General features: G+C 45.8%; 1 protein-coding gene across 1 annotated transcript; it reads right to left on the bottom strand.

The window, feature by feature from the left end:
• Nucleotides 1–20,580: 20,580 nt before the first annotated feature.
• On the bottom strand, nucleotides 20,581–168,608 carry LOC142814081 (uncharacterized). Its single transcript, XM_075892020.1, has 12 exons — nucleotides 168,502–168,608; nucleotides 133,420–133,479; nucleotides 115,978–116,049; nucleotides 114,506–114,659; nucleotides 91,104–91,177; nucleotides 81,382–81,412; nucleotides 79,082–79,149; nucleotides 64,431–64,521; nucleotides 45,242–45,339; nucleotides 39,426–39,495; nucleotides 31,369–31,433; nucleotides 20,581–21,186 (listed from the first exon to the last, which is right to left on the bottom strand). Exons 1-12 carry the CDS (start codon nucleotides 168,544–168,546, stop codon nucleotides 21,094–21,096), a joined length of 921 nt encoding a protein of 306 aa, XP_075748135.1. The 5' UTR covers nucleotides 168,547–168,608; the 3' UTR covers nucleotides 20,581–21,093.
• Between the last annotated feature and the right edge of the window lie 94,666 nt (nucleotides 168,609–263,274).

Here is a 263,274-nt window from a genome sequence, read left to right as displayed (position 1 = left end):
CTCACCCACCCTCAGCATGACTACCACCGCTACTCACAGCATCCAGACTGACGGCTCTCGTATCGTACATCGGCGCCCATATTCGTGTCTCAAGCGGAACACAAGATAATCGAGGAAAACGTCTCAGACATGCTACGACGCAACATCATACGTCCTTCCTCGAGTCCCTGGTCATCCCCAGTTGTTCTCGTTCAAAAGACAGATAGGACAGTGCGTTTCTGCGTCGATTACCGTGCGCTAAATAAACTAACGTGCAAGGATGTTTATCCTCTCCCTCGGATCGACGATGCACTGGATTCATTACAGGGCGCAGAGTATTTTTCTAGCTTTGATCTTAGGTCATGCTACTGGCAGATATCAATGTCGGAGTCTGATAAAGAGAAGACCACCTTTTCAACACCAGATGGGTTGTACGAATTTAGTGTGATGCCTTTTGGACTCTGTAATGCGCCCGCCACCTTCGAACGCATGATAGCCGGCGTATTGCGTGGTTTGAAATGGAAAGCGTGTCTGCGCTATCTCGATGACATAGTAGTGTTTTCATCCACGTTCTCGCAGCATCTACAACGTTTTGACGAAGTCCTCACATGCCTTGCAAAAGCCGGTCTACAGCTTAACACCAAGAAATGTACCTTTGCTAGCAAGACCATCAACGTTCTCGGCCACCTTGTCAGCTAAGAAGGAATTCGGGCGGACCCCGAGAAGCTTGCCGTCGTTCTCGATTTTCCTTGTCCACTACGTCAAAAGGACCTGCACAGCTTTCTTGGGTTATCTTCCTACTTCCGGCGCTTCATACGTGACTTTGGGGAACTTGCGTCTCCGCTTCATCAACTCCTCGGAAGGAACGCCCCCTTCATTTAGTCCGAAGACTGCGAAAGCGCTTTCACGACATTGAAGCAAGCCCTCACGTCGGATCCGGTAATGTGCCACTTCTATTCCACCGCACCCACTATCCTTCACACCGACTCAAGTAGTCATGGTCTTGATGCGGTACTCTTGCAGCGTGACAAAAACTCACGCGAACGCGTCGTTGCTTACGCAAGTCGCGCTCTTACCGCTCCAGGAAAGAACTACACTATCACTGAGCAGGAGTGCCTTGCTGTTGTTTGGACAGTACAAATATTCTGACCATATCTTCACGGCCGTCATTTTATCGTCGTTACCGACCATAACGCCCTATGCTGGCTTCCATCACTGAAAAACTTATAGGGTCGCCTCGGTCGCTGGGCGCTTCGCTTGCAGGAGTATAACTTCGATGTCGCCAACAGATCTGGGAAGAAGCATCAATATGCTGATGCTCTACCGCGCTGTCCTTTGTCCAGCGGAAGCCAATCACCAACGATACTCCAAAATGACAGCAGCTCTCCAATCGCAGCGCTAAGTTCATCACCTGCTACCCTATCCGTCCTTGTTTCAAAACAACATGTCGACCCATACTGCCGCACCATTGTTGACCGCTTGACCGGCTCTACTACTTCTCCAAACGCCAGACTCCGTCGACAAATTAAACAATTTAAGCTTGTCGGTGGTGCTTTATACCACTACATTTACCACATCGATGGCAACGAGTGGGTACCCGTCATTCCACGTTCTCTGCAAGGTGAAGTACTGGAACCCTTTCATGATGATCCAACCGCCGCTCATCTAGGCTATCACAAGACTTACGACAAAATACGAAGTCGTTGTTTTTGGCCTGGCCTCGCTTCAGCCGTCGCTAAGTACGTTGCCTCATGTGTCCCTTGCCAACGGCGAAAACGACCGACAACTGCTCCGGCTGGCTTAATGCAACCTCTTTCTTGTCCCGCCTCGCCTTTTGAAGTCGTTGGAATCGACTTGTATGGCCCTGTTCCTATATCATCCAATGGAAATTGCTGGATTGTCACGGCCGTCGACCACTGTAACCCTACGCAGAAACTGCTTCTATACCATCTGGGACTGCCACTGAGGTCGCCACTTTCTTTCTACGCCGCATATTATTGTGTCTCCTGAGTGATCGTAGCAAAGTCTTTCTCTCTTCTATTGTCGAGCAAGTTTTGCGTGCCTCGAACACTGTTCACAAGACCACTTCTAGCTACCATCCGCAGACCAACAGATTGACTGAACGGTTTCATCGGACCCTATCAGACATGATCGCCATGTACATTCACCCCAACCACACGAACTGGGATGCAATTCTACCCTTCGTGACATTCGCCTATAATACGGCTGCTCAATGCACTGCCGGCTTTTCTCCATTTTTTTTTTCGTCCATGGTCACTCACCGAGTTTCGCTCTGGATGTCTCTTTCCTTTCGGCCTCTGCAACCTCGACGGCTCCTTTCTCTGAAGAATTTTGATCTCGTCTCGCACACTGCCGTCACCAGGCCCGTGTTAACACCGGTCTCTCTCAAGACACTCGAAAATCTCGCTACGACTCGTCTCGCCGTGTTGTGAGTTTTTCCCCTGGTGACGAAGTTCTTCTATAGACTCCACTACGCTTCCCCTGCTTATGCGACAAATTCATCAGTCGCTTCATTGGGCCATACACGGTGGTCAAACAAACATCTGTCAATTACCACGTTTCTCCTCTTAGCGCTAATCCCGATCATTGTTGACGAGGAACAGAGATAGTGCACGAATCTCATTTAAAGCCTCATGCGCGACGCATTTCATAATGCTGTCAAGTGACCAGGTGGCCGCTTTCACCGCGTGGTGGAATTAGTGTGAGCGCGACAAGCGAATGACTCTTCATTCTCTTTAGATATCATCATCACCTGTACATCTTCACCATCTGTAAATATCATCACCAGTGTGATTTAGCTCGAGCCTGGCGGAATAAACCGGTTCCTCACAATACATATATATATATATATATATATATATATATATATATATATATATATATATATATATATATATCCACCTCTTATGTAACACCCCCAAGTGGGGTCTTTAAGGGAATAATGAAAAGAATTGAGCTTTTTGTGATGTTCCAAATATATTGGCATGTTGAGGATCCGTTCTCAAAAGCTTCTGTTGCAAACAATTCCACCGGGTCGAGAAGCGAAAAAGCTTTCGGTGGTATTAAAAAGAAGGAATCGGCTGTTCTCGTAGATTTCTCGCGACATACTGAATTGTGAATTGACAGTGCATCAGCTTGAGGCGTAGACTTTGGACACCAATAGAGAGCATATTCAGTTCCATTTTGCTGAACATAGACTCTAGTGATTGATGATCCGTTTTTACAGTAAACTGTATGCCACGTACAAACTCCTCGAACCTACGCCAGCGACATGTTATCCTTTCGAGAAGAGGTCAAGAACGCATCTGTCCTTCAGTGGAATGCTAGAAGGCTTAGGGCGTGTATGTTCGAGTTCCGGCAATATGTATTCACGCACCAGTTCCCCATAACTGTGATTGGTGAACCGAACCTGTCAGCTCACATGAGACTGTCTGGATATGAGTGCTTTATGTCTTCTACCCACGGAGAACGCAGCAAGGTCGTTGTGTTCATACGGCGCGACCTGACTTATGTACATCACCCTGTACCCCCCGACGAAAAAAACCAGTACGTTTGCCTAACAGCAAAAAACAAGAAGACCACATTCACAATCATCGGAGCCTACTTACCTCCATCAAGTCGTCTAGACCGTGAGCGCTTGCGCGGAATCTTGAATTCAGCTCTCCAGCCATGGGTGATAACTGGCGACTTCAATGCCCACCACTACTTATGGGGAAGCTCCATGGTCAACACTAGAGGTATACAGTTAGTGTCTTTCGCTTCTGAATGTGAACTTATCCTCGTGAATGACGGCAGCCCTACTTATCTGCGCGGATCGGCCTATAGCAGTTGCCTGGACTTTACTTCCTTCTCACGCTCGTTCGCCAGCAGAGTGCACTGGTTTCCGGATTTTGAAACAAGGGGTAGTGACCACATCCCAACATACCTAAAGATTGACGGCTTTCCAAGTCTCAAGTCTTCCAGAGCCGTCCAGTGCACCGATTGCTAAAAATACAAGTTAATCATGGAAGACTATGTTGGCGCCTCATCCTTCAACCTAGAGGACGCAATAAAGAGTGTCCTACAGTCCACCACGCGTTCGCTTCCGGTGAGCTCATCTCGCAGTGATATGGACATTGATCTCGAGAAACTCTGAGCGATTCGTCGTCGTACAGAACGACGTTATAGACGCACGAAGTCACTTGATCTGAGAGTGGCCAGACGCACACAAGAGAAAATACAGCATCAAATGGACAACTTGGATAAGCAACGATGGGTATCTTTTTGCGAGTCTTTAGATCCCAGAAAGCCTCTGTCACTAATCTTGAGGACTGTCCAGGGTCTTCGTACAACCATTACTCTGCGCTACCCATTAAAATCTCTGGCACTTCACTTACGCTGCGAAGAGATTGATGTCGCAGACTCTTTCTGTCGAAAGATTGCCCGTGAATCAAATTCAACTGGGACGAAGACGCCCGACTTTTCTGTATCCTCACGTGATTCCCGAATTGATTGTTCGTTTTCATTGGACGAACAAAAGGCTGCGCTTGCTTTGTGTAGACGTTCTTCAGCGCCAGGACCTGACGGCATCACTCACCACGCTCTGTGTCACCTAAGAGATCAAGCTCGGAAGGCACTCTTGCTGCTGTACAATGACTCCTGGCAAACTGGCATGGTTCCACAGGAATGGAAGTCAAGCCGCCTGATTCCACTTCTCAAAGCTGGCAAGTTACCTTCGGACATTTCCTTTTAACACCCAATTGCCCTCGCGAGCTGTGTGGGAAAAGTTATGGAAAGGATAATTTTAACGCCTCTGGAATGGTACTTAGAGTTCTACGAAATATATCCAGATGCCATGTCCGGGTTCAGGCGAGGCCGCTCATCAATTAACAATGTAGTTGACTTGGTGACATATTTAACGCACCAGAAGGCCTGCAAACAGTTATCTGCTTCTCTGTTTCTTGACGTTAAAGGGGCATACGACAATGTCACCCACGAAGCCATTCTCAGCGCATTAGAAGGAGTGGGACTCGGTGGCAAAATGTATACGTGGGTTCAGAGCTACCTGCAGAATAGATCATTTCACGTGCCGACAGAGAATGGCCCGACACCCGAGTTATACTGTAGCCGAGGAGTCCCGCAAGGCGGAGTGCTAAGCCCAACGCTGTTAATAATACTCGGGGTAGTTCTCTACTGTTTGAGGCCAGGATGGTAGTATTGCGATCCAAGACATATCGGGCCAAATACGAAGGGGTAGACACTGTATGTAGTGCGTGTGGAGAGGAAGAGGAAGCTGCCGAACACTTTATAATGTTCAGTAAAGGGCTTCACCCTATAGTTCAAGATGATGGCGCACAGTTTTTCAAAACACTGGGGTTTAGGGACAGGGAGGGCAAAATAGATTTTAAGCGGGTAGAATTAACTAGAAGGAGGTTGTCTGATTGGTGGCTAAAGTCAAGGCACGAGTGAAAATTAAACCCTTCACTGCAAAGTACGAGTCCTCAACCTCACTATTTAAAGGGAAAAAAAATAAATCTACTTTTTGGTTCACTAAGTATTACGGCTTTGTGGCGTTAGGCACCGCCGATCTACAGCCATATCAATCCATCCATCCATGTTCAACCTAACACAAATTGGACGAGTTGGCAAGCAACCAAAGGTGCACGACTGTCCATTTATGCAGATGACATCTGTGTGTGGACAACAGGTGTGACTCGACTTCAACTTCGCGCTCGACTTCAGAAGGCAGCATCAATGACATCGCACCACCTACGCAAACAAGGGCTCGAAATCGCAAGTGGAAAATGTGCAGTCGTGGCTTTCAACAGAAAATCAATGTTCGCTTATGGCATATGAATTAACGGGGAGTTGGTGTCATGCAGCCGGAGTCACAGGTTATTGGGAATCGTAATCGACCGAATCGGTAGCAGAGATCGATCGCTAGTAGAGGCTCCCGACAACATGCGAGCGAAATATTATAGCACAGCACGCGACATAGAATTCACAATAAATTATGAAAGTCAGCTAAAAATAGCTTTCTGTTATCTCGACAAATCACGGAATAAGCGCAAAAATCGCTCGTAGAAAGCCTATTTATCAGCCATTGGCTGATTTGAACATAGCGCGCTCGGTTGATACAGAGCTCGCTGTGAGAGGCCTCCGCTTGTCCAAGCGTGCGTGCCTGATCACACTGAATAAGCCGCGTATTCGAAGAAAAAAAAGGAAAATGAGCTCAAGGTCGTTAGGTACAAGTGACGTTTTTTGTTTGCTCCTCCCATTACTCCCTGCTTAGCTTCCAGCACTTTCATCGGGACGAGAGAAGAGAGAATGCAATTGCAGCGTGTGACAAATCTTTGTGACCCCGCTCGTTCTGCACGGATTCTTAAAATATTTGTGGCGTTGAATTTCTGAGGTAATACGCTTTCCAAGTGAATTACTTGCATGGTTAATAAAAAAGTGTTTCAGAACTCCTTTAAGGGAGGACAAATTTTAATGCGCGCTGCAGGTTAAGGGCCAGTTTGTCGTCCATCTGTAAATATCTGCGTGGAAAAGCTCACCAGCAAGCGCTCAATACAGGCCTAGAACACGACTATAAATGGTCAAAACCGGCTTAAAATAAACGAACAAGGAGTAAAGTAGCATTATCAAGAAGTAATCGGATTGAGGTGGTGTGCTGGCTGGGCATGTTGGTACACTATTATAGCGTTCAGGTACGGCTGCTGGATAAAAAAAAACTAAGTGTGGCCTCCTGTGTGCCGCCGAAGCGGCGGGATGGGCACAGTTCCCTACGCGCCCACTCTGGCGCCACCGCTTCTCCCAGAAGAAACGCTTCCACACGCATTTCTACGCGGCACAGTAGGCCGCAAGTAACTCGTTTAGTAGCTGCAGATCACATGTTAGATTATGAATCATTATTAGGAGTACCTATCACACCCACATATGTGACCAGTTTGCCATAGGAGGGCCAATCTTTCGTAAAGTGTAGGCATCGATGAATGCTGCCCGTTTGATTTATCTGTACTGTAAAGAAGTGTTCTATTGCGAAAATATTTGGGCACACAAAGCAGTGGCCTTACACAAACGCACCACACGTCGAAGCACACGTTCATCATTCATGCGGCTACCTCGCGTCCGACTTGCACGGCGGCACACAACAGCTTTGTGGCATCACCCTACTGGAAATTATCGTCGGCTGCAGACGCGCACACAATAAAAGTGTACTCCAGCACAGAAAACATGAGCGCAGTGGGAGAGGGTGAAATTTAAACAACAGATATGTTGCTAAGCTAACGCGGAAGTCCGCGCCTTCTCAAGTTTATTTATCGAGCTACAGATTTTGTAGTTCAACACCAATGAAGTATTGTAAGGTAATGGTTGTATGCGTGAAAATTATGGCCACTGTTTGGGAACTACTTCCTTTGTAGCGCGGGGGCCTGGAAAGTAAGAGCAATGAGTCCTCGTGGGTGGACTCTATATTTATTCTTAGGTCGTCACCAACTATAGCTGCTTACACACACGGTTAGACAAAGCAGTTTCTGTGCATAAACAAACCACTCGAAGAAGCATGCGAATTATCATAAATCCTGCGGGGACAGCGCTGCTGCACGAACCGGCGTATACTTTGCGTACGACAGCAATGACGTGCTTCTTCTTCCTGATCTTGGCCAGAATAATTCTTCAGCCAGGTTTTCCGATGCTGTAGATCTCAAAGAAATTCGTGGTACTGCAAGCTAACATCTCCTCTCGGGTTCGACTTGCACAGCGGCTCACACAGTGACACACACAGTGGCACAACAGACTGGTTGCCTCACACCGCTAAAAAAGGAAACATCTGCACACGCGCACGCTTAAAAAAATTACAGCATATCCACGCAGTGCATAATGATGAGTGGGGTGAAGCGTCCGCCCATTTGTTCGTTCTTGCTTCCGTTCGTTCGTGCATCCATCTGTGTGACCGTTCCTCAGTCCATCCATCCATCCGTCCGTGCATGGATCCGTCCGTCTGTGTATTCATATGTGCGTTTGTCCCTGCGTTCGTCCGTGCATTCATCTCTGGGTCCGTCCATCCGTACATCTATCCATGCGTCCGTCCGCGCATCTCCCTGTCCATACGCCCGTCCATCCGTCTATCCGTTCATCTAGTGAACACTCCCAGTACCGCCTTCTCACATATTTTCATCACATATTCAGCATATAGAAGTACAGCCATTCAGAGGATATTTCAAGGACTAAATGAGGGGTGGCAATCGCGTACTTTCTTACTGCATGCGCTTCGTGTCTACTTCCCAGCTTTCACCACCTCTAGTTCATGGCTATATAGTAGTTCACTATAGTCATGCCACTGCGACCCAACCCTCACTAAACCTTGCTAAAACCAAGAAGGTTACACCCAGCGTGTTTAACGTGGGAACCCTTTCTGGTCAGACAGTGCTCAAAGTGCGTCCTTCTGATACTAGTTTTAACGCGATAGCGTTAGAGAGCTCGTGTCACAGAAAACCCGCCGTCGGCGTCGGCCCCGTTGGTTGTGAGCGAAAAATCTTCTGTGCGTCTTTGAGTGAAAAAGCAAGTCACAGAGATAACTGCGGGAGGCTGCCACTTGTCCACACGTGCGCACGAAATCACACTGCAAAAGCCGCGCATTTGAAGAAAAAAAGTGCTGAAGGTCACGAGGTGCGGTAGTTTCTTTGCCCCTGCCACCCCTTCCTGCTTAGCTTCCCACGCTTTCGTCGGGACGAGAGAAGATATAGTGCAATTTCAGCATGCGACAAACCTTCGTGACTCCACTCGCACTGACGGAATTCTAAAAATTTTTGCGGCGTTGAATTTGTGAGGCAACAAGCTCTTCTAGTGAATTAATTCTATTGTTAGTTGGAAAAGTGCTTCAGGACCCCTTTAACGCGTTTTGTTCGACAGGTGTGACGACGAAAACGAGCCCATTCGGCGGTTTGTAGACGCACTTGGGAAGCCTGAAACTACGTCGAAAAAGGCCGGGATAGTGCAGCCATCGTCGCTAAAAACACGCATGATCTTTCAAATAGCTCTCAAATAGCTTTCAAATAGCTCTCTGATAGATGGACATTTATGTCCATCTATCCGAAAATATATAATGCCTTCCCAGAGACGTTAATTAAGCATGAAATGCTAGATAATGTACTGCTTTTTGTGAGGCATTGTGAGATTTTTATGGCCTCCGAGATTGTGAGCGCGCGGCGTGTATCTTGGAGGCCTTGTGACTCTCGCTTTAGGTCAAAAACCTGTATGTACATTCGCGCGCGCGTACTGGTACGATCTACTTACTGTGTGCGTGTGTGTGTATGTAACAAAACACATTGATAAGTATGCACTTAGCGGTTGAAAGACGCACTATGGGCCGGATTTTACTATCCTGTTAAAGGCGAGGCTTAAGGGTCCCCAATTTTTTTAGCAAGCTTCAATGCAAGGCAAGTTTTATTAGAGATTAAGTCAGCAATACTCGTATCTGTAAGTTATTTCATAAGAAACAAATATTTTTTCATTTATAATTAACGTGCGTGGGTTTCCACCTCAAGGAGGTGGTCCATGGGAGCACTTTTTTAATTTATCTTCTTGCGTATGCGCAGAACCCCTCAAAGTGGACTTCATCCGAGCATCGAAGTTTGCCCATGATCGATGAACTGAAACCCGAAAAGTTGGCGCCATCCGTGTACTCATCGCTACCCAGACCTGACGCGTGACAGACCTGCTGGTGGAATGCCCCCCGCCCTTGAAATACTGGGACTCATTGGGACACAACCACACTTCAGGCAGCAGTGGCAGCAGGCGGTCCATCGGAGCACTGTCTTAATTTATCTTCTTGCCTATGTGCAGGTTGGTTACCGTTGTTTACACGATATTGTTGCTATATAGCTGCTGCTACTGCTGCCCTCGAGTCTTGTATTTTGTGCCTAAAAAAGCGTTACAATGCGTGACATATGCGAGACTTGTTAACAGTACTTCTCTGAGGATGATGTAATAACGTGTGCAGAATGCAGACAATGCTATCACATCAAAGAATGTATTGGTATAAGTGAGCGCACATATATAAAGAAAAGTGAAGAGGCAAGGAAAGCGTTTAAATGCTAGACTTGCTGTGCACGTTCATCTCAGAACAGCCGCATTAATAATAACGCTGGTCAATCAGCTTTAACAGAAGCCTTAAGGCAGCAAATCGCAGAAATTAGCAAACGCTTGGCAAGCTTGACTTCCAAGGACGATGACCTTACAGAATAAAAAAGAAACAATGACTAGCATTGAACAATCAATTCAGCACATGTCAAATACGCATGACGAGCTTCTTAGAATCAGCGCAAGGCGTGATAAAGAGATAGAAAGCCTCCGCAACAGATTGGATGCCATTGAGCGAAACTTTGACGAAAAAGAAATTCTTAAACTAAACAAAAGAGCTGAATGACCTACATCAGTACGGTCATCACCAAAATCTAGAAATCCACGTCATGCCTTTGATTGAAAAAGAAGATATCCTGTCACGAGTTAACGACCTTGCGAAGAAGCTTGACTTGCCGCCCTTGTCTGACTGTGACGTAGAAAGCAAGCATCGGTTGCCACCACGTAAAGCAAAACCCTACGTTATACTGATAAGATTTGCTCGACTGAGATTGAATGAGGCATGGCTTTTAAAACGCGCCGAACTGAGACATAAAGACAGCAATATCCAGCGGCTAGAAAACTTAATACCTGCAAACAAGAAGTTTCTTTGATTGGCTAAAACGAGGCCCCGCCGCGGTGGTCTAGTGGCTAAGGTACTCGGCTGCTGACCCGCAGGTTGCGGGTTCAAATCCCGGCTGCAGCGGCTGAATTTCCGATGGAGGCGGAAATGTTGTAGGCCCGTGTGCTCAGATTTGGGTGCACGTTAAAGAACCCCAGGTGGTCGAAATTTCCGGAGCCCTCCACTACGGCATCTCTCATAATCATATAGTGGTTTTGGGACGTTAAATCCCACAAATCAATAAATCAATCAAAACCGGGGACCTTTGACGACGCCAACATCATTGACGTTAGGAGCCGCAACACCCCGGAAGACGGCGCCTGCAATCTTGGCGAGATACATCGGCTGCGGGTGGCAGAATGGAACGACATCTTAGACGACGCCACAGCCTGCGGTCCCAGCTGGATGTCCTGTTGTCTGAGGCGGAAGACCACTTGCGAGGGAAGTCAAGCCGTCACGGCAGCAGCAGTAAGTGTGTTCCTCGACCAAATAAGCTCATTTTATGGTCAGATAGCGAAAGTTGATGAGGAAATTTTTGAGGAGACGCCAAATGACCTGTTGGACAGCGAGACGTTAGACGCTGGAGAATACGGCGACAAGGTTGTTACTCTCACAGTGAATCTACGAGTCAAGCTGAATGAATGTATGTCTCCTCCAGCCCCACTACTTACAAACATTCACCCGTTATCATCTGGCAAAAGCAAGCTTCCCCAACTAGAACTCGTAAAATTTGATGGTAACCGCAGACTATGGCCGAGATTTTGGACGCAGTTTACATCAGCAGTCCACAACAACAGCGAGTTAAGCACAGCTGACAAGTTCAACTACTTGAACAGTTTAGTTACCGGAGCGGCCGCGTCGGCCATATTGGGATTACAAGCTACCAAAGAGTGATATAAAGATGCTAGTTAAGTTTTAAAGAAGCGTTTTGGAGATGAACAGATCATAGTGCACGACTATTTGCAAGGTTTGCTGGATCTAAAGCCGGTGTCGTCGTCAGCAGACGTTCGTAAGCTGAGGCAACTTTACGACAAGGTACGGTTCATATTTCAAGCCTCAAGGTGCTTGGCACAAACTCGACAACTTATTTCTCCATGCTTCGGGAAATCCTGCTAAGAGTTCTACCGACGGACATGGTGCTGCGTTTTCACGAGATGCACAAGGCATCCTCGTCAGCTGCATCCTCTTCGAATACGCAAGGCAATTCAAACCGTGCAACGGTTCCAGAAGATAACGATCTTCGAATGCTTCTGGAATTCTTTGAACTTCAACCTACTTGTCGAGAAGCTGTTGCTGAACAAGACGTAACAGAAACTCGTCAAGCCCCTGATAAGGGAGGACTAAAACACAATCATCCACGTGACGTTTCCACGACAGCTGCTCTACAAAGCTAAACAAAAAGTCCACAATAATGCCTGTTCTGCCAATCTGAAAAGCATTCTGCCGAAGTTTGTGATACGAAGAATATCGACTTCTTAAACAATTGGGAGATGCTCATCAAAGCTGGACGATGCTTTCATTGCCTAAAGCAGGGCCACATGGCAAAAAATTGCAGAAGCCGGTTAAAATGCGGCAAGTGCACAAGAAGGCACGCAACATCTGTTTGCGCATCCGATGACATCAAAAACGACAAGAAGGGAATATCTGCATCGGTCAATCTGGTGTCTAAGGAGGCAAGGTCAGTCGTAATGCTCCAGAGTCTGACAGCCACCGTATTGGGCACCAAATCATCTAGCCCTACCGAGTTCTTTTTGATGGCGGAAGTCAGCGAAGCTTCATTACAACCAAAGCTTATGCAGGACTTGGATGCAAACTAATAGAAGAGGAAACGTTAGTCATCGGTGTGTTCGGGGGTGATAACATACGGAAAACCATAAAGAAGGTACGTGTATCCATTCGCCCTGCGAACCAGAAGCTTCCGATTTCAATAGAGGCGCTGGTGGTGGACACGATATGCACTGAATGCATTCCGGTACCAGAAGAAAACGTTATAAGAGAAATGAACAAGATGCACTTGGATACGCGAGCTCTCTCTTTACAAGGAGTAGAAGACAAACAGATTGCGGCCCTTATTGGATCAGACTATTATTGGGATATAGTAACGGGTACTGTGAAGCCTGTGTTCGAGAAGTTGAAAGCTGTCAAGACAAAACTGGGATGGACTGTGCAAGGACCATTGTCTACTGCAACCGATGTTACACAGTGTGCCAGTATTGCAGTCCTACGATCCACAGTGACCGAGCAAGATATCTCGAAACTTTTGACTCGTTTCTGAGATATCGAAAGCACTGGTATCCATGCCGAAAATAAAGAAACGACGGTCGCTGAATTGGTGCTGGCAAATTTTGAGAACGACATCAATAAGAAAAACAATCGATATGAAGTGGCACTACCATGGAAGGAAAGGGTTGATCAGGGTGAAAACTACGTAGTTGCACTGAAACGTCAGCACAGTGTGATGAAGAAGCTTAACAAAGACAGTGAGCTTTTGAAACAGTACGAAGCAACTATTCGAATGTACCTCGAAGAGGGATATGCTGAAAAAGTACCTTCAAAAGAAGACCAACCAATTGTACCCCGGTATTATATGCCACACCGAGCCGTCATACGAGAGGACCAATCTACTACGAAGGTACGCATCGTGTTCGACGCTTCGTCTCACGAATCCGGGATGAAGTCCTTAAACGACAATCTAGAAGCCGGCCCAAATCTAAATCCCGACGTAGCGACGCTACTGCTTCGTTTCCGACGCTACAAGATAGCAATGAATGCTGATGTTGAGAAGGCGTTCCTTCAATTTGGCCTGCAAGAACACGACAGAGATGCACTTCGCTTCTTGTAGTTCAAGACTTCACCCCAAATGGACAGCGCACTGCCGGAATCAGAAGTTTGGAGAATGACGAGAGTGCCCTTTGGAGCTACTTCACGTCCTTTCCTATTGAATGCAACCTTAAAGCACCACTTCAGGTCCGAAGAAAATCGCTTTCCTTCGACAGCCGCGCTATTGCAAGACTCCATATATATGGATGATCTTATTGGCGCTGACACCATTGAACAAGCTATTCAAATGCATAAACAGATAATTGAAATCTTCAAAGATGCTTCAATGAACATTCGTAAATGGGCCAGCAACGACCCCGTTGTATCCGCCGTCTTCGTACAAGGAATCACTTCTTCCGAAAAATCACTTTGCTCACCTTCTGGCCCTCTGAAACTTTATTGGAACAAACAGACGGTTACTTTTTCGTTTAGGCCCCAGGATATTCTACAGTTTATGGAGGAGCATCGAATTACCAAACGCTTTGTGCTCCAAGCTGTTGCAAGGATCTACGACCCTTTGGGGTTTCTGTCACCCTTGAGGGCGAAGATCTTCCTACAAGATCTCTGGAGGGAAAACCTCGGCTGGGATGACACCATGCCAATGAAGCTGTCAGCTGTCTGGAAAAAATGGAGCAAGGAGGTAGCCATGCTACATGAGATCAGTATTCCCAGGTTCCTCGCAGCGGGCAGCGAAGGCGCTTATCAAAAGGCAGAACTTCACATCTTTTTCGATGCTAGTGAGTCAGCATACGGTGCTGTAGCCTACCTTCGTACCGTCGACTCAAGTGGTACCATCCACACCATACTATTAATGGCAAAGACAAGAGTTGCACCGTTAAAGACGGTTACCTTGGCGAGGCTGGAATTAAAGTCAGCTTTGCTTGCAGCCCGCTTATATGCCTACTTCATCAAGTACTGTGACCTGGGAATTGGTGAAGTAACATTTTGGTCAGATTCCCAGATTACCCTTTGCTGGATTTACAAGGACCCCGTTTCTTGAAAGGCATTCGTACGGAACAGGACGCAGGAGATCAGAAATTTGACAGAATATTCTCGATGGCAACTTTGTCCCGCAAAAGAAAACCCTGCAGATTTGCTCACTCGAAGCTTGACTGTACACAAACTGAGTAAATCACAGTTGTGGTGGTATGAACCCGGATGGCTTGCCATGTCTCATACATTTTGGCCTGAATTAAGGGGAAACCTTGACCTCGAAAACGGAAAACTCGAGGCAGCTGAGACGGAGCCAGAAATCAATATCCACGCTGTTAACACGAGAACATCGATGCCAACGCTGATTGAAAAGGAACGATTCAGCAGTCTCACAAAACTTGTAAGAGTAACGGCATGGATTTTCCGTTATGTTAAAAAGTTGAGGAAGGAAAGCGATAGGTTCGAGGAGCTGTCTCCTGAAGAAATTCAACAGGCCGAGTGCTACTTGATTCGCGTAGAACAGAGAGCTCACTTTGGTAACGAAGCCAACTGCGTCACAAAAGAGAATCCGATTCCTTCCCAAAGTCCAGTTGGACAAATAAGATTGTTCCTCGACAACAACGGGCTGCTTCGGGTGCCAAGAAAAGTTCAGATTACGGACGACTCGTACGGTTCTCGCCATTAAATCCTCCTACCGAAAGACTGTCACCTCGTTACTTTAATCATCAATCATGCTCACGAAAAAGTCTTCCACAGAGGAGTACGAGACACACTAACTCAAATAAGGGAACAATGCTGGATTCCACAATTACGACAGCTGGTGAAAAAAACAATACGATGGTGTGTCATCTGCCAACGCCTACAGTCTAAACCAGTTGAACAAGTTGCACCTTGTATGCCCCTGGATCGTTGTAAACAAACGCCCCCGTTTCTTGTAAGTGGAGTAGATTTTGCGGGTCCACTTTACATCAAAGGGCATCTTCACCAGTGCTCTTACATCGCTCTTTTTACTTGTGCTGTAACAAGAGCTGTTCACTTGGAACTTGTTGAAGATTTGACGACGGTGGCTTTCCTATGTGCACTTTGGAGATTCGTATCACGTCGAGGCCTCTGTCACACAATGTACAGCGACAATGCCCGAACCTTCGTCAAAACGTCCAAAGATCTAGAGAAGTCTGGCGAACCATTCGGCATCCCGATGTACTTGCATATTTCTCTTCCTCAAAGATTCAGTGGAAATTCATTTGCCCGAGTGCTCCTTGGTGGGGCGGATTTTACGAGAGACTCGTACGTTCTGTGAAGACCTGCTTGAAGAAAATGCTTGGTCGACGTTTGGTAAATCAGACAGAGTTGGTCACATTACTAACGGAAGTGGAAGCAGTAATAAATTCTTGGCCTTTAACTTATGTGTACAATGATGTGGAAGAGCCGTGCCCCCTATCTCCAGCAGATTTTCTCGTTGGAAGAAGACTGACAACGCTACCACCTTTCGACCTCAATATCAAAACCAAGTCGACCAACGATTAACTGAAGAAACTTTGGAGTAAGAGAGAAGGGGATCTGCAAACTTTCTGGTGTCGTTGGTTAAAGGTGTAGCTCAATGAACTCGGGAATTACACATTCAACCAAGCAAAAAGAAATCACATATTGAAGGAAGGCAATGTAGTTCTACTCGGAGAAAAACATTGTCCCAGGCAACTGTGGACCTTGGTTCGCATAGAAGAACTGATCGGTGAACGTGACGGCATCGTGAGGACTTGTTTTCTACGCTTGCCCGACGGCACTGTTGTGAAGCGTCCTGTGCAGCTACTCTACCCATTGGAAGCCACCTAGCGTCATCTGTCGGCGCGGGAGACTGTTAAGAATTCCTTTATTCATTCCTCGCAGCAGAATAGCAGTCATCATCATTATTGAGCCTCCTCACGAGCTGACACTTGGCCTCGTGGCAGTGCCTGCTCACCCTTGTCTTTTTCTTTCTTCTTAGTTCCAATAAAGCCTTTCATCTGGCAAGACGTGTTTTGCTTGATGTGAGCCGCGCCGCAGCAGAAAGGCTCAGAGGTCCAACACATGTGGCGTCCGCGACAGGACGCCACATGTTACAAGAACTTGTTACGAGAACAACCAGACGCCTGTTCAACTGGATTGCGAACAATATATGGAGGGTATGCTCTGAACCTTGATGCGTGATGTGGTGAAAGCATCGTCAGGCAGTGAGGCAATCTCGGCTGTCCAACCGTTTGCAACTTCGTGAGCGCAGTACAGTATATATCTGTTCTGTGGCAGTACAAGGCTACGTTCTGCGTGTGCTTTCTGTCTTTCTGTCATCACTGTCCACGCATCCTAAAAGAAGTGTCGAAGGTGTCTGTGGTGTAAGCCGTCCTTCTTAGCTCACACAAAGCAGTGTCTTCGCATAATTACGCGAGAAAAGTTGACACGAGCTCATTTGTGTGTGTGGAGAGGCGGTACGTGCCCCATAGTTGCACGTCAGCTAGCTGCGACAATGGCGAACTCTGCCATGTTTGGTTTGAACAACTGCTCGAGAAGGAAGCCCGGGGATTGGAATGTTGCCACGGTAGGTTTCTTTTTTCATACCAAAAATGTTGCAAGGTCAATGCCAGAAAACCGCAGAGGTAACAGCGCAGTGAAGAACGGAGAGGGCGATTTAGTTTGGTGGGCACCTATTAAACTTCTAAATCAAAGCAAAAGCAATGAAGAGCTCGAAGTTAGTGAGAATGAGAAGCAACTAAAGAGTGTTGAATTAGCAAACCGCTTCAATCAACACTTTACAAGTTTAGAATTTAGCGCTCACAGTACAGACGCTCCCAATTACATGGGAGTGCTCAATTTACACACGGCATTTTTTGAGCCCACGACACCTGAAGAAGTTTACTCTGCTTTCATTTATTTAAAAAACAGTAAAACAAGGGACATTGATGGTCTACAGATTAAACCAATTAAATTTGCACTAGATTTTCTAGTAGATGCACTTGAGCACGTATTCAATATTTGCATGTCTACAGGTATGTTCCCAAAAAATATGGAAAAAGCAAAGGTAACTGCTTTGTTCAAATCAGGTGACCGAAATGATATGTCGAATCATTGGCCGGGGTCAGTGCTTCCTGTCATTTCAAAAGGTTTGGAAAAGATTATTTGTAAAAGGGTTGCGTCCTTTTGTGAAAAATATCGGCTATTAACTCCATACCAATTTGGGTTCCGTAAGGGCCTATCGACGAAATTGGCTCTATCAACACAGAAGGATTTAATTTTCAATGGCTTTGAAGAGAAAACATTAACTTTAGGTGTATTTGTTGATTTTTTCAAAGCCTTTAACAGGATTAACCATGTTACTTTACTAAAAAAGCTAGAACACTATGGATTCCGTGGATTACCACTGGATCTTCTCAGGTCTTACCTGATGGACAGAAAACAATGCGTTTGCATCTCGGGTGAATACTCAGACCCGCTGAAGCTGGAAGCTGCTGTTCCTCAAAGAAGCATATTGGGACCCGTACTGTTCAACATCTATATAAATGATTTAGTGAACATTAGCAGCTTACCAGATTATATAATATACGCAGATGACACCAGCTTTTTCTTCCAGTCGCGTAGTACTGATTATTTATCCCAACAAGCTAACTGTGTTCTCGAAACGCTGTATTTGTGGAGCAAAGCAAATTCTTTGCAGGTTAATCCTAAAAAAACAAAAGCTGTTCTTTTTGCACCAGCCCAAAAACACGTAAATCGTCATCTAGACATATTCTATCGATCAGAACGAATTGAAGTCATGGCTGACGTTAGAACGTTAAGTGTAATCTTTGATCAGCACTTATTGTGGGACAAACACATCAAACGCGTTGCAACACGTATGGCGAAAGCATGCGGGGCACTTTGTAGGCTTCGGGATGTTCTTTCATCAAAAATACGGCTACTGTTGTATAATACAATATTTATATCTCATACTAATTATTGTAATTTAGTATCGGGAACTACGTCAAAGAAGAATTGCAGGACATACCTTATGCTACAAAAAAAGCATTACGGCATGTTGCATGTATTCCTTATTACAGCCATGCAAGTCCATTGTATATTTCTCTCATTTCGTTACCATTATGAGTTTAACCTTGCCATGAAACTAGAACACTATGGATTCCGTTAAACGAGAACACTATGGAAAGCGTTAAACGAGGCCATGGTGCATTTATTCATCTTTGTAAGTTAAACAAACTACATCAACTCAATTATGACATCAGAGAGCGTGAAACTTGGGTGTGCCCTTTTTGCGAACCAATCATAGAAGAGATTGGCTACCATACCGTATATCATTACTGCTTAACAATTTTGACGGGGAGAACGATAATTTAAATATTACTTCACGTCGAATGTTAAAGCAGTATTTTAATAGCCGTGCAGCTTTATGTGAGTAATTTTATGCCACATATGCGCTTGCTTTTCCTTTCTTGTTTGTTAGGTATGGTATATCTTTTATTTGTGTGGTTTATTTGTGTGGTGTGTGTAAAAGATTTCCTACATGCTTCCATGTACTTGAAAATCTGAGTTGTTTCACCATGATGCATATTTTCTACGACTGTGTTTGTAAACGTTGGGAGCTGTTCCCAAAAAAAAAGTTTCTTCTGCGTGAAGAAAAAAGGAAACTTTTTGTTGTGTTGTTAATTTGCAGCAAACATTTCAGTGTTTTATTAGCTTCATTATTTTTTTTCTCAAAAAATAATCTTTATGTCGATGCATTTCAGTTTTTGAGTAAGTGTTGTCTCCTGCCAAATTCTGTACGGGCAGGCGCCCTCGTCAAGCCGCTATGATAGCGGCTTTTTTGCTCCTGTCCTAGCATTTGTTGTAAATGAATGCTGAAATAAAGAATCAGAATCAGAATCAGAGGCCTCGCCGCATTAACTGCAAATACTTCCTGCCCCGCCATTCCATTACTGTGTTTACCGGATGCACTGGTGCTAGCCCGACAAAAGAAGCATGATTAGATATAAACATGTTGTCAACTTACCGTACCGACAACAGCTACCGTACTCTACGGCAGAGCTTTGACACCTGCAGTAAGCAACTGCGATCCCTCGGCTACACATGGGCACGGTACACAGCGGTCATTGAGAAGAAAACAGCCACTGCATCGATTGCTGTGATAATATCTTTTTCCTGCCATGTGATCCCATTGCCTTGTTTACAGTATGGAAACAGAGCTCACACACTACCAAGGGCTTGATTACAAGTGGACCAGGTAAGTCTTTTTACCTTCCCGGCTACCACTACCGTGCTGTTTATGAGAACCTTAACGCCCGACTGTTGCACCCATCCACCAATAGGTTTTGTGATCCATAGATTTTGTAAGGTTGTAGTTGCTTGAGTGACGCAGAACTTGTCGCGTGGACAAGGTGGTCCTATATGTTGGTGAAGTCAACCCACTGCAGCAGTTCAATATCACGTCACAGTTCAGCTTTTGAAGTTCGAGTGCGTCTTCGCCGTCGCACAAGTAGCTTAATCGCGCAGGTTTACCTAACCCACGTGCGTTTGGGCTTAAATTCATTGCAGCCCACCGTTGCGCCTAGAAAACAGATAGCTCCACCACGCCACCGTAGCCACCGTAGGTGCATCAAACCGCCAAAGTGGCGGCATCCTGAAACAATGGTGGCCCACCCTACGGATGACGTCAAGTGAATACCCTCGATATTTAAAGGAGCGGTTGCAGCACTGACGAGTTGAGCTGGCGGCGTGAGTAGCAACAGCTCTTAAAAACGTCCTCCTCGTCGGGCCCACACCCCGCATAGTTCCCGAGATTCGCAATATGCATGCAGCGTAAATTATGCAGCAATATTATAGTGAGATTAAGTTCTGTTGAAAAAAATATTGCAAATGAGTTTGAGTCCGGGAAAGTCTCGTTGAGGAAAATTTTGGTAAGCCTGAGTCCGAGTGAGCCCTAAGCGCCGATTATATTTCTTGAGTGAGTACGACTGAGCGCCAACTTTTTTTGCCGACTAATACTCTCGCCACACTGCGATGCTGCGTCATCAGCGCTACTTCACCAGACTGGGAAGCCTCGGCTAAAAACAGCTTCGCAGTTAGATAAAGAAATCTGCCTGTTTCGTCTCTCCTCTCGGAGCCAGTTTTATTTCTCGGTGTAGACCCTAGTGAGCATCGATGCTCAAGTTATACTTTTACAAACAACAAAGCACTGATGTGGTTTGTCTCATCATGCTGCACATGGAAGGGGAAAGCTAGGAGGTAGCGACACGTGAACACTTCAAAGCCCAGTCATAAAATTGAAAGATGGGCATGATGGGAAGTAAGCCCTGCGTAGGCACAACGAGGGGGTAACAGCGTTCGAGCAGGTTAGCTTGTAAACGCTATGCACCCATGCTAGTTAATTTTCATTTCTCTTCACGAGCCCAGCGGAAAGGGAATTGAAAGCGGTGCGTCACGGGAAAATGAGCAAGAACGCGAGGAGCAGGCGGCTTCAAAGGTGCTTGAGTGTTGGACGCTATAGGCATGCCCCCCCCCCCTTTTTGTGTGTGTGTGTGTGTGTGTGTGTTTCCTCCATGACAGTAAGGCATCACAGTGGCCAAAGTAAATGCGGTCTCTCGGAGCTTCCTCGATCACATCAGGTGCCTCGTCCGCCGCCGAAGCGCCGTGCTGATCGGAACCTTGCCGACCAGGGAATTGTGCATGGCGGTGGCCAGGTCACTGGACTAAAAGAAAAGAAGTAAAAATAACAATGTCAGACAGCCAGAACTGCTAGCAAATTTATTTGCATTATCATTCAATGAGCAGTACAAGACGAGTGAGGTATGAGAAGGCGCCAAAGTGTGCCTCTCAGATAAATCAAGAATAAGAAGTCGTGCGCCTAAAGAGATCGCTGCATATTGATCTTAATGTATATTGTTTTCTTTGCATTATTTTAAGTGTTTGGATATTTATAAGCGTTTCAAAGGGTGGTTGACACATTCTTACAACAATACGTAAGCATAGAAAGTTTAAGAAAAATACCAATAGCAGGCAACTTATGTCTTTTTTTATGTAATTCCTTATATTTTAAAGACCCCCCCCCTGAATGTATAGCACGCAAATGAGGGCGGTGTCGAGCAGCATACTAAAATTCAAGTCGAATATGGCTGGCAAGAGAAAAGGAAATGGTTTTATGCATGCACACCAATAAGTCGTTTATTAAAATTTTCCATATTTTAATAGGTCACGAAAGAGAACCTGAGTTAATATTAGACACAAAAGCGCCGCAGTTATGCAATATAAACACTGAAATAATGCGAACGAACTAACTAAATAAATAATCTGTTTCGTCTCTCCTCACCAAACATTAACGAGAGTGCAGGTGTGCTCATCCAAAGCAATTATAATTAACGTATATATATATATATATATATATATATATATATATATATATATATATATATATATATATATATATATATATATATATATATATATATATATATATATATATATATATATATATATATATATATATATATATATTTCTGGAAAGTCTTCCTGGATTCCGGTCGAGTTATAAATCACCAGAAGAAGCGAACGAGCAAACGAAAAACGATGCTTTATTGCCAACGTTACGGCCGGGGACCGGCCTTCGTCAGGGCATACGTGCATATTACACTAACACGCACTTCTTAAAGACATAGCATGGGGGCCCCCAATTGTGAATCATCACTCTTAGCAATATTGACATACATGTTAACAAGAAGATATTCAGACATGCGCAGCATTTTGTTGATAGCGGAGCAGCAGCGCGCTATACAGAATATGGTAGGGCAAGGTGACTTGAAAACATAGATACAAATAATATGATGGACACTTGTGATATCGCAACATTTGTGAATGAACAAAAAAAGGCAATGCCATGGTAAGTTACGTTCGTTGTCGGTGAAATATACATGAGCATAATATCACCATTGATGTCACAAATGTGGTAACAGAGTGTACATGCATTCTGGTCAACTAACTAATGTGTCAACAATGACACCGCAACGTAATCACGGCAGTGGACAAACGTGTATGTGGGCTACGGCGGTTGATTTATCTGATTTGCCGGTAAAAACGTAAGCCTCCCTGGGTTTTCGTTTATTCCAGACGCTATGGCGTTAAATTTATGAATAAGAAAAGATTCACGAACTTCTCTTTCGTAGTGCGATTTGAAACCAGATTTGAGTATTGTGGCAGTTATGTTGTCGCAAGAGTGGCCTGGGGTAGCGAGGTGTTTGGACAGGGGAAGGCTAGTCAGGCACCTGACGTGTGACCTGTGATTATTAAAGCGCAACCGGAAAGCTGTCTCTGTTTGACCAATATATTGGAGGTCACACAATGAGCATTGGAGCAAGTAGATTGCATTGCTCGTGTCACAGTCGAAATTGCCTTTTATCCAGAGAGTGAAGTTCGACGCAGAGCTCTTAACAATACGCGACGTGGTCATGTGGGGGCACACCTTGCAGCGTGCCTTGTTGCATGGGTGACACCCCACTGGGGCTGGCGTTGATAGTTTGGATGACGTAAGTATGTCTCGTAGGTTTCTCGATCGGCGGTAAACTGCTCGTGGAGGCTCTGGGAAGACGTCTTTGAGACGATTGCTCTGCATTAGTATGTTGTAGTGCTTTTTGAGGATCGCGTTAGCATTTGGAATTGACGGAGAATGTGTCAGAATTAAATTGATGTGTTTCCGGTGCGCAGGTTCTTTATTTGATTTTAGAAGCGCTCTTCGGCCAATTGCATCGGCGTGCATAATCGCGTTGTCGATAATCTGAGGCGGGTACTGTTGTACAGTTAAGGCATCACGAAGCTTATCACAGTTTTCAACAAAGTCTGAATTTTAAGAGCACAGTCTTTTGAAACGAAGTGCTTGACTGTAGGGTATACTCGTCTTACAATGTTTTACATGGCTGCTTTTGAAATGAAGGTATCGGTGAGCGTCGGTGGGTTTTCTGTATACTTTAGTAAACAATTTTTGGCCGCAAAGGGATACTGTTACATCCAGGAAACAGATGGATGCCTTCGAGTACGAATGTGACAATGAAATGGATGGATGAACTTTGTTGAAGTCTGCAATGAAAGTCATTAGTTTTGCTTCGCCGTGATGCCAGATAAAGAATATGTCGTCTATAAAACGTTTGTAGTAATATGGCTGTAGTCTGCGCGTTGAAAGAAAATGATTTTCCAATTGGCCCATAAATATATTCGCGTAATTTGGACCAATTTTGGTGCCCATTGAAGTGCCACTAACTTGTACGTAGTGAACACCGTCAAACTGAAAATTGTTAAACTCCAGGATGAGTTTTAATAATGTGGCTAATGTACAACTATCAACAGATTTGTCACAGGTTGAGTCGTTATAAGCATCCACTACTGCACGAATGCCGTATTTGTGGGGAATATTAGTGTAAAGTGACGCAACATCTAATGTTACCAGAAATGAGTCAGCAGGTATATTCAGGTCGACGATGTCAGCGAGGAAATGAGAAGTGTCCTTCAGATATGATGGAAAAGTTGGAGGTAGTATACTAATCAGGCCATCGACATAGCTTGAAAGTAGTTCGGTGACAGTGCCAATGCCTGACACTATAGGACGACCGGGGTTATTGGGCTTATGTATTTTAGGCAATAGGTAAAACCTTCCTGGAACAGGGCTCAGTGGGACTAATGAGTACTTTGCTTTATCGGGAAGTTTGTCATCCAGTATTAAATGCTTGATTGTATCAGTAACGATGTCCTTAAATTCTTCGGTGGGGTTTTCACTGAGTCGCCTGTAAAACGTGTCATTATCTAGCTGTCTCTGAGCTTCACAAACGTAGTCCGTTGTGTTCATTATCACGATTGCGCCTCCTTACGTTTTTACCGGCAAATCAGATAAATCAACCGCCGTAGCCCACATACACGTTTGTCCACTGCCGTGATTACGTTGCGGTGTCATTGTTGACACATTAGTTAGTTGACCAGAATGCATGTACACTCTGTTACCACATTTGTGACATCAATGGTGATATTATGCTCATGTATATTTCACTGACAACGAACGTAACTTACCATGGCATTGCCTTTTTTTGTTCATTCACAAATGTTGCGATATCACAAGTGTCCATCATATTATTTGTATCTATGTTTTCAAGTCACCTTGCCCTACCATATTCTGTATAGCGCGCTGCTGCTCCGCTATCAACAAAATGCTGCGCATGTCTGAATATCTTTTTGTTAACATGTATGTCAATATTGCTAAGAGTGATGATTCACAATTGGGGGCCCCCATGCTATGTCTTTAAGAAGTGCGTGTTAGTGTAATATGCACGTATGCCCTGACGAAGGCCGGTCCCCGGCCGTAACGTTGGCAATAAAGCATCGTTTTTCGTTTGCTCGTTCGCTTCTTCTGGTGATTTATATATATATATATATATATATATATATATATATATATATATATATATATATATATATATATATATATATATATATATGGACATTGCTGCGAAATAACACTAGTGAACATGTTTCTAAAAGTGATACGAATGATGCTGTTAGAAGTTTCGCGCTTCAAAAAGTTTGGGGATCGGGATATGTGACAGAACAGGCGTGTTAATTGAAGAGAATGACTATGAGGAGGGAGGCAGTGTAGCAGATGGGGTATGCGAAATATTTATTGCGAAGGTATGAGTGGTATGAAGTTTGGGAAGAAACGTGAAACGCCCTATTTACCGAAAAATTGGCGAGCACGCGACATCAGAACATTCAGAACAATGGGTCGACCCACGCCAAGTGGCCAACCTTTTGACTACTTCAAACTTGCTTAAAAAACATGCTGTTTTAGTGAAATGAAAAAAAAAGAATCGCTACAATATCCCAGGGAGAAAAACTCTTTAGGGGACATGGGGGCCTTCTTAGTTTCGCATAATTATGTCTGAGTGTTGTTGGTATCTGAGTTTATTCGGCGAGTATCGTTTATCGCTTCACTGTCAAATTTGATTTACATGTAACAAAACATGCATTTGTTTATAGCATCGTAAGATCAATATTATTACGCCCATTGTTCTGCCACATGCGCCTCCAGTGATTTCTCCAAAGCCTTCTATATGCATTTTTTTTTCATTCTAGCATTTCACAATGCAAGAATATTTCCTTTGCTTTACGCAAGGGCTGCGCAAGGAATCAACCTTTGCTCTACGCAAGAGACATTTTGCGTTAGGAATACTTTCAGACTACTAAAGTTTCGAAATTTCACGACGAGAAACCCAAATATAAGAAAATCGTTGTTTTGGTGCACATTGAGAAGCAATATACTCCACGCAGTGCTCCAATTAAAAATTGGCTTTGCAATTCAATAGGAAGCAAATAAATGGTCTTTTTTTAGGACCTGTCTTCTCACATTTTTTTAAGTGCAAAGCATTTCTTAGCGAACTTCGGCGACTTTGAGCGTCTATCTATCTATCTATCTATCTATCTATCTATCTATCTATCTATCTATCTATCTATCTATCTATCTATCTATCTATCTATCTATCTATCTATCTATCTATCTGTCTGTCTGTCTGTCTGTCTGTCTGTCTGTCTGTCTGTCTGTCTGTCTGTCTGTCTGTCTGTCTGTCTGTCTGTCTGTCTGTCTATCTATCTATCTATCTATCTATCTATCTATCTATCTATCTATCTATCTATCTATCTATCTATCTATCTATCTATCTATCTATCTGTCTGTCTGTCTGTCTGTCTGTCTGTCTGTCTGTCTGTCTGTCTGTCTGTCTGTCTGTCTGTCTGTCTGTCTGTCTGTCTGTCTGTCTGTCTGTCTGTCTGTCTGTCTGTCTGTCTGTCTATCTATCTATCTATCTATCTATCTATCTATCTATCTATCTATCTATCTATCTATCTATCTATCTATCTATCTATCTATCTATCTATCTATCTATCTATCTATCTATCTATCTATCTATCTATCTATCTATCTATCTATCTATCTATCTATCTATCTATCTATCTATCTATCTATCTATCTATCTATCTATCTATCTATCTATCTATCTATCTATCTATCTATCTATCTATCTATCTATCTATCTATCTATCTACTTAGCCGCTTACGTTGGGGTGCTCTCGTGGTCAATACCTCAACTTGGCGAGAACCAAAATTAGCATGGGAAGGTAAGATGGTTTGACGAATATGGCGCACTGGTCAAGGCATGAAAAATGTCACAATCCCGTCGTGCACGTCGTCCAACGCTTCCCGCCAAACAGTGGCACATACCCACGGGTGGGCTTGTGCCGCTGGTACGTGGGTATGTGCCACAGGTTATTGACCCTCAGTGTCTCTCCAGGAACGACGAGAGCACACATAGGCAATTTTAAGGCACGACCCACCGAATGCAGAGAATAAATGTCAGGGTCCCAGCTGGAATCGAACCCAAGCATTCTGCGTGGCAATGAAGCCTTTTACCACAGAGGTACGCCCGTCTCGGAACTCTTTCTCAAATAGACGCCCGTCTTTGTGAAACATCATTAGCGGTTGCAGAGATGCCTGCCCAATTTTATAAAAATTACATATGTACTCCTTTGGTAGGGACGTCACGTCGGGTTAACGTCAATTGTGGTTAGTTGTTATGCGCCGAAGTTGATTTATGTAGCAGTGTCCAGGGCCGGCATCCTCGCGAGCATCATACCTTCATATCAGCTTCTTGTGTAGCTCATAAGCATGTCCCAGTCGACATCGTTGCGCAAGTGCAAACAACTGTTTATATAAACATCTGCAACTCTTCAACATACGTCTGAGCGTGAAACATCTGTACATATATTTAGCGTCACTTCTTGATGTGTTGCTCAATAAAGAATTGCAACACGGTCACCTTCCCTCTGAATGCTTCGCAGAATGTCGATTTCCAGGTAAGTGGGAGTTGCCGAATGTTTTTTGTTTACTAGCAGACGCTGCCTGTGCCGGTGCTGCGAGGCGAGAGAGGGGGAGGCGAGCGACACTTTTGTGGGTGCCTTCCTGGGCTGGCACGAGACGCGAGCATGCGCAGTGGTGATGTATGGGAGGACAGCGTTACACAGGCTAGTCAAAGCGCTGCTTCGCATCTAAAAAGAAAAGGCAACACTACCAGCCGAGCGCTTCCAAACGCGCTCCGCGTCCCCGCTCCATGACTGCGGCGGAGCGTGCGCGACCGTTTTCCTCGGAAACTAAAATGGCGGCAATTCCTTTTCCTACAGCAAGTTGCTTCCAGTATGATTCGGCCGTCCGGCAATGTGACGTTATCTGGTAGCCTCAAGGAGCAAAGTTGCACTTCCTAAATGTTTTTTCTTCTGTGGCCGGGTCCACCACAGTTCCACTCACGTATTTCAGCATATAGATATTACGTGGTAAAATGTCAAATATCAAACTGCAAAGAAAAAAAACGAAATCAAAAAGTTCTGTCACCCGGCGTGGACCCTACGACCTCTCGCTCTGCAGCGCGTGGCGCGAAACCACTTGGTTACAAAGCATACGCCCCCAGCTTATCAACGGCGTATTCATTGGCGTCAGATTCGCAATGTTCGTAGATTGTCACGCCACCTACCGGAATTGAGGAGCGTTCTCTCAAGGGTGATCAGTAGGTAGACGCTCCCATCGCTCTCTTGTTCGGTGGAGCTAGCCTGTGTCAGCGCGTTAGCAAGAAACGTACACAAACGCCTTCGTATGTGGCACGCATCAGTGAATATACCAGCCCGTCCGTGACACCATAAATCTGATTCTTCTTTGCGAAAGGAGAAGTTTTCGTGAAAATACGTGGGAACTCGCGCTTTCGATTAAAGGCCGCAGAGTACACATATCAGCTTCGCGAGATATTCTGCAGCCACGTTAGATAGGGAAATGTTAATGTCTAACCTTTTCAGCTCAAACTCACCTTGTTTTACGTGCGTATAGCATTCGTCAGTGCTTTTGTACTGCATGAACTTCACAACATTCATTACAAGCTAAAAGCAGCACAGGTTCACAATTTGCGCTTCCAAACCTTGGCGTACGCTGTGCCATTTGTTTTTTACGTTCGTTGATAGATGGCAGCTCACTGCAAGCGATTCCGCTCTTGCCTGGTATCGGAGTGAAATAATCTCCGCACCCCCAGATGAGCGTGGTGAGTGACGCCATGTTGGGGCTGTGCAATGATTCGTTGTTAATGCTATCGAATTCGTTCGGTAGAGATAGTTCCTCAGATCACTTTCAGCAGTGATGTTCAAAGAAACCGAGTTGGCATCGAGGATTTTTTACTGGACGTAGATGGTTGTCAACACGCTGAGAGTGACAGCGGCGATGAGCGATCAGCTGCTAGCTCACGAGCAGCGTGTTGCGCTTCCCGTCCCATCATGCGTTGTTTTTTCTTTCACGTTCATAAGTCACTTTGATTGTATTTATTGTATAATATCCTTCAGCGAGCTCAAAATAAATAAAAAGTGTAGCTTTTTGTGTTTCCCTGCATGTAGCCCAATTACAGCGAATATTACAAAACGCCGCATGCCGCCAATACGCTCGAGCTCGACCAGCGAAGCGAAATGGTTAGAGTAATGGAATATGCTTTTACGACCACAGTCCGCGCTAACTTCTCCTGCACTTCACTGGTGCCGTCCAATGACGCTGTTGTTCGACACATTTTCACAATTTTAACGCTGTAAAAAGCGTAAGCGTGTATTCGTTTCCATATCCTTGTTTCGATCGCGCTGATAAAATTTGCAACATTCGAAAGCAGGGAATCGCGTACTGTTAGTCTGATCATGGCTGTGATACAAGCGCTACTAAATTGAAAGGTAAATGCTTGTGTTTCGCTAAAGAAGCAGCTGCATGGTGCTTACAGCGCAAGTAATGACGATGGCGTAACATGTTTGCAAACCATCGCTACGCTAAACATTCGGTCCTGTGCAGTCGCGACGGCGCGCTACTCGCTAGTGGCCTACTACTGCGGCGAATTCACCAGGCAACCTCGGCACAAATTATCTCTGAGTGCCGCTCAAGTCGTACGTGAATTCTAGTTCGCGCAGTTTTCTGTAGCACGTGGAGGATTGCACAAGGCGTCGTTGATGCACGGTCGATCAGCTGACACCACCACCCTTCCCACTACGGCAAGAAATGAGGTAGCGAACATTCAGCAGTTCCTATCGTTTGGCAAAGTACTTTGGTTCGATATACATTTATTGACGATCAAGAATTCATCCAGTGAAAGCTGTACGGGGAGTACGTCCGCACCTCCTATCTTTTTCTATGCCAGTTCACGGGTTGCTCATCCCTCCACAACCATCTTGAGACTTTGTTCGGAATAAAAAGTGTTAACAGACACATATTGTGAACAACAGTTTAGAAAAAAGGTCAACCCAAGAAAGTAGCTTAATTTCATGAGTAGAAAATTGTGGCAAACTTTTTCGAAAGCTTTTGCAGAATCAAGAAAAATACAATCAGCAGCGCAACGATGATCAAGGGTGATGTGTAATTTATGAGTAACTAAAGCCAGCAGTGTTCCACAAGACAAAGGTTTGCGGAAGCCACATGGAGCATTTGAAAAAAAAAATGAGTTTGCATCTAGGAACATTACAGTGTTAGCGTAAAAGAAATGTTCAAGAATTTTTTATTTTACATGGCATACTGGTTGGTAAAATTGACCGGCAGTTGAAGGGAGAGTTCTTACTTCCAGATTTATGTGCATGAACCACTTTTCGAGGGTGTAGGGTGAATTCGTAAACAAATTGTTAGAATATTTTTTATAGAATAACACCCGAGTATACCTTGGCACTCTTTAAAAGCTTAGCACCAGCTGATGATATCTATTCCTGGAGTTGAAGACACTTTAGAAGTTGCAATAATTTTTTTCTATATCAATGGGTTGAGCGATGATTCAATTCATAGTTACAGAAATAAAACACTATAGATCGGGAAATGACGCACACGATGACGTAACAAAGTTATGACAACATACTTCGTTTAAACTTTAGGAAAGTCTGAGAGTGCAATCCTTTCTCTAGAAAGATCTAAAATAAAACTCGTCTATCTTGATCGGGGTTGATGGTCCACCAAAACTTCTTTGTGTTATTACTGAATATAGTAGGCAAGGTTACTTGTAGAAAATTACGGGCTCTCTTTAGTGCGAAACGTATGAATTGTTCGCTTTATTATATGCGCCCCAACACTTTTCGGAGTAGAGAGCTTGGCCGAATGGAAGAATCGTTTTTTTTCCTGTTACATAGTCATTTCATGTGCGAGGTACACCAAGGTGCTTTGAAATGAGAGGAAATGGTTTGCATAGAAGCGTATCTGTCAATTATTTCGTGAAGTTTCGATGCAAAATATTCGGCTTAGATTCTGTTTACCGATGTTCACGACGGAGGTTTGATTTATCAAATTCTGAATACATGCTGCTTTCTTTTTGAGCCACTATCCGAGCCTAATACCAAAAACAATAGATATGTAGTTGCGTATACCAAGCGGCTTGAAACATTAGGTCAGTGGCATCATGAAGACTGCAAAAAGTTCGAAGTGTTCAATCTGGCAAAGTGGTTTGCGAACCTCCAATATATTTCCTCTTTGAACCACGACCGCGAACCGTAGTAAAATAAAGCCAGTTGAACAAGAAACTGAATCTAATATGCACTTTTTTTCAGTTAGTCAGCGTGAAAAGAACTTGACTTCTCTTCCACCTTGGCTGATCCGATTACGAATCACTCTTTCTTCACGACCAGTGGCATTCTTCTCCACTGCGAATATGAAAAATCTGTCTCGGCCGGCAAAAGGAATATAACTATGCAAAACAAGGAAGTGAGAGCTCGTGCTGTTCTAAGTGTGAAAACTTACTACCGACGCATTAGTATGGCATTATTATCATAATGATATTGTTTTGCTACAAGTGTGGTGAAAGTCTTACATTAGAGTTCACTTCCCGGATGCTTTCGTCCCGGAGCTTGTCCCTGCGGTGTTCCATTTCGTCCTCTGCATTGTACGAACCGTAAAGCGATGCGTGAGCGACTTGTGTGGAAAAAGAGTGCGGCCACATACACAATATTCTTGAAGTGATCGTTTGAACAAGGACGGTATATATGACAGCGACGTTAGAAAGAGGCATTCGAACGCTAATACCACAGAGAGTAAGTAGAAATGAAGTTTCTTTCACAACTGGGGCACCTCCTCTTTTTGTGTGACTGAGAAACGCCGCGTTGTCAAGAAAGTACTAGTTTGACATAAATGCACACTTTTGCATTACACTTGCTCCATGGAGACCAATAAAGTATTTAAATTGCATTGTCCGTGGCCAGTAGAACTTCAAAAAAAGCGCAACAAATGTTTGTTTTGCTATCACACGTATAGAGTGGAAACCACTTATAACAATACTGGTTTTAAAAATTTGACGTTGACGTTTATAGCAATGAGAAGCTACTACACAATGAACTTTTGTATGTTTTCTAGAGTGAAAAAGGAACACAAATGAACACACAAAGAGCAACCTAACAACAGTTTATTGGCGAGAAATGTCAACTTCATACCAATGGATAACACTTGCTGCGTATAGGAAGCAAAGCAAACATGAAACTAACACACACGTGTCTTACCAGTAACTTGTGCAATTTGTTTGGCTAATGAAGAGTTAAATGGTATACTGACGCATTTGTCTTTGAGACATGAGATATTGTGAGCTTGAATGATTAGGTGTATTTCTTTTCACTTTTGCTCTTTGCAATCGCAGTGCAACTGTGAAATTCGGGCTTGCAACCAAATGTTTTGCATTGAAATGCCAGCCACCGCCCTGTTTTGTTTCTCACGTTGTACACATGATAACGGACGTGGTCCTTAGCACAGCGACCTTTTCGACCCATATACGCGTGGTTACATGTCAGCGGAATGTGGTAAAGAACTCCTTGAATACTGTTAACAGACAGAGCTTACATATCTGTATCGGATCATATCACTACGGATGTGCCACACGTGGTGATCAGTCCAGTTATCTTTGGTTAACCCTCCCCCTTTCCACACCTGCATTTATATAAAGCATGGCACAATAAACGTATGACGATTCTTCCCGTTACGCTCGAACTGACAGGATAGCCCAACGACCACGCACGATTCACGGTGTCATAAGTTGACCGAAGCTAGCGCCTAGCACGTCCAACATGGGTTTTGTGAAGCCACCACCCCCACTACGTACTAATGGGGAGATCAGCGAGAACTGGCAGGGCTTCAAGCAGCGCTTCAAGTTGTTCTTGATGGCGTCAGAGACCAGTTGCAAACCCCTAAAGTAAGCAAAGAGACGCCCTCCTCCTAAGTATCGCAGGTGAGGAAACCATTGAGATCTTTAACACGTTCGAGTACCAGCAAGAGGAGGATAGCAGTGATTACAAAATAGTCGTGCAAAAGTTTGATGCATGTTTTACCGGACAGAGCAATGAAGTGCGCGAACGCTACATATTTCGCTCAAGGATTCAGAACCAGGGAGAACCCTTCGAACGTTTTGTGAGGAATCTGAAGACACAGGGAGCATCGTGAAACTTCGGCAGTCTTAAGGAGTTGATAATCAGATACGCGGTTGTTCACGGGACTACTGACGGCTACCTCTGAGAAAAGCTGTTGGAGGACAACCATTTGACCGTACAAAAGGCCGAACTGGCATGTGAAGCCGCAGAAGCAGCAGCAGCACACCAAGATGTGTGGGCACGCGTACTCAAGGTAAATCTGCTAGGCGTGGCTCCTATTGGCAAAACGTTTTCGCCGGCATCCGCCAGTGTCTGAGATGTGGGCCAAAGCATGCACCATGAAGCTGTCCAGCGTTTGGGAGGAAGTGCCGGAAGTGCCACAAGCGTAACCATTTCGCCATATGCTGCAAAACATCTACGGAAATTCACGAGCTCTGGGGATCCGAAGACCACTTTGATAATCTGGACGTGTCAAATTTAGGCAAAAGTGCAGCGACTGGACAGTGCGAGCTCAAATCGAGAACCTACAAGTCAACCCAAAACTCGACACTGGAGCACAAGCAAATTGGCTGCTTTTGAGCTGCTACCTGAAGATGCGCCCTCAAGTAGCGCAGTGTTACGTTCGTATGGGAAAGAGGCGATTGAGCACCACGGGGTCATACGAACCGAAGTCACACAGAACGACTCGACCTCAGCAATAGATTTTTGTTGCGATAGCAATTATATGGACACTCTCGGCTGCATTTCGCTGCCGGCGTCGACGTCAACGTCAATGTCACGCACCGTAAATGTCGTCGTCATCATCATCATGATCATCATTATCATCAGCTGGACTACATCCACTGCAGGACAAAGGCCTCTCTTATGTTCCACCAGTCAACTTGGTCCTGTGTTTGCTTCTGCTAATTTATACCCGCAAACTTCTTAATCTCATCTGCCCACCTAACCGTCTGTCTCCCCCTAACCCCCTTGCCTTCTCTGGGAATCCAGTCAGTGACCAGCGGTTATCCTATCAACGCACTACACGCCCGGCCCATGCCCATTTCCTCTTCTTGATTTCAACTGTGATATCCTTAACCCCGGTTTGTTCCCTAATCCACCCTGCTCTCTTTTTGTCTCTTAAGGTTACACCTACAATTTTCTTGTCCATTGCTCACTGCGTCGTCCTCAATTTAAGCTGAACCCTCTTTGTAAGTTTCCAGGTTTCTGCTCCGTAGCGAAGTACCAGCAAGATGCAGCTGTTATATACCTTCATCTCGAGGGATAGTGGTAATCCACCTGTCGTGATTTGAGTGTGCTTGCCAAATGTGCTCCCCCCCATTCTTATTCTTCCAGTTCAATCTCGTGGTTGCGCGGCCCCGCCGCGGTGGTCTAGTGGCTAAGGTACTCGGCTGCTGACCCGCAGGGCGCGGGTTCGAATCCCGGCTGCGGCGGCTGCATTTCCGATGGAGGCGGAAATGTTGTAGGCCCGTGTGCTCAGATTTGGGTGCACGTTAAAGAACCCCAGGTGGTCAAAATTTCCGGAGCCCTCCACTACGGCGTCTCTCATAATCATATAGTGGTTCTGGGACGTTAAACCCCACAAATCATTCAATCGTGGTTGCGCGAAAGCTGGTACAGACTGCGCGCAAGCTGGTGTACGAAAGCTTGCAGTAAACACAAGCATCGCACAAGCGTCAATACACATTGCAACTTAGAGAAGTGCTTTTTCAAATATGCGTCCGAGTCGCCGATGGCGGCAGAAGCAAAAATAAAGTGAAGGTTGGAGAGACAGAACGCGGTTGCGGCGTCACCGAGAGGGGGGGGGGGTCGCAATGTGCGAGTTAGGTATGATGCCACCGTATAGTTCTACAAGATGGATACCATGGCATACAGCCATGCTTACGTGAAGAATAGATAAAAATTTCGGGGCAATACAGTCTATATAAGGACAGAATTATAGTAGGTGTGTTGCTTATAAATCTACCGTGCTTGTGCCGTGCCAAGCCTTTATTAAATTACTTCTTGATTGTTACATTCGATAATGAGACTTTATAATGTTTTAAGTTTGAAAACAGCATGTAAACAAAAATGTGATCTATTTCAGGAATGAGGCGTCATTCCATTCCCATTCTATTCCCGGAATCGCGAAAATGTGGAATGATTCCGGGCACATTCCAATTCCGAAGTGGCAACTCCCCAACACAGCTTGGAACTGAGTGGTGGTAGTGCTGAAGGGGCGTAGGGACAACGTCAGGACAGTGCATAGAATATATATATATATATATATATATATATATATATATATATATATATATATATATATATATATATATAATTAAGAATGAAGGAGCACACTTACGAAAATTTGATAAGTGTTTACTCTACGTTTCGGCCGTGGCACGGCCTTCGTCAGGATTAACAGAAATACGAGTATGTGGCCGCTTTTATGGGCAGGCATGAACACGTCAGTACAAAGCACGTGCGATCAGCATGTGAGTGTCACAAAAATTCTTTTAAACAGCCGTGACTACACTACAAACCATTCAAATCTAATACAATAGACAAGATTGTGGGCATGTAAAAGGCATTTTTAACATTCACCATTGACGACGAGGATCACGCATGAAAAAAATAAATATGTGACAACCTTTAGGAAGTATATTATGCTTCAGGGATGCTTCTTTAAATATTTTTCAAAATTTCGGACGTCAGGGCATCGTAGAAAGGCATGACACTTTTCCTACGCATTCATTAATGCCGGATAACATACTGTTGAACTTGTGAATCAAGAACAATTCTCGAATTTCGCGATCATGGTGCGATTTAAAACCAGATTCTAATAGTGTTACCATAATCTTGTCAAACGAATGACCTGGTAGATGACAATGCTTGGACAATGGAAGATGTGGCAAACTGTTTACGTGTGATTTGTGGTTGTTGAAACGGATGCGAAAAGATGTCTCGGTTTCACCGATGTATTGCATGTGGCAGATTGAGCATTCAAGTAAGTAAATGATGTTGCTGCTATCGCAGTTTAAGTCCCCTTTAATCCTAAGTGAAAAATTAGATGCCGTGCTTTTAGCAACAGTTTGGTCATGTGCGCACAAACTTTACATCGCGTTTTTTTACAGGGGTGACAACCAACGGAAGCAATGAATCTAGTCTTGGAAAAAGTTACCATGTCGCGCAAGTTCCTTGATCTCCGATATACAACCCGCGGTGATTCAGTGAAAATGTCCTTAAGCCGATCGCTCTGTGTCAGTATGTTGTAATGCTTTCTGAGTATATGCGACACGTTAGGAATAGATGCAGAATGCGTTAGAACGAGGTTGGTTCGGGAAGGTGGCGCTAATCGCTTGTCTTTACTGATGAGCTCTTTCCGATCGAGACATTTGGCCCGTTGGAGAGCGTCGTCAATTTTTTGTGAAGGATATTGTTGTTCGGTTAATGCTTTACGGAGCTGGTCACAGTTGCGAGTGAAATCCCTGTTGTCCGAACAAATTCTTTTAAAACGGATAGCTTGGCTATAGGGGATACTTGTTTTGCAGTGTTTGACATGGCTACTTTTAAAATGAAGATATCTTTGTCGGTCAGTGGGCTTCCTGTATAGGTTTGTCGTTAGTTTTCCATTGCTTAAAGCTACATTGACGTCAAGAAAATTTATGGTGACTGGTGAATAAGAGTGGGAAAAGGAGATGGATGGTTCTACTTTGTTAAAGTCTGCAATGAAAGAATGTAATGCCGCTTCACCATGGTGCCAAATTAAGAAAATGTCGTCAATGAAGCGTTTGTAATAAAGTGGTTTAAAGTCACGAGTGGCGAGAAAGTTATTTTCTAGAATGCCCATGAAGATATTCGCATAATTGGGACCTATTTTTGTGCCCATAGAGGTGCCGCTGGTTTGAACATAATGTTCACCGTTAAATTCAAAGTTGTTAAGCTCGAGTATCAGTGATAAAATAGTGGCCAAGGTGGAACCGTCGATGGGTTTGTCATTTACCAAGTCATTGTATGCTTGGAGTACAGAACGAATCCCGTCCGCATGGGGTATATTTGTGTACAGTGACACCACATCTAGTGTGACCAGAAGAGCCTCACTCGGAACACGCATATTTACAATGTCATGCAGAAAGTGATTAGTGTCCTTGACATATGAAGAAAAGTTAGGAAGAATTGAACTAATTAGGCTGTCTGCATATCGAGACAGGCTTTCCGTAATGGTTCCTATTCCTGAAATTATTGGCCGGCCTGGATTATTTTGTTTATGAATCTTAGGAAGCAGATAAAATCTACCAGCTACCGGACTCAGGGGGACTAAGGATTTAAGCACAGTTTCTGGAACTTTATTTTTTCTTACAAGCTCTTTTAAAGTTTCTTTTACTTTGGTCTTGAATTCCTCGGTTGGGTCGTAGCTCAAATGTCTGTAAAATGTGTGGTCATTTAATAGGTCCCAATTATGCGAATATCTTCATGGGCATTCTAGAAAATAACTTTCTCGCCACTCGTGACCTTAAACCACTTTATTACAAACGCTTCATTGACGACATTTTCTTAATTTGGCACCATGGTGAAGCGGCATTACATTCTTTCATTGCATACTTTAACAAAGTAGAACCATCCATCTCCTTTTCCCACTCTTATTCACCAGTCACCATAAACTTTCTTGACGTCAATGTAGCTTTAAGCAATGGAAAACTAACGACAAACCTATACAGGAAGCCCACTGACCGACAAAGATATCTTCATTTTAAAAGTAGCCATGTCAAACACTGCAAAACAAGTATCCCCTATAGCCAAGCTATCCGTTTTAAAAGAATTTGTTCGGACAACAGGGATTTCACTCGCAACTGTGACCAGCTCCGTAAAGCATTAACCGAACAACAATATCCTTCACAAAAAATTGACGACGCTCTCCAACGGGCCAAATGTCTCGATCGGAAAGAGCTCATCAGTAAAGACAAGCGATTAGCGCCACCTTCCCGAACCAACCTCGTTCTAACGCATTCTGCATCTATTCCTAACGTGTCGCATATACTCAGAAAGCATTACAACATACTGACACAGAGCGATCGGCTTAAGGACATTTTCACTGAATCACCGCGGGTTGTATATCGGAGATCAAGGAACTTGCGCGACATGGTAACTTTTTCCAAGACTAGATTCATTGCTTCCGTTGGTTGTCACCCCTGTAAAAAAACGCGATGTAAAGTTTGTGCGCATATGACCACTGCAACTGTTGCTAAAAGCACGGCATCTAATTTTTCACTTAGGATTAAAGGGGACTTAAACTGCGATAGCAGCAACATCATTTACTTACTTGAATGCTCAATCTGCCACATGCAATACATCGGTGAAACCGAGACATCTTTTCGCATCCGTTTCAACAACCAGAAATCACACGTAAACAGTTTGCCACATCTTCCATTGTCCAAGCATTGTCATCTACCAGGTCATTCGTTTGACAAGATTATGGTAACACTATTAGAATCTGGTTTTAAATCGCACCATGATCGCGAAATTCGAGAATCGTTCTTGATTCACAAGTTCAACAGTATGTTATCCGGCATTAATGAATGCGTAGGAAAAGTGTCATGCCTTTCTACGATGCCCTGACGTCCGAAATTTTGAAAAATATTTAAAGAAGCATCCCTGAAGCATAATATACTTCCTAAAGGTTGTCACATATTTATTTTTTTCATGCGTGATCCTCGTCGTCAATGGTGAATGTTAAAAATGCCTTTTACATGCCCACAATCTTGTCTATTGTATTAGATTTGAATGGTTTGTAGTGTAGTCACGGCTGTTTAAAAGAATTTTTGTGACACTCACATGCTGATCGCACGTGCTTTGTACTGACGTGTTCATGCCTGCCCATAAAAGCGGCCACATACTCGTATTTCTGTTAATCCTGACGTAGGCCGTGCCACGGCCGAAACGTAGAGTAAACAATTATCAAATTTTCGTAAGTGTGCTCCTTCATTCTTAATTATATTTGCACCGGACCCACAGAATTTCTTTTTTGAATCATATATATATATATATATATATATATATATATATATATATATATATATATATATATATATATATATATATATATATATATATATGGTGTAACAGACAACAATGCTAAAGAAAGAAAGTATAGGGAAAGTTATTAGAACCAATGTATTGTAAAGAAGAAGAAAGGAAAGTGGGTGAAAATAACTTGCAGTGAGCAGGAATTGAACTTAAACCTACGACCTTCGAATAACGCGTTCGATGCTCTAACCACTGAGCTATCACGGCGGCTATCCCCCCGGCCACTTTATTAAATTTATATGTGAATTGAAACGTCGGAGTGTCAGTCAGCGCCATCTGTAGCCATAGCGGCGAGTGTAGAACACCCTTTTATGAGCCTGTGTGGCGTCACGTAGCAAGCGAACCCCATTTCGTGCGTGACACGTCTGACAGGTCTAGCCTGTCATACGTGGCCACCACGAAGGGAACGAACAAGTGCGCGAGTCCATATTGGGAAGCTTCCGCGTGCACTTACTCAGGGACTCCAAGTACTCCCGCATCTCTTCTTTGGACTTCTTTGGATTGTGATCAGATGTCGACCACCCCTGCGAGGAAAGAAAACAGTGTAGTGGAAACAACAATGCTTACGCACCAGACGTTATGCATAAACATTACAAAAACACGCCAGAGTGGAAACGAATGGAATAAGAAAGCAACCGCGACGTCATTCTGCAGCTTCTCGCGGGCACTGCGCCAGGTTACTGTTCCACAAAAAGCTGTAGCATGATACCGCGTCTCACCACGACCGGAAACGCCCCCTGTTGACGGGCATACTATGGGCACCCATCATGTGCATTTTTATGCGTTATGTCCTTCAAAAGTAAAAAAAAAACAAAAGTACAGTTATCCTCATCATCATTATCATCATCTCCATAAGCCTGATTATCGCCACTGCTGGGCAAAAGGTTCTCCCACGTTCCGTTAATCCACGCCCCGCCGCCGTGGTTTAGTGGCTAAGGTACTCGGCTGCTGAACCGCAGGTCACGGGGTCGAATCCCGGCTGCGGCAGCTGCATTTCCGATGGAGGCGGAAATGTTGAAGGCCCGTGTGCTCAGATTTGGGTGCACGTTAAAGAATCCCAGGTGGTCAAAATTTCCGGAGCCCTCCACTACGGCGTCTCTCATGATCATATGGTGGTTTTGGGACGTTAAACCCCACATATCAATCAATCAATCCGTTAATCCACTGGGTTCAGTACTTTATGCTACCTTGTTATAACTGAAAACGTCTCCGTATACCTATTTCATTTGTCCATTCACCTCTTTTTCTGTCTCCCTCTCACGTGTTTACCTTTTATGGAATTCAGTGAGTTAGCCCTAATGCACACCGTTTATTCTTCCTAAGCGCTACACATGCCAAGCCTGTATACATTTCTTCTTTTTAATTTCAACTATAATATCCTTAACCGTCATTTGTTCCTTGACCCATTCGGCTGTCTTCCTGTCTCTTAAGGCTACACCGATCATTTCGCTTTCCGTCTCTCGCTGTGTCATCCTCATTTCATGTGATCTGCTCCGTCGGTAAGTACCGATAGGGTGCAGCTATATATACTTTCCTCTTGAGAATGATTTGAGAATGATTGTCGAATATGCTCCACCCCATATTTATCCTTCTAGTTTCTTCTTTTACTGTTATGGTAGGGCTCCGCGGTTACTACCTGTCCTAAGTAGGCGTATTCCATTGCAACTTCCGGTGTCTCGCCACCTATCGCAAAACATTGCTCTCTGCAAAGAGTGTTGCACATTACTCTAGTTGTACGCATATCATTGTCAGACTTACTGCTCTGTTTCTGTGTCCAGTTCAGTGACCGTGAGCTGTCATTCATCCCTGAGCTACTGATTAATGTGATGTCGTCCCCGCACCACAGGTTACTAAGGTACTTTCCATTAGCTCTTATGAATACCTCTTCCCTATCTACGGCCCTGAAAACCTTTAAACGCGTCGTGAATAGCACAAGAGAGGTCGTATGTCCCTGCCGTGCACCCTTCTTCATGGGTATTCTGTCACATGCTTTATGAAGAGCTATGATGACTGTGGATCTGCTGTAGATGTCTTCCAGTATGCTTATGTAGAGTTTGTTGATGCCTTAATTCTGAAGTGCCTGCATAAGTGCTGATGTCTCGGCTGAGTCAAACGCCTTCTCGCAATCTATGAAGGCTATATGTAAGGGTTAGTTATGTTCCGCGCATTTCTCTGTCACCCGATTGATAGTAAAAAGATGGTCTATTGTGAGTATCTTGTACAAAACCCTGCTTCGTGCTTTGGTTGATTGAACTCTAATGTCGTCGTAATTATATTAGTTAATATTATTCCTAATAGCTTGTAAAAAACGGAGAGTAAGCTGATCAAACTGTAATTCTTCATGTCCTTGACGCCTCCTGATAGATTAAGATGATGTTGACGTTGTTCCAAGATTATTGTATGTTCCGCCCCAAGAGACACGTCATATACAGGGTGGATAGCATTTCTAACAAAATATCTTCACCATCTTTAAAGAGGCCTGATGTCATCTTATCCTCAGAAGCAGCTTTGCCTCTTTTCATTCCATCTAAGGCTTCCTTTACTTCCCCAGTAATCACTGGCGCGATTTATGATTACTCTGGGTTATTACTGCTTCTTGTGACATCATCGCAACTTTCTGCTGCTGCTGTACGAATCTTTGTGGAACCCATACTTTGCCTGAACTATCCTATTCATATTGGTTGAGGCCTTGCCTTCCTTGATCCTTGATGCATGCAACTGATTTTGCGTATGCATAGTATTGTCTTCACAGCTTTTAGGCTTCTTCCCCTCTTTACAGCATGCTCCATTACCTTCATGTTATACTTTCTTATATCAGCTGCCTTACGCCTATTTATTATTTTGAAAGCTCCGCCAGCTCTATTTTGTTTGTTGCATTTGAGGCTTTTATGGTTTCACATCTCTCAATGGCGTCTTTTGTCTCCTGGAGTCGCTTGTCACTGTACTTTCAAACGAATGTACCGCGACTTCCATTGCACTCTCCCTAATGACACTTGTCCGGTTATCACTCACTGTGCCAACGCTACAGTCGGTTTCCTTGGTTATAGTCACCCATTTATTCTGGCGTGAAACTCCAAGTTCGTGTACTTTCTCTTCCAGTGCTAGCTGATTATTGGCGTCTTGCGTACCAGTTTCTGCACTCTCCCTAATGACACTTGTCCGGTTATCACTCACTGTGCCAACGCTACAGTCGGTTTCCTTGGTTATAGTCATCCATTTATTCTGGCGTGAAACTCCAAGTTCGTGTACTTTCTCTTCCAGTGCTAGCTGATTATTGGCGTCTTGCGTACCAGTTTCTGCCGTTCGTTTCCTAAGTATACGGAAATACGTGATTTTACCATTCTAAGGTCGCTGCATTGGGTCTTTCTAACTTCATCCACATCCTACACAATGCCTGGGTATGCACAAAGACTAAAATCTATTGCATTTTTAGTTTCACCATTAGCCCTACTCTACGTTCAATTACGGTTAGACTGTTTTCCGTAGAAGGTATTTATGATTCATAAATTATGCGTTCTGCGACCTTTCCTAATACCGTTGATACAGAATCTCTGTAGAGTCAATCCTATATTCTTCTACTCAAGGTACCCAGCCTGCTCGTTGCCTACCTTGGCTTTAATTTCACCCATCAGTACTATAAAGAGCGTCTTTACCATAATCATTGCTGATTCTACGTCTTCAACATGCGTACCAGCGCATCAAAACTAGAAAAGACGGCACAGACAGAGATTAAAGAACGCTCTTCAAGTTTTATGTGCTGTTACATAAGTTGGAACGAACCAAATAGCTCGCCAAGCAACCATCGTTATCAACGTGTTCTTAGAAGCGTTCAATCGAATGATGTTCATGGCTGGATGTTAGCACGTAGGCCTGTAACGTCTTCATCTTGTACCTCTTATTATTAAGTTTATTAACAATTTACCACCCTCTTCTTAATGCAGTAGTGTTCACCTATGTTGCAATCTATGTAATTATGGACAAGAAACTCCGCCCCCTATTTCTAATATGAAATAAGCCATGATAGTTTAGGACGTGTCCGTTATTCAGCACTGTATAAGCTTCATGTGTCCTGCTAACTTCACTGAGTTCTGTTCAATCCCTGTTGTTTCCCTCTAATTTTTCGAATAGCATAGGTAGAGTGGCTTCACCAGATAACGGCCTAGCCATAAATGTAGCCATGTTCAGATTCCAATGGCAGCCTGCCCACACCCCGAGATTCTTAGCACCCTCCGCTGCGTTCAGGTCTGACCACCACCTTAGTCAGTTGCTTCGCAGCCGCTAGAAACTGAGAGCTGGCGGTAAATAATGTATGATTGTGGGAGGTATCAAACAAGTGCTGCACCAGGGCAGCCAATCCCACTTTTTTGTCACAGGATCAAATGCAGTATCGAATAAAATAGTTCTAGTTTGTTAGCCTCCACATTAATTTGGCTGATCTGCTATTGTAGTCACCTAAAAACTGGGAGCTTTTCGCACGAGTTCTCCGAAATTTCTCGTAATCCGTAAGTACAGGAAGTTCAGTGTTACAGGGCCAATAAGAAATCAGAATGATGCAGTGATCGCAAATGAAATTAATTTGAAGGCTTCTCCGTTAAGATAACTTGACACAGGAGGGGACAAAGAGATCTGGTGATGCATCTTTGGAAGCAGTATTCCCTGAACGGTTATGTGCGTCGAAGTTCTAGTGCAAGGGCAGTTGCTGCTCGTGCTTATGGGTCCATAATGTTCGTCCTTTAGGGTTGTGTTTGTGTGATACTATCTAAGGACTTGAAAAACTGGCGCAAAGTAATCATAGTCACTCTGACGGAGGCCGGTCCGTCCAGAAAGTTAAGCACTGTTTGCGGTGAACCCCCGCAAACAAGAGCTGATAATCAGGAAAACTCTGCGTACTCTTTGGCATGGCTGTCCATCTGCATTTTTGTGACGTCGAATTTTAGACCTTCAGGAGCCGAAACTGAAGATAATGAGGTAAAATGTGTGTTGAAAAAATGGGCTGGAACGCTCAAAGAGCGTCATGCAAGTATTGAGGTGAAAGCCTTCAATGTCTTCTACCCGTGTCCGTTCATACGCGCCTTGAAATGGTGCCAGCTGCGGCACAGCTGCGCATAGGAAAGGCGCCAGTTGCGTCTCGCCTGCAGCTCGGCCACAATACGCCCACTCGTGCAAGAAGGGACATGCGTGCATCGCGTTCCATTCTGGCCGACATCGTCTCAATGGGCACAGGCTTTCGATGAATCTACTTTGGAATTTACGAGGTGTCCTTAAAATTTTCATCTGAAATATGATATCTGTTCTCGAACAAATAATAAATGCAGATAAGTTCTCGATATTCTGTAGTGGCTCTCAAGTCAAAGTTGTCTTAACACATTACAACTGATTGCTGCTGTTTTATAATCGCTGCTTGAGGTTTCAAAAGCAGCAGAATTGTTCGGCGTAATCCGCCAAATAAACTAGGAATCACTTTGTTGAAAAGTAGAAACAAAATGTGAGCAGGCGAGCGCGAGAGAGATGTCAAAAGAGCCTAATAATACGCAAATTTGATATCAGGCAGCATTTTCTTTTATGTCGGGAAAGTATCACATACCGTTTTAGTGCACTATATGCAGAACTCCAGTCTGTCCCTCTCAAGAGTAACACAGTGGATTCCGAGAGAAGGCAAGTGTGCGAGGGGAGGCAGAAATTTACGTGGGTTGATAGGATTATTAAATTCGAATGTGACAGCGTGGCTGCACCAAGCACAGGACAGGGTTACTAGGCGGAACATGAGAGATGCCTATGCCCCCAAAGAAGGTGTATAGCGGGGCTCATAATGACGATGATACACAACTCCGGAGATCATGGGTGTGTGTACGAGGCGGGCAGAGGAGCAGCTGCCGCTCATAAACATCTAACGAGGGTGCTAAATGCGCCTGTTAAATTTACTAAGTTGGACCTTTCACGTATTTCTGATCCATAGGTTTATAGCTATGCATGTTTATTTGTCGATTAAGGATTCCTGATATTGGATTTAAAGAAGTCATGTTTACTTTTACGGTGGAAAGTCGAGGACCAGTGGGAGACCTTTGAGAGAACGGCGTCATTGCTTCATGCAAATTTTTGCATAGATCTCGTGGCTTGTATTCTTTCGAACTTGCAGGGAGTAAGAGCTGCGATAGCACTTGCCCCCCCCCCCCCCTCTTATGTACTGGCATGCACGCCTATGCACGCATGTGCTGGGAATTCTCGCTCATCGGCCTCCCCTTTTTTCAGTGGTCCAACCTGATCACTCACCATTTTCTCGCGAAATGACATTCCGGCCAAAGGCCCTTGCCTCTCGCGTGGAGACACCCTATGTCTCGCCCAAGGAAAGGTGTCCTCGGTGTCGCCATCTGGTGAAGGCAAAGTGACGAATTAGGAAAGAATGCGTAAGAGGAAAAAAAGTATTAGGGAAAACAAGGGACCATTCACTGCTTGTACGGGACATAGTGGGGTTCTATAAACTCCTTTAGAGCACACAAATTCGTGGAACGCAAGTGAACACGTCTAAATTGCACTGAGCTGATAATGATGAGCTAAATAAAACTGTGCTTTCGCTGCCTGTCACGCAAACGTGACGTGCTCTACGCAGTTGCAACAATTGCTCACATACACGGTGCACGCTGTTACACGACTACAACAAAAAAGGCTATAGGTAAGATTATGGATATTTAAGTAGAAAAACCTCAAAAAACATACTGGAATGTGGTCGTGACCTGGACGAAATGACGTAAACTGGATGTGCAGATGGAGCTGTTTATTTGGTTGAACTTGTGGCCGGTAAGCCGAAAGTCAAGTTACAGGAATGCGCTGGGACTGATAGCGGCGAACTGAGAGTTAGCCGTCGTTCAACTGACTAGCGGTGACGAGCGTCGGCATTTACATATGTGCTGTCGAATATTCCAGCGTTATTACTGGTCGCGCAGACTCTGGAATAATCGTGATTGTTCGCGTCCTGTGCGCAATCTGGGCAAAATGATCTACTAAAAACGTTAAGATTCTCGAACACTAAGTCGTGATCTGCACCGAGTATTGCTTTATCTTCGCCGGTTCAAACCGACCACATCAAAATAACACACGTGTCAATGCCTCCCTCTGAACACCATCGTTCCGATGCACTCGGGGAAAATTCAAACAATAAGTACCTACACGAAAAACGCCAGGCCTGCGCAGCAGGCGCTCCACGGTCACGGCGAAAGCTTCAAGAGCGGCCTTTCACAGCCTTTTCTAAACACTTATTGGGTAACTGCTGCAAGCACGTTTGCTTGATGCCCACTACGGCATCAAGTAATAAAAAAGTTCAGGGTAGACAGCTGGCATTCGCTATGCTATTTTTCATCATTCTTCTGAAAAGCGTGGTATCCGCTAAACACTTGCCAGGAACATTGGGCCAAATGTTCATGAAGTGGCTGACGACGATAAGGAATTATGCCTGAAGTGGGTATGCGCCACAGTTAGCTGCTAAACAAAAACAAGCTTTTGAAATAGGTTGGAGCAATGGATGACCCACTCGTTACGCTATTCGCATTGTGCAGTGACTGTTTGTTCTTTCGCTGTTTTAAAATGCTTTATAAGTCGTAATAACGCAATTGCTTTCCCAACATCAAGCCTGCCGAAGGCAACTTTGCCAACAAGCCCCAAGCACTGGCCTGGCTCAGTAGTGGAATCCTGGGCTGGGACCCAGTGGACCCGGGTTCAAGCCCCATTGCGTCATTCGTGCAAGCTTTTTTTTTCTCAATTCGCGTAATGTGGTTACGACACCGGTGAAGACGGCGCCGGACAACTACGGTGCTGCGCGAGACTCGAGGTGTGATCTCATAACAACTTTCCGTGTAAAAATTAAGAAAGTGTAATAACCAAAACTAAAAAGTACAGTAATAAACTGAAAACTACAGTCCTCAGGTTCACTAGTGCACGTGAAACGGCTTGAGGCGCATGACATGAACAACGTCAGGTCGCACACGGCACCATTGAATGTTTGTAATGACGTCGCAGACAATCTCGTAGTCAAGTGGGCCGAGACGTTGAACTACCTTGTGCGGTTTGAAGTACCACCGCTGAAGTTTTTCGCTGTGTTCACATATTCCATGAAAATTCGTCGAAGATTGTAACGGCGGCTGTTGGTAGTCTATCAGTTCTTGATGCGGAGCCAGGTAAGTTGTCGGGCTTCTTCGGCATGCAAGCTGAAGGTAGGCGTTTACGTCGAAGTTTTCTTCGTTCAGTGACGTTTGGCAGCATGATGTCGAGCGTTGTTGCTGGGTTCTTTCCGTAGGCCAGCTTGTATGGCGTCATCTGCGTCGTGTCCTGCACGACCGTGTTCAATGCCAGGGTCACGCATGGAAGGATGGCGTCCCACATCTTTTGTTCGACGCTGACGTACATGGCCAGCATGTCAGCGATGGTCTTGTTTAGCCGCTTGGTGAGGCCATTGGTTTTTAGGCGGTACGCAGCTTTCCGAGCGTGGCTTACCTGGCTTTATCTGCTGAGTCAAGTCAGCAGTAAACTCCGTACCTCTGTCGGGGATGAGAACCTCCGGGGTGCCATGTGAAAGGACGATGTTCCCAACGAAAAACTTCACCACCTCAGTGGCCCCGCCTTTGGGAAGGGCTCTCGTTTCGGCGTATCAAGTGAGATAGCCAGTAGACACACCGATAAATTTATTTCCGCTAGTCCATGCTTCGAACATGCCCAGAAAGTCTGTTCCCAACCTGCCGGTACAGTCGCTGAGGAGGGCCTATTGGCTTGACAAAGCCTCCTTGTGCTGTGGGCGCGGTTATTCACGCCACTGACAGTCCGCACGTCCTTACATAGCAAGACATGTCAGCGGCAAGGCAGGGCCAGTTGTATTTTTGTTGTATTCTTGCGAGCGTGCGGAAAGTCTGAGGTGTCCAGCCGTCGGGTTGTCGTGTAGGTGCGTCGTGTATGTGTGTTAACATGTCGATGATCTGTGGATATCCCTTGCCAAAACGTCTGTGATAAGTGCACAATCAAGGTAATCAGCTTACTGCCTTCTTGTTGATGTGTGGGGGAAAGTCGGTAGTTGTGGCTGTTTTCTGCTGGTCGAGATGAACTCCAGACTTGCTAATAACCTGTTTCAAGAACAAAAGGTTCTTGTACACGGAAAAGTTTTTTCTGGCTTTAGGGTGAGTCCGGAGGTCTTGATTACTTGAAGTGGAGCTTCAAGGCGTCGGAGAAGCTCGTCGAAGCTGGAGGAAAACATGATGACGTCGTACAAATACACGCGGCAAATCCGCCACTTCTATCCAACCAGCATAGCGTCCATAACACGCTGGAACGTCGCAGGCACCGAACAAAGGCCAAAGGGCATGACGTTGAACTCCAAGAGGCAGTCTGGGGTTATGAAGACAGTTTTTATCGATCTCTCTCGTGTGCTTCAGTCTGCCAGTAGCTGGTCTTGAGGTCCATTGATGAAAAGTTCTTCACGCTGTGTAATAAATCCTGGGCATTGTCTATGCGGGAGGGTGTACACACGTCCTTCATCATGACTTTCATCAGGCGACGATAACGCGAAAACGCAGAGACGCATCGCTCTTAACTAGCACCACAGGAAACACCCACCGACTCTTCGACGGCTGAATGATGTCAGCACGTAGCGATTCATCTACTTGCTTCTCTACGGCCTCAAACTCACTACCTAGTGTCCACTGAATCCCCCATCATCGTTTTCGTCCACATGTAGACACACGTCATTTGCCTCCCTCTCAAAGAGCGTCGCCCCGATGCGAAGTCTGTAATGCAGTTTTTTTTTTCTCAAGAAAAGTCTCACGCAATCACTCGCTGACGTAAGGCTTCATGCGAACTACGGGAACGAGCGAACTACGGAACTACGGGAACGAGCAAGCACTAGGTACGGTCCAAAGTATCTTCTTAAGAGCTTTTCGGAAAGTCCTCGTCCTCGTTTCCGTATGGGCATTCAAACCAATACTTTGCCGCCAGTTGGGTAGACAACTGTTCTGTGGTGAGCATTGTTGCGGCCTACATAGTACTCTTGCTGCTGGCTGATCCGTAAACGTGCAAGTTGCCTGGCTTCTTCCGCGCGTTCCGTAAACGTGTCGGCGCCCGGGACGATGTCGTCGCCTAGGTGCGGTAACATTGCATCTAACTCGGTTCGTACTTCTCGTCCATGAACGAGGCTGAACGGTGTCATACGGGTCATTTCTTGCTTGGCCGTGTTGTATGCCAACGTTATGTAAGGCAAGCTTTCATCCCAATTTTCGTGTTCAACGTCTACGTACATCGAAAGGATGTCTTCAATAGTTTTGTTTAGATGCTCTGTCAGCCTGTTCGTTTGCGGGTGGTAGGCGGTGGTCTTACGATGCGTTGTTCCACTCAGCATCAAGACATGGTTCAAAAGAGCTGCAGAAAATGCGGTACCTCTGACTGGGATTACGACGGTTGGTGCACCATGCCTCAGTACCATATTCTCGATGAAAAATCTTGCCACCTCTGCTCCAGTACCTCTCTGGATAGCCTTTGTCTCGGCATAATGGGTCAGATATTCTGCCGCGGCGATAACCCATCGGTTGCTTGCAGTAGAAGTAGGGAGTGGGCCCAAATTGTCCATGCCAATCTGGTGGAATGGAGTCGTTGGGACCTGTACGGGTTGCAGGAGGCCAGCTGGTTTAGTCGGTGGTGACTTGCGTCGCTGGCAGTTGAGACAGGTACGAACGTGGTGCTTCACGGCTGTGGTTAGTCATGGCCAGTAATACCTTTTCTGTACCCTGGCCAACGTTTTCGTGTAACCCAAGTGATCAGAGGTAACCTCGTTGTGGCATGCTTTCAATACTTCGGTGCGAATGGTTGCTGGGATTACGAGCAGATGGGCAGATCCTGTCGACGAAAAATTTCTTTTATACAGTACTCCACCCCGTAAATGAAACGATGACAACACTCTTACAAAAACTCTTGGCACCTTCCGAGATCTGTCATCCAAGTAGGTAATTAAGCCAAGCAACTCAGCGTCGTCACGTTATTGCAGCGCAAGGGCGGTCGTGTCGAGGACACCGAGAGATGATGTTTCCTCATCCTCGGGTAGGGTTGCCAACGACTCAATGGGTGAACGGGACAAACAGTCGGCGTCCATATGTCGCCTCCCTGACTTATGTACGACTGCCATATCGAACTCATGCAGCCTGAGACTCCAACGCGCCAATCGGCTGGTAGGGTCTTTAGGGTTTGTTAACCAACATAGTGAGTGGTGGTGGGTGATTACTTTGAAGGGGCGGCCATATAAATATGGACAGAATTTTGTAACCGCCCATACCACGGCGACACATTCTTTCTCAGTCGTGGAGTAATTAGCCTCAGCGCGTGTTAACGTTCTGCTTGCGTAAACGATTACCTTTTCTGTGCCCTGTTGCTGCTGCACAAGTACAGCTCCCAAACGAACATTGCTGGCATCGGTGTGAAGCATCGTAGAGCTCTCTCGTCGAAGTGGGCAAATACTGGAGGTGTTTGTAGTCGCTGGCGAAGATAGTTAAAAGCAGCTTCCTCTTCGTTATTTCACTCAGAGGTGGCGTCTTCTCTCTTGAGGTGAGTTAACGGGGATGCTATGCGTGCAAAGCCCACGATAAATCTTCGCACAGAGGCCGAGAAAGCGTCTGACAGCCTTTTTATTGGTCGGCATAGGCAACTGTTCTAGGGTTGCGATTTTTTTCAGGATCGGGACAAACACCTGCATGACTGACGACTTTACTGAGAAATCGCAGCTCTTCGTAGCAAAAGTGGTGCTTCTCAGGCTTCAATGTCAGGCCCACGGACTGTATGGCTTGTAAGACTACATCAAGCCTTTGAATGTGCTCATCAAACTTTGCGGAGAACACTACGACGTCGCCCAGATACACTAAGCAGGTTTTCCAATTCAACCCAGAAAGCATGGAATCCACGAGTCTTTGAAAGGTAGCAGGCACTGAGCACAAACCGAATGGCAAGACCTTAAATTCATGAAATCCATCTGGTGTTACAAAAGCGGTCTTCTCGTGGTCTCTTGGGTCCACCTTGATTTACCAATATCCACTCCGCAAGTCCAGTGAAGAGAAGTATCGAGTATTTCAAAGTCTGTCGAGAGAGTCGTCTCTACGTGTTAGTGGATATAGGTCTTTCTTGGTCACCTGATTTAGCCTCCGGTAATCCACACAGAAGCGCAGGCTGTCGTCCTTTTTCTTAACGAGGACTACAGGTGACGCCCAGGGGCTCTGTGAAAGCTGAATGACGTGATCTTCAAGTATTCGGTCTACCTGCTGTTGTATAGCTTCACGTTCTTTTGGAGCCACGGGATAAGGGTTCTGGTGAATAGGTCTCGCCATTTCCTCGGTAATTATTCGATGCCTGGGCAGAGGCATGCGGCCAACTCTTGATGTTGCCGAAAAGCAGTCTTGAAATTTGGCCAGTAGCTGAAGGAGTCTGCGTCAGTCGTCTTTCGGCAAAATAATGCTTATGTCCAGAACAGGCGCTGAATCAAAATTTAGCAACTCGTTGACTACCGCCACGCAGCCTTGGGCATCTACGACATCGTCGAAGTAAGCGACAGCCATGCCTTTTGGAATGTGCCGGCGCTCAGCACTAAAATTAGTCAACAGCAAGTCCTTGCGTCCAGCAACAACTCTGACGATACCTTGTTCGATGGAAATACCGTGGGTGAAAAACAGCGAGCTTTTTTGGTATGCTACTCCTTCGGCGTCAAACTGAGTAGCGGCGGCCACAGACACAAGCGTGAATGACCTAGGAGGGAGAACCACGTCGTCATCAGTAAGACGCAGTTGGTTTGGCCGCGCCTCTGGAGAATTGGGTAAGGCCAAACTGCCGCAAAACGTAATCAAGCTCTCTGGTATGTTGATGACGGCGCCATATCCCCGTAAAAAATCCATGCCAAGAATTACATCTCTGCAGCATGCGGCGATAATGGCGAACGACGCAGTGAAAGAAGGACCACTGATGTCAATTCCTGCGTTACATCCAGATGGCATCAATAACTGGCCCCCTGCCGTTCTAATATGAGGGCACATCCACGGCGCCTTCACTTTTATGAGGCTGTGGGCGAGATCCTGACTGATAATAGAGAAGTCGGCACCAATGTCGACTAAACTGTCACTTTCTGGCCGTCAAAAAGAACACTAAGGTTGGCAGTCACAATTTCATCGTTTTCACGGCTTATCGGCTGTACGACGTCTTGCTGTGGCGGCTTCTTGCCGTCATCTTTATGGCCTGCAACCTTGCCCCCGGAGGTCGCCGCCCTCAGTTTCCCCGGCGCGGGCTAGGTGACCTCCTTGTATTAAGGTCCGCGTAGGTGCGGCGGTACGACAAAGGTGAACGCGCGGGAGACGGAGAGCGGGATCGGCGTCTCAGACTAGGAGGGTGAGTAGGCATTGCCTCCTCTGCAGTGGTACAGCCGTCCTCAAAGTGAGAACGGGCTCCATGAAAAGAGGTGTCGTCACGGCGGGGAGTGTATTCGTCGTTGGCACGTCGACCATCAAACCAAGGTCGATGAGGACGGAATGAATCCCCTCGATGCCAGCAATCATGCGCCTGCACCTCCACAGTGAAATCATAGTGGACGTCTGTCCACTGTGCGCCATGCATCTGTTTTTCGGGTTGGTGGACGTCTGAGCATCTCCCCTGGCGTCGATGCCCATGGGGTGGCTGTGGACGACTGGTTGTATGGCTGAAGCGTGGGTGGTTGATGCAGTGTCTGCTTTTGCGGCGAAGACCAAGGGGCCAATGACACATGGTGGTACAGCATCGGAATAGCGGGCGGTGGACGTCGGAGAGTGGCAGCGTAAATCATAGGACGCTGCTGAGCATCAGGGCCAGTTGTAGACAACGCTTGGTGGATTTCGTCGCGTACGACTTCAGCGACTGACGCAATGGGATTTTCAGCAACCGGAATCTGTAACGTCTGCAGTTCTTAGCGAACTATCTCCCTAATCAAGTCTCACAAGGAGCTCTGACTCCCAGTGTCATGACAATAGCATTGATTTGGACATTGCTGGACATGCAGTCATATTGCCTGCAGCATTGATGAAGGGCCCACTCGATAACAGTAGGCACTTTAATGAAGTCAACCACGGTACTTGGAGGGTTGCGCAGTATCTCGGCGAAAAGCTGTTCCTTGACACCGCGCGTGAGGTAACTCAACTTTTTATCTTCCGTCATGCGTTGGTTAGCTCGATGAAAGAGACGAGGCATGTCCTCGGCAAACATTGAAACTATTTCGCTGGGTTTTTGAACCCGTAGCTCCAGTAACCGCTGCGCACGGTCCCTTCGATCGACATTGGCGAAGGTATCAACGAACTTCTCTCGAAAGTCGGGCCAAGCTGACAGAATGCCTTCTCTGTTCTCATACCAAGTACGAGCACCGTCGTCAAAGTAGAAATACACGCGAGAAAGCTTTTCCTGTTCCAACCACTGATTGACCTTGGCAACACGCTCGTAGTGGTCAAGCCAGTCATCAACGTCTTCATGGGCATGGCCGGCAAGGCGATCGGGAGCGAGGAGTTGAAAGATGGTCAACTGAGATGGGTGCGTCGGAAAGCTGCCTTGGGGCACCTGTTGCGGGCTTGCGTTGGCCATTGGTTGAGGTGTGCGGTGCCTAACAGGTTCCGGCGAGTCAGTGAGCTCTGGCGCGAGGCCTCGCAACCGTCGACTGGAGCGATTCACCGGAGTTTCTACACGTGACAATGCGTCTGGACTCGATGAACGGCTCCCAGTGGGCGTGTAGAGCATCAGACAAGGTTGCGGCCTAGCACCTTCACCAGTTTCACGGTACAACGCGAACAAAACACAGGCACACCTTGAGACAACGAAAGCAGCGTGTTCTTGCTTGTTTGCTTGATCCTTTGTTTTGTGGCTCTCACCCACTAAGGAAGATTAGCCAAGAAGCCGGTGGTTAATGCAAGTCAATACTTTTAGGTTTTTCAGACTAGTGGAATAGGGTTACATTGTTTTGACTGTGAAATTAATTTGGCGCAATGTAAAAAAAGGGGGAGGAGAGAAGTAATAGAATTTGTTGAATATCTGAGGTGTAATTGTTATATGAAATTCTTCTGAAGGTTAAATAATTGCAGTGTAACAGTTAAATATGAAATGATAGATTGGCTAGTAAAATTGGAGAGCTGATCATTGGCCCAGCAAGGTAATCTTCTTTGTGTTATATCGGAATTCGCAGAGAGCCCCGCAGATGTTCCTGTCGCTGTGTCCCAATGGAGCGGCCCCAAAAGACAAAATATTAAAAGTAGTAAGTGATATTCCTAGGTTTTTGAATAAAATTTCGAAGCAATTTTTTCTTTGATTTTTGAAACGGTGACATGGGATAAGAAAATGGTCAATATGTTCAGGTTCATTACAGCTCGAGCACAGAGGGGATGGCACCAGACCAGACCTGTTCAAATAGAAATTAAGAGGTGGTACACGGCAACGTTATTTTGTTATAGAGACTTCCAGTTTACGCGTGGGACACCATTTATTATTCCATGCGAAGTGCAGGTGCAAAAAATCTGGATTACAAAAGGACTTGTTTTTGAGCTAGTTGATGCATACTTGGTGCAGAAGACTGAGGCGCAAAAAAACATAACGTGAAGCAGGAAAAGCAGGAGAGAAGACAAAACAGCGCCAACTACCAACTGTTTAATGACCGTCTAGGAAACGCACTGGAAAGTAGACAAAACCGCGCATGCGTGCACAACCAACAAACATCACACAGCGTCATGAACAAGGCACTACGGTATCCAAAAAATGCATTTCTGTTGCGTACAACACAATAGATGTATCACTGATACAATCGGGCCCTTTCTTTTTGATGTAATAGGCTTCCAAGAGCTCTCTAGCTGTTCGTTTTTTGCTCCTATGGAGAATCACCGTCTTTTCAAACATTGGCACACATCCACAGGCTTTACAGTGCGCTGGAATATGCGCATGCTCACTTTTGCTTAAACTATTGGCATGCTCCCTCAGTCTGTCATTAATGCAACGCCCCGTTTGACCGATATACAACTTGCCACAGCCTAGGGGAACCTCATATACCACGCCTTGTGCACAGCGCCTAAAAAAGTCTTGTGTGTGCTGCTTCTGGAAGCCCCTTTGCTCATCGCATGTGATACGTGGGCACAATTGAGCAAGTTTGTTGGGAGCTGAAAAAACAACCAGAACACCATAAGGGGAAGCCACCTTCTTGAGGTTATGCGTCACATGGTGTATATACGGGACTACCACAGGCTTAACCCGCTCTCTCTCCTTCGGGCGCTCATTTGCATTCGACACTCTGCCTTTCACCCTCTGCAGCAAGGATTCCGCCACGGAACTAACTACGGACTGAGGGTAGCCGGCCTTGGGAAGCCTTAGAAGTTGACGCATAAAGCTTGCTTGCATAACACGCTCACACGATCTGCGTAGTGCCAACTCTAAGCAAGGTAGAGCGATTCCGCGCTTCACAGTCTTTGAATGTGCTGAGTCGTAAAGTAACAACTCCTTCTTACTCCGAGGGAGGTACGCACAGCATACGTGACCAGCCGAAATGGTCAGGTTAAGGTCCAAAAACTGCAAGGATCTATCTTCCGGAAGTTCTTTAGTAAACATGAGCCCTTTAGCATTTGCTCTAAAAACATCTAAAACCTGCTCAACCATCACAGGAAAAGGAAAAGGGCATCTATTGTCAGTAACAACTAAAAAATCATCTACATATCTAAATACATTAGGAACATGTGGATGAGATGAAGTAAAAACACTTTGTAGTGTGTGGTCAAAGGATGATAAAAAGACGTCACATAAAATCGGTGCTACCCGTGACCCCATGCAAGTGCCCTTCCTCTGTAAAAACATGCCATGTTCAAAAGAAACGAAATTGTGGTTGAGATAAGCTTCTAAGAGGGTAACAAAATTAACGGACGACATCTCCGTTTTAGACACAAAGGTGGCTTCGCCACTATCTTCTATACACTGCTTAACTGCCCGAAGTAGCTCCAGATGCGGAACCGAGTAAAAAAGGTCTCTTACATCTACGGAAAAAAGGTTACCTATTTCATGGTTTCCTCGGAAAAACCCAAATACTTCATCAGAATTTTTTGTCAAGAAAGGGTCATGAACTTCAAGAAGTTTTAGGGCTTTGAGCAAAAAACTGCTAACCTGATATTGCCAAGTTCCACGCTCACTAATGATGGTATGGAAAGGTACGTCGGCTTTATGCGTCTTAGCACTGAAGAAAGCAGTAAGGGAATTCTTTTTGCTTCTGCTTATCTGTTTAGCCAAAGATTCGCACCCAATTTCTTCACACAAAGAGACAACATTTCTCTTGACTTTAGATAGCCTCACTTTTGCAGGCTTGAAGTTCTTGTTGATGGCTTCTCTAGCTTTTCCATTATAGGAGTTCCTGGATAAGGCCACAAACCCACCTTCCTTATCTGAAAGCATCAGACAGAATTCATTGTCTCTAAAATATGTCACTACACGTTGCAACACACACACTAGTCGCCTATAATCAGCTTTCAGGGCAGCCTTGTGTAGACTGTCAACGCCTTCCAGCAGGCAGTGTTCACGTTGTTCTTGTGGCGCCTTCCTTGCTAATTGCCGATTCCACGCAAGAAGGTCCTGTGCCGCAACTTTAGGCTCTAGCTCTAGGCCATATTTAGGGCCCTTATGGAGGAGATGTACTATATTATCATCAACGTTGGTATTCCCGATAATACTTAGCCTCTCGGTGCGGTCTTTTTTGGTTGAAGTCTTGGTCATACTCCTCAGCAGACAGGATAGCATACAGCTCCACGTGCTTTCAATGGCAGTACTCACCACCTTGCGGTAGTCCTTTAGCTTCCTGGTAGCCACCCATGTAGGAAAATTGGTGTGGCACAGGCACCTGAGAATGTCGCTAAACAACCTCACTTGGTGACCCAGCTCAAAACGCCAAATCTTCACCATTCTTCTAATATGGCCTCACGAAGGAATAACGGCGCCGAAGAGTGAAGTGACTTCCCGGGGCGGGATTCCTTTCCTAATGAAAAATCCTAGATAACGCGCTTGGCATGTCGCCGCCACGATGTTCTGACACACCATGTACGCATCAGGAAGACTGGAAGGCATAGTAACATAGTAACATAGTAACATAGTAACATAGACATGCTGTGCACGCATGCGTGGTTTTGACTACTTTCCACTGCGTTTCCTAGACGGTCACCAAACAGTTGGTGGTTGGCGCTGTTCTGTCTTCTCTCCTGCTCTTCCTGCTTCACGTTGTTTTTTGCGCCTCAGTCTTCTGCACCAAATCTGGATTAGGTATCGTATTTTTTAGGGGCGAAGCTCCTTATGGCGTGGCTTGGACGTCCCTCGTATGTAACCACCAGTGGCACATACCCGAAATAGGTATAACACTTGACCTCCAAGGTGGTGCCAGTGAGAGATTTCTTCTGTGCGTTGTTTAACAATAAAAAATAGTGCTCAATGTACATGCCAATGGCTGCTAATGGGGAATGAGAGACATGAGTATTCGGTTTTTAGTCAACGCGCACGCTGCGATCCTCATTAGCAGCCATTGGCATGTACATTGAGCACTATCGGACAAGAAAGGGATGCTACATTATACTCGCTGGGTGTAACCTCCTTAGCTTTAGAAAGGTTTAGCGAGCGTTGAGCCGCAGTGCCATGAATACAATGAACTTGTATATACCATGAATGAACTCAAGGTGGTTAAAAATGAGAAGTAGATACGAAGCGCAAGCCGTAAGAAAGTAAAAGCCGAATTCTCCTGTCTCTCATTTCTCATTAGCAGCCATTGGCATGTCTATTGAGCCCTATCTGACAGGGAAAGGTTGCTACGTTATACTCGCTGGGCGTAACCTCCTTGGTTTTCGAAAGGTTTAGCGAGCGTTTGGTCGCAGTGCCATGAATACAGTGAACTAGAATATACCATGAACTCGAGGTGGTTAAAGGTGGGAAGTGGACCCAAAGCGCAGGCCGTAAGAAAGTGTGCATGTGCCACCTCTCGTTTAGTCCTTGGAATGTCCGCTGGATGGCGGTGCTTCTATATAGGGAATATATGATAAAAAGATGCGAGATGGTGGGACTTGGAGTGTTCAGTAGATGAATGAACGGACACACAAACAGACGCATGGATGGACGCATGAACGGACGCAGGGGCGGATGCATGAAAGAACGCAGGGGCGGATGCATGAAAGAACGCAGGGACGGGCGCACAAACAGACGCATGGACGGTCACACAGACGGACGCATGGACGGACGAATGCTTCGCCCCACTCTCCATCATTCACTCCGTGGATATGCTGCTATTTTTTGATGAGTCTTCAAGGAGGGAAAGTTTTCTAAACCTCGCTGCTGTTACATAAGCTGTAGGAGGCATGATTGACACAGTCGGAAGATCAACGGATGTTCGCGCGAGTGTGTCAGCCATATAATTTATAAGTATACTGCGTTGGCCTGGCACCCATATCATTCGCACTAGACGAATGTTTACTGGGAATATTATTTAAAAATTTCTAGTACTGCTGATGCTGACGACGATGATAAAAACGAACACACGGAATACGAGTCAGTCACTATCACAGCTGTCGAATGAGTCGCAGGAAGTTTACGAATAGCTAGTATAACGGCCATTAATTCTGCTTTGAATATTGGTGTATAATCTGGGAGGCGTAATCAAAATGACCAGAATAATGAGAGAGAAAAAATATCCACATCTGCCTTCTCGCCACTGATAGATGCATCCGTTGTGATTACTGTATTAGTACCTAATTGAGACAGGTGTTGTTCTAATGAGCCAATCAAATATTTAGAAGGCAAATGTTTAGCATTCATGGGAAAGATATAATCAAATTTTATTTGGACTTGGCCGATTGGTTTGTCATATAGAGTTATCACGAGTATATTAGCATATAAAGCATCTAGAAGTGTTTGAAATAGCACTTGGGGTTTATATACACGAGACCAATGCTCATTGAAAAAGACACCAGGCTCGGCAAAGAATACAAACTGCCGCCTTTTTAAAGTGGATTCAGAAAATTTTTCATAGGTTTTGACTGTTAAAATACGGAATCTGCAAGCAAGAGTGGGTATCCGAGCTTCTTGATACAAAACATTGTTAGCTGTGAATTTTGGCACACCTAATCAACTTCGAAGACCCTCCCGCTCTAAGAGAATGAAGGGGTTTGTTTTGTATGCTGGTCCACCAAAGATTAGTACACATCCGAATGCAAGAATCAGACGAACGTACATGCGATAAATCATGATCAGCGTATCTCGGCGAAGACCGGAACGGAGGCGGCCAAGCCTACCTATCATCCCAACAGCGCGTGTAGCCTTAATTTTAATATGTTCAATGTGATCACGCCAGCTGAATTTTTGATCGTACAATACACCCAGATATTAATTACAGTTAACCTCGGGAATTATTTATTGATGATACTGAAGAGAAATAATGACTGGTACGTCCAATGGAAAAACTATTATAGCACATTTAGTAACGTTCAGATTCATATGATTTTTCTGAGACCAGGTTTCCAATGTTGCCAAATAACACTGTAAAGTCGAATGTAGTAAATGAGTATCACAGTCAGATGCAAAATAAACGCAATATCATCTGCATATACATATACTTGTACCTTATCACTCAGTGGTATTGAACTTAGCAAAATGTTAAATAGCACAGGTGATAGAACCGAGCCTTGAGGAACACCTCTCGCTTGGCTATACTTCGGTGTGAAAACAGCTCGTTGGGAGCAATGAAATTTTCTGTCTTTTAAAAATTCGTATATCCAATTTGTTATGTACTGCGGGAACGTTAGCTCATTTAGGGCATTGGAAAGAGTAGCATGTTCAACACTATCATATGCCTTGGCTAAATCAAGAGTTACTAGGGCCGCGTATTGTCATCTGTGGCGAGCAAGCTTTATACGAGCCTCTAAATCAACGTGCACCCACCATATAGAGTAACCTGGTCTAAATCCAATCTGGAACGCACTGAGTATTGCATCATCTGTTATGAACTTCCTAACTCTAATGTAAAGTATTCTTTCTATTGACTTAACTACATGTGATGTTAAAGCGATTGGGCTAATGCTATCGATCTGCATTCCTAGGCCCTGTTTTTTTAAGAAGCGGTATTATTTTTGCAAGTCTCCAGTCAGGAGGTATCCAACTATTTTCAAGTGAATAGTTGACAACGTTAAGGAGGTCTTCAGGAGAGATGTCGAATAATATTTTTATCATTCCTGAAGTGACGCCATCTGCTCCAGGGCCTGCGTTTGGCAGAATACGAACGAGGTGCGCAAGTTCATCCCTACTTACTTCAATGAAATTATTTCCGAATGAAGGTTTTGCTAACTTTATTTTAATTTGTAATGTAAATCTCTTCTCTAATCGTAATGCAATTTCAGTTAATGTATCTTCCAACTCAGTTGGAGAAAAAACAACTAAGGCAATCTTTACGGGTGCTGTAATAGCTTTACGATTACAGAGAAATCTGAATGGAGCTTTCTTGTTGCCACTCTTGCATAGATTGCTATACCGTTTTTCTTCCTAATCATCTTTCGCTAATGAAACTGCTCTCCTAAACCTAGCTTTAGCAAATAAATAATTTCTCCAATTAGTCGGACGTTGGTTGGTAAGAAGTTTTTTCCATGCAGCTTTGCGGCGTCTATAATCTCTGGCACAATCCAGATTCCATCAGGCAGATATGAATTTTCCTTTCGTTGAAGATACAGCGAATTGTGATTTTTTATTTGTACACTTTAGAGTGGAACAAAGGCTAATATCTTTCATATTATATTCCATCTTGGACAAGAAAAACAACACTAACTGTAAATTTTTTTTAAGTTTGAGTACTATACAAAACTTTGCACCTGGCGATCTACCGTCACTAAAGAAATGCTGATTTCAAATACCAGGGGGCAATGATCACTACTTGTAGCGGTATCAAGAACAGTCCAAGACGATACTGTCACATTTCAACTAGCAAATGTCAAATCTAAGACGGACCTCGAATTACATAGAACGAATGTGGGAACTCTGGAATTCAAACAAATAAGGTTATTCCGATTAGTCCAGTCCCATAACCATTTTCCGGATGAATCAGTGCGGAATCCCCACGACACGTGATTGCAATTGACGTCTCCCGCAAATAGTATACTGTTTCTGCAAACACAGTCACATCAAGGGCTCTTTCATCTCGTGTTCTAGGTGGAAAGTAGTTGCTGACTATAGATAGTGGCGCGCATCCGGGAAAGTGAAATTCCAGAACCAATACTTCATAATCGTGTAATATTCGTTTGTAAACTAAGTGTGCTTTATGACAAATGTTGGATGAAATGAAAAACAATTAATCCTCCACCAAGTGAGTCTCTGTACAGTCGAAAGCACTGATAGTTTTTTAGATAGAAGTTTTGTTCAGCAGACAGCCAAGTTTCTTGTAGCATTATGACGTTTGGAAATTGTTACGTTTGGAGATGTTGACGTTTGGAGAAATTACGTGTAATAAGTCTGCAGTTGCAGAAAGAATTGAACGGAAGTTCCAATGAAGTACTCTAAGGCATCCTATGATGATAAGCAAGCAGTAGCAACTGCTTGATCTAATCTACTGTCTTTTGAAAGTCCGCTTTATTCCTAGGTTCCTTCACACTCTTTTTTGTTTTTGGATGAGAAGCAATATTAAGCTTGCTAGTAGGTGATCTGGTGCGTTTCAAAAGGCGAGCATCCATATATACATCCCGACTACTTATTGATTCTCAATCAGATATACCTTCCTGCTCAGTTGTGTTAGATCGGGAAGGCCTTGCCTCATTTTCAATAGAGGCATCTGACTGATGTTCGGCAGGCTTATTGATTGAAGCACTAGGAGGTTGGATACGCTTAGTTATTCGATCAGATACGCCCGACATCTGTGAATCCATATTATTATTGAGTCGGACAGATTGAGTAAAAATTTTTCTAATACTTTTTCTACGGCCTTTTCTACCATAGCTGAAATGGACTGAGAAAGTGATGCATCTATAGCAAGAGTTGGACGAGCTGCTATGCCGACATAACCGTAATTCCTGCTTTGAATTTCTGCCATTGCTTCTCTACAAGAGCATCGTCTCCTTTCAATGATTTCAATCACCTGAAGTTCCTTTGATCTTGCAGGGCAGTTAGGATCGTCTGCTGCGTGATTTGCCCTGCACAAACAGCATGTCTTATTTTCTGATTGGCACTCAGCAGTACTATGACCAGCCCCGTATATGGCCTCGCTTATGCGAGGCCATATTAACCTTTAGTACTGTGTCCAAAGCGCCAGCATTCAGCACATTGCAACGGACGGGGAGCTAAAGCTTCGACCTTATAGATACGCGGCCATGCCTTGATCTCCGAAGGGCGATTCGTTCTAGCGAATGTGGCAATTACAGTTTCAGGGGGAACTTTGTCTGTTTTCCTGTTTGGTGCAGCGGTAAACAGAAATAACACCCGCTGGGGAAAAGATGTCCAAGACTGGGCTTAGACTTGTGTCTACCCCTCAAACCAATTCCTTTGCCGCAAGCTAGATGAGGTGGGATAAAAGAGCTCACCGGATGTGATGCAAAAGTAGTGCACTTCAGAAGGCCTTGGATACAATCCTTGTCTGGTATTCCCCCCGCGTCCAAACTGACCAACCTATGTTATCAGTAGAGAGTGGGGAGTGATCGCACGAAGTTCCGTTTGGATTGTCTTGGGATTTTTCATGCGGATGAACCCACCGGTGGTCGGCACCAGTGCGACAGGAACGCTACGGGTTCCATTGCGGACAAACAACTCCAGGGGCAGATCTTGAGAGGGAACAGAGGCTGACCAGAGGGTAGGCCTCTGGCCCGGAGAAGAAACAGACACGAAATAAGATGAAGTTACACTTATCAATGCACTCAAACAATAGCGGAACAAGAGGTAGATCTAATAAAATAAAAGTAACCGCCGGCTACTTGACCGCAACCCTGAAGATGGAACAAGGAACATTGGGACCTGTGAAGCTGTAGCCAGGAATGAACGCTCCAGCCGAGCCTTGTGCTGGTGATCTACGCAGACACTGCTTGGATGGATGGATGAATGGATATGGCTGTACCCTTTCACCCGATCTAAAGGGTGGTGGCTCTAGCCACCACCCTTTAGTGAGGTTGAGGATTCGTACTTTGCAGCGAAGGGTTCAATTTTCACTCGTTTTTTTACTTTACCCACCAATCAGATAACCCACTTCTAGTTAATTCTACCCACTTAAAGTCTATTTTTCCCTCACTGTTCCTAAACCCCAGTGCTTTGAAAAACTCTGCGCTATCAACCTGAACTACAGGGTGAAGCCCTTTACCGAACATTATCAAGTGTTTGGCAGTTTCGTCTTCCTCTCCACACGCAGTGCATACCGCATCTACCCTTTCGTCTTCGGCCCGATATGTCTTTGTTCGCAATACTCCCGTCCTGGCCTCAAACAGTAGAGAACTACCCCGAGTATTATCATAGATCCTTTCCTTGGCTATTTCCTGCTTAAAAGTTCAATAGATCTCTATTGCGGACTTCTTAATCATGCCAATTCTCCACATATCGGTTTCAGCTTCTTTCACCTTCTTCTTAACCGATAATTCTTTTTGGTTTGGCCCCCTGCTGTTTTTCCAAGTATTTACCAGTCAATTTTCTGGTTCGCTTCCGCCATTTTGCATCGACATTCTTGATGTACAAGTAGCTGAATACCTTCCTAGCCCAACGCTCCTCCCCCATTTCTCTCCATTGGTTCTCAAGTTTTATCTGAAATACCTGTAAAATATGCAATGGTCCCTAGCTTTATTGTACACATGCTATTCGCAAAGAACGCAAGTGATAGCACTTGCGCTCTTCTGCCTCCTTCGCTTTTACAATGTGACTCTTGATTTATGGTCACATTTTCTTCCAATATACTCGTGTATGTGGACTAAGGTGTTTGCCATTAAAGAACCTTTATGGTGAAGGTTTATCGACAAATCAAAACCTTGACGTCTTTTTCGCGTACTGAACTGTTTTTAAATGCATGTCAACACTGCGCAGTTTGGTTGTTTGATTAATATTGCGCCAGTAGTAAAAAAGGGAACAAAATACCCGGAGAAAGTAACAACGGAAGAAGAAAGGAAATTCTTAAGGCGTTAGCTGCACTGTCAGGCACAGCCAAATGAATTCAAGCAATATATAGGCTTAGTAATCCGACTTTCCGTCTACCGGCCACCTCCCCAAGTTTCAACTAACAAACAGTTAGATCTTGGACATACTGGCTGCTGTTTTCGTTAACATCACGACCCACATGACTATGTCAAACCTACTTTTTAATTTCGCGCATGTTCTTACCGCATTCAGTTGAGTTCCAAATTACTTTGTTGAGATGTTCCTTGCAGTCACGCAAACCGACGTATTGCATGCGTACTGACCGCAGAAAAGTGCTCCGTAAGAAGTTGTCGAAGCTTACCTTCTTGAAGGACGACATCACTCAAGCCTCGACTTCTTACTCTGCTCGTGTGCCGGGCGGGTGAGTTGCCACCAATGAGGAATGCTCCGTCCTGTGGAAATAATAACAAAAAGAGGCCGCCATATATGTTATTATTGATATCGCCAGCTCCGTTTCGCGGACAACGATGAAATAGCTATGCTGGTGGCGTTCTCTTCGTCAGGCTAACGTATTTACTCAAGGCATATGAAAATATGTGTCCACTATTATTGCTATAAGTACAGGAAGAAGGTATCTGCGTAGTACTTGCGGCAATCCCTTTAGAGTGGCAGAAGTCATCTTCTGTTGAGTGCAAACACTATTTACTACAATAATTATAGAAATCAACGCAATTGACTTTTGAACCAGTGGAAAGATGCAGTTAAGTCAAATGGTGGAATTGAACTCATTCCTTCAAATAGAACATAGGCGCTTTTAAACTTCTGAAAGGTGGTCACTGGTAATCCCCATGGAGCGAAGAAATATGGCTAATTTAGCAGTCGAAACTGAAACCGACGCCCAAACAGCACATCTATCATTCACTTCGAAAACACTTTCAATAACGACACCGTTTTCCTCGCCGTTATGTACCGGCAAGCTATATATACTCCGTTTCGTGGCCATGTTTTCGTGCTGCAAGTCTGCTCTTCGACATTTGCTAATCCTTCTCCCCTGATGTGAGGAAAACAGTGTCGTTATTGAGGGCGTTTCCGAAGTGAATGGTGGATGTACTGTTTGGTGAGTCGGTATTGGTTTCGACGGCTAAATTAGCCAGATTTCTTCGCCCCACGGTGATTACCGACGAGTGCCTTTCAAAAACTTCCAAGTGGCTATGGACTATTGCAGGAAGAACTTGTATTCACCCATAGACTCGACCGCTTATTATCACTGGTTAAAACGTTAACTGCGTCGATTCCTATAACCACTGTCGTAATTAGTGCTTGCACTCATCTGAAGTTGACTCCTGCCACAGGAAAGGGAACACCACAGGTAGCACACATATGCCTATTTTGCGTAATCTTTTCAATAATAGTGGGCTTCTTTCTTGAAACACCCTGTATACTTAGCCAGAATTTCAGATATGTTGCATCACTGCTTCTTAAAAAACACTCCTAGTCGAGATTTGAGGTAGTAGGAAAGCTAAAACACCGCTTACCCATTTGTTATGGCTACAAGCGTTACCATAAATTCCAGACATAAAAGGCTCGAACAAAAGACGGCTTTGCTGGTGATATATGACGTTCTTGTCCAATTTAGGTGTCTTTGATGACGCTAGATCATAGCGTTTGGTGAATTTTTTGCTGACTTCGTTAGGCGTGACCTTCAAACTTTGGTAGCCAGCTTTCTTAACTTTGGTATATGCACGTAGATAATTATAATGAGCTTATTCACCGTCATCCGCCGCATTTACCCATGGAGCAAGTAAGCGCTTGTTCTTTTCTTTACGAGTCACCAGTCGCTAAATTTTCAACACGCAACGCCGATCAGGCTATTCGCAATGTCCGAGTAAAGAAAACTTTTAATAAGCAGTCCACTTAGAGTGCGTCGTAACACAGGCAGACGGCACTCGCTGTATACATGTGAAGTTCAGTGCGTAGACAGGACATATCCAATCATGTCGGTTGCCGGTACTATAAACATACTTACATAAAGAGCAGACACTCGCGTAGGGTCCTGCGGCTGAGCTACTGTACTACTTACAGCGCCACGAGTGGCTGGTCAAACGCGATAACGTCTTAAGCGTAAATAAATTGAGAAAAACTTTTCTATCAGATGCCTTGATTTCAATCCATACCCTAATGCTCTGAAAGTGAATGTCTTTGCCACAAGGCTACACACCCAAGCTTCCACTAAGGGAATACTTGTACAGTACATCTAAAGCACATGATTGTACAGCCTTTGTGCAAAAGAAATGCAAAAATTTCTAGTCAGACTTTACAGATTTTTGTGGTAAAGCACTAAACGTACTCAGCGGGACACAATGTAGAGCAAATATGAAAAACTGCACAAATCAATAAAATTTCTTGTTTGCAAAAGTTTGATGTCAAACTTGGATTTTTGATGTCTTCCTGAGATGGCTTCACATGCCTTGAAAAACGAGTAGAAGCGAGCGTGTGTACGCCATTTAGCGGTTCATTGGACCCTTCCTTTCTCAGCCGCGAAAGGCTGGAGTGGCCACTCTCTGTACTGTATATTTTTTGTGCCAGTACCATGGAGAATAGAACAATCGTACGTGTAATGAAAAGAGGAAATAAAAAAAAAATAATTCGGCTGAGATGCTGCGACCCGTAGCGACTCGTATTTTCAAAGTCTTGCAATACATTACGCACCCGCCCTGGAGTTCTAAATCTCCAAATAATGCTTAAGAATGCATTCATAGGCTCAATGCGTCAGGAAAAAAATTCAAGACAATTTCAAGGTCCCTTTCAATGAATGAGTGATTTTATTTATATCTGTACTGTATTCATTGAGTCTCCGACAGAATGCGTGGTCAATCTAGTTACCTGAATACTTGATTGCCTAAAGTAATGTTTTGATATTAAGGTATCTGTACCAGCACATTTCTTTGTAACATTGGTTGTGCGCACTTCAATATGCACGCCACCACCTGAATTTCAGACTAAGTGCGTGTAATATACCTTCAGCAGAGTGACTTGTTGGGCGAGTTGGTTCATTTTTAACGTAGCTTATGACACGGAAAAAAACACGAAATAAGAACAAGCGCAAATTATCGATTAAATTTATTCGAAAAAGCGCGCGCCTATATACACAGCTCAACAAAGTCACAAGTCATATTAGCAGAAAAAACATTTAGTGGCAAGCACTGAAGTAACCGATCTCAGTGGCATGTAACGTGACTGAGGGCCTCGCCACGCATGTGTCACCTAATCTATTAATAAGATATACCTCCTCTATTTCTCGTGCAATTTTCCTTTCATTCTTGCGCGCACCCTGGTCTCCGTAGCAAGGGTGCGCAGCCGCACTCCCAGCAGTGTAACGAAGGATTTGAACAAGGTGTCCTCCTCAAAGATGACTTATGGTCTAACAATCTATTGTTTAGTTGATATAGTTCATATAAATTTTGTTGATAGTTTGCGCTTGTCCTTCTCTCATGTTTTTTGCGCCATAAGCTACGTTATTAATGTATCGTGCTAACTCAAATTGGATGCATATTGCTCGGTGGGTAAATAGCTGCAATATATTTAGTAAGGGTGCTTACCGGTAGTTATAGGCAATTTTGAATTGAAATTTGTTTGTTGACGCAACGTCTGCTGCGTGTAGTAAGCGAGCTCAAGAACAATATTTGTTGAGACAGGCAAACTTTCCAATTTAGTGTTGTCTAAATTGTGACAAAAACAGCACTATTTGTAGCATGGGTCTGAAGCTCACCCAGACTAGCGGTGCGCAGTCACGAAACTTAATCCCCCAACGGGCTGAAATTGGGAAGTAAGTTGGAGCAAGGAAGGGGCAAAAGAGATTTAGCAAAACCATAGCCAACATCACCCTTTGAAACGTGGCCTTCTCCATATTTCATACATGAATTATTTATGCAACAGATTTGACGTCAAATTTCGAGAAGAATGTTGATACTGACCTTCAGAACAACTGATATCAGGACGCCCATTCTTAAGTGCGGACTTTTTGTTAACACATGAATGACTGCGGTCAATCACGTCTGTATAGCACAACAACATAATTCTCATTATATATATATATATATATATATATATATATATATATATATATATACAGAGAGAGACAGAGAGAGCGAGGACAGTCATCTGCGGGCAGGGGGCAGGGTCTTTAGCGAAATTTGTGAGGCCCATCAACTACCTCTTTCAGACCTTAGCTCTAGATCTTTCGTTTTAAACATTTTTCCCAGAGTTGCAGGTTCACCGTAGCGGAACTTGAGTAAAAGAGAGTGCATCTTTATGGGACGTTCAAACGGCCGTGTACCGTAGAGTGGGCCTCCTCGGCGATGGTCCTCTCCCTCGACCGCCGCCTGAAGTTCTGGTTGGGTGACGGATTGCCGACTCCCTTGCCCCACGGACTGTAGCGCTGCGAATCAAGGAACTGCTATGAATCTTTGGTGTGGTGAAGCAGCTGCTCAAGGACCAGAACACCCTGTCTCGTGGCGTTCAGTGAGGTGTGCAAATGAGCGAGTTGGAGACCAATCATCGTGTAGCGTGTGCTTGAAGCAGCTTATGGAATAGGAGGCTATGTGTTCGCAACTACTTTAATTTCAGGAAATAGAAATTTATATGCATATACTTCCACAGCTTCAAGCAACAAAAAAATAATATATAGATTCGGCGATTTGTGTTGCATGTCGTCATATTTTCAGATGTTCTACCAAAATGGGACGTCATTGTCGCTTAGTAAAAACAATGGTTGACTGTTGCAGCCATTTTTTATAAGGAATGCTTCTGTTTCCTAATCTGTTGATTAGTATGGTGAGATATAACTGCGTTGTTACTAGGCAGTCGCAAGCACCCTCCTTCCAAACAGACAAAATGCCGGCTGTCCCAACCATCAAGCAAGATTTTAACACCATCGCTCACGATTACGAGTGATGTCACCATGAGATTTCGCACAAAATGACCGATAACGACTGTACTCGTCCCCGACAAAACTTTGTATTACATAAAACCAATGGCGGCTATACTCGTCATAGTTCTGTTTCTAGACCCTAGATGGCCACACTAATCCAGATGTGCCATTGAAGGTTTATAGAACACGTTCAAGTTTGAAAACTCGGTGGTGTTTTACAGCGCCGCCGCAAGCGGTGGCTGGAAGTGGCGCTGTTGTTGCAACAGGCTTCAGCCAGTCCAGCAACGTGCGTCGGATAGAGTGTATGGCCGCAGTTGTGCTGTGTCCGTGTGTTAGAGTACGCAGACTGAGGAGATTTTTCGTGCTGTTGCGTCCTATGTTGCGCGTATGTTTCTTTGTTCTCAATATCGACTTGTGTGCTTGTATGCGCAAGCAGGCATAGCACTAACAAGTTCCCGATACACTTCTGGGCTCCACGTGATGTGGCTTTCCGTGCTGCGTGGGATGGCGCTCTTTCCCGTCTTTACAACTGGCAGTCAGATAATTCGAGAGATTGCGCTGTGCATTTCCATGGCGAGGACACCTTGAAAACCTAGAGCCACGTTGTCCATACATGAATGCAAAAACTTCATTTGCTGTCCCGAGGAACGCCCCTAGCGCGCAGTTTGCTTCTCCCGCGTTGGGATGGGCAGGCTAAACCTTACCGCCGCATCGTGGGCTCTCTAGACGGTCCAAAGCTGATCCCCCTAGTTGGGGCTGATGATGGCAGAGCGCCGCTTGGCCTTGTTGGCTTGATCACAGCCCAGAAACGAGGAGCGACGCCAGAGTATATGATCTAAGTTAGCTATTTCGCCACAACGTAGCCACGAGCTAGTAGTGTGTGTATCGAAATAAAGCTTATGGAAGAAGGGCAGATTTGGGTATACATGCCTTTGTAAGAGTCTCAGAATTGTTGCCTGGGCTCTGTATAGTTTTCTGTGAAGAGGGGGGGGGGGGTATCCTCTACTGCTTAGGTAGAAGCTCTGCGTTAGTCCATTGTTTTCTGTGGGTTAATGTTGTCTTAATCATGTTAGCAATTACCTTCGTAAACAGCTTGTACACGACGGAGAGCAAGCTGACCAGCCTGTAATTCTTCAACTCCTTGTAATCTCTTTTCTTAAGCAATAATGTGATGTTATCATTCTTCCGAGATTCTGGTACCCTCCGTGTCATGAGACACTTTGTAAACAGGGTCGCTAGTATTTCCAACACAATCTGTTTTCCATCTTTCCGCAGATCTGATGTTACCCGATCCTCACCGGCAGCTTTGTCTATTTGCATTCCCTCCAAGGCTTTTCTGACTTATTCAAACTTTACTGGCGGGGTGTCCTCTGGGTTACTGTGAGTTTTTAAATTATGTTCGTGTTGCCCACCAATGTAGAGATCTCCGTAAAACTCCTCTGCTTTTAACTATTTTATCCAACATTACTATTCAATCAACCAAAAGAACAAGCAGGATTTTGAAATGGCTACTCAACAATCAACCACATTCATACTGTCTATCGGGTTACAGAAAAATGCACAGAATACAGCCAACCACTATACATAGCCTTCATAGATTACGAGAAGGCAGTTCGTTCAGTAGAAATATCAGCAGTCATCCAGACACTGCGGAATCAGGACATCGACAAAGCATATATAAGCATCCTGGAGGAAATCTACAGATGATCAAATGCCACTATAGTTCTCCATGGAGAAAGCGACAGAATACCAATCAAGAAGGGTGTAAGACAAGGGTATAGAATCTCCCCATTGCTGTATACCGCGTGCTTACAGGTGGCTTTCAAAAGCCCAGCATGGGAAGAGTAAGGGATAAGAGTTAATAGAGAGTACAATAGTAACCTGTGTTTCGTCGATGACATTGCATTGCTAAATACCTCAAGAACGAATTGCAACTCATGATTACTGAATTGGACGAGGAGAGCAGAAAGGTAGGTCTTAAAATTAACCTGCAGGAAACGAAAGTAATGTACAACAACCTCAGAAGAGAACAGAGCTTCGAGACAGGCAATAGTGCACTTGAAGTTATAAAAGACTACATCTACTTAAGAAAGGTAATAACCATGGAGCCGAACCACGAGATTGAAGTAACTTGAATAAGAAGGAGGTGGAGCATGTGTGGCAAGCACTCTCAAATCATGAGGGGTAGATTACAACTATCCCTCGATAGGGAGGTATATAACAGCTGAATCTTGCCGGTACTTACCTACGGAACAGAAACTTGGATGCTTACAAAGAGAGTTCAGCTCAAACTGAGGATGACGCAATGAACGATGGAAAAGAAAAAGATAGGTGCAAGCTTAAGAGACAAGAAGAGAGCATGGTAGACCAGGAAACAAACCGAAGTTGAGGATATCATAGTTGAAATCAATAAGGGGAAATGGACATGAGCCGGACATGTAGCGCGTTGGCAGGATAACCGCTGGTCATTAAAGATAACTGACTGGATTGCCAGAGAAGGCAAGCGGGTTAGGGAGGGACAGAAAGTTAAGCGGGCAAATGAGATAAGCAAGTTTGCGATTATAAATTGGCAGCCGCAAGCACAGAACCGAGTTGACTGGCGGAACATGGGAGAGGTCTCTGTCCTGCAGTGGACGTAGTCAGGATTATTGTTATTACTACTACTATACTACTACTACTACTAATAATAATAATAAATTATTATTATATTATTATTATTATTATTATTATTATTATTATTATTATTATTATTATTATTATTATTATTATTATTATTATTATTATTATTATTTCGTGGGCTGATGTCTGTTGTCCAACGTCGTGGACAGAAGAGAACCACCGTGGGCACGAAACGTCATACCTCGCGCCTTTGTGCGGACCAGGTCATTGATGGTGGTGGTGCCTCCTCCAAAATGGCCCATGTGAGCAGGGAACCACATTATATGTGTTGAAAATGCCTTTTTAGGGGTGCTTGATTGATTTATGGGGTTTAACGTCCCAAAACCACTATATGATTATGAGAGACGCCGTAGTGGAGGGCTCCGGAAATTTCGACCACCTGGGGTTCTTTAACGTGTCTTTTTAGGGGTGGCAAAAAGGTTTAAAATACTCGTGGTAATGAAGTGCACTTTTATGTATGAAAGGATGCCTAAATTTTTCTAACCTCCTGTGATATCTTCGAAGCCGCAAAAAAAAAAATTCCACATCAGGAAGGACGGTCAATTCAAAATGTTTGAAGTGTGTTAATTTAGCACACGAACCTGAAAACTGTGTGGCTATATGGCAAGCGGTGCACTCACTTTGAATTATACAAAGTGTTAATTTGCCATCTGCAAGTTGCCGCAGAATCGGCAGCTCTGATAAAGACGGTTGCTTTTTGTTTTTCTTTTTTTTTGGGGGGGGGGGGCTTTTTTTGCAATAAAGGTTGAAGAGCGCGCACTTGTCTATGAAAAATGTGCCATCGTCGCTGAAGATATTTTGGTGAGTGTCACTGCGCATGGCCGCCCCACCACGGCGATCTAGTGGCTAAGGTACTCGGCTGCTGACCCGCACGTCACGGGTTCGAATCCCGGCTGCGGCGGCTGCATTTCCGATGGAGGCGGAAATGTTGTAGGCCCGTGTGCTCAGATTTGGGTGCATGTTAAAGAACCCCAGGTGGTCCAAATTTCCGGAGCCCTCCACTACGGCGTCTCTCATAATCATATGGTGGTTTTGGGACGTTAAACTCCACAAATCAATCAATTACTGCGCATGGCCTTGTTGCAAAAACTTTTAAATCTGACACTATCCCCATGCTTTCACAGCTGACAGAATTGCGCGCGCGTGTTGACGCACTGAATGTGTGCCCAGGCTGCGAAAGAGAATGCACAGAGGCGATACTGTATGAAGGAGAAAGCAGCTGCTGTGCAGCATTAGCCCACAGTTTATAAGGTTACTAAATTAGTTTAAATGTGAACACTCCAACCTCAATGAGTTCCTTTCCCCCACTTGCACAGGTTAGCCAGCGAAAACATCCGATCCCGGCTTCGCTTGATCGCGGTCGAATTGTGTCGCGACCCATGCACACCTTCGTGCGCTTGTGAGGATTGATTTCTGGGAATGTGTTCTGCAGCATAGTCGGTCTGCCTGACAATGTTGAGCAATGTTTCTAAGTCGTGTCTTCAGCACTTAACAGAAACTATGAAGGGTATAACGCGATGAATGTGGGCAGATTCAACTGCACGACTCGCGCGGCTTCAACAAAATTCTGCCGTGACGAATTTCAGCAGTACCTACCAGAACCTTGGGAGTCTCCTCCGTTAGCTGAAAAAAAATGCCTTTACAGCCAGTCACTTAGAAAATGAACAACACTAGTGCCTGTCGCACTGAACTTGATAAGAGGCGCCGAATTAGTCGATCACAGGGTGCGTGCTAAATAGTTCACGCAGCATACAACACCACATAACGCGCTTTCAGACATTCCTGCTAATGTATTATACCTTCACGATCATCTATAAAAAAACTGGTCGTTCTCGTCGTTACGTTTTTCCGACAGTTCAGTATTTGAGCGGACAGCAGGCGTTCAATCACGCCTAGTCGTCTACTACGAGAAGCCTGTCGCTTCAGTAGTGCCACTTGGACAACAAGTAAGCTATGCGCCACGCTCAGTGTATGGTGGAGGCGAAGAGTTGGCAACTGAATAGGTTCTATAAACGTTGGTGCCATTTGTGTCTCGTCTGTAGTTTTATTATGATTTTTCATTTTATTGCCATTCGATGAAGCCACCCTTGAGTAATCATTATTGCTAATTTCATAAAAACCATTAAATTGAAAAGATAGTATCATTGTATTGGGAACGAGAAGTTCCACAAATTTAGCGAAATTTTTGCTGAAATTTGGGACAGTTTTCTTTGTTACACGTCCACGAAAGGGTTAAAGAGCATTACAGGTGTCAGACTAATCAAATCCAGTGTATTGTTTGCACAGTACACTGGTGTAATAGTCATCCTTTTATTAATATTGAGACTTAGTTATTGATTGCGATATCTTCACCAACTCTTAAGTACGTACCTATTTAAAAAACTGTCGATGAAGAATTTCTGAGCATGGAACATGCGACTGCGAAATTTTCAGAAACACCCGGATTGTGCGTTAGTTTTCGTTGTTGGTTGTATAAGCACGGGCTAAATATGAAAATACTGTGTGATCAACGTACATCAAGAAGCGGCGGCCTGAAAGAGACTCACAGTAAAGTATCCACGATTGAGAAAATAATGCAAGAAAAAAAGGAGGGAGGGGGTTCATTATACGCTTGCATTCCTCGCCTGCAGAGCTGAGAGGTCTTGGTCAAAATCCAGTTCCAGTAGTTATAAAGAAATACCATTAATGAGTCACCCGATGGTGATCTAGTAGTCGTGTTGTTTGACTTTTCATCCGAAAATCAAGGGATCGAATCCCGACCTCAGAAGAGACACTTCGATGGTGCAAGTTGAGGCGCATTTTGATGCAAGGGGACGCATTGCGATTTTGCAAGTCGCACTTAAGTGCAAGATAAGGAACCCGGTTGCCAAATTTCCGGAGCCTTCTAATACGACGTTCCGTGCAATGGCGTCCTGGTTTCAGGAGGAAAAATCCCAACAATTATTATTACGTCATCAACGCGTGAACTAGAGCTTCACCGTATAGATGATCATAATAGTGCGCTACCGTACAGCCCCAGACAAAGCAACGTGTAGATTTGGGCTTGACGTGAAACGTCCTCTGACCACTGGTGTTGCAGTGTTGATAAGGTCCAATTTCGCCGTGCTAACGGCGAAATTGGACAACAACAGCCTTCCAAATGCATCATCAGTGAGATCAAACAACCATGCGATGTCGATAATAATGAGAGTGACGTAATAAGGAGTTGGAGAAAAATGGTGACACTTCATGTTCGCGCTTTTCTCACACCTATGCCAGGATACAACGCTCTACGTGGTGGCGGATAACAAGCAAAATGATTCGCTTGCAGAAAGAAAGAAACGAGAAAAATTTTACGATTTTCTTGTTCCTAAACGAAATAACGATGAGAAATAACAGATAATAATGGCAAGCAAAGTACTGGGCATGTTATTTGTGACAGTTATGATATACATTTGGACAAAGTGAAGTGACGAAAATATAAATTTTCACCTTCAGAGAACGAACCTGGAACCTTTGAATTACGCGTCTAATGCTCACCCAATCTAGCAGCGGCACTGGTCATTCACCTGTACACTTTATTGAGCATATGTGTGATGCTCGATAAACCACGGACACCACGGACATGCTATCAGCTTGCTCGCCAAGCTTCCAATGCTCGGGGCATGTCTATTAGTGTGTACTCCCACCTTTCGACACTAACGGGAGCAGAGCTCACAGCTCTTAGTGCCGCATTGCAATGCATCAACGGCCAACAGTCAGAAAAATGGACAATTTTCAGTGACTCAAAGGCGGCACTGCAATCCCTTCTATCACCTTTACGCCACGGCCCGTACGAACAGCTGGTATTTAAGATTGCAGAAAAGACTCACCAACTCATTGAGGAAGGACATGAAATAGCCTTTCAATGGCTCCCAAGTCATTGTGGAATAATTGGCAATGAACGGGCCAATCGAGCTGCCCGTTCTGCCCATACTGAAAGCGATGAAATATCAATTCCGCTTTCCAGAACTGATGCTGCACGGAATCTCCGCATGCTTGCTCGCAAGCGCACCTCGTCACAATGGAACGAGTCACATTTCATCCATGCACGGTTAGGTACTTTGGACCGAACTCTTAGTCTTCGAATTCCTCCGGAATTACGCCGACGAGACGCTACTGTGCTGTGCAGATTATGGTTGGGCGTCGCATTTACCAATGCGTACGCGTTCCGCATAGGAATGGCTGACACTGCTGCATGCGACCATTGTGGCAGTGATGAAACAACTTGGTACATTCTGTGTGAATGCCCACAATACCCCTCGCAGAGACAGTCACTCTGCAGTGCACTAGACGAACTGTACAACCAGCCTCTTTCGGAAGAAAGAATCCTGCGCTGCCGACAGGACTTTATGTCGCAGAAGAAGGCTGTGAAGGTGCTCCTGCGCTTCTTGCGTTCAACCGGCCTGTCCAAACGACTCTGATCGGAACTCCCCGATTGTGTGCGCATGTGGTTTTTTTTCTAATTTATTTTTTATCTCTCTATTTCTATCCTCTTTCCGACCCTTTTCCCCACCCCCGTACAGAGTAGCAAACCAGTTCGTCTAGGTTAACCTCCCTGTCTCATCCTTTTATTTATTTCTCTCTCTTTCTCTCTCTTGGTGGGCGCTTTTGGTGAGCTCGCTTACTCATTGCTGGGAGCCCAATTATTGCACGTCTACACGCAACTACTCATCATGAACACCATGGAATAGAAGGCAGTGGCGTGGAGACCTCGCAAAGCTGCGATGCGGGCCCACCGCTAGCCGCCAGGACCTCGTGATGAGAGCTCGCGGGCCGGAAGAAAGACGCCAGCGTCGGCAGCAATCACAAGCCAGCACCAAAGTTGATGTGGAGGTGGCGGAAGCGGCGAGGCCTCGTGCGTCCGAATCAAAGCGGGCTTGTCGACAAGCGGATCCCCAAGTGAGAGTTTGCGAAGCGTAGGTTGCCCGCAAGTGGCTGCAAGAGAACTTCAAATTGGAGTGGGTGCGGGAAGGAGCGGCTAAACGCCGAAAGCGGTCGTCCCTGAGGTTGGTGGCACCGATGCGCGCTTAAAGCGCAACTTCCTCGACCTCAGCTGTAAGGTATGCGACCACTTGTGGTTTGACAACCCCACCACCATCGCTTCCATTCGCAGTGACCAGTGCTGCGTCATCACGTACCATCGCCATGCTCCAATGAGAGTTTTCTCTGTGCAGTGCGTGCAGCGGAACGCGCCCGACGACGCCGCCTTCAACGTACACCTCAAGCACCGGATCGTTAACAAGACACTCTGCTGTAGAAGGGCCGTGTCAAGAGCATTCTAGGCCTGTCCCGGACAGTTATGAGTAAGCTCCTCTGTTGTCATTCACTTTGGGATATGCCTGTTTTTTTTTAAAGACGATAGACTTTCTTGGGGACCTTCGACGGAAAAATTTTGGTCTACATGTCTGTCTGTCTGTCTGTCTGTCTGTCTGTACATTTGTTTGTTTGTCCGCCCTAATGATACCTCAAACAGCACCGAATGGCCAACCCCATCTGCAGCGCCCAACTATATTGCTCAAGGTTTAGCGTTCATAGTTTAGCGATTGTCAATTAAAAAAGCAAATATTGCGCATATCTGAGGCGACATAACAACATGTCTATGTTTTGTATGTCTGCCTTTATACTAGAAGAGGACACACCAAAACACTCTAAGGACTGTAGCCTTTAAGGTGCTGCGCTGACAGTGCAACGCGATTTTCAAGAAGGTGTTTCCAACGCTTCGCTACGACGGTACGGTGGTGGCACCTGCCCGTCACTTTCCATTCTACACCTTATCACCTCTGTGACTGGCACGCATCTTTCTCCGCGGTCGCGCATGCCTTCGTTTTCGAAGATAACTGCCAGATGGCACTCGTGTTTAACGTGCCTAGATGCGCTTGTTCGCCTCCGTTACACGCTCGAAGCACTCTAACGTAGCGCCTTCAGAATATCATTCACCGATTTTCTTGCGCAGAATATCAAATAAACGGTTTGTTCACTCTCTTCAGACGCAATACTATCCTCTTTTGACGATATTTACAGTGTAACATGTAGATTCGGGTTAAATACTTTCTCCTTACTTCCTGTTTATGTATATATTTATGTAATAATTAATCCAAATAACATTGGTTGACAATTTTGTTAGTTCTCAATATTATTGCTTGCAGTACTAGTTTTTTTGAAGATGCTGGCTGCGCGTTGAAGAGCAGTCCCGTAGTATTTTTTCCTTATTCATAGCTTTTCTTTATCAGCCAGAAAATCAGCACGCTTTTTGTACAGTCCTGACAGTACCATAGTTCGGTGTCACTTTGACATATTTACATATGCTTAATTTGTCAATTTTATAATTAGCCGCGCACTTCTACACTGGACAAACTTTGTAATAAATCTTATTATTGAAACTTTACTGATGGCTACTTCAGTATACTAGGAACGATATCTTCTTCGTTTTTATTCTTCTTCGTTTTTATTCCTGTTCAAGTATATTGATGTTTGATGCTTACGACATCTGCTATGCTTCCGACCAGTGAACCTGTCTTCTGTCCATGATTGACAAGACAGCAGGCGCCCTGTTTACGCGCATTTTTTGTCTGCTTTGTCGATACGTGCGCTGCTCTTTATACGCCATGAGCCCAAGAATGCACCGTCTGTTCCTCTCTTTCGCACACATGAAATAGCTGTGCCAAAAAAAATGAACCCCAAAGAAAATTTGGAAGGGGCGTCAGCTTCACTTCTAAAAGTAGAATGCAATAGCTTAACGAGGAGCTGTTGGCACCACCTTTTTCTTCAATTCCCAGTCTTTGCTTCTCGGTGGATATCTCCATAGGGGTGCGCACGAGGGGACCAGGGAAGCTTAGTCACGTAGGAGGAAAGCGTAAAGTCGGCCCGTAAGTTCACTCAGGTGCGGTCACGCAGGCTTCTTACGATAACGGCGGCCAGAATCCCCTGTTGTTTCTCGCATTCCCGGACCTAATACACCAGAAGAACGAGGGACCACGGAGCAGTACATCGCGAGAAGTGTGTCATTGCTGCACTTTCATTTATTTTTTTTTCACCCATCTCGATAAGTTGTATTCTATCTACGAGAGGTGTGGAAACTGCGATAACACATTGTTGATCTTCTTACTGCCACTGATGATGGCTAACCACACCTCAGCTCTCTGTAATGCATGGGCAGCTTTCAACTACCCACTCGTCATGCCATTCACGTGAGGCGACGCCTGGTGGTATTCTACATTCCTGCCACGCAATATTACACATTGTAACATGACTCAACGAACTACTTGACGTCAGTATAAGTTTTTTTAAGAGCTTTAGCACTAGTGCGGCTCCTAAGTAGAACATGTGCTTGCCATGCCAAAATCATTCGTTCAATAGTGGCTTGGAACTGAAACGTATCAAACCTCGATGTCCTCTATGGACGAAGACGCCGAGGGCCGCCTGCTCCCAGACATCATGGCCATCCTGGACTCTGCGAAGATATTTAGGAGATATTTTTAATGTTCTTTAATCAACGTTTCAGTGACTGCTGCATGTCAAGCAGAAACAGCTTGCAACAAACGAAATGTAATCAAAAAGCACCGAAATTTACGGTCGGTCACGAGCTTGACAGTGCCAAGAGCTGGATAAGTCGACACGCACGCGCAGCTTTGAAAGTTACCAGAAGGGTGCATAAGGATTCTGGAAAATGGAATTCAACATTATAGTTTAGGAATCAAAGGGGCTTTTGCGCCACGCATCATGGTCTGTTTAAGAGAGCTTCCATTACAGTCCGTTGGAGAGAGCATGACACGCCTGCACTTGACATACCTGCTGTAGCAGTTACCATAGCCCTCCTACTGTACTTTCTATAGCAGACGGTACTAGTATCCCGCTACGTAAGATTCGTGCATGTACACCGATATTGTGGCTGAGATACGATGGCTGTGTTCTTTCACTCTGCTGTCGAACGTTGTCTGCGCCGCCTTAACTCTGGGAGTCACATGTAGGGGGTAGGATGCAGATCCCAGTTATTCAATGACAAATAACAGCCAGGCAAAGACACACAGGGCTAGCCATAAAGACGGTTTTGCTCTAATAAGTATAATAATAACAGAAAACTTACAGGGGACAGAGAAGCGGCGCTTCTCTATATTTCACCTTTTTTGCATTTAAATTCTAAGTTCATAGAGAACATTGCGATTGATGTTATGAGGCGACTTCTGCAAATTTTGGCTCTGGAATCGGCTCCTCTCAACTGAAATCGGATTGCAAGCTTTACCTGCTTTTCAAAAGACATCGCTTTTCATCCCTTAAGCATTAAAGTAGAAAATGCACTTTTTATGTTGATGGTGCACAGTGATACCAAAATCTTCTAAGACACTAAGAATAATCTCCAGGCATCAATCAAGCAAGAAGGACAACTTAAGGCAGGCAACAGCTTTGGGAACTATATGCACAATGAATGTAGCTAAGGCGAAGTGACAAGTGAACCAGTGGTCGGGCCAGGTAGCAAGTTAAAGCAGCTAAAGTATAAAAGCACTCGAGTTGTGCGTAACTCTCAGATTTACGTCGCAACACGCACCGCTGCCACACAGATCTTTTACACTTAAAAATGGGGTGCCAGTGAATACAGAGGAACACGTACCTAAGAAGAAAGCGTCACATATAAACAAACGCTGGCGTTCATTCTAGTGTACCACCTTATTATATACGTTTTTTTATTTATTAGTACCCCGTTTTCACGTTCATGATACACCATCTGGCCCAACAGCTAGCACTGGCGCTATTGGGTTGAGAAACCATGTGCAACGTGTGTCCTGAATAACGTATTGGGTTTTTGTGCGTATACTTGGGTGTTTCAAGAAATGTGTCCGAAAATCCCCAGCTACAAGGAAGATGAGATATTTCCACGCTGCCTCCATAATTACATTTGATACTAAAGACTCTCTAAGAAGAGTCTGGGCTTCAATTATGAGAGAAATTAGAAAGATTAGGTTATTGCAATTTTTAATTATAGTAGAGACAGTGGCCAGGTCAAATCAGAAACTTGCAGCCCCTCCTGCGAAGTGCCTGTTGCCGTTTTGAGATTAAGTAAACGCAGCCGCCAGCAGTTTTTAGCGAATGGTGAAATCTGACTAATAGCGTCAGCGAAAGCGAAGCCAAAACTAGGGTTGAGCGTACATTGCGAGGCGTTGGAAATAAGTGGACGTCGTCGCACGAACCATATTATCGACCTCATTTCGTGGCTGTGTGGGTTTTGTTAACGATTAAAGCACGCATGTCGCCGCACCTACGTTAGCAAATGCCGTTCTTCCTAGCTCTACAATTTTTACATTTTAAATTCTTTGCTCTACATTTTTTCCCAGAAGCTGTTTTTTTTCAGAAACCTAGCATAGACAGCTCTTCTCTCATCTGAGCCAAACACCTGCCTCCGCTAACTATAAAGTCATTTAGCATATTCATTTAAATAATGTTGTAATTGCTGTTTAGCCGTCTTAACATGTCTCCCATCACAGAAAATGTATTTATGAAGGGAGCGAGCAAATATTTTATTTCCTTAATTTTTTATGATTTTCGAATGCAACTCTTCAAGCATAATGTTCACTTAATTTTTAATCTCATATGAAAGGATGATCTGGATGCAAAACACACAGCTCACAGCTGAAAAATTGAGGCACGCTGTGAATTACGGTGCACAAATACAACCGCATGGCCTGCTCACCTGGTCTTCTGCCGAATGGATAAAGCGTGTCCTGAAAAAGCAAAGAAAGCAGTCTTCACAAAAGTGGCGTGTTTGCACTAAAACTGAAGTGATTTTTTTTATTTTATTTAAGCGGAAAAAAATTACATTTCGGAAAGAAAGGACTAAAGGAATGCACGCCTGACGAGGTCCTCCCACTTGAAACAACAACAGTTTGCACACAAGCAATGACAACAAAAACGAAGCAAGTGAAGAACTTACATAAACGAAGATGTAGTTCACGTACAACTTCGAATACGCATAGAAGGATAAAATACCATTTTACAGGTATAAGTATGCAATCTAACGTATCATTGTTGACACTAAAACATTGAAAATATATAGCATGCAATATGCCCAGAATGATACTCATTAAAAACCTATGTAAGAAGTAGTTCATTTATTTGACGCTTTATTATTTTTCTTTATTAGTGGTTTCTTATTATTTCTTCTATCCCTTTGTTGTTGCTGAATAGTGTCGTAATCTGTTAGTGCAATGTTTTCAAACCGCTGTTCATCCGTATCCTGTTATTCCTGTAGCTTACATGTCGGAATGTATATGGTGGATGTTTTTTAGGGCCGTGCAGAGTTAGTGAAAAGGTTATGTTGTTCCTTAGTAAGTGATGTGTCTCAAGAGCAAGTAACCTCATACAGATACTTGGTAATTCATAACGCATCGAACCTTTCTTGGGCAACACACAATAACTATGTCATGAACAACACAAACCGCATCCTTGGCTACCTCAGGCAAAAAATTTTGCATACTTGGACTCTTTAAAGCTATTACTCTTTAAAACTTTAATCCATCCGAAATTAGAATATGCTTCAGCTGTTTGAGACCTTCATACCCTAACCTAATTACGAATTAGAACTACTCCCGAATAACGCGGCTCCTTTTATTCTTTTCGATTATAATCGAACTGCCAGCGTAACAGCCATGAAAACTAACCTATCACTTTCATCTCTCGCAGCTCGGCGCGAAAATTCCCGTTTATCGTTGTTTCACAAAATATTTCACCACTTAACATTGTATGACACGCTTTTTCATAATCGGCATTATGTATCGCGTCGTATCGAATATTCTCGTAAGGTTTACGTTCCTTCTAGCAGTACAAACACATCTTGTCAATCTTTCATTCCTTGACCGTCACTATAGTGGAACCACCTTCCACAAGACATTGTATCTATCACCGATAATGTTTTTTTGTATTGCTATAGACAACAGTGCTAACTAGATTGCAATTTATTGACTCGTATATAATGCATGTCTGTTTTTCTTGCGTTGTTCAATTTTTCCTGTTTTTATATTTGTACTCATTGTATAACTTACGTTCACCTAATGCTTTGGAATGATTTTCGTATGTTTTTTTTGTTATTTATACTACATGCCTATTTGTGTTCTACCTATGCGGTACAAACTTCTTATTGTCACCACTCCCTCTTTAAGGCCTTGTTTGGCCCATAGAATACAATTAATGAAATGAATGAATAAAAGAGCCTGTGTCTCAAGAGTGAGCGTGTCTCAAGGTTTTCAAGTCGTGCATGTTTAGTATACCCAGTTTGCTCATCTCGCTAATTCATATTACTCATTTGTTTTGTCTCAATAATTCATATTACTGATGGCACGACTGGCTTTTTGCTTCGTAATACAAATAGTGAATGCAGATTTTATATTGTGTAGTGCTTCCCGAAACCAACAAGCAGTAATGAAGATAACATTGCCAAGGAGCGTAGCATATTTGTTTCTTAAACTACAATGGCAAGAGAATTCTCATTGTGTAGATTATACCAACAAAACTGGAGATATAACACACATAATTAACACGGTCTGTCCAAGTTAGCCTTTCATTAAAAATTGCAGCTAAAATCGTATCGAGTACACGTGCGATAAAGCACTATTGCGAATAGCAATATTGATTTTTTGTTTATAATGCTCTTTTTCGGCCTGACTAATAAAAACTTTGTCTTCTGTATATTGAACTTTATTTCATTTGCTGTTAATAATTTGGACATTCCAGCCAGCCACGTGTATGTGCCACTCGCGACTGAATCTATATCACGGCCAGGAAATAAAACACTTGTGAACCTGTATTCATAACCATTGAAGCAGCGCAAGGAATGTTGACTATAAAAAAGCAGCGACCCCTAAATTAAGCCCTGTGTTACGCCTATGCGAGTGTCTACGTAGCTAAATGAAACACCATTCACACTAGCACTCTTGATGATAGGTAGCTCTTATTCAAATCTAAAGGGGTGCCTCTCATTCCATTTAAGAAAGATAACTTTATGATTAACCGAATCAAATGCCGTTTTTAGGTCCAGGAACAGTCGCACTGTGAAGCGTTTACCTTCTATGTTGTTTATTATTTTATCCTTCACGCGTATTAGGGCTCGTTCTGTTGATTTTTCCTTCTGAAATGAGTACACGCAGTTTGATATTGCATTTATTTTCTCAAATAAACTAACTAGGTACGTGTTAGTGACATTTTAGGCAACATTGCTGAAGACAGATATAACACATATCGGACGATAACTCAAAAATGTGTTTTGATCACTTCCTGCGTGCATAACAGGGACTCGTGCTATTTTCAGCTTATCAGGAAAGATTTCCATGGTTATCAATTGGTTGCAAATATATGAAAGCGCCGGAGCTACAGTATGTGTGATGTATTTGAGGGCCTGAGATTGGATAGCATCAATTCCAGCCGAAGAGTTGTTGCGTAACTCCAATATTAACTGTGCTATTTTGTTAGTTAATGTAGGTGAAAAAAAGATAGTCTTGAATGATTTATCTTTTAAATATAATGACACATAGTTCTCACAAACATTTGTTCTCCCGTCACCAATAGAAAGAAAGTGTTCATTAAATTTATCTATTATACGTTTGATAGGTCTTTGATTAAGACTTATTGGCTATGACTGAAATAGAGTCATTACGCAGATTTACAGTATGACGTGATCAAGCTCAAACTCAAGTGGTCAGTACTGACCAGAAACAAGGCTGGCAATGCTCAAATCACGGCAAAAATAAGCAAAGAAGTCCCGGGGCCGCCCGTGGCGTTCTTGTCCGGAAGAAAAATGATAGCCTCAGGTTTTGTGTCAATTTTTTGGAGTTAAGCGAGCACATCATCCCCAATTCATACCATTGTCCCGCATCGACGATGCCTTTGACACTGAACGGCACTAGATTCTTCTCGTCATTTGATCTTCGCGCGGAATGCTGCAAATGAACGTTGCCGAAGAAGAGAAGTGCAAAACAGCATTCCGCACACCTTCTGGCCTCTACGAGTTTAACTGCATGCCTTTCGGACTGCGAACAGCGCCCAATACAATTCAGCACAGCATGAACATTGCCTTCCACCCTTTAAAAGATCACGCTTGTGTCGTGTATCTGGATGACATCTTGGTCGTAAAAAAACAGAACGCAAACATCTTTGAAACCTTGATGAAGTCCTCAAAAGGTTATTTGATGCCGGATTCCGATTGAACCGAGAGTAATAAGAATTTTTTTTCGGCCACGATCTCACACTTGGGACACATCATTTCTGCAGACGGTGTTTAATCTCTTCCTGAAAGAGTAGCAGCAGTGGCAAACTTTCCTACGCCAACGTGTTTCAGACAGCTGCAGGCCTTTTTAGGTCTCACGTTGTACCTGCACAAGTTTATTCCTAATTCCTCTCAGAATATGCTTAACAAAGCGTCGACTTTTGCGTGGAGACCTTCATAAGATGCCAACTTTCAAACCTTCAAGCACGATCTAACGTGCCCTGTATTGATTCATTTCCAGGATACGTGGGACACTGAAGTTTATCCTGACGCAAGTCAGGTTGGTCTATATAGGAGTGATGCTCGTTCAGCACGACCCAGATGGAGCTGAGCATGTCATAGCTTACGCGAGTCCTAAGTTATCAGACACGGAACTTCATTATATAAATCGAATGAGCTGGAGTACCTGACTGTCATCTGGAGCGTCGACGAGAAGTTCCACTGCTGCTTGTTCGGCCACAAGTTCACGGAGGTGACGGACAACTCTGCCATTGCATGGATGTTCGCTAAGCAGCACCTGAATCACAAGTTTGCCAGCTAGATCATGAGACTGCAAGACTACACCTGAAACGCGAAGCATCGAGCAACGGCGCTAAACTATGCAGGTTGCCGATGTACTGTCGCGGAACCTATGCTAAGAAAGCTCACCCCAAGCCAAAGAAGGCTACATTTGGTTCTCGCAGCAGATTGTTTCCAACTCCTAGTGGTACGATTAAGATTTACCATCAATAATAACGTCCCTCGAAGACACGCAGAGTAATTCAAAGTTTCTCCTCCATGGGAAAACATTGTGTTGACGTCACTGGAATAGTAACCAAGAAGAACGTCCCGTTTTAGTAATTCCCTCAACCAAGTGACATAAAATTATGCATGCAATAATAATGCACCCGAAGGTGGTAACGTAGGCCGGCGAGCTACTTTGCGGAAGGTATATATGACTGGTGCAGACATGATAATTATGGCATGCCTGTCATGTGAGAACATGACTACACACCACGCTCATGATGCGCTCGCGGCCGTTTCGCTACCTTTACATATACCAAATTTGGTATTACGTGACATGAATAGATGACGAAGATAAATGACGCGTCCAAACCTGATATTCATGACATGCGTGTCGTGTAAAACGTGACTACATGCTACGCTCATAGCGAGCTCGCGTCGTTTCACTAGCTTTACATATATCAACTTTGGTATTACGTGACGTGAATGGACCACGAACACAATTGCGAGGCACAAACATAACAATTACGACATGAAAATTATGTACGGCATAATTTACATGCCTGCCATTGCTGGTGCTGGTATATATTGCAAACGTTAGTGGTGCTGTCGTTACGCGACTATAAACAGCGTACTTGCATCTTCTCTAGATATGTGAGCACGCATAACATTTCTAATCGTGTGTACTGTTTACTACGTCTATCTGCCTCGTAATGTTGTGTTGGTTTTAAAGTGACAAATCAACCTTGCTCATTCGTGCTTCGCGAATCCTTGATTCCCACTGTACGTGAGATCTGTGAATTTTCGCTGTTGTTGTTGCTAAAATACTTTAATGACTGTAGTCCTGTGACAGTGGGGTTTCCGAAATATAGCCACTTGTCTTGCACCCACTTATTTTTAAAGGCCCAAGGGCGCACTGTGCTTAGGGAATGGCCGAAACGAAGTGGAACTCACCCACGAGCTCCACGCCTTCAAAGCGAAATTGAACACTTGACGCGACATTGTCGATTTGCATGGCTGGAGTCACACTGTCCATCAATACCTGTCTGTGTACACCATCTGCTTCCTGCATATCCAGAAACATGAGGGCTCATGCAAGCTTGCTTTCTGAGACGTTGCCATGACGGTGAGTGTCGCGAAAGCATGGGCTCGAAACGCTACTCAAAATTTTTCAACGGTATGAAGAAACCTAAGTGGCGCTTTATTTTAGCTCTGAAGCACACATTTTTAAGGTTGAAGCTCCTGAAATCATGGGTATGTCCATGCATATATTTTTGTGACTTGTTCGTAACCACCTAGTTGAATGACTCCCTCAACAGGTGGCGCTAGTGTGACAAACAAACAGACAAAGACTGACAGACGGACAGACGCATTGACGGACAGACGGATGGACCTCGTTGCCAATGACTGCATTGTGCAGCACATGCTTCCCATATACGCACTTAGATGTATCCATATAGACCTTACTACGATTCGGGGCACGTGCATAGACTTAGTGTTAGCAAACTTCCCACTGAAATCAGTACAGGAACCTCTCTCGCTTCATTTCACGGGCCATACAGCCATAATAACAAAGGGACCTCACAACCCTGTCGCCATGACAACGAAGAAATGAAAAAAAACAATCTAAAAAAGGAAACAACAAACGAAGAACAAAATTAAAGGTGTTTTGTATAATATGCGCACAGTCTTAGGTCTTACTTATGATGCAGTGGGCTAACTTTTCACTTGAGAGTCACGGTTTACCGATGATCTCCCCCTCTCGAGCTTCGACTATTTATCATCATTCGTTCCGTGGATCTGGTGTGATTTTTTTTTTTGAAACTCAGAATGTTAACACGAAAAACTATCACATCGAGACATTAAAAGAAGGAAACTGTTTAACGCATTGGAAGTAAAAAACAGTGAAACTATAACGTTACGTTTTTGTAAATAATCAACATTGGGAGTTTCCGCGTAAACCACAGCCAAATCAGCACTTCACTTCTCGCTGAGTCTGCGTGTTGTTTTGTCATGCAGAAATGGCGCAGCATAGAAGCCAAAAACGACGTTATAATAAACTACAAAAGATTGTTTTTTATTGTGTCCTTGATTCTTGCTCAAACTAATTTCATTGCTTCCAGTAGCATTTCTGTCTAGGTTTCAATACATGCACTTCTTATTATTGCACCTGACTAAATTTTCATTACTTGTTATAGTAACTGCGGTGGTTTTAATTCACAAAACCAAGATGTGATTGTAGGGGAGGCCATCGTGGAGGGCTCCAGAAATTTGGGCCACCTGTGTTCACTAACGTTCATCTAACGTTAGCGAAATGGGTCTGGACCATCTTCCCCTCCATCGAAAATGCAACCACAACAGCAAGGATTCATTCCCGCGATGTCAGCATCAGCTGTCGAACCCCATAAATACTAGATCACGACGACGGGTCATAACAACTTATTGAATCATCAGATAGTACCACTGAAAATTCCTTCACTTTTGCGTCACAGAAGAAACAATGTAGCGGAAGTACCACATTTTCGGTATTTGTAAGTGCATTATACGGCACACCGACTATAAAGCCGTTATATTGAAGGGGAAACGGAAGTGACGTATAGCTACCACTTAAGAATAATAAAATTTCTTGTATAAATATACGCAGTGTTTGTGACGTCTTTGATGATGTGGAATTTATTCTCATCTCGTAGCCTTTCTAGATACAAATTCATTCTTCTCTCCCAATCAACATGGCTTTCGTAAACATTTTTCATGTGAAACTCAACTGGTTTCGTTTACACATGACCTTTTCGCGACATTGGACAGTGGACTAATCATTCATTGTATATTCCTGGACTTGTATAAGGCTTTTGATCTTGTTTCTCACCAGTTACTCTGTTTTCAGCTAAGTAAATTAAACATTGACCGCAATATATTAAAATGGATCGAATACTTTCTCGCTAACTGAAGTCAGTTTGTCACCACCAACAATAACAACCCACAAGAGTCTCCTGTTACTTCTGGTGTGCCACAGGGGTCAGTTTTGGGCCCTCTTCTCTTTCTTGTTTATATCAATGACCTGCCTAATAATATTCTATCATCAATTAAATTATTTGCTGATGACTGTGTTATTTATATAGATGCTTGCACTAATATTGACGCTAATTGCTGCAACAAAATTTTAATGCAGTTTTTTCCTGGTGCACTAGATGGAACATGCGACTTAACGCTAATAAATGCAAGGTAATGTGAGTTTCTCGCACCCCTGGTTCTATTGACGTTCTCGAATACCTAATTAACGATAGTGTTTTAGAAAGTGTTTCATGCTACAAGTATCTTGGAGTAAAATTTACCTCTAATCTCTCATGGCACACTCATGTCACCTACGTAACTAACAATGCCAATCGCACTCTTGGATACCTACGAAGACACTTTTCAAGGGTACCTTCAGCTCTTAAACTCAATCTATATATAATCCTTGTTCGTCCTAAGCTTGAGTACGCAAGCGCTGTATGAGACCCCGGCATTAACACACTCGTTGAAACCTTAGAATCCGTCCAAAATAGGAGTGCACGTTTCATCCTCTCAGACTATGCACGTACATCTAGAGTATCATCTATGAAAACAGTTTTGGGCCTTCCACTTCTTTGTTCGCGTAGGCAAGTGTCTCGTTTTGTTTTTTTATAAAATTTACCACAATCCACAACTAAAACAAGACCTTCTTTCCAAACCACACTACATGTCATATAGATGTGACCATCCCCACAAAGTACATATTCCTTTTTCACATACCAAGTTCTTTCACGATTCTTTTATTCCCACTACCTCGAACGAATGGAACCGCCTACCCTCCTCTGTTGCCCAATTGACCGATGTCACTGCTTTTAAGACTGCTGTTGAATGCGATGTTTACTCTTAGCAGCATTTTTCTTTGTACACTCTTATTGTTCTTATTACTATGTATACTATTACCCACTCCCTTCTGTAACGCCTTCGGGCCCTGAAGGTACTGAAAAAAATAAACAAAAAATAAATAGACACATAAATAAATAAATAAATAAATAAATAAAGATAGTGGGCGATACTCGCGGATTGTTCATGGTTTAGCGATAAAACCGTCCAGAGCATCGCCCCACTCATCATCATTCACTTCGTGGATATGTTACGATTTTTTTCCAGAGAAAACTAGGTTACCCTCTAGCTTCACATTAAAGAATTGAACGCGATAGCTATATCAGAACACGCACGCGCAAACACACACACACACACACACAAACATTCACACACACACACACACACACACACCCGCATACGTGAACCTTCGCTTCTCTAAACCTAAACTGTCTCTCAACCCAAATTTAAACTTCTCTAAAGCCTAAACTGTGCCGCAAGAAAAGCCTTAGTGCAAACGCCTTGCAGCACTTTACTTTTGTCTACCTCAAATTTTCGCTCACGGACAACGGCAATTTTTCGCTCTTAGCCAAAAACGCCACCACGGACTTTGGAATGTCTGCCAATTGAACTGTTGAATGTTTTTGCGGTAACATGTTTGGAAAATGAGGTGTGGCAGGAGCCACCATTTTGACAAGTGGATTTGTCTGGAAATTTCGATACATCGTTTCGAAACCCAAGCCATATGATGTACACTGGAAATGGTTGCTTTTGAATTTGGCCAGAGATTTCTTTTTTACCTTTAAAGGTATGCGGTGAGACGCCTCATTAAACACGGAAATGAACCATCGGCATCTTGATCGGCTTTTACACGAGTAGAAACGAAAAACCATCGTCGCATAATAAAGTCACAGACTGCCAAAAATGTAACGCCATGATCACTTCGCTATGACGCCACCTACTGTGACACACGTCGTTTGAAGCCATCAATGTCATCATCCTTTGGTGAAAAATGAATCAATCATGGAGGCAACGCGAGACGAGGAAAATAGCCTTTAATGCTTCCGATCCTGGAGGCCATGCAAAAACACGTTTGGTTCAGGGACATTTCGGGGGTTCGATATGTAGCCTGAGAGAGGAATAGAAAGAACATGCCTGTCGCCTTCGAGTCGGCTCTGGTGAATGACTATAGAAGAGACCCTGTCAAGTTTTTTTTTTATCTCGCTCCGAGATGCTAAGGATACTCCAATCGGAACCGCAAGCCTTCCTGTTGTGTCTTTCTTTCTCTCGATCACTTCTTCCTTTCCTTTTCCTTGTGTGTTCTACCAGCTGAGGTGTCCTCTTTGAGAGACAGTTATCGGGCACACAACCCCTCCTTCCCCTTTTTCAACGCAATCACTTATGACACGCCTTTTGTATGAACGGTGGAAGACAAAATACAAAATTTTATCTTCTCTCGTTCCAAAGAAGACAACTGAGATATGCTCGCAGCATTAGTCACATGCCCCTATTTACATGCAGTGCTACAATTATAGAAACATTACGTATCGTGCTGCCGCACTTACTGCGATCTCCAGCTGGCGTTGCTCCGACAAGCGCTCCTGGCGGCGGGCTTCAGTCTTCCTTTGAAGCAGTTCCTCTGCGCAACATTGGGAACACGTAACATGAGCCTTTAACACTAATATTCAGCTGTACAGGCCATACCGACTTTCTGACGGCCTAATAGAACCACTTGAGGTATTTCAATTGAATGGCTGTGTGGAAAAACTAAGGCACAGAAAGAACGAGTGACAGCACGAGCGCTCGTATTGCCACACACTCTGTCTGCATCTTCGTTTTTTCACACCGCCATTGTATTCAAACTATGCAACACAAACTTGCCTAACGTCGTGCCCTTTTACAAAAGCAGTGACATCGACTTGACTCATGTCGCGTTCTTTGCTTCAACGTGTAGTTGTCGATCCCCTAGAGACGATTCTGTACTAATAATGCAACGGAGGCATTAAATATTATGTGCTATATTTACAAGTATGACCAATATCCAACCCAATTCAAAACGAATGCAAAGCCCACCCATTTTCAGCGCTGCCAAGCAGGCCCCTCCCGCTGACCAGCCCCATCTGAACACATGGCCAAACGAAATGGTGACGCAATTTTCAGTTGGCATTTCGTCTGCTCGGCGCGCACGGGCATGTCTTCGCCACACCCATTGTCGTCGCAGCTGTCGTCAACGTCCACAAGCGACAATCAAAACACCGAGGAATATAGAATCACGGTGATTCACTGCGTGGTGAATCATTTTCGGTTCGATCCTCTTATGAGCAGTGATTCTGAAATCGACGCCGGACCGAGCAGCGACGAGGCAGCCGGAGACGCACTCTTGGTCCGGGCTGACTGGTAAGACATATGAACGCTGCGTGCGTGTTACTTGTTCGCCCTGAACGTAGCTTCAAATATACACAAGCGCGCTCACAGCTTCACGACAGGTCACCCCAAGCGGCACAACAAAATGGCAGGATTCACACGAACGCGCTGCGCATACCAAGCTAAACAAAGCAAGTGAAGCCGTTTCCAGGCAGCTAGGCGTTGCCGCCAGACGGTACCAAAAGTAGACACCGCGACTACAACACTAAATCTGTTGACGTCATCACTGCTCGCTTATCGTCACTTGGCGCCTGAGGCGTTGCATAGGAGCTTGCTGAACACGTCAAAATGCTGCCGATGTGTCATGGCCAGGAACGCACCGATGAGCCTCGGACGCTCTTTGCGCTTTAAATAGAATAACTTCTACCTAGTGGACGCGATTTATACTTCGCTAAAACACTTATGCATACCAAGGAATCGAATGAATGCCACTTCTAGTGTTTGAACTTTCGTGTTGCAGCTCTTTTAACGCTTCAGGTAGGCGGCACGTTACAGTTAGGCAATAGAACACAGGAAGTGCTCGCTCCCTTCTGATAATCCTGCACATAATGTACAATAATCGTTCGTTGTATATAATGTCACGGGGTCGTGACGTGGCCGAAGACAGGAGACTTCGTGTTGGGATTTAACTGTTAATTTGGGCGAACCTGTGCCCGGTAAACGGAAAGTCCAATTACAGCAGCAGTCTCGCACAGATAGCAGTCTCGGACTGATAGCGGCGAACGGAGCGTCAGCCTTCGATCAACAACTGACAAGCGGCGAAGCGCGTCGGCATTTATACTCTTGCCGTCGAATGTTCTAGCGTTATCGCTGGCGGTGTCGTAGGTTCCAGAACAATCTGTACCATTCGCACAGTGGGCGTGATCTTATCGAAATGATCTACTACAGTTCGGAACCTTCTCGAAAACTACAGGCGCGGTTTGCGCTGAGAATCGTGTGATGTTTTGGGACGATAACAGAAACTCGGGAAATGGAACGTGGCATTGCCCCCCTCTGAAAAAAGGCATCCTCCCAATGCTTTACCTAAAGATGAAAGTACAATAATAATGCAAGAAAATACAATGAATAAATTACGATACAATACAAAAAAAAACACTGGTTCAGTTTGTTAACGCGCATGAAACGGCTAGAGGCGCGCGACATGGACGACTTCAGGTCGCGATCGGCGTCGTCGAGAGTTCGTGATGTCGTCGGGGACAACCTCGTAATCAAGTGGGCCGAGACGTTGAACCACCCTGTACGGTCCGAAGTACCGTCGCAGAAGCTTTTCACTTAGTCCACGTCAGCGTATCGGCGTCCACACCCAAACACGTTCACCGGGCTGGTATTCCAACAAGCGTCGTCGAAGGTTGTAACGGTGGCTGTCGGTCGTCTGTTGATTCTTGATACGGAGACGCGCAAGTTGTCGGGCTTCTTCGGCGTGTTGAAGGTACTCGTTCACATCGAGGTTTTCTTCGTCGGTGACGTTGGGTAACATGGCATCGAGCGTCGTTGCCGGGCTCCTTCCGTAGACCAATTTGTATGGAGATATCTGCGTCGTCTCCTGCACCGCCGTGTTGTACGCGAAGGTCACATACGGAAGAATGGCGTCCCACGTCTTGTGTTCGACTTCGACGTACATTGACAGCATGTCGGCGATCGTCTTGTTAAGCCGCTCGGTGAGACCGTTGGTCTGTTGGTGGTACGCTGTCGTCTGGCGGTGGTTTGTTTGGCTGTATGCCAAGATCGCTTGAGTTAAGTCGGCAGTAAATGCCGTTCCTCTGTCGGTGATAAGAACCTCCGGGGCGCCGTGACGTAGGACGATATTTTCGACGAAGAACTTAGCTACCTCGGGTGCACTGCCTTTTGGCAGGGCTTTTGTCTCGGCGTAGCGGGTGAGGTAGTCGGTAGCTACCACGATCCACTTGTTTCCGAAAGCCAACGTCGGGAACGGCCCCAGTAGATCCATACCAATCTGCTGGAAAAGTCGGCAAGGTGGATCAATTGGCTGCAGAAGTCTCGCTGGCCTTGTCGGTGGTGTCTTGCGTCGCTGACAGTCCCGGCATGTTCTCACATAACGAGTGACGTCGGTGGTAACACGTGGCCAGTAGTACCTTTCTTGTATCCTCGCGAGCGTGCGAGAAACACCGAGGTGCCCGGCCGTCGGATCGTCGTGCAGGGCCTGCAGGAGTTCTGGTCGCAGAGCTGAAGGCACCACAAGGAGGTACTTAGCTCGAAGCGGTGAAAAGTTTTTCTTTTGTAGAAGACCGTTTCGTAGAAAGAACGACGCAAGTGCGCGCTTGAATACCTTCGGGACTTTGGTGGTCCTGCCTTCGAGGTATTCTATTAGGGCCTTAAGTTCCGGGTCGGCCCTCTGTCGTTCAGCGAAGTCGTCGGTAGTTATCGTTCCTAAGAAGTAGTCGTCATCCGTGTCGTCGGGTAGCGGTTGGTTGACAGGCGCACGAGAGAGACAGTCGGCGTCGGAGTGTTTTTGCCGGACTTGTAAATGACAGTAATGTCATATTCTTAAAGTCTCAGGCTCCATCGTGCGAGGCGACCTGAAGGGTACTTCAAGGTGGCTAGCCAACACAAGGCGTGGTGGTCGCTCACAACTTTGAAGGGCCTGCCGTAGAGGTAGGGGCGAAATTTCGACGTAGCCCAGATGATGGCGAGGCACTCCTTTTGTGTTGTGGAATAATTTGCTTCTGCTTTGGAAAGCGATCGGCTGGCGTAACTAATAACCCTTTCAAGTCCGTCAGCCCTATGCACAAGAATGGCGCCAAGACTTACGCTGCTTGCGTCAGTATGTATTTCTGTCTCGGCGAATTCGTCGAAATGGGCAAGTAACGGAGGCGTCTAGAGGCGATGTTTTAGCTCCTGGAAAGCGTGTTCCTGCGGCGTTTCCCACTTAAACTCCACGTCGGCCTTGGTAAGGTTAGTGAGAGCATCGGCGATGCGGGCAAAGTTTTTCACGAACCGCCTCTAATAGGCGCACAGGCCCAGAAATCGGCGCACGGCCTTCTTGTCAGTGGGCGGCGGGAAGTCGGCGATCACGGCTGTTTTCCGTGGATCGGGACGAACTCCAGACTTGCTGATAACGTGCCCCAGAAACAAAAGCTCCTCATACGCAAATCTACACTTTTCTGGCTTCAGTGTGAGCCCGGACATCTTGATGGCATGAAGTACAGCTTCTAAGCGGCGAAGATGCTCGTCGAAACTCGAGGAAAACACGACGACGTCGTCCAAGTACACAAGGCAAGTCTGCCACTTCAATCCTGCCAGTACTGTATCCATAACGCGTTGAAAAGTTGCAGGCGCTGCGCAAAGGCCGAAGGGCATCACCTTAAACACGAAGAGGCCGTCCGGTGTTATAAACACCGTCTTCTCTCGGTCTCTTTCGTCGACTTCGATTTGCCAATAGCCAGTCTTGAGGTCTATTGAAGAAAAGTATTTGGCGTTATGGAGCCGATCAAGTGCGTCGTCTATTCGTGGGAAAGGATAAACGTCCTTTCTTGTGATTTGTCCAGGTGGCGATAATCGACGCAGAAATGTAGGGTCCCATCTTTTTTTTTTCACTAACACCACGGGGGATGCCCATAGACTCTTGGACGGTTGGATAATGTCATCCCGCAGCATTTCATCAACTTGCTCTTCATGGCCACATGTTCTCGCGTCGAAACCCTGTACGGACTCTGACGGAGTGGTCTGGCATTTTCTTTGGTTATGATGCGATATTTCATGATTGGGGTCTGCCGAATTTTCGATGATGACGAAAAGCAATCTACGTATTGCAGGAGCAGGGCCTTGAGCTGTTCTTGCTTATTGTTCGGAAGTCTGGGATTGACGTCGAAAGCTATGGGAGGGACTTGGTTCCTCTGAGCAGGTTCCGCAGAATCGGCGAGGGCGAAAGCACTGGTGGCTGCGACAATTGCTTCAATGTAGGCGACCGTTGTTCTTTTGTTCACATGTTTGTACTCATTGCTGAAATTCGTGAGCATAACCGTTGCTTTGCCTGCCCGCAGCTCTGCAATTCCTCTTGCGACGCAAATATTTCAGGTGACCAACAGATGCTGACTGCCTTCAACGACGCCTTCGAAGTCAGGTGATTTAGGAGCGCCGACTGAAATAATTACGCTTGAGCGAGGCGGAATGGTGACTTGTTCTTCCAGCACATTCAAGGCATGGTGTCCTGACGGCGTGCGTGGCGGTAGTGCTTCTTCTGTGGATAACGTTATCGACTTTGTTTTTAGGTTGATGACAGCACCATGCCGGCCGTTAATGGTGACTCTCGCTGTACAGATTCCTGCAGGCGTTACGAGATGACCTCCGGCTGTGCGGATTTCAGGGCCTTTCCAAGCTGTCCTAACTTTCTTTAACTGCGCGGCGAACGACGCACTGATGACAGAGTAGTCGGCTCCAGTATCGACGAGAGCGCTCACACTGTGGCCGTCGATAAGAACGTCGAGGTCGCTAGTTCGCCGTCTCGCATTACAGTTAGGGCGTAACATCGGGTCACGGCTGCGTTGGCTTGTTCCACTGCTTCCATGTTGCGTCGTCAGGCCACCTTCGGTAAGTGAGCTTTCGCCGTCAGGGCTTTGCCTGTTTGGCGTTGTGTTCGGAAAGCTCCGTCGCGGCGTCGTTGTCGTCGGAGGATCTTCGGTAGTTCGTCGCACAGCAACCGCACTTTCACCGGTTGCTGCCCTTAGTTTCCCGGATACGGGCTAGAAGACCGGCCCCGCGTTGGACCAGAGTACTGCCGGTGGTGCGGTGACGTGCGGCGACTGGGCGACGGCGAACGCGAAGGGCTTCGTGGTGTCCACCGAGTTCCTGTCAGGTAGTCGGCGATGTCACGTGGTCGTTCTCCTGGCTGTGGACGCGGTGCGTTGACGGCGAAGCCACGCAGTCCCATCTGTCGGTACTGGCAACGGCGGTATGTGTGTCCGGCCTCGCCGCAGTGGTAGCAGAGCGGGCGATGGTCAGGGGTGCGCCAGAAGTCAGTCTTCCTAGGTGCACTGCGCTGGGCCGCTGGCGAACGGTATGACGTCGGTGGGGGTGGTGGCGGTGGTGGCGTCTGTCGACGGAAGTGCGATGGGGCAGCGTTTTGGCGTGGACGGGGAGGAGCGTTGTGGCGCAGTGCAGCGGCGTAGCTCATAGCTTCTGGCTCGGGCAGCGGTGCGTGGGGAATTTGAAGCGATTGCCGAACTTCTTCTCGCACAATGTCGGCGATTGAATCCACTTGAGGCTGCGCCGAAGGCAACAGCTTGCGCAGCTCTTCCCGCACGATCGCTCGGATCGTTGCACGCAGGTCTCCGGAGTTACTGACTTGAGCAGCAGCGCAGTCTGCAGTCAGGCGACGATTATGCTGTCTGCTGCGCATGTCCAGGGTCTTTTCGATAGTGGTCGCTTCGGCTACAAATTCTTGGACGGTTTTCGGTGGGTTTCTCATCAGTCCCGCGAAGAGCTCCTGTTTGACCCCTCGCATGAGGAAACGAACTTTTTTCTCCTCAGGCATGTCTGGGTCAGCGTTACGGAATAGTCGGGTCATATATTTTGTGAAAATGGCGACATTTTCATTCGGTAGCTGAACCCGGGTCTCTAATAAAGCAGCGGCCCTCTCTTTGCAAGCCACGCTGGCGAACGCTTGCAGGAATGCGCAGCAGAAAACATCCCACGTTCGGAGCGTGGACTCCCGATTTTCGAGCCATGTCCTTGCGGTGTCTTCCAAATAGAAGAACACACGACGCAGCTTTTCGTCATGGTCCCAGTGGTTGAGGGTGGCCACACGGTCGTATGTTTCTAGCCAGGACTCCGGGTCTTCGAGCGATGACCCATGGAAAATTGGTGGTTCCCTGTTTGATGCATGACCATCGTGGGCTGAGACGCTGCGGTTGACATTGTCGCTGCAGTCGCGGTCATGGCCTTGGTCTTCCGCGCCTTGTCTTGTAGAAGCCCGTACTCCGGTGGTAGCCCTTGCTGTCGGCGGCTTGTTCGCTGCTCCTGGTTGGCGTCGGTGTCTCATCCGCGACGTGGGCTGGATTCACGGCTTGACGGGGGCGTCCAGTACTTGAACGAAACAACACCTCCACCAGATGTCACGGGGTCGTGATGTGGCCGAAGACAGGAGACTTCGTGTTGCGATTTAACTGTTTATTTGGGCGAACCTGTGCCCGGTAAACGGAAAGTCCAATTACAGCAGCAGTCTCACACAGATAGCACCCTCGGACTGATAGCGGCGAACGGAGCGTCGGCCTTCGATCAACAACTGACAAGCGGCGAAGCGCGTCGGCATTTATACTCTTGCCGTCGAACGTTCTAGCGTTATCGCTGGCGGTGGCTTAGGTTCCAGAACAATCTGTACCGTTCGCCCAGTGGGCGTGATCTTATCGAAATGATCTACTACAGTCCGGAACCTTCTCGAAAACTGCAGGCGCGGTTTGCGCTGAGAATCATGTGGTGTTTTGGGACGATAACAAAAACTTGGGAAATGGAACGTGGCAATATAACACATGATACTTGTTTCGCACGTCAACCAGCAGACTTAGAGATTACTTGGAACCTTTAATACGCAAAATATTGGAAGAAAGGAAGTTGACACCTCACCCTGTGACACAAGAGCATGGGCGTCATTTTGAAAACTGCTATTTGGCAATCCTGGAAGTGGAGAGCATATTAACATCTGGTTTATAAAAGTTCAACCTCCGCGCATGACGTAAGAAATAAGAAAATGTATTTTCGGGATTTTCATGGCATTGGCTCAATGACATTTTCTGAAACTTCGTATACTGAGTCTATGACATTCAAAAACTACATTTTGCTTCATGTTTATTGATTGAAAGCTACATAGAATCCAGTAGACGTCATCAAAATTTCTGACGTGATGATTTTTTTGTACGGCGATCCCAAAGTGGCATCGCTACCTGCATATACTTTTATGGGCGAAGCTACTTAGGCTGTAGGTCGTTCCCTCCTCCGTATGTAGTATGTAACCACGTCTAGTTTATGGCTTGCTGAATATATGGTGTTATTCGTATATGTCCTTGGAACAACTGTGACAGAAAATTTCCACAAAGGAGTGTTTTATGCACCACAATAGACAAGGATGAATCAAATGGCGCAATGGCTCCATTTTCACAACGAGAGTGGGGAAGGGCTGAGAAAAGAGTTCCTAGTAGTACATCAACCGACCCAGATGGCATTCCAATTATGTTGATAAAGACATTAGGTCCGAAGTGTAAGCAGGCATGAGAGAGGAAGTGAGCAAAATAATAATCCATTGTGAAGTCCCCGATGGATGGAAACTTAGCAGGATGAGCATGATCCATAAAGGAAAGGGGGACAAAGCTGACTTAAACAACTACCGTCCTATAACAGTGACATCAGTGGTCTACAGGCTGGTGATGCAGATTCTAAAGGAAAGACTGCAGGCATGGATAGAGGATGAGGGGGTGCTGAGGGAACTGCAGAATGGGTTTCGGAAACACAGGAGGTTGGAAGACAATCTGTTCTCACTGACGCAGTGCATCCAAATAGCAGAAAAGGAGCACAGGCCCCTCTGGCTAGCATTTTTGGATATCAAGGAAGCATACAATAGCGCGGTTCAAGAGGAATTGTGGGGAATACTTAACACACTAGGTGTGGAAGATGGAATCACTAATCTTTTAAAGGATATCTATGGAGGTAACAAAGCAGTTATCAAGTGGGAAAAACAGGTATCCAAGCCTACAGAAGTAAAACGGGGGCTTAGGCAGGGGTGTCCTCTGTCACCCTTGTTATTCATGACGTACCTTCAAGGATTAGAGGCCAAATTAGAGGGAAGTGGACTGGCATTCAACCTCTCTTTCGTCTAACAAGGAAAAGGCACGACCAGTATTGATATACACAGATGATATAGTGCTTATGGCTGACAACAAAGAAGATTTGCAGAGATTGATGGACGTCTGCGGTAATGAGGTTGATAGGTTAGATTTTAGATTCAGTGAGGAAAAATCAGCAGCCATGGTTTTTTAATGATAATGAAGGTAGTGAGCTTAGAATACAGGAGGTCACGCGAGATAACAGATAAATACAAATATCTGGGCGTATGGATAAGCAATGCGGCCGAGTACGTAAAGGAACAGAATATACATCAGGACTAAAGGTCACAGGAACGCAGTGGTGATGAAAAACAGGCCACCCTGGAATTACAATAGGTATGAGGTTGTAAGAGGAATATAGAAAATGGGTCATGGTTCCTGGTCTGACGTTCGGCAATTCGGTCTTGTGCATGATATCAGCATTTCAAGCAAGATTAGAAATTAGGCAACGAGGAATTGGTAGGCTTTCCTTAGGAGCTCACGGGAATACACCAAATCAGGGAGTACAAGGTGATATGGGATGGACATAATTTGAGGGCAGGGAATCTAGCAGCCAGATAAACTTTGAGAAGCGATTGAGAGAAATGGGGGAGGAGCGTTGGGCTAGGAAGGTATTCAGCTGCTTGTACATGAAGAATGCCGATACAAATTGGAGGAAGCGAACCAGAAAATTGACTGGTTAATACTTAGAAAACAGCAGGGAGCCAAATAAAAAAAATTAGAAGAAGGTGAAGGAAATGGAAACCAATATGTGGAAAATCGGCATGATTAAGAAGTCCGCACTAGAAATGTATCGAACTTTTAAGCAGGAAATCGTCAAGGAAAGGATCTATGATAATACTCGGTGTAGTTCTCTACAGCTTGAGTCCATGGAGGACAGGAGTATTGCGAACCAAAACATATCGAGCCAAATACGAAGGGGTAGACACGGTATGCAGTGCGTGTGGAGAGGAAGAGGAAACTGCCGAACACTTGATAATGTTCTGTAAAGGGCTTCACCTTATAGATCAAGCTGACGGCACAGAGTTTTTTAAAGCACTGGGGTTTAGGGACAGGGAAGGCGAAATGGACTTTAAGCGGATAGAAATAACTAGAAGGAGGTTATCTGATTGGTCACTAAAATCAAGGCACGAGTGAAAATTGAACCCTTCACTGCAAAGTACGAGTCCTCAACCTAACTATTTAAAGGAAAGAAAATAAATCTAGCTTTTGGTTCGCTAAGTGTCACGGCTTGCCACCACCAGATCTAAAGAGTACAGCCTTACAAATCGATCCATCCATCCATCCTAGTCAATAACATAACTAGATGGTGTTAGTGGTTTTCACAGCATATCGACCGAGTGAAAGATCATGAATGGGGCGAAGCGTTCTTCTGTTATCCCATCCATCCGTCGGTGCTTTCGTCTATCCACCCATGCGTCCGTCGTTCGGTCCGTCCCCCCGTGAGTCCGTTCGCGTGTCCATTCATCTGTCCATTCGCGCGTCCATGCCTCTGTCTATCCGTCTGTCCCTGCTTCCGTCTGTCCGTTTGTGCTTCCGTCTGCCCGTCCACGCGTCTGTCCATGCGTTCATTAGTCCGTCCGTGTCTCTTTCTGTCCGTTCATACGCACTGATGTACACATAGACAGACGGATGGACAGGGGCTTCACCCCTCTCAAGATCATTCACTCCGTAGATATTCTGTGATTTTTTGCGCATTTCCTCGCCTACTAAGCGTTGAGGCGTGGTAAGAGCTAGTGGTGTTTTCGGGATTGTAAAAATGTGCTTTACTAATGCGCGAAAAATCGTGTTGTTTTATCCCTTTAGATATGTTGCATGAACTTCAGAACATTATCGTTAAAAAAATTTGTGACTACTTGTTAAAAGCATAAAATTAATTACTTTATTTACGAGAGTGATGGGTCACGGCTTGGGTATGTAAAGAACTTCTTTCTTTGCTCCATCTTACTCGCTGCTCACCTAGGGGAACGCTTACTACAGCTGCCGCCTCTCAACCCTGAAATATTTGCCGCAAGATCTGGCTACAGGGGGCAGCATTGCCGCCGCATTAGTGTGTATTCTGTGGATAGGCATGTCACTATCCAATATTGTCATAATAATGAGAACTGACAGCCAATACTGCCCAGGAAAGTATAGGGGACGCTATTAGATGTAATTAAATGGTATGTGTCAAGAGAAAAAAGCGGACGAAAAGATCCCTTCCTACCGGCAGGATCTAAACCATGGACCTTCGAATGACGCGTCCGATTTTCTACCAATGACCTACGAAGGTTATTATCCCCCTATCCACTTCAAAGAACATATATACATGAGCATTGACACGTGGGAGTTTCAGTCAGCTCCACCTGTTGTCTTTACGAAGAGTGTGGGACACTCTGTTTTGTCTGGTTGGCGTAACTAGCACGTGATCTCTTCCCGAGATGGCAGCTGACTAATACACCCCCCCCCCCCCCCCCAATGAGCTACCACAGTAGGTCAGTGGGAGAGCATAGGATGCGTTTGTAGAAGGCTGCAGTTTCAGTCCCTGCCCACAGCAAGTTATCTTTTCGTCCACTTTTATTTCTTGATTTACAATACAATCACTTCTAGTAACGTCCCCAATACTTTCCTCAGCGTTATTGTCGGTTAGTACTGATTGATATTGTGACTAACAAAGAAAACAAGCCCTTAAGTTTACGGTTTTTTTCATCAACTGGTGTGGATGGGCTGTGCGTGTACAAATGCACAGAGTCGCGCTTCGCGGTGAGTGGTTTGAACCAATTGTTGACGAATAAAACACATTGACTGTTGCCTAGTAGATATATATACGCCCGCCGTTACCAAACTATTGCATGAAGCCGGCCTAACATTCCTATCACGTGGTAGAAGCACAATCTACCAGTCCAGGGGGTGCTGTGATTTTGCTACAGTCGTTTCTGGCAATCTGATAGATGTTTTTTTCTTGTTTCATTTGTTCGTTGTTAACGTGTGTCTTCTGTATAGGACAATATAAACGGGGTTGCTCGACTAAGTCAATTGGATATTTACTTCTTGATCTAGCGTCCACAAAAAGAAAAAAAAGACCTGCATTTTCGCGTAAGTAGTTGAAGTAAAAATTTCAGCAGTATGCTTTATCGTTTCCACGAGATTTTTTTCACTGCTAACCAGCCTTTGCATACCCTAGTTCTTGCTTTGAACAAGGATTTCGAAATCACCAACACTTAATTAGGTGCTGTCGCTAAAATTCTGCATTAACTGCCCTGTATTTAGAACTTCTTTCATTTAGGATGACGTTACATATGTGATGCACTTGAATAACAAAGTGGCACCTGCATTGAAATGATCTTGGCGAATAATGATTACACCTAGCACCATACTGACACGTGCATGCAATCACTCAATAGAGGGCATGAAAAGCTTTGAAGGCGAAACGCCTTATGTATCACGTAAAATCGTTCGATACGTGTATGATGGTGGACTAGTTAGTATGACATTTAGGAAAATTATAGATTCACCAAAAGCGAGACACGAGAACGAAGTGGCGATTGCATTGAAAGTTCTGGTCTGTGATCGTCCTGTCCACTTCGTTCTCGTGTCTCGTTTTTAGCGCAGTTATAATTTTACTAAGCATTCGATGTTGTACTAACACAACGGAATAAGCTGCTCTCTTAGGAAGTGTACAAAGGTGGCACACATGCAAAGAAAGTGTGGCTAATAGGTGACGGCAGGAGCCGTAAACACTACGGGGTTTCGTCTGCTCGCCCCTACGTGCTGACACTTTTCGATCTCGAGGCCAACAAAAGTGCAGTGAACGCATACCGTTGTAAACCAACGCGCTACCACACAGTCATATATGAATACACTAGGCGCCACAACCCATTATGTACGAGACATACGACGCTACCACAGCCCATATTGTAAGAACATGTGTTTAGGCGAAAGTCGGGTGCAATGTCCAAAATCACAAGTGTGCTCTTTCGTGCGATCAATACTCGATGGGGTTTAACATCTGTAAACACCGATATACTATGAAACACGCTGTATTGGAGGGCTTCAGAAATTATGACTACCTAGTATCCTTCGACGAACACAAATCTGAGCTCATGAATCTAGTGGAATAAAATGAAAACGCTGACCAAGGTAAAATGCACAAAGTTTTAAAAATACGTTCCCACTCTTTACACGGGAGCCGTCTTCACAAGGAGCTCACACGTCTTTTTAATTTTTTTTACATTTTACCTTAAACAGAATTTTCTTTTTATCTCACTATGTTTGTCTCCGCCCAGAAAGCATTTCGTCTGACTCATTACAGTACTATGTACACGGGCCTCTACAATCTAGCGTGTGGCCGCTGTGGCCGGGAGTCGATCCCACATTCTGCGTGTGAGCAGTGAAGCGCCTTGACAACTAAACCACCGTGGCGAGTTCCTTTCATGCAATCAGTCAGTGTGACTACGCTTGCCCCGCCGCGGTGGTCTAGTGGCTAAGGTACTCGGCTGCTGACCCGCAGGGCGCGGGTTCGAATCCCGGCTACGGCGGCTGCATTTCCGATGGAGGCGGAAATGTTGTAGGCCCGTGTGCTCAGATTTGGGTGCACGTTAAAGAACCCCAGGTGGTCCAAATTTCCGGAGCCCTCCACTACGGCGTCTCTCATAATCATATAGTGGTTTTGGGACGTTAAACCCCACATATCAATCAATCAGTGTGACTACGCTTGGGCGTCATGCAATGTCTGCCTTTCAGATATCACACGTAAATTTTGCACGTCCATTTCTTTCGTCAGGAATGGGCAACACTTATTCAATACATAAACACGTTGTAATTGGAAACGCTTTCGTTTACAGTCGCGTGTGGGGAATACGACTGCTGGTATGCACCACAAGTGAGTCACAGTTTGTATCAACCAAGGAAAGTAAAAATGAACGTTGATTCCTGTATAAGACAACCTGGCACTGACAGACATGGTATATATAAGCAGGCTCCAAGGCTCCAACTCAGCCCTGAAGTCGCCAGGAACTATAGGTTGCTCTTCACTTGCTCACCTACATTTTACTCGTTCATTCGCACAAAAACCCTACTATTTGTTGCAGTTGGCAATTTTAACGCAACACACAGACGCTTGCATATGTACAGGCGGGAGCAAAGGTGAGCCAACCACGTGAACGCGTGACCGAAGGCATCGACGCACCATCTAGCGACGAGATGCCTGCTCCGGTACGCATGCGCGTCCTGTCGTATCTGTGCGCCTGTAATGTCGCTTTCTGTGACATGGTCACGGTGCTCGTAGCCAAAACGGCAACAGGGTGTCGCTTTCTTTGCTCCATTAAATTGGTGTCGTTTTTTTTCTTCTTTTCTTTAGGTAGCGGCTGCGACACAGTCATTTGCGTTGCCGGGCTCACGTCGTTATTTATACATGTTGAGTAGCATAACTAACCATTTAGCGATACTAAAGCCTAATCGTGCCAAGCACAAAAAATTAAGCTTTCTCACTTCAGCTTGCATTTGTAGGTTTAGGCCACGTTGGACTTAAATGAGCCTAGTTAGCCAAAGTTACGTGTAGCCGAATCTAATCAAGCCTAGTTGAGTGTGGTATCCCTAATAAAGTCAGGCGTAAGTAAGCCCAGTCCAGCTTGCTGATTTTATGTTTAGCGTAGTAAAGCTTCGATGCACCTAGATAAGTCTAAAACGTATGCGTATAGCCAAATGTAATTGAGCCTATTTGATCATGCGACGACGAAGTAACTTAGTGCAACGCCTCCTAGAAAAAATATGCCTGGAACGTCACTCTCTTTTCAATTGGAAGCCTCCTGCAAGCACGCGATATCGGAGACCATGCCTCCTACCTTGTGTTGCGACCAGCCGCCGTGTGAAACTGCTCGCCTCCGTACCACTCGGTCACGTGATATAACCTTACTGCTCTGTCACCTGACATCACGGCTGCTCGGAGGCAACTGTGAGAGCATTGCTGTCTTCGGAGGGGGTGACCGTCGGAGACGCTCACCTTCGTACCGAAGGAGGAGGGTAAAATCAGAAGGTAGGGCAGAAGGTAGGGCTCACGTCCCAGGCATAATTTGTTTAGGAGGCGTCACTCCTAGCTGTTTTTCGTTATATTTTCTACAATATCTGGGACGCTCTATGCGTCCTGCCTTGAAGCGATGGCAGCGTTGACTTCTACAGGCCCACGTGGCCAAGTGTCGGCGCCCTCAAGCTATTCTGTGGCCCAAGGTTATAGTCCAACACCATCGACGGCTCAAGAGGTGCTCCTGCTCTCGTTCCCATGGACGAAGAGCCGACTGCCGGCTCGTCTGGCTCCAACTCAACATTTGGAAGCTCCGCAAGGAAACGAGTCTCTTGGTGCAGCTCCAGTGAAGACACAGACATCTACTCAGTCAACGGCGACGACTCATCGGATGACAGCTTTGTGTCTGTGAGGAGTCGGAAGGTCAAAAAGGAAGCTCACCAAGGCGTCATCACCCGCAAGCACGTCAACCGTGAAGGCAAGGAGTGAACGCTAGCCGTATACCATCCTCCTCATGTCTGTGGATCTTTCCATCAGCCTTCGGATATTGAACAGGCAAGCTATCTCCGCTGTTCTTGAGTGCATAGCACAGAATGAAAGCAAAGAGGTTTGGCTAAACACACGTAGGAACGTTTTAGCTGTTGACGCAACGCTGGCAGACACGCTGGAAAAGCTACGAATGCTGACAGAGTTTAGAGATGTGAAAGTAAGAGCGGTCGTACCGATGGTTGGGACCCGCACTGCAGGTGACATTTACGACATTGACTTGCCAATCCCAAACACGGATCTGCCCATTCTGATGAAACAGGCATATGAAGGGGTGGTCATTAAGCATGTAATCCGCCTCGGGAACAGCCACTGTGTAAAGATAGTGTTTAAGGGTGAGTCGATCTCTACGCACGTCACGGTGGGACATTTCTGACATGTGGTACGAAATTTTAATCCCAAAGCTGCTTCAGTGCCATAAGTGTTTCAAGATCGGCCATGTCAAGGGCGTCTGTGCAAACTCTACCGTATGCCCCCAGTGCGTGAAGTCGCACACGGTAGACACCTATTGTTCAACAGTTTATAGGTGCGACAATCGCCGTGGTATCCATGAAGCCACCTCTAATGAATGCTTAAGGCCCAAGAAAAAATTCGGTATCCTAAACCAAATGGTCAGAGATAACTCCACCCATAAAGAAGTTTCACAGAAAATCAGGTGTCGACGTCGTCACCGACGGAAGCGCTCCAGTCATGGTGACGTTCATGTACCACTTAAATCGACACTGCCATCAACAGCTAGCAGAAAGCCGGAGAGCCCAAAAATACATCAACCGGCGTAGCCTCTCTCCCCTGAAGACACGCCGGCACTTGCGAACGCCCGGCCTTCTGATCAGCCTTCCCGCTCTCTGCTTTCATTGAAAGCCAATGCTACCATCAATGAGGCTCCAACAGCAGATCGTCAAATCATTCCTATGCTGCGAATTATTGTGAGTGTCATCAGAGGTCTTTTGACAAGCATTGATACGCCAACTGCTAGGAAAGGCCTACAAGTGCTGGACACGTTGAGCCCGGTCCTTGCAAGCCTTCAGTTAAACCATGGCCGACAATCAGAAGTCGTTTCGACGAGCGGTCAGAGAATCGTCGATTTCTCAGTGGAACGCACGACGTCTTAAGTCTTGTATCTCTGATTTCCATCAGTCCGTTCGTCTATATCAATTTTTTATCATGGTTATATGTGAACCGAAATTGTCGCACCCGATCAGACTATCCGGCTACGAGTCATTTTTTTCATCAAGTGACATCGAAAGTAGCAGGGTTTTTGCATTTATTCTCCGGGAGCTTACCTGCGTCATCTAGTCAGTGCATTTTCACGACGACAATCAGTATGTGCGCTTGAGTGTTAAAAATGTAAAGGTTACATTCGTACTCCTGGGTGTATAGGTCAATTCGACGCCAAGAAACTGGACGGCATATTAAGGGCACATCCGGGTCCGTGGGTTATCACCGCGGGCTTTAATGCGCATCATTTTATCTGGGGAAGGTCAAATGTTAATTCCACAGGACGACGTCTAGCATCATTTTTTTTTCAATCATGGTCTCATCCTTCTAAAGGACGCAAGTCCTGCGCTTTTGCGAGGCACCACATGCCTTGATTCGTCTTTTCTGTAACGCCGACTTGCTACACAGGTAAAGCGGTTTTTGGACATTGAAACCCACGGAAGTGTCACATCCCCACTTACGTGAAGATCACAGATATTTCTAACGTGTAGTCATCTACCACGACACGAAGAATAAATGTACTATGCTCAAAACTCAACCTGACGATGCTTGTGAGGAAGGCCTCTCCCGTGTTCTTCAGCGAGCTATCAAGGAAACTGCACATGCGGCTATGTGCTGAACAATATGCTCTTCGAAGTACTCTGAACTCGACCTCGAGCTAGAGAGACTTCGTGCGATTCACCGTCGTGCCGAAAGAAGATACCAACGCACCAATTTCACCGATGATCTACGGAGCAGCCTGGCGCATCCAAAAGAAAAACAACGGCGCCTCGACGAATTAGACACCCAACGATAGAGGAAATTCTGCGCGTTGCTAGGTTCTCATAAACCACTGTCTCAGATATGAAGAACTGCACGAGGCTTACGTTCTGTTCCAGAGCAGCGCTTTCCCCTCAGAGCCCTGGCACTTTTCCATTGGCGACATGTAATTGAGGTGGCAGAAGAGTTATGTGCTATGATTGTAGGCCAGGCAACGTACACAAGCCTACATAGAGCGAAGCGAATTCCTAACTCATGGGACCCGCGCATGGATGTACCCTACCGTTTACATCACAGGAACTTGCTGCGGCACTCATCTTAGTAGTAGGTCATCGTCGACTGGCCCGCATGAAATTTCTTACCAGATGCTGTGCCACCCTGGTGAACGGGCCCGAGAAGCACTCCTTAATATCTTCGACTAATCCTGGAAAGCTGGCGTCATTCCGCAAGATTCGAAGATTAGCTGCTTGGTACCACTTCTTAAGCCTAGAAAATCTCCCCTGGACATTACCTCTTACCGACCGATCGCACTTTCAAGTTGTGTTGGAAAGCTGATGGAGAGAATGATCTTGGCCAGACTTGAATGGTACCTTGAATACTATGAAGTATATTCGAATGCCATGGCTGGTTTTCGCAGTAACCGATGTTCCATCGGCAATGTTATAGATCTTATGACGTATGTCCAGCATCAAAAGGCATGTAAACAATTATCGGTGGCCATGCTCCTTGATGCAAAAGGCGCATACGGCAATGTTCTTCATGACGCCATCCTAGAAGCCGTTGAGTGAGTGGGCCTAGGTGGACAACTGTATTGTTGGACACGCAGTTATTTACAAGGGCTAACCTTGTTTGTGAACACTGCAGATGATCGAACCTCCCAACGCCCCCCTCATCGTGGAGTTCTGCAAGATAACGTCTTGAGTTCAACCTTCTTCAACCTCGTTCTCATTGGTCTTGTGGAACGACTACCGAGTGTGGTCAAGCTATCTGTGTACGCTTACGACATCTGGGTCTGGTCTTCTGGCGTGACAAGACCTCAGGTACGCGCAAGGCTTCAGAAAGCTGCGACGTGGGTATTAGTGTACCTATATGAACAGGGCCTCATGATTTCGCCAGCGGAATGCGCAGTGATTGCTTTTAATCGAAAGCCAATGAGACCATACGCTATATCTATCGACGGCCAAGACATACCGTATGTCAGGACGCACAGATTCCTAGGCGTATTCATTGATAGAGACCTCTGCTGGGGCCCACATGTGGCCCACTTGAAGAAGAGGCTGAGAGACATTGCTAACTTATTCAAGTATCTTGGAGGAAAAACCTGAGAGACTTCAGTACTTGCAATGATGAAATTTTACAAGACGCTTTTTATCGGCTATTTGCGATACAGCTTGCCTGTGGTAACCAATACCTGCAGAACCAGCATTCGCACTTTCGAAAGCATCCAGGCTATAACTCTGCGAGCTTGTCTGGGGCTACCTCATGTTCATCAACAGTTGAGACAATTGCGATCGCAAATGACTACCCGCTCAAAATGCATATTGTAATGGAAGTGCTCAGAGCACACGTTAGGCATGTTACTTGCGCCCCTGCCCTTCATCTAGCCTCACTGCGAGAAGATCAACCTCGTGTCTCATTTTGCAAGACAGTCTTGACATATCGTACACGGATACCCACGTGATATGGTATCCGCATGTTGAACTCATGGTTCCAGACATACGGTCAAAAGCTCGGCTTTCATCTCCAGCGCTAAAGCAGCTCTCTTTTCTTTTGTTGTATGAGAAGTACAGTGAGCATAACCATTTATATACTGACGCTTATACTAAAGTAGATGGGTCTGCAGGGTCGGTGATCTTTCCGGCAACAGCGACATTGACGAAGATTTGGTTGTCTCACCAGACGTCATCGACAGCTGCGGAACTTGCTGCTCTACGTAGTGCAGTTAAAGTCACTAAACACCAAGAAGCCAAGAAATGGATAGTGTTTTTTTAAAAGACTCCAAAGCAGCACTACAGTGTTTAGTGTTCGCCTTACACCGAGGACCTTATGAACAACTTGTGTTGTAAATTAGAAAGTTAGTTCACCACCTCTTCGACGAAGGACACGAAATCAAGTTTCAGTGGCTTCCAAGTCACAGCGGCATATTGGGCAACGAACATGCCGATGCAGCTGTTCGATCAGCACACGAAGATGTCACGTGAAGAAGAATCCATTCCATTTTCAAGGACTGATGCTGCAATGAAAATCTAAAAAAAACTCTCAAGCATTTCCCTGAGGGCGAAGATGGTTAAGTGCGAATACACGGGGTGATGCTATGAGGAGTATTTATTAATTCGCACTATTATACTTATTAATCACACTATGGTGCCTCTATGGTGTAATGGTTCCTGGGAATCGTAATTTGATCACACGGGGGAGTTTACGTTAACTCACTGGCGAATGCCAACGGATTTCAACTTTACTCCCCCTCACGACCTGCTCTCGACGGGAGACTGAGAGAGAAGGTCGGCACGCGAGAGAGAGGGGTGCGCGCGCAGCTGCAGCGAGCGAGGAGAGCGCAGGAGCGAGCGAAGGGGGAGGGGGTATAAGGCGCGTTACTGACACCGACATCAGCGTCGCGTCCGTGGCTTATTCGGTAGAGCGTCGCGCTGCGGCCCGCCAAGTCCTCTTTCTTTTAAAGATAGAGAGAAGACTGCGGACGCCGTCGACGGCGGTGAATGGTTTGCGGTCGCTTATAAAGTGTATTCACACTTAAAAATCGCTAATGAAGAAGTAAAATCCCTGTGGAACGCTGATTGCTCACGACACACGCGATTCCATAGGCTGGACACGTCTCGTCGACTTCGGCCTCCGTCCGGACTATCACCACTTGAGACAACAGTGCTTTGCCGACTGTGGCTTGGTGTCGCTTTCACCAAAGTTTTCGCCTTCTGAATCGGCATGGAAGACAGTGCTGCTTGCGATCATTGCGACAGCGATGATAGTGTGCATTCTCTGGCACTGCCCTCGTTACAGTGCGCTAAGACGGCAGCTAGCTGCTGCGTTTGCTCGCCTTAACAAGAGACCCTTGGCAGAACAGGCAGTGCCTGAAAGGCGACATAATTTGTCTTCACACAGAAAATCGGTGAAGGCCTTATTGAACTTTTTGCGTGGTAGTGACCTATTGAGCAGGCTATAGCACCCCCGCTCACTTTTTTCCCCTTTCTATTTCGCGTTACTATTCAGCTATTCGCTTTCTTTCCCATCTTTGTTTCGCAATCTCCCTTCCCTTAGTTCAGGGTAGCGAACCGGATGCTCCAATTTCTGGTTAAAATTTCCGCATTTCCCTCATTTTATTCTCCCTCTCTCTTCTATTCAGCCGAGCAAGACTAGCCCAAATGAGCCAAACAATATTGTTGTCAATTCTTCTATGTCGACGTCCCCGTGAGCACCAAGAAGCCGAAGCCAAGAAGATACTAGTCACCCCTTACAGACTCTATGACAATTGGGCTAATGTATGTCTAATTAGCGTTAGTTCAGATGAGTACGAATCATGGCTAATAAATAGTCTGATATCCAATCAAACAAACCCAGGATACTGAAGTTTCACGTGAAATAATTCAGATAATTGTGCATAACTGGGCTAAAGACGCAACACCAAGATAAGCATAGATAAATATAACTAAGCATAGTTGACCATTGCATCATCAAACTAATGTGATTATAATTAGGTGTAATTAAGCAACTTCTCATTGAAGGGCCAGTGAACAGGCTCCGACGTTTTTTACACCCCCCATAAAAGCTCAGCAATTCGTAGATTAGACCACAGCCATCACGTTTTCTGAATATTTATTTATTTATTTATTTATTTATTTATTAGAATACCCTCAGGGCCCGTAGGGCATTACAGAGGGGGTGGGTACAACATATATAACACACAAGAAAAAAAGACAAAATAAAGAAACAAGTATCAGATGCGCAAATCAGGAAGGCAACATAAGTCAACTAAAAATGTATAAGAATTCAAGCACATACAAGACAAAGATAGATAATGGAAACTGCGTATAGTTACAAGCATTGCTGAGAAATTGCAGTCTTGAATAACAAAGGGTCTGTTATTGATACAACGGAAGAGGGAGGATGATATTACAGCACTGCGCGCCGTGCAGAGCCTCTAATTCGAAAAACTATTCCCGCGCATCTTTCCTACGCCTGACCAAATCCCTTACACGCGCAATGACGTCAACTCGGTGATCGGCGAGTTGACGTAACATGCAGCTGGCCGATTGGTCTAAATCAGGTTCGAAAAAACAGTAGTGAAGTCAACGTCAGTTCCTGTTCCCACCCACAGCTACGAAACTGCCCGTTATTTCTTGGTACTGCCGTGAAAGAATCACCCTCGCAGTTGTCGTGTGCACGTGTACACTCCACGCTCAACTACAGTACCAGCGCATACGTGCGAACGTACTTCGCCCTTGATATTAGCAACGCATGTAAAAAGCGTTGCTCTGTCGTCGGCTGCAAATCGAGCGACTGGGCATCGAAGAAGCATTGGCACTGGTTGCCTCTCGATGGGGCCCGGCGCACTGCATGGCTGAAGTGAATCGGCCATCCAGTGACGTATACGTCGGGGACATGATCGTTTGTGGTCGACACTTCGCACCTGACGCTTACACGGTTGAACCGCGGCTGGTGGCGTCGATAAAATGTGGCATCGTACCAAGGTTGACGCGGACAGCACTGCCGACGTTTTACCTCCCCAAGACACCGGTGAGTAGTGCCGATTCCTAACGACGCTTTCACCTTGGCTAGCTTCCAGTCTGAGTGACCATATAATCGCTTCCTCTTTATCCCTCGGCTGACAGCACACGCGCACGCCGCGTCGAATTCATTGTTTATCTACTTTCGCGCCACTTATCGTGTCGCCTTGTGTGCATGCCACGCCTATAGGCGTAGTTGTTCAAAGCGAGTCACTTTTACCCGCACATGACCGTTAATCAGCACGCGTTTCTCTTCAATTATACAGTGGTGTCCCCTGCAGCGTTTTATTGTGGAAGTTACCGCCGCAACACGCTTACAATGTCTCGAAATGTGTTACCTCACATGGCCGAGTAAGATGCAAAGCAGAGCCAGATTGCAGTTGTGCATCGTAGCAGATTAACTCGCGGCGATTGCAATAAAGCCTGTGTCATCATGGGCCCTATATTTCTCCTATTCCCATTATTGCAGGTTCATCATGCTGCAGTGTCAACGGGGCCTGATGATTTACCCTCAGCTGCATTGTCGAACAACCTCGACAAGACATCCCAAGTGAGTTTTCAGAATCTAGTTCAGTCCTGCCAACAATATAACTGTGGTTGATGTAGATTTATCTGTAAATAAACAGTGATATCTATGTCGAGATGTAATAATGTGTGAGAATGTAAGCTGTGTAATACTTGTCAGACATACAGTTGCGTAAACAGTTTACCCACTAATTCATTGCTATTATTGATTTTCTCACTCTGTGAGCAATAAATTTGTAATCTACGTTTTTAAAAAAACTTTATCCACTGTAGTTAGTCAGTTTTAGTGTTATGGAATGTAAAGAACCAAAATTATATATGTCTCCGCCCACGATCTCTTACGCCAGGCCTCCGCTGCTTCATCCACAGCGCAACTTCTCGCTAACCAGGATTATCCCAATCCCCTTCTTTCCTATAATGACGTCCTGTAACATATCAGGCTGAAGTAGACACACTCTAGCCCCACTTGATTTTAAATTAGATATAACATCTCAGATCGCATGGGGACAACTATAATTTCACCATTTTCCAATCGCTATGTATAGTCCAAGATAGCCCCTTCGGTGTACAATCCGAAGTGTAAATTCTGTCATCAGAGGGCCGCTTTATTTTACGTGGTCTGGGAGCGCCAAATTGGTCAAAGCATATCGGCCAATCATAATGCCACATTAGTCGAGTGGGAAGCGACCCTGTCCTGTTCTGAGTCAGTGCAGCAATGAGCCCTGCTAGACCAAGCCTGGACGAAGCCACTGGTCTTCCGGACTAGGAGGTGCAACCACTATAGCGACTTATTTAGTCGCATTAAATGTTTTATTCACTCTCTGTCTGTCTGATTGATCCGCGTCAAATGGACTACCATGATACGTGCGAGATCTGCCTTATTTTTTGTATTCTATTAGAATGATCGTGACGATGAGAGGTCTCACCGAGTGTAGGTCCGTGGTCTTCGGTTGCAGGGCTGGGTCGACGACGCGTCCGGGTTGCTGTTTCGCGATCCGTGATGGCCGAGTGTAGGCCCAGTGGGTCGGTGTCGGAACGTATCCTGGCTGCGACACCTCGCCTGCCCAGGCGCACGATGGGCTTGAAGGAAAGCACGAGATAAAGCCAACCGTAAACTATCAATCGAGAGCTTTGCGATCTGCGCACAATACACGTAAGGCTGTCACTCAATCATATTCTGTTATGTGGTGGTAACACGGTCTGAGCCCCACTGAGGTAAGGTATATCGTAAAGGGATCGCCGTAGAATATAATGGCAGGGGTGTATCATATATCACAACCAAGTCTCCCTTCAACAAGCGCGCGAAGGTGCAGTCTAGCCCGGCCGTGGTCATAGAGGCGCAGTTCGCAGGGCCGCCGTCAGTCGCACACTAGAAGATTGCAGGTTCTTTTCAAAAAGTATATAGTAAGGCTGATTTTATTTCTTTCCGCGGAAACCTGGTGCAGGAGGGAGATCTCACTGCACTGGTTGTGTGGTGGGCTGTACCACTACCATCGCACCAGTTACCAGTCGTCTGCTAGCGCACTGGAGCTTACTGGAACATGGAGCTTAAGGTGTTCGTAGTGAGAAACAGCGGCAAGTAAATGCGGAGAAAAATTAACACAGCACTTGTCCACGTTTACTTCGCGCTGTTTTTAACTATGGATACGTACCAACTGAGTCAGATTCACTCTTCTTTGAGTTGAAGGTGAGCCGCTGTCATGGTGCATTGTCATCTCTGCATTTTATCTTCTTTTAGAGCAGCACTGCATTGTGAACTTCTTAGTCAAACTGGATAAAATCCGGTCTCTTTATGGTAGTGATATCATAAGCCGATCAAATGTTTCGGAATAGAACAATTTCTTTTTCGATATAGAAGAGAGCAAGTGAAAGATTAGTTAACGATCAGGACACTCTTCACAGGCCGAATGTCATGACAGTGCACCAAGCCTCACCACCTTTGCCCTCATGAACTTCCTGATCAAACATGACACAACATAGCTTCACAGCCACCCTACAACACAGACGTCACAACTTCAAACCTGCTCCCCTTTTTTTCTGACTGAAAAGCACCATCAAAAACCAGCACCAAGGCTCCGTTCAGGCTATTCAAGAAATTCTAACGAGAGAGCTCAAGAGAATTCCAGTTTCTGCGTTCTAGGGAGCCTTGCGTTACTGAAAAGTTACTGGAAACACTAGGTTGATGCACAAAGGGCATAATTTGCAAAAGATTATTAAGTTTATTTGTCAAATTTTGTTAAATTCAGTTCTGATACTTTATAAGCAACCAGGCATGTATGTAGCCTGCAAAGGAATGGACAAAACGACATAATAATCCTTGAACTTCCTTACAGAGTTCCCGTAGGGCAAATGCTACGCGATAGGAGATATCTTAATATGAGTTCTGGTTATGGCCTACCTCGTCGAGCATCAAGTCGTCGGTGGGGCTCCGAATCCGAAGGCGGTGATCACCTCGAGAAACTCCGTTATCCTGGTCAAAAGTGAAAGGAAAGGTGCACCGTTACTACCCCGACAGCTAACGACACAAACTCATCTCTATCTAAAATGTAAGCTAGCTGCTGGATTAACAAAGGCTTCACTGTACAAAAAAAATTCAAACACACTTTACAGATTCCCCATTGTGCTTGGCCAAAGCCAGTGATTGCTGAGACAGTGTGGAGAGGCCACCGCTAGCACTGATCCAGAGCATGGACGGACGTTTGTGACCACGAGAGTGAGACATTAAAGGCTTTCGCTTTAATACTGCTCTCCATGCGGGTTAGTTGGTAATGTGTGTAGTAGGTGTAGTTGTGCATTTCTCGATGAACACACGTGGTCGGGCACTAAGCCACAACGTTGCTATATTTAAGCATATCAGCATCGTTCATACCAAAGCTCATTACGTGTATGACTCTCTTTTTTACTTCATTCCGAATGTTCGAATATAATGACACCGAATTCAATGTGTTGTTATAATGCAGACTGCTGACTAACTCTTGCCAGGCTACTTACCCATACTTTTCCGCTAACTCCGACAAAAGGCCAGAGTCCAAGCTTCTCGTGAAATAACTATTAGCTTCATTCGTGTCCCATTTCATTCTCCCGTTCCATTTGCTTGCGCCGCTTGCTGCTAAACTCATCAGATTTTTTTGCGTTTTTGTTTTTAAATACAATTCATGGTAACGACAGTGAGCGTCAGAGGTCTCGCTGACCTTTTAAGTGCGAATCACATTAGGGGCCGGACTTCTCGCCCTACCATGCCTTTCTTGTGTCGTGATCACGCTCACAGTAAAGCGCTTAATATAGGCAATAGAGGAAGCTAGTGAAGTTTAAAATATGTTTCAAATGAACGGAAGTGTTCTCAAACATTATAATTACAAGAAATAATCAAGAAGTAATCGTACTAGATAACTAAAACCACAAAACACATCTACAAAGACCTGCGGCTGATACCGTGATTGCGCAAGAGAGAGCGCGACTACCTCGCCGACCCCAGTGAATGCCCCTCCCCCTCAGCTTCAACGTTGTTTGGTGGCTGTATCTGAAATGGGAAGCAACGACACAGAACTCGCTGCAGACGATGTGTATCTCGACTTCCGTAACAAGCAAAAAGTTGACTAATTACAAAAGTAAAACAATCACCAGGCCTGCGCTCACTCTTAAAAAAGTATTAGTACTTGCTAACTTTGGGAGAGTAATGGTTTGTCACATACTTTACCACCCTGCTAGTAAGTACCGTTAGGAACGGTGAAAATGATGACAGTTGCCACTCTTCTATTCATAACAGCCCTTAGTAACGTCTACAGTCCTAGCCATTACTAACAATAGGTAGTAACTTGAAAGGTTCTAAGAAAAAAATGTAGCAATCAATACTAGAGCTGTGTGCGGGCCACGTCTCAGAGCCAGAGCCTGACACTAGAGGGCTGCGAGCCTATGCGGCCCGGCCCAACGTACAAAAAGAAAAGCCCGGGCCCGCCCTGGTCTGATCGCACGGCGTGGCATTATGAAGGTTTGCTGTGGACACACGTTGTTTTTCGATAATGTGGCGTTTCATTGAACATCTCAAAGTGAAACATAAGGGTACGACAGGTCACAATCACTGTTTGCAATGATTACGAGTTGTAGTGTAAAAAAACATGGCTGATCCTTCCGTCATAAAAATCTGCATAACACAAAAGCGAAACGTGTCTTCATGAATGTAGTGTTTACTGTGTAGTGATATGTGTCACAGAGGTGCGGCGATGGCGTAGTGGTTAGAGCAACCGCCTCGCATGCAAGAGGTCCGTGGTTCAAATCCCAGTGCCGCCCAGTTCCCAACCGGATTTAAAAAAATCCGCTTGTTGGTGGAACTGCATTAAGAGGCCTCGGGTGTGGCCTCACCGGCAACCACCGCCGGAAACGCACTCCCTCACCAGAGAAGGATGGGCCACCCTGGTGCAGTATCTGGCCACTACCTCCCACATGCATACGTCAAATAACTCATGGCCCTCAGTCCCCAGCAGCTGCGAAGCAACTGACCACGGCGGCGGTCAGATCTGCAACGCAGCAGAGGGTGCTAAGAATCTCTGGATCCGGACAGGCCGCCATTGGAATCTGAACTTGGCAACGCTTAACGCTAGAACATCATCTAGTGAGAGAAGTCTAGCTGTACTATTCGAGGAGATAGAAGGTGGTAAATGGGATATAATAGAGCTCAGTGAGGTTAGGAGGACATTTGAGGCCTATACCGTGCTCCAGAATGGGCACGTCCTTTGCTATCGGGGCTTGGCAGCCAGAAGAGAACTGGGAGTAGGGTTCCTAATTCACAGAAACATAGCTGGCAACATAGAGGAATACTGTAGCATTAATGAAAGGGTGATAGATATCGTAATTACACTGAATAAAAGATACAAGATGAAGGTAGTACAGGCTTACGCGCCTACATCCAGCCATGATGACGCCTCAGTTGAAACCTTCTATGAAGACGTGGAATCGGCAATGAGTAAGGTAAAAACACAGTATACTATATTGATAGGCGACTTTAATGCAAAGGTAGGGAAGAAGCAGGCTGGAGACCAGGCAGTAGGAGATTATGGCATCGGTACTGGAAACGCCAGAGAAGAGCTACTTGTAGAATTCGCAGAACGCAATAATTTGCGGATTTTGAATACCTTCTACTGAAAACGAGAAAAACGCAAGTGGACATGGAGGAGCCCTGATGGTGAAAATAAGAACGAAATAGACTTTATAATGAGTGCACACCCAGGAATCGTGCAGGATGTAGAAGTGGTTGGCAAGGCATGATGCAGTGACCATAGAATGGTACGGTCTCGAATTCGCCTAGACTTGCAGAACGAACGACAGAAACTGATACGCAAGAAGCCAATCAATGAGCTAGCACTGAGAGGGAAAGTACAGGAATTCAGAGTGTCGCTGCAGAACAGATATTCGGCTCTTAGTGAGGAAACCAACCTTAGCGTAGATACAATGAATGATAATCTGACGAGTATTATTAGGGAGTGTGCAGTGGAAGTTGGAGGCAGGGTGGTTAGACAGGACACTGGCAAGCTTTCCCAGGAAACGAAGAACCCAATGAAGAAGCGTCAAATCATGATAGTGTCAAGTACAACAGACAAAATAGAACTGGCAGAGCTTTCGAAGTTGATTAATAGACGTAAGATATGCGATGTAAGAAGGTATAACATGGAGAGAATTGAACACGCTCTGAAAAACGGAGGAAGCGTCAAAGCAGTGAAGAGGAAACTTGGGATAGGCAAAAGTCGGATGTATGCACTAAGGGACAAAAAAGGCAAAATAACTACCAATATGGATAAGATAGTTAAAATAGCGGAGCAGTTTTACAGAGATCTGTACAGTAGCCGAGACAACCACGACCTTAATACTATAAGAACTAGCAGTAACCCAGATGACACCCCTCCAGTAATGATAGAAGAAGTCAGAAAAGCTTTGGAGAACATGCAAAGAGGCAAAGCTGCTGGTGAGGATCAGGTAACATCAGATCTGCTGAAAGATGGCGACAGATTGTGTTAGAAAAACTAGCCACCCTGTTTACGAGGTATCTCCTGACGGGAAGAGTACCAGAGTCTTGGAAGAGCGCTAACATCATCCTAATACATAAGAAAGGAGATGACAAGGACTTGAAGAATTACAGGCCGATCAGCTTGCTCTCTGTAGTATACAAGCTATTTACGAAGGTAATTGCTAACAGAGTAAAGAAATCATTAGAATTCAATCAATCAAAGGAACAAGCAGGATTTCGAACAGGCTACTCAACAATTGACCACAATAATACTATCAATCAGGTAATACAGAAATGCTCAGAGTATACCCAACCACTATACATAGCCTTCATAGATTACGAGAAGGCGTTGGATTCAGTAGAAATATCAGCCGTCATGCAGACACTGCGGAATCAGGGCGTAGGTGAAGTATATATAAACATTCTGGAAGAAATCTACAGGGGATCAACTGCTACCATAGTGCTTCATAAAGAAAGCAACAGAATACCAATCAAGAAGGGTGTAAGGCAGGGGGACACAATCTCCTCAATGCTATTTACCGCGTGCTTACAGAAGGTTTTCAGAAGCCTAGAATGGGAACAGTTAGGGATAAGAGTTAATGGAGAATACCTTAGTAACCTGCGCTTCGTCGATGACATTGCATTGCTGAGTAACTCAGGGGAAAAATTGCAACTCATGATTACGGAGTTAGACAAGGAGAGCAGAAAGGTGTGTCTTAAAATTAATCTGCAGAAAACGAAAATAATGTACAACAACCTCGGAAAGGAGCAGCGCTTCGAGATAGGTAATAGTGCACTTGCAGTTGTAAAAGACTACGTGTACTTAGGGCAGGTAATAACCGCGGAGCCGAACCACGAGATTGAAGTAACTAGAAGAATAAGAATTGGGTGGAGCACATTCGGCAAGCCCTCTCAGATTATGACAGGTAGATTGCCACTATCCCTCAAGAGGAAAGTATATAACAGCTGTATCTTGCCGGTACTTAGCTATGGAGCAGAAACCTGGAGACTTACAAAGAGGGCTCAGCTTAAATTGAGGACGACGCAGCGAGCAATGGAAAGAAAAATGGTAGGTGTAACCTTAAGAGACAAGAAGAGATCAGAGTGGATTAGGCGACAAACGGGGGTTAAGGATATCATAGTTGAAAAAAAGAAGAGGAAATGGACATAGGCCGGGCATGTAGCGCGTAGATAGGATAGCCGCTGGTCATTAAGGGTAACTAACTGGATTCCCAAAGAAGGAAAGCAGGTTAGGAGGAGACAGGAGGTTAGGTGGGCAGATGAGATTAAGTTTGCGGGTATGAATTGGCAGCAGCAAGCACAGGACCGGGTTAACTGGGGGAACATGGGAGAGGCCTTTGTCCTGCAGTGGACGTAGCCAGGCTGCTGCTGCTGCTGCTGATGATGATGATGTGTGTCACTACACAATGAGCACTACTTCTATGGTAGCTGTACAATTTCTATTGGTATTTTGCAGGTACAGCAATATTTAACGTGTACACCACGTTCGAACTAACATGGCGGCTTTGTACACAATGGCCAACAGATGGCAGCAATTTTGCATAAGGTCTATAGCTGACGTCTTGAACGGCAAAAGAATATTGCTTGAAACAAAACAAGCAAAACGTCATCATTTCCTTAGCCAAAAAGTCCCACACGGCAGTTTCTGTTCAACTCAGTTGCGGGGCAATTATCACGCAGATTACGACTAGCAATACACTACTCACATTCATGCGATGCCTGTATTTAAGGCGGCGGTTCGTGTGTCAATCATGTTAAAGTGAATTTGCAGGAAAACTAATCATTGTTCACAAAGTTGCAAACAAAAGAGGAATGTAACTGCAGTACGTTTACACAACTGCACTCCCTTTTCCCAGAAAATATGAAAATGATTTTCAGTTGTGCTGAGAGGGACAACGAGCGCAAAATAACGCAAAATTCATGTTTCCGGGTATTGCACTCGGCAAGCCCCTCTCTGCTGCCGCATAAAAGACATTCAAGCAAACCCCATAATTTCACTTCTCGGCTTGTTGCAGGCACAATAGCGTGTCGGTAAATGCTTTCACTATACTGATAGAACGTAATGCATTGATAAAGCAAAATCACCCTTATTCTTCAGTTTTGACTGAGCTTCCTCGTTCATCTGAAGAGTGACTTAAGCGAATAATTGTCAGAGGCTACACAACAAATTTAGGAGCTCCGCGAAGAACCTCAACGCATCAGTAATTGCGGAGGCCAGGCACTCATCATTTCGTGTAATGAGGACAGTGAAATATTGTCGACCCTACCAGGGTGTTTTTGTATACAATGAAAACCATCACTTGGAAATCACGAAGCTGACCGAGAAAGACGAGACAAAGCGCTAAACTAACAACTCGGTGTTTATTTATGTGGCGGCATATACCCTATGCGCGCACGACACCGCCTGAGAAGAAAAGAAAAGAAGGGGGTGGGGGTGAAAGAAGCACACAAAACTGTCAATTCAACGGCCCAGCATATAAGTCAGCCGTTTCAATAAATTCTCGTGTTTCTTGGTCCAAATGTTTGGCAAGTGAATACGCACGGTGTAACAGTGGCTTGCAACTACAACACGCAAAAGCACCGCAAGGTGGCCTGACAAGGCAAGTTTTCTCGCATTGTACCTGCACTCCCACGAGCCATCATTTGTACATTAATCATATAACATGTCGGTGTAAATGTTGCACTATATATCAGCTTCATAATTTTTGCGCTACGTTATCAGTTATGTCTATCTAACACGATCAACTTCATACTCCTGCGTATAAAACTTTTATACGTCCAATCCTCGGGTACTAACCTGTGGGTTGGGATACCCATATCGACGTAAATATTTTTAAAAAACTTGAAATGATTCAAAGAAATGCTATCCAGTTTGTTTATAATCGCTGCAGTTCCTTTACGTCGCACAGCGAACTGTTATGGGATTAATTTTATCTGCTGCTATTTATTATTTTCATGTCTAATTTTATTAGCAGTATTACCATCTTGTTATAAAATAGCTGTATTGTTACTGTTGAATGACCTCATTGGCCTTTGCTCACAAATCCACATCTTTTTCTGCATTTTGTTGCGTAATTACCCCATGTATGTTGCCATAGGAGGTCCCCATTTCCGTTTTTCTGAAACTTTGAGACCTAACCTTGTACTATTCCAACCATGTAACTGAACTGAAATATGTAATAAACTTGACTTGACTTGAACTATACCTTGAGAAAGCTGACTTAGATATATTACACACTAGACGGCAGCCTGGTTAATTTAAGCGCCTGTTTTTACTAGAATGCGTACATAACACAGTTCTTCACCGATGAACTCGTTCAAAGCATAAAAAAAAAAACCAGTACTCTTGTTTGTTTTATTGATTTATGCGTGGGGTTTAACATTCTAAAACTACCATATGAATATGACCAACGCCGTAGTGGAGGGCTCCGGAAATTTAGACCACCTGAGGTTCTTTAACGTGCACCCAAATCCGAGCATACGGGCCTACAGCATTTTCACGTCCTTCGAAAATGCAGCCGCCGCAGCCACGATTCGATCCTGCGACCTGCGGGTCAGCAGCCGAGTACCTTAGCTACTAGCCCACCGCGGTGGGGCAAAAGAGGAGCATTCTTATCCGTCGAAAGCTTTCAAAACCTTGTTGTGTCCACCCACCACCACTAACTACCATGATCTATCTGCGGAACTGTGCAATTATTTAGGGCAACAATTTAAACAACAATGTTCCATTGGCTTTCATTTTTCTTTTATGTTTCTACCCCAATATTATGCCTTGTAATGCATGTGCAAGAGGCTTCACTTTGAGCTGCGTTTTCCAGTACTTTTCTTTTCATGTCAACCATTACGTGTACGCGTGTCATCAACATGTATGCGTCTTGCTGGTATTGCCCCCTTTAAATGACGTTGCATTTCAGATCTTACGCAATTAGCAGATAAGTGTTCCTACGTTTCCGTCTGATGTATTACTGAGCTCTCCCGCACGATCTTTCTGTTGTATTTCTGTTTCTTTATATGCATTACCCACCCTGCCTAAGGACACTTATGAGAGGCTGATAGTACTTCCGGAATAAATAATTATCGTAATTACTAAAATAACATCCTCTGTACTTTGCCAATATAGCGTTTCTTTATGTACGTAATTATACAGAATATCTTTGTTCAAATTCTGTACCTGCGAAGTTTTTTTTTTTTACCGACCTGAACTTCTAGCCAGATATGTGTGACTCATGTGCTGTTTGATTCTACTCTATTTGCGCATGTTGTGGTCTACTGCATAGCATTTTGTGCGCCTCTTTCAACTTATAGCATATTTTATGTGCTAAGCGAACAGTAGCCGGTGCCACCGCAACCTCTCCTATTCATTATTTCAATTAAAGAAATACAGTATCTTCCACAAGAGTTCATTTTTTTTCTTCTGAATATGCATGGTGCGTACAAAGACCACAAGACGAGGATACTGAAAAAAATGAAAGGTGGTGTGTCACGCCGGGCTACCGCGTTACTTTGGCAGTGACCATGAAAGGATAGAAACATACCTCACTACGACACGTCTGATGTAGCAATGTGCATCAAGGCTAACACAATATTAGAACGCCTCAAGTTGTTTATAATACGAGCTACGTTTTTCAAACATTGTCTCAGAGTCTGCTTTCGACTCCGTTGCTAGAACTGAGAATTCATACCAGACTACACACGATGGAATCGGCTATGGTGAGAGCACTATGACATGCCCGGAGGATATCGATGCGACAGTGTATTTGTAAACAAATATGTCTGCCACCTCTTTCTATATTTCCCGTATGACGATACACCAAGACGTCGCAATCAACGTGAAGTGACGACATTCACAAAGCTTCGTTCAATATTTATTTATTTTCTTTATACATACTGTTAATCCCAGAGGGATTATAACAGGTGGACAGTCTAAAGCAGTGATTAAATACCGTGAATAGAAAGGGGAAAAATAATTAGAAAAATTAACAAAACAACAACAAAAAATATATAAGCAAATTTGTCAAAGTACAATCATATTGGCGCTTTACTTAAATAACCAGAAAGATCACATAGCACCATATTATATTTGCGAGGCTATCAAGTCGCTTTCTACTAGTTTTGAGAAAGTGGCTAAGGATGTGCTACTGGTAATGGAGGGGGACAGGTTATTCCGTTCTCTGATCGCAAGCGGGAAGAACGACAATTTGAAGGCATCTGTGTGAAATCTGTAAGGGGCAAGGGTATGAGAATATTTGTGGCGGGTAGTTCTAGCTGTGTATAGCTTTATGTAGCGGAACTTGTCTGTGTTTAGGTGACCATGTAACAGTTGGTAGGTGCATCAGCTTTAAGCGTGCCAATATCGCCCGGTTTTTTATGGTTAACAGTCCAGCCTTCTTAATCAACTCCGTAGGTGAATCTGTTCGGTTAAATTTGTTAAATATGACCCTAAGCGCTTTTCGTTGAACAGCTTCGAGCTTGCTGGTTTGTTTTTTTGTGTGTACGGGAACCAGGCAGTGTTTGCGTACTCCAGGATGGGTCGTATAAGTGTATCGTAGGCCAGTAACTTTGTGTGTGGTGGTGCTTGCTGTAATTGCCTTTTTATAAATAACAGTCTTTACAGCGCAGATGATGTGATTTAATGAATATGAGCATCCCACCGTAGGTCATGTGACAGAATTACCCTTAGATACTTATGTTTCGTGGCTTCAGAAAGGGTAGCTGAATTGATGACGTAATTGAAATTGGATGAATTCTTTTTTCTAGTTATGGATAAGAGCGCGGACGGTTTTCGTTGATGTTCATTTACCAATAACTGCACGAGGCTGAAACTGCAACTAGCACTGTATTTAAGGCGATATGGTTATCGTGTGAGTAGATTTCTTTGTACAGGATGCAGTCATCTGCAGATAATCTGCATCCAACATTAACAGATGAAGGAAGATCGTTCACGAAAAGTAAGAATAATACCGGCACAAAACACTGCCTTGCGGCACGCCAGAGGTCACCAGTAGGATTGAAGATTGGACATGGTTTAATTCCACGAACTGCGACCTGTCTGTTAGGAAGTTAGTAATCAAGTCAAGAATTTGGCCCTTGCCTAGAAAAAGTTGGAGTTTCAAGATGAGTTTGCTGTGCTACACCCGATCAAATCCTTTCGAGAAATGTACAGAATAAGATCAATTTGTTTTTGGCGATCAATGCTTAGTGAGGCGTCATGGACCATTTTAATGAGTTGTGTTACAGTAGACAAGCCCTGGCGGAAGCCGTGTTGGAAAGGGGACAGTATTTTTTGTTCTTCTAGGTGATTCGTTATGTGCTTTAAGATTATGTATTCGAGCAGATTACCAACCTTACATGTAATGAGATGGGCCGATAATTAGAAGGTTGGTTTTTATTTCCGGACCTATGTATAGGAATCACTTTTGCTATTTTCCAATCTTTTGGTTGGGTAGGCAACGACAATGATCGGTTAAAAAGCAGGCACATGTATTTTGTTATGTCCCTGTACACGCGTTGTGTCCTGTACACGCGTAGGCTGTGTCACTATTTGTGAATGGTTTAAAGAAAGAATTAAATCGTAAATTATTTCTGAGCAGGCGCTTTGGTACTGCATTGATTCCCAGCTGAAGTCAGGCAGATTAAAGTCCCCCACTAGGATAACTCTGGCATTAGATGCGTGACGCCACATATACGTGCACAGGGCATCCATATACTCAAGGTTTGATGATTTCCAATACAAGTTTACTTTTATCAGTGACTCGATGATATAATCACAACATCTGCAGTATTTCTGTCTGAAGCAGGCAACATTAGCAGAGAAACGCTCGAGTTGCCAAGATATCAACATAACAAAAACAGTGTCACTGAATATACCTGCATTACAATTAACAATAAATATAAGTACATATATTGACACGTGCGTTTGTGTAAAAAAAAATGACGATAGCAATGTTTTGCCGATTCCGGCTAGTAGGACTGCGGCTATCTTTTTTGGGAAAAGACGAAGTAGGCGTGTTGCAGTTTACTTGTAATCTTAATTTATTATATTAGGTACCGTTACCATTTCTCTTTTTTCTCTTCATATATTTTAACGTTTTGGAGTGACCTTTCAAACTTTCAACTACTCATTCTTGGCTAATCCCCCATAGTGAGTACTTGCCATTATTTTTAAAGCAAAATAAAATAACAAGCTGTACAGCTCATATACAGTTAGTTAAATTGGTTTGGGCAGCAGGGAATAAGGGACTTTTCCTCAATGAAATGGCGAATGAATTAGCTAAGTCATCGTTAACAGGCCAGGTTGTTCACATATGACCAGCATCTAAATTCGTTATAGGGGCTAGATATAGGAGGATAATTGTGTTAGAAGAATTTTCTTTGCCATCCATAATAAACAAATAAGAATTTCAACACCTGATCATCATTGGAACAGTAAAATATGTGTCACGCGTGCAGTTGAAGCCGAAATCACAAGGCTGAGGTGTCATAGTCCTTATCTCAATTTTTATTTACGCTGAGCTGGTCTGGCTGCTTCCCCTAATATTTGGTTTTGTGGAGTCCTTGACACAACAGACCATTATCTGATATATTGTGAAAAATACGCTGCATTGCGCAGAATCACATGAGATGCCGTCTTCCATCTCGTGAGATTGGAGTTGAACACTCCAAATGTACTTTCTTTGGGGGCGTTGCCTTAGGATTCCGTGACGAGAAAGTTGTGGATGCCTTGCAGGAGTTTATGAAAGTTTCAAAGAGATTCAGACTGTAGAACATACTATTATTCCTAAATTTCTTTTTTTCCAAATATCTTTACTCATTCATTTAATTATTGTTGTTACTAAAACCATATGCTTCATTTTCTATATCTATTATTTCTAATTGTCTGTTTCTGCCATTTACTTTTTGCCCTTGCTTTGTCATTAGTTTAAAAAACGTGAGCTAACAAATTAACAGTATTTCGTAAGAACTACCAGGTTTTTGGCCTATCCCTCAGCGTGGGTGTGTGCCACAGCTTCTAGGCCCTTCCTTCCTTCCTTCATTTCTTCCTTCCTTCCATTTTTTTCTGAAAACTCTCTTTCGCCGCCGCAAATTACTGTCATCTTTTGTTCACCTTGCACCGCGACAATATATAAAATGGCTTCAGTCATTTCGGCTAGGAAAAGTTCCGTCGCCGTGTTCAGTATCCCTTTAAAAAAAAGCAGTGGTGGTTGCGGATGCGAACACTCGTCTAATTGCTGTTCCTGCCTTCTACAGGTGTTCGTCCCAGACAGGCCGGGGTCCCGATAGTGACTGCTGCAGCACCTGTCATTTCATCATCCACGTGTCAACGTGGAACGTTGTATTCTGGATAATCTGGCCGCGTAATATCTACCGTTGCCAGCATTCCTGTCGTCGTCCTGCGCCTGCGTGGATCTTCAGTCTAGGCATCAAAAGCAGTGACAGGAGGCACGACCGCGTCAAAGCAGTGGTGGTTGCGGATGCGAACACTCGTCTAATTGCTGTTCCTGCCTTCTACAGGTGTTCGTCCCAGACAGGCCGGGGTCCCGATAGTGACTGCTGCAGCACCTGTCATTTCATCATCCACGTGTCAACGTGGAACGTTGTATTCTGGATAATCTGGCCGCGTCATATCTACCGTTGCCAGCATTCCTGTCGTCGTCCTGCGCCTGCGTGGATCTTCAGTCTAGGCATCAAAAGCAGTGACAGGAGGCATGACCGCGTCAAAGCAGTGGTGGTTGCGGATGCGAACACTCGTCTAATTGCTGTTCCTGCCTTCTACAGATCAGTTGGTTTTACGCAACCCTTGGTATTTAGCTCTGTCTTATACCGCAACCACTGCTGCTGCTGCTGCTGCTCTTTGTATTATTCGCTCGCTCGTGTGTTCACTTGTATTCTTCAATAAGTTTCCTGCTTGTGGTATCACAATGCCTACATCTGTAATAACGCTAACCGAACGCTAGGATACTTACGCCGCAACTTTTCTCGCGCTCCGCTGTCCCTCAAAATTCTATTATACCGATCACTAATTCGCCCAAAGCTTGAGTTCGCGTCCGCTATATGGGATCCCGTGCAGCAAAATTTAATTAACGCATTAGAATCTGTTCAGAACCGCTCAGTTCGGTTCATTTGTCCTAATTATTCCCGTACTGCTAGCATATCAGAAATGAAATCTAACCTTGACCTACCCAATTTAACTGTCCGGAGGAAACTGGCGCGACTGCATTTTTTTTCATAAGATATTTTTTCACAATCCATCAATGAAGCGAGACCTCATTTCACAACCGTCATACCACTCATCGCGCATTGATCACCAGCATAAGGTTGACATTCCGTTTTGCCGCACCAAATTCTTTTCAGCAGCCTTCTTACCGAAAACAGCCGCCGATTGGAACCACCTTCCCTCTTCTGTTGTAACAATAACAGACCCTTTGTTATTCAAGACTGCAATTTCTCAGCAATGCTTGTAACTATACGCAGTTTCCATTATCTATCTTTGTCTTGTATGTACTTGAATTCTTACTTATACATTTTTAGTTGACTTATGTTGTCTTCCTGATTTGCGCATCTGACACTTGTTTCTTTATTTTGTCTTTTTTTTTGTGTGTTATAAATGTTGTACCCACCCCCTCTGTAATGCCCCACGGGCCCTGAGGGTATTCAAATAAATAAATAAATAAATAAATGCCGAATTAGCTAAGAGAATCGAGGACCTTGAGGCAAATTTGGACAGCCGATTGGCAAAACTCGTGGACAGAATTGTGGTTGACGTTACGACGAAGCTTCGAGAGACGGAATTTGATCTCGGTGCTCTAAATTCAGAGGTTAAAAGTATGGATGCTGGCTTGAAAATGCTTAACGACATTGTAGAGACTGTCCGTACTTAACAACAAGAGCTTTGTTCTACTAACAAAGCTTTAAAAAATGAGAACGAGACTTTAAAGAAGGTGGCGGACCTGGAGCAGTACACTCGGATGAACAACGTCGAGATCAAAGGCGTTCCTTCTTCCCAAGGGGAGGACTGTGTTGCCATAGTGCAGTCGATTGGTAACAAAATCAACTGTCCTGTATCGGGCAGTGATCTTGACGTTGTTCACAGAGTGCCAGCTAAGTCTGGCCAACAGAATATTGTGGCCCGTTTCTGTTCACGTGAGCAAAAGAATGAGTTTGTTAGGAAGGCACGTAAGGCTCGCCTGAATACACGTGCTCTTGGTTTTTCTGGAGAGGGCACTCATGCTGTCTTTGTTAATGATCACCTCTCGCCAGATAACAAGAAGCTTTTTGATAAAGCACTTGTTCTCAAACAAGAGAAACAGTGGGCGTTTCTTTGGACTGATAACTGTCAGATAAAAGCAAGGAAATTTACTGACACCAGGGTATTTCGCATAAAATCGGAGATCGACCTGTCTAATATCTCCTAGTTATATCATACATTAGCAATTGTAGCGTCTATTCAATTGCAGGATGGCGTATATTTCACCGTCTGAACTCTCATCACGGATGTCTCAACCATGTAGGGCGTTAATTCACTTTAACGCTCGAAGTATAAGAAAAAATTATGATAATATTACCTCATTGCTGTCGGCCATTGGTCACGAGTTCTCTATCATCTGCATCAGTGAAACGTGGCTATGTGAATATGACAGGGACCTGTTTAAGTTTCCTTCCTATTCTTCTGAATACTGTCACCGAATCGACGATGCTCATGGTGGAGCAGCTATTTTTATATCTTCATGCCTTCACTATCATAGGCGACTGGACTTGGCACTAAGTATTCCTGGTTGCGAATCCGTGTGGATCGAACTTCATGAACCACATTTTTCGCAAGATAGTAAGAATTTAGTTGTTGCCTGCATATATCGCTCTCCGTCGTCATCTGTCGTGGAGTTCTGCCTAGCTTTTGGAAAGGCGTTGAAAACTCTGTCATTAGAAGGGAAACGGGTGATTATTTTAGCAGATATGAATATCAATCTTCTTGATGACACCAACGCAAATGTTTCTAAATACATTTCCTGCTTCAGTGGGAATGGCTACGAGTGCCTCATAACTGCGCCAACTCGTGTTCCACTTCATGGCAATGGCACTATTAGAGATCACATTTTGTCTAACCTCATTAGTTTTCCTGAAGCAGCTGTCATCGAGGTGCCTGTCACAGATCATTATCCTATTTATGCAAGCATAGACATCTCAAATAATAAAATAAGTCGATGCTTCAAGAATATTTTAAATACTGCATCATTCATTAACATCGTCGAGCAGTGTGATTGGTCGGCAGTTAAGAAATGCAATAATGCTGAAATAGCCTACCAACAATTTTCCTCTATCATTTCAAATGCAGTCACGGCCGCTTCAACATTAGTAGTAGGCAGAAAAAAGTACCTTGTCCCAATTAATCCGTGGTTGACACCTAACCTGTTAAAATGTCTGCGGAAAAAGGATAACTTATACAAAAAGACGAAAAAGTGCCCTTTCAATGTTCACCTTCAAAAGCGCTTTAAAGAATATTCAAATACAATAGGAAAGTTACTTAAAGCCGCTAAATTAATGTATTTCGAAGATAAAATAAAGCGAGCCGGAAATGACGTTAAGCAGCAGTGGAAAACTGTAAACAATTTTCTTGGCAAGACTACGGCACATTCAGATATAACCTTGATTCACTCAGAAAAACGTGTGATCGATAACCCATCTGATATCGTGAACTCTTTCAATGACTCATTCGGCATTGGTATTCCTCAGTCGACAGCATCCCTCGAACCCACTTGTTTACGATTACCACATTCATTCTTCCTTTATCCGACGTCACCCGAGGAAGTGTTCACCGTTATCAATAGTATTAGGAATACAAGCGCTGGTCTCGATAAGTTCTTTGCTGCCGACATGAAACTGATAGCTCATTTAATCTGCGATGCATTATGTCATATTATAAATCTTGTATTTGGAACTGGGTTCTTCCCTACATCTCTGAAAAAAGCAAAAATTATTCCCGTTTTTTTTAAAAAGGCGACAAGCGTTTAATCTCCAATTACCGGCCTATAGCAATTATTTCATTCTTCAGTAAGGTCATAGAAAAGCTTTTTGTGGGACGTTTACGGTGTTGTCTAGACAAGTTTCACATTCTTTCTAACAAACAGTTCGGTTTCAGGCCCAGTTACTCAACTGAACTCGCCATGATATCGCTAACAGAGGAAATTAAATATGCTATTGACTGCGGTAGTGTTGTTGGAGGCGTTTTTCTTGACCTTTCAAAAGCATTTGATTCTATTTCGCACGACATTTTATTTCAGAAACTACAATTCATTGGTGTATCTGGCGTTCCACTAGAACTAATTCGTAACTATTTGCGTGATCGAGAACAGGTGGTATATGTGTCCGGTACCTTTTCCAACCCTAAAATCATAAACATCGGTGTTCCACAGGGTTCAATTTTGGGCTCGCTTTTATTTTTAATTTATATGAACGATCTTCCTCAATGTCTAGCACATTCGTCCTGTATACTCTATGCGGATGATACCACTATATTAACTACAGATAAAGACGTTGACTCGATGTTGTTTAAACTAAATACCGACCTGATAAATATCGTTAAATGGTTCAATAAGAATAAATTAGACATAAATGCTAAAAAGTCAAACTTCGTTGTATTTTCGTCACCTAATCGAATTATACCTAGGAACCTCTGTCTTCGTAAGCGATACTCAAATTCATTCTACCTCTAGTACAATGTTTCTCGGGGTCAAATTAGATGCACACTTAAAGTTTAATTCACATGTTTTAGAGCTTACGCGGAAAGCCGCATATGCCATTCGAATATTTATAAAAGTTCGCCCGTTCTTTCGTTTTGAAATATTGTTGTCACTTTACTATGCTTTCTTTCACAGCAACATAATCTATTGCATTTCATCATGGGTAAATGCGTATGCCACTCATTTATCAGCCATCCAACATCTTCAAAACCAAGCATTGAGAATAATAACGTTCAGTGGCTTCATGTCCAATGCATCATCCTTACTCTGTTCGCATGGAATTTTATCTGTTCAGAAGCTGACTAAATATTTCCTCGGCATTCTTATTTACAAATATGTGAATGGAAAACTTCCGATTCCTTTACTACACTCAAGTTAGTTTCCTCAGTCGTCATCGACTCGTTTTGCAAAGGCTAATAACTTCCTTTTACCCAAACCTAGGACTAATTATAGCAAGTTTACCACAAAATTTTCTTTTATTTTCCTGTGGAATTTTTTACCTTTGGAGATCAAAACTAGATCCCTCGAAATGTTTAAAAAAGGCTTGCGTTTGCACCTATTAAATTCTTAATGCATGATATTATATGAACTGAAAGTTATTGCATTTTTCTGTTAGTTTTTTGTGCTCATCGGTACACCTTGTATAACTTAGTTCGCTATTTCGTGTTTATCTGTACAATTTGTATATCTTAATTTTTCTATCCTTACCGTAATAATGCTTGATATTATACAGAGTGAATGTTATTGCATTTTCGTGTTAGTTTTTGCATGCTTAGCTGTACATTTTTTATAACTTACGTTCGCTATTTTGTGCTTATCTGTACATTTTGTATGCCTTCAGTTTTCTTTCCTTACCACTCTTTACTATTACCTTGTATCTTCATGTATGATTTTATAGGAGGTCTCACTCACAGTCTCACGACTTTGAAACCTCCTTCTGTATTTGTACATAACACATGCACTTGTATCACTTGTATTTCAATTCTGAATAAAAAATAAAGAATGGTTTTCAAGCGCAATATTTTTCTACACAGCTGATATGTCAAACGCATTTTGTACGATAGTACTCGCGTATACATGTTCTCACCGTGTGGCCGTTCTGCAGCGCACTCCTCCACGAACCGGAACTCTGCAGCATTTCTTCGTCCTGTGATACCGGAAAATGAGATTAAGACATTAGCTCCACAAATACTAAACATACTTTGTTTGCCCCACGTATATCGCCAGGACCATGTAAGCAGCAAAACTGTCGACAAGCCAGCATTAGCCCTCCTTAAGCCTACTTACGGGCACACGTAAACGAAAAAAAAAATGCGCTTCCAACAAAAGCGATGCGTAGTATCGTTATACTTTATTGTTTTACGTGTTAAGAGATCTCCGCGCTGTTAAAAGCAAAAGCTATCGCAGCGGAAATGTTTAGAGCCTAGCTATTTTTGAAATTAACTCAAAAATGCACGTTCCCTTACGCTGCATCAAGTCACGGCACAAAAGTCCCTGGATTGATTGAAACGTAATACACTTAAAAAGAAGACTAAAACGCGCAAAAAAAAAAACAGGTCATAAGTGTTCAGCAGATACAGACGCTGCAGACTGAGCTCTCCACAGCTCTGGCGACTTCTAGAGACAAATATTTTGAAATAACGCTGCCAAACTTCATCAAAGAAAGCCCGGAAAAATTTTGGCGTTATCTAGCCTCCAAAAGTGGTAAACTAGAACAAATCCAACATAATGATTCTCTTATTACCGATGCCCGTTTAGTGGCTGACAAGGCAAACGACTACTTCCATTCAGTATTTTCCGCACCGCACGATGACAGTTATCCCTTGGTTCCTACAGCCTGCCCTCCTCAAGATTTTATATGTCAAAACGGCGTGTTATCACTGTTGGTAAGTGTGCGACACAAGTCATCTAGTGGACCAGATGGCATACCCAACGCATTCTTGCGCAGATACGCCGAACCAATATCTCACATTTTAACTGAAATTTTTCGTTTGTCCTTAGCGTCTGCCATTTTGCCTTATGACTGGCTAGTTGTTCGCATATTGGGCACACACAAGAAGATCGATTACGGATAGAAAACTACCGCCCGATCTCTTTAACGTCTACATGCTGCAAATTGATAGAGCACATTGTTACTAACTAAATAACAGACTTTCCTGAACGTAACGGCTTACTTTCCGAATTTCAGCACGGTTTCCGTAAAGGGCTATCGATGCACACACAGCTGATAGCTACAGTGCATGAAATTGCCTCTGCCCTTGATTCGGCCAGTCAGATTGACTTAGTATTCCTCGACTTCAGCAAAGCATTTAATCGTGTTCCTCATGGTAAGCTTATAGGCAAACTTCTAAACATTGGTATACCCGATTTTCTTGTTAACTGGCTTAAATCTTACCTTTCCAACAGGACTCAATATGTGGAGATCTCTGGGTGCTCGTCAGGCGCATTACCTGTCTTATCGGGTGTTCCACAGGGAAGCGTCTTGGGCCCAATTCTCTTTTTAATTTATGTAAATGATATAACTTCAATTGTTTCGTCTGATGTTCAAATACGATTATTTGCAGATGATTGCTTAATTTTTAGAAAAACTACATGATTTCCGGAGCCCTCCACTACGGCGTCTCTCATAATCATATGATGGTTTTGGGACGTTAAACCCCACACATCAATCAATCAAAATTACATGTACTGAGGATAAAATATTCTTAAATGACAGCTTGACACGTGTTGGCCAATGGTGCACGTCGTGAAGTTAAACTCGGACAAGACTGTTCTACTGCGAATCACAAATAAAAGAGAGCCGCTTAAGTTTTCTTACTGTATCGATGGAGTGACTGTTAAAGAAAACTCAGAATACAAATATCTAGGGGTGACAATTACCAATACGTTATCGTGGTCTAAGCACATTGAAAATACTTGCGCAGCTGCCATGCGCAGGCTTGGGTTCATAAGGCACAAACTTGAAGCTGCCCCTACAGAAGCAAATTTGTTGGCTTATAAGACCTTAGTGTTACCTAAGCTTGAATACGCTAACATTGTTTGGGACCCCTTTTCTAAGAAAGACAAGCAAAAGCTAGACATGGTGCAGCGCCGGGCAGTGCGTTTTATTTTTAACAAGTACAGATCCACTGATTCCCCATCTTCGTTGATGGTGCAAAATGGAATTTCAACCTTAGAGCAGCGACGTAAAGTAGCACGCCTAAAATTTTTGTTTTCGCTTTTTCATGGCCACCTGAAGCTTAACGCAAACCCTTATGTCAAGCTGTTCTTACCTCGAGTATTGAGACATCGCCACTCACAGAATCTTCTTCCTTACAAGGCCCGCACCAATCTATTCAAATACTCTTTCTTCCCGCGGACAATTGCGGATTGGAATGCATTACCGAGTTCGGTTTTCTCTGCGCGAACTGCGGCTGCTTTTTCAGCGAAGGTGCTTGCTGCCCTAGAATAATTATCATCTTTGTTTCAGAGGTTTGCTGACCGATTGCTGGTGCTTTTCTAGTTTTTGTGTAGCTCTCGAACGGTTGAGGATGTTTGAGTCGTGGGTTTTCATTGTTTGTTGGGAAAAGCGCGCATTTGTCTTTTACGAGCTCTACTGCATAATACGAGCTCTACTGTATAATGGTTTTGTTTTGCTTGACTTAGAGACAGTGTGATCGTTGACTTTCTAGTTTACAATGAGTTTTGCACTGTGCAACGTTTTCCTTTACCTGAAAATGTGTGTATAAATGTCTGTATGGGTGTATTTGTTTATATATCTATACAGCACGTGTGTATGAACAAAGCATAGTTATTGATATGTATTCACTGCTACCATGCGATACATGTAACTTTCCCATCTGCCCTCCCGTTTGGTCATTATAGGACTGCTGTATGTAATAAATAAAAGAAAACTCATCATTAGACAAATTAAAGGTTTCCACGTGATTAAATTCCCAAACTAAGCTTTGTGGAAAAGAGAATAAAAGGCAAAGCATTTATGTTTGCAAATTCAATAGGTGCTACACATGAACAGAAAACGGCAAGATGAATAACCTTTAATTATACAATGAGAGTAATGAGCTTTCAGCAAGCAGTGGGGTCAGAAAGCACATCATGGCGTTTTTCTGGAACATTCAACATTCTGCGACAGCTTTGAACATGTGGTGGTTTTTTAACGTGAAAGTGCTTCATTCTCGGTGCTACCGAGACTACATTGAGTCATTAACACAGTTCCGTGGAAACGAGGTTAACAATACGCACAATCAGAACACAAAAGTTCCATCAACGGGAGCCGAATCCATGGCCTCTGAATCCATGACAACAATTGCCAAGCATGCTATCATCCGCGCCAAGGTCACCTGCTTCGTAAGGTTTAAAAACTACGCCTTTTATATCCACCTCTGTCCTGTTACAGCATTCTTGGTAGAGTGCAGTAATGCAGCACAACCGTCTGTACATTTCAGTGCGTAATGCAGCACAAGCGTCTGTCCCATTCGATGCGTTTCTATTATATTTTATCCACGCATTAATGCACGTCCAGACGGAAGCCATACCCCAAGCGTCAGCACCGCTCACAACATTCATCCATACCAAAAATATCTCTGTGACGCCAGTTGGCTTCGCCTGACATTAACTCCGCGTTACCCACTTACGCTCACCGCGTGAATAACGGCGGCCGGTCAAATTGAATGCACGGCGCGCGTTGCGTTTCCCTCTGGTCGGGAAAATGCGTTGAATAACTACAACATGTCACGAGGAGGCTATCTTTGCCCAAGTTCGGCGTCCAATCAGTCACCCTCTCCTGGATGCCACGTCGCTTTCTTTGATTGACCTCTTTTTGTACTATACAAGCAAGCGCTTTAGGAAATTTGTTGCGTTACGTTTGTGACTGTATTTTCCGCATATGCTTGTCTTCTGCGCAAGTTGTAGCGCTACCCATTCTCAAATGAAAGTGCTGTAATTGTTCTCCGCGAACATTTTTTTATATCGGGGGGGGGGGGGGGGAAGTGGTTCTTAAAATTGGAAAAGAAAAGAAAAGTGAACCCCGCAACTGTCTGCAGCTAAGTGCGACACCTCAGCAGTGGTTCACATGGGAAGGGGAATGGGGGATAATAGACTTGAGCGAAGAGAGGAAAGAGAAAGGAGAGAGCGAGCAAAGGAAGGGGGGGACGCACAGATCGTCTACCAAAATCACGGGGCGCGAATTCTCTAAATTCGCTCACGCAGTCCGCTTCCGTCTACAAAGTCGAGCAGCGCTGAAAGGGCACGCTTGATATGCGCGCGGCCACTGTTCGGGAACAAGAGGTGCTCAGTTGTTGTCCGAGGCAGGCCGAGAGCTCCGTACGTTGCGAGCATCACCTGTCTGCTCGCGTCACCAGCCGGGCAATGAAGCAAAAGGTGGTCCAGAGTCTCCAGGTCGCCGCAGTCCATGCAGTATGGACTGCCACGCCCGGAGTGCCGATGTTTTCGCTCGGCGGTGTAGTTGTCTCCGGTGCGGAGACGGAGAAGGAAACCGCGGTCTCGTCTTGGGAGTCCCTTGAGAGGGAGCCGCCGCGGCGGCTTTCCAGCTGCTACGCGAGGGTCGGGATGACGCTCGCGCACGTAGCGGGCGGTGAGGAGACGGCCGGCATCCGCGGAGCACACGAAGTTGGTGACGCCGGTGTCGGGGTCGTGCGCATCCCTCGCGGCACAGTCGGCCGCCTCGTTGCCGGGTATTCCGATGTGCGAAGGCACCCAGTGCAGCGAAAGGTCGCACCCCGTTTGCTGCACGGCGTGCAGCTTCCGGGCAACTCTCTGCGCAAGGAGGCTGCCGTCTTCCTCGCGCGAGATCGTGGCCAAGGCCGCCCGGGAGTCGCAGATGATGGCTGCAGCGCTCATGGGTGCCCGCTCACTGAGGAAATCGGCTGCCAAATTTATAGCGGCGAGTTCCGCCACAGTGGAGGAGGCGAGGGAGGGGAGGCGGCACTTGAGAACCGCGCCGACTGATGGCACAACGCAGGCGGCGGCCGCGGAGCCGTCGCGAAGCACTGACCCGTCGACGTAAACAAGCAGCCGGCCGTTCAGCTGTTCGTGAAGGAGGGCGGAGCACTCCTGCTGCATCGCTGCCAGCGGGGTGCGGGCCTTCGCTTTGATGCCGCCAATGGTCTTGGTGATCACCAGAGGGGTGTGGCGGTAGGGTGGGATAGCCAGCCAGCTGGGGTACTGCATGTCTGGCACAACCGTCAAGAGCTCACTCGCCCGCTGCCCCATGGATGAGTGAGGTAGAGCATATAGCCTGTTCACAAGGAGCTGCCCCAGCCTTGTGGTTTTCAGCCGCAGTACATGATTTAGTGTCCGCTGGGTCACCCGCAGGGAGATGGGAGTTTCCCCCGCTTCGGCGAGCGTGGGGCCCACCTGGGAGGTTTGGGGAAGTCCGTAGTACTCCCGCACGGCGTTGCGATGGTCCGCGTCCAAGGCAGCTAGCTGGCAAGCACTCAACGAAGCCACTGCTGCAGTGTAGATCACGCGTGCCGATGCGACTGCGTTGTAGACTCGCAGGGCAAGGGCAGGGGTGCAGCCGTGCCCTCGCGCGAGGAGACTGCGTGCGGCGCCGAGTACCTTGCGGTTGCTCGTCCGCAGATCGTTGACGGCCGGTCGCCAGCTGAGCCGGTGGTCTATGGTCACCCCCAAGTAGCGCACCTTCGTGCTCCACTCGATGGGGAGGCCCCGGAGTGAGAGCCGAGGCGTGGAGCGGCGTGTCGACGCTCGCGGGTGGACGAGCAGTGCCTCCGTCTTGGAGGCGGCGAGCGCCAGTCCAACCCCGTTCAGGAATGCGTCAACCGCGTCGATGGCCACCTGGAGGGACTCGAGAAGGGCTGCCCGGTGGCGACCGGGGCCGCAGGCAAACAGCGCAATGTCATCGGCGTAAATCGCCACATGCACTTCACACGCCGTGTTGCACGGGATGTAGTCGGGCAGCTTGGCAAGAGCCAGATTGAACAGAAAAGGGCTCAGTATGCTGCCCTGGGGTACGCCTGCGGTGACGGAGTGGGGACCGCTGATTGTGGAGCCAACACGAACGCGAAGAGTGCGGTCGCCCAAGAAGCTCTCCAGGTAGTCAAACATCCGCCCGCACACACCGAGGTGACGAAGTGCGTCCAAAATCGATGCGTGGGGCAAACAGTCAAACGCACTTCTCACGTCGAGCAGCACGAGGATGCCGTAATCGCCGCGGTACTTGGCCTCCTCGAGGGTGGCAATCACGTCGGCCAGTGAGTCGAACGTACAGCGCCTTGGGCGAAATCCGCTCTGTTCGGGAGGGAATGCGTTGGTTGCGGTGGCAATCCAGCGAAGGCGTCGCAATGCCATGGCTTCCATGACTTTCCCTGCGGCCGAGGTAAGTGACACTGGCCGGTAGGATGAAAGCTCCGTGGCCGGCTTCCGTGGCTTCAGGATGGGCACCACGAGCGCCTCTTTCCAGCCAGGAGGCACCTGACTTGTGCGCCACACTTCGTTGTAGGCCTCCAGCAACCGGGGCCGCGTGGAGAGGTCAATGTTGCGCAGCACCTGGTAGGTGAGGCCGTCCACTCCCGGGGCAGACCGCTTCGTGCGGTTGTTGAGCACTGCGGTCAGCTCGCTGAGAGTAAACTCCTCCGTGCACAATGCGCGGATCTCTAGCAGAATGCCCTCGGTGGGAAAGTACCGCTCGGGAGCGAAGAGCTCAGGCCTGTTGAGTGCAGGCACAGGTGGTAGTCCCTGTGGAGGCTGTGGGCAAGCAGGAGGGGCAAACTTGTCTGCCAGCTGCTCAGCCAATTCCTGCGTGGCGATCTTCATTGCAACAGCAACACAGAGAACCGGGCAGCGAGGCTCTCTGGTGCGAAGAACGGCAGCGAAAATGCGCCAGGCTTGGGCGTGGTTCTGAGGGTCATCTAGTGACGAGCAGAGGCTCCCCCAGCTCTGGTTGCGACGGCGTCTGGCGTGCCTGCGGCACACCGCGTCAATACAGTTATAGGCACGCCAATGTTCCGCCTTCTGCGAGCGCACCGCTACAATCTGCGCCCTGCGACGCGCGGCGCGAAGGTTGAGGAGGCTGATGTCTGGTGCGGGGGTGCCCGCAGGCACGGTGCAGTGGGTGGTAGCTGCGTCGTGACACTCGGCCAGCGCGGTGAAGAAGTCTGCAGAGACTGGCACTCTAGCACACAGTTCTCTGAAGCGAGTCCACTTCACAACACTGTAGGTCCGAGTGTACCTGATGTAAGCTGAGGGGGGTGTGACCACGATGGGGTAGTGGTCGGAGCCCTGAGAGTCCGGTGCACGTTGCCACTCATATTTACACGTACCACCCACGAGAGTCAGGTCGATGGCACTGTCGGACACACCACGGCGCGCGAGAGTACAGCTACCCGTGTTTATAACGAGCAGTCCGGCCTTTTGCACGGCATCGAGAAGGTCGCGCCCACGGTGGTTCGTCACGCCACTGCCCCAGGAGGTGTGGTGAGAGTTAAAGTCGCCACCGATGACCGCGTCGCGATTTAGGCGGTCTGCGAGGCGGCACACGAATTGGGTGTCCCAGCGTGCCGAGTAGTTCGATGTGCGCACGTACACGCTAGCGACACTGGTGTCCGTGCTCCCGATGCGCACAGTCAGGGCGACGGCCTCGAGGGTGTCACAGAGAATGTCCTCGATGTCCACTGCAGCGTGAGGGAGGTCGGCGCGCACATAAACCGAAGCCCGCGACGTGCCGGGAGGATGCGAGGGAGTGCTGCACCGGACTGCGCTACACTCTTCAAGTTCGCACTGCGTGGTGCTGTGATAGCCGACAAAACCAGGTAGGTTGAGTGTTCCGACGCGAGCGTAGGTTTCCTGCAGCAGCAAGACGTCGTACTCGCGTCGGAGGAGTTGGGTAGACAGCTCGGCGTGACAGCAGCGGAGGGAACGAACGTTCCATTGAAGAATCCGCGGCCGAAACACCTTGCCGCTAGCCATGTTGATTGAGGGCAGCGTGGGCGGCCAGGGCCGCGTTGCACAGCTCGAACACAGGGCCGGATTGCGGTATTGTCCCGATGAGGGCCTGCACGGCAGCGGCCAGGGCACTAATCACCATGTCCTTTTGCACCTCGCAGTCGGGGCCCGAGGGTTCGGCGGCCGGGGGCGAAACAACCGCGCTGTACGTCCGGCCCGGTTGCACTACCGAGGAAATACCAGTGCACGGTGCTCGAGCAGGCACGGCTTTTCCCTCGCTCTTAAGGTTCCTCTCGGCCTCACGACGAGAGAGGGGCGGGTCCGCAGAGGCCATGATTTCTAGCACCTTCCTCTCGTGTTGCCAGCGAGGGCATCGGGGCTCGGTGGCGGGATGTGGGCCGCCGCAGTGTAGGCACTTGGGGCCGGGTGCAACGCAGTCGGCGCGGGCGTGGTCGCCGCCACAGCGCGAACAGCGTGGGGAGCTGGTGCACGTCGCATGAGTGTGTCCGAAAGCGCCACAGCCAGCGCACTGGAGAGGGCGGCGACGACGACAACGTACAGGGCGGGTCTGCTTAAATAACGCCACCTCAGGTGGCGGTGCGTTACCCACAAATCGGAGAAGGACATTGCGTCCGGTACGGGCACAAGAGAGGATGGGAGCAGAGCTCTCTATGTTGTTTTTGAGGACCTCCTCGTCAAAAGCCGCGTCAACGCCGTGAAGTACGCCGGTACAGGTTCCTTTGTTGGCGGTCTTGGCGTTGACAGCCACATTCCCGATGCTTTCCACTGCCAGGAGAGCGGAGGTGTCAGCTCCGGGTGTGGTGTCAACCGCAACAACGTTGCCGCTGAAGTTAATGCGCACACGCTTCGTGCCGGGCACCTTTGAGAGCTGTGCTGCAATTGCGTCGCGGCTGAGGGAGAGGAAGTTGTTCTTCCTGCCCTTGGGGCGGTAGAGGATGGTGGCAGAGGTGCGGCGGGGCTCATTCGCGACCAGGTGTTCGATAATATCGAGTTGGTGCTGGCGGCGACCTGGTTTCTGGCGGGGCCCCTTTCCCTTGCTTGGGGGAGCTGCACTGGCTGGCTGCCTACTGGAAGGGGCATTTGTAGCTGTTGATGCCTGGCACGGAAATCCGTTTTTCTGCTGATGCTTGCGTCGGGCCTCTTCATAATCTGCTTCGGTAGAGGCGTCCACCGTCAGTGGGCGCATGGGGCCGAAAGCAGAAGGAGGGTGTGGCGCGGTGCTAGCGGCAGAGTTCAGAGGAGCTGCGGCCGTAGCAGACGACGCGCCCGTGCTCTCCTTTGAGCGGGAGAGTGGAGGAGAGTGCTGTTGTTGTGGCGAGGAGGTGGGAGGTAAACAAACCACCCCATCAGACACCGGAGAGGCCGCTTTCTCTGGAGGACGGGTCGGACGGGTTGCGTGACCGGAAGAAGGTGGGGAAGGCTCGAGGAGGGTGGGATTTCCTGTGGCGGTCTGGGAGGCTCCCGCTTGCGCAAGAGACTCCAATGTTGCCTCGGTTTCCCTTCCAGTAGAGGTCATGCGCGTTCCTTCGCCTGGAAAAAGGGGAGAGACAGCACTGCGTGCACACCCCTCTCCGAACAGGTCTTCTTGACGCCCGGCGCGGCAGGATTGCCCGGCCAGCAGGCAAGGGCAGAAAGTGGTTGCCGGCGGCGCAGAGTGAGCGCGCGCTCGCTTGGGGGGAGCTGCAAACGACGCCTGTTGTGTTGCTCGTTGGCGGCCTGGTCCGTCAGCGCAGATTCCGGTTCTGAAAAGGGCCAGACCCTTTGGGGAGGGCGACAGGGACGGAGAGGAGGACGGAGGCGTGTTGTGCTCCCAAGAGGAGGATGATGTGGGCGAGGAGGAATCGGTACTGGCCTGTTCCTCGCTGTCTGCCGGTGTTGATGCGACCGATTCTTGGTAGTCCTGCAGCTCAGCCTTGCTTCCCTCTTGTAGTGTGGGTACAAGATGGAGTTGGGAAGGCTGTGGTACTAAGGAAATGGCGGTGGCGGCCTCCTCGGCTGCGGCCGTTAGCTTCGCGCTTTTCGTGGTGGCGGCCTTGATTGTTGGTGCCTGACGCCGGCGTGGTGGCAACAGTTTCCCGATCCTTCGTACATGGGGCCGAGAAGTTGGGGTGCTGGTAGATGAGTGCTTTTGAAGACGATTGGCAGCAGCCTTCAGTTTACGAGCCCGGGTAATCATCGGGGCCGCAGGCGATTGTTTGGGTGAGCTGGGGCGGCTCGTTGCGGTAGCATGCAGGCTCGCGCAGAGGGTGATCTCGTCAGGAGCGTCCTTAGAAGGGGTGTCCGTCATTACTGGTAGAGGCGATGGGCCGTACTAGGCGAGGTCATTACAGATTAAAAAAAAAGAACTAAGGGGAGATGAGAGGGCTCTACATTTCCTCAATATCTTGATAGCCCTGAACAGGGCTTGAGACAAAAAATGGCTCAATAGGACAAGGGAGGGAAGAAAAAATTAAAACGGCGCACGGGTGTGCGCAGAAGCTATCAAAATAAAAAACTGGGGGAGAAAAAAAAAATGGAAGCATGGAAGCGCCCGTAAGGTACGGCGCCTCACTAGACGCTCGCGTGCTCCTCCAGGAAAAAAAAGCTTTTTATATCGCATGTGTGTATATACACGTACACAAACGCACGTTCGAAGGTCACGGGTGCGTAGCGTGCGTGCATGTATGTTCGTGCGCATATTGTATTATTTTCGTGCATTCGTAGTGTGCGTGCATATGAGCATCAACTACTGCCAACACGAACAGGCTAGTGTGCGGAAGCACACGACCTTGTTCATTAAAAAGCAACACGGATCGGCGAACGAAAAGAGGGAGCACTCATATTGCGATCGAAACTGCGATTTGCCTTATCTCAAGATACACTGGCCCAGGCATATCTCTGTTCTTTAATCAGGTGAACGGCATGCGTATTCAGCTTTTGATGGAACAACGGAACTCAATGAGATGCATATAATCGGCAGCTCGAGTCGTCGCGTAGTTAGCTCGACAACTGCTAAGGCCTTGCCTGTGGCAGTGTAGCGACGCAGCACAAAAGTGCTAACACATTTCAGAGAGGCGCGCTACACACGGGCAGCTGTCTCTTTCAACCTCGGGCTTGCTGACATGTGCTCAAACTTGAAGTAAATATGATGCGGTTCACCGGAAAGGCTCAATGCTTGCGTGCACAGCGGTACTGTTTCAGCTGTTTCACCTGTAAAATCCCTTTTGCCGATCAGACTGAAGCCGTTGGCAGCCACCACTTTTTTTGCCTTTGACAAAGGGGATCCAACACCACAATCTAAAGAATTGGCAGATTCCACGTACAGTGGGAATCGATTATATTCGAAGCATGAATGGGAAAGGTTGATATGTCACTTTAAAAGCAGCACAACGTTACGAGGTGGAAGTAAATGATGCCGTACATGACTTCCGTATTATGATTATCATGTTTGGATGTTGCGTTTACCTTCGTGATCTATTCATGTCACGTGATACCAAATTTAGTATATGTGGAGCTAGCGAAACGGCCGCGAGCGCGCTATGGGCGTGGTATGTTGTCATGTTCTTACATGACACGCGTGTCAAGATTATCATGTTTGCACCAGTCATATATTTCGTCATCTATTCACGTCACGTAACACCAAATTTGGTATACGTGGAGCAAGCAAAACGGCCGAAAACGCATCATGAAGGGCCCAATATACTCCAATGTAGCGTTGACGCGCGCGCACGGTGGGCACAGTGACGCTACGTTAGCAAAAGGCGAGCACTCCATCGGCGCGGCCTGACGGCAACCGGGGCGAAATGCGACATGCTACATTTCGCGCTGATGTCATAGAGTAACATTACTTTATTCCGATGCGTTACCCAGTCAACACTGCGTCTCCCTCTTTTCATGACGGAGGGGCACCGGACGCGCTTAAACGCGCATGCGTCAAAGCAACACAGAGCGGCGCGCGCCGGCGAGTATATGGCAGGACCGCCGCATGGCATGGCAACAACGGTGTGACGCGACCAAATGAATGCCGGAGAGCACGCGCACCGCGTCATGTCGAAATGTATTGGCGCCTTGACTGTGGCAGGTAGACATGTTATCACATGACACACATCTCATGATTATCATGTTTGCACCAGTCACATACCTTCGTCATCCATTCGCGTACCGTAATACCAAATTTGGTATACGTGAGGCTGGCGAAACGGCCGCGAGCCCATCATGAGCGTGGCATGTAATCATGTTGTTACATGACACGCATGTCATGAATTTCATGTTAGGGTTTGTCGCTTGTGTTCGCCATGGAATTATGTCATACCATACAAGTTTTGCAACATGCAATGTGAACGAAACCACCGCAAGAGTTGCAGGACCATGAAATATAAATCATGACATTTATGACAATTATGACATATTTTTCATGTTATGACTAGTTAAATATGTTCTTCATACAGTCATGTTATGCCATACTAAGTTTCGTATCGATACCATTATCGAAACGGCCGAGGGAGCTAAAAGTCGTAAGTGGATAGATAGATAGATAGATAGATAGATAGATAGATAGATAGATAGATAGATAGATAGATAGATAGATAGATAGATAGATAGATAGATAGATAGATAGATAGATGGATAGATAGATAGATTGATAGATAGATACGCTCAATGTCGCCGAAGTTTGCTAAGAAATGCTTCGCATTTAAAAACTTCAGCCCAGCGCCAAGCGAAAGTGGGGCATTGACCCTGTTAAGCGTAGCCATCTTTGATACTTAGTCACTGTTGCCAGCCCACGGAGCGTTTTATGGAGTTGTGAATAGCTATCAAACAGCAAAAGACCTTGCGCAAGCTCTCTCAAATCCACGAACAGTGAACTATAAACTACTTCTATAGCAGCAAGTATCACTTTTGTGAACACATATGTAGGCTGCACGAAAAAACACCGACATATGTCCGGGCATGGCTGAGATAGGACGTGCAACGCGTCGGTTCCAAAACTTTTTGCCAAGAACCGCAGAAATTTCCATGTCACCTTTCTGGAAGCGTCAATAACTATCTCCTAATATCAAGGGGAACCAGCTGACGCCTATATGACGCAAGTGGGCCGAAATTTACCCAGTTTTCGCCTGATTTGTCTTTCGGCAACGCCGGGAGGAGCTGACCTCCGCTAAAGTTAGCGTCCACTTCGGTGGTGCGGGACCTTCTGTGGGTGGACACTCCTTATGACGGCTACCGCTAACCAATGCGGCTAAAACCCAGCCTCCATGGTCTGGACTCAAATTGATGTGCAACAGGCTGTTTCCATCTAGCATGAACCCACCAACATCGAAGATGAAGGCCTTTTCCTGCTCGTGACATGACGACGAAAGGCTGCTCAGCAGAAGGTGATGTCCAAGCCGACTGCCGGGAAACCCGGTGTTCCCATGTCCAACGAATGTGCTCACACCGCACAGCCGAACGGTAACCTGATTAAGTGGCGCCCACGCGACACTCCCAAAATGAGCGCAGATGATATCATCGTGGTGTTGAAGCCCCGTGAAACTCTGCACCTGAAGACGGCCTTCCAGACTGGAGATCTGGGCGCTGCCATTGCCCAGTACGTCAGTGGCGAAGCTGCCGCTACCCTCGACGTTTCGCCTCTGTGGAAACAGAACTTGACTGTCTGCGAGACGCAGCATGTGGAGGCCGCGAACGAATTGGCCAGTGATTGGGACCTCAACGTGCGATCTGCCTTCGTTCCTCTGAGGGGTGATGTAAAACTCAGTGGTGAAATGTGTCGAGGCGTCGTCTCTGTGCGGGCAGACGAGATAACGGCATCACCTAAAGGCAAAGTGGTTTGGCTCTAGGGCAGAGCTGGCGTTCTTGCGAAACCTCGGAACATCAGCGAAAGTGAGCGGCGCTCACTTTCGCTGGCCGCAGAGTGCCCCACTACGTTCACTACAACTTTCAATGAACAATTGTTATAGAATATAAGACCGTCCCCGCCTGCCACCTCTGTGGGACCATCGGGCACTGTATAAACAATTCCCACATCCGGATGTCGCAAGATGTGGCTATTGTGGCCAGCGAGTAGGCGCCTCCGAGCAGGGCCTAACTGAACAAGAGTGCGCACCTTCGCTCATGGTTTGTGGGGAGGCCCATCTCACCGGCTCCGTAAACTGCAAGGGAAAATTCCGCTGGCTTCAGCGCCAAGGAAAGCAAAAAGGAATTTCTAAAAGGACGACGAGCAAGGCTTCCGGCAAAAGAGGTGCGTCGAAGGGCAAGTCCGCACAAGCCACCCGCCAACAAGGAATCTAACGAGGTCAAGAACAGGAACGCGTCTAGACAAAGTGTCAAGACGTCATTTTCTCGGGAAGGAGACTTCCCGCTCCTTGATAACAGCAAAGTGGCCACAAACAAGGTGAGCAACTGGGCCGGGGTTGTCTACACCTCCTTTCCCTCCCCACCACCTTTAGAACTCGAGCTTAAGTAAGAATTAGCCTCTCTACGAACTAAAAATGAGCAACTAGAGCAGAAAATAATGCGCTCTGAACAGAAAGGGCAGAATTACTTTTACCAGACACTCTGGATAGCTGTGGTGAATCGGCCTCACTGTGCTCGAGCATGGGACCAGTGACGTGTGGCCCTCTCATTAGCACCTTGGAAAGTCACATGTCGGCTCTCGAAAATAGTGTCACCGACCAAAGACACTGCTGCCGACAATGATTGCGCATATTATACAAGCCCAAATTCAACAGCTGGTGACTACACTCAATCAGCAAATCACCGCTGCTGTGACCCAAATTTTCAAAGCCTGGATCCAGGCTAGTTCTAAATTGTTTAGGCGGGCTAGTCCCGTAAAAGAGGTGGGTTGGCCTTCCAAAGTTTACCACAATATTGAGGAGAAAAGTACTGGAGACGTATCGCTCGTTCCTGCCCGTCAGGCAGTGGAGAGCCAGCCGGCTAATAGTGCTGATCATGGCGCTGGGACCTAGGCAGAAGAGTACTAACTCAAGACTCGAACCACTGTCAGTCGTGCAGTGGAGTTGTAGGGGCTTCAGGGATCACGCTAAGCACAGTCATTTTCGTCTCTACTCAGAAACGTTCCAATATGTAACAGCTATCGTGGCTTTACAGGAACCAGGGGCTTCAGCCGAAATGGCCGGGTACAATACGTTGCAGCCAGATCCATCTCCTTGCATCCTTGTACAAAAAACATACACGGCACAAGAGGTAGACCTCGACCTGCAGGTAACATAATCGTACATCATGGTCACAGTGTTACCCAGTGACACTCTGATCCACAACTGCGTATACTGAACATCTATTGTCCGCCTAAGCTAAAACACATCACTTTTGCGGATGTGTTCAGCCGGGCGCTCAAGATAGCTGGCCGGGAGAAAGCTAGCGGAACTCATTTCCACGTTAGGCATAACGCTCAAGACTGACTCAGCACAACCAACACGTATAGGAAACTCTGTGATTCGGTACAGTTGTCCCGATCTCATGCTTTCCAAACACATAAAACACGATGAGTGGTACAACACCGAAGAAACGTTAGGCAGCGATCAATGCATCTTCAACACCATGATTCCCACCCGGTCTCTAAAATGGTCTTCGAATCAGGCCGAACTGCCTGACTGGACTAGCTTCCGTAAGTCCCTGCGATGGACCGGTCTTATCGATGACGGATATAGTTCATGGGCTTAAAAATCTGATGACAACTCTCAAGAAACATGAGAAAAGCATACAGATTACGGAGGACCTCCCAGCGGTCGATAATCATTTACTCCATCTCTGGGAAGCTCGCCGCAGTCTCACGAAAAGATGGGAATGATAAAAGCAAAACTGAACGCTGAAAAGACGTATAACAAATCTGACCCAATAGGCTGCCGATAATGCCTCTCTGTTAGCCGATTCCAACTGGACCAATCATTCTAACATGGTGGCCCGACAGATGTCGGGGAGGAACACACGGAAGCTTTTCCACAGCCTAATAGATCCCGCTCAGTCGCGGGGAGGAACACAGACACACTTGCAACGTGCTTTACACAATTTTCAGGGCACAACAACACAACTGGCAGAGGCGTTAGGGGCAAGTATCTCTGCACAAAACAGTGTCATCGAGGAGAGGAATATCTTTATGCAGGCAGAGATAACGAAGAGATGAATAAGCCTTTCCACCTCTACGATTTCAAGGCAGCCTTAGCCAAAATGAAGAGAGACACAGCCCCCGTTCGGGACAAGGTTGCACTGGAATGTGATATGGATACATTAATCTGATATGGAAAGGGGAGACGCCTGTGCCACACGATTGGAAAACATCACTTGTCACTTTAATTCTGAAAGCAGGAAAGGAAGTTAATATGGACAACTTAGGACCTATCTCGCTGACATCGTGCGTGGGCAAACTAATGGAGGCCATGGTGTGAGATAGGCTTCCCCATTACTTGGAAGATTGTAACACATTTGCAGACACGACGTTCGGCTTCCATTCACACAAGTCGGTACAATACATGTTATTACAACTCAGTCATGACAAATTACAACCAACAGAGCACCCTCAAAACGACAAGGTTGTCCTAGCATTAGATCTAAAGGGAGCCTTCGACAACATAAAACAACGCATTATATTAGCACATCTCAGTGAAACTCATTTTGGCACAAATCCATTATTTATATCACAGTTTTCTTGACGGATTGAGTCGCACTCATCTGATTCCTAGACAGTGAATATAAACCTTACGAATTGGGTACTCAGGGGACGCCACAAGCGCTGTGCTTTCCCCTCTACTGTTTAATCTAGCGATGATACACATTCCGGTCCAGCTAAAGGAGTGTGCAGGTGGGCAGCACGCGCTGTATGCCGACGACATCACCATCTGGGCCACAGAAGAAAACATTGGGCATATGGAGGAAAGCCTGCAAGCAGCCGCTCACGTAGTGGATCGGTACGCATAGCGCTGCGGACTCCAGTGTGTACCAAACAAATCAGAATTTGTGCATTTCAGGTCATCGCCTGAGGATGCTACAAAACTGCGTATCTTTTTGGTTAGTGGCCCCACACGCGAGGCTAAGGATATTCGAATCCTCGGAATCTTCATCCATAATCAAAGGAGAGTTTACACAACACTATCAATTCTTCCCAAGGTTGGGGACCAAGTGGGCTGAATGGTCCGACATTTCTCCAACAAGAGAGGGGGATTACGAAGCAAGCATGCTGTGCAGCTAGCTCATGTCTTCGTAATTAGCCATACTTTATACGCGGCCCATATCTATGGTGGCGCAAGCACGATGGAGATAAAGTCGAGGCAATCATCCGCAAAGTGATTAAGAGGGCCCTTGGCCTACCTGTCACATCTTCTAACGCGCGACTTCTCGTGCAGGGAGTAGTGAGCACCTTTCAGAAGCTTAAACAAACACACCTCATGAACCAATACACACGTCAAACGCAGACAAAGTCGGGACAGCATCTGCTGGACCAGCTTCACTTGAAACACGACTTTCACACTCAAGAGCGGGTCCGAGTGCCCGAACTCTGAAGAAACGCCGTCAGAGTTCAAACCCTTTCGACAAAGATGGATAAAGAAGGCAATAGTGGTCGTTGCCAGGCAAGGGCACATGCCTTGCACCATCACTATGGCAATGAACTCGCAGTGTTCTACGTGGATGTCGCAGGTCCTGACTACGGGGGTGGTAAACGGCAGCGGTAATTCACGAGGAAAAGCAAGTAGATGGACTCACTTTCAAAGCTCCTGGAACAACACAAGCGGAAGGGGTAGCTATTGCCCTAGCTGCCTTCGACCATCGACCTCAATGTATCGTATCAGATTCGCGTGGGGCATGTCGAAATTATGAAGCTGGTTGGATCACACCACTAGCGGAAAGAACTTTGCAGAACTATAGCAACCAGGGAATCGACTCTACCCCTCGTTGCCTAGTCTGGACTTACGGCCACTATGGCGTAATGGGGAATAAAACCGCGAACACGGCGGCCCGAGCACTCGTTCACCGGGCATCCCGCTTAGATCTTGAGTACCTGCAACCCGAAGGCGCATATCTGCTGACATTCAAAGATATTCCAACCTATTGCAGCAATCATTGGCCGGTACGCTTCCTAAGAAATGGAAAATAGGAAAGGTGATTGCAGTTTATAAGTCTGGCAATAAAAATATTCCATGTAATTATCGCCCCATTTCTCTAACCAGTAACTGCTGCAAAATACTAGAACATGTCATGTACAGTAATTTGGTTAATTATCTAGAATACAACTCGTTTTTCACAGCAGGCCAACACGGTATTTGCAAGTCGTACTCCCGGAAACCCAACTAATTTACTTTACTCACAAATTATATCAAATTTTAGATAGGTCTTCGCATGCTGACTGCATAATTTTAGATTTTTCAAAGGCATTCGATAAGGTTTCACACGGGCTACTACTCCACAAACTAAATAAATTAAACATTGACAGAAGTTTGTTGCTTTGGATTGAATATTTTTTGACTGACCGTTCGCAGTTTGTTGTCGCTAATCAATCTTGGTCTCCATTTAGCCCTGTTTATTGAGATGTGCCGCAGGGATCCATCCTTGGAGCCCTCTCGTTTCTTATTTATATTAAATCACTTGCCTTTGTTGAAATCTAATGTCCTTTTGTTTGCTGATGACTGTGTTATTTTCCGTGAAATAACCTCCGATAATGACGGTACCATTTTGCAGTCTGATTTGAACTATGTCGTTAATTGGTCGAAAACTTGGCTAATAGAACTCAACACTAACAAATGCAAGACAATGCGTGTTTCTTGTACTAAAACTAACCCATCACAATATTCTCTTAACAATATCCAATTAAAATCAGTTGCTTCCTACAAATACCTTGGCATTCACATTACCATGAACTTAACCTGGAACTTTCATATTAAGCATATTGTTAACCAAGCTAACCGCATGTTGGGTTACTTGCGCCGCAATTGTTTCACAGCTCCCTCATCACTCAAATTATTGCTCGACAAAACATTAGTTCGTGCCAAATTGGAATATGCATGCTCAGTATAGAACCCATGTCACGGTAAACTTATAACTGCACTAGAACTTGTTAAAAATAATTGTGTTAGATTTGTGCTAGACAATTACCATCTAACCACGAGCATTACTTGAATGAAATCTGATTTATCCCTCCCATCTCTTTCCATTAGGCGTCAAATTTCGCGACTAACTATTTTTCATAAGCTGTATCACCACCCCGTGCTGCGTGGTGAGCTTATACCTAGGCCACACTATCAATCAAGTCGTGTTGACCATGTGCGCAAAGTTGGAATTGATATGTGCAAAACAATGCATTGCTTTCATTCCTTCTTGCCCCGGACAAGTCGCGACTGGAATCGTCTTCTTTTTGACACTGCATCCATTAATGACGTCCAGCAGTTTCGAAATGTTCTAGCTAGCATTGTATAATCAGGAGTTTTTCTAATGTTTTTAATTACATTGTGTTAATGATGATATTGTACGTTGTATCTTAACGTCTTTGTGTTTTTTTGTGGTGTTCTTTGCTCTCACATCACTCCCCTTTGTAATGCCTTTGGACCTGAGGGTATTTAAATATTTATATAAATAAAAAATATAAATAAATAGATAAATAAATATTACAGGGATCAGCATCGTCATTACCCACCTCCTGCAAAGGGGCTGGGGAAGGCTAATGAGCACATCTTGCTGAGACTTTGCATCAATACTTTATTGTGCCCGCCAATCATACAACATTTCGATTCCTCCTTCACTGGCAAGTGCCAATACTGTGGGCAGGTGGCTGACATCAACCACGTCGTTTGGGCTTGCCAGCTCAACGCAGCTGTTCCCCCAACATTAACCCAACCAGAAAGGAGTGGGAGGCGATCCTGCTGGGTTGCTTGAACCTTCCAGCCCAAAGGGCTCTGGTCCAGAGGGCTAGGTTAGCAAGTGTGACAAATGGGGTCCCGGAATAAGGACACCACCCCCTATGAAGCCTCTAAAGGGCTGCACCTCTCTTCCTTTTTTTTCCATAAATATTTTCACTCACTCCTTTTTCTGTGTTTTTTTCGCGCAGCCTAAATATTTACTCAAGAATGCACCAACTAGTCCAAACGAAAGCTTTTCTTCACTTTCGCGTTATACCGATTTATTTGAACCGTGAATAAACCATGTTTTCTTTTTAGGGGCGAAGCTCCTTATAGCGAAACCTGTTCGTCCCTCGTAGCCGTTGTAGTGTGTAACAAGTATAACATTTTCACCTCCAAGGTGGTGCCGGTGGGAGATTTCTTCTGTGCGTTGTGGAACAATAAAAGGTAGTGCTCAATGTACATGCCAATGGCTGCTAAGGGCGAATGAGAGACAGTAGCATTCGGCTTTTAGTTAACGCGCACGCAGCGATCCCCATTAGCAGTCATAGGCATGTACATTGAGCACTATCTGACAAAAAAGGGTTGCTACGTTATACTCGCTGGGTGTAACCTCCTTAGTTTTAGAAAGGTTTAGCGAGCGTTGAGCCGCAGTGCCATGAATACAGTGAACTAGTATACACCATGAACACGGGGTGGTTAAAGGTAGGAAGTAGACCCGAAGCGCAAGCCGCAAGAAAGTGTGCGTGTGCCACCTCTCGTTCAGTCCTTGGAATGTCCGCTGGATGGCTGTGGTTCTATATGAGGAATATATGATAAATAGATGCGAGATGGTGGTACTTGCAGCGTTGAATAGGTGGACGAACGGACACACAGAGCGATAAATGGGTGGACGCATGTACGGACGCACGGGCGGATGCATGGACGAACGCAGGGATGAACACACGAACAGACGCACGCGCGGACGGGCGGGTGGACGCATGGACGGTCACACAGATGGACGTATGGACGGAGGCAAGCAAGAACGAATGGACGGACGAATGCTTCGCCCCACTTTCCATCATCTACTCCGTGGATATGCTGCCATTTTTTTATTCCTCCGTGCAGGCAGCTTTCTGAGTACTGGTTTCATGGAGTGGACACTGCATCGACTGCGTCAACTGCTACTTGTGAAAGTTTCGCATTCTGCCAGATTCACCAGAATAAAGAAAAAATAAACATTTATAGTTAGCACAGACAACAATTATTTCGTTGTGTAAGATGCCCATTTTTTCTACTTCACAGTTTATACTGAAGCGAATTTCGCGTTCGAGTGCTGACGACTATTCCTGTCATGCATGTGCTTCTTCAGTGCTTTTACCTCATTCGCGAGCCTGGTCCGTTCCTAGAAATACAGTTAACTCCGTTGACATAATCGACATAAATTAGATGAGCTAACATTATTTTTAAAACTGCATCTGTTAATACATCAACATTGGAGATGGTTTTGCAGCAGCCATACTAGAATTTGTTTATTGTATAAGGCTGTTCGATGGATCAATTTTGCCGCTTTGAATGTCTGAGGAGTCACTTTACACCGAAATCTGTATATGGCAATGAGAAACAAAAAAAAACGTTCCGCAGCGGTGTCATAAGCGGTCTCCATTCACTGTGTCATCGGTTACGTCTTTCGCAGCGCCGGAACCAAGCAAGCGCGCCATTGGCAGCATTGTGAGTTAGCTCGCCAAGTCAAACGCTTCCGACAACGCGGCGTTGCAGCGTCAATATGGTGACTGCGGGAATGCGCTCGCCGGGGCGAACGCCCGCTTTCGGCGGGAATTTATCCAGCGGCACTTTGGCTTCAGTGACGACGTCTATGATGACTTGTGGTTCGAGAACAACCACTGTGATTAGCGCGTTGCGAAACAAATTCAACTGCTCATTACACTCTTCCATCACCGTGGTCATATGAAATAAACATTTGGATAAAAACAAGCCAAACGTGTGTCTAACCTCATTAAGAAGCATGAACATGTATCAATAATTGTGAAAGGCTTCAAGCGCAGTATTGTGTTGAACCCACGGAGCTGGACGCTTCAACTTTCACTGCTTAACCATTAGTACGGAGCGCTTGGGTGGTGATTTTTTTCAGAATGTACGTATATTTACAAAGCTTTATACGATTTCTTTGCTGCACGGTCAATTTGACCTTCTCATTATATTTCTTTATTTTTGATTTATAGAATTTGAGCAACAGAAATTTCACCAAATAAACGTCGACCTCGGTTTCAAGCAGCAGAACTCATACGAGGTACAAAGGAAGGACAGAGACGAACAGACAAAGCGACGTCCGTGTCTGTTTTCTCTTTGTCCCTCATATCACGTTCTGCTGCTCAAAACCGGGGTTAGCTTTCAACCAAGTGTGGTGAATACCATTTTGAAATAAAAGACTGCTGTCGACAGCTGCTAGCAAGGTTGACTTTCATGCTTTGAATGCAGAAGTGTGACCAATATCATCATCATCATCATCATCATCATCATCAGCCTGACTAGGTCCACTGCAAGACAAAGGCCTCTGCCATGTTCCGCCAGTTAAACCGGTCCTGTGCTTGCTGCTGCCAATTTATACCCGCGAACCTCTTAATCTCATCTGCCCACCTAACCTTTTGTTTCCCCCTAACAAGCTTGCCTTCTCTGGGAATCCAGTTAGTTACCCTTAATGACCAGCAGTTATCCTGTCTACGCGCTACATGCCCAGCTTATGTCCATTTCCTCTTCTTGATTTCAGCTATGATATCCTTAACCTCCGTTTGTTCCCTAATCCACTCTGCTCTTTTCTTGTCTCTTAAGGTTACACCTACCAATTTTCTTTCCATTGCTCGCTGCATCGTCCTCAATTTAAGCTGAACCCTCTTTGTTGGTTTCCAGGTTTCTGCTCCATAGCTAAGTGCCGGCAAGGTACAGCTGTTATATACCTTCCTCTTGAGGGATAGTGGCAATCTACCTGTCATAATTTGAGAGTGCTTGCCAAACGTACTCCACCCCATTCTTATTCTTCTATAGTTACTTCTATCTCGTGGTTTGGCTCCGCGGTTATTACCTGCCCTAAGTAGACATAGTCTTTTACAACTTGAAGTGCACTATTACCTATCTCAAAGCGCTGCTCTTTTCCGAGGTAGTTGTACATTACTTTCGTTTTCTGCAGATTATTTCTAAGACCCACCATACTGCTCTCCTTGTCTAACATCGTAATCATGAGTTGCAATTCGTCCCCTGAGTTACTCAGCAATGCAATGTCATCGGCGAAGCGCAGGTTACTAAGGTACTCTTGATTAACTCTTATCCCTAACTGTTCCCCTTCTAGGCTTCTGAAAACCTCCTGTAAGCACGCAGTAAATAGCATTGAGAAGATTGTGTCCCCCTGCCTTACACCCTTCTTGATTGGTATTCTGTTGGTTTTTTATGAAGCACTATGCTAGCAGTTGATCCCCTGTAGATTTCTTTCAGAATGTTTATATATACTTCGTCGACGCCCTGATTCCGCAGTGTCTGCATGACGGCTGATATTTCTACTGAACTAAACGCCTTCTTGTAATCTATGAAGGCTATGTATAGAGGTTGGTTATATTCTGAGCATTTCTCTATTACCTGATTGATAGTATGAATGTGGTCGATTTTTGAGTAGCCTGTTTGAAATCCTGCTTGTTCCTTTGGTTGATTGAATTCTAATGTTTTCTTTACTCTCTTAGCAATTACATTTGTAAATAGCTTGTATACTACAGAGAGCAAGCTGATCGGCCTGTAATTCTTCAAGTCCTTGTCATCTCCTTTCTTATATATTAAGATGATGTTAGCGTTCTTCCAGGACTCTGGTACTCTTCCCGTCATGAGACACCTCGTAAACAAGGTGGCTAGTTTTTCTAACACAATCTGTCCTCCATCTTTCAGCGAATCTGATGTTACCTGATCCTCACCAGCAGCTTTGCCTCTTTGCATGCTCTCCAAGGCTTTTCTGACTTCTTGTATCATTACTGGGGTGGTGTCATCTGGGTTGCTGCTAGTTCTTGTAGTGTTAGAGTTGTGGTAGTCCCGGCTGCTGTACAGATCTCTGTAAACTCCTCCGCTATTTTGACGATCCTATCCCTATTGGTAGTGTGATGTAACAGTAAAGGCAACCTTTATTAGGCCCGGAAGACACGATGAAGCGACCACGCCCAAGGCACAGAACTCAGACAAGCCAAGTCCCCACAGCAGAAGAAGATGACGACCACTCATGATGATGAATATTTGTAAAGATAGATGATGTGCTTAATGAATACCTACACTAACTCCCCCCCCCCCCCGTGAAAGCGGTCATCCTGACCGCAGTTCTTGGCCGCATTTTAAAGCGAAGATGAACGCCGTATGAAAGGCTTCATGCGGGATACGTGGACTATTTCTGCTGCCCTGTAGCGGCGGTCCGTCGGAAGAAGAACGGGTGCCACGCGATAATTCACAGGAGACGTTTGCTCCAAGACAGTGTAGGGGCCAATAAAACGTAATTGAAACTTCTCGCACAATCCGGGAGTGCGTATGGGTGTAAGAAGGAGGACTTCGTCGCCAGGGCTGAAAGACACGGCACGATGGGAGGCATCATATTCAAGCTTGCGATTCTGTTGCTTGGCTTCAGTGTTGACGCGAGCCAGCTGGCGGCAATGAAGTAGACGAGACACGTATTCTTCACTTGAAGATAACCATGGTTTGACAGGCGCAGAGAAGAACGAAACATCGAGGAAAGAAGAGGGGAAGCGACCGTGGACGAGGTAGAACGGCGAGTAACCGGTTGTGCGCTGTACAGAGGTATTATACGCAAAAGTGACAAATGGCAAAATGGTGTCCCAGTTTCTGTGGTCGGGTTCGATATACATCGCAATCATGTCTGACACTGTACGATGGAAGCGCTCAGTCAGGCCGTTCGTCTGAGGATGGTAACTGGAGCTTGTTTTGTGTGTAGTGCCGGCTGCCTTGAGCACTTCTTCGACGAGTGCTGAAAGAAATACTCTTCCACGGTCGCTCAGGATTACACGAGGAGCTCCGTGTCGAAGGATTATTGCTCGAAGGATGAAGTCGACCACTTCCGAAGCTGATGCAGAAGGCACGGGAGCTGTTTCGGCGTAGCGGGTCAGGTGGTCGACAGCTGTAACTATCCATCGATCGCCCGTGACAGTCATAGGAAGCGGAACATACAGGTCAATGCCAACTACCTCGAATGGTTGCAGGGGACACGGGAGCGGTTGTAATTGTCCACTTCCAGTTGATGTAGGTAGCTTGCGACGCTGACAAAGGGCGCATGAGGCAACGTACTTCGCGACACAGGTGGACAAGCCCGGCCAGTAGTAGTGACATCTTATGCGGTCATACGTTTTCTGGAAGCCCATGTGTCCAGCAGACATGTCGTCGTGATATGTCTTGAGGACTTGAGCCCGAAGAGAGCGAGGTAGAACGGGCACCCAGCGTTGACCATCAGGGTGGTAGATATGACGGTACAGGACGTGGTTGTTGAGCTTGAATTGCGTCAGCTGTCGGCGAAGACGGGCGTTAGGGGGCTGGCAAGTCCCGTCAAGACGGTCTATGATGCGGCGACAGTAAGGGTCAGCACGTTGGTGAGATAAGAACAAACCACACTCGCTTGGAGAAGTTGGGTCCAAAGTAGTTAATGACGAAACATGTAGGGAAGAGACGGCCGAAAGCTTCTCGTGTGCAGCAGTGGCGGGTTTGTTAAGCGGCTCCGAAGACAGCGGGCAACGCGAAAGTGCGTAGGCGTCTTGATACTTGTTTCCCGACTTGTATGTGATCGTGAAGTCGTATTCTTGTAAGCGAAGAATCCAGCGACCAGGGCGGCCGGACAAGTTCTTGATTGTCGAGAGCCAGCACAAGGCGTGGTGGTCCGTAACCACAGTAAAGTGGCGGCCGTGGAGATAAGGTCGAAACTTTTGTATCGACCATACGACCGCTAGGGACTCCTGTTCGGTGATGGTATAATTCTTTTCAGCAGGGCTCAGTGCACGGCTCGCGTATGCGACGACTTTCTCACGTGAAGATTTGTCTCGCTGTAGAAGAATTCCACCAATGCCTCGACCACAAGCGTCTTTATGCAGGAGTGTGGGCGCGGTTTTGTCAAAATGGCAGAGGACTGGTTCGGATGTGAGTGCACACTTCAGTTGGGCAAACGCCGCTTCACATTCAGGAGACCACACAAAGGCGACGCCTGATCCGAGCAACTTGTGCTATGGTGAAGCTATTGAGGCGAAGTCTCGAATGAATCGGCGAAAATAAGAAGCGAGGCCGAGGAAACTGCGCAAATCTTTGGCTTTTTCAGGACGCGGGAAGTGTTGGACAGCGGAAATTTTGTCAGGATCGGGACGAATACCGTCCTTGCTTACGATGTGGCCTAACACTTTAATCGTCTTGCTCGCAAAACGGCACTCCTTGGTGTTCAGCTGAAGGCCTGCGTTTGCAAGGCACGTAAGAACTTCGTCTAGTCGTTGCAAGTGCTGAGGGAAGGTTGACGAGAAAATAACGATATCGTCTAAATAGCACAAGCAAGTATTCCACACCAAGCCTCGTAAAACTGTGTCGATCATCCGCTCGAATGTTGCTGGAGCATTGCAAAGGCCGAATGGCATAACGTTGAATTCATACAGTCCATCTGGTGTTGAAAACGCTGTCTTTTCTTTGTCATCCTCGTGCATGGGTATTTGCCAGTAACCTGAACGCAGGTCTAGGCTTGAAAAGTACTCAGCACCTTGCAGTGAATCCAAAGCATCGTCTATGCGCGGCATGGGGTAAACATCCTTGTGGGTAATCTTATTAAGTGCTCTGTAGTCCACGCAAAACCGCACGGAGCCATCTTTTTTCCTTACTAAAACAACAGGGGATGACCAAGGACTCGCGGAGGGACGTATAATGTTCCGTTGCAGCATATCGGCTACATTTTGTTCAATGATTTTACGCTCGGATGAAGAGACGCGATATGGTCGACGGCGTACGATGGAAGTGCCATCGGTCTGGATACGATGCCTAATAATGGACGTCTGTCCCAGAGATGAGGAATGGGCATCAAACAATCTCCTATGCTTTTGTAGCAAGGCAAGCAACTCATCTCTCTGTGAAGAGGTCAGTTCTGGACTAATAGTCGCAGCAAGAACAGAAACGCTTGATGAACGTCCAATAGAAGGAAGGTCAGAACACGCTGGCATAAGAGAGACAACAGAGACAGGTTGAGATTCAGAAACGCAAGCCATTGTGGTGCCTTTAGGAATGAGAATTTTCTCAGAAGTCTGGTTTGTAGCGTAGAGAAGTCCGGAGCCTTTGTGGAATCGCGCTAGACCTGAAGCAAAGGCTATACCTCTTGCGAGACAGCGTGCAGATGGTTGGACAAACACGTCACCAGAGTCTATCACATTAGCAGTGATGGCAACTATCCGCTGATGACCAGGTGGTAGCTCGGTCTCTTCAGCAGCGAGCAAGCGAACGGGCTTGTCATCCGCATACAGGGCATAGTCAGTTTCCATCATATGAACAACATTTTCTTTACAGTAGATGGAAGCGTTCGCCGTAGACAGAAAATCCCAGCCTAATATAATCTGGTGGGCACACGAATTCAGCACAGCAAATTGTACAAAATGAAGAATACCAGCGATGAAAACACGAGCGGTGCACATAGCGGCAGGTCTAATGGCGTCCCCTTGAGCAGCGTGCAGTGTAGGTCCATCATAAGGGGTGGTGACTTTTTGTAGACGTGAGCACAAAGAACGATAAATCACAGACAAAGAGGCACCAGTGTCTAATAAAGCGTCCACGTACACACCTTCTATTAAAACAGCTATCGTTTTATATGGACGCTCTGGACGAATTTCTGTCTTTTCGTTCGATGCAGCTTTTCCTCCAAAAGCTGCAGAGGTTAGTTTTCCGGGCGTTCGTTGGTGAATGGCGAGACAGGTCGCAATGGAGACGTGGAACGGCGGAGGGGTGAGGGTGAGCGGCGTCTAGTAGAGCGGTAGGAACTGGTTGGCTCAGATGTCGCAGTTGGAGACGGTGAGCGGCGTAGCGGCGGATCATAAGGACGACGTTGGAAAGCGTACCAGCTTGTCCCATCATCCCGTCCGTAGGTGTCGAGTCCACGACGCTCGTCCTGCTGACGCTTCCGACAGACGCGTGCAATGTGGCCCCGATAGCCGCAGTAATAACAGATCGGACGATGCGGCCGACATGGTGGGTGAAAGGGCTGGCTAGTCACACTCGGTGTTAACGAAGCCAGCGGGACAGGCGTCGAGTGTGCGGGCATCGGTTGTACCACGGGTGGTGAGCCAGCGAGGACTTGTGCGTACGTCGGTTGGAGTCGAGGTACTGGAGTGTCTACAAACGCTGGCCTGGTCATGGACGCCAACTCCTCTTTGATAACATCCCGCAAAACATTGTTGGAGGGGGGAGGTGGACTCGGTGTCATTGAGAGGCCGAAAGATTGTAGCTCTTCCCTTATAAGCGCCCGGATCATGGCACGCAATGAGGCATCAGTCGTGGTAGTGGTTTCAGAGCTGTCCGGCGGTAACCGTTGGGATTCAAGTTCTTCCAGGCGTTGGCACGTGGCAACAACGTCAGCGACCGTAGTCGGGTTCTGAATGACCAAGGCATTGAACGCGACCATGCCTATCCCTTTTAGTAGATGACGAACTCTCTCTGATTCAGACATGGACGTGCTGAAACGGTGACAGAGAGCAAGCACATCCTCTATGTACGATGTGTAGGACTCACCGCATTGTTGCTTGCGAGAATCCAGTGTCTTCTTCGCGAGAGCTGAACGAACCGCCGGGGTGCCGAAAATTTGGCGAAGCTGTTGCTTGAAACGCGTCCAGTCCGTAATGTCCGTTTCATGATTGAAAAACCATGTTTTCGCTACGCCCGTGAGGTAGAAAGAAACACGGCGAAGCTTGGTAGGATCATCCCAGTTGTTAGTGGAACTCGCTCGATTGAACTGGTCCAACCAATCTTCCACATCTTCACCTCGAAGTCCGGCGAACGTGGGCGGCTCACGCTGGTGCGCGGTGATAATCCACGATGGATAGGCCGTGGTAGCCGGGGCCGTGGAGGTAGACGCAGAAGCGCGGGTTGGCTCGTCCTGAGGCACGTTACCGGACACCTGGTACAAACGACGACCTGAGCGCAGCTCCAGGAGGCAGATCGGGCTGGGAGAGGACGGAAGATCGTAGAGCACACTCCACCACTTGTGATGTAACAGTAAAGGCAACCTTTACTAGGCCCGGAAGACACGATGAAGCGACCACGCCCAAGGCACAGAACTCAGACAAGCCAAGTCCCCACAGCAGAAGAAGATGACGACCACTCATGATGATGAATATTTGTAAAGATAGATGATGTGCTTAATGAATGCCTACAGTAGTTATTTTGCCTTCTTTGTCCCTTAGTGCATACATCCGATTTTTGCCTATCTTTTCTCTTTACTGCTTTGACGCTTCCTCCGTTATTCAGAGTGTGTTCCATTCTCTCCATGTTATACCTTCTTACATTGCATATCATACGCCTTTTAATCAACTTTGAAACCTCTGCCAGTTATATTTTGTCTGTTGTACTTGAGACTTTCATGATTTGACGCTTCCTAATGAGATTTTTCATTTCCTGTGAAAGCTTGCCAGTGTCCTGTCTAACTCCCCTGCCTCCAACTTCCACTGCACACTCCTTAATGATACTCGTCAGATTATCATTCATTGTATCTACGCTAAGGTTTGTTTCCTCACTAAGAGCCAAGTACCTGTTCTGAAGCGATACTCTGAATTCCTGTACTTTCCCTCTCAGTGCTAGCTCATTGATTGACCAATGTAGCAGCTGTTAATATTAAGCAAAATTATTTATGCATTTCTACATATTTGAATAAGAGCTGTTGTGATAGGGCTTTATGTTAACTAGAGAGAGAAGTAATTGAAATGGTTCATAAGACAGGTAAGTGATTGTCTACGTCACTTAATGAATGATTGCTGAGAGAAGACTGATATAATATTTGTTGGAGCTTCACCTTCTAAAGCTATACGATTTAATTATGAGGGACGTTGTCGTGTGCCTCGGAAGTTCTGACCACCTGAGTTTGTTTGACTCTTTTGGTACCGCGCAAAAATGGTTATTTTTCATATGTCTCGGGAAAACAGTTTTATGCCAGTTTGAAAAGTACCCCTGCATCCATTGCAGCATATATAGCAAATTTCGCACAATGAAATGCCCTTTCCAAAAAATATGTGTCAAAGAGCAACAAAAGTATTTGGAAATCAGTAAAAATGTGAAGTGTGTAATTTTTGGTTGCCAGCTGCTAAAAAGTGCCATGAGAACACGATAGATGCAAAAATATTCGATATAAAGAGAATTCTGAAGATATATAATTTTAAGATAAATGACCCAGGAACGGTATAAGAAAACCTCAGCATGTCCGCGGAGTGAATGATGATGCGAGGGGCGAAGCATCCGTCCGTTTGTTCTTTGCTTCCGTCCGTCCGTGCGTCCACCTATGCGTCCATCCGTCTGTCTGTCTGTCTGTCTGTCTGTCTGTCTGTCTGTCTGTCTGTCTGTCTGTCTGCCTGTCTGTCTGTCCATCTGTCTCTCCGTATGTATGTATGTATGTATGTATGTATGTATGTATGTATGTATGTATGTATGTATGTATGTATGTATGTATGTATGTATGTATGTATGTATGTATGTATGTATGTATGTATGTATGTATGTATGTATGTATGTCCATCCGTCCACTTGTCTGTCTGTCTGTCCGTCTACCTGCCTGTCTCTGTCCATCCGCCGGTTCGTCCATCTAGTGAACACTCTGAATAGGGTCCTCCAGCATCTTTTTATCATATATTCATCATATACAAGTATCGCCATCCAGAGGACATTCCAAGGACTAAAACGAGAGGTGGCTACTACATACAGGGGACGGATGACCTACGCCTTAGAGAATCCCTGAAATGGTTTTAGGGGCGAAGCTCCTTATAGCGACACCCGTTCATCCCTCGTAGCAGTTGTAGTAGTGTGTAACAAGTATAACAATTTGACCTCAAAGGTGGTGCCGATAAGAGATTCCTTCTGTGCGTTGTTGAACAATAAAAGATAGTGCTCAATGTACATGTCAATGGCTGCTAAGGGGGAATGAGAGACAGGAGAATTCGGCTTTTAGTTAACGTGCACGCTGCGAATTTTTTATTGTTCAACCACGCACAGAAGACAAGAAAGGGTTGCTACGTTATACTCGCTGGGCGTAACCTCGTAGGTTTTAGAAAGGTTTAGCGAGCGTTGAGCCACAGTGCCATCAATACAGTGAACTAATATATACCATGAACTCGAGGTGGTTATAGGTGGAAAGTAGACACGAAGCGCAAGCCGTAAGAAAGTGTGCATGTGCCTCCTCTCGTTCAGTCTTTGGAATGTCCGTTGGATGGCGGTGCTTCTATATGAGGAATATATGATGAAAAGATGAGAGATGGTGGTACTTGGAGTGTTGAATAGGTGGACGAATGGACACACAGACAGATGCATGAACGGACGCACGGATGGCTGCACGGATAGACGGACGCATGGACGGACGCAGGAGCGGATGCATGAACGAAAGCAGGGACGGACGCACAGATGAACGAGCGGATGCACGAACAGACGCACGCACGGACGAGCGGATGGATGCACGGGCGGCCACACAGACGCACGCATGGATGGACGGAAGCAAGAACGAATGGACGGACGGATGCTTCGCCCCACTATCCATCATTCACTCCGTGGATATGCTGCCATATTTTATTAGACCTCTACTGGAGCAAATAATGGGAACCACAGTTCAACCAAAACACCCATTATTAACGGAACTACGAGTACTAAATAGTATCCTCCTCCTCCGCTCCGCCTCTCACGCTCAACTGCCCTCAGCCGTTCCGTCGAGCGCTCGGGGCTAAGCTCCGTCATCACGGCACCTGCGTCACAATGTGGCGTTAGACCACATAAGCGTAAATCCCGTCACTGATTCGATACCATCAGTGTGTGCCGTGCGTTCCACAGCCAATCAGATCAGCTGTAAACGATGATGTCATGGGGCAGAGCATGTCGCTTGGTGTTTGGGCGGTTGAAAGCGCGTTTGGCCGAGTCACAGGGATCTGCAGCGATCTGGAGTGTTCGCAGCTTTAAAGCGTTGTAATATATTACACAGTTTACACAGAGAGCTCAAACTGGCCTCTAAATTACTCTTGGGACTTGGTCTACCAGCCCAATGTGTTTTTAAAAAAATCGCCAAAACTGCTTCAGGGTCCCCTTAACGAGCTTGTCCCGTAATAAATTATGGACCGTCTCACCAAAGAGAACCCTGACGGAATGCGAAGCACCAGCGGTGCGCACGGCGTTGACCCGGCTAAAACGAGCGTCGACGCGGGTTCTGGAAGAGCGCCTTGAAGCGAAACTCGGTGTAGCGTTCACACGGGTCAACGTTTCCTTGAAACGCAAGGGCACGGGAGGCGGGACGCGTTGAAGACGATTGCGCTCGGCTTCCTTGGCTCGCGTCTTGTCGGTGTTACCCACGCACCGTCTGTATTCTCGAATGCGATCGGTGTTCATGACTGGCACCTCGTCGGTGTCCCTGGTCTTCCACTGCCCGCACTTGATTTCGGTTTCCTTGGATCGCGCCTGATCAGTGTTGACGTCACCATTCGCGAATGTGGTCGGCTTCGCTGACCCTTACAACGCCGGCTACAGCCGGGAAATGTACGTTCCAACTAGCGGGAAGCACGCCGTGACGGCGTCGCGCGGAAAGCAGCAGCGTGCTGTCCACATTGTCGGTGCCGCAAGACTTTCAAGGTGTGCGCAGTGCGCGCAACCACTGGCTCGCGGTTTTTAGTGGCGAAGCTTCTCATAGCGACACCTGTTCGTCCCTCGTAGCCATTGTAGTAGTGTGTAACAGGTATAACATTTTGACCTCCAAGGTGGTGCCGGTGAAAGATTTCTTCTGTGCGTTGTTGAAAAATAAAAAATAGTGCTCAATGTACATGTCAATGGCTGCTAAGGGTGAATTAGAGACAGGAGAATTCGACTTTTAGTTAACGCGCACGCTGCGAATTTTTTATTGTTCAACAACTCACAGAAGACAAGAAAGGGTTGCTACGTTATACTCGCTGGGCGTAACCTCCTAGGTTTCAGAAAGTTTCAGCGAGCGTTGGGCCGCAGTGGCATGAATACAGTGAACTAGTATATACCATGAACTCGAGGTGGTTAAAGGTGGGAAGTAGACACGAAGCGCAAGCCGTAAGAAAGTGTGCGTGTGCTTCCTCTCGTTCAGTCTTTGGAATGTCCGCTGGTTTGCGGTACTTCTATATGAGGAATATATGATGAAAACATGCGAGATGGTGGTACTTGGAGTGTTGAATAGCTGGACGAACAGACACATGGACAGATGCATGGACGGACGCACGGATGGCTGCATGGACGGATCGATGCATGGACGGACGCAGGAGTGGATGCATGCACGAAAGCAGGGACGGACGCACAGATGAACGTGCGGACGCACGAAGAGACGGACGCACGGACGGGCGGATGGACGCGCGGGCGGCCACACAGACGCACGCATGGATGGACGGAAGCAAGAACGAATGAATGGACGGATGCTTCGCCCCACTATCCATCATTCACTACTTGGATATGCTGCCATTTTTCGGAGACACTGGTGAACTCGTAAACTTTTCTCAGCAACTTTTTTTGATGCGATAAGAGCCCGCATGTGTTCCAATATATGTAAAAACCCGTGATGAGAATCATTCTTATATAAATCAATATTTCGCAATTTCATCTAGCACCGCCTCTTTTCATAAGCCACCTCACTCCACTTAGGTTGGCGTGCCAATATATGCATTAAAGCATATTTATTTGCATTTTTGCACATCATATGTTTTTTTTTTAACGAACAATATCATGCAGTTCTAAGACGTGTCGCGCTGCTCCGTAGTCAGGGCTAAGGTGTGCTCCGGTGGACTTCTTGTCGTGAGGAGAAGCTCTGCAGCCGGCGCCAGCCCAGCGCGCCCCAGTGACATGTGGACCTCACACGTAGCCAGAGTAGCTATAAGATTCTGCTCAAAGATCAGCAGCGGCGCACTTGCGGCGGAAGAGACAACTTGAGGCCGTAACAAAACGAAGACATGAAAGGCTGTGGATGTCTCAGGCCGACGCGAAACATTGTCACCATGAAACTTGAAGCGGCGAGGCTGTTATCCTCGGACTCTAAGTTCTTCGTCGCTCCATTCAGGTTCAGTTGCAAGACAGTTTCGAGCGCCGCGTGTTTTCGCAACGCAGGTGGGAACCATGTGCGCGTGACGCCGCCGTCATAGGAGTGGCATCAGATGCAGCCCTGTGGCTGAGAGCGAAACCAAAGCTGCTGGACGCTGGCTGAAAAAGACACCTGCGCACTTTAAACATGCGGTGGACCTACAGGAATATCTTTGGTAGAATAAATTGTTCCTGACTCCCATGAACAGTTCTCTATTGAATAGCTAATATAAATGTCTTGCCATTATTACTACTAAACACTCTCAGATTGCAAAGCTGACTCTTGATTGGATTTTCGCCTTGCAAATGTCATTTAATTACAGTACTTTGATGTTACTGTAGCATAACCACGAGGGGCAGAGACTTCTGTCACATTCGTCAGACAAGCTCATTTTCTCAACAACACACGTGCACTGGTTCGCGCAAAGGTCTGTTGAAAATCACTACGTCGCCGAAACGGGCAAATTCAAATTGATTCTGAAATTTTAGGGGCCTAACCAAATACTTGAAAGTGCCGGCTGCACGAAAAACAAATTACACATGCCAAAATCATACATTCAAAGTGCCGATCACCGGTGATCGATTTGAATAGGCGTGGCAACGAAAGAGTTAACGTGCACCTAACTAGTACACGGGCCTCTAGGTTTTTTGCCTCCGTCTAAAACGAGCTGCCGTGGCCGGGATTCGATTCTACGACCTTCGAGCCAGCATTCGAGCGTCATAATCACTAGACCACAGTAGCGGGTGTTGAGGGGGGACTACCGCACACGAAGACGGCAGAAACGAGGCGACGAAGTGAGACAATCGCCGGCACAGGACTCCGTCAGCTGACACAGACCCGCTTAATCGAAGGTTGTTGCGATGTGCATTGGTGTTTCGCTCCTCTAGGAATATAGTAACAGTGATACATTTAATCTATGCACTTGCATATGAGACGATGAAAGGTGGCACATGCGTTCAACGAGGTTTTCAGTATTCAGTGGACACTTTAATACATAGGCTGATTTGCACTCTCAGCTTTGTTACGTAGCTGCTTCACTCCATTTCACATCCTCAACCATACCAAGAAGCACAGAATGCATTCGAAACTCACGAACCCTGCGTCGCTCTTCTTCTCTAAGGCGATCCCTAAAGTGATGCATCACCTGAAGTCCAACACCACCAGGCAAGAACTACATGTTCAGCTAGTAGTCGGTTCACCATGCTGATTCTACTGCACAAAAAAGGAGAAGGGATATAATATGAAAAAAAAATGTAAGCAGATTCTCAGCACGCAATGAAAGTGACCTCTTAACATTCATGAAAGGAACTGTCTGAGCCGATGAAGAATGCAAGATACCCTCCCATGAAAAAAAAAATTCCCCCAAACAGGAAACTAGATACGAGTGATTGTCTTCAAAATAAACATATAATACACAAGAATTTGCGATTATAGTGGCCTAAAAGTATTATGTGTCCTTGAAAAATTATTGTTTAAGGGAGGGCAGTTTCGCAGCAAACTAAAAAGGATATGAAACTCAGCATGAATTATCATGGCGTCAAAAACCTGCTGTACCAGTTCGTAGTTGGTCCTAGTCTTTGTGTGTGTTGTGCTAAATCACGATAAAGCATTAGGAGTGCGCTTGAGTCTTAGTTTTAATTATTGCATACTCATCGGCAATAACTAATGATCAGCGATTGAGATGTGTGTGCTGTGACAACATACCTGCATGCCACTGCTGTCCACAAAAACTACGCTCCGAACTCTCTCGACTAAATGCATTGCCTCCTCTCTCCCAGCGTCAGACTACTCATTGAAGAGAAACTAAAGAACAAAGCTATTTTTATCGTCTAAGCAAATCACTCTCTCCCGATAGCAAAAACGCCAGGTTTGTTGCGAGTAGGTGCTTCGTAAACGAGGAAACACGCCAAAAAAGGCAGATCCCACGTATAAACTGGCGTATAGTGGGAATCGATGATATGGGAACCACGAATAAGAAAGCTTGATATTTCACTTTAAAATCAGCACAACGTTACGAGGTGGAGGTAAATGATGCCGTACATGACTTCCCTGTCAATATTATCATGTTTGGATGTGTTCTTTACCTTCATCATCTATTCACGCCACGTGATACCAAATTTAGTATATGTGGAGCTATTTGAAACATTGACGTCACGTAACACCGAATTTGGTATATGTGGAGCAAGCGAAACTGCCACGAGCACATCATGATAGGCCCAATATACTCAAACGTAACGTTGACGCGTGCGCACGCTGGACACAGCTATGCTACGTTAGCAAAACGCGACCCCTCTGAAGTCTGAAGCCAGGCGCAACCGGCGCGAAATGGGACATGCTGCATTTCGTGTCAACGCGTTACCCAGACGGCACTGCGTCTGCCTCTTTTCGTGGCGGAGGGATGCCGGCGTCAAAGCAACGCAGCGCAGCGCGCGCCTGCGAGTATATGGCAGGACCGGTGCCTGGCCTGGCAACGCCGGCGTGACGCGACGAAACGATCGCCGGCACGTACGCGGGCCGGGTCACGTCAAAATGTATTGGCGTCTTGACAGTGGCGTGTAGACTTGTTCTCACGTGACATGCACCTCATGATTATCATGTTTGCACTAGTCACATACCTTCGTCATCCATTGAAGTCACGTCACACCAAATTTGGCATATGTGACGCCAGCGAAACGGCCGTGAGCGCATCATGAGTGTGGAATGTATTCATGTTGTTACAAGACACGCATGTCATGATCATCATTTCGGGACGTGTCATTTACTTAAGTCGTCTGTTCGCGTCATGTAATGCGGAATTTGGTGCATGTGAAGCTAGCGAAACGGCCGCGACCGCATAATGACCGTGCCATGTAGTCATGGTGTTACATGACACGCATCTCATCTTTATCATGTTTGAACCAGTCTCATACCTTCGCCATTCATTTACGTCCCGTGACACCAAATTTGGTATAAGTGAAAGTGGCGAAACGACCGCCAGCACATCGTGAGCGTGGCATGTAGTCATGTGGTTACATGACAAGAATGTCCTGATTTTCATATTAGGGTCTGCCGCTTGTGTTCGCCATGCAATCATGCCATACCATACCAGTTTTCCAACATGTCATGCGAACGAAACCACCGCAAGAGTAGCAGGACCATGAATTGTAAATCTTGACATTTATGACATACATATCAGAATTTTTATGTTATGACTAGTGAAATATTCTCGCCATACAGTCATGTTACGCCATACCAAGTTTGGTATCGATGCCATTATCGAAACGGCCAGGAGAGCTAAAATTCGTAGATAGATAGATAGATAGATAGATAGATAGATAGATAGATAGATAGATAGATAGATAGATAGATAGATAGATAGATAGATAGATAGATAGATAGATAGACACAGACAGACAGACAGACAGACAGACAGACATACAGATAGATAGATAGATAGATAGATAGATAGATAGATAGATAGATAGATAGATAGATAGATAGATAGATAGATAGATAGATAGATAGATAGATAGATAGATAGATAGATAGATAGATAGATAGATATGCTCAAAGTCGCCGAAGTTCGCTAAAAAGTGCTTCGCATTTAAAACAGGGATAGCGAGGCCACCTTGAAGTTTCCGCAGCATTCGGCGTGACGTCAGACATATATTGACGGCGCCTACTGTATGGTCCTACGTAACTCGCAATAGGTCCGAATGAAGTACATTGCCCTTGGAAACCCGCCACGGTGGTCTAGTGGCTAAGGCACTCGGCTGCTGACCCGCAGGTCGCGGGATTTAATTTCGGCCGCGGCGGCCGCATTTTCGATGGAGGCGAAAATACTTGAGGCCCGTGTGCCTAGATTTAGGTGGACGTGGAAGTACTCTTCTGGAGCCCTCCACTACGTTGTTTCTCATAATTATATTGTTGCTTGGGGACGTTAAACTCGCCCATCATTATTATTATGTCCTTTGAAGTTTCGTCGCAAGTGTAACACACCAAGTTTGTGAAAGTTTCGTTAAGCCAATAGTGGCAAACTGCACTTTCAAATTCGAGACATCATGTGTGTTGATTTCAGCGCGAAAATTTGAAATGAAAAGTGTGGCAGCTTGGGCTAGTTGGTACGACATGACGATAGTTATAGCATGATAGTCATTAGCACTCGTGTCCTTCGTGTCCTTCTTGTTTCTGTGTCGTCGTTCTATTCTCGTGCTATAACTATCTTCAAAATGAGGCTTTGAACTTTATTTTCTCCTTATTTATTAACTCTATGAAGGGGGGAAGGAACGTTCAGTTTTTGCAGTACAGCTTATCAATCTGAACCGATTGACTGTTTCTCTTCAGCGTCCTTCTAAACTCCTGTGAGCCCTGCAGCTTTAGCTGTCTTAACAGCTAATTGGGCTCCCATTAACTGCCCTTTACAAGCCCTCTCGGGAGTGTTACATAAGAGGTAGTTCACTTGAGTATAGTAGTTTGCCACAAATGAAAGCAATCGCGAAAGGTAGGCATCGTGTTTAGTATCAGATTGCACTGGTGGCGTGCACTACCGTCGAAATGACCCGCTGATAACGGTGTTTGACTATTGACACGAAGGTAGCACGATCGAAAGCCGCCGGCGGCGACCGCGTATTTATGGGAGCGAAGTGCAAGAGACCCGTCTGCTGAGATTTAGGCGCATTTTATGAAAGGTCATGTAGTGCTCGTCATAACGCCTCAATGTAAAAGAGAGAGGGCATGCAAACATGGACACATGAAATAAGTCAATAAAACACAAACATCGATGGTGCCTTGAATTGTTTCGTGTGTTCGTACTCGCACCCCTCTCTCTTTCAAAATGCACGCTAACCAATAACTCAGCTGTCCGATATATTCTCCACTACACAGCCTAATGATATCAGTATTCGGGACACCAAAACCTAGAATTTATGGTTATTCTAAGAACTCTGATGTTTGCGATTGATTTCAACACCCGATATAGCCAACTCACGACCCGATCTTAGTGCGACAAACAAGCAGCGCCGCAAGCGGGTCGGCAAAAAGAAAATTACATAGACATATCCTTCGTAGGAAGCTGAGAGTTCAGGGCAGAGAGCATGTAAGCCCAAACTGCCACGCTTCTAGGTCACAAAAGGCTAGTGAGCCCACCTCTTCAAAGGGACACCAAGCTTCTCTGGTGTGAAAACTCTTCGGCGGCACAGAATGCGAGGTCCTTTATCGATCCAATCTGTACAACGCCTGCATGGGGAGCGCCGGAGTGCCTCACTACGCGTAGCCAAATATTGGCAGTGCAGCCAATGCTACAGGTTGCGTCAATCGAGAAGTAGGAATCACGGAGTTCCAGAACAACAAAACAAAATGCTTAGTCGCTAATTTGCCAAGACAGTTAATTTAAGGTCATGTTTGTAAATTCATGGTGCTTCTGTGCGGCCTCAGCAATACGAAAGTTAAGCTAAAGCTCTCTTTAGAAGAAAACTTTGAGATTGGGCTAGTTGGTAAGCTTCATATTGAACAACCAATTCGAAGTCATGAGGCACATGCCTTTGTTTTTGTTTTATTGTCCTTTGTCTGCTCTGCGTCGCTCTGTGGTGGTTGTGGATGACTTTTGTTATAATACTGCAGCAACTAAGTCACATGTCCAGCAATGCTCTGCTGGTCTAGACCCAAGTGTTCTACTGAGTGGTCAGCTCTTGCACATTAATGGTGTACGCTTAAATACACACGTTACAAGCAATCGCTCTTTAAAAAGGGAATTGGTGTTCTGTGTCCAGTATCACATTCATAAATTCTACCAAAACTTTAAAGACTTTAATGTGGTCGATAAATGTCTTTTATATGTGTACAATATCCCAGCAGTTTCTCACATGTACACTTAAAGGTCAGGTATTCATATCACCTAAGGCATTTATTATATACTGCTTTCTGTATAACGTGTCACTTTAAAAAAATGCAATTTCTCCCCTTTCTTTTCGAGTTTCGGCATGAGAGGCAAAATCTGAGATATGCTCTTGTAACTGGGAGCATTTTTTGTGCGACCATTATGCTGTCATTTGTTTTTCAGTGCGCTCCGCCAACCAGCACTCGTTCCTATGTTTTCATAGCGAGCGTTCGTCCCCTTCTGTGATTACGTGATGACATTGTAGCAATCAGGGTAGCGATCACAAAAAGAGTGATAAAGAGAAGAGGAAAGCAGGGAGGTTACCCAGAGGGTATGCTACCCTGCACCGTGGTTGGGGAATAGGGGGTTTAAAGAAAGAGAAAAAATCGCGAGAAAGCTTTCATTACACGTGTTACAGTTTGTTTCTATCAATGTTGTCGCATTTATCACTTTACCGTAACAAAGGCTTCTTTGGTTTTGCTGCAACACATCGTTTTCCGTGAAAGTCATTCATGATTCGATGCTATTGTCGATTGCAGATGCAAATTATAAAATGCAAGAGCCACCGGTCAATAAAAATTGCAGTTGACTAAGTTAGTAGACATAAAACGAATATTTTTGTCCTTTGTTTTGTCTCAATCTTTCGTTAACTGTGGTCAATGACGCCGTTAACAGTGTGTGCGCATGTGCGTGGGTGCGCGTGTTGGTGCTGGAAATCACCCCTCAGACCACGATACGCTGCGCTGTTTTAATTGCGCCACTTGTAGCTTCCACAGCGCTGCACGAATTTACTGAGATGCAGTGGAGCTTCGCATCGCGTATGTATGCGGCTCAGAGACCGGGCTAACGCGGAGTCACTCTGTCGTCTCACGAGTTTCTCGTGGCCCGCGGAGGACAAGGTATGTGCGACACTTGCGAAGAATGCGGCTGTTCCGAGACGAACGCGCATTTCCTGCGCGCCCCTGCATGCCGGTCATCAATGTACGATGCTGGCATGCGTGGGGCAGCAGGGGAGAGCCGTCTTGGACCTTAGCTGCCTCCTCTACGCCTGATGGGCAAAGTTTTCCTGCCTGGAAAGATCCACTACGAGCATGCTGGCGTTCGAAGGCAGCCATGAACTCAGCCGGAAACGGAAATACAAGGTTCCGCTTTCTTCTCGGGTGACGGTTCAAGCTCAGAGGCGTAGCTCAGCCTCGACTCTTAAAGCGCTTTGTTCCACGGGGCTTTTCTCGAGGGACGAGTTTCAAGAGCAGTGTTCCCGGCGGTCGAAAATTACGTGGAGCATTTATGATGTCATTAACATACGAAGTCGGAACTCACTCGCACTTACTTCACAGGTTAACGCGGGCGCAGTCATTGGATGTTTGCATGGACTGTGTTGAACGAACACAACTTTGCAAAGACTGTTATCAAAACAGGTTTTGTGAAGTCGGCTAAGGCCTTCACGCCAAAATTTTCCCCGCAATAACAACTCCATAAGTATTCTGAATAAATAAATAAATAAATAAATTGTCAGATTTACGTTATTATGCGCTGTTTTTCAAAGGACACACTATCCATATATTCAAGAACTACAAGGACGCTATGACACATTGTGCACCTAAAACTGCATTTGCGGAGATTTAACATATGGAATCTACGGAGTATATGTAGCACTTGTCAAACTATAACAAGCTTATAAAATACGCCGCTCAGTGACTGCTTCTGTCACGTATGACCAAACTCGGGAAGCAGCATTAGGATATCTCTGCTTATTTGTCTCACCTCAAACGCATTCACGCTTGTAGTTCCTTCACACTGAACCAGTTTATCATTCGGGAACCAAGACACTCATTCGATAACTGAATAACTCAAACTCAAACTAACCATGTTGCTGTCCTACACTGCTCCGGTCCTCCAAAGCGCACCTCCAATGCAGGGTCTGTCAGAGCGAGCTGCGTAAAACCTCTCTCTTCCCATTGATTTGCGAGTGCACCTGAAATAAGCGGCTTTCGGTATCGACTCAGACTCACCGATGACGTCACCGACTGCTTCGTGCCTGATTGGTTATGTACCCGTACAGCGCGTGGTAACGTGCTCACACCATCCTGATCCATGCCCAATTTATCTAAAGTGTACCGCCCGCCACGAGGGTGCTTCTATTCCACGTGATGACATTGCACGATAGGTCTACACTGGTACGCGCTGGTGTAGGTGTTTTCATATGCCGCACAAAGACGGTTGCGGACGGGCGCTGCCGACCTGCCCGGCGATGGAGTGGCCCGTTGCCACCATCGATTTCATGGACCGCGTGCATGGTGTTTTGCGTGACGTACGCACAATGGACACACACACAAAAAAAAGGGAACGCCAGACGACCAGACGTTGTTGTTCCGGCGACGGCGCAGCCAGTGCATATCGAGCATTGATCTTCCGCTGTCTTGGGAACTTGCGAAAAGAAAAAAAAACGTTGGTCTGTGTCGAATCATAACTCGCAAGTCTTTTTAGGCTTTTCTCGAGCTCTTTCATTTGCCCATCCTAATTATTCGATGTTTTCAGCGGTGAATGACTCTGTCCGGTTAATTTACCAAGACAGATGAACGTTTAGTAAGTGCAGTGACATTTATGAAAACAAAAATAATGGAACTATCGTTCGTTCGTAATAATAATAAACATAGCGAAAAGAGCGGGAGACAGAAAGAGGTGAACCACACAGAACTAGCGTTGTGTAGTTTCGCTTGATGCCACCATGTAATTCAAGCAGAGCATCAATATTTGTCCATATACCGAATGTGCATATGTTTTAATCGGTTTATATATAGTTTTTAGTGGCCATTGCATTTTCTTTCTTTTATTTGCTTGCATTTATTCACTCACACATAATATTTTTTAAGTTATTTTGTCCGCATTTTATAAATGTCGTGGCGTTGCGTTGCCACAAATATGAAAAAAAAATGAGTCAACTTATATGCACCCCTACGCCATTGTATCTATACTTCTGAAAAGTGTCTTGGCTTACTGTTAGCATGCCATGTACCTTTATTCAGTGCTGTACACTGTCGAACTGTAACACAAGGGGGTCGGGCTTAGTCAAGCTGCAGCAAGGCAGCTTTTTCCCGCAATGGGCTTTATTCTTGGTGAGATGAAATAAAAAGGTTTCAAGTTTGAAGCTTAGTTCTTTTTATTTTTCTCTTGTCTCTCGTTCATTTCACGTTGTTTATTATTATTATTATACGTTCACGCTATCTAGCCCAGCTTACCACTGTTTTGATCGTAGGTTTAGTATGCGGAAAAGTGTTCTCAGATTGCAACAGCTGTAAAATACAGTATATTCAGCTTTTCATATCTAATTGAATTTATTTTCTCTCAATTTTGGTTTTATAAAGTGCCCTTTGCCACATTTTGCCTGCCGTTGCAACAAAGTACACTTCACATCAGATGAAAAGTGCCAACACCATATATTTACTCTAACGACGCAAAGGGGCGTCGAGGTATCCAGAAAATGTGCGTTTCGCCGAAACTGCAGCGTCCCCTGACGCTGTATGCGCTCGACCTGCCCGCTTCAGAGCGAGAGATCAGCCACACAGGTCAAGCGCTTTTGGACCTTCAACGAAGAAGTGAATGGTATTGTATTCATTAACCGTCATCCCACCTCGGCCGCGCAGTTGGTAGGTTATGTCGACCATTTTCTGAAGAATAATAGTTATAGGTACTGCATATTGAGAGTGATATTGGAACATTTGGACCTTCACGAGGACGTACAGTGCGAAACAAACCATATACTAATCACCCGTGTCTGCTGTAAATCTAGTCCTAGTATCCAGCATTGCTGAACACTATTAAACACACATAAGGAGCACATGAATAATTGTTAGGGGTGTGTGAGTAATGACTGCTAGGACACAGGGGCACAGGCAGAATTTTTTTCCGGGGAGATAAGGGAGAGGCAAGTTCTTGGCTTTGGCAGGCGGAGTGGGGCACTCCTCTTGAAATGGTAATTTTTCACTCTCTGTCATGGCACAAAAAATGTTTTTTTTTTTTGAAGGGGCGGAGGGGGGGGGGTAGGAGGAGCCACAATCCCAGTGTACTACGTGCCTGCTACGACCCTATTGAATACTAGACGAATAGCGATCACGCCGAATGAAAAACGAATTCAAATCAAATGCTGTTTACAGAGTGAGACAGCTGTTCTCACTGTAGCTTTTGACTGGTGTGGTAACAATTTTTAAAACAGCCCAACAATTTGACGACATTTATTGTGAAACAAATATATACAAGCCTAAACAGATGAGAAAAAATGCCCTCAATTATTCAAACTAAAATAAGCTCGCACAAAGCCACAACTAAAGCCTTCGAAATGTTTTGGAATTGCAGAATGAATGCTAGCAGTGACTGCAGTATTCAAGGTGGTACTTTGTTACCAACTTTTAAATAAATCTCATGCTTAAATATTAGGCAAGTTTCATTACCTACATTGTTATGAATGCCATGGTAGTGCATTGTGTCATATCATGTAGTGGATTACTGACATCGTCACTTCGGGGACACTCGAGTTTTAGGCAAAAACACCTTGTTGTCACCAATACGACATTGTTAGTACCGTAACTACACGAGCTGCTCACACCTGGGTAATTTTGTGATGAAAACAAGTTATTCCTGGCTGTTTGAACGTCTTGTTTATTCAAGCACATTATCATTGCTAGTTACTCTAAAATACTCAAAAATTATTTGGTGTCCCGAATATAGACTACTCGACTTGAGTGCGTTCTCAAATGTGACTATATCTAATTCGCTATTCGAAATTTGAATACATTCGCACGCCGCTAGTAATCTTCAATGCATCACTATTCCATGTCTACTTCCTCCACACAAACTTCCGTCCCTAAATTAACCACGTACGTTCCGTGTGAAGGTCCTGTTTCACCGAATAATCATCAATAACAGCCACTAAGGTATACAAAATGACATGTGCTTTTTAGAACACTGGTGATTGGTTGATGCGTGAGGTTTTACGTCCCAAAACCATCATATGATTATGAGAGACGCCGTAGTGGAGGGCTCCGGAAATTTCGACCACCTGGGGTTCTTTAACGTGCGTCCAAATCTGAGCACACGCGCCTACAACATTTCCGCCACCATCGGAAATGCAGCCGACGCAGCCGAGATTCAATCCCGCGACTTGCAGGTCAGCAGCCGAGTGCCTAACCATTAGGCCACCGCGGTGGGGCATAAAACACTAGTGCTCTCTTTGGACGGGGCATATCAATGCTTCCAAGTGCATCGTAACACCTGTATCCCGCAAGCAATCTAAACAGAAATGCTCACCAATGTCCATATCATGGTGTACTAACTTTAACCCTCCCACGTGGTGTGAATAATGAAATAACACGGTTCAACCAACGCTTTGTTTCAGGAACATCAAGATGACGCCAACAACAAAGACTAATGAGGGTTATTTAAAGATGAGAAAGATGAAATACAATTAATGGCACCTAACCCCTGAGTATGCAGGCACCGATATTCCAAGCAACATCATCATGATCATTCGATTTCTGCCGTGGACAAAAGTGGCCAGCCTGGCCGTGAACTGCACTGTCAAACGCTTACAAAACGGCTTGAGACGCAAAACGTGCACAATCTCTGTACCGCAGCAGCGTTAGTCAGTGGTGGGGGCATGAACAGGTGTGACTTGGTAGGTCACCGGTGAGGTCTGTTCTACAACTTTGTAAAGGCCAACATAGCGACACTCAAGCTTTTCTAATAAACCAGGCGTTTATAGAGGCGTACATAGAAGTGCATTGTCTCCAGGGCCATATAGAGAAAAATGCGGTGAGTGGCCTCGTAACGATGTTTGCGATCTTCTTGACTTGGAAAGAAGGACGAGGACGAGGTGTCTTTTTCATAGAACGCTTGTACCTTTGTCGTTAACTTTATATTTGTTTTTCCGCAAATCCTGGGAGCTACTGCTCCCTCCTTGCGCGAATGGATGAAGAAGCCTCTCGGGATTTTTGAGGTGGACAACCGCTACGTCCGGCAGCGGCTAGGAAACGTGAGACCACCTCAAGTGGCACAGACAGCGAGGCAACGGAGCTCTACTCCGATGGCTTTGAGTCATCGGATGACGACTACACAGTCGTCATGAGCTGCAATGCAAAAAGGAGGCTGCTATGAACATCATCGACGGTGAGTTTATCCACCGTGCAGGCTACCGCGCAGCATTGGACACACACTGTACACTTCATGGCTGTGGGCCCTTCAGCCAACCTACGGCGGCTTAACAGGCAAGTCCTCTCTGCGTACCTCGAAGGACTCGCTCCAAATGAGATTAAAGACGTCAGGATCAAATCACGCAAGAATGTCCTGGCAGTTGATGTTCTACACTGTAGTGCACTGCAAAGCCTACAGAACATCTCGGCAATCGACAGAGTCACAGTTAAATCAGTGATCCCCACTTACTGTAAGGGCAGTGTTGGCGTCATTCATGACGAGGACATTTCCATTCCCGCTGACGATTTTGCCATCTTGATAAAGCCATCTACAGACGACATCCTCATCAAGCACATCGCAAGGCTTGGCCAGTCACGTTACCTGAAGATTGTCTTTTATGGAGACAGCCTTCCCTTACACGTCAAGGTTGGCCACGTTCGCCACCAGGTCCGTCCATACATACCGAAGCCCCCACAATGCTACAGATGTTTCCAGACGGGAGATGTAAAAGGAGTATGTGCCAGCAATGTCATGTCCTCGCGGTGTGCCTAACCTCACTCAGAAGACAGCTGCCACGCAACTGCGTTCAAATGCTCCAACTGCCACGGCGCTCATGAAGCGTCGTCTAGAGATTGTCCGCGAGTTCGAAATGAACGTCCGGTGCTGAAACGCATGGTGCACGACAATTCGACGCACAGAGAAGCCGCTGCTACTGTCAGGCGACGTCGGCGCCAGCACAAAAGATCATCACGAAACGTGACATCTGCCGATAGAGACACGTCATCTCAAGCAAGAACAACTGGCCCCCCATCATCAAGCTCTGCGAAGACGGATACACCAAAAACAGAATCGGGGTCAACACTCCCACCTCGTGAAGAGTGGCCATCCCTTCCACGAACACAGCCTGCTTCAGAGGTGCATTGGATCCCGCCAACCTCGATGCCATCATGGACCACTAATGAAAAGACAACTGAAAATCACCAGGTCATTAAAATGTTGCAGACCCTTATGTGCGCAATGCGCATGCTCCTAAGCAAATGAACACCCCGTCAGCGCAGAGTGCATTCCAGCTGCTGGACAGTTTGAGTCCGGCGCTTGCAGCTCTAAGGTAAAACTATGGCCCGTGACATGTTATCCTTTCGAGAGGAGGTCAAGAATGCATCTGTCCTTCAGTGGAATGCCAGAAGGCTTAGGGCGTGTATGCCCAAGTTCCGGCAATATGTATTCATGCACCAGTTCTCCATAACTGTGATTGGTGAACCGAACCTGTCAGATCACTTGAGACTGTCTGGATATGAGTGCTTTATGTCTTCTACCCACGGAGAACGCAGCAAGGTAGTTGTGTTCATACGGCGCGACTTAACTTATGTACATCACCCTTTACCCCCTGACGAAAAAAGCCAGTACGTTTGCCTAACAGTAAAAAACAAGAAGACCACATTCACAATCATCGGAGCCTACTTACATCCATCAAGTCGTCTACACCGTGAGCGTTTGCGCGGAATTTTGAATTCAGTTCTCCAGCCATGTGTGATAACTGGCGACTTCAATGCCCCCCACTACTTATTGGGAAGCTCCATGGTCCACACTAGAGGTATACAGTTAGTGTCTTTCGCTTCTGAATGTGAACTTGTCCTCGTGAATGACGGCAGCTCTACTTGTCTGCGCGGATCGGCCTATAGCAGTTGCCTGGACTTCACTTCCGTCTCACTCTCGTTCGCCAGCAGAGTGCACTGGTTTCCGGATTTGGAAACAAGGGGTAGGGACCACATCCCAACATACCTGATGACTGACGGATTTTCAAGTGTCAAGTCCTCCAGAGCCGCCCAGTGCACCAATTGCTAAAGATACAAGTTAATCATGGAAGACTATGTTGGCGCCTCATCCTTCAACCTAGAGGACGCAGTAAAGACTGTCCTACAGTCCACGGCGCGTTCGCTTCTGGTGAGCTCATCTTACAGTGATATGGACATTGATCTCGAGAAACTCCGAGCGATTCTTCGTCGTGCAGAACGACGTCATAGACGCACGAAGTCATTGATGATCTGAGAGTGGCCAGACGCACACCATAGAAAATACAGCGTCACATGGACAAGTTGGATAAGCAACGATGGGTATCTTTTTGCGAGACTTTGGATCCCAGAAACTGTCACTAATCTGGAGAACTGTCCACGGTCTTCGTGCAACCATTACTAGCGCTATCCATTTAAATGTCTGGCGCTTCACTTACGCTGCGAAGAGATTGATGTCGCAGATTCTTTCTGTCGAAGAATTGCCTGCTGGGCAAATTCAACTGGGACGAAGACGCCCGACTTTTCTGTATCCTCACGTGACCCCCCAATGGAGTGTTTGTTTTTAATGGACGATCTAAAGGCTGCGCTTGCTTTGTGTAGACGTTCTTCAGCGCCAGGACCTGACGGCATCACTTACCGCGCTCTGTGTCACATAGGAGATAAAGCTCGCAAGGCACTTTTGCTGCTGTACAACGACTCTTGGCAAACTGGCATGGTTCCACAGGAATGGAAGTCAAGTCACCTGATTCTACTTCTCAAAGCCGGCAAGTCACTTTTGGACATTTCCTCTTACCACCCGATTGCCCTCGTGAGCTGTGTTGGAAAAGTTATGGAAAGGATGACTTTAACGCGTCTGTTGTGGCACTTAGAGTGCCAATCCAGACGCGTTAAATATATATCCAGATGCCATGTCCGGGTTCAGACGAGGCCGCTCATGAATTGACACTGTAGTTGACTTGGTGACATATGTAGAGCACCAGAAGGCCTGCAAAGGGTTATCTGCTGCCCTGTTTCTTGACGTTAAAGGGGCATGTGACAATATCGCCCACGAAGCCATTCTCAACGCATTAGAAGGATTGGGCTCGGTGGCAAGATATATACGTGGGTTCAGAGCTACCTACCAAATAGATCATTTGACGTGCTGACAGAGGATGACCCGACACCCGAGTATTACTGTAGCCGAGGAGTCCCGCAGGCGGAGTGCTAAGCCCGACGCTGTTCAACCTAACACTCATTGGACTAGTTGGCAAGCAACCGAGCAGTGTACGACTTTCCATTTATGCTGATGACATCTGTGTGTGCACATCAGGTGTGACACGACTTCAACTTCGAGCTCGACTTCAGAAGGAAGCACCACTGACATCGCACCACCTACGCAAACAAGGGCTCGAAATCGCAAGTGGAAAGTGTGCAGTCGTGGCTTTAAACAGAAAACCAATGTTCGCTTACGGCATATCAATTAACGGGCAGTTGGTGTCATGCAGCCGGAGTCACGGGTTTCTGGGAGTCATAAAGGACTGAAACATGTCTTAGACCCCATATGTAAACTACGAAAAAAAGCGGCTGACCACCATTTGTCACTTGCTCAGGTTTCTTGCCGGGAAAAGGTGGGGAATGTATGTCGAGTCTATGTTAAAGCTGTACAAGGTATTATTTATTGGATTCCTGTGGTACAGCCTACCTGTTATATTTAACACGTGCAAAACGAACCTGTGCACAATCCAATATATTCAGGCCCAGGCGCTTAGAATATGCCTTTTACCCCGCTGCGCATCGACAGCTGAAACAATTGCCATTGCACAGGACTACTCAATCATGACGCATATCACCATTGAAACGATGCGCACGTACCTCAGGCAACATGCTAGGTATCCTTCCCACCACTTGGCAACCCTTGCTACTGAGAGGCCCCGCACGAAATTCAGTGCAGTTGTCTGTGCACATCGTGCGTCGTTTACGTCAAGTTTTACGCCTGCTGAGAAACTGATATATCCACCGTGGTGCCTGACACTTCCGCAAGTATGTGTTTCAACTCCAAGAGTACAGAAAAAAATTGAATTTGCCTTCGTCAGCTCTAGAATGATTGAGCTTGCTCCTCCTGCACGATAGCCCCGCCGCGGTGGTCTAGTGGCTAAGGTACTCGGCTGCTGACCCGCAGGTCGCGGGTTCGAATCCCGGCTGCGGCGGCTGCATTTCCGATGGAGGCGGAAATGTTGTACGCCCGTGTGCTCAGATTTGGGTGCACGTCAAAGAACCCCAGGTGGTCTAAATTTCCGGAGCCCTCCACTACGGCGTCTCTCATAATCATATAGTGGTTTTGGGACGTTAAACCCCACATATCAATCAATCCTCCTGCACGATATATACAATAAGCACGTGCACATATACCCCGATGGTTCAACCACAGCGTCTGGTTCTGGCGGTGCGGTTGTGATTCCAGCAAGAGGTGTCTCTCGGCGAATTAATTTGTCACACTTCACTACTTCTACGGCGCCAGAACTTGCGGCTTTGCGTGGCGCCCTAGAGTACATCAAATTCCAGAGACCGAGTAAATGGGATGTATTTTCTTACTCGATACCGGCCCTTCAGAGCATGCAGTCAGTCTTTCGACGAGGCTGCCATGGACAGTTAACTTACGAGGTTGTCAAGCTTCTTCACCATGTCACAAAAACAGGCCACGATCTGAAGTTTCAGTGGCTACCTGGCCATTGTGGGATCAGTGGCAATGATTCCTCAGACAACGCAACACGCACATCGCACCAAGAACAGCACACCCTTCCGATTCCTTTGTCAAGGACTGACGCTGCAAAAGAACTTCGTCACCTGGCACGTAGTCTGTGTTTGCTGGAGTGCAACACCCCAAGCATAAGACATAGGAGACTGTACCAAATAAGCCCTCGACTGGAACTTCGACCTCCATCCGGACTTCGTCGACCTGAAGCTTCGCTTCTTTGTCGCCTTTGGTTGGGGATTGCCTTCACAAAAGCATATACAACCCTCATTGGGTTGACCGACAATGCAGAATGCGACGTCTGCTGCACCAAAGAAGACATGGACCATCTAATATGCCATTGCCCTCGATTTGCCTCTGAAAGACAGAAGCTTTCGAACGTATTGCAACAATTGGACGATCGGCCACTCTCTATGCAGATGCTACTGGAGATGTCCTCGCCTTTCTTTGGCTCAAAAAGCAGAAAAAGCTGTCTTGTAGTTTTTGAGGACTACAGGCCTACGTGACCAGCTTTAACTTTTGTGTTGTGCCACTGGTGCATACGTGTCAGCTCATTGACTCACAATCCTTTTTGTCTCTGTTTTTCTTTTCTTTCCTCTCTCTCTCATCTTTATGCCCCCTTCCCATTCCCCCAGCGTAGGGTAGCAAACCGGGCATGTGCCTGGTTAACCTCCCTGCCTTCTATCTTGTTGTTCATCTCCCCCCCCCCTTTCTTGGCTAAATAAGCGTTTACACGGGCAAGACGACGGCATTGGGCAACACTGGACACAAACTGCTCGCAAACGCATGGTGAATCGTTGACGGGGCCAGGCAAAAGATAAACGAGGCTGGTTGGCGCCTGTATGCCAAGAAAATCGCAGCACATCCACGGAGTGCATGATGATGAGTGGGGCGAAGCGTCCATCCGTCCGTTCGTTCTTGCTTCCGTCCTTCCGTGCGTCCGTCTGTACGTCTATCCATATGTCCGTTCCTGCCTTCATCCATGCGTCCGTCCATTCATGCGTCGATTCATTCGTCCATCTATCCGTGCGTTCGTCCATGCATTTGTCTGTCCGTCCATCCATTCATCCATCCATCCGTCCATCCACTTGTCTGCCTATTTAGTGAACACTCCAAGTACCGTCATCTCGCATATTTTCATCATATATCCAGCGTATAGAAGTATACCGTCATCCAGGGGACATTCCAAGGACTGATCGAGAGGTGGCACTCGCACACTTTGTTACGGTTTGCGCTTCGCGCCTACTTTCAACCTTTCACCATCTCTAGTCGATGGCTATACTCCGCTATATACTAGTTCACTATATCCACGGCACTACGGCCCAACACTCGCTAAACCTGTGCGTTTAGAAAAGGTGGTTAACGATTTAGAGTACTCGGTACTCTACTATGGGCGAGCATAAAGCCGTCCCGTGAGAATCGCTTCGCTTTCATCCGCCCTCGCTAAAACAAAGGCGGTTGCGCCCAGTGAGTTTAACATGGCAAACCTTTCTGGTCAGACAGTGTTCAAAGTGCGTCCTTCTGATACCAGTTTTTTAGTAAGCATCAAACTCAAGGCAAACTTTATTGGAGATTGTCACCAATACTCGTCCCTGCAAGTAATTTTATCAGAAAGAACTATCTTTTTATTTACAATTAACGTGCGCGGGTTGCCTCCTCAATTGAAAAGGGGCACGCATGTCGCTCCTCTAGTCCGGCCGTGGAGGTGGCTACCTTCTACTACGACGACGACTACATACACCGTAGACGCACGACCCACGGCATAGAGAGCTTCGCCCACAAAAAATAGACAGTAGGCTGGTGTCCGTTGAACAGACGTATTCTACGTAAATGTTAGAAATGAGAGAGTCACAATGCAGTTACGATAGTCTAGTTGGAAATACTTGGAGAGCATGTCGCACAGCATGCGATAAAATTTCTCAGGTAAAACATTTATTTGTGGGTATATAGAATAGCTAAGCAGGGTTGAGAGCTGGGCTAGTTGGTGAGACATCATTTAACCATATTTAACCATCATTTAACCATTTAACAAAGTCATGTCCAGAAAATATTAGCGAAAGCTTCAACCAACAAATAATCAGGCTAAAAAATGCTGGGTACGAAAAACACGTGTTGTGTAGATCGGCTAACAAGCTGATAAGTCACGTACGCAACAACTTTCATAAAAAATGACAAGTAATGAAAACAGGAAGAAGATAGTGTCAGTTCCATATGCGCACAAGATTGCCCATAACTTAAAAAACGTAGGTAATCGCTATGGCCTAGAATTAGTTTTTTCGGCACCCAACAAGCTTAGTAAAATATGTTCCAAACTAGACCGTAAAGTTTCCATAGCAGTAAACACTAATGCTGGTAGTTGTACGGTAAATCCCACAACAAAGTTTGTTAAGTGTAGCCTATCAGTCGTGCATTGCTTGCCGCTAACGTGTGGAAAGGTATACATCGGCCAGACGGGTCGTTGTTTGAACACCCGACTTTTAGAACACAAGCGATCATTAAGAACTGACATTCATTCTCACATAAAGAGACACTGTTCCCAGTGTGGCTGCTCACCACTGTGCAGTGACACAACCGTAGTCTTCCGTCATGGAAACCAACTAACCAGAGAAATTGTCGAAGCCTTTCACATTAAAAAAAGAAAAGAAGGATGCATTAGTCAGTCATCGGTTTCGTTAAGTAACCGAGAAGCCAGCTACCTCGAAGGACTTAATTGAGATCAGTGTTTGCATGTGTCATACTCTCCTTTTTGTCGTTTCAAAATTTTGTGTCAAACACGTGTGAATTCCCGCAATTTTTTGGTTTTTTTGATTTGATGTTACCCAGGGCTGTTTTAGTTATGTCATCTGAAAGTGTCTAAGCGTAACTGCCGTGTACTATCGCTTGAGTCTGCGCAAAAGCTTCTGTTGGCAATGATTTAGTGTTCGTAGTTCTTTTCTGTGTCGCTAGGGTTATGGGTTATATATGAAGTGCTGCTTCTGAAATAAAAATTAGTTGCGAGTGTAGCGAGTGTCGTGTTTTCTTGTCCTCTTCGTCCCCGTGAATTTGCGCTACTACACTATATGGTTAAATGAAGAATAGCTAAGCATTGCTACTGTTTTCGATGCTTAGGGAGCTTCACTGAGCGTGCTTGAAAGAAATGCCTTGCCTCGGTCGCTCAAAATAACGTGAGGGGCCTGGTGACGTAGGTAAATAGCGTTCGAGAAGAAGGTTGCTCCTTCGAAAGCAGTTGCTGAAGTGATCGAGGCCGTCTCGGCGTACCGGCTCAAGTGATCAACCACGATGACGCTTTATCGCTTGCCGTCTGAGGTAGTTGACAGGGGCACAAAGAAGTCAATACCGACGACAGAGAACGGCTCTGCTGGATAAGGAAAAGGTTTTAGGTTCCCGACTGGAGCAGTAGTAGGCCGCTTGCGTGGTTGGTAAAATGCGAACAAGGCAATATACAGTATAGTTACGCTCGTAATTACCTGGCCAAAAGAATCGGCAGCTTAGGCGCTCGTGAGTTCTGTGGTAAGCAAAGAGGCCTGACGTTGGGTCCTCGCGTGATCTTCGCAGAGCTTCAGTGCGAAGAGAGCGTGGTACAACGGGAACCCATCGATTCCCATCCGGGTGAAAAATATACCGATCGACCACACCTTCTTCGAACTTGAATAGCCGGAGTTGTTTTCGTGCCCTGGCATTACAAGAGAATATGAAGCACCGGTAAGGCGACCATTAAAGTCAGTGCAATAAGAATCGGCTCGCTGGTGGGTGCAAAGTATTGAAGGATGGATGGATGATGCCAGGAAGGAAATAGGTTAATCGACAAGGTGTCCTCAGTGCAGCCAATTTGACATAATGGCATGACGTGATGTGACGATGGCGCCAAAAGGCAATTTGACAAAGCATTGGCATCTTCGTAGAGTCTTTGAACTGTGCTGCATCGTGCCCAGTGTGCAGTGTTTTCTCCCTCGCCATGGGCTGAATTGGGCGTGCCTCTTCCCCCTTTCGTGGGTTAGGAAGGAGGCGGCGTTTCACCTTCCCCTTTTGGGGGCGGACGTGAAAATGGCAAACATCATTGGACTTTCCTGACCTCCACTGTTTTTCTTCTTGCAGGAAGTCCTGGGAAGGCCAGGGCATAAAACGCGAGCGCCGAGGCACTCCCGACGAGCTCTCACGAGCTCGCAAAGCTCCCATCTTGCTTCCGTCGAGAGCTTCCATGATGCTGCTCTCATCATCTAATAACATGCTACCTTTAAATAAGGTAAATAAAACTTACTGTTAGCAGCTCACGGCTCCTCTCCTCGACATCTCCCCAAAATTCTGGCTGGCTCCGGTCATCTGGGCAGAACCCCGATTACATCAGTGCTGTCTTGCGGTCTTGTAGATGATGTCCAAGTCGTATGCTTGTAATGGGAGAATCCAACGGCCAAGGCCCCCAACGAGTTTTAAATGCGAAGCATTTCTTAGCGAGCTTCGGTGGCTTTGAGCGTATCTATCTATCTATCTATCTATCTATCTATCTATCTATCTATCTATCTATCTATCTATCTATCTATCTATCTATCTATCTATCTATCTATCTATCTATCTATCTATCTGTCTGTCTGTCTGTCTGTCTGTCTGTCTGTCTGTCTGTCTGTCTGTCTGTCTGTCTGTCTGTCTGTCTGTCTGTCTGTCTGTCTGTCTGTCTGTCTGTCTGTCTAGCCGCCTACGACTTTTAGCTCTCATGGCCGTTTCGATAATTGTATCAATACCAAACTTAGTATCGAATCACATAACTGTATGAAGAACATATGTGACTAGTCATAACAGGAAAATCATGACAAGTATGTCATGAATATGATGATTTAAATTTAATGGTCCTGCAGCTCTAGCGGTGGTTTTGTTCACATGGAATGTTGCAAAACTGGTATGGTATGACATAATTGCTTGGCGAACACAAGTAACTGACCCTAATAAAAAAATCGTGACATGCGTGTCATGAAACACCACGACTACATGCCACGCTCATGATGCGCTCGCGGCCGTTTGGCTTGCGTCACATATACCAAACTTGGTATTACGGTACGTGAATGAATGACGAAGGTATGTGACTGGTGCAAACATGATATTAATCAAATGCGTGTCATGTAACAACATGACTACATGCCGCGCTCATGATGCGCTGGAAGCCGTTTCACTAGCTTCACTTATATCAAATTTGGTGTTATGGGACGTGAATGGATCACGAAGGTATGATACTGGTGGAAACATGATAAACATGAGGTGCATGTCATGTAAGAAGATGACTACATGCTGCGCTCATGATGCACTAGCGGCCGTTTCGCTTGCTTCACATGTACCAAACTCGGAATTACGTGACGCGAACTAATGACATAAGTAACTAACACATCCAAACGTAATAATCACGGCATTTATGTCATGTAACAACATGACATCATGCCACACTACATGCTCGTTGCTGTTTCGCTAGCTGCACATATGCCAACATTGGTATTACGTGACGTCAATGTAGGACGAAGGTATGTGACTGGTACAAAAATGATAATCACGAGATGCGTGTCATGGGAGTACATGACTACATGCCACAGTCAAGGCGCCAACACATTTAGACGTGACGCGGGGTGCGTGCTCACCGGCGTTCATTTTGTCGCGTAACGTCGGCGTTGTCCCGCCAGACGCCGGTCCTGCTATATACTCGCAGGCACGCGCTGCGTTGCTTTGACACATGCGCGTTTCAGCGCGTCCAACGTCCCTCCGTCACAAAAAAAGGGAGACGTGGTGTTGTCTGGGTAACGCATCGGCATGAAATGCAGCCTGTCGCATCTAGCGCCGGTTGCTGTCGGGCCGCGCTGAAGGACGCTGGTCGCACCGGTCACGGCGAAGCGTCAGAGTATAGAGTGCTCACGTTTTGCTAACGTAGTGTCGCTGTGCCCAGCCTGCGTGTGCCTCAACGCTACATTGGAGTATATTGGGCCTTTCATGATGCCCTCGCGGTCGTTTCGCTAGATCCACATATACCAAATTTGGTGTTACGTGCCGTCAAGCGATTACGAAATATATGACTGCTGCAAACATGATCATCCTGACACGCGTGTATTGTAAGAACATGGCAACATACCACGCTCATATCTTGCTCACGGCCATTTCGCTAGCTCGGCATATACTAAATTTCGCGGCTGCATTTTCGATGGAGTTGAAAATGTTGTAGGCCCGTGTGCTCAGATTTGGGTGCACGTTAAAGATCCCCAGGTGGTCAAAATTCCCGGAGCCCTCCACTACGGCTTCTCTCATAATCATGTGGTGGTTTTGGGACGTGAAACACACATATCAAACAATCATATGCTGAATTCGGTATCACGTGACGTGAACAGATCACGAAGGTAAACGACACATCAAAACATGATAATGATGACATGGAATCATGTGTGGCATCGTTTACTTCCACCTCGTAACGTTGTGCTGATTTTAAAGTGACATATCAGCCTTTTTTATTCTTGTTTGGTATATCATCAATTCCCACTGTACGTGGAATCTGCTAATTTTTTTATAGTCGTCAATTAACCAACATAGAGCATCATAGTGCTCTGTGACAACAATGGTATGTCAACCATGTAGGTACGGAAGAAATGTTTTGACGGACCAGGCAACAGCTAAGCACTCTTGTTGGGTTGTCGAGTACCACTTTTCTGCAAAGGTCAAGGTGCGGCTTGCATACGCAACAACTTTCTCAAGAAATTCATGGGAGCACTGAAGAAGTACGGCGCCTATTGCTTGTCCGCTAGCATTGGTCTTTAGTAACGTAGGTGATTTGTCATCGAGATAACAAAGAACTGGTGGAGATGTCAGTGCACGCAATTGGGTCCTTTAATTGCGGCTTCACAGTGATCATTCCACTCAAAGTGAGCGGTACAGCAAGAAGCTTGTGGAGAGGAGTGGCAATGGTTACGAAGTTGCGGATGAAGCGTCGAAATACGATGCGAGTCCACGGAAGCATGGAAGGCTATCTATCTATCTATCTATCTATCTATCTATCTATCTATCTATCTATCTATCTATCTATCTATCTATCTATCTATCTATCTATCTATCTATCTATCTATCTATCTATCTATCTATCTATCTATCTATCTATCTATCTATCTATCTATATATCAATCTATCTATCTATCTATCTATCTATCCATTTATCTATCTATCTATCTATCTATCTATCTATCTATCTATCTATCTATCTATCTATGTACCTACGACGTTTAGCTCTCCTGGCCGTTTCGACCATAGGATCTATACCAAAATTGGTATGGCATAACATAACTGTATGACGAGAATATGTGACTAGTCATAGCATAAAAATCAAGCCGTGTATGTCGTGCATGTCATGGTAATGCTGCTCTTATGGTTGTTTCATTTACACGACATATTGCAAAACTTGTATAGGATTACATGACTGCAAGGTGAACATAACGTAGAAATCATGACATGCGTGTCATGTAAAACATGAATGTAGGCTACGCTTATGGCGTGCTCGCGACTGTTTCGATAGCTTCACATATACCAAACATTGTGTTACGTGACGTGGATGGATGACGAAGGTATATGACGGGTGCAAACATGATTATCATGACATAAGTGTCCTGTAGGAAGAAGACTACATATCACGCTGATGATGCGCTTGCGGCCGTTTCTCTAGATTCACATATACCAAATTTAGTTTTACGGGACATGAATGGAAGACGAAGATAAATGACACGTTTAAACACGATAATAACTAAATGCGTGTCATGTAAAACAATACCACATGCTACACTCATAGCGCGCTTGCGGCCATTTTGCTAACTTCACACATAACAAATCTGGTATTACTTGACGTGAATGGACAATGAACACAAACCCCACGCGCAAGTACGATAACTATGACAATAAAGTAATGTACGGCATAACTTACATCCGTCTCGTGGCGTTCTGCTGCTTTTAAAGTGGTATATCAACCTTCCTTTCTTATGTTTTGCATATCATCGATTCCCACTGTACGTGGGATCTGCCAATTTTTTTATACCTACCACTTACCGCTGGCGATGTTGATCTCACGGGAACTATAGTGTTTTCACCATCACCAGCGACATGGTGCAATGAGCGTGTGTCGCCAGATCGTCACGACGCGGCAACGTGCACTCATGCATTCATCAACCACGTGTACACTCTATAAAAAACATGCCTAATATCACGCTAAGTTGTATATTTAAGAGTGGTGTGCATATAAATGTGTCATGGATGACGTTTCAAGCACTACGTGACCAGGCGCAAGCATGCAGTTCTTTCAAGTCGGCGTGTCGCAAGTTTGCGCGCCGTCGTTCTGCCTTTGGCAAGCGTGAGCGAGCCGTGTACGTGTGTGCAGTGGACATCACGCGCTCAACCCCCCGGCAAACGCGCGTAAGCATTTGTCATCACGCTTATACAAATCCGAATAGGGGAGACGCGATATGTGAGGTCATCTGCCCGAAAGGCGAGCATGTGCACTCGAAACCACGCACGTGACGAGGCGCATATACGCAAGCGCATATTCCTTCTCCCCGCGTCCCATGCGTCGAATACGAAACTTCTTCGCGGAAGGCTGTCGAAGATCAAGCGTTTGAAAAGGCTGCTCTCCGTCATATTTATTGTGAATTCAGCAGAGAGCGGTGGCGAAGTTTGAATATTGCAATGCAAAGATTTTTGCTCTGTTCACTTTTGCAGGTGCATTCCTGGCGTTCAACAAGAGTCGTCCAAGCACACCAATTGTGATTGTATGGTATACGAAAAATCCATCACGCTCTGGCGACTTGGGAGAAGCATTTCAACATGAATGCTGCTTATACCGAGGCAAATGAACTGCCACTCATGGTCGATTAAAATATAAGCAAGAACAATTCTTATAGCACGAGCTCAGAATGGTGACAAAGGGACAAGAAGAATATGAGCTCACTCTACGACTGGTCGTACTCTGTGGCAGCAGATATTATTGATTTAACCATTTCTTGATTGTTTGCTACATATGGGGTGCGAAAGGTTCCTTAATAATGCAGTTTCTTTAGCGGAGGCTGATAAACTGCTGTCGGAGCAATCACCCGCAATCTCTCTCCGCCTCGCTGTTACATACTAGCCTCCATCTTTACCAATCAGTTTTAAGGTCGGACCTGTTAATTCCTCAGAGATGTTGTGTTTTAATATGTGTGTATTATTGTTGTTCTTTTTGCTGACAGTGATGGGTCACGTGTACTAGGTACTTCCATCCTTGCTTATTTGTCTGCACTTAACATGATTCTTCTTTACAAACACACTCAAGAGACCCAATAGAACACTGAATGTTCTGCAGGGAAAAGAAGGCTTCTTCTTAGCGGCAGTTAGCCCGAAAGAATTGATATGAGTGAAGAGTCATCTCCAGAGAACACACTAGTGATCCTTGTGTTTCATGAAAGAATTGGCATATCCTGCAGCATATGACCAACTGATTCGTCCAATCAGTTATAAAACCGGGTACAAGCAAACAGTCGTCATGGTGAGATTCAAAAGCTTGTTCATTGAATTTCGCTTTTAAATTGACGATGTACGCCGACTTAAGATTTCTCAGCAACATAAAAATATTTCAACAGTAGATTGTGCAACGTATGTTTTAAGCTATTGTTTAGGTGCATCACGTTTTCGCGGAGTGTATTCTACATGAATAAAAGAAACTTTATGAATCAAATGTCTTCCTTACCATATAATCTTCGCATTTCGTATGATAAGAAGCCAGATAAATATCATTTTATTACGTATTTTTGTCAACAACAGGGTACATTGAATGCTTAATGGCGGAGATACTGACCTATCGTCCCATACGCCGTGCTCATGGTTCTCTGTATTTGAACGCCAAGCGCGGCACAGCGTGCTTGATATAGCATTTGTCTATTTATGAAAACAATAAAGAGATGCTTGTTTACGCATTATATAGTTTTGCATCCTTGAAAATTACTAGGGCTTACGGAAACCGTTTGTTACAAAAAATAGCAGCATATCCGTGGAGTGAATGATGTAGAGTGGGGCGAAGCATCCGTCCGTCCATTCGCTCTTGCATCCGTCCGTCCATGCGTCCGTCTGTGTGACCGTCCGTGCGTGCGTCTGTTCGTGCGTCCGCACGTCCATCTGTGCGTCCGTCCCTGCGTTCGTCCATGCATCCGCCCCTGCGTCCATCCATGCGTTCATCCGTCCGTGCAGTCATCCGTGCGTCCGTCCATGCATCTGTCTGTGTGTCCGTTTGTTCATCTATTGAACACTCCAAGTACCACCATCTCGCATCTTTTCATCATATATTCCCCATATAGAAGAACCGCCATCCAGCGGACATACCAAGGACTAAACGAGAGGTGGCACACGCACACTTTCTGACGGCTTGCGCTTCGTGTCTACTTCCCACCTTTAACCACCTCGATTTCATAGTATATACTAGTTCACTGTATTTATGGCACTGCCGCCCAATGCTCGCTAAGCCTTTCTAAAACCAAGAAGGTTACGCCCAGCGAGTATAACGTAGCAACCCCTTCTTGTCAGATAGTGCTCAATGTGCATGCCAATGGCTGTTAACGGGGAATGAGAGACAGAAGAATCCGGCTTTTACTTTCTTACGGCTTGCGCTTCGTATCTACTTACCAGCTTTAACCACCTCGAGTTCATGGTATATACTAGTTCACTGTATTCATGGCACTGCGGCTCAATGCTCGCTAAACATTTTTAATCTAAGGAGGTTACGCTCAGCGAGTATAACGTAGCAACCATTTCTTGACAGATAGTGCTCAATGTACATGCCTATGGCTGCTAGCGGGGAATGAGAGATGGGAGAATACAGCTTTTAGTTAACGTGCACGTGGCGAATTTTTTATTGTTCAACAACGCACAGGAGAAATCTCCCACCAGCACCACCTTGCAGGTCAAAACGTAAAACTGGTTACTGTTAAGAAGGAGGTGTCGGGACATGCCGCCACGTCCGTGACTGTGGCGACCTTGGGTAGCGTGCTCCCGGCTAGAGCCATCTAAGTGCCGGGAGAAGACGAGTCGAGGAACCGGCGTAGATGAGAAGAAAAATGTTTATGTACAATATTTACATGTTGAGAGTAGCGTAGAACAGCATGGAACAGGTGAAGCACACTCGAGCGTCTCTGTGCTCACGTTTTTATACACTGCCTTCCTAAGATTCACTGCGAGGGAAAACAAGTCAGTTCAGGTTCCTCCAATAGGATTATCCTCCTCCACTCTGACCCGGTGCAGACTAGTCCGCCGAACCAGTGTGTAGAAAAATGCAAGGACAAGCACACCCGGTGGCACAGGGAAGAGCAATACGGCACCACTGGTTCAGCTAGCTCCTTGCAGGCCCCGAACACAATGCACCAAGGCGCGGTCACTTACCCAGGAATGCAGAAAGCATACTCTTGGCACAAGTCCAGATGCGAGGCCCATTGTCGGTGCACCACCCAAAGGAGGAGGCGGAAGCACAGGTTGCAAAGGTCCCTCCGGGTAGTCGGGTGGAGAGGGTTTTAGGTCCGCGGGCCCAGCAGACTCACTGCACCACCATTGTAATTTTAAGCCGCCCTGGAATGTCGCTCCCGGCATAACAGCACCCCCGCCAACAAACGATGCATCACGAGGATGAGCTGCCACACGTGGCTCGGCTGAAGTAATGTGGTCAGACACCTGGCTTTTCCTGGGTCTTGTTGCGAAGCCCTCCGGACCGCCATCGTCTCCGCAGGCATTCCCAACGAGCAGGCCTCCTGCACGGACTCAAGCTTCCTGTGGATACGACGAACTCGACAAGACAACCATTGTCAAACCACACCTAACGCTGCAAGCGCCTTCAGCACACCCCTCGCAATGCCAAACCACACGTAATACCAAACTAGACAAAAAAAACCTGATGATTCGTTTCGGAACTTAACATCAACGGGGAGAAGTGCGTATCTCATGTCGACAAGCCAAAACAGACCTCGATTTCGGTTGTTGCTACAACGACAACGTCAAGAAAATACAAGAATTACAATTGCGCTATAGCTACTCGGGGAAGAGAAGTGAACAATCAAGGAAGCCAACGGAAACTCTCAGGTTTCACTAATCCTCCTGAACACTCTCGCTGTGTGGTAACACAGTGTGCATGATACCCAAACAAAAAGAATATCTGAAAAGCGTAATCACATGAAAAAGATATCGTAGCAGTACATTAATTTTCCCTGAGAATGCTGCCACAGCTCAGAAGGCACGGCTAAGAGCATCAGCATTGGCGTGCAGTTTACCCTTCTTACAGCGAACTTCAAAATTGTGTTGCTGAAGTGCCATGCTCTAGCGCATACTATATATAACCCAAGCTCAAACGTTACCAATTTCTTCACGTCTCTAGTAGGACACACCTTGACAGACTCAAATCTCTCACACTAGATTCGGCGGCATCTTACTGTCAAAATTGTCACTCCTACCATGACTTTCAGTAACGCGTTACGCTCCGCCTAAACTATCACACGATACCTAAGCATTCTATCAAAACCAAAGTTACGGAACTAAACCTTGCGTAATCGTCTTGTTTGGTTAATGATACCTTATCATGCCAGTCCCTTGAATAAATAACGCGCTAGGTTCCTTCAGATGCGTTAGCTCTATTCGCACTTATAGAGCGCTGTAACACTTTATGACAAAAGGTACGCTTCCGTACCATCTAAAAATCTAAACGCGCATTTGATTGCAAATGTAAGACAATCCGCGTTTAGCATGAACCCTCTGAAACCAATCTTTGTTTTCTTATCAAACCTTACATACAAAAAAAACCTTACTTCAAAGGTTGAAAACTGGAAGAATGTGCAAATGATTTCCTTCCAGAAACTCTGGGTCGCATTCTGAGAAAAGCTTGTAGTTGACCTTCACGCTTTCAGTCTTGCACGTGGCGGTCATGTTCTCTGCCGCTTTCGCAATCGCCAGAGGCCACAGTGACCGCGAGCTCCTAGCCCAACTTTGCTATCTCGCCTCATTCCTGATTCTGGCCGCCTTTCTTTGTGACACCGAAGATTCCTGAAGTGCGGGGGAAAGATTCGCCATGGTCCTTTGGTGTTTGGTTCCATCCTGAATTTAAGACCAGCAGCCTTTCTTTTAGAAACCTGCCGCCATAGTTGTCGATGCAAACCTGTTCTTTTTGACCACGCCTTCCTTCTTGGGTACGCGCGTTCCTTTCCGCTACTTCTCTCTCACCAACTTCGCCTGACCGTACGCCTCAAGGTACGGTTTGCAGAGTTGCCCGATGGCCAACCCTTCCGTTTCCGCTGCAGCGTGCCCTCTTCGTCCACCTTTTGTGGTGCCGCACGTCTCCGCTTCCTTCTTTTGCGGTGACGCTTACGTACAACCGTTCTTTGGTTGTTACAAACTTCCCTGGTTGCGTCACCGGCAACCCTACAGTTCAAGTGTGTCTGTACACCACCCTTTCTGCAGCTTTTTCTCTTCGGTTTTCCCGCTTCATTGCTCTGACGGGCTAATTTATCTGCGCTACCCCTCACAAAACCCGACTCTGGGCCCTCCACAGATCTGAACTCTCGGAAATTAGCGTCCTGCTCGATTTCCGGGTAGTTTTTACCATCCGGCCGATCGTTCACGTGCAGCTACATGAGGCATGTCTCTAACAACACACAATCTCTGTTCATGCTGCTGGGATTAGACTTTTTCTTGAAACGATCCTCCACCGAACTTGTGCCTTTTTGTACACCTACGACAGCCTCACAATGTACCTTCTCACCCTCTGAGACATTTCCCACTCTATCTGTAGGAAATGCTTTCAACAGTAGCTCACCCTCGCTGGCAGTACTGTCGGGTTTCAGTAGCGTTATGTCTTCGCTACATTTAGGACTACCTTCGTTGCCCTCTCTTTCAACATCCGAAAGGTCATTCCCTTGCTGAGGCTCAAGCGTGGTCTCCAGCTCATCCTTCTGTTCAATGACCTACCAGGGCGACTGGAACAAGCCTCGGTCTCACATGGAACACCTTTGTGGACTTGCTACAGTTTGCATACCAGCACCCGTCCCGCTCTCTACATGCACTACCTTCGCACCATCGGAGAGTCGCGTACCTTCCCAAGGCGCAATTTCCTTACCAACGACCTGTTGCTCTTTTCTCTCCACTGAAGGGTCACTTTGCATGTCACACTCATAGAGACGCGTACCCCTCTTGGTTGGTACCTCGCAAACAGCGGATTTTTCGGTGACTTCACGCTCCACCGTACTAGCCACTACATCGCACCTTTTGGGCTTTACACACACTTCACATATACATGACGGATGACGATCCTGATGCAGTTCCCGAATGCGATTATTCGCCCTTCCTATGTCTTCGTCTAATGATCGCATTTTAGGCTTGTGTATACTGTTACGAGTGACTGTGTTTTTTTTATTTAAAGATGAGGTGAAATGGCGTTGTGAAAGACCAGCGTGCTTCCGAGACAGGCCCAGCACGCTTAACCCAACCACACAGTCCAAGCGCCACTCGACTACTCTTCTTCTTCCGCGCCCCGTAGGCTCGCGCATCTTCGTTTCATTTCCCCCGGCGGCAGACGAAGCTCGCCGAGCGAGTTAAATAGGGCTATGATGGTACTGTTTGAGGCGGGCTACGTGAACAATTTGCGTAGTTCGCGAACGCCGGTTATTGGCTGTGACTCGGGCGACAACGTAATTCACGACACTGAGACGAGTGACTATCACGAATGGGCCGGAATAGTTTGCTAGAAACTTCCGGTACAATCCTTTTTTACGAACAGGAGTCCACAGCCACACGTAGTCACTAGGAGAAAACTCTACGGGGATATGCTTGGAATCGTAGCGACTCTTGCTGTGTTCTTGCGAAGACAATGTTCGAAGGCGCGCTACTTGACGTGCTTCTTCAGCGCGACACAACGTCTGTGCGATGGATAGATCTTCCTGATGCGAGAAAGGTAATATAGTGTCCAGAAAACTCTGTGGATTTCGTGCGTAAAGCAGAAAGAAGGGCGAATGTCCCGTAACTTCATGCTTGGCCGTGTTATACGCGTAAGTAACAAACGGTAAGACGGCGTCCCAGTTCCTGTGGTCAGCATCAACGTACATCGATAGCATATTCGTGAGAGTTCGATTTGTTCTCTCATGAGACCGTTAGTTTGCGGATGGTAAGGGGTGGAGTGGCGATACGAGGAGCCACAGAGGCGCAAAATTTATTCAACCACATCGGCGATAAATTGTCGTCCACGGTCATTGATGACAACCGTGGAGCACCGTGACGCAGTATGACCCGTTGTAACAGAAAAAAAGAAACAGCTGCTGCTGTGGCCGATGTCAGTGCGTTCGTTTCCGTATGACGCGTTAAATAATCCACGCACACTATAACATATCATTGGCCCGATGGGGTCTTAGGAAGGGGTACAAGCAAATCGATGCCGACTTTTTCAAAAGGGGATGTCGGTGGAGGGATGGGCTGCAAATAACCTGCCGGGGCAGTGGTGGATCGCTTGTGGCACTGACATATAGCGCAGCTGGCGACGTACTGTTTTGTGGTCTTCCACATTTTCGGCCAGTAGAACCTCTCACGTAGTCGATGTAGCGTACGTGTGAAACCGAGATGACCGGATGTTATGTCATCATGTTCAGAACGAAGGACGACCTGGCGCAGGCTTTCCAGCACCACTAGAAGCAACGGGAGGCCATCGGCTGAATAGTTTCTTTTACACAGCAAGCCATTTGAAATTTCAAAGTGCTTGTAGACGGGGTTATGTGCAGCTTCGAGCAAAGGTTTCAGAGGAGGGTCGCGCTGCTGCTCACGTTTGAAGCTGCTGGTATCTGGGAAGTCGGACGAAACAGAAACTAAATAGTCATAAATGTCATCGTCATCAGCATTGGTGTGTACTGGAGGAAGGCGGAATAAGCAGTCGGCATCTGTGTGACATCGTCCGCTCTTATAGGTAACAAAAAAGCTGTACTCTTAGAGGCGCAACGCCCAACGAGCCAGCCGGCCAGACGGGTCATGAAGTCCCACAAGCCAGCATAGTGAGTGGTGATCGGTCACTATTGTGAACTCGCGGCCATGTAGATACGGTCGGAACTTCTGAATGGCGAAGATGACTGCTAAGCACTCGAGCTCGGTGACGGTTTAGTTCTTCTCTGCTCGGGTCAGTGTCCGACTGGCATATGCTACGATGTGCTGACGGCTGTTGCAGAGTTGGACCGACACAGCACGAACACTTAGCCCACTAGCATCAGTATGAAGTTCAGTCAAAGCATCTGGATCAAAATTCTTTAAGATGGGTGCTGAAGTCAATAAAAACTTCAGCTGTTGAAATGCAGCCTCACATTTATCATCCCACAAGTACGGTGTGTCTTTATGAGGAAGGGACGTCAGTGGGGAGGCAAGTTGTGCGAAGTTCTTAATAAATCGGCGGAAATATGAGCACAGACCCTGAAAACTTCGCAGGTTCTTCACTGTTCGTGGTGGTTCAAAGTTGCGAACCACTGCGGTCTTCTGTGGGTCTGGTCGCACGCCTTGTTTATCCACGAGAAAGCCTAATACGAGGGCTTCACGTTCTCCAAAATGACACTTCTTTGAGTTTAAAAACAAGGCCAGCTTCGCGTAAGCATTCAAACACAAGCGACAAGCGGTAGTTATGTTCTTGAAAAGTGTTGCCGTAGATAATCACATCATCTAAATAGCACATGCAAATTTCCCATTTTAGTCCACAGAGTACTGTATCCATAAATCTCTCGAATGTCGCTGGAGCATTGCACAAACCAAAGGGCATAACGTTAAACTCAAAGAGACCGTCTGGTGTTACGAAGGCCGTCTTCTCTTTATCTGAAGGATGCATAGGAATTTGCCAATACCCAGAACGCAACTCAACAGAAGAAAAATGGGAGGCAGAATGCAGGCAGTCCACGGCGTCATCTATACGCGGCAAAGGGTAGACGTCTTTCTTTGTGATGGCATTTAGGTGACGATAGTCTACGCAGAATCTCCATGAATTATTCTTTTTCCTGACTAGAATTACAGGAGCTGCCCATGGACTACACGATTCTTGTATGACGCCCTTTTTTAGCATGTCTTAAACTTGCTCAGCGATGGCTTTCCTTTCGGAAAGCGTGATACCCGATAGGGCTTCTGGCGTATGGGTGGTGCTTCGCCTGTATAGATGCGGTGTTGCGTACGTGAAGACGGTGGCGTAACGGTAGACGTCTCGTCTTGGGCAAAGTCAAAGACTGAGGCGTAGCGTGCAATCACCTCCTGCAGCAGCGACCGTTCAGTTGATGGAAGTGACTTGTTAATCGTACGGTCAATGCTGGCAGAATAGTCGGGGTACGAGTTGGCGTGGGGTTTCTTGACATCCACCGACAGTTGGAGTGACCGTATGGTAAGAGTACTTTGCTCTTGAAAGCTTGCCAATTTAAGTCCTGCAGGCAGATATATGGGCTGCGCGGAAACGTTCACAGTCTACAAATCGGCCCAACCATTGACGGTGAGCACGAGGCAACGAGGCACAATAACGTTTTTCTTAAGTGCGTTACTGAAGTTCGGCTTGGCTAAACCGTAGTAAGAACCCGCACAAGAACGCGAAGGGTTTACATGCACAAACATTGCGGTATGCGGGGCCAAGCAGACGTCTTCAGACACGGAAAACGCTTCCAAGCTTTCATCAATGGTATCTTTCGTCAATGGAGACGTTAACAGGGGACGAAAAATAGTCCCACCACTACCACAATCTAGAGTTGCACCACATTCCCGCAAAAAAAATCTATACCTAGAATGACGTCATGGGTCGCTCGTGCAAGCACCGTTAGTTCAGCTCGAAACGTTTCATTTCCTACAGAAAGTAAAACAGAACAAACTCCAACCGGGCTCAACATTTCTCCCCCTACGCCGCGGAACGTAGCACTCCGATTCCAAGCACACATTACTTTCGTCCCAAAGCGTTTTTTAAAAGACATGCTCATTATAGAAACTGCAGCACCGGTATCAACTAGTGTAACAGTACTCACACTGTCTACAAAAACACTCACTTTGTTCTCAACCATTACAACACAAGGGGGTCTTGCGGAAGATGTTTTTGCGGCCTCGCCCCTATTGGTCGCACCAGTTAGTTTTCCACTGGTGGTGGCGTCCCCGAGCGGCGACGCGGAGACGGGGATCGCTGTTGGCGTGCGGGTGCTGGGGTAACGCTGCGGTCGGAGCAAGGCGAGTCAGCACGTGCTGCGTGTCGCCGTTGGAAAGAGCCCTGAAATGGTCGAGACTCGCCAGCAGGTACATAGGGCGTGTACACGTTGAATCGTGGAGCTCGCTGCTGGCGACGGTAGCAGTACCTAGCGTTGTGTCCAGGTAGCCCGCAGTTGTAGCAAGTACGAGTGTCGCGTCTAGTCGTCCCCGGCGAAGTAGACTTCGTCGGTCGATAAAAGCCGGGTGATGGTGGCCGAGGAGTAAATCGCTGTGATGCAGCTTGCCTGCGTTCCTGGTTTTCGAGTGGTTGTTCACTCCTTCGTTCGAACCGATCGGTGTAATTCAGGCGAGGCTCGAAGTAGCTCGGTCGCATCCGAGGTACCAGTGGTTCACGGGGCCATTGGTCGAATGCACACTGATGGCAGACACCAGCGGTGTTCACAGCTTGCACTTGAGCAAGTTCTTCCTTAACCACTCGTCTTATAAGAGAAGAGACGTCGTCCTGCGATGGAAGGTTGACGCTTGCAATCGTGGGCACATTCTCAAGACGTCCAAATTTCGGCAGGACTCTCCTTCTATTTAGCGCTTCAAACGCTCGGCAGTGTCTCCTTAGGTCGGAAGGTGTGTGTAAGTCTTCCTTAGTGATAAGAAAATTGTACAGGTCTTCCGCGATTCCGTTGAGCAGATGACCTACCTTATCTTCGTCACACATGGTCGCACTCACGATTCCACAAAGCTTCAAGACGGCCTCGATGTAGGTGGTGCATGTTTCGCCAGGTAACTGAGCTCTGCGTGAAAGCGTTTGCTCCGCCTACTTGACCTTAGCTGTTGAATCACCAAAACACCTCTTCAGCTCGTCCACGAAAATGTCCCATGTGGTCAATGCACTCTCATGGTTGTCGAACCAAAGAGACGCGGTGCCGACGAGAAAAAACACCACGTTCTCGAGCTGCATGGCAGTGCTCCAGCGGTTGCTGTGACTCACTCTGGTAGTGCTTGAGCCAGTCGTCAACATCGTCATATGGCTGCCCCGAAAAGGTCCTCGGCTGCCGTTCCGGCATGCCGCACCGAGCTTGTCCTGGCGGGTGAGCGTGTTGCTCATCAGCAACGAGGTTGTTATGGCCTGCTCCCGCGTCCTCCATGTCTGGTAGCTGTGGTGGCAAGCCTGCCAAGCGTCTGCTCCGTCACAAAATCGGTAGAGCTGGGTCGTCCAGATCAATGTACCCGGCACCTTCCACCAAACTGTTACGAGTGACTGTGTTTATTTAAAGATTAGGTGAAATTGCGTTGTGAAAGAGCAGCGTACTTCCGAGACAGGCCCAGCACGCTTCACCCAACCACACAGTCCAAGCGCCGCTCCACTACTCTTCTTCTTCTTCCGCGCCCCGTAGGCCCGCGCATCTTCGTTTCAATACGTATCCTTTCGGCTTCTGCCTCTTTTTGCATTTCAGCTCGAATATGCTCCTGAGCTTTCTCCTCTCTTTCCTTTCTCTCTCGAATTTGTTCAAGAGCTTCTTGGGTTTCCTCGAAAGTCACTTTCTCTTTCTCCCTAAACGCGATGATCTGCTGCTTTCACTTAGCAGAGCCAACTGCAAGCCCTAACTCCTTGCAAATTTCGAGAAGGTCCAGCACTTTGAACTTGTCCATAATGATACTTCACTCCTCTTCGTTTACGCTCTATTGAAACAATGCGGTTGAATTATTCAATTATTGGCCGACCCACAATGTTACAATGCCGAAACCTACTAACAGAGAGTTCTACTAAGGTCTGGCCCTACGAGCATTTCACTACGCCTTATTTACCCTCGAGTGAAACAATGTGGTCGAATCATACAATCTTTTGCCGACCCACAAAGTTACCACGCCAGAACCTACCAACAAAGAGCGCTAGCTAGGTCTGGCGCTACGAGAGGTAAACTTCAAGCACTCACCACACCAGGGTAGCGGAGGGTGGCTGATCCCACCTAGCTACCATCCCCTGTTAGGAAGGAGGCGGTCGGGACATGCCGCCACGTCCGTGACTGTGGCGACCTTGGGTAGCGTGGTCCCGGCTGGAGCCATCCGAGTGCCGGGAAAAGACGAGTCGAGGAGCCGGCGTAGATGAGAAGAAAAACGTTTATGTACAATATTTACATGTTGAGAGTAGCATAGAACAGCATGGAACAGGTGAATCACACTCGAGCGTCTCTGTGCTCGCGTTTTTATACACTGCCTTCCCAGGATTCACTGCGAGGGAAGACAAGTCAGTTCAGGTCCCTCCAATAGGATTGTCCACCTCCACTCTGACCCGGTGCAGACTAGTCCGCCGAACCATTTTGTAGAAAAATGCAAGGACACGCACAGCCGGTGGCACAGGGAGGAGCAATGCGGCACCACTGGTTCAGCTAGCTCCTTGCAGGCCCCGAACACAATGCACTAAGGCGCGGTCGCTGGCCCAGGAATGTAGAAAGCGTGCTCTTGGCACAAGTCCAGATGCGAGGCCCATTGTTCGGTGCACCACCCAAAGGAGGAGGCGGAAGCACAGGTTGCAAAGGTCCCTCCGGGTAGTCGGGTGGAAAGGTTTTTTAGGTCCGCGGGCCCAGCAGACTCACCGCACCACCATTGCAATTTTAAGCCGCCCTGTAATGTCGCTCCCGGTATAACATTACACACTACGACTACGACTACGGCTACGACTACAACTACGACTACTACGAGGGACAAACGGGTGCCGCTGTAAGAAGCTTCGCCCCTAAATGCCACAGCTTTGCCTCAAAGGCAAAGCAATGAATGCGATAGCATTAAATTTGAAGTTTATGGGAAGGATGGCAAGCAAATCGAAACGTGCCCCGCGTTTCTCACGCGCAATTGACGCACGAGGTGTTTACTCACAGATACAGATGAACGCGAATAATCATCTCAGCTGTTACTTCGTTGTGTCTGAAAAGGGCGCCCTTTTCACAAACCGAGACTCCGTAACGAGTGCAGTTACCTTTGTGCACGCAGTACCTACAACAGAATTGTTCCGGCGAGAGCCCAAGGCCTACCATCCTCCCCACTGCGGGATAACGGTGCGCGCGTGAGCGTCCACCCCGCTCCTTTCCGCAAAGCAAAGTACGCGTGACAGGTGAGAGCGCGCGCCGCCACGTCATGACAATCTGGCGAAGCGCGCTCATTGCGTCATCTCACAAGAAGTGCTGAAAACACGACCGTTCTCTCGAGATGGTCATCGGCCGCGGTAAGTGGTAGGTATAAATAGCTTGTCGTTTGAATGCTGAAGGAGGTGCTCTTTCATGGCTCAGTGGTTAACGCCTCGCACTCACAATATACCTTTTTCAAGCACACTAGCGCTGCCAGTGGGCGCGCAAGCGCTTATAGGAAAGGCTGGTGCACCACCGCAGTCGCCGCGACAAGCGAGCGGGCTTCACGCTTCAATTTTTCGTTTGCACAATGCCAGCGCTTCTCAGATCAAGTAAAATTGGCAAGGTGTGATGTAATACTGCGTGATTCACTTCCAAACATCAATTTGGGTGCAATGGCCCGTCTACAATTTGTACTTGTGCCCCTGTTCAACCAGTTGAGCAACTCAGAAGTGTCAGTGAATTTTTATTATCTTTTAGCGTCAGTGCACCTTTGGCATAAATGAAAAACAGCCCAACTTCGTTGCCTAAAAGGTGCAAGCACTGTCCGTAAACTCACGGATGCAATAGAAATTTTTGCATTAAACGCATGGATGCATTATAAACGTCCTTTGACACTGGTTACGAGTAAGTTTTACGGTTCTGCTGGTAATTTAAAGAGTGCTTTAGAAGTAAGCACATTTTTTTAAATATAATACATTGACTAGACCACTGTGCGCCACTCGCACCATATGCATCTACCAACTTCATTTGGCAATGTAACTGCAGGTTGAAATAAAGCCTACAAGGCAAAAAAATTAGGACTAGGAAAAAAATATGCACACCGCAAACGCTCACGCACGACTGAAAGGTTATCGCACGCGTTGACAAACATGTATAAGAAAATGGGGCTACATCACGCATCTCATAAAGAGGTAAAAAGAGACTAACAACCGATGCGCCTGTTTAGTTGATTAACATTATTAAGGTTCTCGTGTTGTAGTGATAGCGAAGATTAATTGACTGAAACAAGGTGTGGTGTTCTTTATGATATGCCCACGAGATTTGTCGCGTGGTCTGGTCACGGTGATTGTGCAAGATTACCGGGCCTTCAAAGGTAAAATTTCATGGCTTAAAATCTGAGGTGTGATGAGATGGCTTCATTCAAATAATTTTGATGCTTTTTGAGGTACGTGTTCATACATCAACCCGTTGGATCGAGGTATATATGTGAACACAAGAGAAATTCGGTTAGCAACTCTTGCACAACAATTGAAAGAACAATTGACTATTTTCTGCTTCCTGCAGACTCCTGTGACCTTTTGCACTCTACGGGGGAAATATTACTAAGCCCATGGTGCGGAAAGCAGAACCCTCAACTCGTATCGCTTCTATATTTCCTTTCAAACTGTGCTGAGCGTATGCATCGAATAACTACAATATTTCTTCTTTCTTCGCAGATGGAGGTAGTCCGAATTTGTCTTTGTTTCCTGTGCGAATGAGAATGAAACTATTTCTCAGGTAATCTGCCCCAGTTCTTTTTGTTCTTTTTCTTCGTGGAGCATAAGTATGACGTCATTATTCTTCGTACAACATTATTTGAATGCGCTGACGCCAAATTCATCAGTGATCTCAGTCAATGCTAAACATACTGCCCGCAAACTTGCTCCGCAGAGTCGCTTATAGGATCCTATAAGAAACCGCAAGTTATCAGAACAGGGTATCTCGCACATGAATTTTTGTTTCATCCCTTTGTCTTTAAGCACGTTTAGAATGTGTTTAGTTTTTCTTTTTATGTGCGTGACTAGTTCATAAAAGCTTTGAAATTTTAAATTCTATATATATATAACGCTTCTCTGAGGTCTTGTGCTAACGGCGCAATCAAACCGCGTTGGTATAAAAAGCCATGGCGCTTTATAAGTAGTTAATCGTTGAATGGTTATAAATTCATTGTTGCAGTTGCATTCTTCCCCATGTATCAGTACGCAAAAACTCGCATGGCGCTCATCTTCTGCGTTGATGTACTCCCGCCCAGGGATGCCTACACTGACTGCGTTATGCAGTTCTCATTTCATGCGTAGATATACGTGCAGGTGTGTTCGGATCCTATTAAACAAGCGGCGGCATGTTCTTTTCGTTTTGTCCTCGCACGGCGCCAACAAGCTGCGAGCGAGAAAGAGCCGGTTCTCTCGGCGTACCAACTGTTGGTAGAATAGTGCTCCACGCACCCATGGTGAATTGTGGGGTTGCTTGGAAAAGGTCTATTCATAGGTCGGATATTCGATTATGCGTGCTGGAGTCTTTTTCGGGAATATTCTTCTTTTTTGGGATTTCATATATATAGTGTAGAGAAATTAGACAAAAAGACAGAGACAACGCCTTTGCTGCAGGCTGGCTGTTCTTTGTCTGCCTCTTCTTTCTTTCTCTACTTCACGCCAGCTGCCCGCTCAATGTCGATCTTCATGACTACACTCGGCCACGCTGGGTCTTTGCATTGGGAGCTGTTGAAATGGTGGGCGGTGAGCCACACTCGCTGTGCCACTGCTGTTGGTGTTGTAGACATACATTGCAATAGGATAAAAAAGTGGGCTAGTTGGCCATTCATAATTGTTCATCGAACTGGGAGCGTGGGAGAAACACACACGAAGCAAAGAGGACTGCTCGCGCTGTGTGCCTCCTCTTTGCTTTGTGTGTGTGTTCCTCCCACTCTCCCAGTTTGCTGAAGAATTACGGTGTTGTAGACGCCACAGCTCAACTGTCATACATTCGGAGGTCTGAACTGGCTGTGTCAAGAGAGTCAGCGTAGGCCTCGTCTACGCTGAAAAAACATGGCGCCAGCAGGAAATACAGGCTTTTGCAAAATGGCCACATCAGTTGGACGTAGCTGCTCTTTTCCAAGTTGTGCTGGTAGTGCTGGAAATCGTATTTGCTGCACCGCGACCTGCTGCACTAAGCGGCGACGTCCGCGCTGCTTGTAATGCACCGAGGGGCATCGGGGTGAGCTCGTAGGCATGCGCAAAAACTCAAAGCCGAGTTCAGCAATCGTTCGTGAAGTAACTCATGCTCTTTCAGCATTGTATTTGTCACGCTTGTGCTCGAACTTGTGTTTCTTATAGTTCTGTGCGCAGTAGAGCCGCCATGGTCAGAGGCTGCATCATCAGCTGGAGAAATGACTCACACCGGCGGGTGCCATGGGCAGCGTTCGTTACATCGCAAGCCCATGACAGCGAATACCCACGGCAACACACTTATGGTGGTAGGTCGATTACTGCGCCAATGTAAAAAAATGAGACATAAACAAAGAGACAACATTTTCGCTGCATGATGGCTGTTCTTTATCTGCCCCGTCTTTCTTTCTCTACTACTCGCTAGCTGCCCGCCTGCTAGTCACTCGATGTCGATCTTCGTCTCTACAGTAGATAGATACGTGTACATATACGGTTAATGATGGCGACGCCGACACCCATGTCAACGCCGACGCCCGTGGCAAAGTTCAGCCGAGAGTGTGCATATAATTCGCAATAAAAAAGTCAAAGCTCTGCCACAAGCGAAGCAATGAACGCGATAGCAACCAATTGGAAGGTCCCGCGCATAATGGGTCCCGCGTTTCCCACGTACAAATCACGCACGAAACGTACTCGCAGCCACAGATGAATGCAAATAATTGTCTCAGTTGTTACTTCGCTGTGCCTAAAAAGCACACCCTTTTCGCAAACGGAGATTGTACAACAATTGCAGTGACCTTTGTGCGCCCAGAATAGTTCGGGTGAAAGCCCCAGGCCAACCAACACGTACGATCTTCTTCTCCACGGCATAAGGGTGGGCGAGTGAGCGTCCATCCCCCTCCTCTCTGCTGGGCAAAGTACGTAGGGGAAATGAGAGCACGCGCCGCCACTTCATGATGATGTGGTGGCGCGCGCCCATTGCGCCATCCTGCTGGCAATGCTGAAACAGGATAGTTCCCTACGAGATGCCCGTCACCAGCGGTAAAGGGTAGATATAAATAGCTCTCAGTTTGAAAGATGGAAGAGGTGCTCCTTCGTAACTCAGTTGTTCACACCTCCCACTTCAGAGGTTCCACGTTCAATTCTGCACGCCCGAGTCCTATACTGGTTTATTTTCCTTCCTTGCATTTTCATATATACAGATACGTATACATATTGCCACTTGCTCATTAGGTACGGCGAGCGCGAGTCTTGACTGCCTGCTAGAATGGAAGAAGATGTTATGGGGCAGTGCGCGCTCTTGCTAGTTGTTGTTGTGGTTTTAGACAGCCAGCTTTCCAGTTTTCTGTGTGCCTCTCCGCCGGCTAAGTTCTTCCTAGTTGAAGATCTTATGCAGCACGTGAAAACTAGTGGAGTTTCTGGGTATTGAAGAGTACTACACGCCTCCTGATAGCTCTGTGCCTGCAGTGACTACGCCTGTTCTCCACGCAAGCCGACGAATACGCGGACTACCTCCTGAGATTAGACCTCTGCCGAGATGACATCAGTAACACCCACGAATGCGGTGGAAGGTGCTGCACCTTCGAACTCTCTCGAAAGCGCTGCATCCGCGCCTCATACGCTGCAGAAGCCGCATGTACCGAAGATGTTGCATGGCTACGTCTTGGAGGATGTTGAGGGCTGTCTGGTTCAATTTGAATGGGTCTCTGATTATACTGGCTGGACCGACGTCGACAAAATAAGGAAAGTGTATTTCGGCCCGGAGAACAGCACTCGTTTATGGTACGAAAACCGCGAGCCCTTCTCTTCTTGGAGCGTCTTTTGCCGTCAGTTGCTGGTAAGCTGGGTCAATTTCGATCACCGTAAATGAGCCGAGCCAGTGATTCAGTCTTGCATCCAAATGGCGAATGAAACGGTCATGATTTACGTCGAGAACATGACGAGCATTTTCCGTCTAGCCGACCCCGACATGGCAGAAGAAGCTCCGCCATTTAATTCAAGTGATGAAGGAGCAGCTTTTCGCTGGTCTATTTCGCTGTCCCCCAAAGACCATGGCGAAGTCTTTGACCAAAGCCTATGGAGCAAATGCTGCAGAAGCACTCTACTCTGTATGACCGGCAAGTGACGGTCGCTTCATCCGGTTGCCATATCGAAGGTGCAGAAAATGGCATAAACAGTGAACTTCTCTGCGACCTTATTCGATCGGTTGTCCGTGTTGAAGTCGTCAGGGACGAGCGAGAAGGGGAGGCTGGGTTACGCGGACATAGGTTTATTCCAAAACCGTGTCATAGCCTAGGAGCCCTGTCACGTTTCACGCACACCTCGAGCACACTGTCACCAGCTTCACCTGGCTTTTCCTAGATGGCAGCATCTACAACATCTTCAAATGCAATCAAGCGAAGTTCACCGCAGCAGGCGGCTTCACGCACATGCCACTTCTGGTATGGCCGTGTGAAGTGTCCTGGCATCGCGAGCGAGTGTCTATAGCACAATCACTGATACTGGCAATATATTTGTTGTTGTTACTTGGGGAATATGGAAATAACGGCGTCCGGTTTCTACACACAGCACCAGTGTCGATGTTGACCCAATAAGATCGAGGTCATCAGCCGGGGCTTGTACTGTCCCTTTGCTCTTGAGGTCTGTCACCCACGCGACATCTCCGTAAATAAGTTCCGGCAAGTCGCGGACTCCTTGACGTCTGTCGACGTCTTTCATTTGATGTTTTGTGAATTTTTCCTCAAAATTCCGAAGGCTGTCTTGATCTGACATTGAGGTGTCAGCTTGGTGGAACAAACAGGAAGCCTGGATCTCAGTCGACGACCCATGAGCACTTTGGCAGGGCTATATCCATTCTTCAAAGGAGTCGACCTGTAAGCTAGAAGTGACAATAAGGGTCCTTGGTCTTCGTCATAGATGTCTTGATTATTTTCACTGCAGCCTCTGCAAATCCATTACTCTGAGGATAGGGAGGGCTAGATGTGATGTGCTTGAAACCATAATCTTGGGCGAATAGCAAAAACTCCGTCGACGAAAACGGCGGACCATTGTCGGAAACCACTTCCTTAGGAATTCCGTGGCGTGCAAAAATTGACTTGCAGTGGTTTATTACAGCTGTGGAAGTCAGCTTCTCAAGTCGAACTAGTTCGGAGTATATTGAATATTAGCCTGTACCTATCAACCACCACTGGTTGTTGAAGTGAAACAAACCCCCCGCAATGCGTTGCCAAGGCCTCTCAGAGAATTTGGAGCTTATCAGTGGAATTTTTGTGTTGACACTTGTTTCGATGCATTTCTGACATCGCTTCACCAGGGACGAGACGTCAGATCTTATGGTGGGCTACCAGACGCAGTCTCTGGCTCAAGCCAATGACTTTGTTATGCCAAAGTGGCCTTCGTGCAAGAGTCGCAAGATTTCTTTTCGGCATGAGTCGGAGACGACAACTCACGAGGCGTAGAGGAGTAAATCATTCTCGACAGTGAGCTGGTGTCAGTGGTCGTAGAAGAGCTTTAAATTAAGTCCTAAGTCTCTCCTGTGAGGCCATTCTTTCTCGCATGGCAGATGAAGTTGTGTGCAAATTGGGTCTGCTTGTAGAGATGACTTTAATCATTGTGAACAATGTTGCTTTATCAGAATAGAGATTGTCATAAAGCACAGAAAAACTTCAATGCTTTCTTCAAGCTCGCTGTCTCCCGTCTCTCGCAGATCGTGCTCTCGATAGTGCATATATGGCTTGAAGTTGTTGGCCTGGAACGTATGCAACCTCATATTGATATCGCATCATTCTCATCCTTAGCCGCTGTATTCTAGGCGTCATGTCGTCAGGACTCTTCGAAGTGAAGATTGGAACCAATAGCTCGTGATCCATCTCAAGCTTGAACAGCTTGCCAACAAGGTAATTGCTGAATTTATTGCATGCTCAGACTAAAGCAAAGGTCTCTTTTTCAATCTGAGCGTAGCACTTCTCCGTTCCTGAGAGCAACCTCGAGGCATGAGTGATGACATAAAACTTGCCATTCGTTTGCTTTAGCAGAATTAATGCTCCCAATTCAAAGGGTCATACGTCGGTGGTGACGACTGTTTCTTTTGTAGAGTTGTAGACTCCAAAGAAAGGACGAGATGAGAGCACCGACTTCCACCTTTTGAATGCCTGCTGTTGTGGCAGCCCAAGTGAATTCTTGCTTTTTTGACAGCAGGAGTGCGAGTGGGTGCAGAATGTCAGAGAGATGGGGAACGGATCTCGCGAGGTATTTTGCCATTCTGAGAACTCCCTGCATCTCGGTCCTATTTTTGGGACTCTCTATTTTTATTATAACTTTAACCTTCTTTTTGTCGGGTGTTATTCCGTCTTCATTGAGCCAGTTTTCAAGGAATGTAAGGCGTTGAGCATTAAACACGCACTTGCTGTCGTTCAGTGTCACTCCAGCCTTTTCGAGTGCCTACAGCACGATTCAAAGCGTCTCATTGTGCTCTTGGCTGTTGGAACCCCAGATGAGGATGTCATTGACGTGACAGACAAAAAAAAATACTTTGTAAAATGCCTTGTAAAATGTACGCCATCTGTTTCTGGAAGTGTTCAGGAACTGACGCAACGCCAAATGGTAGTCGGTTAAAGTAGAAGCGCCCAAAAGGAGCAATAAACGTGGTGAGATTCCTTGATTTTTCACAAAGTGGAATTCGCCAAAATCCAGAGTTGGCATCAAGTTTGGAGAACACCTTAGCTCCGCGAAGAAGTCTGATAGTGTGCTCCACGGAAGAGATAGGATGCCATTCTCTGAGAATGCGGCGGTTCAGCTATGTAAAGACGACGCATATTCTCACGTCTCCGGAGGGCTTTGGGACGACTACCATTGGTGCACACCACTCTTTCTGCTCTTCAGTGAGTGATATGCCACCGAGCTTCTGCATTCTTTGAAGTTCCAACTTTGTCTTCTCGTACTATGGAATTGGGACGCACCTCGGGGACCTGATTGCGAAAGCTCTTGCTCCTGATTGAAGTTGGATCCTGTGTTCTTTGAGCAGCTTGCCGAGTCCTTGGAACACTGGTGCAAATTCTTCTTTCGGGTTCACTTTGTCGGCAATGGCGTTGATGAAGGTCAGCATCTGTAGCTTTTTAATGGCTGGCTTGCCAAGCAACTCAGTGCAGATCTGATCTAGGACGTATATATCCTGAGTAGTCGCGTGGTTGCGGTAGATGAGCTGGAGTTGAGCCACCACTGCTACTGAAAGAAGCTTTTCATCTGGGCCATGCAGCTGACGAGGAGGAGCTGAAACAATCGACCCGTCCTTGAGCGTCTGGAATACTTGCATCGAGAGGACGGTTTCATCGGCACCAGAGTCAATTTTGAAGTCTACTGGCTGGCCTTGAACCAAGATTGTTGCTTCTCAGTTTCCAACATCCGTCGTCTTAACTGCTTCAAGAAATCCTGCTACTAAAGTTCCGTGCTCGGTTTCTCACAATCAAGGTTTTGCAACATATATACGGAGGCATAGTGACCTTTCATCTGGCGATTCCTGCAGACCCCCGAGCGTGCTGGGCAGAGAGTGCGAGAATGACACTCTTGACCACACCAATGGCGTGGTCTTTCCTCTCTGTTTTTACCGGAATATTAAGATGGCTTGTTTGCCCCGCGTAGTTAACTGCCAATTTTGTCTTGCACTGAAGCACGTCGACTCGTCTGCGCACCAGATTCAACTTTGTTCAAAGATGACACATCCTGGTGGAGCTCAGCTTGTTGCTGACAGACACTGTCAATCTGGTGAACGTAATCGAGAGCCTTTTGTAGTTTGAGTTCTGCGTCGAGCTGTCCCCTGCTTGTCTTTTGTCCCAACCACGAGGTGGTCGCGCGCGAACTCCTCTCGAAGAGCACCGAACTCGCAATGTTACAAAACCATTTGTTGCAGTCTAGTGTTGAATCTGGTTCGTTCGAACATTACGTTGCGTCACGGAATGAAATACTTGTCGAACTGCTCTACGACAGCGTCAAATTTCTTGGAGTTATCTTCAAATAAAGCGAAGGTGTCGTAGATTTCCTCAGCTTCCTGACCCATGATGTAGAGTAGGGTGCCTACTTGATTGTGCTCGGGCTTCACGCACAAGCCTAAATAGGTTCGGAAACCATCAAAACGCTGTTTCCTCTTCGGCCACTCGTTCGCCGATGAAAAGTTGAAGGCGTCCGGTGGTTGAATAATGAATGACGCCATGACCGGCGCTTTTTTTGCTTTCGACGTCCTTCGCTAGGATGATGACAAGAAGCTGATGTACACTGGTGGCACCTGTTCTGCTGACACCACGTTCAAGTCATCAGGGATGAGCGAGAAGGCAGGAGGTTCGGTTACATGACATGAGTTTATTCCAAAACCACGTTCTAGCCTAGGAGCCCTGTCACGCGCAACGCGCACCTCGAGCACAGTCCGCGAAGAGCTGCAATAGGTTCGGTGCCAGTCCCAACCTAGTGCGGGGTTCATCTGCAGCCTCCTCTGAATCCAAGTACGGCAAGCCCTACAAGTGCCGCCTTCTAGTTATGACCCATTTGTTCCGACGAAGCCACATCATGCATCATACGCGGAAGTTGCAAGTCGTTACACTCCTTCTTTACCGCGCTTCGTTAATCCTATGCCCCTGGATGCACTTCCTTCGCTGCAGCCAATTTCACCCTTGGAAAATCGACATCCACTTCCGAGAAAGTCTGACGTATGGCGCGTGCTGGACAGGCGACCACTGTGCTATCACTGTGCTGAAGCTGGACACGTGTACTGGGAATGTCACTATCATGCCTTGGACTCCAGGGTTTCGCCGCCGACTCGCCACCACCGCGATTCGGTGAACGACCGAGAGCTATCGAAGAGTGCCTCTCACGGCAGCACATGCCACTGCGGCGGCCGTCCTCCAAGACGACCTTCTCCTTCTGGAGCCTCCCAGGGGCGGCACAGATGCGCTCGCCAAGTCCTATGTGAGAAAACTAACGACAGCGACCATCGGGAGCGAGGCCGCTGACACTCCACGCAAGCAAGGCCTCCCATCGACGCAAGCACGGATCCGCAGCGGTTCACCCACGACAGCAACGAAAACCGGAAGCAGATTTCTTTGGACATACCTGTGGTAGTCGATGGTCACCACGAAGTTAGTGCATCATTGGACGCAGATGCGGACTATTCAATCAGTGAGTAGAAAACTAGCAGCGCACATGAAGAAAGTTGTTATGCGTAGGTACGAAACACAAATTCGTACTGCTGGCAGGCATGTAGTCACCCCAATTGGCATGTGCACAATCAGAGTGAGAATTTGGGGATTTACGTTTCTCGCCAGCTGCCTCGTACCTCATGACTGTTCCCGAGACCCAATTCTGGGACTTTTTGCGGGAGCACGACGCTGTTATCGATCTTCGGGAACGTACCGTGACGTCTTCGACAGCTGGATCTACCAACAAATTCGACGGCACCCATGACAGCCCGTTTCACGTTTCTGCCGACAGCATCACGTTGCCTCCGAATTCGATCGTCCTAGTTGGTGTGGTGTCGGACAAGAAACGGGATGGGAAGGTGGTCGCCGAAGGCAACTTGGGGCCTTTGTTCACGCAAGGTACGTGTCTGCGCTGCACGCAGCCTCATCACGCTGCACGACGGACACTGCGCTACTTGTGACAAATTTCAGTAACGAGTACCACCATCTGCTTTATGACACAGCCGTCACTATCGCCTACTCTGTCGTCAATGTTGCTGAATGTTTTGCATCTACATCAGCTGACGACGGGCGCCAAGAAACGTGACTTCGTTACTTGCAAATGTTGATATCAACTCGACTCTCTCGGGGCAACAACACATGGAGCTACGTGAACTGCTGCATCAATTTTAAGAGTGCTTCGTGGTCCACCTCAAAGGTTCGTCGGACGAAGATCACCAAACACCAAATAATTACGTACACCAATGCCTCACCCATTAAACAACAGCCTTACATCGTCTCTGCAAACGATCGTGATGAGATGAAGACTCAGGTTGAACAGATGCTGCAAAATGACATATACAACCTTCCAAGAGTTCCTGGTCATCTCTAGTCATTCTCGTAAAAAACAAATTGACCCCGGGTCTTCATGTTACATTGCAAATGCCGTCGAAAGACGATAGTCTTGCGTCCGGAGAGAGTGAACGAAACATTTATTCGATGTTCTGCGCAAGAAAATCGGTGAATGGTATTCTGGAGGTGCTGCATTATAGTGCCTCGAGCGTGCAGTGGAGGCGAATAAGCGCATTGAGGCACGTTAGACAGAAGCGCCACATAGCAGTTATCTTCGAAAACGAAGTAAGGCGTGCACCCCTGCTGAGAAAGATGCCTGCCATTCTCGGAGGCGATAAGGTGTAAACGCAAAGCGACGGGCAGGTGCCACCACATTGTCGTTTTAGCAAAGCGTTGATAGAGCTTGCCTTTTTGAGCACCACGTCACACTGTCAGCGCAGTGTTTTTAACGCTAAGGTCCCTAGAATTACTTAAGTGTACCTACTCTTGTATAAAAACACACCTACAAAACATTGACGTGTTGTTATGATACCTCAGATATGCGCAATGATTGCTTTTTAATTGACAATCACACAAGTAATAACGCTGAATCTTGAGCAATACTGGTGGGCACTGCGGATGGCGTCGGTCGTTTGATGTATCGTTAAGGGCAGGCAAACAGACAAATGTACAGACAGACAGACCAAACTTTTCGTCGAAAGTCCCCAAAAAAGACCATCGTCTATAAAAGAATGCAACACTGCTCTTCTGTGTGGACTACAGAAAACTTAACAGCTCGACTAAAAAAGACGTCTATCCGCTTCCCCGCATCGATGATATCCTTGAGATACTGTGGCGGGCCAAGTATTTTGCATCGGTAGATTTGAAACGCGGCTCCTGGCACATCGAAGTTGATGAACGAGACCGTGAAAAAACCACCTTTGTTACACCAGATGGCCTATATGAATTCAAAGTGCTTCCATTCGGCCTCTCTTCTGCCCCTGCAACATTCGAGAGAATTATGGACATTGTTCTTAGCGGTCTAAAGTGACACACTTACATAGTTTATCTGGATGATGTGTTTTCTGGGACATTTGAGGAGCACCAGAAGCGTCTGCAGACTGTGCCGAGAGTGCTCCGCTCTGCTAACCTGACGCTTAAAGCAGAAAAATGCCACTTCGGTTACAAAAAAAAGTTTCTCGGCTATGTTGTGTGTGGGGATAGTGTTTGACCAGACACTGACAAAAGCACCGCCGTGGCCTCGTTTCCTGTTCCACGTGACAAGAAGGCATTGCGTCACTTTCTCGGACTTTGCGCGTACTATGGCCGCTATATAGCCAATTTTTTTAGGATTGCGGAACCACTCACTCGACTCACTCGTGAAGACGTACCGTACGTCTAGGAGGAAGAGCAGGACGCAGCTTTCTCTGAACTACGGGAGCGTTTGCAGACGCCGCCAGTCCTCAGTCACTTTGACTAAGATGCTGCTACTGAGATCGATACTGACGCCAGTAACTTGGGTCTGGGTGCTGTCCTCGTCCAACAACAAGAAGGCACCGTGCATACGCCAGCCGCACTCTTACCCAGGCCGAGGTCAACTACTCCACGTCAGAGAAAGTGTGCCTCGCGGCTGTATGGGCCACGATGAAATTCAGGCCTTACCTTTACGGACGCCACATCAAGGTAGTGACCGACCACCATTCGTTGTGCTGGTTAGCCAGCCTACGGGAGCCGTGCAGGCGACTGGCACGATGAAGTCTGCGTCTGCAGGAATTCGATTTCACGATCGCTTACAAATCGGGTCGCAAGCACGAAGATGCTGATTCATTGTCCTATGCACCTGTCGACGTTTGTGCCCACGGCATCAAGGATGACGATGGCTTCCTTGGGGTCCTTAAAACAGCAGATCTAAGTGCACGACAGCGCAAGGACTACGATATCTGCGCACTTATCAAAAACCTTGAAGCACTGAACTCTTCCATAGCTCGACACCCTTCTCGGAGTCTGTCGTCGTACTGCCTGCGAGACCGAGTCCTGTATAATAAAAACTCCAATGGCAATGAGAGAACCTACCTTTTGGTCATGCCAACTGACATGCGCAACGACATTCTTCTCTCCTGCCACGATGAGCCCACTTCTGGTCACTTAGGTTCTTCTATAACTCTCGCTCGAGTTCGACAAGCGTATTACTGGCCTAAGCTTTCCGCATACATTAGGCGATACATGAAAAGCTGTCGGGAATGGCAACTCCGCGAATCCCCGCCACTGAAGCCCGCGGAGCTTCTTCAACCAATCGAATCACCTAGGGCGACATTCGATCAAATAAGAATGGATTTACTAGGGCCCTTTCCGCTGTAATCGGGTGGCTTCAAGTGGATCGTAGTAGCTACAGACTATTTCACGAAGTACGCCGAAACAAAGGCACTGCAACGCGCTCGGCTTCTGATGTTGCCCAACTTTCATAGACCAGATCGTTCTTCAACATGGCGCCCCCTCGTGCGTAAACACAGACCGAGGAACGGCATTGACGACCCAGCTCATTCATGGCATGTTCTAGCTCAGCAACACGAGGCATCGCAAGACCATGGCATATCATCCGCAGACTAACGGCTTGACAGAGCGACTCAATCAAATCGTCGCCAACATGTTATTCATGTACGTAAGTGCCCAGCATAAGACGTTGAATCAGGTGCCACCGTACGCCAGACTCGCGTTTATTACTGCCGTCAAAGAAACTACGTGATTCACGCCTTTCCGTCTTGTCTATAGACGTGAGTTCAAACCATACTGGAAAGTTCTTCCTATAGTTGAAGACGTTTTGTAGCACGTGACAATATAAGGTGAGTGACGGCGATGCCGATGCCGACGTCGAAGTTAATGCCGCTGGCAAAATCCTACCAAGAGTGAAAAATTGGCAGACTCCACGCACAGTGGGAATCGGTCATATGCGAAGCATGAATGAGAAATGTTGATATGTCACTTTAAAATCAGCAGAACGTTACGAGGTCGAGGTAACATGACTTCCGTGTCATGATTAATTATCATATCTTGATGTGTCGTTTACCTTCGTCATCTAGTGACGTCCTGTGATACCAAATTTAGTATATGTGCAGCTAGCGAAACGGCCGCAAACACGCTATGAGCGTGGTTTGTTGTCATGTTCTTGCATGACACGCATGTCAGGATTATGATGTTTGCCTATTCATATACTTCGTCATCCATTGACATCACGTAACACCAAATTTGGTTTATGTGGAGCTAGAAAAATGGCCAAGAGCGCATCATGAAGGGCCCAATATACTCCAATGTAGCGTTGACGCGCACGCGTGCTGGGCACAGCAACGCTACGTTAGCAAAACGCGAGCACTAGTCTGACGCCCGGCGCGACTGGCATGACCAGCGTCCTTGGGCGCGGCCCGACAGCAACCGGCATGAAATGCGACATGCTGCATTTCGTGCCGATGAGTTACCCAAACATCACTGCGTCTCCCTCTTTTCGCGATGGAGAGACGCCGGATGCGCAGAAACGTGCATGCGTCAGAGACGCAGCGCGGCGTGCGCCTGGAGCATATGGCAGGACCGGCGCCTGGCGTGGCAACGCCAGCGTGACGCGACGAAATGAACGCCGGCGAGCAAGTGCACCGCTTCACGTCGAAATGTATTGCAACCTTGACTGTGGCGCGTAGTCATCTTCTCACATGACACGCATTTCATGCTTATCATGTTTGCACCAGTCACATACCTCCGTCATCCGTTCGCGTCACGTAATACCGAGTTCTGCAGATGTGAAGCTATATAGCGAAACGGCCGCGAGCGCATCATGAGCGTGGCATTTAGTCATGTTGTTACATGACACGCATCTCATGATTATCATGTTTGCCTCAGACACATACATTTGTGATTCATTCACGTGCCGTAATACCTAATTTGGTATATGTGACGCTAACGAAATGGCTGCGAGCACATCATGAGCGTGGCATGTAGTCATGTTGTTACATGACACACATATTATGACTTTCATGTTAGAGTCGGTTGCTTGTGTTCGGCATGCAATCATGTCATACCATACCAGTTTTGCAACAGGCTATGTGAACGAAACCACCGCAAGAGCTGCAGGACCATGTAACGTAAATCATGACATTCATGGCATACATGTCATTATTTTCATGATCTGACTACTCAAATATGTCCTCCATACAGTCATGTTATGCCATACCAAGTTTGGTAATAATGCCACTATCGAAACGGCCAGGAGAGCTAAAAGTCGTAGGTGGCTAGATAGATAGATACGCTCAAAGTCGTCGAAGTTCGCTAAAAAATGCTTCGCATTTAAAATAGAATAGTTTCAGAGTCAATGGCGGGAGTGCCTTGCGTAGTTTTTCGGAAGAAGGTTCAGCAACTGCTCTGTCTGCTTGCTGCGAAATTTGAGAGGAAAGAACAGCATTGCTGGCGAAGTTTAGGCTTCGGAGAAGCGATCCGAGCAGTCGGTGACCAGTGCTGTGTACGCCAAAGGAAAGACGAAAGACGTGGGAGCCCCGCCGTGGTGGTCTAGTGGCTAAGGTACTCGGCTGCTGACCCGCAGGGCGCGGGTTCAAATCCCGGCTGCGGCGGCTGAATTTCCGATGTAGGCGGAAATGTTGTGGGCCCGTGTGCTCAGATTTGGGTGCACGTTAAAGAACCCCAGGTGTTCTTAATTTCTGGAGCCCTCCACTACGGCGTCTCTCATAATCATATAGTGGTTTTGGGACGTTAAACCCCCCATATCAGGAAAGACGTGGGAGGGGCTCGCCCCAACTCCGTCTCTTCCCTTCTGCGGCGCACATGCTCGGCGCTGTCTTTAAGCGTGCATAATGGTCACGCTATCAAAAACGCCAGGCCTGCGCGGGAGGCGCGGCACAGTCACAGCGTAAGCTAGAAGAGCGGCGTTTGATAGCCTTTCCAAAACACTCATTGGGTAACTACTGCAAGCACACTTGATTGATACCCACTAGGGCATTAATAATAAACTTTTGGGTAGTATGCCGGCATTCGCTATGCTTTCCTTCGTCATTCTTCTGAGAAGCGTGGTATCCGCTAAACACTCGCAAGGAATTTTCTGACAATAGACCTCTCCCTGTTTGTAAACTGTGTGACGTCACTGCAGGCACCTCACTCCCCATACTCTTTCTCGGAGCAGGAGCTGGTTGGCAAGAAAGTTCCTCCGGTGGCATCTTTCTGCATATCAGAGCTGCGTGTCTGCATTCATTCGACAGAAATTTCTACATTGCTATGTTCTAAAGACACAGCTTTTGAAAGAAGGGGGTCACGGAAGGGTGACTGCTCCTATTCTGGAAATTGGCTCGTCGTAGTTGGATGGATGAAGTAACTTTAATTAGAGTACTGAGAGACGCGACAAGCACGCAGTGGGCTTCACCGACGTAGATGGCAGCCATAAAAAAATTCAGATCTTTTTCGAAAGCGAACGTTTTGAATGCACGCGGTTACTGTCCATCTAGAAATATTTGCATGGCATGGATGTAAATTTATTCTATATCCATCGTGGCATGTGCAATGTAGTTTTAAACGATGTACAGCACTGGCGGTAGCATGGTTCTGAGCTGCTGTGCGCGACGTCACGGATAAGATTCTCACTCATTGCCCAAAAGACTGATCAGAGATGAAGGAAAAAAAGAAACACTTCTTGCCATGAGTTAGGCTGAGGTTAAGATATCCTCGTGAAGATGAAATGGAAAATCCGCCGCTGTGGTTCTTCAACAATAAGTGAAAATTCATGTGATGTAAGACCCGACATCTTAATATTATATAATACTATCTGGCACACTTATCTTGGTGAATTTGACACTTATAACGCGTTTTGGTACCTATATTGCTCCTTTAGGCTTGATACACACTTCCAATGCAAATTATCACTTCATAAGGATCGAGCCATAAAATACAAAGTAGATAACAAACGAAAATCTCCGCTCTTTCCATTAACACGTATCAGGTATTCGATAAAATGAGTTATAGCCATGGTGAAGCATATATGCAGATTCAGCAACGCTACAACATGCTTATAGCTCATGCGTAGTCGTATATATCACCCGGAGATCATGAACTTTTATTTTTCTGCACGCCACGCATACACTGAGGTGTACGCACTCGCAGATGATCACTTCAAATGTATTTTAACCTTGACTAAAATGTCAGATCGTGAAGTTCTATCGACAACTGGTTACTGAAGCCGGCCCACTGCGAATACCACTGTTTTGCAAACAGGACGCATCGCGTTATTCACACTGCACACACCACGCACAATATTCCCAGTTTCACCGTCCGTAATGGTGAACCACTAATGTCGATGCCTTTCAACGCACTCTACACGCTACAGTCAACACTGCACATTTTCGAAGACGAGGCCGCTGTTCCTCGCACAGGCCGCCACGTGTGTTCACTTCTCCGAGATAAACAGCCCACCAGCGGGGCGAATGTTTCATCACGCACTTTTTCACACACCTAGACTTTCTCTGACACATACCACAGCCAATTTCGCCACTGTGAGATGAAGATTAAGCTTTCCAAAAGAAAAAGAAATTGCCCCAAGCACCAAGTGACTGCACCCCACTCAGCCACCAGTGGGAATGTTTTGCCAACCACCGCCTTTCACGTGCACCAGTGACGTCATGCTGTGAGGTACCCCGGTAGAGGTCTATAGGGAGGCAATCGTTTTCAAAACAGCAACAGGTAGGAACGTTTACTAAAATAGGTTATAGTTTCTACAGAGCCGGCAGCACGACGGCATTGGCTGGGGCGAAATCCTCCAAACATAGGGCCGGCACAGTCTTAAATAACGTTTTTGTTCCTTCTCTCAGAGCAGTTCCCGGGACTGAGCGGAGGAGGCGCAGCCATACCCGGAACTGCAAGGTGGCTCAAGGAAGGAGGCGACGTTTTCCCCGGAACTGCACGGTGCCGTTTTCTGCGTGAAAGGTGGTGCTGGGAGGGGGGGGGGGCAGTTTGCTGGAACAGCACTCGATCTCCTGAGAAGAAGCGCTTCCGAAGGAGGACCATGTCTGCGGCATAACAGCACCTCCGCCGCCAGACAATGCATCCGGAGTTTTGAGCGTGGCTCGGAAGGGGGGATGCTGGTTGACAGTCGAGAACTGTAGCTGCTCCGTTCTCTTCCTCCTTGGGGACTTTCCCAGCCCTGCAGGGGACCACTGGAACGACGTAGTCGAGCACAAGCCAAACCGCTCTAGCCAAAGCTAGCGCCTTCCAAACGCTGATCAAATCGCCAGACCAGCAGAAACGAAATTGTTTCTTCGAGATTATGCTGAGCTAATGAATACCATCACAAGCAACGTATCTCAGCAGGAATACGCAATGCATACACACAGCGCATGGCACTGCTAAACCAAACAGATTTTTTTCCGCGAGCGATTCTCGATTGTGACCCAGATAGATTGGGGACGATCGAAGCTGCTGAGGTTAACTGAATTTGGCCCCAAAACTGCAATTTAGAATACCAAGCACTTCTGAATCACGCACATTTGTGTCACTTTCAAGCGTCCGATTGTTAAACATAACAATGTTAGTCTTTCGACAGGCTCTCGCTTAATGTACTCAGCCAAAGATCATCGCTACAAGAGAAAACACCCTTGAAAAAGTACGAAAATGATACTGAAAATCAAACTTGCGCACGTTACACAAAACAAAGTTAAAAACTAACCTACACTGACGTGCATGCTAACACGTAATGCAAAACACAGAAGGTATCCTAAACAAAGGCTTTTATTCAGCCTTCTCTGATAAAATAAAATTTTCGAAATATTATGAAAACAAAATTAATCAAACAAACATATAAATGTCAGCTTTTTGGATGACCAGTAAAGTAAAACTTACGAAAATTCAGACGCAGTCCTTGCTCAATGAGTGACGACAAAACTAGAATTTTTTTTTTCAAAGTTGATTACAATATCCATTCTTAGTAATGGCAAGACGTGGCGCCCCTCTCAGACGAACTCTGTCGAGTCGCGCACTGCATAGCCTTCGAAGGATCCAGTCTTGACAAAGGCACAACGAACAAAACTGTTTGCCGAACTCGGTAGCAGCAACGTCTGGCGTACAATCACTTAACTCGAACAAGGGGGCATCTGTCCTGCGTCCTTTACCCCACCCGTTCGACCTGTGACCATTTCACCTCGGTGGGGAACAACAGCCTGTGTTACGGCTCAGGCGCAAGCTATGCTTCCCTTCGTGGTTGCCTCTACACGGCAGCGAAAAAGACGAGACTAGGCGATGATCTCGGCGTCCAATTTTCCCTGAAGTTCAGTTTTTCTTGACGCGCTTCCCACCTAATCTCGATCTCAATGATGGTCTGAGCTTCAAACATTTCTCTGAGGACCCTCTCGCAATCCTACGCCTGGCCCTGAACCTGGCGTCTCGACTGATGACGTCACGGCACTTAACAACGGCTTTAGCGCGCTTGGCGCGAGTCGTCTTCACCACGTTACGTTTACGCCGACGCCTTTTTCTCATGGAATGGCTAGGAATGGTGGAAACTTCGACACACTTACACACAAGTGTGCTGCTTTCGACAGGTTCTGCCAAAACTGCATGCGGCGGAACTAACTTATATTTGTGCTCATTGTTAGGTATCTCCTCTGAAGGAGATGAGATCAAGCGAATATTTTGACTTCGGAATTTCATTGAAGTTCCATTCTTCGCAACGCGCGTCGCGCTTGGTCTATATCTCAGCAGTGGCCTGAACTTCAACCTTCTTTTATTGAGCTTTGTCCCGACCTCCCTCAGCCCTGACATCGAGTATGGCGTTTAGCGTTATTCGACTTCGCCTTATGTTTTTGCCGGCGACTCTTCCCAACGGAACTGATCACCGTGCTCACAGCACTGGTATTCTTACTCGCCAGTACGCTGCCTTCACTTTGTGGAGTCAAAGCTCCAGATTGGTTAGCCAGCTTTTTCTCGGGCCCGTTGCTAATTGTCTCTGCTTGCGACAGATTCCCGATGCCTTTAAAGCCAATCAACTCGCCTGAAGGTGTCTCTTCAGTTCGTAAAGTGCCAACCACTGGCACGCGTATGCACGCGCCTACGCGTCAAAAGCGTCTAGTCGCGCCTGTGGAGAAAAAGGGCGCGCAACCACTGGCACGCGTCAACCGCGTTGACACCCACACGTCCAAGGCCGATGCACATTTTTGCTTGACCTTTTGGCTTATAACTGTTCAAGTTCAGCACAGAACAGCACGTTCCTAACTAGAGCGGATTTATATGATTTAGAGGTTATGAGAACACGTTATAAAATTGATAGTGCTTCACCCACCATAGTTTAGACTATTTTAGAAGTAATTGACGTTCCAGTGCCCAAAGTAACTACAGCAGTATGCACCAGAAATCAACATCGGTGCGTGCGCCGCTGCCGCGAATGAACATTCGCGTCTAGCATACTGTACGTCTATCATAGGCTTGTGCAGAGTTCACCTTAAGGAGGGGGGGGGGCAAAAGTTTGTCGCAGTACCCCCTTCATGTAGGGGCCGACTTAGCGCCCCCTCCCTATTATGTTAATATATGGAGTTGACATTGAGCTCCCCTCCCTCATCTCTTCAGTAAATGAGGCGGCGGCTGCCCTTCTGATCAGGTTTACAAACCACCGGGTTTCTATACCTGCACTACAAATCAAATGAACAATATCTTGAATATGCTGGTACCTTCAGTACATTTACACATCGTATTTTATAGCACTCAACCTAATAATCACGCCTGAGGCTTCATGATCTGACAGATTTAAGTCAGTCATAAGACTGCAATTGAGGCCAGAGTAGCAGGCTTTCGGTTGATGTGTGTGTTTGAAATATCCTCTAATGCAACAAAGCACACCTCGTCCTTATTGATACAAAAAATATTGGTCATAAGATAGGAACCAAATACTGCGTAGAATGCCTTCGAGCATTTTTAATAGTCGAAATGTGCTCTAATGCGGCTAACTTTGCCTGACACTTCATGATGTGACAGATATTGGTCATAATATTGCAACTGAACCTTGCATGGAAGACTTCTGAACGTTGTCTTTAGTCAAAGTATTTTCTAAAACAACAAACAACACCCAACTGCTCATGAAGTCACAGATATCGGTCATAATATTGGAACTGAACCCGGTATGGAATACCTCTGGACGTTGTCTTTACTCAAAGCATTCGATAAAACGACAGACGACACCCACCTGTTCATGAAGTCACAGATATCGGTCATAATATTATAACTGAAACCCTAATGCAAGTGTTCTGTACGTTTTCTTTAGTCAAAGTATTCTCTAAGATGACAAAAGACACCCAACTATTCATGAAGTCACAGATATCGGTCATAATATTAGAACAGAAACCTTAATGCAAGACTTGTGGACGTTGTCTTTAGTCAAAGTATTCTCTAAAACGACAGACGACACCCAACTGTTCATGAAGTCACAGATATCGGTCATAATATTGGAACTGAAGCCTGTATGAAAGACTTCTGGACGTTGTCTTTAGTCAAAGTATTCTCTAAAACGACAAACGACACCCAACTGTTCATGAAGTTATAGATATCGGTCATAATATTGGAACTGAATCCTTAATGGAAGACTTCTGGGCGTTGCCTTCAGTCAAAGTATTCTCTAAAACGACAAACGACACCCAACTGTTCATGAAGTCACAGATATCGGTCATACTAGAACTGAAACCTTAATGCAAGACTTCTGGATGTTGTCGTTACTCAAAGTATCCTATAAAACGACAAACGACACCCAAATATTTATAAAGTCACAGATATCGGTCATAATATTGAAACTGAACCCTGTATGGAAAACTTCTGGACGTTGTCTTTAGTCAAAGTATTCTCTAAAACGACAAATGACACCCAACTGTTTATGAAGTCATAGATATCGGTCATAATATTGGAACTGAACCCTGTATGGAAGGCTTTTGAACGTTGTCTGCAGCCTAAATCTTCTCCATTGCAACAAACCACACCCTACTCTTCATGATGTGACGAATGTAGGTCATGAGGCTGTAATAGTGCCCTGTGCGGAGGGCTTTTGAATGATGATTGTATTGGAAATATCCTCTAATGCAAGAAACCGCATCTGGCTCTTAATGATACAACAGATACTGGTCATACGAATGGAACCAAGCACTGCGTAGAATGCCTCTGGTCATTTTTGTAGTCTAAATATGCCCTAATGCAACTAACTGTACTTGAAACTTTCATGATAAGACAGATATTGGCCATTGGACTGCAACTGAACCCTGTATGGAAGACTTCTGGACGTTGTCTGTAGTCAAAGTATTCTCTAAAACGACAAACCGCGCCTAACTATTCACGAAGTCACAGATATCGGTCATAATACTGGAACTAAACCCTTCATGGAAGGCAGCCAAAATGTTCTCCAATGCCATAAAACACACCCGACACATCATGATGCAACAGATATTAGCGATCAGATTGGAACTGAGAACAGCATAGAACACTTTCGGATGATATATTTATTTATTTTCAAATACGGCAGCCTTATGTGAGGCTACTGCAAAAGTGGCGCACATATATACAAACTGAAAGGATTAAAACAGTAATATCACAATAAGTGTGCCAAGGTAAACGAATATCACTACCCTTGTGCGCACCCCGGTAAGAAATCAGAGAAATAGAACATTATTATAATACAAGTGCCTCCAAAAAGTCAGACACACTGGTATTAGGAATCAAACCATGTAGATCAATCCTGTAATTGATAACTTTATTTGAACGTGTTAGAGAGCACTACAAATGACTTCTAAGCTGGGTGGTGATTGCGGATCAGTGCCGTGTTGAAGGCTTCAGCACTTTGCTGGTAGTTTAAATATCCTTTAGCATCTACAAAATGCATCTGACACTTCTTGATGAGGCAGACATTGGTTTTGAGATTACAGCCAAGCACTGTGGCTTTCACATGTCATCAATTGTCAAAATACCCTATAATGCAATAAAGCATGCCTAAAATTTTGATGGGACAGATACCAATCATAGGATTGCACCAGAGCACCGTACAGACGCTTTGGCAAGTTTTCCAAAAGAGCTAAACTGGATATGCTTAAGTGCATGCATATATATAATCCAAGTTAATGCATATATTAAAAAACTGAACAGAAAGGAAGCACTCCTTGGAAACATACAAATATTCAATGTTCAAAACCATCGAATATTATCTTCATCTCATTACAGTTTGGAGGAACAGATAAATACATGCACAGTTCTCAAAGGTCTCATAAGTCATATGAGGTACTTTTTGCATTTCTTCTATACAAAGTGCAGTACCATGCTAGTGTACCTTCATTCATTCCGTGCATACATGTAATTTTCTCTTCCAACTATCATGTCATCGTGCAGCTGATTTCAAATCAGGTGCTTCTCACAAAGTTTTCAGTTATCTGTCAATCTGTAAACGAAACGCGCGTTATATAATGGTAAACTGTAAAACCACAGAGCAGCGCCATTCTATGCCTATAGCTATGAGTATTAGAATGAACTATATATTAAGAATGCGTGCGTTAGAATGCCTCCCAACAACGTATGTGCTACTGAGCATGGCAGAGAAGCAGAAGAAGCGAGAAGTGAAATAGCAGGCAATACTAGCAGCACTTAATCATGCAACTTTCTTTTTCGATTACCACAGCAACGCACGCTCTAGTTTCTGTCTTGTACGTGAATGGAAATGAGACCGCTGACAGCTGAATGTTTCAGCATTGGTGGTACCCGACACGAAGTCACCTCACACTGCTACCAACCAGCGCACGCTTGTTAGCTTGTTAGCGCACGCTTGTTAGCTTGTTAGCTTGGCAACACATGAAAACGATTTGCACTGAAGCCAACGAATGTTTCAGCGTCGTACAATCCGCGAATACACTTCTATAAGTACGTACGTTTTCACATCACCGAAATGTGTTGGCTAGTGCGAGGTTCGCTTTCAGCGATGATGAATACCGATGTTGAAAACAAACACAGTGCAGATAAAAACTCCTCCGTATGAACTACGTGATGTTTCGGGCGTCGTATATGGTGTCTATGTTGCGACGGAAACTACCGTAGAGTTTTTTCAGCCAAGGTTCCTCGCATGTGCTAGTTCATACAAACTAGATGGTAGAGGCCTGCGCGGGATGCAGATGACACCGCTCTGAATTGCCTTCGCGGATGCTCAAACCTTCGAACCTCCGAAGTCTGTTTACACTCGTTTTAGCTCAGAAAGTCACAGGTCAAAACACAAGAACACCGACATGCTCCTTTCGCTCGGCCGACGATCGCACTCGGGACCGGCGCTAGCATAGCCGGCCGGCATTTGCTGGATTCGCTGGCGTCGCTCGAACTCGGCACGAAACCGCGCCACGCTGGTAGCACTTGCATTCGTTCGTCGTGTCGTGGTCGTTCTAGATTACGAAGCGGTCTTTCAGGAACGTTTGGAGTAGTTTTCGTGCTTGCATCCAGCACTCGGCTGTGCCTTTGAAGCGGCGGCCATTAGGCATAACTTTCCGAGGCATCGCGGCCTCTGGTTGGTTGGCGCACGGCCCCTGGTTGGTTGGCGCCGCTGTACGCGTGGTGACGTAGCGTACGCGTGGCCAAAATATCAAGCCCGGCTTGATCACTCGTGCCTCCTCGCGTATGCCCCTCCGACGCCGACGCCGAGAGGCGCATTTGACGCTTTTGACGCGTAGACGCGAGCATACGCGTGCCAGTGGTTGGCAAGGGTTCTCTCTCCCTTTCTAGGGTAACCCGTGTCCCCCGGCCTTCGTAGTCGGCCTTCTGCTCTCGCCCCTTTTGACTCGATTCATCCTGATCACGTTCTCGGCGAAGCCGCGGCGCCGCATTTCTAGCGCTTTACGATTCACCTCTGCGTCCTGAGGTTTCCGATTGGCATCCGCCCCTAACTCCTCTTGATGTTCCTCTGCGCCCGGTTCTGTCTCACGCTCCTCGGGTTCCTGCACCTTGTGACGGGCCTAAACGTCAGATGCCTCACGACTTTCCTCAACTTCCCGCTTTATCTGATGCCCTTCAGTGGCGTGCACATAGTGATGGGCCTCAGCCTCTTGCGCTTTCCATCTTTCCTTTTCATCTAACGCTTTTCGGCAAGCGTCACCTTCAAGTGCTACGCGACGGGCCTCAGCCTCCATCGTTCTACGGCACCATCTTGCTGTTGCTTGAATAAAGCGTCAGCTGAACCGTCGTATTTCAAGTGGTGAAAGGTGCTTCCCGATCTCTTCGACCTCTCTCTATTCAAAGCCAGCTCCTAGAGATCCGTTCAGGACGTCCCTTACGCCAGCAGAGCACCATGACACAAGAGCAAGCTCAACCGAACCACCCGCCAGCCCAACCACCCACCACCAACCCCAGCCCGGTCGCGAATTCGGAATTGCTGGCCGCGCATCGAAAGAAAGAGGGAAAAGAAAGAGGGCAAGGAGGACGCCAGCGCCAGCGGCAGGATCGCTCACGCGCTATTGGTTCCTCTCTGTAGGTCACGTGCACGCCTGTAGGTGACGTGCTGGTGACGCACGCACGCGCCCGCGATGCTATGTGCGGAGTTTTTCTGGCTCTTCCGTCGTACGGAAGCACCCACAACCTGTTGCAACACTTTCTCTACCTTTCCCTTCTGCCTTTCTGTGTCCCTCTTTCCCTCTCCGTGTAGGAGCTGAGCTGAACAGTGCTACCCGCAAAGTTGCAAAGGAGAGGCTGTTTTTTTGTTTGTTTTTCTTCAACCAACGCCTTCGCCATACGCGAACTTAATACGGGAACTTTGATTCATGCGTACTAAATTTCCAAATTACTATCTAACGTTCGGTAACGTGCATCGCGCTTCTGTTCCACACCAGGCCAGTAGCACCTACCCTTGCAGAAACGTGATTCCATCATGGCAGCCACCCAGACGCTCACGTCTGAATTAGACGCCAGCACATCAAACGTGAAGCGCGTTTCGGTCAACGACGTGGTATCAAATGACGGCTGCCACGCGCAAATTTACGTGCGAAATAGACGCCGGTTCGGCAGGCCCATTTGACGTGAAGTGCCTCCGCGTCGACCTTTGCACAGACGGCGATGCGCGCGAGTGGCTCGCTAGCTACAGCAAGGCAACTAATACGACGTGGATCGTTGGTGAGGAAATCAGAAATCCAAAGAGGTAAGTTTGCAAAGTTTTCATGTTGTCTGTTTCTTGTGCAAGCGGCTGATAGGCTGGTTTGAAACGCATGTGGGCTTATTCACTTACAAGACAGATATGCTGCATGCTCGCTCATTGTATCGAAAGGCAAGACGGTGTGTTTTCCATTGAAATCTACCATAGTAGTGTGCACTACTTCGCGAAAGTTGCTTTTTTTCATCAGCCAAATGATTGCGGCTGATTGTTCTGGAGAAACATACCTGTATTCTTCAAGGCCGCCACTGCTGCTGTTTGATAGGATAGTTATGTGCTGAGCGGTGAAGCATTGATCTGACGAGTTCGTTTCCAGCACTTTTATAAGTTGCTGCCATGTTTCATACTGCAAGGAATTCAAAGTTAATGTATGAATTATTACGAGGACTCTGGTAAACACTAGAAAGTCCCGCACGCCGTACAAGTGTCTCGTTCCTTTTGTGTTTACCTTTGTAATATGAGAGCTTTATGCCTGCAAGCCTTGCATTTGTGTTCAAGATGCTCGTTCCAAATACGGCGTGTAGCCAGCTTCAGGTTGTGTTCTTATGTGCGTAACAGCATCCATAGATGTCATATTGGTGCTTAGACACAGAGACAAGTCAAAACACTGCTACGTTTAAAACCAGTTTATTAGCCACTTGTAAAGCAAACAGACAACAGGCAAACTTTGCAAACTTACCTCTTTGAATTTCTGGTTTCTGTATCGATGATCCACATCGTATTATTTGCCTTGATGCCGTCTGTGCTGAAGACGTCGCGGAGGCACTGCGTTGGCAGTCACAACCTCATCGCTCATTGAAACCAAGATCGTATCGCCATCCTATCGAAACCCACTCGCTCGCGCCCTTGCCGCACGGTAGCGATCCATTCACCGAAGGAGGCGAAGACGCTTCCGCACGATGAAACAGCCGTAAACACTTCTCTGTACAGCACGCGCGTCACCACACGTTACCTCGAGAGGCGAACCAATAGCGCGCGAGCAATCCTGCCGCTGGCACTGGTGACCTCCTCGCACTCTTTCTTTTCTCTCTTTCGTGCGATGCGGAGCCAGCAATTCCAAATACGCAGCCCGGTCAACAACCCCCCTCGGGAGCCTCCAATCTTCTCCGGGCTGCCTGTCGAAGATTGGCTCTACAACTATGACCGCGTAGGTGTCTACAACAACTGGAACGAGGCATCGAAATTAGCACGCGTCCAGTTTTACGTCTCTCAGGCTGCCAAGAAGTGGTTCCTAAATCATAAGAGCGAGCTCCGCGATTGGTCTTCCTTCAAAGACCAGCTCCGACGCATTTTCGGCACACCAACTTTCCGTTCAGAAGCTGCTCGCAAGAAACTGGCAGAACGCGTTCAACATTGTGGTGAGTCCTACACTTCTTATATTGAGGATGTGCTTGCACTTTGCCGCCGTTTCGACGACACCATGCCAGAAGCTGATCGCGTCCGACACCTTCAGAAGGGTGTTGGACCTACCGCTTTCAACGCCCTCGCCGCGCACAGCCCTTCGACGGTTTCCGACGACGTCTCTGTATGCCAGCGGCTTGAAATCTTGCAGTCAATCCGCTTGCGACACAACTTTTCTGAAAACCCCCTGGTAAACTGTATGGAGCTCCGATCCATCATTCGAGCCATAGTTCGTGAGGAATTGCAAGCCTACTGTGTACCTCCTTCTAACAATGTTCCCGCTCAACCCATCTCTAGCGATCTGCGTGGTATTATTAGAAAAGAAATGTCAGCCTTACCCAGCAACTCCACCACTGAAAATGCTACGGTTCAGCTGACGCGTTATTCAAGCAACAGCAAGATGGCACTGATGACGAAGAGGAACGACGCGAAGACTGATGATGGTTATTTACAAATGAAGAAGATGAACTCCAATGAATTTTTACAGTAGTTCTGAGATCTGACGTGGCTCCGTGGTAGAATGCTTGATTGCCACGCAGAATGTTCCCGGGGTTTGATTCTCGCTACGAGTCTGAGACCCTGACATTTATTCTTTTCATTCGTGAGTTTAACGCTTCAAATGTGAGGTTTTTCTTAACGCTCACGCTTTGAAATTGGCAGTGGCAACGGCTCGTAGGTGCAGGAATAGTTGAACGTTTGTCATACTGCAGATAACCAGAGACTCACTGCAAGAAGCAGCTCGGCGGCTACCCGCAACGCAGCATCGCAGGCAGCTCGGCGGCTACCCACTCTGCCATGAGACTTGCCGCAACTAACCGCTAGGTGTAAGGTGTCCTTTACAGAAGTATAGTGTACTAGAATATGGGGTAGTGTGTTCAGGCACTCTCTCTCGCCATGAATCGCGTGAAGCGGCACACGTGCACAAAAAACCGGTTCTCAAGGCGGCGCTGCCGTAGCATGGGCTGGCAGGATTAGCAGATCCGCGCCGCTCTGCCTTCTCGGGGGCTGCTCAGTGACCTGTTGTTTGTGTTAGCGCCCGCTTAACGAAAGTTTTTCTGGCAATGTTTTTGCTGGCCACGTGACAGTGAGGCCATGCCGAATCATCGGCGGCAACGACCCTGCTTTGCACCTAGGTACGAAACAGGGTATACCATTGGAAAAAAGGTGGGCAGCCGTCGTTTTTCGCTTCACCCAAAGACGAAGCACGAAGGAAGGTTTAGGAAGAGGATTTACATCGAAAGGATGGGACCTTGAACGAAAACTGCTCTGTATGTGAGCTACACATCAAGTCTTCATGTGTTCTCGGAGACAACGTGCACGTTATAAACGGCGAAGAAGTTCGCGTACCACGTAGAAGACCAGAGCTAATGCTGGACGCCGTGCCGATGTTACGGCCCAACGCTTCAAGCTACTTATCGAAGAAAGCACCACATCCAAGACTTTCGAGAAGGCGTAAGAACTCGGCGGTCAAATATACCATCTCCAAGAAAACTGCAGCACCCTGTGTTGATGGTGAGGCCATTGATTCAGGTTCATCGACGGACCTTCGTGCTGACTATATACGAACCCGAGGTGGCGAACACTACAGTGGCTGCAGCTTCGCTGGAACGCTTACTCAAGCTTTGTTTACCCTCAATTTATATGAGCTCGATCACACCGCATCTCGTGTCAAAGACAGCGGTAGTTTATGTGCTGTAAACTTTTTAACCAGTATTGAGAGGCAAAACAGAAAAAAAAGCTGCACACGAAAATCAGTCGGTATTCATGAAGGTGCCACCGTGATGGAAGTGATCGTGAACTGATGATTCCACGGAATGGCGACGAATTTGGTCAGTGTTACTGCTCACTGCAATATACGTGCTCATAAATAAAGGGTTTCTCCTGACAGTCTGACAGTGGTGCCAAGTTATATTTCCTTTTAACTGTACAGTGCGATAAATCGGCCACAGCAGCAGTATCTTGACGGGCGTGTAATCATTTAAGGACCCAAGATTGTCAAAATATTCCCAAGTTTTCAGCTACGACGTGCCTCTCGATCGAATGGCAGATATGTCACCTTCGCCACATAATTACAGTTGCATGATGCAACTATCGACAAGAACGGTGCCGCGCGCGTAACGAAGGAAGTCGAAGCTGTCGCAGTGTGCAGACTACGACTCGATAGAGCAGTAACATAACAAGAAACTTCCGGGTTTATAGATGCTCCTTCGATACTCAAATCTTCCCAACTTTTTATTTGTTCAGCAACCGAGGTTTAAAAACTGCAGGAAGTTTCCCCAGGGATGACTGCTTCGCCGTCGTTTGTTAATACCTGCATTCGGACCGTGCGTTGCAGCTTTGACATTTCGTTTTGTTTTGAATGCAGTACGAACACACCCATTCAGAGAGCTTTTCGTGGACGTGTCAGCAATTAAACACAAAACTATTAAGCGAGACGTATGCAAGCGCATATCCCGGGATTGAATTCCTGCCGCGGCGGCTGCATTTTCGGTGGATGCGCAAATACTGAGGTGCGTGTACCTAGATTTAGGTGCACGTTAAAGCACCCCAGGTGGTAGAATTTCCGAAGCACTCCTCTAAGGCGTCTCTCATAACGATACGGTGGTTTTGGGACGTTAAACCCCTGCTATTACTAATATCAAAGCACAGAAGTGCATAAGAGGCAATGCGTGACGTGACAGCCCATGCTATAGCGGTGCCATCTTGCGGCTGTCAATACCAACTGCGGCAGCCACGGCTTCTCCCTTAACACACTACTCTATATTCTAGTACACTATAACAGAGTGTTAAGAGGTGGCTACGCACCGGCACAACCCGAAAGCTCTACCCATCGTGCATCAGCGCGAATACAAAAGGAGGCAGACGACACTCGGCGAAACTTTGGCAGCGGTGACGGCTCGCAGGCGCAGGACTAATTGAACTTTTGCCATGTTTTTCTGTTTTTTATACATACGCTTTTTTTTCTGCTGCCAACTCGTTGTGTTCTTTTGTGCTTATTGGACTCTTTTCATGCCTATCTGCTTTGCTTGTTTCTTTTTTATTGTCACGGAAATATGCGCGCTCTAACTTGCGGGAACTACGTGCCGAGATGAAACAAAGAGAGGGGGGACTTGAATTCCTGTAAAAACTATTTGAAATACTGAAACAGCAGGAATGTGGCTATGGCGTAGTGTTTGGGCCTCCGCCTCGCATGCAAAAGGTCCGTGGATCAAATCCCGGTGCCGCGCAGTTCCCAACCGGATTAAAAAAATCCGCGTGGTGATGGAACTGCATTAGGAGCCCTGGGGTGCGGCCTCCCTGGTTACCATCGCCGGTAACGCACTTTCTCACCGGAGGAGGATTGGCCACCTTGGTGCAGTATCTGGCCACTACCTCCCACATGCATACGTCAATTACCCTGCGGCCCTCAGTCCCCAGCAGCTGCGAATCAACTGACCACTGCGGCGGTCAGATCTGCAACGCAGCAGAGGGTGCTAAGAATCTCTGGATCCGGACAGGTCGCCATTGGAACCTGAACTTGGCAACGTTTGATGCTGGAACCTTATCTGGTGAGGGAAGGCTAGCTGTACTATTCGAGGAGCTAGAGGGTGTTAAATGGGATATAACAGGGCTCAGTGAGGTTAGGAGGACAGATGTGGCATATACGGTGCTACAGAATGGGCATGTCCTTTGCTATCGGGGCTTGGCTGACAGAAAAGAACTCGAAGTGGGGTTCCTATTTCACAGAAAATATAGCTGGCTGGCAACATAGAGAAATACAATAGCAATAATGAAAGGGTAGTAGGTATCGTAATTAAACAGAATAAGAGATACGAGATTAAGGTGGCAAAGGCTTACGCGCCTACATCCAGCCATGAACACGTTTTGGTTGAAAGCTTCTATGAAGACGCGGAATCGGCAATGAGTAAGGTGAAAGCACAGGATGCTATACTGATGGGAGACTTTAATGGAAAAGTAGGGAAGAAGCAGGCTGAATACGAGGCAGTAGGAGATTATGAAATCGGTACTAGAAACGCCAGAGGAGAGCTGCTAGTAAAATTCGCAGAACGCAATAATTTAGGAATTTTGAATACCTTCTACCGAAAACGAGGAAACCGCGGTAAGTGGACATGGAAGAGCCCTAATGGCGAAAATAAAAAAAAATGGACTTTATAATGAGTGCACACCCAGGCATCGTGCAGGATGTGGAAGTGGTTGGCAAGGTACAATGCAGTGACCATAGAATGGTACGGTCTCGAATCCGCCAAGACTTGAAAAAGGAACGACAGAAACTGATACGCCAGAAGCCACTCAATGAGCTAGCACTGAGAGGGAAAGTACAGGAATTCAGAGTCTCGCTTCAGAACAGGTACACGGCTCTTAGTGAGGAGACCAACCTTAGCCCTTTCAGACGCCACTCGCTATTTCCATCTAAAATTTTTTTTGTGCTTCAACTCTCTATACTTGACCAAATAAGATGAACTGACAGGCTTCCGACAAAAGTACAAGCGCAGTTTATATTTTACAGTCATGTACACAATTGTGTACATAGCGTCATAGAGGTCAAGAAACAGGAAAAAGTCTTTCAAGTGTGAAATTTGTAGTAGCAGTTACGATCCTTGGTCATGCAGAGCGGCACTTCACATTTCTTGCAAAAAACTCTTGATCTTCCTTTGCAACCTTCATACTTGCATCTAGAAGGAAGCGTTTGGTCCCGAGCTTCTGGCGAATGATCCGTTCCATCGTAGCGTGCATCCGAGCAAAGCCATCGAAAGCGGGCTTTCCTCTCCTCAGGAACATCCGCCGGTTCGACTTCGTAGGAGGGCCTTCCACGCTTTCTTGTGTTTGGTACACTGCTAATGAGAGCCTCAGCGATTTGCAGACGGAAGTGCAGAAGATCAAGCAGCTTTGATCGCCGTGTGTGTGCATTCTCACGCAATCACTTCATCCAAGCATTACAGACAGCTAGGTCTACAAAATGGAATATCGCCCTCAGCGTCCATTTCTTTGACCTGATCTTGGTGCGGTACAAGCTCAAGAGAAAGTCCATCTTGTCCACGCCTCCCATACTTCGATTGTACTTGGCGATGACCTCTGGCTGCTCACTAATATGTGTTAACGCTTAGTTTTGTCCCACCTCCTGACATCCTCATCATTACCAATTCCAACAAAGTTGGACGGGACCGACACATCATTGTTGTCTTTCCAGGTCACTACTACAACACCATCACTTGTGACGTATTCAGCAGAGTATCCCCGCGGCTTTTTGTTGATCACCTTTTTGGGTTCAAGAGAGCACTTTCCCAGCCTGTTTTTTCGCACTGTTTCAGCTGCCAAAATTTTGTGCTCTCGCAGCTGGCGAAGGAGAGGCACTGATGTAAAGTAGTTATCAAAGTAAAGTTGGTAATTGCATCCATTCTTTTGAATAGATGCAAGACAACACCAGAAGAAAGACCGTATTCTTTCTTTAGGTCGGCGGGAATCGTGTTTTCCCCCTGGTATATTGCAAAATCATAGAGTAAACCACTGCTACTACACAAAGCAAGCATTTTTATGCCCCAGGGAGATGGCGTGCCTTTCACATACTGCTTTATGGAAAGCTGGCCTTTGAAAAGGATCATTTGCTCGTCGACTGAGCATTCCTGTTCAAGAGCCAGCTCCAAGCATCGCTTTCGTATGAGCTCCAGAAATGGACGCACTTTCCACAGGCGATCTTCACTGTCAAATCCAGAATCTTCTATAACAATGTGAAGATTATTTCGAAGCTTGAAAAAGCGCTTCTGCATCATAGTTTCGCTGATGAGAGGAACCTTCATCATTGAGTTCTAATACAGCCTTACCCGAGGTAACTGAACGACGCCCATCAGGATATGCATACCGAACAGCTTTCTCATTTCAGTGGCTGTGGTATTCACATTATGCGGAGTAGTTTTTACACTATATTTATTCGTGTTTTCTGCTATTACCCTGAAAATAGACTCGGGCACGTACCTCGAAAAGTACGTGTATGGCGTACAAGTTTCATCTGCCTCCGGTGGGCACTCATTGTGACCGCTGAAGTCGATGTCTGGTGGGGGCACGTAAACTTTCTTTTTCCACTGAAAGTTCTTCGGTACGTTGTCTTCAACACGTATTTCTTTCAATGGAGACCTGTCACCCCCGTCTTCGCCTTTACTGAAACTCGGCGTGTCACAGTTTTTCCGCGGAACATCTTCCTGTGGAATGTCGTCTTCATCGTCGCTTTCACTGATATCAGACACATTCCCGGAAGCAATCTTCTATAGTAGTCCGTCGGCTCTTTCTTTGGTTGCATGATGCGACTTTGCTTCGTAAAAAGTCGCACATGGCAAGCTGATAAAATCTGAAAAATAGCAGTGACGTATGCGGGTAGACAGCAATTGGCGTGTGGCCCTCTTTTCTTCCGCTATCACGCTTTGTACACAATTGTGACCATGCACTAAATGCTCTGCTGGCAATGCAGTCTTTTCCGTAACACTGAGTATTTCCAGATACGCACATGTTCGCGTATAAGACACGGTTACCATATTTTTAGAGCCACATGACCTTTAATAAAAGCATGAGAAATCATCGAAGGAGCTCACTTGCGAAAGCCGTCGCGTGTGCCGCCATGTTGTTTGTTTATGGTCGTAATTCTTTTGTTATCCGGCAGATGGCCCTAAAAACTTCAGTGTTGCCAGACGAGGGACACACAAATTGACCAAAGTTATCAAAAACCTTCATTTTTCTATTGTTTTTCCGTAAAACCGTAAAATGTAATGTACACAATTGTGTGCATAGCGTCTGAAAAGGTTAGCGTAGATAGAATGAATGATAATCTGACGAGTATCATTACGGAGTGTGCAGTGGAAGTTGGAGGCAGGGTAGTTAGACAGGACGCTAACAAGCTTTATTGAAACAAAAAATCTCATTAAGAAGCATCAAATCATGAAAGTCTGAAGTACAACAGACAAAATAGAACTGGGAAAGCTTACGAAGTTGATTAATAGGCATAAGGTATGTGATGTAAGAAGGTATAACATGGAGAGAATCGAACACGCTCTGAAAAACGAAGGAAGCGTCAAAGCAGTGAAGAGGAAACTTGGGATAGGCAAAAATTGGATGTATGCACTAACGGACCAACAAGACAAAAAAACTACCAATGTGGATAGGATAGCTAAAATAGCCGAAGAGTTTTACAGAGATATGTACAGTAGCAGGGACAACCACGACCTTAATGCTATAAGAACTAGCAGTAAACCAGATGGCACCCCACCAGTAATGATAGAAGTCAGAAAAGCTTTGGAGAGCATGCAAAGAGGCAAAGCTGCTGGTGAGAAACAGGTAACATCAGATCTGCTGAAAGATAGAGGACAGATTGTGTTAGAAAAACTAGCCACCCTGTTTACGAGGTGTCGCCTGACGGGAAAAGTGCCAGAGTCTTGGAAAAACGCTAACATCATCTTAATACATAAGAAGGGAGATGACAAGGACTTAAAGAAATACGGGCCGAACAGCTTGCTCTCTGTAGTATACAAGCTATTTACAAAGGCAATTGCTAACAGAATCAAGAAAACATTAGAATTCAATCAACCAAAGGAACAAGCAAGATTTTGAACAGGCTACTCAACAATCGACCACATTCTTACTATCAGTCAGGTAATAGAGAAATGCTCAGAATATAACCAGCCACTATACATAGCCTTCATAGATTACGAGAAGGCGTTTGCTTCAGTAGAAATATCAGCCGTCATGCAGACACTGGGGAATCAGGGCGTCGATGAAGTATATATAAACATCCTGGAAGAAATCTACAGGGGATCAACTGCTACAATAGTGCTTCATAAATAAAGCAACAGAATACCAATCAAGAAGGGTGTGAGGCAGGGGGACGCAATCTCCCCAATGCTATTTACCGCGTGCTTACAGGAGGTTTTCAGAAGCCTAGAATGGTAACAGTTACGGATAAGAGTTAATGAAGGGTACCTTAGTAACCTGCGCTTCGCCGATGACATTGCATTGCTGAGTAACTCAGGGGACGAATTGCAACTCATGATTACGAAGTTAGACAAGGAGAGCAGAAAGGTGGGTCTTAGAATTAATCTGCAGAAAACGAAAGTAATGTACAACAACCTCGGAAAAGAGCAGCGCTTCGAGATAGGTAATAGTGCATTTCAAGTTGTAAAACGCTATGTCTACTTAGGGCAGGTAATAACCGCGGAGCCATACCACAAGATTGAAGTAATTAGAAGAATAAGAAAAGGGTGGAGCACATTTGGCCAGCACTCTCAAATCATGACAGGTAGATTGCCACTATTCCTCAAGGGGAAGGTATATAACAGCTGTATCTTGCCAGTACTTAGCTACGGAGCAGAAACCTGGAGACTTACAAAGAGGGTTCAGCTTAAGTTGAGTACGACGCAGCGAGCAATGGAAAGAAAAATGGTAGGTGTAACCTCAAGAGAGAAGAAGAGAGCAGAGTTAATTAGGAAACAAACGAGGGTTAAGGATATCACAGTTGAAATTAAGAAGAGAAAATTGACATAGGCCGGGCATGTAGCGCGTAGACGGGATAACCGCTGGTCATTAAGGGGAACAAACTGTATTCCCAGAGAAAGCAAGCTTGTTAGGGGGAGACAGAAAGTTAGGTGGGCATATGAGATTAAGAGGTTTGCTGGTATAAATTGGCAGCAGCAAGCACAGGATTGGGTTAACTGGCGGAACATGGGATAGGCCTTTGTCCTGCAGTGGACGTAGTCCGGTTGATGATGATAATGATGGGTTGACAGAGGGGCGCACCGAGAGAGAAAGCTTGAGAAAAGAGAACGAGGGGCTGAAAGCCAAGTGCAGGTCAAATAATTTAGTCATCCTCGAACAGTCGAAGCAAGTTGTTCAATGTGAACAGTACTCAAGCAGATCGAATGTTGAAATAAAAAGGCTCGTCGTGACGCAAAATGCAAGCATCACTGATCTTGTGGGCAAGATTGGCGATGCAGTAGGTGGACATTTCTGGTGACAATATAGAGGTGTGCCAACGCGTACCGACGCGGGAGAAGGGCAAAACAAACGTAGTTGTTCAGTTTAAAAGCAGGCACAAACGAGACCATGTCGTCGAGAAAGCGCGCAAAAATCGCATTAGGAATCGTAACGTGAGAATGGCGAACGAAGCACAATTTTTTATAGATGAGCACCTCTATCCGACACTGAAGCGGCTGCTTGCTCAGGCACTTTAAAAAAAAGGGGGGGGGGAGGGAATCACTGGCAGTATGTGGACGAAGAATGGGAGAATCCTCGCATGCAAAACACAGTCCGGTCCAGTGGTGCGCATTGAAACTCATTCTGACCTAGATAAGATTGCTTAGGGTGCTTGTGGTTGAACCTTTATCTTTTCTTATGCACGCTATGCTATATCGAGAATTTCGTCTGCCATCTGAACTTAAACTTCCGGCGCAGTCGCTTAGCATGTTCGCTGCTATTCATCTCAATCTGCGTTCTGCCACTCCTAAAATGGACGATTTATGCACATTTTCAACAAATTCAACTTTCTGTTTGGCATGATTATGCTCACTGATAGAAGGTATCAGGAAGGAAGTGAAATATTGAATCTGAATAACTACAGTCAGTATTTCATGAATTTGATTGATATGCGGGGCTTAACGTCCCAAAACCACCATATGATTATGAGTGACGCCGTAGTGGAGGGCTCCGGAAATTTAGACCACCTGGGGTTCTTTAACGTGCACCCAAATCTGAGCACACACTATTTCATGAATCGAAATACCCTTCGAGGTGGCGGATCGGCATTTAATGAAAGGTATGCTGCGCGACATAATTCCGGAGTTTACGTGTATTACACCTTATTATGAAGGAATTTGCATATATGAACAAACAGAACGTGGCGTTTTACCGCCCACCATTTGGTGATATCAGCGCATTTTCGGAACTTCTGGAGGAAGCATTAGAGCATTCAACACTTAATCGGTATGACATTTTAATAGGTGGTGATTTTAACATAAGCCTCATGAAGGATAACTTGACTTCCCGGGAATTCGTCAACAAATTCTCCGCGTGTGGTTATAAAAATTGGGGGACCCTTATGCTTCACCTTTAAGAATCAAACGCGATAGTCAAATTCGGCCCCTAGTGTGCTCTCTAACCGCTAAGTGCATACTTATTAATATGTTTTGTTACGTACGCACACAGTAGATTGTACCAGAGCACGCTATTATCACCGAATGAGCTCGTTTTCGTCGTGACACCTGTCGAACAAAATGCGTTAAAGAGGCCCTGAAACACTTTTTCAAGTAACCATGGAATGAATTCACTCGAAGAGCTCATTGCCTCAAAAATTCGATGCCGCGAAAATTTTTTAGAATCCATCCAGTGCGAGTGAAGTTACAAAGGTTTGTCGCATGCTGCGATTGCACTATCTCTTCTCTCGTCCCGACGAAAGCGCTGGAAGCTAGGCAGGAAGGAGTGGCAAGGGCAAAGGAACTACCACGCCTCGTGATCTTGAGCACTTTTTTTCTTCTTCCAACGGGCGGCTTTTTCGATGTGATTGCGCGCGCACGCGTGGACAAGTAACGGCCTCCAGCGGCGATCTCGGTAACTTGATTTTTTGGTCACAGACGTACAGACAATTTTCCGCTAACAACCAATTGAGCCGGCGCCGGCGGCGGAATTACTGTGACATAAGCTCTTTAATGCTATCGCGTTAATAACGCATTCCTACACCTGCACGAGTGACAACTTGCCAGTGAATACTAAACATTTTATTGTCAGCATAGATACTCATGTACGCACAGCTGGCACGATATGCGTGGGAGTGAGTGACCACTGCCCTGTTTTTATCGCATTTTCGAGAACTACTGCACAGGAAATAACTTGTTATGACCATATTAGGAACAGATGTATGTCCAACAAAAATATGGATTCATTCCATAGGCTCATTTTGGGGGAACATAGGTCTTCTGTTTACGTTCAGACAGACCCAAACAAAAGCTATCGTGAATTCTCATCTGTGTTCAATAGTCTTAATGATACATTTTTTTTGGCAATGGCTGCTGCGCCGCCCGGCGCAGCAGCAATCCCCACACAGAGACGGCTCCTGCGCCGCACGGAAGTGACGTCACAAAAATTGTCACGACATACGTCGTTTCCGATTTAGCGCGTTGTTCGAATTTGCCGAATCGGAACGTGGCTCAGCTGGCCAGCAGACGCTCCCTTGCTGCTGCTGCGGCTGCTGCTGGAGTACGGCTGGTTGGTGCTTCTGCGAGCTGTCTACAGGCCTTGTTCTGCTACATATTCGCAAGCCTCGAACATCATCTTCATCTAAGCTCAACCGCTCATTTTCCCTGCTATTTTATATTTACTAACGTTGTTTATATCCATCTCAATACATATTTTTGTGATTTTTCGCGTATAGGCTGATTTGGCAGTATCTGTACGTGGCCCTTTCTTTGGTCATCCGTGTTAACGTGCTTCGTATCTGTGTCGTAGTGCATTTGCGTAGTTGACAGCCGTGTTTTAGATTAAATATTCACTTTTTTGTTTCTTTTTTTATGGTGTAATTCTGAATTGAAAGTGTGCGCAACATGACGCGTGTGTTAGTAGCGGGCGATCCAATGATGAAATACGTCGACCAGTATTTCCCATCGCGCCGTGGCTTGTCTGTTAGCGTTGCCGCACACAGAGGAATAAGGATTGAGCACTTGCTCTCAATGATTGCTGACAAGCTGGCCAGTTTTGATGTTGTCATTGTACATGTTGGCACGAACAACACTGTTGACAGTGTCAACATGTGCATGGACAAATATCGCCAGCTCGCTCAGGGAATCATCCAAAGCAATCCCACGTTGCATGTAGCTTTTTCTGTCATTCTTCCTCTGGGGCAGAATCGGTACCGCCAAAGGGAAGAACAGTTGTGTGATGTTTGTCATTTGAATGACCACTACAGGAATGTGAATGCCGCACTCGCACAGCTTTGCCTGGAGAGGGGCTTCACTATCCTGGATAGTCTTGTGGACAGCTTGCCTGGATTTCTGAGCAGGGATGGTGTCCACCCCAGCCGGCTTGGCAACAAGGTGCTGGCAGACTTCCTGCACCGTGAGGCCTGTGCCTTGTCCACCCATCTAGAGAGGAGACACATCCAACAGTCCTACAAGGAGTCCAAGGCATCTGCATGGAGTGGGTGGGCTCGGCAGGAGCACTTTTCCATCAACTTGGAAGTCAATTTTCCAGCACTTGGTATGCATGCAGTTCAATATTCTCCAGCAGTAGGTGGACCTTCCGCTGCACCAGCTCCTGTCTGGAAAACCAGCAGTGCTCTCATGCAGAGACACGACACTGACCAACTGGCCAGTACCATTCATGGTATTGGCTTTACGCTCGTTGGCGGTGTCCGCGTTCGCTGCAAGGGAAGCAAGGCTTGGTGGGCCTGGGACAGCCTGCCTTCCCCCATTTTCCATAGCACAAGTGTACCATGCAAGGGAGACACTGGGGAGAGGCCTATTAAGCCAATGATTCATAGTCGAGGTGCAAGCGCCACTTGTGACAGAAAAATAAGGAGAGCCTCACAGGAGCATGAGAGTGCTCTTGTGCGCTCTTCTGTGGGAAAAGAGGAGGCCAGTGCTGGAAAAGCAGCTGTTCCACAGGCTGTCGGCCAATGTGGCGACAGTGAGTGGAAACTGGTGCAGTCAAAGAATAGCCGGTGGAAGGCTGCGGCACTGCACAAGCAAGAACAGAGCTCTAAACTGTGTGCAGACAGTGAAGGCAAAGTTCTTGCTGTGACAGCTGCCAAGTCCATCAGGTCCACTTCACCCATTACAGCAGTTGTGAGCCAGAAACAGATTCAGTCTGCTTCTTCCGCTGTCTGTGGTAGAAAGCCTAAAGGACGAGCCAGTGTCTCGCACAATGTCATTCGTGATAGTTTTAAAAAGGTGCAGCGTGTTCCTAGCAAGCAGTTGAAAGACTGCTCAGTTAGTTCCGCGACTCACTGTGAATCTGTCACGAATGACGCTGTGAACGAGGTTTCTGTCTGCAAAAGCAATCTACCAGCACTGACTCGGGATTGCATGCGAATTGAGCGCGATCCTGGCACAGAGGCGGGTGACCCTATGGAAGCTGGGTGCACTGCAGCTGTGCAGTAAAAGTATTGTGAGGCTGCTATGACATCCAGAAGCAGGCCTGCCAGCCCTGGTGCCCAGGCTATTTGTGTAAACACTGGTGCCAACCCAACTGTCCTCAATAACCCAGTAAATACACTATATGGTGGCGGTAGCAAAGTTTATTTAAGTGCAACATTTGATAACTTTCCTTCTTTTAAGAAAAACTTTGATGAGTGGTGCAGGGAGGGCAGGTATAGTCATGATAAATATAGTATTAAAAGTCCATTCACATCAGAAGATAAGAACTTCGAGTATATTAGGATTAAATATGGCTGCATTCACGGTCACACAATAAAGCTTAGGGGGATAGGAAAGCGACCAAAGCAAGCTTACAATGGTACTGGCTGTGAAATGACAGTATCGGTAAGCCTATGTAAATCGCCTACTCTGCACTACAAGATAACTAAACTAGAAGCTAAGCATAACCATCCCACAGAATATTATGATTGGTATCCTCAGAAGAGGCTCCTGAATTACGGAGAAAAAGAAGAATTCTTTGACTTAGCTAAATGTAATATTGGCGCAAAGGATTTTAAAAACTTGGTCGAGCAAAAAACTGGTAAGAAGTTAACTACAAAGGACATTAATAATTACAAGCAACGATTTTCTATTCCTATCCGCAATGAGCAGGCTCATGGTGAAATGGTTTTAGAGAAGGTAGAGACCTTGCTAAAAAATAATCCAAACTGGGTTATTCACTATGAAATGAATCAAAATAATAACCTGCAATTCATATTTCTTCAAACCACGCACATGCGTGAGATTTTGGAAAAGTATCCAGAGATTCTATTTATTGATGGAACGTATAAAGTGAATATCGAGGGTTATATTCTTTACTCTATATTAGTTCAAGATGGTCGTGGTCATGGGAGACCTGTGTGTTATGCCCTCTTACGAAATGAGACGACTGAAATGGTTGAGCGCATGTTCACAAAGTTTGTAGATTTCAACCCATTTGTTGTGTCTGCTTGCAAAGTAGTGATGATTGATAAAGATCTCAATGAACTGCGCATTTTAACCAGTATTCTTTCTAATTCTAACATACTTTTGTGTACGTGGCATGTGTTGCATTGTTTCCAGCAAAAGGTTAATGAAAAAGCTAGACAGCAATGTGATCAGTTGCTTCCTCTCTTAAAAAGCTTAGTTTATTCCCCCACTGAGCAAGACTACTTCGATAAGCTTGCTAACCTCCAAGCTATGACTTGCACAGATTTCATTTCTTACTATATGCATAACTGGCACTTGTGTAAGGAAATGTGGGTACATGCATATCGGCAAGCCCTTCCCACACTTGCTAATAATACTAATAATCGCATTGAGTTGCCACAATCAAAAGATTAAAAATTATCTCTCTTCAAGCATGCATTTGGTTCAAGCAATATAAGCATTGGTAGGTTACAATGATAATGATTCTTTATCTCTACAGTTCTCTAAGCTTAAAGAAATGAAGCTGAACCTAAACATAAATGATTTCAATTACCCATTTCAGCTACAATTGTCCCGTAATTGCACTTCTGAAGCTACAAGTAAAGTACTAGAGCAGTATGACAAGTTTAAAAGTGTATGTTATCAAGTCACTTCCACTCCTAATTCTTATGTTGTAGTTTCACCAAGATCACAGTACAGTGTTTCATTGTGCTTGACTTCTTGCACATGTGCTTTTTATAACCAGTACACTCTGCCTTGTGCACATATTTTAGCAGTGCGTGACTTTACTAAGCAAGATCTTTTCGACAAGGCTTGCATACCAGACAGGTGGTGCAAGGATCACTTCCTGAGTGACAGCTGCACAACCACTAGTGCCACACCAGTGGTAACAAGCAGCATTCAGTCACCACCCTGTGTGAAGCTTGACACTGCACAAGAGAAGTATACTTATGCTTATAGGAGCCTTTCCGAAATGTCAAAAAACCGTGGCTAACGTACTATCGAATTGTGGTGAGAAGGAGTTAATGGAAAAAGTTTGGTCCTGCGAGGCTTTCTTTAGAAATTTAACCACATTTCCTCGTAACCAAACTTCAGCAGCCATAAAGGCTGCACCAGCTCAGTTAGCACAAACTACTGCCACAAGTTATCTTGGGCATTCTAACAGTACAAAACTTGTGGTACCTTTGGTTAAAGCAAGAAGGGGGCGGCCAAAAAAAGTGAGAGCTGTCAAGCGTAAATTTTTCCCATATCAGGTAGGCCTTGCAACTGTTAAAGTAGACATGCTAAATGTCTACAAACGGTATTCTCTTTCGGATGCAGATTTAAATGTTCTGGTACAGGGCACCTCCATATCAGATAGCGTAATCAATGTCGCACAGTATTTAATTCAGAAAAAGTATCCTACTTGTGTCGGCTTTCAAGATGTCTTACTGGGCCGATGTTTACAATTCACTCAAATCAAAGGCCCTTTCGTTCAAATCTTGCATGTTCAGAACCCCAATCATTGGCTTACAGTAACAAATGTTGATGCGGACAAAAACACAGTCTTCATATATGATTCAATTAATCAAGATACCCCTCCTGACGCTGTTAGGCGAATCTGTCATATTCTAAAATTACAATCGCCAACATTAACCATTCAAACAATGAAGGCACAAAACCAGTGCAACACACTTGACTGTGGCTTGTTTGAATTGCCAACATGTATTATATAGCGTCAGGCAGAAAACCAGAAACTTTGAACCTTAACCAAGTTATGCTACGCAAACATTTGCTGCAATGCATACAGAATGGTATGATCAAAGACTTTCCCCTCATAAACTCCATGGCTGCTCACGTACAGCCAAGAGATAGTATTTACAAGTTACATTGTGTCTGCCGGCAACCACAATATAGTGGGGTAGTATTGGACATTACTTGTGCAAGTTGTTCAAGAGGATTTCACGAAGCTTGTCTCGGCTCTTTAGCAGCTAACTTGGACAAAAAAGTATTCGTGTGTTCTCAGTCATGTTTGCTGGTTGCCAAAGAAAAGATACATTCTTCTAATTAATAATAGCATTCCATTTTGGTGTAGACATATGGCAAAATTTCTAAGCATTCTTCATGTCTCCTCCTCTAATTTTTGCTTTTCTTTAAAGGGCCACTCACCGGGTTTGGCGATTTTGAGCTGACAAGTGCAATGCGTACATCGGGAGTTTATGGTCACGTCTACCAAACATTGCAACTCTATGCGACGCGGAAATGGGTCAAATTTCAAAACGAACGCTTCTCCCCCTTTTTTTTTGGGTCGCGCCCCCAGAAAAGGAGGTTATGATGTGCACGTATGAATCGCCCTACATGCACAGCAGTGCAGTGACGTTGGTCTATATGTATACGACTGTGCTCTGACGCTGCCAACAGTGGCACGTGACATGGCGGAAATTTTTTAACGTGACATGCGTAGTTAATGCAATTTGTTGCTTGAAGAGATTAATAAAACTTGGGATACATATTGAGACGCAATAGAAGAATGTGTTTGTCTTTTGCATTTTTCCCCGTGAATTGCAACGAGATGCCGAGCTAATGTGCTGGCGTTTCGCATGCGTTTGTGTCTCCGCGGTTACTGCATCAAGCAGAATCCTGTCCTGGAAAAGACATTAATGGTCCTGCGCATTCGAGCACTCATTATGCTCATCTTTTCAACCGCATCAAAGCCAGCGTTTCCAAACAATGTCGCAAAAACAGGCAGTAGACACAATACAATGCTGGTCAACAAAACAACACCGCTCGTGCGCTCGAGGGTTAGGCTTGTTTGAGCACGTCATGTGCACGTGACCTCTTGGTTGGATGCTGGAGAGGGTAGGAAAGAGATTTGGCTTTTGAAGGCTACACGGGGGAGTGGCAAGGGTTTTGAGCTTGCCTCCTTTCATCCTTGTTTCCTGCTGTTAAAAAAAGAAGAAACTGTTTTCTCAGCTCGTAATGAACCGATTGAAAAATTTTTTGTGGTATAATGCTCTCCGTTAGATACACAACTTCCACAGTTTGTTATGGGACCTGGTGAGTGGCCCTTTAAGGACTGACTTCAGAGATCGAAAGTATGAAGTTAGGCATGTTGGTAATGCATAACGGATCACATAGCACAAAAATTTGACCCAGGACAAGAGAAGGAACAAACACGAGTGCTCACTTCCAAGAAGATTTATCTTGAAGAGCAAACACATATATACTCCTGAAATGTGAAAATCAGGCAAATCATTCAAGATGCCCACAACTGCCATGCGCAAATATCTTACATTTTCAAAAAAGACAATTTGACAAAGCCCGAGACAGAGTGCTGATGCAGTTCAGCTCTAGTCTACAAATCATCTTTGCCTAGATAATTTCTCTTTTCATTTTATTTGTTGTTTTTTCTTCCAGCAATAATGATGTCCCGCAAAATCATTTTGCAGCCACACGTGCTGCAATGAACACCCTTGTAACCTCAAGAATGGTCGCAATCGTTTCTTGGCCTTGCACTGCAGCAGGTGTGGCTCCAAACCACTTTTGTGTGACACCATTATCATTGGGAAAAAAAACTACAAGAGAAATTGTCGTGGCGAAAAAGATTTGTAGACTAGAGCTGAACTGCATCAGTACTTCCTCTCACTCTCTCTCTGGGGATTTGTCAAAACGAATTGTCTTTCCTGAGGATGTAAGGTTGTCGTGCATGGCAGCTGTGTGGCAGCTGCGGGCTTTTTGAATGATTTGTCTATTTTTTGCATTTCAAGAGTATATATGTTTGCTCTTCAAGATAAATCTTGTTGGAAGTGAGCACTCGTCTTTGTTCCTTCTCTTGTTCTGGGTCAAATTTTCACGTTATGTGATGAGTAAATTTTCCGCATGCACCACCTTATTTCTTTTCCTTGTTGTAAGCTAGTGGTGGAGCATAAATAGAAGTACATAAAAACATTGCCAAATGTATGTTATCCCAACGAACCAAATTCCTTTGTTGAGGCAATCCTTTCTGTGGCATTCCTTCTTGATTGACTTCTCATCACGTCAAACCTCAAACCTGTCTCTTTCATAAAAGTTCTAGAACTAGTTCTTGCTTTGTTTTGTTTTTTTTGCCAAAAGTAGAAAAACTTCCCTTCGTTGAGCAAATTTTCCTCAACTAAAATATATTCATATCTAATGCACGGAATGAAAAATAAAAAACAAGAAAATTTATAGGCTGATCACTAAATGTCAACTGAATAAGGATTTCGGAAGTATTACCATGAAAGGCACACAACAAACACTCATGCATGCAGCCTTTTATCATGTGCAGCTGTAAACTGCAAAAAAAAAGTATCAGATATTGTATATGATTTGCTTTTTTTTCTTTTCAGCAACAGTAACTTGCCCTTTAAGAGAAAAATATGAATATCAAATTTTCAAAAATAGTCATTTTTGAAAACCTGTCAATATATCAAAATGGTTTAGTTGATTCATGATTATGCAAGCAGTTCTTGCATGCCTGTGGCACTGGGATTGTTAATGTAGGCAGGCTGAGTTTGTAATGTTCTAAAGCCTCAGCATTTTAGTGGTATATTACAACATAACATTCAAATATTTTATGAATTCAACTATGAAATTTGCTCACAATGAGTTTGCTACAAATTAAGCAACCAAAGTCTGTGTATATATTGCCCACATTACGTCACACTGCCACAAGTCTCTAGGCGGAGCCTGACCGCTACAGAGCGCGTTCTCGGGTGGCGGATAGAGAAAAGTCTTGCAATGAAGTGATGCTAAGCAGCTTCTATAATTAACAAGACTGGCACTTGTGCCCGCGGACCAACAGGCAGAAAATAATATGACAACAGGAGTCTTTTCACTGCTGTGGTGGGCAAGTTCAAAGTTTCAGGTGCCATTTTTTAAACTCTTTGATTTATCTGTTGTTTTTTTCGTCTGTTTTCTTCATCTTCTACAGGTCCAGTACACTGTCGACTCACCCTGTTGTCAAGTCGTCAGGAAGTTGGATGATGCTGTCTTCTTCTAGCTAAATCATGCAACTACTAAGAAGGGGATCAAAATTCTATTTTGTAGCAGTTATTTTACAAATAAATGTTAGTAAACTTTTTCTTGGTTGTAGCAGTGTCATTGTGTACTCACGGACCATAACATTACATAAGACAGGAATTCAAGTGCACAGCAAAAACGCGCTGCTATGAGCACCTGTTATCCACATCAGCTGGTCATTCTTAATTTTGGTCTTTTATTTATCGCACATCGTGTAGCCGCAATTGCTTGGTTTACAGGCTGAGAGAAAATTTAGCTCCCTTTCTTGCACGCCAAAGGTTGCTGGCAGTGAAACAGCGTTGTCAGCATTTTGATAGATACTTTGAAAATTAACGCGAAAACGACGGAGGGACAAGACAAAGGCGAAGTACAGAGTTTTTCTAATCTCGTGTCTCCGTCGTGTTCGTGGGCGTTTCCCAAGAATGCATAGTTTCCAACTCGACCTTACTGATATATTGTGAAACCTTTATGAAAACATGAATCCCCGAAGTTAAGTATAAAGCTTTCACATAGAATGCATCACTTCTAGCGTCAACAGTTGAGCTATTACAAAACTTTGATAAGTCGCAATACACGTAAAAGCAAGTATGGTCAAGCTTCACTGCCTTCTAAAAACACTGCGGTAAAGCCAGCGTGAGCAGAAGAGCATTACATGATACGAATTGAACGCATGCACAGGCCACTTGTGCATCAAACAAATATAAGCATTTGCTGCGACTGCTCAGGCCAAGTATGCATCTTGGCGAGGCCTTTTCAAACAGACAAAAAGACAATTACCAAAAGATGATTAAGCTTCACTGCATGGCAAAAGCACTGCGGTAAAGCCAGCGTGAGCAGAAGAGCACAACATGATACGAAATGAACGCATGCACAAGCCACTTGTGCATCAAACAAATATAAGCATTTGCGACTGCTCAGGCCAAATATGCATCTATGCATCTTGGCACGTCCGTTTCAGGCAAACAAAAGGACAAATACTAAACTATGATCAAGCTTCACTGCATGGAAAGAGCACTGTGGTAAAGCCAGCGTGAGCAGAAGAGCATTACATGATACGAAGTGAACGCATGCACAGGCCACTTGTGCATCAAACAAATATAAGCATTTGCGACTGCTCAGGCCAAGTATGCATCTTGGCGATTCCTTTTCAAACAGACAAAAAGACAATTACCAAAAGGTGATTAAGCTTCACTGCATGGAAAAAGCACTGCGGTAAAGCCAGCGTGAGCAGAAGAGCATTACATGATACGAAATGCACGCATGCACAGGCCACTTGTGCATCAAACAAATATAAGCATATGCGACTGCTCAGGCCAAACATGCATCTTGGCACGTCCGTTTCAGGCAAACAAAAGGACAAATACTAAACTATGATCAAGCTTCACTGCGTGGAAAAAGCACTGTGGTAAAGCCAGCGTGAGCAGAAGAGCATTACATGATACGAAATGAACGCATGCACAGGCCACTTGTGCATCAAACAAATATAGGCATTTGCGACTGCTCAGGCCAAGTATGCATCTTGGCGAGTCCTTTTCAAACAGACAAAAAGACAATTACCAAAAGATGATTAAGCTTCACTGCATGGAAAAAGCACTGCGCTAAAGCCAGCGTGAGCAGAAGAGCATTACATGATACGAAATGAACGCATGCACAGGCCACTTGTGCATCAAACAAATATAAGCATTTGCGACTGCTCAGGCCAAATATGCATCTTGGCACGTCCGTTTCAGGCAAACAAAAGGACAAATACTAAACTATGATCAAGCTTCACTGCATTGAAAAAAGCACTGTGGTAAAGCCAGCGTGAGCAGAAGAGCATTACATGATACGAAGTGAACGCATGCACAGGCCACTTGTGCATCAAACAAATATAAGCATTGGCGACTGCTCAGGCCAAGTATGCATCTTGGCGAGTCCTTTTCAAACAGACAAAAAGACAATAACCAAAAGATGATTAAGCTTCACTGCATGGACAAAAGCACTGCGCTAAAGCCAGCGTGAGCAGAAGAGCATTACATGATACGAAATGAACGCATGCACAGGCCACTTGTGCATCAAACAAATATAAGCATTTGCGACTGCTCAGGCCAAATATGCATCTTGGCACGTCCGTTTCAGGCAAACAAAAGGACAAATACTAAACTATGATCAAGCTTCACTGCATTGAAAAAAGCACTGTGGTAAAGCCAGCGTGAGCAGAAGAGCATTACATGATACGAAGTGAATGCATGCACAGGCCACTTGTGCATCAAACAAATATAAGCATTTGCGACTGCTCAGGCCAAGTATGCATCTTGGCGAGTCCTTTTCAAACAGACAAAAAGACAATTACCAAAACATGATTAAGCTTCACTGCATGGAAAAAAGCACTGCGGTAAAGCCAGCGTGAGCAGAAGAGCATTACATGATACGAAATGAACGCATGCACAGGCCACTTGTGCATCAAACAAATATAAGCAGTTGCGACTGCTCAGGCCAAATATGCATCTTGGCACGTCCGTTTCAGGCAAACAAAAGGACAAATACTAAACTATGATCAAGCTTCACTGCATGGAAAAAGCACTGTTGTAAAGCCAGCGTGAGCAGAAGAGCATTACATGATACGAAGTGAACGCATGCACAGGCCACTTGTGCATCAAACAAATATAAGCATTTGCGACTGCTCAGGCCAAGTATGCATCTTGGCGAGTCCTTTTCAAACAGACAAAAAGACAATTACCAAAAGATGATTAAGCTTCACTGCATGAAAAAAGCACTGCGGTAAAGCCAGCGTGAGCAGAAGAGCATTACATGATACGAAATGAACGCATGCACAGGCCACTTGTGCATCAAACAAATATAAGCATTTGCGACTGTTCAGGCCAAATATGCATCTTGGCACGTCCGTTTCAGGCAAACAAAAGGACAAATACTAAACTACGATCAAGCTTCACTGCATGAAAAAAACAATGTGGTAAAGCCAGCGTGAGCAGAAGAGCATTACATGATACGAAGTGAACGCATGCACAGGCCACTTGTGCATCAAACAAATATAAGCATTTGCGACTGCTCAGGCCAAGTATGCATCTTGGCGAGTCCTTTTCAGACAAAAAGACAATTACCAAAAGATGATTAAGCTTCACTGTATGGAAAAAGCACTGTGGTAAAGCCAGCGTGAGCAGAAGAGCATTACATGATACGAAATTAACGCATGCACAGGCCACTTGTGCATCAAACAAATATAAGCATTTGCGGCTGCTCAGGCCAAATATGCATCTTGGCACGTCCGTTTCAGGCAAACAAAAGGACAAATACTAAACTATGATCAAGCTTCACTGCATGGAAAAAGCAGTGTGGTAAAGCCAACGTGAGCAGAAGAGCATTACATGATACGAAATGAACGCATGCACAGGCCACTTGTGCATCAAACAAATATAAACATTTGCGATGGCTCAGGCGAAGTATGCATCTTGGCGAGTCCTTTTCAAACAGACAAAAAGACAATTACCAAAAGATGATTAAGCTTCACTGCATTGTGCAAGCATTGCGGTAAAGCCTATAAGTAAATGATGTGCAGCAATCAAAGGATATATGCCTTATTCATCGCACGCACCTGTTGGTGTATTAAAGCTGCTCACATTTGGCAGGCTATTATGTGAGTGAGAGGCAATACCTGATGTGATAATAGCTGTTACATTTCTTTAATTGCTCACTTTGGGAACTATAGATGGTTGATCGCAAGTTAAATTTGCATGAGTCCTTGAGTAGCTTAGCCACGTGCCATCTATGCACATGATGTCTTAGCTGTCACCGAGTTATATAGATAGATTGACGTGGCGTGGCTTTGACTGCGCGCGCAGTGCTGTTTAGGTTAACTGCTGCAGATGGGGAATAAATATTTAAAATCTCGTGGTACGCGATGCATTTGGTAAGGCATGCAGGGCTTATTCCTAATGTACGGCTCCTGCTTACGAGCGGCGCAGTCTGCGATCTGCGCCGATAGACAAACTGATGGTGGAAGAAAAATTGCTCTCTCCCACTAAAGGGAACCATGCATACGTGTGAAGCAGCGGGCGCTAACGCTTACACAGGCGGCGCCGTGGACGCTGGCGCTCATCGCGGCGTTGCGCAGGAGATCAACCTGGGGACGAGGCGCTAAGCACGCAGTGATGGACCGGTGTTTCTTTCTGTAACATGCCAATCACTGCTAATGGGGGAGAGACACAAGACTCTTATTAAATGCAGAGACCCTCAGTACACTTTTAACTAAGTATAACGCGCACCATTTTCATCGTTCAACAACGCACAAGAGAAATCTATCACCAGCACTACCTTGGAGGTCAATATCCAGTGCCTAATACGGGGTGGCCAGTGAACGGTTGGGCAGTGCTAGCAGTCATTTTTTTTATCAAGGAACTCACTATCAGATGCTGCTTGCGTCGGTGGTGCGAGTCGAGAGAAGGGGGAGTGTAGGAGAAAAGAGAGACGGGGAGGGGACGCGCATGCGCAGCAAGGGTGGTCACGCTGCACACAGCATTGAACTCGACAATAACACGCTTGGCATCTAAAGTGGCCCCAGTGTACGAGAGAAGATTGCTGGATCTGCCGTCGAAGATTTTCCGCCAAAGAAATGTAGGCTGCAGACTCTAGATGACATTACCGGCTGCCATTCGGATCAGCACATTAAAAGTATCCGTTAATTTACATGGAGCGTACTACGAACTATAGCTACATGTACTTTATAAATGTGCCCGCAAAATCACCTGCAAATTTACACGGTGGACACTAATCCAGAGTTCCCGCCTGTTTCTGAAGCATTGTTACAGCAGAACACTGAAAAACATTGCTGCAGGTGCTTATATATATATATATATAGATTTCTTAGATAGGCCTTCTAACCACAAAACAATTCACCGTCGTAAATCAAATGATTGGACACCGAACAGTAATCGAGACAAGTGCTTGGACCTTTATATCACCGCAGTACAGAAAGATATAGTACACGAATACCACAGACAGAAAGGAAACCGAGAAAACTTGACCAAATCTGAAAAAATAAGCATGAAAAATTTGGCATCTAGGACAGACATAACAATAAAACCCGCTGACAAAGGAGGAGCAATTGTAGTCCTTAATACAACCAACTACCTACAAGAAGCATACCGCCAACTAGACGACTCAAGATTTTACGAACGCCTCCCAGGTGATCCGACAGACGAATACAAACGTATCGTATCAACAGAACTAAAGAAACTGTTGGACGCAGAAAAGATAACCAACACTGACCACAAACTGATGCAAGCAGCATACCCTCGTCCAGGTCGCTTCTACATCCTCCCAAAAATTCATAAACCCGGTAACCCAGGTCGACCAATCATATCAGGCATCGGTACAATAACTGAACCCATATCAGGGTACGTGGACAAACTAATAAGCCACATTCCATGCACCCTCGTTTCGTACATAAAAGACACCACACATTTTCTTCGAGACATTGCGGGTATCTGTGTGCCGAAAAACTCGTACTTGGTTACCCTTGTTGTCTCTTCATTATATACAAATATTCCTCACGATGACGGCATAGCTGCACTAAGAAACATGTACACAAACCATAGACAATCTAACACCCCAGATTTCTCTGCCATTGCAACATTGACGAGGATGGTCCTCGAATTAAATTCATTCGAGTTTAACCAAGAGTATTTTCGACAAATCAGCGGGACCGCTATGGGCACCAAAATGGCACCTAATTATGCCAACATATTTATGGGAAAGCTAGAATCTGAATTTCTTGCACAAAGTTCCTTGAAACCAATGTTATACAGAAGATACATAGACGACATCTTTCTTATTTGGACCCACAGCGAGGACAAACTTCTCAGCTTTATAGACACTTACAATGCTGTACACCCGAACATACACTTCACACACACATACTCGCAAGTTACCGTAAATTTTCTTGATGTTACCATAACGATAGAAGAAGAGAAGCTCTCTACAACCCTATATCGCAAACCAACGAATCGACAACAATATCTTCATTACCAAAGCGATCACCCACGCCACTGTAAAAACAGTATTCCATACAGCCAGGCTCACCGGTTTAAGCGAATCTGCTCTAGAGACGCTGACTTTGACACGAGCTCACAGAGGCTAAAACTTATGCTCGAGCAACAAAAATACCCCCCACATGTAATTAATGACGCTGTTCAAAAAGCGAGAAAACTAAAGCGTGAAGACTTACTTATGAAGCGACCACCACGAGAAGACCCACAACGAACAAACCTCTGCTTGACTTACAGCACAAACTTCCCCAATGTAAACAAAATCCTTAAACGACATTACAACATTCTGGAACAAAGTGAACGTCTGAAACGCGCATTCCCATCCGCTCCAGGCGTCGTTTACCGACGACCACGTAACCTCAAAGACACCCTGGTCCACTCCCAAATTAACACATCACCCCCCAATAATTCATGCCGCCCTTGCTTAAAGCCACGATGTCTTGTATGTAAGGCGATGCGAGAAACAGACAAAGCAACCAGCACGCAATCCAAGTTTTCGATTAACATACGAGGAAACCTAACATGCGATTCTTCTAATGTGGTGTACCTACTCGAATGCAACGTGTGTGGTATGCAGTACATCGGAAAAACAGAAACACCATTTAGGATTCGCTTCAATAATCACAGAGCCCATGCGAAATCAGCCCCAAGTCTACCTCTATCAAAACATCTCAATCTTCCCGACCATGCATTCGACAAACTATCAGTAACGCTCTTAGAGACGGGATTTAAATCAAATCGAGAACGTGAACAACGAGAGTCATACCTTATCCACCGATTTAACACCCTCGATAGAGGAATAAATGAGAATCCTGGTACACTTGCAGCAATTAAAGCATTAGAAAACAATAACGGCAACGATGAAAATAGTAACTGAGTTCACGGCACTGCAGCTGCGAAGGGCACTGGACAACCTAAAACAATTCCAAGTGTAACTGCTCTTCCTAAGTGCAGCTGTCGTCTGTTTTCTGTTTTATTTCTGTTTTATTTTACTACCCAATCAATTGTGCCATGCACGACATGCCCAACAGCAACCATGTGCACAGCCGGGAGGCCCCCACGACACGCGTAATTTAGAAGCGGGCCAGGAATTCGCATTGCACGCGCTTGCACAGCCTACCGCAATACGGGGCACCCCTATTTTTACGACGAAATGTTGACAGGGCGCGGAGTAGTTAAAGGCTTAGAACTTCCTAAAATGCCCGCTGACCAGCCTCTGCCACAATACGCGGCCCCCGTCCTTCTACGACGAATTGTTTACGGGACCCCGAGCAGTTAAAGGCTTAGGACTTCCTGAAAAGCTCTTTTTTGCCCCACACCGAACCGCCAGTGCCAGGAGGGACCGTCTGATCGGGAGTAATGCGCTAGTGAACGGAAACATACACAGACCGCTGACATCAGAAAGGTGAAGGGGAGAAGGGGGAGAGAGATGGGGGGGAGTGGAGGGAAAAGTGGAAGGGGGGCACCCGAGGGGCGTTCACCGTATACTATTTTTATCTTTTTTCTTTTTTTTCTTTCCTTTTCTTTTTTTTTCACTTACCTTGCCCTCTGATTTGAGATTGTATAAAGCTGAGCACCGACAAACTGTATCTATTCCTGATGAAGGCCAGACTCTAGGCCGAAACGTCGAAATAAACCACGTTGTGACCGCTCACGGAGGATCTACTAGACTATATGCAACGCTACGGCCACTCAACCACCATGCCTGCCTATATATATATATATATATATATATATATATATATATATATATATATATATATATATATATATATATATATATATATATATGTATATATATATATGTATATATATATATATATATATATATATATATATATATATATATATATATATATATATATATATATATATATATATATATATATATATATATATATATATATATATATATATATATATATATATATATATATATATATATATATATATATATATATATATATATATATATATATATATATATATATATATATGTATATATATATATTCACACAGCAGTTCATACACGTCATTCTAACAACCTGACATATACACATGGCCCCACTCATAGGTTGGCTGCTGTGAGGAGCATGCGCAGTAGCTTTCGTTGACACTCGCAGTGCATCGTGTTACTGTAACATAAACAGCGTCATAAGGCTAGACTATATTTTAGTTTTATGACATTCTTTGGCTCCCAAGGAGCAGGATGCTTTTTTTGAAAAGAAAAAGAAAAGGCAGATCCCATGCCCAGTATAAAGGAATCGATGCATAATTCGAAGCAGCCAGGAAGGAGGAAACCATGCTGTACAATTAAGACGTGGATATTATGATTTGCATGTTAGGAAATATCATTTATCGTCATCATACAGTGGTATGCAATGCAAATTTCGCTGTATATTAGGCTAGCGAAACTGCCGCAAGCACACAAACAGCCCGGCATGTAAATCACGTGGTGCATGATTGTATGTCATAATTTACATGTTACCATTTGCTCTTTATGTTCATCATGCAGTCACGTCCATAGGTTGACGAACTCACCCACGAGTCGACTCAATCAAACTCAGATCAAGCTGTGAGATCTCAGTCTGAATGAGCTGCATAAGTTTTGCTGACCTATGGTCACGTAATATTAATTTTGGTATAAACCAAGCTATAGCAAAATAACCGCAAGCACATCATGAACGTGACATGTATGTGAGCCCATTCGCGACTTGCATGTCATGGTTTTTCCATTACCACACCATTAATTTATGTTATTTGTACAAAAATATCTCGTCATATCATATTTGGCATATATCTATGTAATGAAACGGCTGCGAGTGTACCAATCAATGTATAACGGTATGTATATCAATTTTGGGGTGTACATCCCTTTAATGATATGCTAAGGAGTGCACAAGGTCGTAGGCGGCTAGATAGATAGGTATATATATATATATATATATATATATATATATATATATATATATATATATTTATTTATATATATATATATATATATATATATATATTGAGAGAGAGAGAGCTCGTTTGATTGTATGATTGATTGATTCAAAGTCACAGAAGTTCACTAAGGAATGCAGTGCACTTGAAGTTAAACAATTGTAAAAGGTCAGCTTTTATTAGTGTATTGCGTGAATGGCACCAGTGCTCTATCTGGCTTATTAAATGCATATTATTTAATTTATTGTTATATAAATATAAAAAACACACCTATTTCATTTGCAGAACCCTCTGAAGAAAGGAGCATGTTATGATCGTAAATCTGTAATGGCTGGATGGCTCATTGAGATGTTGTCACTCTCTGACCACATTGCTTGTGTTGCCTCTGTTGGCAATAAAACGCCAATGATAACCCCATTTCATTCATAGACAGTGCCAAGCTTACTGCCTACATTCCAGATCAGTGGGCTTGGGCTGAAGGCTGCTGTTGCGAACGCGTGCTGCCACTTGCATTACATCGTCAAAAAGTTTACAGTGTTACAAAATTGAAAAAAAATAAAGTATTTCTCGAGTTCAAAAAACAATACTTCCCTGTAACTTCACATATCTTTAGCTAATATATATAACTTTATGAATACCTTTAGTCCACTAAGTGACCAGCAAAGTTGGCTTTCGATGAACACTGAGCTTTTTTCTAAAAAAAGCGAAATTGAAATTTATTTTTCAGTCGATATATCTTGAGCACCTTAATCGTTTTTTTTTTCATAGCATGTTGAACAGGCTGCTATGACATAATATTTGTGCCGTTTTATTTTGACATGCTTCTACAGTGAATATCGAATTTCACAAATTTATTCAATTTGGCTCGTGCCAAAATCCCTTGATGAGTTTATATACATAAAAAGTAATTTATTTACAGTTACATTATCTCATTAGCTTGCCATAAACATCATTTTATCTAGTGCATCCTATAGACATCCTTTGAATGAAAATTGTTGTTTGATACTCTCTAGCTGAGTCGGCGAAAAGCTATAAACTAGCACGAACAAGCAAAAAATTTTCGTCCACAGAAATTAGCAAGCAGAGCAAGTTTTAAACACAAAAAAAATTTCGTGATTTTTTAGCCAGATTTTGCAAAAAGCTGTTGAAGAGTGAGAATCATTTTAGTGGAGAGTTGTAGATGTTTGTCTGGCTTTTCGCCTGACATGTTACTCCAGATATTGGGTGATAACTATGATATATGCAGTGGTAAACACATAACACATACACTCACACATGTGCACTACACTATTTACGATGTTTCATTCAGATTTAGGGCCCTAAAGAATGTCAGTAGCACTTTTGTGGCATGTAACGCACTAGAGCTACTTTGCCATGGGCCTAAAATATCTGGTGACTTCGTGGTGAATTTAAGTTTACAGACTTTAACAAAGTATTACGACCTTTTCGAGACAGTGTATTGGAAGGCTCCAGACAATTTGAACCCCATTGGGTTCTTTATTGTGCTGTAGTATTCCATCTGACGTGGTTCTCTAGGATTTCACTTCTACAGAAATGCAACCATGGTGCCTGGATTAATCAAAGCTGCATCTATTGGGTGAGTAGGCGAGTACTGTATGAGCCACTGAAGCGGCACCACTTCTGAAAATATAAGTGCATACATGTGCACAAGTCTGTACATGCAAATGCTTCTCTTGAATAAAAAATGATTTTTTGTGGCTAAAGTATTTTCTTGCTACTTTTTTTCTTCAGGCTTAGAAATGGCATAAAAAATACATTCGCAAACTTTATTGATAATGACTAACCAGCCTAAAAATTCATAAAGCGGTTTCATTTAAAAGGGAAGGAGACTTTGGTACATTAGAATTGTCATTTACTGATTTTCTTGCAAGAAATGCCTCAAGGCCCTTACTTGTAGGGATATATTACATAAAGAGGAGGGAAAAACAGATAGGCTGTAGCATCAATAAACAGCAGAACAACAATACTCATCAATTAAACACCTAAAAAAGTGTGACATAACAAACAAAATATACAAAAATGCAATTCCGAAAATAGAAAAGCTCTAGTGAGACAGCCTACAAATGGGTAATATTTTTAATAAGTTTATTAAATTTAAGTGCATTAATTTTAGTTGCAATATAAGGAGGCAGCCAGTTCAACTCGATAATGGTTTTAGGGATGAATGATTTAGCAAAGATGGAAGTACAGCAAGCTATGTGTTTAATTTTGAAAGGAAGATGGTGATGTGGAAATATGATCGGAAAAAAAAATGAAGTAATGAGTGGCAGTATATTTTATAAAAAAGAGGTAAACAAACTAGTGTACAATGATGGTAAAGGTTATCAAGACCAGCACAAGCCTTTAGGACTGACACACCAATGAAATGGTAGTAATCAGAAAAAAAATCTGTTGCATTTTTTTG

This window comes from Rhipicephalus microplus, chromosome 4 (assembly GCF_043290135.1).
Source record: "Rhipicephalus microplus isolate Deutch F79 chromosome 4, USDA_Rmic, whole genome shotgun sequence".
Classification (NCBI taxonomy): domain Eukaryota; kingdom Metazoa; phylum Arthropoda; class Arachnida; order Ixodida; family Ixodidae; genus Rhipicephalus; species Rhipicephalus microplus.
Note: the sequence above shows the minus strand (reverse complement) of the source record. Positions and strands in the feature narration are given on the sequence as shown.

What these genes read in the sequence shown, in the direction of transcription:
- LOC142814081 (XM_075892020.1), bottom strand. Translation starts at nt 168,546, where the DNA reads ATGCATCACTTTAGGGATCGCCTTAGAGAAGAAGAGCGACGCAGG. An exon ending in GAGAAGAAGAGCGACGCAGG is followed by an intron (nt 133,480 to 168,501) that starts GTTCGTGAGTTT and finishes CCGGTATCACAG; the next exon opens with GACGAAGAAATGCTGCAGAG. An exon ending in TCCGGGAAGTGAACTCTAAT is followed by an intron (nt 21,187 to 31,368) that starts GTAAGACTTTCA and finishes CTTTTCTTTTAG; the next exon opens with TCCAGTGACCTGGCCACCGC.